The sequence below is a fragment of the Ursus arctos genome, unplaced genomic scaffold (assembly GCF_023065955.2).
Source record: "Ursus arctos isolate Adak ecotype North America unplaced genomic scaffold, UrsArc2.0 scaffold_18, whole genome shotgun sequence".
Lineage (NCBI taxonomy): Eukaryota > Metazoa > Chordata > Mammalia > Carnivora > Ursidae > Ursus > Ursus arctos.
The window spans coordinates 43,267,719-43,511,511 of NW_026622852.1; the positions used below are offsets into that span (position 1 = coordinate 43,267,719).

Here is a 243,793-nt window from a genome sequence, read left to right on the forward strand (position 1 = left end):
GCCTCCTGGATTTTCATTTGCCTTTAAGAACCTAAGTGCACTTGGCAACAGCGGTAGAGTAAATGGTATTCACATAGCATGTTTTCAGTTTACGAAGTACTATACCCCAGAGCATATTTTGTTCTCAAAACAAATTTGGGAGATACTCCCATTTTAAAGGTAAAGAGGTGGAAGGCTCGTGAAAGCAAAGTGGCTATGGAGGGCAGAGCACGCACATGTGTCGGAGTGACTGGGGACTTAGAACTGTAACTTTTGTATCATGACTCTTTGTGGGAAAGTTGACAAAGTCCCAAACGTCTAGGAATATTCAAAACTCTTGTATACAATGACTTAGAAGCCCCTGGAAGAAATACAGTTTTCCAATGCCTAATTGCCACAATTGAAGTGAATTAGCAGTCATGTTCCAACCTCCGTTAGGGAACGAGGGGGATTTTGCAGGATGTAATTTATGGAGTTCAACATAGATCTTTTTTTCTTTTTCTTTTTTTTATTGAATGCCAACCTCATGACTTTCATAGATGACTTGGAATTGCAGAAAGTGAACGATTTGCTTGGGCAAATTCCATTATCTGTGGCATTGTACCCCCAAAGATCTTTTCCTTTCAGCCTGGAAACACATTTAATATAATGCCATTTTCATTTCATAACTGGAGAAACTGAGTTCAAACATTCTTGGCCTTAGACCATATGGCAAGTACTTCCCAAACCAAGATCTGAATCTGGGATCTCCTGTTTTCAAAGTAGTGCCATAATCCCTGCATACCACATTCCCGCTTTTATAGAGGGGAGGTCTGAGTCATTTGCTCATTCTACAAATCTGCATACTTTCACCAACACATATTCTCCACTGGTGTTCACTCTCCCTGAAGTGTGCAGGAATGATCCCAGCTCTCCGGAAGGATCTGGAGCAGCCCTGAGAACAGGAGTGCATGGGAAGGAAAGTCCCTAGTTAATGAAGCAGATTTCACCTCAGTCTCCTAGCATGCTATCCACATGCAAACCTCACCCAGCATATTTTTATCACTACATTATTTGAGCATACCGGTAATTAATAATTTGTAATTCACCACTGCTAACTCATTTTGACTTATTAAACACTTGGAAGGGAAAAAAAAAGAACTGTTTTGCCATAAGGGGGAGCTTTTGAGTTCCATAAAGAGGGGGGAAAAAAAGAACAAAAATATATTACATATATGTCCCAGTTCAAAACAGATCCACAAAGCAGCCAATGGTCAGATCCATACCTGTGACTTGAACAGTGTCAGAGACCTGAATTTCTTAGGTTGGGAAAAGCAGGCAAATTAATATTTTTCTCTCATTTTTAATAGAAAACTACAGTAATTTCTAGCAGCCAATAGAATATTTTTAAGAGTATTCAGGAGTGTTTAGAGACCTAGTCGTGCTGAGTGTAAGCTTCGGAAAGGCAAATGCCTTGGAAAATGCCTTTCCTCTGGTGGTTCCTGATGATTCCGTGAGGATTTGGGAGACAACATTTGGACTAGCTGAAGCCAGCAGCATTGGGGGCTCAGGGACGAGGGGGGACGTTCACCATTGCATAACTTTAAGGGAGTTCTGAGCAGGGAAAAGGATAGGGAGGGTAAAAGAGAGAGGGGAAGGAGGAAGGAAAGAGGAAGAGGGAGAGAAAGGGAGTGGAGAGAGGGAGAAAAGGAGAGAGGGAGGGAGGGAGGGAGAGAGACAGAGGAGAGAGGGAGAGAGACAGCATTACAAAAAATTCAGAGAATCAAGTTTCAAGACCCTTTCTGTGCTATAGAGAAGGATGAGGTTTACCAGCAAAGTGCAGAGGGGATCCTGAGAGAAGAGAGAGATTTTTCTCCCGCCAGGAGGGAAAAAAATAATAATAAGGGGGGGTCGGTGGTGAAGGAGGGGGGGAAAAGCAAGCAAAACAAAACAAAAACAGGAATGTGTGTTTTGAGCAGGAATGAGGAGAGCTGGAAGGACCGTAAGGGGGTGTGTACAGAATTTCATTAAATTGTTACTTTAAGATTGTCTTCTAAAAAAAAAAAAAAAAAAAAAGGAGGGGGTGGAGAAGCGGGAGCGAAGGAGGCAAACGGCGAAGTGGAGGAAGGCTGGGTAGCTCGGCCTCTCCAAACTGATTGATTAGTCATGATCCCCGCAGTTTTAACAGGGACTCATTCAATTGGGAAGGTGGAGCGCTCGGGAGCAGATTAGCATACGCTTGTTTACTCATCTCTGAGGGCTTTTTCCCCCCTCTTTCCTTTCATTTTGTGAAGAAGGAGGGAGGGGAGGGGGGACTGGGGGGGGGGGAGAAGGGGGCTGTGGCTTGTGTTATAAAGGACGCAAAAAATAAATAAATTAGAGCATCTTTTGGGGGGAGGGAATTCAGCGGATCAGTGTCTTAGAGGAGCTTTTTTTTTTTTTTTGAAGAGCGAGAAATCATATAAAATAAAATGAAATAAAACAAGGAGGAAGGCAACCAGCTGTTAGAGGGGAAAATAAGGCAGATAAAGGAGCGGGGAGAGAAATTAATTGCCAACCAGGAGGAGTTGGGCTGTATTTTTCAAAGGTGGGGGGAGTGGAGCACACACCTTGAGGAGCGAAGCGAGAAAGAAAAGAAAAAAGCAAGTGGAAGGGGGGGCTCGCCCAAGAAGGGTGAAGAAGCGAAGAAAGTCGAGGCGCCGAGGCTCCCAAAGCTGGCAGCTCCGGGCGGCGGTGCAGGGGCGAAGGGGGGGCGGGGGGGACCGTCGGACATGCGGCTCTGGAGTTGGGTGCTGCGCCTGGGGCTGCTGAGCGCCGCGCTGGGCTGCGGGCTGGCCGAGCGCCCCCGCCGGGCCCGGAGAGACCCGCGGGCCGGCCGCCCCCCGCGCCCCGCCGCCGGCCCGGCCACCTGCGCCACCCGGGCGGCCCGTGGCCGCCGCGCCTCGCCGCCGCCGCCGCCGCCGCCGCCGGGCGGTGCCTGGGAAGCCGTGCGCGTCCCCCGGCGGCGGCAGCAGCGGGAGGCGAGGGGCGCCGCCGAGGAGCCGAGCCCGCCGAGCCGGGCGCTCTATTTCAGCGGGCGAGGCGAGCAGCTGCGCCTCCGGGCCGACCTCGAGCTGCCCCGGGACGCGTTCACGCTGCAAGTGTGGCTGCGAGCGGAGGGGGGCCAGAGGTCTCCGGCAGTGATCACAGGTAGGCGAGGGCGCCCAGGCGGGTGCCCGGGCTTGGGTGGCGGGCCGGTTGGGGGCTTGCGGGTGTGTCTGGGCGGGAGACGCCCGGCCGGAGGCACCGAGGCGCCCGGGCGAGCTGCAAGCCTCACTTTGCCCCATCTGCGGAATGGGCGCACTCGGAAGGCTTTTTGCCTAGCCCCTGGGGAGGAACTCAGGGAGCGCTCCTGGCGGCCCGAAACCCGCACTCAGTGAGGGCTGGTCCCTGGGGAGCCCTGTGCCCCTACATCGTGTTCAAAATGGTCAGAGGGACTGTCTCTCTATGAGATGGAGGGGAGGATGACCCAGTAGGGATGCATGTGAAAAGAGGCCAGGGGATTATTAATTTCTTTGACTTTTTAATGGAGGTGAGTCCCCCCCCCCCCTCCTTTGGGCCCCTTACCCTGAAAGCCTGCAAGAACAGGGTTGTTGTGATCAGAAGGACTTAGAAGTCCTCGAAGTGCCCCAAAGTTGCCTTCTGCTTGATGCCTGCCTGTGGGATGCACCCTCTTCTCCCCTGCCACACACACACATGCACACACCCCCCGCCATCCCATGCCCTGGCTTTTAAAGCCCGCTGCCTGTCACTCGGGGCTGGGGCAAGACCTTACTGACGCACACCCAGCCAGTCTTCCCCCGACTCGGCTGCAGAACGGGGCGCTTTCCTCATTTGGGACTTTTACTAGCCCATAATGAATTTGAGTTCTCCCTCCTCACCCTCCCCTTCCCTGTTCCACAGCAAAGCCCATAGTGAAACCGGACACTTTGTGAGGGTTGCAAACCTTAGAAATGCTCCAACATCCATTTTCCCCCCTCTAAATGAATCTGTGGCCGTGCCTTTAATACAACTGGGGGGCGGAGGGGGCGGCGCTGGAGGAGAGAAGGAAAGTTTTGCCTCTTCGGACTGAGACTGGGAGATTCCCTTCCTGCACAAACAGTCTTGCCATGTCCTAGGACGTCTTAAAGTGAGAGTAGGGGTTCCCCCTTCGCTGCAGCCAGGAAACGTGTGGAGGCGGTTCGCGATCCCACCCCCTTACACACACACTTTCTTCGAAGGGAAAGCTGTGAGTTCTTCCGGCAGTTCTGCCTCTTTCTGTCTTGCTGTGGACTTTCTCAGACGTCGTGCTGACGCTCTCCGCCTTCCGTGAAGCCCATTTCGGGGGACCCAAACTCTGCGGCTATACCAGGAATCTGCCCCTAAAACTCCCAGTCTCCTGTTCCCAAACCGAGAGCAACAGAGTGACTTTCCCCACATCTGACGTCATCACATGCTATTTTTTTCCCTCTCTGTTCCCCCCTCCTCCAGGAAGGAGAGGGAAACAGAGCTCATTCACTTTTAGCTCCCAGGTCCTAGGCACCTGAAGTGGGGGTAAACTGTAGAATAGAGATAAAGTGTTATTTATAATAGTAATGATGGTAGATCATTCAGGGCTCTGGTATGTTTACTTCTCTTTCGGAACGTCGGAAAAGCACAGAGCCTGCTGCTTGTAGATGATGAAAAAGAAATATGAGTAGATGAGATTTTTCCTAAGCTTTACCTGTCGTGCTAGTGATTTGGAATGCTTTTCCTCCAGAGGGGAGGGCCCACGGTTATATAGGTATCATCAATGAAAAGGTAGTAAATATGTTTAAATGTATGCCATATATATATATATATATATATATATATATATATATATATATATATATATATATATATATATTGCACCTGGGATTCCACAGGAGTCTGCTTTATAAATGTCTATAATTCAGACAAGGAGCCTCTCTTCACATGCGTTCTCTTGAGCACTCATTCACTCTCTCACACAAAGATCGTGCAGTAAAATACTTTAATTGGATGGGGGACGTTAGGTTATTATTGCTTGTATAAAATGCCTGGCCCATTTTATGTGGAAATAACATTCCTCTGAAAATGAAAAAAAAAAAGAAGAAAAAGAAAGAAAGAAAGAAAGAAAGAAAGAAAGAAAGAAAGAAAAGGCACTGCTGTCGTGTAGTACCAGAAAGCCAGGAGCTTTTCTCCCGAGGATTCTGGTGGATTTTTTTCCCTCCCCTCGTTGAGTCTGAGCCAGAATTGGCGGTGTGTAAACACCTGGCCCTGAGCCAGAAAAGACTCATTCTGCGTATCCTCCACACGGTACCGACTGTTGGACTAAAAAGAACCTGCTTCTCCTTGAATTAAAAAGCAAACAAACAGAGAGGTTCTTTGCAGAAGCACTTTTTCGGCTCCTTGGTCCGTTCGTGTAAGTTCAGGCGGGGAGAGGCAGGGCCTAGGTGGGCAGCCCGGACGCCGGTGTGCCCAGCCACGTCCTGCCCGCCGCGACCTCCGGCGCCCGGTGTGCTGCCTGACCTCCGCTGGCTCCCTCTGACTGGGCGTCGCCACTTTCGTAGGAATCCCTGGTCCCCTATCTTGAGAGAGCAGGCATCTCTCAGCAGGGAGCGCGCTGCTATTTCAGGCAGAGGGTTGCTGCCTTGCTGTCAGGCCAGGCTGGCTTACATCACTCTTTGCTGCAGGATTCAATTGGGTTTCGTAAAGGTCTAATTTTACGGTGCTGTTAACCGGGTCTGTCGTCTGGCAGAGGCAGGCCTTGCCGCTCCTGGTAGGCGGGCTGTGCTCCCAGATCCGCCCGGGATGCTATTTCTGCCCCGGTTCAAACTTCACTGACACCAGTTCAGACAGGAGCGGTGGGAGAGGCAGGGGGAAGGAGGGAAGGAGCAGCGTGCTTCTGAAGCTCGGAAAACATGCCTTTTCTTTTTCCAAAAGGGAAGAAGAAGAAGAAGAAAAAAAAAAAAAATATATATATATATATATATGTGTGTGTGTGTGTATATATATATATATATATATATATATATTAATAAATAAAAAGGGAAAGGCTTAGGCAGGCAAAAACAAAGCCAAAGTTAGAAAGTGCTTGTGTACAAGCTTCTCCCGAGGGCCCACCAGTGATGGAGGGTCTTGAGGATTGAAGAATCCTTTAAGGCTACAGTGAAAAGGGGTCCGCAGGGGTTACCCACCCCCCTCCCCAACCCGGCCAGTTCTCTCTGTAGCCAGGTAGGGAGACACAGACAGGAGGGAGGGGTGCTGCTGGATGACACAGCTTCTGGATGGCAGGAACTCGGTTTTAATCTTGGGTGTGGGGCCTTCCAGGCCTTACCTCCCTCCATACACACGGCTGAGCGAACGTGTCTAGTAAACAGCATCACCTCTTCCCCCTCCCGGACCCACCACCCAGGCACAACCTTGCCTTCGCACACAGCAGTTTCGGCTCCCTTTCAAGTCCAGGGTGGGGGTGTTTTCTTCCACACTCTTTCGCTTTTGTCCCTCCCTCGTAGCAGGCAGGAGCCAGACCCCTGCCCCTGATCCCCAAAGGCCCCCTCCCCAAAACCCTCCAGTCCAAAGAAAGAGAAAGGAGAAGAAAAAGAAAACAATAGACTCAATTTGCTCATGGAGCAGAGGCCCCGAGCAGCAGTTAATCTTGTTAAAGTTTCTCCTGACGTGTTAGATAAGTGAATGTGGACCCCACAAGTGCTGCCCTCCTCCCTCCCCATCCCTTAGTGATCCAGAACTCGTGCTCTGAAGGAGAAAGGGATTTACCTGAATCCCGTCCAACACCTTTGCTTGCCACGCTTCTTTTCTTTTGTTCCAAATGTTGGACTGCTGAGTTTGCTGGCTAGTCAGAAGAAGCTTTTTATTTCCTCCCTTCTGCAGCCCCCACTTCTGACTACCACCTAACCCCCCAAGAAGAGTGCCTGCACTTTCCCAACTTCAGAAGTACTGTTAACGGGGAAGGCTGGGTTTCAAGGAGTCCCTCTGTTAACACAGCTCACCTCCAACTGCTGTAGTCACGTCCAGGGTCTAGAATATTGCAAGGGTTAGAAGCCAGTTTTTGCCGTCAGGTTACCTGCGTGACAATCCACCTGTGCCCCTAACTGGCTGGGTGACCTTGGGCAAGCTAGTTGACTCCTCTGGGCTTCAGCTTTATCTACAAAGTGAGGATAGCAGAAGTACCTAGCCCTTAAGTGAGCTGACACATAGAAAGTGCTCGGCACTGGATTTGGTGTATCGTAAGTGCTCCGTAAACTTCACTCTTGTTATTGGACATGATTTTCCAGAGAGCTCAGTCTCACCCTTACGGACTGAGGACGCTTGAAGGCAGGAAGGAAAGCAGCTCTTCCTGCCTGCCTCCAGGGGGCCGGGCACTGGGCTAGGCACCTGCACAGGTCACCATCACAAACACCCTGGGAGGTGGGCATCACCTCCTTTATTTTCCAGACGAGACGATGAAGTCTCAGACAGTTGAGGTGACTTAGTCCACAGTCCCACAGGCCAACAGGGCAGCAGAGCCCAGATGTGAACTTGAGTTTTAATTGCCTGTTTCCTCTTCAGCAGTCTTTCTGGGGAGAGGAGACACAGTTCACATTCCCTTCTTTAGCCCTGCTGTAGAATATTCCCATTCCTTTCTGCATTTCTGGGTGCTGACCATGCACCTGCAGGCTTCAGAGGATAGCAAATGAGTGTAAATCTCATGTGGGACCTTGGATTTGACCTAGCAGGTCTGTTTTTCCTTTCATGCCAGATGAGGCAGACTGGCCTTGGAATATCTGTTGCCGGTTCCTGGCCGTGTGATTTGAAGCCAGTCATTTCTCATCTCTCCGTCGTTCTGTTTCCTCATCTGTAAAATGGGCATAGTGATCCCGGGAGAGTGCCGTGAAGTAAACATGCAGAAAGTACCTGGCACAGTGTCAGCTCCTATTAGGGACTCAGTCAGCGGTAACGGGATCCAGTAAGTAACCACATTCCCTTTTCCAGTTTGCTAACTTGACCTTCAGGAAGGCGGGCCTGTTTGCACTGTTACGGCGTCCCCTCTTGAGTTACTGGGGGAGTTTATCTAGAGTAGACCGTGTATCTCAGGGGACAGTTAGACAACCCCCCGCCCCCAGTCCCTCCTTTGCACTTTCGTTTCCTCTTCTTTGACCTACTTGGATGACCCCTTGGTGGTAAGAGCCAGAGGAAGTCTAGAACCACTGGACCAATGAATAAGAAAACCAGTTAGCACTGAAGAGAGCATGCACCCTCGGGAACAAAAGGCAGACAGTGGTTATAGTGGGGTCCAGGTCACAGATCTACTGTCACATGCCTCTTGCTCCTTCCCCAGATGCCCTCAACTTCCCCTTTTCCCCAAGCAGCCATTCACGGTGGCCAGCTGCATCACCCTCGCTCTTCTGCATAGAGGAAAGCAAACTTGAGGCTCAGAGGTGTGGAGCTCGAGAATGTGGCTCGTGCAGTGTCAGCCAGGCATGGACTGGGACAAGCAGCTCATTGTGCAACAGGGAAACTGAGGACCAGGGTTATACAGGGGCTAAGAATTAAACTATATTCACAAACTGTGCCCTCTTAAAGGGGCTTGGGAGACCATATCATCCAGCAGTTCACAACCCTGGCAACACTTGGAATTATTAGCCTTTCAAACATCCCAATGCTCAGGCCGTATCCCAGGGATGCTGATATCAGGGGTCTGGGGTCGGCCTGGGCGCTGGTGTATTTCAAAGCCTTCTCGGGTAACTTGGAAGGACCACCAGTGGGGAGAATCACGGATCCAGTTCAACGTCTCCTTTCTCTGCAGTAGGGGAAACTGAGGCCCAGAGCGGAAGTAGTGTTTCCCATTTAGTGAGCTGGTTAGTGGCTAAGACTTGAGAGAATTTTACCTGTCTCGGTTCTGAGTTGCCAAACACCAGAAGGGACCCTACCTTCATTCTCAATTCCCCTGCTGACCCCAAGCCCCTGGGTGCCATGGCCCTGACATTCCATTTTCCAGAGCCATTCCTGTGTGTGAAACTAGACTCTCTCCATCAGGGGTCCCCTCGAAAGTGCTAACACTCCTGTAGGGAGGTAATACTGAGGTGGCACTGAGTTCTGTGCATTTGATTTTAAATGAATCTGTCCAAGTGGTGGGGAGGGGAGCCTCGCTAAGAAGGCAGGGAAGCTCATTTCTGAGGCATTCTCCACTTTGCCCTGGGCTAGTTCAATAGGAAGGAGTATGTTCCTGTTATTTCCGAGCCCCACCATTGGAGACCACTCTGAAACCAGTCCTGCCTGTAGCTGTCTCAGATGAGGAGGGGGGTAGATCCCCAAGTGCCCTGGGCAGGAGGACCCCAGCTATGGCCGGCTTGTGCCTTGTCGACCTAAGGTCAAGGGCTCAGGAATCCAGCAAATGCCTGTTTCCCCCCTCAGCTGGTCCCCTTCCTTTCTTTCAGTGTCCCCATCTCTCTCTTCTTGCTGCGCAAAGGCTCTGCTTCATGCCTTGATGCACTTACTGGAAATGCTTAACTCTGACCTGTGGATCTTGGCCCCTTGGCTCCTTTGAAGACCTGAAACGGGGAGTCAGGAGCTCTGAGTTCAAGTACAGGCTTGGCCTCCTCTGAGCTGTGGGACCCGAGGCATCTACCTCAACCACGGGGGCCTCAGGGGACAGAATTTCAGGTGTGGTCACCTTCAGCATACCCCTGTCACGGGTTGTCACAGGAACCCAGTGAGACAGTGGGGGCAGAAGCTCTTGGCCAAGATCAGAACCCAGACCACGTGTCAGCAGGAGGAGGAAGAGGAGGGGCCAGAAAGTGAGAGATGTGAGGAATTTGTGCGATCAAGGTCATTCCTGGGAAAGCGCTTTCATTATCATTATTCACATTGCAAATGATAAATAGTGATCAAGGTAGCCAATCTTTCACACCTGTGACCTCACTGGAGCCCTTTGATGTTGGGACTTCACAGGCCCACGGAATCCTACTGCTTACTTGCTGCCTGACCTTGACAACTGCTCATTGGGCCTCCGTGTTCTCAGGGTGCAAAAGGTGGGGCCGGGATAGAATAGGGGCTTTCAAACTGTGCCACACAATCTTAGGGATCCCCTGGGGAGATGCTAAAGGGCAGGTTTCTGTCCCCCCCCCCCTTTCCCTTCACCTTATTCTGTGTCAACTGTGTACTTCTATAAGATTCCATTTGAAGGAATGGAACAGAGTCTGAATGGACAGGGAACGACATGGAGGAATTATTGTTAATCCTCATCAGGTGTGGTAATGGTAATGTTATTATGTATACTTAAGGCCCCTAATCTGTTAGAAATGCATACCGAAGTATTTATGGGTTAAACTACATGATGTCTGTTCTGTTTGTTTAAAATGCTCCAGGAGGACACAACAAAAAAAGGTATGGTGGGTGTGCTAGGGAAAGGAGATCAGCAGACTGATAACAATTGTTGAGAACAGGTGATAGAAACGATGGGCTTCACTACATTTTTCATCTGTCCCTCCATGCGAGGTTAAGGATTTCCATAATAAAAAGTTAAAGATACATTAAGAGTTTGAGCACGATAGGAGGAGTTGAAACTCTTATATCTCTGCATGTTCTGTGAGCTGATAGGTGTCCCAATACTGAGGTGCCAGCCTGGGGACGCTCAGGGACTCCCCCAAGGTCACACAGCAGTCAGGGGAAAGTCGGGGTGCAGTCCAGGCTTCGGACACTAGGAGCTCCCTCTGCCCTCCTCTCTGCACTCTGGCAAACCCAGGTGACTGCTCGTCCTGGGAGAGCTTGAGGGAGGTTTCCGAGGTGTGTGTAGGAGGGGCCCGTGGAACCCTGCTGGTCAGTAGGAAGCTTTTGAGTGAGGACTTTCCTGGCTGGATAGAATTATCACACACACTGTGAAGCATTTAGCATCTTTGATACCGTGCAGAAGAATCCCCCAGGATCTGTTAGTCATTGTGACAGTCCAAAACATGTGACAGTACCCACACACACACATTTCCACACACACCTATTTCTCACTTTTCTGGCTCCTCATTTCTCTCCATCTCCAGTTGCCCTGGGAACCTTCTAGAAACTCCTTGAGCTCTGGGGGAATGACCTGCCTCTGCCAAATCTCAAGAGAAGTTGACACTGTCAGGAAACGGGGGAAAGGAGCCCAAGTATTTTGTAGTGGTTGATCATAGGACACCAGAGTCAGATGGCCTGAGTTTGATTTCCTGACTCTCCCACCTGCTAGCTGCATGACCTTGGGCAAGTTACTTAATATCTCCAAGCTTCACTTTTCCCATCTGTAAAATGCGGATAACACTGGCTCCTACTTCATGGGGTTGTTTTGAAGATTAACTGAGCCTCCATGTGGAAAATGCTTAGTAATGGAATCGAGCCCGTGGGTAAGCACAGTAAACGTTAACTCATGTTGGTGTTATGTGTGACCGACCCTTGCCACCTTGCCATGCGGTCGTTCTAATTCTCTCAATAACTCTGTGAGTTGGACAGGCTTATCTCCTTTGGCAGAGCCAGGGATTGACTTTCCCTTCCTTACGATGCGGGGAAGATACATTACTCTCGTCTTAACATCAAACAAAAAGTAAAGTGAAAGGCCAAACTATAAGCGCTGTATTGTTCCGTATTATGAAAGCAGTGTGTCCTCATGGTAGAGAATCTAAGCAATACAGATCAAAACAAAGGGCACAGGAAGAACGTGTGCATCCCCTGCCTGGGCGTCAACGGTCATTACTGAGTTCTTGCTATGTGCCAGGTACCGTGTGGGGCCCTGAACCCCAGAGCACTGAGCATAGGAGGAAGATATCCCTGCTCTCAAGTTTATGTTCAGGGATGGGGAAGGAGGTGGACGCAGAGTATAAGTGAGTGAGTGACTAGTACATATTTATGTGCTCATGAAGAAAAATAGAGAAGGAAGTCTGGGGCACATTGTAGGGTAGGGTCTTAGGAGGAGTGAGATTTGGATGGGTGGTCAGGGGAGACAGTAATGAGAAGAAGCATTGGGGAAGAGTCTTAAGAGTAGACCCAAGGCTATCTAGAGAAGACCATGGTGTATTGGAGAAGGAAGAGCAGTGGACTAGGAGCTAGGAGATGTCAGTTCTAGAGACCCGTCCAGTCATTAGCTCACTGTGTGACTTTGGACAAGTCACTTTTCCTCTTGGGGGCCAATTTTCCTCACCTGTACAGTTGGAGTAGGGGTGACTTTATCTTTGCCCTAGAGACCCTCCTAGCAGAGATCTCCTAGGATTCTATAATCCTAATCAGGGCTGGCCTAAGACAAAATTGTAAACTTGGCAATAGTTCTGGTTTTCTTCCAGGTTTTGGTGCATTTTCCTCCACTAGGTGGTGCCTGTCCCCCTCGAGGGCCGGTGCCCACACACTTTCTGCTTCCTCGCCCTTGGCAACACTCAGTCTTGAAAAATGACCTGGTATTCCTTCTTGCTAAGGTTTCATTGACTGACAACAACTTAGAATGTTGCTCTTCCATGGACATATATATACTTTAATGTCTCCCCGGAAAGCTTTATATCAAAAAGCAAATTTACTAATGGGTAGCATTTTAGTCAAAGACTGACTGAAGACATTATTTAGGTAATATTGGTACTTCCCAATAGCTGGAAGCCATCTCAGTCATGTTGCTAGTAATTACTGCCACAAATACCCAAAAAACTCACTGAGTCACCTTTCCAGTGGTCATTTACTTGGCTTATGGTTAAATTACTCACTTTTCATAATTTCTCTCTCTCTACAAAAGCCATTTCAGGCAAATTCCAGGGCATCATGGTAGGCCACTCACCTGTTAGTCTTGCTCATCATGTTAACCAGATTATTCCATGAAGTAAAATACTAGAACTCCATGGTCCATGGCCATCTGTTAGCCTGTTTTCCTTCAGTCCCCAGCACTGTCATGGATGATGTACCTCTTGTTCCTTCTTGTCCCCCTCCTTCCTCTCTCTCTTTCTATTCCTCACACTTAACACATTTTTTTAGGCCACTTGGATTTATCTTAAAACAAGAAAAGGAACTTTTTTCTTCCAATATTATTTGCCACAGACCCAGAGTTCGTGGAATCTGGAAGAGTAGGAGAGGTGACCCTTTTTCAGTTTTAGAGAACCAGAAAAGTTCCCAGGTTCCAGTTCATTTGGAGGAGACAGAGACAGAGAGTCTTGAAGGTGGGAGGTCACAGCTTGGCATCCATGGATATAATTATGGGGAGCACGTCCACCCTATGCCTTCAAGAAGCTCATGGTCCAACCTGGACCTGTCCCCTTGGCAGTCAAGAAGTTCCTCCTGTATCTGTCCCATTCCGTCTTTTCTTAATTCCCGTTGCTCTATAAACATGAAATGTGGCTGGGCAGAATATGACCAAATGTGTTCATAAGAAGGCATTATTTCCTGCAACGACATTGTAGATCTTTCAGCTACAAAGGCTGATGAAAAAAATAGAAAAAGATGTGGTAATAGACCAATCAGGGACCTTGTTCTAAGAGGTGCAAAGTACCTGAGCAGAAAACCTAAGAAATGAATCCAGACTGTACTGTTTTGTGAACTAACAATTCGTGTAGTAAGTCCCAAGAACCCAGGTGTGTGAGTTAGAAGGATGTGTCGAAGCCATTCTTCTCATAGATGAGAAACTGAGGGTTGGTCGGGGAAGGACTGGTCCAAGTCAGGGAGCAAGCTGGGTAAGGTCCTCCGTCCTCTGAGGCTTAGGCCAGCCCTCTGCCGGCTTGTCCTCTGACTTTGCGTCCTTTCCCATCGAGTGGTCGCCATCTCTCTGCTGTGGAGCGTCATTCATCTGCAGGCTTTGCTGGGCTCCAGACTCATGGATCCACTGGACATGTTGACATGCACTTCAGACTCAGCATGCCCAAAGCGGAGTCATCGTTTCTCCAGAATCCCTTGTGTTCTCGTCTGGTGTCAGCCACTCTCCATAGATCCCCCACCATACTCGGTCATCCATTTCTGTCTATCCTGCCCTCCTTAGCATTTTTATAGCCAGTCTGCCCTCTTCGTGGCTTAGGCCCTCTGCACCTCTTGCCTTGACTGTTTCCTGAGTATTGTAAGCCTGCCTCTCTGAGCCTCAGTTCCTTCACTACACCCCTTCAGTCTCTCCCCCGATATCCAACAGTCAGTGTTTTCCAAAATGCTCATCTCTAGCTAGAGGCCCTTCAATAGCTCTGGCCTTATCTGCAATTCGCCCCAGATTACCTTGGGCGCTTTTTTTTTTTTCCACACTATTTTTTAGTGGGTGTGTTTCCTATATTCCCCTGTGCCATTTTGCAGAATATGTCAGCTTCTACGGGATTCTGCTCAAGACTCCCTTCTTCTGGGAAACCCTCCCTAACTGTTCCCCACCTCTCTAATCCAGCTGTCTCCACGATACCGTCTGCACACATGTACCAAAACACCTGGAATTCTTTATCACATTTAATTTTGTTCATATTTGGGGTCACCTCAACTTCTCCTCGCCTTGCACGGCCTCTGGCTTATAAAGGTACCGTGTACATTTCTGCTTAATGAATGCACGACTGGATAGGAAAACCAGCTACATGTCTAATGATTCCGAGAGAAAGAACTCAGGAACCTCAGCCACGCTGCATTACGTAACCAAAGCACACGACCGAACTCGTGCGTCACACTCAAAAACATTACGCAGTGGTTAACTCCATTTCCCCTTGAGCGAAGAGGTCAGAAGGGAAAAGAAATCTGGCCTTCCAAAACAGAGGGGAGGGGCAGTGCCTTACATGGCTCCGCAACTCACGTTTGGTCCTCTCTAATCCAAGCCACATTTTAGCCTTGGTCTTCCCCTCTCAGCCCCTCGCCTGTTTGCAAAGGCTTTGTTTTGTGGGTGCGCTGCAACACATAATCCCCAGCTTTGCTCTCCTCTCAGATTTCCCCCCTCCCCCTTATCAGGTTCTTACTGCGCCTCGAGTGTCCTGGAAGTCATATCTGTTGCCTGGGTTTTCATCCATTTCCCTCCTTCCTGATAGGGGGGCCTTTCCATCTGCTTCCCTTGATCTTGTGAGACCTTGTGGTGACCTCAGGATCTGGAATCCTCTCGCTGCTGTTTATGTACCCTTGGGAGAAAGTACGCATTCTCAGCAATAATAACAGTAATAAAAGCAGCAAGCTTATAATGAGCACTTACTATGTGCTGGCACTGTGCTGAGTGCTACACTTTGAACCCTCTGAGTTCGGTTTAGAAAGTTACATGACTTGCTGAAGGCCCCACAGCTAAAGGGTGGTGGGACTGGGGTTCAAACTCAGGCCAGTTTAATTTTATCTTTATCCACAGGCTTAGAGCACGGCTTGGAACACAGTCGTTGTCCAGTAAATGTTCCATGAGAGAATAAATACATGCACGGATACATGGATGGTTGAAGGAAGGAAGGGACAGAAGATGGTATTCCCGGTGACTAATGCAAACCTTTTGAGATTGGTTGTAGAATGCAAAGGGAAGAGATGGAGGGTAGGAGAGATGGAAAAAGAATCTGAGTGAACGTTACAAGATTTCAAAGACAGTGGCTAAGAAATACCTTTGGTATGCAAAATAAATTTTATTTGCAGGTGACTTTGGAACAAATAACATTGACGTCCATGAGAGCAGGTCTCACCTATAAGTAGTCTGCTGGGAAATAGACACTTATTTGAAGGCTGCTGTCTGCCAGAAACTTTTCTGAACTGCTTGTTTGGGAATCATAGCTTAGGTCCGTTCCCCCAGCACAGAGACCCACCGTCACCCTCTGAGGAGCGGCCTGATGCTCTCTGAGCTGAATCTGGGGTGTATGGAGGTGATCGTGCTGCATGAACCATGGGGTTCCGAGTGGGAGAATGACCCTGGAGTGGCAAGGCTGATATTGTGGTGTGTTCTCACTGGAGCCGATTAAGCCCCCACAGTGTCGGTAGTAAGCCCTCAGGATGACTCCTTCATACAACAGCCCCTCTGGGCTGATGAGATCTGATCTGCAAAAACAAACAAATACCACATCTGGTTCATCCCTTTCGCAGTGACGTTTACACCCTGCTTTATCAAATATGCTCAGTGTACGAATGGAGAAACTGAGGTCCAGGCAGGTTAACTTATTAAATTAAGCCGATTTGATGAATGTGAAGCAGCAAGTTGGCAGCAAAATCATAACAAGAACTCCGATCTCTTGACTTTCAAATCAGTGCTCATTCCATCGGATCACTTTATGTTCCTTTGGAGGAACAGTGGGGGGTGGGGATGGGGATGACAGTTACATCTGTGGGTTCACATTAGTGACTTATTAGAAAACATCATACAGCTGTTTGGTAACTTGAGCACTTCTTGTGTGCCAGGCTCTGTCCTTGGCATTCTGTGAGGTTCAGGAGGAGATGGCAATTTATTAGAAGTAAACCAACCAACCTACATATCTTCCTTCCTCTCTCCCACCCGTCCACCCACCCCACCTACTCACCTATCCATCCGTCTGTCCACCCACCCATCCACCCATCCACCCACCCATCCATCCACCCATTAATGGATGGTTATCAAGCACCCTTTAGTCGCTGTGTATTATACATTGAACCAGGAGGTGGAGACTAGAAAGAAGTACAGGGCACAGTTCCATCCCTTGAGGAGCTCCCAGTCCTAGCAGCGGAAGCAGACTGGTAAACAGATACAAAGCATCATGGTAACTGCTATAACGAAGCAATTAGTAGAGTCCTGGGGAAGCAGAGAGGCAGAAACACTGTGTTCTTGAACACCCGTGTTTATTACAGGGCTAGAAAGCACTCTGAGCTTTCAGAGGCATAGAGGCCCCTTCCACCTGGAAGGGGCAGGGACTTCCTCTTGGAGTAGATGGCATGTGTATGTATGTGGCGTGCATGCTTTGCCTTCCATGTGGTTCTATCACACATGCCGTTTTAGATGTGGAGCCATAAATCGAATTAGAACAATAAACACTTTTTGATTCTTGTCTCAGCTGAGGACATTGGCCCAGAGTAGCTTTGAGGAGCATGAGACTAGGAAATGATTAGACAATTCCATCCATCACCATCCGAATCAAGTCCAGCAGCCCCTTATATCCTCCCTTCATTGCATTTATCACGCTGTTGTGTTTGCCTTCGTATATGTCTGTCTCTCCCCACCTGTCTCCAAGCTCCTTAGGGGCAGAGACCATTTCTGTCTTCATCTCTGTTTATTCCTCGCTTTAGGACAGTACCAGCCCTGACCCTCTCTGCTCAGAAAACCGTGTTCAGTGAATTGGAGATGGCTCCCAATAAGAGAGAAGACGGGGTGACTGGAAATGGGTGCTGTGAAGGAAAGGCACTTTGAGAAATGGCAGCATGGGCCCCAGTAAGGGCCAAGCAGTGAAGGCAAACATATTCTGAACGGCACTAGCCGTTAGATATTTCCTCATCTCTCTGAGCTGACCAGTTCCCTGTGTGTGTTCTTAACCACTCTTCCCTACTGCTCTGCCTCCCTGTCTGCTGAGCCAGGGTACCATTCTGTTAGCTTTAAGGACTTTTCCCCATGGTTTTCTATCAGCTTCTCCAGCCCCATCCCTGGAGAGAGCTGCGAAGAACCAGGTGTAGTTGTGTAGGATGCACCTGTGCTCCTCCTGCCACCCTCACCTGTGCCTTGGAGACGGCCCAGAAGGTAGGGGAGCAGGATGGTGGCAGGAATCAGGTCTGCTGTGCTCAGGGCACCTTCCCAGGGCCTGGCACATGGCAGCAGTTCAGCAAATATTTCTGGGGAGATTTCTGGATGAAAAAATGATGTAAATTTAAAACACATCTGGGCCAATTTGCTCAGGTTGGAGATGAAGAATCAGATGTCCAGGCGAGGCAAGAAAATGATCCCAAGTTCCATCCCTAAGTAGAGCAGAGGAGCAGTAGGGCCCAATTCTCCTGACCATTCCTTCTGTTCTGTCATATTGGGCTGGTGTTTGGGCTCAGCCCTTTGAACTTGGTCACACAGGTTTCAGATCACTGAATCCTGCCATTGGACAAGACCCAAACTGTCCTTTTACACCTGAGAAGTCTGAAGCCCAAAGAGGGGGAGAGATTTGTCCAGGGTCCCACAGCTTTGGAAGTGATAGCACCAAAGCTTCCAGAAAACCTCCGTGTATTGCCACATGGCCAACAAATAGATGATATGTGCCTGACGCTGTTAGAGATGCGGGTAGCGAGCATGCAGGTCCATGCCCTCATAGAGTTGACATTCTTCTGTGAAGAGAAAGACAGTAAACGAGTCAACAATTGTCAGGTCTTGTGTGTTAACAATGATGAGTGATAAAAGTGGGTCATTAGAGAAGACTGGAGTAGAGGGACTTTGGTTTAGGTGGTCAGGCTGAGGTTTGAATGACAGATGAGGAGGAATAAGCCATATGAAAAGATAAATTAAGAGAGTTCCAGAGAGAGGGGGAGAGCACAGCTAGCATGCAGACCATGAGGCAGGGAGAGTTGAAGATGCTGAGGGAGCAGGTGTGCAAGCCACTGGGAGACAGGTGTCCGCGGCTCAAGGCAGTGCAGGTCGTGGAATCTGGATTTTAATCCAGATGAACTAGGAAGTTATGGGATTTGGTGATCACTCTGACCTTGAAGTGGAGAAAAATGACATGAGGCCAAGAGTAGCATCTCAGTTATACCATGATCAAGGTGTACATTGATTATTGATATTATTTTAGTAATGACTTAGTATTTTGGTTAATATCATTACCATGCATTTCCTTGCTCATACCATTACCACTTAAGATATCTGAATAGCACTGATTTTTTAGATGAGTAGAGAAGCAGGGTTTCCTTGCACCCTCTGGGAGGACTTGGACAGATTTGTGAACCCTGAGAAATCTTCTGTAAAAACTTGAAGGTGTGCACATTCTTCTGGGGAGAGGTTGTCATCAGTTTCATAAAGGGGCTGTGGCGCCCAAATGATGACTGAAATGCCTAATAGCAGGGGGCACATGAGGTCATTTCCTGAAATCTGTACCCAGCTCTAAAACCTGAACGCTCTAGGATATCTGTGAAAATGAGAATGTTGACGTTGAGTTGTCATATCAGACTGAGGAATTGCACTTTCCTTCATCTGTACCCTTGCTGGAGTAAATAGAATTTAGGGCTTTTTTCCCTCTGAGGAGAAGTTAGTTAATTCCTTAGAAATATAATCTACAGCTTTGTTTATTCAAACTCTGGTCTGAGTTTCTCCAAGTTTTAAAATAGGCAAGTACACTTCAAATGTAGCCTGGGGGGGTCCTGACCATAATTATTCACGGTGGACTTTCCCCGTGAATCTGTGAATCCAGGTATCCATCCACCCTTCCATCCGTGCATCCATCCACGAATCTATCAGTCCATCCAACCATCTGCCTCCCTCTCCCTCCCTCCTGCTCTCCTTCCCATCCATGCATCCATCCACCCTTTCATCTCTCTAACATTCCATCAGTCCATACCCTCATCCATCTACCCTGCCATCCATGTAATCTTCCGTTTACCAGGCTGTGTGCTAGGGCTGGGGCAAGCGTTAGAAGACTCCAATTCTTCTTCTTAGGCCCTCTGAGTCCTTGAAAAAAAAAAAAAATCCCCTGAGACACCTCCACTGAATCTTTGCTTCTACTAGACTACAATTTGAAAACCCCAGTTTAGGAGTTGAAAACTACTTTGAAAAAATTCAGCTGCTCTGCTTGCATAGTTATATAATTATAAGTATTCCCAGCAGTGCTCTGAATCGGCGTCTAGACTACTGGAGGCTCCTTTATCAACACTAATATTTTAGATCAATAACAGCTTCCACCCATAGGTCAGCAGGTGGTAGAAAACCAATAGAGAACGTGAACTAGTGGCAGGGATCTTTGAGAAAGGGCAGGCTTCATAAAGGGAACAGAGAAGGGAGCTGCCAGTCACTTAGCTCCTGGGACCGTCTTTGCCCACAACCCCCAAGGCCCTTGGATGGTGGTTCTGAGCCTTCGTGCTCCGTGTGTGCCCCTGGATGCATGATGGAGCAGGAAGCCCTCGTGGCATGGGGTTGTTTCAGTTTCCGAAGCATTTTCGACATGTACCTATCATATTCCCAGTCGCCTTGTAAAACAAGCATTTTCGTTTAATACAGTGAGGTCTTTGTATTCTCAACAACAAACACATGGTCTAAGGCTCTCGGACACAACCTGCCTTTTTCTGCAACGCCACCCCCCGCCCCACTCTGTCCGCCCTTCCAAAGCCCAGTGTCAGCAGAAATATCTGTTTACAAACAAGGGCTCCAAGAGCACAGTATCAGGAGCTCAAACAAACCTCTAAAATATGTCCCCAGCTCCGTCCTTGGCATCCCTGGGAACAGCGTGTATCACTGGCAGCCGCTTTCAGGGAAGGCTTTCTGCCTTTCCATCTTTCCAACTGTCTTCGTGTCTGGCTTCCTCTGTCTCCTTCCACTTATTCATTAAAACCATGAGGAGCCTGGACTGGAGAGGCAGTCGGATGCTGGCCCGGGCCTCGTGGATATCAGGAAAACAGAGCCCAGACAGGGGATGCTTGCAAGCAGTGAGACAGACTCAGACACATCTAGCCTGTAGTGTCATCCAAAGCAGAAGCTGATTGAAGAAGAATGATTAATGGGGTAGATGTAATAGTCACATGATCATGCCGCTCTCAGTCATTTTTCGGTGAAGATCAGGATTAGCAGTGGCTGAAGTCACTCTTTTGCCTCTCCCTTGAACTTGAGTCTTCTATAGCTCCCTATTACCTATACACAGTCAAGAGAGTAGCCAACACAGTGAGCATGTAATACGTGCCAGGTACTATTTTGAATACTTTGTGTGTATTGAGTCTTTAGTCTTCGCAGTGACCCTCTGACATAGATACTGTTCCAGTGCTAGGTTTCCAGATGAGGGAACTGAGGTACGAGAAGGCTAAGTGACATGCCCAAGGTCACATAGCAAGTAAAAATTGTAGAATCCGTCCTTAGAGTCCATGTTCTAGCCACGCCCCCACAAACATCTCCAGATCAGGTCTGAATTTCTTAGCCCCACATTTGGCTTCCCCCCCAAACCTTGTTGCTTACGTAACGTTTCCTAGTTCCTTATATCTCAGTTTCTCAACCTCAGCCCTGTTGACGTTTTGGAACGGGTAATTCTTTGTTGCAGGGTGTAAGTATTGTAGGGCGCTTAGCTTGACTCGATAGATGTAGTAGCGACCTCCACCCCCCAGTTGTGATGATCAGAAAATGTCTGCATAACTAGTACCAAATGTCCTCTGCAGTGTAAGATCTCTGCTGGTTGAGAACCACTGACTTACGTGGATTTTTTTTTTTTTATTATTAAAGAGAATGTGTTCCTAGAACACATATCCCCACCTCCACGCTTTTTCACATTTGGTTTTCCCCTTGACCTTTCAGTGTCCTTGGCCTCCTCCCCATCAGTCTTCTCTGTTCCAGAGTCTTTCAGTGCCTCGGCATCTTTTAAGCCAGAGAGGAAATGCTAGCCTGTCTGGGTTACTGATCTGCTTTGTTTTTATGCTTTTTTGTTTAAAAAATGATCACCACCTCCAAACTTTCCATTTAAAATCCCCTAAAGATTGCACAGCAGTCTTGAGTTAAAAGCTCAGTTCGTTTCATGATTCAGTGATGTCTATTGGGTCAACCATGTGTCAGGTCCCAGGCTAAGCACTCTGAGTAGGAAGTCAAGGAAATGGACTACCTTCATCCTGAGAACTTACATGATAGGCTCTATGAGCAGAAGAGAAGATTCTGGATAACTCTGTGCCCTCTCACAGCTGAGAAGGTGGGCAAACCAAGCCCCAGAAGGTAGACGATATTTGATCAACATCAACCAGAGACCAAGCTGAAGGCTGAACTAGATCATCTTCCACCTGGTGGAAATTAAAATTCTGAAGTCCCAGGGAGGTCTAACTACCGTTTATCCCTCTAGAGCCTTAAAGTTGAATCATGATGCACGATTTTCTGGTGGATATTAAAACAGTAGAAAATTAATATCTGAAAAGTCTGTCAGTCCTCTCTCTTCAAAAGTTTGCTTGCATTCCATGCTTTCCATTATAGGTCTTAAGCCTGAATGACTCCAGATTGCCCCATGAGCACTGGGCAGGGAGTCCTGAGACATGAGTCCTGGCTCTTTCAGCAATGCGACCCTGTTGATAAGAACACCGTGATCCCAAGCTAACGACCCCCCCGCAGCCCCGCCTATGGACTCTTTCTCAAAACCACCAAAGATTCCCTGTTGTCTGTGGAATGAACTTCAGATCTCTTGGCATGCCCTTCACAGCCCTTGGCACTGTAGCCTCAGGCGAATTCATTTCCCTCTGCTACTCTGTGCACCCTCAGTTCCATCGAGAACAGAGGTCTTTCCCCATCTCCAGAGCCCCCTTCCAGTGATAGCACAGCTCCCAGCCTTTGCTCATGTTCCACCTTCTTCTGGAAGGTCTTCGCCCAGCCTCTCCTACCGAGTCGCTCTTCCTCCTGCAATGCTGTTCTTGTGCCACTCATCCAGGAAACTTTCCCTGAGCCTTCTTGTCTCGTCCGAATCAAGTGTTCCTTCCATTGAGTTCTGTTTGCTCATACTTCTACTAAAACTTACTCTGTTATACTTTATTTATGGAAAATTAAGAACTGCCCCTTGTCCTCACACAGTCCATTTTCCCTTAGCTGGGAAGCCTAATTGAGAAGTTGTGAACATGAACTCTCACGCCTGATTACCTGGGTTGGAATCCCACCTGTGTTACTTGCCAGTGAGTCACTCAGGCTTGGGCAAGTTGTCTGTGCTTCTTGGAGCCTCTGTTTGTTCATCTGTTAAGTGGGAAGAACGATTCCACCTCCCTGCGTGGATTGTTGTGCGGGCTGCCTGAGCTACCCTGCGCGGTTTACCACGGTGCCTGGGACGCAGCAAGCGCTAATTCCGGATGGCCCCGGCCAAGCGGAGCAGACTGGGAATCTGCCTGTCTGGCCGCATCCTTCCTTATCTCATCTTGCCATCGCTCTCCCCGAAAGGCTCACCCCTGGCTGTGTGGGCCAGGATGAGGTGATGGCAGGCTCACCTGAGAGAGGAGCTTTTGTTTCCAGAGCTCAGCCCACACTGCCTGGGGTGCATTTTTACATACGTTGCTGTGGGTCTGCATTGGTTATGAAACGTACATCACTCGGCTCGCCCACGTGGGAACCTTCTCCATCCCTCTCAGCTCCTTAGGTTTGGCGGTAGGTACTCAGCGGCCCTCCTGGTGCTGTTTTGTAGATGAGAATCTAAGGTTCAGATGTGGACCCAAGGCTGCCTCATCTACTCGCGCTGCCAGCATGGTACCTGAAAAGCGAGGTATTTTTTGGGGCCAATGGCTCGGTTTCTTGAAAATCAGAAAAAAATAGTCAATATACTCATATGGATTAGGTAATGATGAATCCAGCCTCTTGGTTGTATACATCTTCATGCCAATGTGATTGTAAAATATAATTCTATATATTTATGGAGGAAGGAAAAAGTGCCCAGGGCCAGGAAAGTCATGTGACCCTGGATGAAAAGGCATTTCCCCAAGATCAATAGTATGGTAGTGGCAAAGCAGGGCAAAAGTTCATGGCTTAATCACTCCCAACTTAGAAATCTTTTTTTTTTAAAGATTTTATTTATTTATTCGACAGAGATAGAGACAGCCAGCGAGAGAGGGAACACAAACAGGGGGAGTGGGAGAGGAAGAAGCAGGCTCATAGCGGACGAGCCTGATGTGGGGCTCGATCCCATAACACCGGGATCACGCCCTGAGCCGAAGGCAGACGCTTAACCGCTGTGCCACCCAGGCGCCCCCCAACTTAGAAATCTTATCCCTGCATTTTTAACAGACTCCCTAGAAATGAGTTCACCACAGTCTTCTCTTTTCCCCAATGAGGAAGTGGACCAGAGAGGTGTGCAACTTGCCACAGGTCACGCAGCTAAGTTATGCTTCCGTGACTCCTCATTATTACTTTTAGTATTTTACACAACCAAGCCTAGTGACTACAGATGCAACACCCTATCATACAGATGGAGAAATTGAGGCCCAAATAGAAGAGGCTTTTTCCCAGTGTCACAAAGATGCCACTTCTGCCTCCAAGTCAGAGCTCTTGTTTCGGTACTCTAAAGATGGTTTGAAACTTCAGAATCTACTCAGATTGGGTTTCCTCACAAGCCTTGGGCATATTTCATTCATTCATTCATTCATTCACTCACTCACTCACATATACGTTCATACATTCAACAGATGTATACTGAGTGCTTATGTTCTGGATACTATACAGAAGGCTCTTGGTACAGAGTTGGTGAACAAACATGTACTCTTTACCCTCTCAGTGCCTCACTCTCTCCATTTGTGTGAACAGAATCATAGTTTCTGTTTTTCTTCCTTTAGAGAGTTCTGAGAAAAGCAAGTGAAATAATTAAGACTCTTTGTACTCTTTAAAATTTCAGGGAAACGTGATGCTTCCTGTATTGTTATACCCAACAGAGTGTATAATCAATATAAGGAAGCTTTAAAAAATGACTATATGAAGAAATAATGATCAACTGATTTTAAAAGAATTGTTGCTTGTATTTATTCATAGAAAACATAAGGCATTGGTTAAGCACTTAACGTTGGAATCAGAGCTAGGTTCTAATCTTATGTTGTTACAAGTCAAAAGACCTTGCCAAGTCAAGAAAACTGAGTCTCACTTTCCTTATCCATAAAATGGGACCAAGAGAACATAGAGAGTAGTTTTATAATTCAGTGAGATGAAGCACATAAAGTCCTTGTCCTTGAACATGGCACATCATAAATGGTCGCTCTCTGTTTCTCAGTAGGTTCATGTGGCTGTGAGTGGCATTAGAACAAATCAGAGATCCTAGGGGTAACGTAAGGAGGCAGGCATGATAAGAATAGATATTCCTGACTGCATATTATTAATTCCTACTATCTCCACATTGCAACAACAGGAGGACCGGTAGTAGCATTAGGGATTAGCGGTCTCTCACAAGAGAGTATAGCCTGTGTCTGGTCATGCTCCAGAGAATGTCTGGGTTGAGCTTGATACAGTAGATATCCTATGAAGGTGTGTTGAATGAATCCGTGAATGGGTAAGTGGATGCACCAGACAGGACCAAGGGATGTTAATATGGGGAACAGAAGAGCCAGGGATAATGCAGTCAAAAGCCTCAGGCGTCTTCACAGCTGTCCTGGGCCAGAGGGCACAGGATAACTCCGTGGGTCACTGGAGACCAGATCCTGGACCGCTGGGTGGCAGGGAAAGGGCGGTGATTCGGATTCACTGAAGGAGAGCACTGAGAAATGCTCAAAGGTGCAGAGGCCTTCTTCATGTGGCCGAGTTCTCGAATCCTGAAATATGAGTGCTCTCTTGTAAGATGTTGTACAGGAGATTCAAGCAGGAGGTTAGGTGTTAAATGGATGATATCATGACCTTTGAGGGAACCTGCAGCCCTGACTAGGCCCGATTCCATGAATGATGAAGCGTAAGGGCTTGGGACCGCTGTGAAGAATGTGGAGGGCAGGATGGAATGGTCCTTGAGAAGTCACTGTCCCTGAGGTTTGGTGAGTGAGCAGGGAACAGCTTTAGGTCCTCAGATCAGACCCAAAGTGGGCTCTCTTCTGCAGGGTGTCTCCAGCTTCACTGCCTAAGTCTACCAGGGTCTGATTTGTGCTAGGGGAACCTTTCAGGGCAAGCAAACAGAAAATGCAGGAACCCCTCTCTCTTCCTCCTCCTCCTCTTCCTCCTCCTTTTTTCTTTTTTGTCTTCTTCCTCTCATCTGCCACTTTTTTAAAAAGAGTTTATATGCTCCAGTCTCATTGACAATGTGTGAAAAAGAGAGCAAGGCACGTGCCTTTCTATTTCAGAGAAGAGTGTCAGAAAGGATAAAGTTTAACAGCACAGAAGAAGGGGGGAAACCTGGTCCCAGTTCTGAGCGAAAGGAACAGACATCCATATCAATAAAAAGTGTAGCTGGCGTGCGTCACGTGCTATGCAAATGAGTGTTTGCATTCTCTCACTAAATCCTCAAAATGGCACTGTGCGTTAAGTACTGTTATTATCAGTTTACAGTTGAGAAAACTATCAGGTAGGTGAAGGGATTTTGCCCAAGGCTACATAGCTGACGAGCTGCACAGCTGGGATCCCGACGGATAAGACTTCATAGTACACGTGCTTAAGGCGTGTTACGCTGTCGCGCTCCTGTGCCAAGTCCTGGTATGTTCGTTAGCTCATTAGTTCCCTCTACAACTGGCAGAGGTAGATTGCATCACCCCATTTAACAGATGAGAAGACTGACGCGAGAAGAGGTGCCCTGACTTTCCCAAGGCACACAGTTAGGGAATGGTAGAGCCCGCACTGGGTATGCATTTATTGCTCTGTGAAAACCCTCACGTTTCCATGTCCACACAGCCTGCTTCTGTAGGAGCAAAGGAGGCAGGCAGTCAAGAACCCGAGGGAGACATAGGTGCACCTTGAGCCCTCAAGAGCACTTTGCCGGCCCAAACTCACCATGAAGTCTGTGTATTAATAAAGCTATGGGTTTCAGGCACCCGTAAGCACACTCTTGTCAACCTTGCCTTACCTCTGGATAGCCTTAAATAGTTTACAAGGAAATATGCATTCATTTAACTCCTTTCTTTCTCCAGTGAGTTCTGTGAAGGACATAGGATAAGACTTTTTAATCCCTGAAGTACACGTGGGAAGGCTGAGGCTCAGAGAGTTGAACTCCTTCAAGGTCACCCAGCTGGTAAAGAAGGCGAGCAGATCCACGTAATGAGAGGGCTTTCAGGTAATGGTTCCCAGCAGGAGAAACGAGGACAGGGACAGAGCAGACACACTCGCCACTGCGGGCACTCTCCCCACTGTGCCGTGCCCCCCTGCAAAGGGAGATCTGGCCCCACAGGCTCACCTGCATGGCCAACACATGGGGGACACCCGAGTGAATCCTGACCTTGTGAATTCCTCCAGAGAGTTACTCTTGGTGCTCTTGCCTCTTACACCAGGAGGTGGGGATGTCTAGAGCTCAGTGTAGTTTGGGATAAGCCTCCAGCCAGGTATGATATATTTCAAACCTCCTCCTTCTACTGAGCTTAACATCAATCCTTTGAGCCGAGGTGGGCCCAGAGGGTGAGGATGCTGGGGAGCAGTCCCTCAGGTACCCACCCCGGCGGTGTCCCGGCTCTCTTCTGAATGCCTAGTGCCGCTGAGTCCTCCGGGGTCATTTTGGTGGGCCTCCCCCCGACTGCACCAAGTGCAGGGACCATGGGTATACTTAACCCAAATCTGTCTGTTTTAATCACTGTCCTCTGGACAGATAAAAGCTTTCCATAGGATTGCTCTCTCAAGCATTCCTCTGTGACTTTGATACCAGCCATTAAATCATGGAAGGGAAAACAAAACAAAAAGAGACCAGCTCCAACCTTTAGCTTTTAACTTTTTTAGCCTCCTGAAAGAAACTAGATTGCTGACCTAATTCCCCCCTTTGTACCCCCATCCTCTCACCTCTGCTTGTATTCCTCTGGCAGATGTCCCACAGCAAGTGGACATCCTTAAGTTGGGAGGTCCTGAAACTGCCTTCCTTCCCCTCTACCTCTTCGTCCATGACCGTATGTCTCCCACAGTGGGAACCAAGGCTGGGCTGTCTGAAGGACCCAGGACCTCAGAGTCACAGGGAGTCTGGGACAGAGGGAGAGGCCTCTATGGCCATCTGGTGTAACCCTCCTACTTCATAGGTCAGGGTGTGAGGAAGCCCAGAGAGGGGGGGCTGCTTTCCTGGCAACCCACAGCAGAGCAGTGGCAGACTGGGCCACAAAATCCTTGACCCAGGGCTAAGAGTTATTCCCACCGAAGGAAAGCATCCTGGAGGAGAGGTCTGGCTGTGATTCTTCCACTGCCGTCTCGCTGCGATCCTTGTGGGGAGAGCACGTAGCTACTATGCACTTGAGTGTCCTCTGTCGGGACTGTCAGGAAAGCCCCCTTCATGGGCTCATTGTGAGCACCAAATGGGATCTCTGTGCCTCGCAGAGGAACTGCTACATAGAGGCAATCAACGAATGTTCCTTATTATTATCATTATTTAGTTGAAAATGCTGCTTTGTTACCTGCCAAAAGGACCCAGGTAGAATATCCTTCTCCTCCCATGTCTACTCTACCAGTGAGAGAAAACCAAATAATAATATGAAGTTGATACAATTGTCACGTTTCGCTAATGGTTCTCCCTGACGGTGCTGAAAGTTAAGTGTTATCAGAGCTGATTTTGTGTTGACTTAAACCATGCCGAGAGAACATCCTAGGGAGGGGACAAAAAAAAAACACACACAGCATGGAGACATAGCTGAGGTCCCACTCATCTGTGGGGGAACTGAATTTGAAATCAGGAGTCTTTAATTCCAGTCTCTCCAACCACTTAGTGCTGTGTGGCCTTAGGCAAGTGACCTCACCTCTCTGAGTGTCTGCTTCCTCAGCTGTGAAGAGCACCTGTTACACAAGATTGCTGTGAGCATAAGACACCTTGGCACAGAAGCCACTGCCCACCTGCTCGACACACGGCAGGGCCTTGAGATATGCACATTCAAGCCGAGACACAGAAGTGCCCCTCCCCTGTGATGCGTGTTTCCTGCGCATGGCAACTGCATTTGTTTCCTCCTGATACACCTTGCTTTTCTCACCCTGAGAACTGAGTAAATCGAGGCAATGTGCGTAACCGGAGAATTCTGAACTGGGCACAAGGCAGTGGACAATGGGATAGATTTTAGAGAAATCTCGGTGGGAGAGCTTAGAAAACGTGTGGAATGATGGTGTTCTGGTCTGCCAGGGCTGCCCTACCATAGTACCATGGACCAGGTGACTTAAACAACAGAAATGGTTTTTCTCATGGCTTTGGAAGCTTGGCATCTGAGAACCAAATGGCCACAGTGTGGGTTTCTTTTGAGTCCTCTCTCCTTGGCTTGTAGATAGCCCTTGTTACCTTGTGTCTTCACATGGTCCTCCCTCTGTGTCTGTCCGTGTCCCAGTGCTCTCTTCCAGCAAGGACACCAGCCCTACTGGATTGAGGCCCACCCGAAGGACCTCATTTGAGCTTACTCGCCGCCGTGTAGACCCTACCTCCAAATAAGGTCACCTTCTAAGGTACTAAGAGTTAGGACTGCAACATACAAATTTTGAGGGGACACGATTCGGCCCCTAACAAACAGAAAGGAAGATGGGAGGCAGCCAAGAATGTGACTGCCACCTTGGGGGTCAGGGGAGAACATTTATGTATAGACCCTGGAGGTTGGAACAGACCTGGATCAGAAACCAGCAGGTAGGAAAGCTGGGGGTGGAAGTCCAGGGGCTAGAGGACAAGCTCTGGAAGGCATTCTGTGCTCTGGGAAGATAACAAGACCCAGGCCCATCTTGGTTCCCGGGGAAGTTGGGTGAGCCAAGTGGAACAGTTTAAACAGTAGTAATAAAGAACCATGGATTCTTAGACAAGTTTTTAGACCCAGGCAGAAGAATGACGGGGAAAGCAGCCTCCTGGCTTGCAGTTCAATCCGACGTGCTTGTGTTGGCGCTGTGGGACTTATAGAAGCATTTTCGGGGGGAGCTGTGCCTTCAAACAGCCCACGTGGCTCTTAATGCAGTGCTGTGATGAAGTGCCTGGTCTGGGGAATCCTATAGACCTGGATTCCAAACTTTGCTGCCTTGGGTAAACCTCGTCCCTCCCTGAGCCTCAGCTTCCTTTGAAGAATGGGCAAAGCTGAGAGTTCTGTGGTGAAGGTTAAGGACAAGAATTACCGTAGAACACGCGGGACTTAGCCGAGTTCTAAATAAAGGGTACTCTGCTCTTGTAAAGGACACAGCACTAGGGAAGTGTCCCTCCTTCTTTTCCTTCCTTGATATGTAATTCGCAATGACAAATTCTCCAGAGCACCTGCAAGGTTCTAGGGTCTATAATGGATGCTGGGCACTTGGAAATGAACCAAACAGACGCACAGATGGGAAACACAGACATTGGATGAGTAATTACAGAAGTGGTGGGTTCTCAGACAGGAAGGGATATGATGGATGTATGGAAGATTTGTCCGTTCCTGGAGTGGAACGGAGTGGTCGGACGGAGCTGGCCTGCCGTCAGAGTGATCCCAAGAGGGTGACCCTGGAGCCCAGAGGACTCCTGGTACAGCCCTGGCCAAGGTTTTGGGAGACTCGGTAGGAGCCTTCTGCCTTGGGCTAGCCTCTTTTACATACGCTCTTCATCTCCGGGATGAGGGTCAGTGGGTAGATGAGAAGAAAAAGAGACCGTAAAAATAAGTAGGTAGCAAGCTTCTGGGGGGATCCGAAGCCCTTTTCAAAGCAAGCCTAGCTGCAGGAGGATGAGGGCACGTTAGAAGGGCCAGCTGACCAGGGTTCGGGTGACCGGTGATCACTGTGAGGCCCAGGGCAAGCCCCTTCCAGGTCTGCGATTGGACCTGTCCATCCGTGCAGCATGCCCCACACACCTCACGGGCTCTGCACACTTCCGGTGGTGTCTGCTTCCATGTGCTCATCGCCTTGAGGCAGGCTTATGCTAATTAGATGTAGATTGTGTGCAGGATTGCCCCATAGCCTTCATCTTGTCACAGGGGGATGTGTCTCCTGGGATCAACTTCCAGCACGACACAGATGGTGCGGACTGCAGACTGCCTCTCTCTCTTCCCTTCACTATTTCTCTATCTTCCTGGACAACTGTGGGGAGGGGGGGATGGGGGGGTGGCTTCTCACGTGTCCTCCAGAGAACACTGTTCTGTGTCCCCTATGGAGATACACAGAGCAGAGGGGACCTAAGCAACGCAGGCATGAGGAATGACACAAGGCATCCAACATCCAGATCAACACCTGTGTTGAGCTCCTTCTGCTTACAGGGAGCTGTTCTAGCAGTGAACAAAAGAGCTCTTAAATTGGAAGGGGGGATCATTTAATCCAAACTTCTCCTTTTTCAGAGAAGGGAAAGGTGGCCTGGCAGCAAGAAGGGGTGGTGTGCTTGTCCTGGGCAAGGTCATCCGGATCTCGGGTCCAGATCCCTGGTTCTGGGCTGGTGGTGCCGCCCCCTGAGTGGGACTACTGTTGATGAGGTTATTTTCATACAGAAATAAGTCCCCGTCACCATCATCCACCCCTGCTGAAGTTCAGTGATTTCCTTTCGCCACTTACACTCCAGATAAATATTTCCTTCTGAACTTCTGCAGCCACTGCTTCAAGGTTCTCATTTCCCTTAACGCGTTTCCTCTCGGTTCCACTGAAAAGCCTCTCTTTGCCCTTCTTCTCTGCCTCCTGGGGCTAAGCCACCTCTTAGTCCTCGGCTCTGTGTGGCAGAGTCTGGCCTTTCTCACTGTGTATCTCTTCTCTCTCAACTGCAAACAGAGGGGGCTTGAGCCTGGGTCCCAAGCCCCAGGAAGGTTCGGAACTGAGGGCACCCTACGGATGTGTAAACATTTTACCTTGCTCACCCAGCTAGCCGCCTTCCAAAGGCAACAGGAAAACCAGGGACGGGAGAGCCCTGGCAAAATAAAAAACCTGCAGGGGGAGAGAGAGAGAGAGAGAGAGAGAGAGAGAGAGAGAGAGAGAGAAAGGAGCCTGTTTCGGATGTTAATTTTCTCCTTAGAAGCATTTTCTCTTTAAGGGGGTAGGTTTGCCAGGGGAGCAAGAGAAGGTGAGGTCAGAGGTAGGATGGGGAGCCCAAGCGTGGCGGCTCAGGAGCTTTGCTCTCGCTGATCTCTGCAGCAAGTGGCAGCCCGCAGAGCTGGGGTAGCTCGTTCCAAAGCGGGAGTCAGGGCTTCCTCTTCCAAAGGATCAATGGGGAGGTAGCTTTTCACAGGCAGTGTCCTGACAGCAGCTAAGCAGACGGGATTTGGGATTTCTAACTAGGCTTTGCCAGCGGCTTTGGGGAGGGCTCCTGCTTTGTTTGAGCCATCATCCTACCAGCTCTTGATACAACAGTCAAGATGCCTTCAGAGTGCCTTCTCTCTTTGGCCTTCTGTATTTTGTTTCTCGTCATTTCCTCCTTGTCATCAGTGACATCACTTCCAGACTCTCCAGCATCTTAAAAATGAGCTCCCGCTTGGGTGACTACTGTTTGCCAAGGATGGTGTAGCCACTGTGTCTTTGATGTATGACAGCGTACTGAAAGAGAGATCTAGGCAGGAGGGGGAGGATTTGCAGAAGTGATTTTCTCCAGACGTACGGCTAGTAACTCTTTTATCGGGATTACCTGAGTCCAAAGACCCTGCTGCTTCTGTGGTACCGAGAACACACCCTCTCTTCAGACTCTCCCTGTCCTTTAGCCATGAAGACCTAAGTCAGGGCCTTTGACTCTGTCCTTTTTCCTTTCCCCACTCTGCTTGGAGTCCTTCTTGTGCTCCTTCATGAGATGCTTGCTGAGAGTCTGCTGTAGACAAGTCATGATACAAGGTCCTAGGCGGGGTTCAGATGGTCCAGCCAGAGACCTCACTTTCAAGAAGCCTCCAGTCTCGGGGGACTCCAGAACCAGAGAATAAGTGTCTAGTTGCCTTAAAGTAAAATGAATTCAGAGGAGAGATGAGCATTCCTCACAGGGCTATCATGGAGAGCTTCATGGAAGAGGTGGTTTCTGTTTTAGCCATGGGGCAATCTGGAAACACAGACTTGGACCAGACATGTGAGGGTCACCTCATTCACTCCCCTCCTTCACCATATAGGGAATCAAGCCCCAGAGGAGGTACTCGGTGCTTCACCAAGGTTGCCCAGCCTAGGAGAGCAGGTTGACTTTGTGAGGGGACTCCAGCCTTTGCCTGCGGGACTGTTGGGCAGGGAGTGGGAGGAGAGGTATAGGCAGACTTAGGTGCCAGGCCAAAACTGCCCTCTGCATCAGCTGCTAACAGGGAGATTTACGTGTGTTCTAAGGCCCCAGTACCCACAAAGGAGTAGAGACCGTGTGGGCCTCCTCTGCTGATTTTGCTGGAAGCTCTCCATGCTCATTTGGTGAATGCTAATGGCAGAGCATGCTCCGAGTTATGGTGACCGCAACAGGTCTCCAGCTCGGAGTAGGGACTGTCCTCCCAAATGAGCATCTTGTATTCATTCTCATCTCCCTCTCTTTCTCCTCCCACCTGGCCTCATACACCATCCCACACTTAAAATACAGTCTTAATTAGAAAGTCCTCTTCCCCATCCAACAGCCTGTCTGTGCCAAGGACACTGGGTATATTCCAGAAAAGCTGGGGAATGGGGGTTGGTGATTATAAAGATAACTCGATCCAGAGAGAATCTGCTAAGTGACTTCCTGGGGTTCCCAGAGTAAGTCTAGAGACATCAGCCTTGGGACCTTCCCAGGCACCCAGCTTGTGGCACCCTTGGGCACTTTGTGTTCTAGATCCCTGGGGGCTTTGATGGGGGAGAAGGAAGCACCCGCAGAGTTAGTGCACAAGGTAGTGAATGCCAAGGTCTGATGCATCGAGGAGCCATTGACCAACCAGTTGACCTTTAACCTATCCATCTCTTTGCTTCCTTTAGAATCCATATCTGCCTCTGTTAACATCACCACCTTAAGGGTTGTTACGTGGATTAAATGAATTCACACACAGACCTTAGTACAATGCTTCATCTGCCATAGAGGCTTAGACAATTTTACGTAATGAAGGAGTCCCCGACATCTTTTATGTTAAGAGGATGCTTTTCCTTTCATTCTTTTGCAAATATTAGCATTAGTGGCAGAGAAAAGCAAGCTGAATTGGGTCTCAGGACATTTGTCAATGACTCTGTGTAACCTGATGAATGCCTTTCATTTTCTGGGTCTGAAATCCCTCACTTACCAAGTAAAAAAGTTGGAAGTTGTGATCTTTAAAAACCTTCAGCTGAGATATTAAGCATGTCTGCCTTTCTTTGGGGCTGAATTTAAGGGCTCGCCAGGACTGACTGCCATTAGAAGGGAGAAGCATTATTAGCTTTGCGGCCCTTGACCCTTGCTTCTCTGGGCCAACTTTGCTGACAATTCACCACCACTGGCCGTTTGATGACTGCCAGTGGTGATGTGCGCTCGAAGTTTTGGTGACCGTAGTAGGGGCCCTCCTTCTAAACGAGCATCTTCTATTCATTATTACCGCCCCCGCCCCAATTCTCCTCTTTCTTCCTATATCCCACACTTAAAATACCCTCTTGGTTGTTTTTTAAATTTTTTTGAGATTATTTATTTGAGAGAGAGAGAGAGCGAATGCATCATTTGGGGGAAGGGCAGAGACAGAACCCCAGGCAGACTCCCCACTGAGTACGAAGCCTGACTTGGGGCTCAATCTTACCACCCATGAGATCCTGACCTGAGTTGAAATCATGAATCAGTTGCTTCACTGACTGAGCCACCCAGGCACCCCTAAAATAACCTCTTAATTAGAAAGTCCCCTTCCCCATCCAGCAGTCTTGCAAAATCAAAGGTGTTCAGATTTCCGTTATTATTATTGTTGGTATTTTCTTTAGCTCAGGTATCCATTCTACAAACCAAAATCTTTCTTGTGGGTTCCATATTTAGAACCAATAAAAGTGAAACTCCTTGGGTTAATAACATAGTGGTGAGAACCGCCCCCCCCCCCCCGCCCCAAAGCCAGCTCGCCCATCCTCTCTGTTCCTCTAGCCCTCACTTTGCCCTAAGGCTGGTCCCAGAGGCTTCCTTAGGAACTGGCGGAGCTTGCAGAACACGGTTTGAGAACTGCTGGTCTAGGACATCCTGACGGAAGTTTTATCAGAGAGAAGTAAGTTAGCGCCCCTCTTCCATCTTTTATTGACACATCTTTCTCTCTTCGGGCCACATAGGGCTATATGACAAATGTTCTTATACCTCGCGTGACCGAGGATGGGTCGTGGGAATTCACACCGTCAGTGACCAAGGCAACAGAGACCCACGCTACTTTTTCTCCCTGAAGACAGACCGAGCCCGGCAGGTGACCACCATCAGTGCCCACCGCAGCTACCTCCCAGGCCAGTGGGTGCACCTCGCCGCCACCTACGACGGGCGGCTGATGAAGCTCTATGTGAACGGGGCCCAGGTGGCCACCTCTGGGGAGCAGGTGGGCGGCGTCTTCAGCCCGCTGACCCAGAAGTGCAAAGTGCTTATGGTGGGAGGCAGCGCCCTCCATCACAACTACCGGGGCTACATCGAGCGCTTCAGCCTGTGGAAGGTGGCCAGGACTCAGCGCGAGGTCCTGCTGGACATGGAAGCCCGTGGCCTCCACACTCCTCTACCTCAGCTCCTCCTGCAGGAGAACTGGGACAATGTGAAGCGCACCTGGTCCCCCATGAAGGATGGCAGCCTCCCCCAGGTGGAACTGAGCGGTGCCCACGGCTTCCTGCTGGACACGAGTCTGGAGCCTCCCTTGTGCGGGCAGACGTTGTGTGACAACACAGAGGTCATCGCCAGCTACAACCAGCTCCCGCGTTTCCGCCGGCCCAAGGTGGTGCGCTACCGCGTGGTCAACCTCCATGACGACAACCGCGAGAACCCCACGGTGAGCCGCCAGCAGATCGACTTCCAGCACCGGCAGCTGGCTGAGGCCTTCAAGCACTACAACATCTCCTGGGAGCTGGAGGTGCTGGAGGTGAGCAACTCCTCCCTGCGCCACCGCCTCGTCCTGGCCAACTGCGACATCAGCAAGATCGGGGACGAGAGCTGCGACCTCGAGTGCAACCACACTCTGACCGGCCACGACGGCGGGGACTGCCGTCACCTGCGCCACCCGGCCTTCGTGAAGAAGCAGCACAATGGGGTGTGCGACATGGATTGCAATTATGAACGGTTCAACTTCGATGGCGGAGAGTGCTGTGACCCCGAAATCACGGACGTCACCAAGACTTGCTTCGACCCCGACTCTCCGCACAGGTAAGACCTGCCGGGCAGGCGATACCCAGCTGTGGGCTGACTTGGTTCCCCTTGACATTGCATAGGCGAGGTGCCTGAGACCCCTAGGGGTTCCTGAACTTTCCAAATTTTCGAGTTTGCCCAGCAGCTTGGTGACCGAGGCCAGCCCCTTCCTCATTACTCATAGGGACGATATGCCAGGATAGCCCATCACGACAGTATTCGCTGAGCGCCCGCCATGAGCTGAGGGAAGACAACTCTGTCTTCTCAGAGGGCTCAGAGTTGAAACTGGGTGACATGAGCTGCGTACGAATAACTGTTAGAACGTACTTGGTAGAGAGAGGTACAGCGCGTTATCCAGGACGTAGTCCCTAACCCACCGTGACTGTTTAAATTAGTTGAGATTAAATAAATTTAAAATCTGTCCTCCGTCCCATGAGCCACATTTCAAGTGGGCCAGGGGCTACCCTGCCGGACAGAGCAATGTGGAACACGTGTCTTGCTGGCTGTTCGTTCTGTCGCACCATGCTGATAAAGCTGGGGTCACCTGGGCCAGACAGCCTGGGTTCAGGTCTCAGCCATACTGTTTCCTCACTTGATGACCTCTTAGAAGCTGTGTCTTCCTCTGTAAAGTGGCAGTAATAACAGCACCTGCTTTGTGAAGCTGCTCTGGGGTGGAGAGGGGGCGTATAAAGCATGGTCTCTCTTACAGTGGCTAACGGGCCTTTGGGTCTCAGTAAGCATATTTGTGATTACTTGTGTCAGGAAGGTGTCGTGGGCTGTGTTTAGGGAGTGCCAAGGGAGATCAAAGAGAAAAAACTGCCTTGCAGCTCGAATATCTCCAGAAAAGCTTAGATATAGTTTGGACATCCAAGATTGGGTTGGAGAGAGAGGAGGGCACTGCAGACAGAGGGACTTCATCCACTGCTGAGAAGAGGGCAGAAAGGGCAAGCTTCTGTCTAATGCTTCTCTTAGCCTCTGCTTGCGCTATCGACTCTAACCAGCAACCCCAAAGCAAAGCCCAGAGGTGAACCCGTGGGTGATCCGAATTCAATATGGGACTCGGAGGAACTAGTTCCAAGCCAGAGAGACAGTCAACATCCACTTTCCTGATCTCCCAGATTCGTGCTGAACTTTTCCATTCTGTCCAGCGCACAGGACCCTGGACTTGCTGATAGGACTCGAGCACATTTGCCGACCTCTGCAGGTTTTCTGCTGACTCTTCTCTTTATATCTCTCTCAAAAGAGCAAGGGCCTCCCATGCACAGACAGAATACCTATGTGCAAAGGAATGACTATGCTGGCAGGAGAATGTCGTGCCTGGCAGCAAGCCAGAAAGCACGTCAGCTCAGCCTGCTGGCACCACGCGGGCCCTGGACTCTCACCTTGGTTCAGAGACATGAGCGACCCAAGAGGGAAGAAGCCTTACTGTGTGGCCAGTTCCTTCCAGGTCACCATACACTTTCATCTCTGCTCTCATTTGGGCTTTGACGGAATTTGGTAAGGAAGGCAGAACAGGGGTTAGTATTTGCATTTGACTGACAGGGAGCTAGAGGAACTGAGCGGATGCAGTGGCTTGGCCGAGGTCATGGGTCAGGAGAGTCATTCAGCTAAGTCACAAATGCAAGTCCTCTGCTCTGCTGAGCTGGACTCCCAGGAGTTACCCGTGTGCCCAGGCAGAGTGGGCATGCAGGAGGGCAAAGGGCCACGGGCCACGGATAGCTGGAAGTCGTTCACCCATTTGCACATTCATTTGTTCCTTCATTCCTTCGTTTGTTCGTTCATTCATTCATTCATTCATTCATCCATTCATACAACAAATGCTTATTCAGCACCTACCAAGTGCCAGGAGGGTGGGTACCCTTAGCCCTAATGTGCCGAAGGAAATTCAGGACCCAGAATGACGTAGGGATTTAGCCAAGGTCACTCGGCTAATAAATGGAGAGCTTGGATTCGAATCCACGTCTATTGACTCTAAAGCTCCCACTGAAGGGAGGTATTTTTAAGTCTAAGAAGCAGTAAGAGGCAGAGTTGAAGGGCAGGGGTGGCAGGCAGGGCAGCTTCACTAAAACCTTAGGAGAAAACTGCTGAGTTGATTGGGTCAGGACCGAGGGCAGCCAGCCTTTGTGGCGGTGCACTGCCCTGGTGTGGAGGGGCCACGGAGCCCCAGGTCCCAGATACCTCACCATCAGCAGACAGAGTTGGCAGCCTCCGGTGGCCTCCTCTTTTCTAAGTCACGGGACTGCCTGCCCAGAATGTCTGTGAGCAGCCATGTGCCAGCTCTGTGACCACTCACACCAGGGCCTGTTTGTTTGCTGGCTGGGACGGTCAGGAGCCCTGGGTGAGCCCCATCAGGCAATGTGTCACCTCCTGACGGGGCTCGGGGTGACGCCGTTCGGCCTGTATCAGCTCCCCTGTGTGCAGAAAGAAACCTGGAGACATTTTGCTTTGTGACTTTAAGAGAAGGGAGGGAGGGAAGGAGGAAGGGAGAGAGAGAGAGAAGGGAGGGAGGGAGGGAGTCACCTGTAACAGAAGCGGTGAAAATTTGATTGACATTATCTAGGTGATTTTTAATAAAGAACTGAACTTAATTCTCATCAGGGTCCCTTCTCTCTCTCTCTCTCTTTTTCTCTCTTAATGGGTAGACAATGAAAGTATTGAATACTTCTCAGTCTATGGTAAGGCACCAATTTTGTTTTTTTTCCCTGTATATTGCAAAGCAATACCTTTGAAATACACAGCAAAAAAAAAAAAAATGAATCTATATAAAATGAAATAAGCACAGGAGCGTCAGTGTCAGCATGTCAGAGTTCTTGAGAAGTTTCTCCATTCCTGTACGCAGCGTACCATAGACTAGTAAGCGGTTTGGGCACTGCGTCCTTTGAGTAGCACTGATTAAAGTTCGTCATTCTGACAATTTATGTAACGATTCCCTTGAGTAAAATAAGATTCCCCAGTAATGCAGCTGGGCAGATCGCTGAACTCTGTCCGAGACGTTATTTCTTTTAACACGTTTAGACTCCAGAAGAGCACCTAATCCGAGGTCAAATGTCAGACCTGGAAAACATCCTCAGAGATCATTGGTCCAAACCCCTTATCCCCCATAGAGGGAAACTGAGGCTAAAACTCACACTGTACGTTAGTGGTCAAACTAGGGTATAAGGTCGCTCTGGATTTCTGACTCCTGGTTATCTGCTGTGGCACAGGTGTCCAGCACTGCCCCACATCCAGGACAGCCACAGAAACCTGTCCCCTCGCATTCTGTCCTCGCTCTTCCCGACTGTTCCCAGGAGCTTGGGATTATGACGTGCTTGAATGAGTGAGTTCGGAAGAGGATTGGATAATGGCCTTGGGGTTCCTGGAATCCCTGTAGAACTGTGAGAGCTACTTTGGCAGCTAGTTTTCCTTACGAAGGGGTCAGAATAAGAACAACTAGTAGAGGATATGCACAAAGAGAGGGACTGGACAGTGGGGGCAGGAGCTGTATATCATAACCACTTGGAGATGTTTGGCCCGGATGAGAAAATTCTCCTGGGGCCATGACTATAGGGCCATGATGCATGCACTTCAAGTCCCCAAAGGCCTGTCCTGGGAGAAAGGTGGCAGAATTCTTCTATATGGTTTCTAAGCCCTGGCTAGGACCAGGGTGTTGTCATTGCAGGAGGCAGCTTGGAGCTGAGTAACAGATGATGTCATCCCCCCTCGGAATGGTGCTCCCGGGGGAGTGGCTCTCTGCAGGTGAGTGAGCGCCCCGTCACCTGAGGCATGCACAGGGAGACTTAAGGCAGTGCTGTAGAGAGCAGCCTTGATGGTCTTGGGGTTGAGCCCAGCACAGCCCAGCTTTTTGCTGATATCTTCCTCCCATCATGTTAATGGAACCACACGGTAACATTTGGTGACACATTTCTTGGGTATGTATATCCCTGCTAGGCCCTCTGCTCTTCACTGGGGATCCTGCAATGAGTGGGAGGCATCCCTCACCATCAAGGGGCTTTCACTTTGGTGGGGGCATCGTATTTACCCATAAGAAACACCCTGATCCCTGACACGCAGTGGGACAGGAGCTCTATGAGGCAGAGATCTGCTCTGACAAGGGGAACAAGGTGGGTTGGCTGGCGAAGGCATGCTTTGAGGGGCAGCTGGGGAGGGGCCGCACTTTCGGAGCTAGGGATGTAGGCTGCATAGGGCCAGGTCCTGGCAGAAAAAACAGGTGGTACATTCAAACAGAACAGTTAAGGAGAGTTGAAGGAGGGGCTCATTTGAAGGAGAAGCTATTTACAACAGGGTAGGCAGGGTTTAGGACAATCGCCAAGGCCAGGGTCAGCAACAGGGGGGAGCCATTTCCATCCTTTTCCTGGAGGGGCAAGAAGAGAGAGTGGTTTGGGAACCTGCGGGAGTGACTGTGTGCAGAGGACTCCGGGGCAGCAGCGGTGACTCTCCATAAAGAGGGGTAACCGACCTACTATAGCCCGCAGGCCAGAAGGGAGCCAGGAGAGTAAATGCTACGTTGTCATTCTGTTCTGCTTTCCCATCTTCTGCTAGAAGTCACCAGGCAAAGGAACCCATAGATGCACCCCAAAGAGGCCAGCCTCCCAAGAGCACAGAGCAGGGTGGAGAGGGATGGGCGGTGGGTGTAGGTGAGCAAACAGCATGTCCAGAACACAGAGAAACAGAGCGCATGCAGAGGGTACCGGAGAAGCAAGGGAACAGAAGGGGAGGAAGGGCTTAGAGAATGAGTCTTCAGTATGGCTGGGACCCAGACCATAAGCAGAGAAGGGTCCGCTTTATCTCATGGCAAACTAATGTCAGGCTAAATCCTTCCTTCCTGCTTCTCTCCCTTTCTTCACTCCCTTCCCTCCCCTCTTTTCCCCTCCCCTCCTTCCCTTTCCCTTCCCTTATTTCCCTCCCCTTTTTCCTTCTTTTCCTCTCCCAGTAAATATTTGTTGAATGCTCCCTCTGTGCTAGCCCAGACCCTGCCTTTTGGAGCTCACCATCTAGTGGGAAAGACAGAGAAGAAAGCATGCCATTGTGATCACGGGTGTGAAAGAAGGCTCCCCAGTGTCAGCCAGGAGGAGCCGTCTGTGTGAGCAGTAAACGTTTTTCTATCAGACTGGCCATTTAGAAAAAGACATTCCAATGAACTTGGCCATTCTCTACAGTGGTGGAGACGAGCCAGGTAGGCAGAATTTCATCTGCAGCCATTAGAGATGTCTACTAACAAGTTAGAATGCATGTCACATGCCTGTTTATAGAGAAAAGGGAAAACCTGGATATTAAGGGAAAGCCCTGGTGTCAGGAACTCCATGGGCATTTGACGCTTCGGGCTGCAGGCACCCCATTGCAAGAGTATATTGCAACAAACCCACCAAGCTTCTGTTTGGATCCTCCAAACTGCAAGCTATGGCACAGTTAGGTGAACTTGACCTTTGTCCCTGAATATCTACTTATATGCAATTGGACAGATAGAAAAAGACTTCCCTTGCACACTGTTGGCTCATAGGGAAACATTTTCTTTGTCTTCCCTTTATTATTATTTTTAATGGAACAAGGGCATTCCCTGGGGGCCATGTTATTTTTTTTGGACCCGAGCTGACATTGCTGGAAGTCTTTGGAAAGGACTGCAGTAAGCCTTGAGGCAGGCTCCTCGACCCCTCTGCTGGCACTCCAGTTCTTCTCAGTGGCCTCCCCCGCCCCTTGTCAGAGACCATTAAATGGTTTGTCTTTACATCTTGGGGTATCTTCCTTTTTGGGATGACCTCATGAAACATACACTTCCTTCTCCCAAGTTCTCCCCAAATCTGGAAAAGTTGCGTGGAATCAGGGACTTTCTGAGCTGAAAGGAGCAGCAGCAGGGTCCGGCCCTCTCTTGCTATGGATGAGGCGGCCGAGCTCCCAAGAGAGGCAAGCACTGACCCAGGCCTCCCAGAGAGAGTGAGGCCAAGCTGAGAGCAAGACCCAGGATCTCGTCTCCTAATTCCAAGGCATTTCTACCCTCCTCCACTGCCGTTGGTGTCTTAGAAGCTGCAGATTTGCAACTTGGAAAAGTTCTATGTAGTACGGTCATGTTCTTTCCCATTGTCCAGGTTTTGTTAAGACACTTTCGTACCCAGGGCGCTGTGGTAAATGCCCGAGGGATCTGACATGTGATCTGTGTCCTCAAGGTGCTTATATTCTGTGGTTTAATGACATTCCGTTGCACTCATTCAAGCGATGGCGAGAAGGCAGATGATTAATTTCCCGGTGAACCACACAGGCGATCAGGCTTGTGTGAGCTCTGAGGAAAAGGCAGGATCCCTGTGGTTTGGGGCAGTCAGATAAGGTTTTCTGGGAGAGGAGGTATAGAAACAGACCACTGGAATTCACAGGCTTTGTAATGACAGAAAAGAACAAAGAGATTGAGGTGAGAAGGTGAGGGGAGGGTTCCAGAAAAGGTAGGTTTGCTTGGGCCTTCATGGTGTTGAATGCCATGATCTGTCTTTCCGGCTGGGGAGCTCTGAGAATCAGACTAATACAGAAGGAAGGAAGGCTTCGAGAGAAACCACGCTAACCCCTGCTCAACAGCATCTTAGCGATGCAGTCTTGGGCAAGTCTCATAATCTCCTTGAGCCTCCGCGTCCACATCTATGGAAAGGGAATGATAATAATATCTGGCTGCCTGGATCACGTGATCGCCTTGAGGGTCCCATAAAATGATATCCCAGCAAGAGTTCTGGGAAGAGTTAACCAGCATGCAGATGAAAGAGGGTTTTGTTATTTGTTCAGTAACTTTGTTCCTTCTTTTTCAATAATCGTGTAAGAGAAATTGCTTGGAATTTTATAATCAGAATATCAGAGTTTATTTAATGTGACTAATATTCATTAAAGCAATAACAGGAGTCAGGCCTGGTATCGTGGAAAAGTGATATGTGTTGGAGACTGACCAGGGTCTGTATCCTGGTTCCACTCTTCATTAGCTGTCTGACCTTGGCTCGTTTCTCAATGAGGGTTGCTGGTTTCTCATCTGTAAAAATTGGGTGAGGACAGCTCTCCAACAGCACGCCGTGAAACTTACACGAAGTCATCTGGGTCAAAGCCCTGGTCACAGTGTGTGGCACATGGTAGGTACAGGGTCCCCTCCCTCCTTGAGTGCACACTCGGACCCCTCTCCGTCAGCGTTGTTTTCTGGAGACTGCCTTTCTGCAGGCTCATTAAAAAAAAAAAAAAAAAAAAAAAAAGGCCTGGATGAAACTGCAGGACACACACTGAGAGCATTTACACAGATTACTTTCATTCTTAAAATACTGACTTTTTTGTTTTTTTAGGACTGGCCACAGAATTGGTATTTTTAAATAAAGACCGTATAACATATCAAACCCCTTGAGCTCGCACACTAGTTTATTTTTGAAACGACCCAAATGTCGAACTGTGTTAGAGGACATACTTCCGCGTGGAGCGATCCCAGGTGGTGTTGGGATTGGTCACCGTGGGTGATGTGCCAGTTAGATTGAAGTTCCTAGATTTTTCAACCATCTCCAGCCTGTGTGCCCGCTCGGGTGTAGAGGCACGAATACCTCTATCCAGGCCACGCGTGGCGGGGTCCCATTTTCTCTGCTTCAGTCTGAGTTACCTTCATGCTTTTCATCTCAACAAAGTCCACCTTTACTCACAGGTCCCATCTGTGACTCTGCACAGGTGACTTTAGTCTTTGAGAGCAGGCTAGAGGGGGGAATGGAGTGAAGAGAACTGTTTGTGGCCTCTACACACGACATTATTAAGAAGGAGCTCAAAACAGGGACCTGTGAGAAGCCGTCGAGGGTCGGTATAGTCTCGCAAATAAGTAAGAATATGAGTTTTGGAGACCAAGCATACTTGAAATCAAGCCACTTCACATTTCCGTGACCTTGAACAAGTCTCTAACTTTATCAAAGGCTCAGATGCTTCCTCCGTAAAATCGGGGATCAAAATACCACAGTCCTATTGCATCGAGGGGTTCAGAGGATTCGGCACAACGATACAAGGGTCAGCCCTTTAGAACAGCACCCGCCACTGAGCGAGCACTCAAAATAACAGTGGTGGCGGTTTGGGGATTTTCCGTCTCTGGGAAATCTTCTGACCTCTTACACACATATTCCCTAATTCCCAGCCCCCTCTGGATCCTGAGCCCCCTCCTTGGAACCTTCGGGCTGAAGGGGGAGGGGGGTTGGAGACAAGTTAATCCTTCTCTTTACGAAAGGCCCTTTTATTTTAGCTCCTGCAGGTTCCATTTTTTTTATTGTTATTTTTTTTTTCAGTAATTCCTTCTACATTTATTAACAGACATCCGTCTGAAATGAGGATCTTTCTTCTATATACAGCCTTTTTTGTGGTTGTTTTTTTAATATACTTTTTTTATTTAGTAATATTTTATTATGTTAGTCACCATACAGTACATCCCTAGTTTTTGATGTGATGTTCCATGATTCATTAGTTGCGTATAACACCCAGTGCACCATGCAATACGTGCCCTCCTTACTACCCATCACCAGCCCATCCCATTCCCCCACCCCCCTCCCCTCTGAAGCCCTCAGTTTGTTTTTCAGAGTCCGTAGTCTCTCATGGTTCATTCCCTCTTCTGTGTACCCCCCCCCTTTCTTCTTCCCTTTCTTCTCCTACCGATCTTCCTACTTCTTATGTTCCATAAATGAGTGAAATCATATGATATGATTTTACTCCAAAAGCCCTGCACATGTTAAACGGTAACGTATTCACTGCCAAGCAGCACACTGCAGCCAGTTTAAGCATCCCCAGCATAAAGCCAATGCGTGTCTGGGATCCCAGGATGGGGCTTGCTGTGTAGCTCTCACACAACCCAGGGAAGGAGCTAGAAGCCAGGTGGGCACCCCTAAGTCGCTCAGGACCCCACTGAGTAGCTGAAGTACATCAGCCTGCTGGCCTGTGACTCTGACCACAGCAGGATCCCTGTCTCAGAGTCTGCAGGTGAAATTTGCAGGTTCTCCCTGTCTCACCCCTTTTCCTGGATGTGCATTTCCATGTCCAGCTCTCCGGATGGACGGATGGATGGGAGCGCTTGGTGCCCTCTCGAGGGCCCCAGCGGGTGGCAGTTGGGGTTTTTCCACCCCGGTCTGGCCTCATCAGCAGTCTCCTGTTTTTTTCACCATCCACTGGTGACACTGACCACTCATGACAGCCTCGGCTCAGCCAGACGCCCGTCCAGGGTGGGAAACAAAGCGGTGGGGGTTTGAGGGAGGGTGGAACAGACAGACACCGGGACGCTTTGCTTTAGGGAAACACTTTCTCCTGAATTGTTCGTGGCTCAGCATGTACCTGCAGACTCACAGCTGGCCGATGTTCCCCCTCCTGCGAGGGACTTCCACACGTCTGCTCTTACTTTCTGGAAACACAAAACTAGTGTGTGAACAGGGGCGTGTTTTGCTCACAGATTTGTTTGCCTAGGTCCAACAGGCTCCCATCTCCCCAGTTTCTTTGTTTCGTTTTCAGAGCCATCATTTCTGGTCTCCCCCTCTCTGTGCCTTCATTTCTTTCTCTTTTCCATGCTCTCAGTTGTTTGGGTGATCTGGTGGTGAAGGGTGGAGGGCGAGGAGATCATGCTCTCCATTTCAGGTGTCTGACATTTGTGATTCCAGCCTTTTTTGAGTTCAACCAGCACAGCCCCCAGCCTTGAGCTTGAATCCTGAGTCCCAAACTATTTGTATGGCCACGGAGGGCAACAGTGGGTGACCAGAACGCCACACAAGCATGGACACTCTCAGGCTCTTACAGAGGACGGGAGAGAGACATGAGAGACAGCTCTTTCCCAGGAGGATTGATGGTAGAAAAACACAGTTTGCCCTTTGGCTTGGCAAAGCATGAGGAAGGAAGTGACTAGCTATTTCCAGTAGCTTCTTAGCCAGCATGGTGTAAGTCACTTCTTTTATTCTAAATTCTTCATCTGTAAAATGGGAGGATTTGCATAGGCTATTTCTAAGATCTGTTACTATTCATACATTTTCAAATCAGACATTATAATCCAGTTTTCAGGCCTATGGGGACTGCAGCTAGAATACAAGTGGGGAACTTGGTATCGGGTAGGTATGAACAAGGCTGTGTGTTGACACTGGGGACGTCCAGGGAAATAAGAGACCATCCCCCTGACCAATTGAGTCTGATATGTTCAGCGTAACAGTGAAGGAACAATTATACTCTCTGACACCTGGAAAGACTGAGTCCCAATACTCAGGTCTCTGCCACAGCCTGATGGTGGCACCCTACCTTGGGCAGTCTACGTGCCTGCCATTTTATTTTCCCTTAAACCCTGAAAGTGGCATCCTCTTTCCAAAAATCCATTTGAATTTAATTCTACTTTTGATAGCTTGACATACTATCTCATCACTCTTCAGCATTATTTCCCCATACTTAAACTTTTTGATTGTCACATGACCCTTTGAGAGCTCTCTGTTTTCAAACCCAGTAGAGACCCAAATTTGGGGATGTCACTAGACTTGTTCATGTCACCCAGAGAGATCTCCATCTACTATAGTGACTATGTAGTTGTGTTTCTGCGTGATTCTGCTATTTGCCTACAGTCAGGCAATTTGTATGGGGCCACAGTTCAGGCTAAAATCTAGAAGTTGCCATATTGACACACATCGGTGATGATGTTGTAATTCTTGCTCTATCCTTCCCAAACACAATATTATTCAGTCAGTCGTCACGTAAGTTATATGGCTTACGTGGCTCAGAATTAGAGCCAAACTACACAGTCTACTGAAATATGGCCTGTACCCAGGACGTGGTGGCTGCTACGACTTATGAAAAGGGGTGATTTGGCTTTGTTTAATTGTCCTTCAAGTGGACGACAAACCACAGGGCTGCTGGTGAGCTTTGTGTATCCTGCTTAATGTGGTCGGTTCTAGTATTTATCAGTTGTGGTTTTGATCCTCTAAGAAGAAAGGGAGGTGGTGGGAAGAGCTCACTTGTGGGCTCGGGAACTGCACACTTGTGTTGTGAAAACAGTAGTTGACGTGGGATGGTCACATCACTGTTATGGTACTTTTGAACACACCATCGTGCTTTAATTGTTATTTCTCCTTACTTATCAGGGTATTCTTCATGCTTCGTGGCTTCCTGAAAAGGAGGAAACTCTGAGAATATGGGGCTCTCAAAGCAAAGATTATAGAACCCCAAGAAAAGATCTTAGGGAAGTGACTGTTCCTTCCACCGTGTGCGTGTGTGTGCGCGTGTGTGTATGTGTGTGTACGCACACCTGTGATGTGCAAGGTGCTGAAGGTCCAGCAGTGAATATTTCACAAGAAAGGTGTGATGTTGCACTCATGGAATTTCCTGCAGGTGGATAAGTAGCTAGTTGGATAAATGCTTTATCGAGAAGTCCAAGGTCTGAGGGAACACAGAGGATGGGTACTTGACTCATCAGGGGTCAGAGTCACTTCTAGGCTGAGTCATGCTAACCAAGTGAGTAGAGCTGAGCTTGCCAGGAACCAGGTGTTCTGACTCTTTGCCTCCTGCCCCAGCCATCTCTGAAAGCCATTTTCAAAAAGGCAAATGAGAAAAATGGGAGCTGAGTAGATCCTAGTGAAAGAATATTCATCTATAACTGGTGTCCTCTCCTCTGAGATTATCTTGTTCTTTCCTTAGGAGGACTACTCTGATACCCTTTCTTTTATTATGTGAAGGGCATCTTAAATGGTTTACGTGTGTGGAGGTGGAGGTGGGCTCATCTTCACACGCTTTATTTGTCAGAATCTAAAATCGCTACTTCCTCCTCAGCGTGTGTGTTTGTTTGTTTGTTTGTTTGTTAGTTTGTTTGTTTTAATGATCCAAAGCTCTGAGAACCTCTCCATCGGCCCACCTACTCCTGAATCAGCACCTTTTCCTCCCTCCAAATCCTCAGGATTCTCGATCCCACTCCTCTCTGGGTCTCATCCTGATCCTATTCTGCAGAAAGCTGCAGACCAGTGACTTTCCTGAGAGTTGACTTTCCATGTGACACAGCAGAGGGCACAACCCCAGGGAGCCAACTCTCCTCCTGGGCCTACACTTTCAGGTGGCACTCTGAGGGGCTTTGATGTAGAGAATATGTCCCTGATAAATGAGAAATACTCCAGTGGCCCAAATTAGAATCCAGACCCATCATTTCACCTCCTCTGCCCCACCCCCACCCAGCATCACATTGTTCCCCATGCCTAAATACCTGTCCTTCTTCAATAGTCCCAGACCCGCTTGCTTTTCTGCAAGTCACTGCCAAGGTCTTTACTGCCATCCTTCCTTCGTCCATCTTCCACGTTCCTCCAGAAGGAAAAGAGAGGGTCTGCTCAGAGCCTTCAGGACACTGTCCATCCTCTATAACCTGGTATACAAGACCTGTCTGATGTGTCCATTGCTGATCCCTCCAGGCCTGCCCTGTGGAGTTGCTCCCATGTTCCCAGCTTTGCAGCTGCACCAGACACCTTGCAACATCCCACCCTTCCCCTGTTCTTTCAGGCTTCCTTGATTTCTGGAGCGTCTGCCCTTTACCCTTTCTCCTGCACTTGGTCCGCTATCCAACCAAGGTTTGTTCTTCATATGAAAAGCCCAGGCACGTCTTAGCCACCTTCAGCTGGGTACGTGTCATTGTTCTGTGCTTCCCTCCCATTCAGCACTCCCTCTGTGGTAACACATATCATAAGAGAGGGTAAGACGTTCATGATTAGGGATATGGTCTGCAGTATCCAACAGATGAGCGGCCATATCCCGCCTCCCACACCTGGAACCAGGTAGAGGGACCTTGGAAACATGGCGTCCCCTCACTGGGTCTTGGTTTCTTCCCCTATAAACTGGGGATACTCCTACTTAACACATAGGGTTTTTGTAAGGCTTCAAAGAGATCATTTTAAAAAGTACTTCAACAGTGCCAGTGTGTCGTAAACTCCCCCAAATGGTAGGTTTTATTAGTATTATCACATTATGTTGTGATCATCTGATATTTGTCTCACTTCCTTCATAAAACTGCTAACCCTTTGAGAGTGAAAATCGTTTGTCTTTCATATTTGCGTGCCCAGTTGCTAGCTTAGGGCATGGTTATAATAGAAACTCTGTAAGTATTGGTGAACAAAAGAGGAAACGAGCAAATGAATGATTTGCAGAGAGGAGAGAAGAAAGGAAAATGAAGGCAGGCAGGGAGGGACGGAGGAGGAGGGGAGGGAATGAACGAGTGACTTATTCGATAAAGGAATGAAAGAATGATCGATTTTTCAGTTGCTCGTTCATTGGTGCTGTTACATTTTTCTTAGACTGTGTGTCAGGCTTCTATACAAGAGCTGTTATTTTGGAAACCAATCATTCAGGATTCTGAGAATTTAATAAACTCTCCAAGCACTTTATTTTTTTCTGTGCCTCCTCTTTCAAGAGAGGCAGATTTAGACATTTCTGACAATGAAACCAAGCAAGAGAATAAAGTCCAGATCATTAGGACCCTTGGGATAAAAACACAGAATCCAGGGTTCAGAACTGGCAAGGGCTTGGGGAACGCTTGTTAATTGCAACAAGGATATGGATGCAATAAACATTCTGAGGTTTATCTTGCTTTAATGACTTGCCTTGAGTGGCTTTGATCTTTATATTTGATAATCACTTTCAAATGGTCTGGTGTGTTCTGAATTTGGAGTAGTGGTTCAGGAACTTGAGATCCCTCCTCGGGAATGACAGGCTGCAATCAGAATTTGGAGCTGGGCGGTGCTACGGGACTTTGTGAGTTATAGAAACAGGTCAACAACCTGTGGAGAAGATAAGCACCCTGGTCCAGTGATGGGAGCAGGGTTCCCTGAGGGGAGAAAGACCCCGGGCATTGGGAGCTAAGGGAGCGGAGGCCAGTTTCCTCCAGCTGCATGAGCAAGCTAAAAAGAGAATTGTGCCTTTGGACCCCTTTCCTGAGTTGAGCATGCTTCTTGGCACTCACGTTACCTCCTTAAATTTTATATCCCCCTGTCTAGGTTGAATTTTATAATCCCCATTTTACAGGTGAAGATACCGAGGTTCAGAGAGGTTGAGTCCCTTCCCTAAGGCCACAGGGATACTTCTTGGCAGAAGAGGAAGGACTTGAACCCTAGACTGTCTCTCTCTTAAGATGAGGCTTTTTTCAAAAAGTTATAAAGCCAGTGATTACAACAGTGAAGTACTGCATGGTGTGGTAATGCCAGAAGAAAATGGTGAATACAAAAACGTGTACCATAAACTTTGATGTACTTGTGCCTGCCACTTTCATATCACTGAATGAAGAATAGACCTCAGTCCAGAACAATTCTATCTAGAACTGGACCCAAGGATATTTAATCACGAAAGTAAGTAGCAGAGAGTCTTACTGTGTAAGACCATCTTCCATATGAATTAGAAGTAGATTATGGCTCTAAGACACTCTATTTAAATGTTATGCTGCTGTTTATATATTTTTTTAAATAATAGATGTTACAATTTATTTTTTAATTTTTTTTAAATTTGTACATCCACTTTATTTTTTTTTTATGTAAAGTTCGATGATTCATTAGTTGCGTATAACACCCAGTGCACCATGCAGTACGTGCCCTCCTTACTACCCATCACCGGTCTATCCCATTCCCCCTCCCGCCTCCCCTCTGAGGCCCTCAGTTTGTTTCTCAGAGTCCATAGTCTCTCATGCTTCATTCCCCCTTAATTTCCCCTTTAAAAATAGGTGTTCATGTTTCTATGGCACTCTGCTGCCTTCCCCTTTAATGTGAAAGACCTGTCACCAGGCTCTAGGTTGGAGGTGGCCCACTCACAGCCAGGTTCGTCTCAGACAAACCCTTCTCAGGTTGAGGGCATCAGTACTTGGCCAGGACCATCACCGTGTCCTGCCTGCACCTGTCAGGAGCCCATGGAACGGAACTTGGGCAGGACACTGCTCGAAAATCTCCTCGGTTCTCACTTCAACAGTGGGGAAGTCAGTTGGGTTTAAGTGGGAGTAGGAACAAACACTGGTCCGTCTGGATCTGGGCTCACTATGAGATGGACCTCTGACCAACCATCTGTAAAACGGGAGAGGCCGTGTATTCTGTTTCTAGAGCTGGAAAAGCTCAAGCCTTCCATAATTTCACTTAAGCGATCTGTTGTTGTTCTTCATTTTGAATGTAGTTCCCTTTTGCTTCCCTTTCAATAAAACAGGTCCTGACAGCCCTCTCATTGAGATTATTACAGAGTTGTACCATCTCAGGCCAGTGCATTTAGGAAATATGTTATTGGCACTCACCAGCGAGTGAGATGCATAAAGAAAATATTCTAATGACAGTTGAGTTGAGAGAGCTTTGATCTCCCTCCAGAGCTGCTCTCATGGCTCTGAAATGCTGTTCTGGCAGAGGGGGGAAAGTCTGGGCGCCTTGGCATTCTGGGACTGGACCCCCCCTGAAACATTCCAGGGGACCTCCAACTTTCACGGTAGAACACAGGGGCGTGGGCTCTACAGGAAGCAAAGAGACACCGAGACACCTCTCTAGAAAGGCAGCTTGGGGAGAGGGTCTAAGTCAGGAGGGGCGTTCCAGTTTAGCCCAACATTTCCCAAACTCTGTGGGTTGTGCTGTTATTTGATTTTTGGCAGAGGCAGAGGTTAGGATCGGGGCGGGGTTGGGGGGGGGAGATTTATGGTAACATGTGTTTGGGAACACTCATACACTATCTGCTCTACTCCCATTTTGCATGTTAAAGGCTCTGATAATGCTTGCAATTCAAAAACATCTGTATTGAACATCTTTAACAAAGCATGTCCTAAGCCCATTTGAATCAGAATACTCTTTTCCTTTAAACATGCATCTGCTTCTTGTGGATTTAGCCCTCTGTAGACTGTGATTTGGAAAACACGGATCTAATTCACAAACTCACTGAACAGATAGGGATTCTGAGCTGCAGACCGGGCCGCAGAGGGTAGCGGGAGAGGCCCGACACTCGGGCAGTGCAGCCTCTGCACAGGGGAGCTCGGCGGAGGGGCTTCAGTCCCTCCCGTGCGTGACTGTCGAAGCCCATGCACCCTTGCAGAGAACTGTGCCCACTTGAGTGAAGAGGTGACTTTACTCCTTTGCGCAAAAGTGATGCTCCGCGTGGGCTCCTGAATGGAGGTTTGCTGTCAGGCCCTCTTGTGTCCCTTCTGTAACGCCTTGGGCAAGTCACTTCACTTCCCTGAGCCTAGACTCCTTCCTGTTCTGAAGTGACACAATTTAAGAGACTGGTACCCAACACCTGCTAATCAGTGGTCTGGCTCACTCGCTCGCTCGGCTCTCACTCAAGTTTGAGGGAGCACAGAGGTATGAAGACTTGGTCCCCACCTACTTGAAGCTCATAGCCTGATGGAGAGGACAGGTACTCATGGGGAAGATAACACAAAGCCAGGTGATGAGTGCTAGAATCAGAAGGGGGAGGCTCTGAGGAGGGAGAAGTCGTTGTCAGCTAGAGGTGATGATGATTTTGGTGCTGCTAGTAACTAACAGTGTAATAACAGTCACGTGACAATAGCCTATGCTAATGAGTGAGTGCCTGCTACCCATCAGGCACTGCGTGAGGCACTTTCTCTGCGGCCTCTAGACCGTCTGTGACTGTCATCCTCCCATTTTACAGGTGAGGGTGGTCAGGAGTGGATGCAGGCTGGACTTTGCAGGGACGATAACATTTTAGAGGCAGAGATTCAGGAAGGAAGGTTGTGAGGCGGAAGAGGGAAACTAACGGGCGTGCGTAAGGAGTGGGCATAATCAGGGGAACCTAGGGGCTCCAGGGACGAGGACACCATGAGAACTTGAAGTTGAGGTTGCTGGAGGAAGAAGAAGAAGGTTGGGTGGTGGGGATGCGATGCAGGAAGCTGAGACCCCGACGACCACCCAGGGCCAGATAATAGGAGGAATAGGAGACCGGCACGTAGAGGGGAGCATGTTCACAGGCTGTGCTGAGCTGTCCCATTGAATCCTGCTGGTCTGCCAACTGACCCTCGGAGAGGTAAAGCACCTTGCCAGTGGACATGGGTCTGTCCTTCCAACTCTGGGCAGTACTGGCACGTAAATTAATAAACATACCGAGATTTTGGATTTATCGATTTTTATGGAGCCTGGGTAATGATTTTTTTTTAATAGATTTGACCCATTTGCTATATACACATAACCTTCCCGCAGGTGCAAAATGGAAAGCCAAGGGGTCCTGAGCAAGTCTTTTTCTTCCCTCTTCACCAATCTCCCTAGACTCCAATGACCCTTCTCTATTTGACCTTCTGTGCTTTCACCTCCATTTGTTGACAGGAGGAATTAAACATTCTCTTCAAGAGGTAGGGGAAGAGAAGAAAATACCCACATGGACTCCTGCCCCCCAAGATTTTCCCTTGATGTGTTGGGGAGACACCCAGCTTGGCTCTGAATTGGTGGGAAGACCTCTGCCCACAGAAGGAAAGTTCTTAGCCACAGAACTGTTTTCCTTTGGGTGGGTCCCCCCTCAAAGAAACAGAGAGAAGAGAGGCCCTGGGAGAGGGGGGGCAAGAACCTGGATGGCTGCCATGGACTCTTCCTCTTGGGGGAAATGGAGGCTTCACAAAGTGTGAAAAAAAACCCACATACAAGCAAGGGAGAGGCTCCAACATCCCACATGTCTGCCTTGGGCCAGGATGAGTACCACCCCTTGAAAAGATTGGCTTCTGCAATTACAACTGAATAAACAACCAATTAAAATGTCTCCCCCTCCCCACCTCACCCCATCTCTTCCTCTCACGAAGCTTTCTCAGCCTAGAGCGGCAGGGCAAAGAGGTGACTTTGTCTAATAACATCTGTGTGCTCTGCCTGAGAGAATGCTTAATGGAAACGGACAAATCAATTAGAAAAAAATAAATAATGTGGAGAGGGCTGATCCAAGAAAATCCCGGCTTCTCTTTGTTTTCATTCACCCACGCGTTGTTTCCCTTTGCACCGTGGCCCTGCATGAGCCTGGAAATGAGGGTGAGGCTGTGGGAAGAATTGGACACGTCGAGATTTGTGCTTGGCTTTGTCACTATTTATGTGATCTCTGAACCCCTGTTGCTTCATCTGTACGATAGGGATAAATAATAGGAATAGCTAAATACCGATTGAGCTTTTCTACATGCCAGGTATTGTTCTAAGTCCCTTACGCTTCCTTTATTATGTCCCAAGTTCTCTGGGCAGCCCGATGAGGTAAATCGTTTTGTGTGTACAGAAACTGGGGTATAGACAGTGAAGTGAATTGCCCAGGGTGACCCACACATCAGGTGGAGGAGCTGGATTCAAACCCAGGACTCTGGCTTGAGAAGGAGTCATTGTACCCACTATGCTGCATGACTTTAAATACTGCAGAAATGGGATGACAGGTGTTCGTGAGCACAGAGGCTGGCATACAGCCACTGCTTAATAAATGTTGGTTTTCTCTTTCCTTCTCTGGTCTCCGAGAAAACTGGCCAAAACTCCTTATGAAGCTTCCAGGCTAAGAAGGTCAGGGTTAGGATTTCCAGGGAGAGAAAGCATGGCGGCAAGATTTCGGGTCAATATCTAAGTGTGTGGCTATCCTTGAAATTGGTCAGTTCAACCCAGACATGACTATGACCTCTCTTGGCCCTGTCTGTATCTCTAACTCATGTTTACTTTTTTTTGAAAAGCTAGAAAAAAATTACAGTCACATGATCAATTATGGGCTCTCGATGATGTTAAGGGATGAGGAGGGCTCTCTAGGTCTCAAATGTGTCCATTCCCGTTGGAGTAGCGGTGTGGGTCTGTGACCCACAGGAATGCTCTGTGACCCACAGGAATGCTCTGTGACCCGTCAGGTAGCTGCTGCTAATCCCAGTGTCTTAGTGAGGAAACCAGGGTCTCACAGGAAGGAGTCTGGGACCTAAATATTTTAGCTTTTTTCTTTCCCAATGTAAATTCAGCCCCATCAACATCTACTGAGCGCTTGCCCAGTGGCAAGCCCTATGCTGAGAGCTGGGTAAACAGAAATGGATAAGGCACATTCCCTGCCCCAGGGAGCCACAGACAGTGGTGGATATAGACAGTGGAGTGAGGGTTTGGAATGGTGTGAGTGCCCGTACTTATAGGGGGTGGGTGTGTGTAGAGATGGTAAAGGAGGCAGAGGGGAGATGCGAATCAGGGAAGCCTTCCTTGAGGAGTGGTACCAGCATGGGCTTTGGATTTGTTCATCGGGGGACAAAATGCGGAGCAGAGTCCCTGACAGAGGGAACATCGCGAGTGAAGGCTCCGCAGATGATGCATCATCGTGGGTGTCCCCAACCCACAGTGGAATATTCGGGAAAGGGGGCTGAGAGAGATGGGGCTAGAGAGGGAGGCAGCATCTTGGAGGCCATGCTGGGGACCTTGGACTTACTCTTTCACATACAGGAGGCCCTTCTACGACCCCAGGAGGGAAAGAGAAGGGAACCGTCATAAGTATTCTACCAGCCAGGATTTGTGTCAACCCTTTATGGACAGTTAGCATTACGAAAAGGGGAACAACTTCCAACTCACTGTGTGACCTTAGCGAGGTCTGAAGCCTAAGTCTCTTTTCCCTCCTCTGGACTATAGGCATCATAATACTACCTACTTCAGTCTTTTTAAGATAGATGATTAAAGGAGATAAGCCGCATAAAGTTGGACCACATAGAAGGGCCCATCCCACGTTAAATATCATTATTCATAGACTACATCAAGCTGCCTACTTGCTTGTTTATGTATGTTTTTATTCATTTATTTATTGATCCATTTCCAACCGTACTCAAGAAATGATTATCAGCTGCTCACAAGGATACATGACAGCAGCCATAAATGGAGGCTCAGAGGCTCGAGAGAGGAGGGAGCTGGATACCTCCATGGATTTAGGAAATGATCTGTTGGGTACTCTGCCTGGGGCTGATAGAAAGCTTTAGCATCTCAGTGGTGATGGGAGAGTCATACTCTGTGAAGGAGGAGTTCTTGTTTACTGAGCACCTAGGATGTGCCCAGCCTCTTTCCAAAGACCCTTTCTTCCTCTCACCACCACGTGTTCGTTCTGTGTAGTAAGGAGCTGATGAAGATAATGGGGAGTTAGCTCACTTTCTGGATACGTCAGTCTGTAGTGGCAGCCACTCCAAATACAATATCCCTCTCTAATGCCATTTTACAGACAAATGAATAGAGGCTTACAAAATGCAGAATCATCCGTGGGGGGACAGCTTGATGCTCAGTGACAAGGGCACAGGTTTCCAAGGTGGACAGAATTGGCTTTGAAACCCAGTTCTGCAACGTGGGGCAACCTGTTTAATCACATGTGGACCACATATTCGTTATCTTGTAAGCAGAGCAATAATGCCTCTTTGCAAGGTTGGTATAGACATGCAAAGCAGGCCTCCTAGGGCAGCTCTGTGTTTGCCAAATAAATGGTCTGACGTCCATAGTGAATGAGTGGAATAGAGAAGAAGCCAAGACTAGAGCACATGTTGTCTTTTCCATGGTCTTTTGTTCCTGATTTGCATCCACATTATGTGGCCCTGCCACCGGGCAAGAGAGCAGAGTCCTTAAGGGCAAGGATGTGGATTTTAAATAAATCTAGGTTCTGAACTGAATTCTGCTATTTATAAGCTGAGGAAACTTAACCATGTCTTTTCAACTTACAAGGACTTAGTTTTCTTAGCTGTACGATGGGATCATCTCCACTTACCTTATAATATTATTGGGGGAAGTCATTGAGGTGATGTGTGTAAAGTGTTTAGCGAAGTGCCGGGTGCGTAGTAGCTCTTAATGACTTGGGGGAATAGCTGTTATTTGAATAGTACGTTTTTTGGATGGTGATGACAGCCAAGGTTCTTTTTCTGTTACAGAGCATACTTGGATGTTAATGAACTGAAGAACATTCTTAGACTGGATGGATCAACACACCTTAATATCTTCTTTGCAAACTCCTCGGAGGAGGAATTGGCAGGAGTAGCAACTTGGCCATGGGACAAGGAGGCCCTAATGCACTTAGGTGAGAATTAGAAACTTCTTCAGGAGGAAATTGGATTAGCACAGGAGTACCTGTAGTGGTGATGATAATGGTGACGGTGACCATGACGATGGTGATGGTAGTGGTGATGGTGAACGATCTCTTTATTGCTTTTTAGTGTACAGAACTCCTTAGTGTTTCTTATCTCATCTCAACCACCAAGTGTTCCTCTGAAGATAATAACATGATATCATTAGCCCTGTTTTGCTGACGAGGAAACTGAGACCCACAGAAAGAACAGGGCTTACCCAAGGTCACACACAAGTCCATGGCTGAGCCACATTTGGAGTTCAAGTCTCCCACTCTGTCCATCGATAGCTTTCTTCTTCTTCCCCTTGCCTCTTAGCACACGCAGGTATCTTCCCAGCCTGGCCACGACACGGTGCTGACATGGCCAGTCAGGGCTTGGCTTGAGAGATACCAAAGAGACAAGAGAAAGTGAGTTTAAGAACTCCTTGTTCCTCCGTGTTCTCCCAACACCACCAGGAACTCTACTTACATCCAAAGTATTCATATCCATAAACCAGACATATGTTTACACGAACCCATCACCAAGAGTCAGAAAAGACAATGGTTTCTGAACGAGGACCTGTAAGTAAACACTGTAGCTCTATAATTTTGATTTTCCCGTGCTCTCTTGCAGTACACGTCTATATGTGCATGTGTGTTTTTGTAACTTGTGCATATTTGAAATCACAGCATAGATAAAATTTTATGAGGTTTTGTTTTGTTTATTTGTTTTACTTCATATCATGCTACCTACATTATTCCACATGGTAGCAGTCTTCTGATCACTTCCCATCCAACTTTTTCATTTCACATCACAAGACAAAAACATCCTTCCGGGTTATTTCCATCTCTCTAAAGGTGATGTTTTTAGGGACGCCCAGGTGGCTCAGTTGTTAAGCATCTGCCTTCGGCTCAGGTCACGATCCCGGGGTCCTGGGATCGAGCCCTGCGTCGGGCTCCCTGCTCAGCGGGAAGCCTGCTTCTCCCTCTCCCACTGCTTGTGTTCCCTCTCTCTCTGTCTCTCTCTCTGTCACTGTCTCTCTCTCTGTCAAATAAATAAATCTTTAAAGAAATAAAAAATAAAAATAAAGGTGACGTTTTCAATGACCACACAATATTGCATTGAGTGAGGGCGTGACAACGTACTCAACCTTTTTTCCCTTAATAGAATGTTCCCATTGTTTACACCAGTGGATAGCAATGCCTCCCTCATCAAGCTTCTTCATCTGGGGAGGTTAGGGCTCAGGAGAGTGACAGTCCTTGGTGTTCCAGAGGCCTGCCCGCCCCCCTAGTGATACACCAGGGTCCAGTCACCACCTTCAGTCTGCAGAAACGAGGGACTGTGCAGGTTCACATGATGGAGACTTCAAACCCTAGAGTTAGTTCCCTCTGGACTGCTCTCACTTCCCCACTTGTTTTTAAGGGAAGGAAACCAATATTTGTGTGTGCTTATGTGTGTGCACATACGTGAGTGCCTGTGTGCAAGTGTGTTGTGATGTAAACAGAGCTGGAGACAGAGAAATCTGTAGTCTTTCTCAGCTGGGGGCATTTTATCCCCTGGGAGACATTTGTCCATGTCTAGAGAGAGTTCTGGCTGCTACAAATGGGGGAATGCTACTGGCATCTAGTGGGTAGAGGACAGCGATGCTGCGAAATCCAGAGATTGAGCAAGAAAGAATCATCCAGTCCAAAATGTCCATCATGCCGAGGTGGTGAAACCCTGAGATAGATGGTGGATGAACAGACAGGCAGACAGACAGAGGCTGAGCAGAAAAGAGCATGCCACGTAGGCATCCTTGAAGACAGATGATTTGTCACATGCCTGGTATGACGTATGGGAATCCTGCTGGCCCAGAGCAAGACACGTGGTGGTTCTCAGCTATGATTCTGCTCGGCAGTATGGCCTTAGGCAAGTCTCTTTCCTTCCCCGAGTCCCAATTTGCTCAGATTTGAAATGAACAGGTTAGACTAGATGGTTTCCAAAGACACTTCTCAGCACTGAAACGCTGTCCTGTTGGGACAGCAACTGAAAGGCTCGTGGTCAGAGTCTTAGTAGGCTTCTAAAGTTGGAGAAAAATACTCCTGATGATTCTGTGAATTTCCGAGGCTGGCTCAGGACCAGGAATACAGAAGGCTATAAATCCATAGCATGTTACAGTGTTTCAGGATGACGTCAGGCTCCAGCTATTTCACCTTTTAAGAGAAGCAATGAAACAGGACTCGGGCTGTGTGCTGAGCCCTGTGCAAAGGGGTGAGTCAGGAGGGGATGAGGTAAAACAAACAAAGCTGGCCGGGACATTAAGTCTACAATCCTGTCATTATCCCTGGAAATACCTGTGGGGTCCTGCACCTTCCCACCCCCCTGCCCAGCACCTCCATGTTGAGCCTCATGGAGAAACAGCATCACTGGCACCGTTGTAGCTGTTTGTTTTAGAGCTCACCGGAGATGCAGAGTCACTTTTCCAAGATCACACAGCCGGGGTCAAGCAGCATGAGGGTTGCTAACTGCTCCGGGCCCCCAGCCCCCAGCCTGCCATCTCCCCATCCCGAGACATGTTGGCCAGAAGCAATTCCTCCGCACTAACCCCAATCAAACCCAACTTATTAGAACCATACATATATTTTTACCCTCCTTTCCTGCTGTGATGCCATGATCCCTGGAAAAAGCCTTGGGTGGGAAGGGGATTATGTTTCATATTATGATTGACAGAAAATAATTGAGAGAGATTTCCTGTCTCAATTTCTCTTCCTCCCTGCCTGCCTCTTCTCACACACGCGCGTGTGCACACACCCCCACACACCCTCTCATACATCTTTATCTCTGTGCTAGAAGGCTTTGAGCAGTTCAGAATTAATAGACTCCATGAGCCCCATGACTGAGCAAGCTCGCCCTCCCGGCAGTTCAACCCAAGATAAAACCCCCCCACGCCTGCCAGTTCAAATCAACAAGGCCTTGCCTTATCACCATTCTTTATAAGACACTGTTCTGCACTTAAAAGCATGACTTACAGAGGGTTCGGACCTGAATTTTAACCTTCTTGTAAACACATTTGGATTTTAAAGTTTAAATGTCTCCCTACCAGCCTCTCTGTGTTTCTCTAGTGCCTAAAATGAACATGAAAAATGCCGTCCATTGAATCTGCTGAAATCTGTTCCATCTATCTCCCTAAGCTCAGCCATGCTCAGTCATTGAAGACACGTGGGGTAGACCATGGCTTCTCAAGCTAGAACATACAGACGAGCCATCTGGGGCCCTTGTTAGAATACGGAGTCTAATTCTGTAGGTCTGCAGTAGGGCTCGAGATGCTGCATTCTTAATCCCTTCCAGGTGATGGTCATGCTGCTTATTCTCAAGACACTCTTCGAGTCATGGGTAGTTAGACACCCACTGACCCACTTCGAGTCATGAGTAAGGCACCCGCTAACTGTGAAGTGCTATGCAAGCTGCTTACGTGTGCTTAGTTAGACCTCAGAAGACTTCTTTCGTTGGGTTAATGTTCAGCAAAGATTCAACACACATGTAATGAGATGGCATCTTCCAGGCCCTGTGCTTGGCATTCATGGTAGAATTCATTAAGAGGCCTGGCTCTGGAAACTAAGGATCTTGGGCTCAAATCCCAACTTGACACTTTGCTAACTCCCGATCACGAGCCAGCTGCTTCCCTAGTCTGGGAATCAGTGTCCCTCCTGTGGGTTGTGAGTAGAGTAAGTGTGATTATACACTTGAAGCACTGAGCAGAGGACCCAAGGACATATGCTAAATGCCCCAGAGCCATTGGCTGTAATGACACTGGCATAATGATGAACTCAACATGATGTTGGCCTTCATGAGTGCTCACTCTCAGAGAGCACCGGAGATGAAGAAGTGGGATTCAGGGATGGTAATCAACTTGCTCCACGTCCTAGCATTGGTGAGGGCTGAGTGAGGACTGGGACCAAGGTATCTGACCATGAGGGCTTCAGTTGGACCAGACTGTATAGAATATTTGTAAGCCAGGGTGTGCCTTACTGTTGAAGGACAAGGTAGCAGCAGAAATGTCCACCAGCCCAGAAATCAAAGTCCTTAAATACTGATGATGCCCATTTGTTAAGTAGTTTGAGGTCACCTTGGTTAGGTTGTCTTACTTCTTCAGGCATTGGTGTTTTCATTGGAGAAATGAAGGGATTGCACAGAATGACTCTTGAGACTCCTTCCTACCCAATCACTGATGCATTTCACAAGTCATAACAGTTCTCGGGGCAGTGGAGTCACAGGGTGGAGAAGCCTGTTGTTACCTTGGGCAGCACCTCATTTACCTGTGATTGATTGGCGGATTTCTGCACCAGGAAGCAGAGGGCCCCACTTTGCTTAATGCTCTGATTTTCCCCTTGCAGGTGGCATTGTCTTGAATCCGTCTTTCTATGGCATTCCTGGGCACACCCACACCATGATCCATGAGATCGGGCACAGCCTGGGCCTCTATCACATCTTTCGAGGCATCTCGGAGATCCAGTCTTGCAGTGATCCCTGCATGGAGACGGAGCCCTCCTTTGAGACTGGAGACCTCTGCAGTGACACCAACCCAGCCCCAAAACACAAGTTCTGCGGTGATCCGGGGCCAGGGAATGACACCTGTGGCTTCCATAGCTTCTTCAACACCCCTTACAACAACTTCATGAGCTATGCAGGTAGGGCCCCCCACTGGGCCGGGCGAACGCAGCTGGGTGTCACACACAGGCTCCAGTCCTGGCTCAGAGGAGCCTTGGGAAAGCTGCTTTCCTTTTCTAAGACTTCTTCATCCCAACAGTCCCTCATCCCAGATAATCAGGATGTGAAAGTCCTTGTGTGAGATCTCAGGGGTTCGTGGGAGCGGTTGCATCTGACATCTGCTGAGAAAGACACACTTTAAGGAGCCAACTGGGACCCAAGGTCAGGAGACCGAGGTGGAAGTTCCAGCTCTACTACTGGGTCACCTGGTGCCTTTGGGTCTGTCACATCCCCCTTTCTGGGTCTCTCTTCGCTCAACAAAATGGTATCTTTGGATCCAAGGAATCTTGGAGAGGGTTCCCCTAATTTTTGCAGCTGTATTTTTCAAAGCTGGTGGTTACTGCAACTTTATCTTTTCTCTTTTTTTTAACTGCAACTTTTTCTTAAATATAAAGCTCTTATACTCTCCTTTACTCTTTTATTACAAAAAAAAAATAGAATGCTTTTGGTTTTGCAAATCCAAAATTATGCGAGAGGGGTACTTTCTTTTCCTAACTGCATGTATCCTGTCAAAACCCTTTTTTATACCATCAGTAATAGCATGAAGGACTCATGCTTTGGGTTCAAGGATGTCCTGTGCTTCTTTTAGAATATATCAAGGCCACTTCTAGCCCTTGGAGCATTTTTGGAAAGTTAAAACAGGGCATCCCTTTCTCAAAGCAGTCTCAGCCTTCACCACTGGCCTCTTAGATCCAGAATCCTAGTGTAGGACCCAGTCCACAAATTGCACATGGTAGCCCAGCATTGAGTTCCATTATAATGTTCGATTTAGGTGTCTTTTGTCCCCAAGAAAGCAAGTGAGTTCTGTGAAAGCAGAGATTGTCTCTAACGTACCACTGTATTCCCAACACCTGGCACAGAGCCTGGTGCTTAATAAATGTGCGTTAAGAAGATAGGGAGGAAGGGAAGGAGAGAGGCAGGGAGGGAAGAGAATAAATAAATTCTCATAAAGATATAAGAAAGCGATTCTTATCAATAATAATATCTCTCCTTGTGTAAAAGTTTATGGTTCATAAAGAACATTCATACACACTAACTCGTGTAACTCACAACAAATCTGTGGGGGCAGAAACTATCCCCATTGTACAGATGGCAGTACTGTGGCTCACTAAAGTCATTTGCCCCAGGTCACACGTCTGACTCCGGGCATTTTTTTCATTTACGCTTGTGTGGGGTTTGAGGTCTCCCATCTCTGCTCGAACTAGGAAAGCCCTCTTCGCACAGTTTTCCATTTCTTCTTTGGGTTTTGCCTCAGATTGCATTTGAAGAGAGGATTGTGCTGCTGAAACCCCACGAATTCGATGATCGCCAGTAGGTCCTCCTGCTTTCCCACATGGGCTGGTGACCTCTGGAGTTTAAGGCCCCTACCGTTCAAACCTGAGGTCTCCAGAATGGTCAACAGCCCAACCCTCGAACCAGAAAGGGGTCTTTAGGTTTAGGTCTTTTAAAAAGACCACAGTGCTGGGTATTTCCTCAAAAGCAGATTTCCCACTGGACTCGCATTCCCAGCCAAGTCCACATCCCACATCCGGTGCCCTGTCCCCTCACACAGCCCTGCTTACGTTCCGTTTCTATAGCACCTTTCCTTGGCCAGCTCAACGCACATGGAAAATAAACAATAACATGAATTTGGAAGCTTGCCGGATGCTTAGGGGCCTCGGAGCTGCCACTAGCTACCAGACCCCCATAAACTAAATCTTTTTTTTTGTTCCCCTTTGTACAGATCTAAAGGGTGATTGATTTACTGTTGTTTTTTTAAAGGAACCCCTCAGCTCAGTGACCCATTAACAGCAGAACTAATTCACTGAGCTACGATAACAAACTTACACCCGCAAAAGCATATTCAAGGCGACCACGAGCTTTGAAATGTTTGTTTTCCTTAGGATCTCTGATAGATGAGGTGACAAAAGCAGCTGGATGAAATTCAAAATGCAGAACAGGATCGGGTTCTCAGGGCCGGGGAGAGGGGCTTTGCAGTCAAGGCCAGAGGGTGGAGACCCCGCTGGGTCAACTGCTTGGAGTTCCTTCCTTCCTTCCTGGGTGCTTCGTCCTCAGGCCTGGTCGCTCGAGGAGCAAAGAGTCTAGAGCGGTGCTGCCCAGTAGAACTTTGGGCAAAGATGGACATGTCCTCTGTCTGTGCTGTCCAGTATGATCCCGACCGGCCCGATGTGGCTCGTGAGTGCTTCAAGCATGGCTAGTGAGACTGAGGAATTGAATTGTTCATCTTCAATAACTTTAATTAATTTAAATTGAAATAACCCCACCGGGCTGGTGGCTGCCATATTGGTCAGCGCAGGTCTACGATCGGTATCGAGTGCCTGGGACACACTGCACACTGTGTGAAACGCCTCATAGGCTTCTCTTGTAGAATCCTCAGAATAACCCTCTGAGGTAAGGGCTCTTATTACTGAACCTGTTTTACAGATGCAGAAAGTGTGGCTTAATGTAGCTTAGGTAGCTTGCCCAGGGTCGCCCAAGAAGAAGGTAAGCCTTTTTCACTGCAGAGCCTGTGCTGTTGATCAGTAAACATCTGGCTCTCTTTCTGATGCTAAGGCACGTGGGGAGGGCCCCGAGTGCTCGGCTCCAGCAAACACCAGGCAGGTGATGGGTGCCTGCCCTAGTTCAGCACCAGGCGCCTATGGTCATCTTGAGCTGCTGGATAAGCCCTGGGCTGATGAAGAGCAGAAGCCCAGACTCTACTTCCTGAAGATGATAAGCCATAGGAGGCCCCCCAAGAGCACCCTCCAGTCAGGGCTTCCTCAAGAGTGCGGGAACCAGGCCGTGTCCAGCCTACAGGAGCAAGTGTCTCGTGACCATTGTTCTGCGTATCAGGACCTTTCAATGTGCACATATGCTTCGACCCTGCAATCCCAGCTCTTAGGAATATATCCAAAGGGAAGAAATCTGTTGATTTTGTTAAAGATTTGATCAGAAGAATGTTCTTAGCAGTGTTCATTGTCCAAATATCAATTAGGTATTTGCTCTCTGCCAGGCATGAAGAAAAAATGCTTATATGTGTGAAAACTTAGAAACTGCTCGCAAGTCCAATGAGCACGGATTGTTGAAATAAATCACAAGGCATCTGTATGATAGAACGTTATGTGGCTGCTCATGATAATGTAGGAGATGAAAGAGAAGTGTGAACAGAAGCAGAGGAACACAGTGGTGCAGAGCCCGACGTTCCGGAGCGCAGGCATTGGACGTGACTCCTCCATGCGTTAGCCTTTGACCTTGGGCAAGTTACTTCTCCAAGCCTCCCTTACTTCCCGGATGCCATGGAGGACAGTCACACCTACCTTGTGTGATAGTAGGCGTATTCTTGCAGATCAAGGATTTAGAACTGTCCTTGGTACCATAACTAGTGCTCAGTAAATGATAATTCGTAGGGCTGTTTGTTAATTCTTTAATGTGAACGTGGTCGCAGAGCCTCTTATAGACCTGGCATATGTGTGTGTGTGTGTGTGTGTGTGTGTGTGTGTGTGTGTGTGTATGTCAATGTGTTTGTGATAATGAGAACTATAAATATTCACATGCAATATACATACACACAGACCTATGTACTAAATACTGATAGTATTATCTCTAGGTAATGAGTTTAGAGTTTATTTCTTTGTAACATTTTGGGCATAGTCCCCATGTTTTACAGTGAATATAATCATTTATTGCTATTACTATTATTATCACTATCATTATTTAATGAAAACCAAAAAGGCAGGGGCTCTTACAAAAGGCAGCTCCGTTACCCCTGCATTAGACACGGGTTAGCTTGTTAAATGTGCTCATTAGCTTTAGGAAGCAGTTACATCACTATTCACGGTGTTATCGTGGGTGAAAACGAGGCCGGCCGGGGTGGCGGCCAGCATTTTGCTCCCAGTTCCACAGCACAGGACTCAGCAGCACACGGCAGCACTGGGCCCCTGGCCTGCCCACCACCCCCCCATCCTCTGTAGTCTCCATGCTACAGAGGGAAACGTGTTCTGGAGAACAAAGTTCAGTCAGCAAACTCAGGACAGAGCACCGATAGTATGGGGGCTGGTGCAGGCTTCCCCAGTGATGAGATCCCCAAAGTCCTCTCTGCTGAGGGATAAGATGGGAGCCAAAGAACAAGATGGACTGGCTGGTCCTGGAGCTCAGATGTCGGGAGGGGAAACGTGTGGAGGCAGGAAGCCAAGAGGGGCTGACTCGAGACATGAGCTAATTGAGACAGAGCATTTGTGATAAACGGAAACCCTTTGGTACCTCCCCCCAAGATCCTGATAGCAGCTAAGTCTCTAAGCCGTGAACCCTGGGACAGACGTTCTCAGACTTCTGTTTTCAAGTTCAGATACATTTCTGTTCCCCTACCAAGTTCTTTTTTTTTTCATAATAATATTTTTATTATATTATGTTAGTCACCATACAGTACATCCCTGGTTTCTGATGTAAAGTTCGATGATTCATTAGTTGCATATAACACCCAGTGCACCATGCAACACGTGCCCTCCTTACTACCCATCACCAGTCTATCCCATTCCCCCACTCCCCTCCCCTCTGAAGCCCTCAGTTTGTTTCTCAGAGTCCATAGTCTCTCATGCTTCATTCCCCCAGCAAGTTCTGTCACCTATGTTTTTCAAACTCTTTTTAATTGACAAACATGGAAATGGCTAATTTTTAAGTCACAAAAGGAAAATGCACTTCTTTGGGGAAAAGAAACAAACAAACAAACCAGAGTATTTGGAGAGGGGGAAATGCTGTTTTTCTCCTCCATTCATCTTGATAAATATTTTATGTGCTCCAGCTCTCTGAGTCCCCACAACAATTCTATGGAGTGGAGTTGATTGAAATGTCCCCAAATTATACCTGAGGGACCTGAGTTTTAGAGTTACTTCCTTCTTTTGGAAATGACTGATTAGTATTGTGTTCAGTCCCTGTTTCTTAACGTACATAGCCATTCCCCTATTAATAGACAGATGTGTTATTTCTGATATTTTTACCATTATAAATGATGCTTTAAAAAATATCCTCATACCTATATTTTCCCCATGTTTGTTCATGAATATGTCTATTGAATTCCTGAATGTGCTATTGCTAGATCAAAGAGAATGAATATTTTACATTCTGAGCTTTTTTCCCCCCTGCTTCTCGTTTTCTAATGTACACACACGCACACACACGCGCACACACACACACACATAGGCACTGTCCCCATCATGAGGCAGTGAGCTGTTACTGAGCATTATCGTGGTTCTTTGTGCTCTGCTCCCCTTAGCTTTCAGCTGAGTTCTGAGATGAACGTTCTTGGTATCCTCATCATCTCCACCTACAGATGGGAGAACGGAGGCCCCCAGCACGTGGATTCACTTGCCCATTTGTCTCCAAATCCTTCACACACTGGTCTAACTCTTTACCCGTACTTTCTTAGCCATTGTCCCTTCCCCTGCCTCTAACCCATTCAGTGGCTTTTCCAGAGGTACTTTTTTGCACTAAGAAGTGCAAAGTTCATAGGAACAAAGAAAAACATACCTGATGATCTGGCCCTTCTTAGGCTGAGACGTTTGGACTCTATTCTCCAGGCAGTGGGGAGCCATGGAATGTTTGTTATCCAAGGAGTTAGATGGCTGCATGTGGACTTGAGAGAGATGTCTGTGACTAAGGGTACTTGTTAAGGGGCAGTGGGCTCTTCTGCTTTCTCCGGACCTGTGACAGACATGCCCAATGTGCTAGACAGGGGACCGCTGTCAAAAATTACTAAGGGGATCAGAAGGAGCTTCTGTGTATTAACTCCTTTCACTCCTGCCCCTTCCCCAGGCTGGATTCTCAAGGTCCCACCCAACTACCCAGCACCTGCCCAAACTTTTTTTCTGTTTGTTTGATAAGGGGAAGTGAGTTTATGCTGTAGGATTCCCAGTGGCGGGTTTATTTTCAGATCCGGCGAGCCCCGTGCTCCTCCGTCTGGGGCCCAGCTGCGGAAATCCTGACCAGGCAGACGCCTCTGGGAAGTGGTGTTTTTGGAAACCAAGCCAAAACAGTGCCTTGTTCTGGACCCAGGACAGTTGAATGAAGCTGTTGGAGGAGTAGACAGGAGGCAGGCTTCTTCCTTGGGAGGCGAGGCTTGGACGGTCTTCAGTCCACATCGTAGAAAAGAGAATAGGGTTGAAGGTCATTCAATCTAAAGACATTTAAGAGATTGTACTGCAGTCCACTCAGCCTCGGGCTCACATCCTGTTTATCAAGCACCTGCAGGATACTTTTCCCGTACGGGGTCTCACCGATGCACGGAAAGAAGTTCTCATATTGATTACAAACATGGTTCTGGAGTCCAGAATGCCCCGGGTTCAAATCTCAGATGTATCCCTAATATTGTGATTGTAAAAAAGTTGCTTAACCTTTCTCAGTCTCAATTCCCTTATCTGTAAAATGGAGCGAATCATAGTATTTACTCCCCAAACAGTGGGAGCTTTAAATGTGTCCAAAGCACAGTGCACCATGCCTGGCTTATACTAAGCACACAGTGAATAGCCAAGTGAGAGGACTGTCCTCATTCCCAGCATGGACACTGAGCCTGGATTGTTCCTAGGGCTGCCTGCCTGTCTGGCTCTGCTCACTGCAAAGGACACCATGTCCCTGTGGTCCTGCAGCTCCCTCTCTTACAGTCCCTGACCTTTCTTACTCCATCTTAGCCATGCAGTCTGGATGACCTCAAGTACCTCCTTCTTCAGAAGCCTCCCTGGGTCACTGTCTTTCCCCACGGTGCTGTCTCTTGTTCACCGGTGGTCAGCATCAACAGACTTTCACAGTCTTCCGATAACCTTGACTCGTACTACAAACTCACCTTCACTCTGTAACTAGACTGGTCGCTCCTTGAGAGCAGAAACGTTTTTAAGTTTCATCTTTCTGTGGCCTTTGACCCAGAGCAGAAAATATGGGATAGATGCTCAGAAGGTTAGTTTGAAGGACATTATCACTTTGTCCACGGACAGTGGAATGAACAAAAGAGCAGGTGAATGAATGTGAAGGAATGAGTGAGTGAATAAACAAAGGAATGAATGACTGGGAGATTTGGGGTGAGTAGTGAGGGAGGGATGGAATAAGGGAATGCATGGCTTACTGACCAGGGATTTGGGGGCCCATGGAAAGCCGTTTGTCTGGCCCTTGTCCTTAACTATGACCTCTGGGCCACTCTGTCCCATCCACCCTCCCCTTCGCCTGTTCCCTCCTACCTGTCTCCAGAAGTGATGACTGCGCTCATTTCTTCACAGACCATTAGCTCTTGAGCACTGGAAGAGGCCAGCTCTGCATTGGCAAGGGCTGGGGTGCTGTCTGGCCCCCTGGGAGACATCATGCAGCCGGTTCTTATCTCTCCCTGTGCCCACTTGCAGATGACGACTGCACAGACTCCTTCACACCCAATCAAGTTGCCAGAATGCACTGTTACCTGGACTTGGTCTACCAGAGCTGGCAGCCCTCCAGGAAGCCGGCACCCGTTGCCCTGGCCCCCCAGATCGTGGGCCACACGACCGACTCTGTGACGCTGGAGTGGTTTCCCCCCATCGATGGGCACTTCTTTGAAAGGTGAGTATGGCCTGTGCAGTGTTGATCCCTCTCTCCTCCCAAGGAGAGGGAAATCCCGAAGGGAAGCGGTCTTGGAGAGGAGCGTGGCTGTTTTCTTTGTCCTTGCTCTTGTTCATCTGAAGCCCCCTAGCACCTAGCCGTGACTGGTTCATAGAGACACGTGTAAACTTGGGAGTCAGGATAAATGAAGGAGTGCTAATCAGAATTAATAACTAAAGATGCATGCTTTCAATTAATGGATGTTTAGCTTTATTTTATTATGAAACACCTGGAAAGTTTTATTGCTAGAACATCTTCTGGATAGAGGTACCGGCCTCATCTCTGTAAGCTCAGGAGTCGAAATTGCCTCTGGTCAATGCACAATTGTGAGAGATGTATAATAAATATTATATATGAAGGTGTATATGTGTGTATATGTGTATATTCATGCATCATATGTAAATACACATTATATAGTACATATAATTAGAATCGTTGTGCCTAGTATTTTGTTGTAGAATGGAGGGTAGAATTTTTAGAAGATCAGGGATCATAAAATGAGGCACGAGAGTTCTGCTCCCCTGTCTTTCACTTACTTACTGTGCTGCCGTGGGCAAGTCACTTTCCCCCTTAACTGGTCCTCTCCAGCAGGAAAGTGGATCTAATGATTTCTCAGCAACCTGAAGATGGGGACCTGAATCCAATGGTCTCTTGTGGTGCCTTTCAGCACTGGACCCCCTGAGGAGCTCAAGCTTTAAGGGAAACAGATTCTGAAGAGTCAGGAAAACAGATTAAGATGATGATATCTACACTTGGCTATAATTTAGGGCTTATTAGTATATTAATCCCCATCCCAGCCCTTCTTGGGCTCATTTTATCCAACACCGATGATACACCATTGATGATGGTAAAAGTAATAACCAGCAAATGATTAACTAATAAGTCTCTGTGACTATGGTTGTTGCCATTTATCGAGTCCTTACTCTGGGCCGTACTCTGTACTAAAGGCTTTATATGCAGTCTCCAGTAACTATGAAAGGGGAATCATCAAAGAGCATCTGGGTGGCTCAGTCGGCTGAGCCTCTGACCCTTGGTTTCATTCAGCTCAGGTCATGATCTCGGGGTTGCAAGATTGAGCCCCACCTGGGGCTCTGTGATCAGCGTGGAGTCTGCTTGGAATTCTCTTCCTCTCCCTCCTTTTCTTCCCCTCCCCCTCCTTTGCATGTGTACTTGCTCTCTCTCTCTCTCTCTCTCTCAGATAAATAAATAAATAAATACAATCTTTAAAAAATATAGAAAGGGGAATCATCTTTCTCATTTGCCATGTAAGGCAGGAATTAGAATGAAAGACGCTAAGAGATTTGACCAAGAGCCCATAGAAGGTGCTGGGAGCTGGGCTCTGACTTGTCTCGGGCCCCCACGTGCTTTCATTAAGTCCTTCCAAAACTTAAACTACAAAGGAGGTATTACCCCTCCCCTCAAAAGAGCCACAAAAGGTGGTAAGGAACTCTCATTTGCATGTGTGTGTATGTATAAATGCATATTAGGTCATCGTACCACATTAAATTTGGGCTCTACTTTTCTCCATTACCGTCAGTCCCTGAATCTAGAACCTTTGTTTGGCAGCTGGGTGGATGTGTTCATGGGGGAAGGAAATGCACTCCCTGGCCCCTATAAACCAACACCCCCCCCAACCTTCCCCTGCTCCAGCCGCCCTCGCTGGGAGCTCAGAGCTGGGTTTGGGAAACGTCATGTGACACTTCAGAGCAGACTTTCCAGCAGCCTGTAGATTTATTTATTTTTTCTGTGGCGATGAGAAGTATCAGACTTTTGGTCAAGCCTTGGCCTCAGTTCCACTTAAAAATGGAAGTTTTGTAAATGAAGCTTCCCGTGTATGTATTTAATTTGTATTTCATAAAGCAGTTATTGTCCATTAAATAAATACCATCTGATTGTTGGAAACCTATTGGAGGGTTAATTGTTGTGTAATGAGATATGTCTCTATTACATAGTACCCTCAGCTTCAATCAATATGTTTTTAATAACCTATAGTTAGTTGGTACTTGAGGCTCATACAATAGCTATTCTGTTCAGTCTGAGATTTCATAATGGAGTTATCATATGTTAAATTAAAACTGACATTTTAGAAACATGTCTAATTAGGGTTAACAGCTACGTAGACGATAGTCTATGGCTAAAGGAAGTCGATCCGCAAGTTCAATAAATTGCTGTAAAGAAATGGAGCTATCACTCTCCCATGCCGTCAGAGTTTATGCTCATGCAGATTGGCCTGGTGCGGGGTGCACAAGCTTTGCTGGCAAGTTGTCTGCACTCTGTTCTCAGCTCCACCACTCCTGGTCTGCGGGAACTTGCGTAAGCCCTCTCACATCTCTGGTTCTCTCTGACCCTCCGAGTCGTCTTCCATAATTGTGCTTACTGCGCCTGGCTTTTGTGGGGAGCTCAAGAAACGTGGCATCTGGGATATGCTTGCACACACACTCAGTGTTGAAGAAATATTAGCTCCCATCATGTACAAAGTTTCCCAGAGCTGTTTAGCTACTTGAAAATTCTCTTTCCCTGCAAAATCTCTGGTGTTTTCCACTACATCCATCAATGCCAACCTCTCGCCCCTGGCCATCCCTACATCCTCCTGCTGTTCCTCACATCTGTGGTCTAAGAGAATACAAGGGTTTTCCTTAAAAAAACATATTCAGATCCTCCCACAGCCTGTGTCCTCACACATGGGCAACTGAATAAATAATTCAAGGCCACCCCTGGCTTTTCTAACTCCTTTATTTTTATCTGTCTTGCAAACATGTGTTGACTGAATGGTTTCAGTTATCTGAACAATTGGCGGTGGCATATTAGAACTCTGGACTAAGACCCAAAAGACCTGGGTCTGAAGTCTTTGCACACTCATTCATTTCCTCCTCCTCTTCGGCCTCAGTTTTCTGATCTGTAAGCCAAAGGTCATCTGGCCTTTCTCAACCAAGGTCCGTATTCCAAATCTCAGAACACAGAAAATGACTTGAGTGACTGTTTTTTCAATTCTCCCAAGAATGGCACATAACAAGTACCATTCTAGATGCACAGGAGAGAAGTTAAGTCATCACACACAGTGGATATCTTAAAGAAGCACTGCTCAGTAGGACTTCTGCAGTAATGGAAATGTTCTGTTAACTCTGCTGTCCAATATGGTAGCCACTAGCCAACTGGCTATGGAGCGTTTGAAATGTGACAAGTGTGAAACTGAATTTCTAAATTTATTTAATTTTAATTAGTTAAAATTCAAAGACCCACATGTGGCTGCTGGGTGCTGTATTATTAACAAAGACTAGAGCTTTAGGCTTTGATTCTCATGGAACGTGGGTGAGAAAGATGATCTCTTCCAGTGTCAGCATCCTGTACTGTGATTTCAGTGTGTGTGTGTGTGTGTGTGTGTGTGTGTGTGTGTGTGTATGAGACTGTGTGTCTGTGTAGATACAGGTGCAGATAAAAATCAAATAAATGCCAAAAACATTTACTCCCTGGATGTGTAGGATACTGCCTGATTTTGGTAAGGCCTGTGTCTACTCTGCGACTTTACAAACTATGAACTTGGCATGATTACTTTGTACTCATGATCTTCTATTCCTAATCTGTGAAATGGGAGCATCACCCACTGCCCAGAATCACACCATTGCATTTCGTTGCTGACTTTGCCTTTACTTTTGTCCTTCTTTTCTCCATCCATGTTTCATTCAACATGAAGACCGATCTTTTTAAAATGTAAGTTAGGTCATGTCACTCCCTGACTTAGAGTGGCTCCAGTGGCTTCCCATCTCTTCTATGTACAATCTCCAGGTGGTCTGCTGGACCTCCCGTGATCTGGTCCTTGCCTACTGTCCAGCCGCCTCTCTTAACACTCCTTCCTTCATTCATGACTTCTGTTACTCAGACTTCCTTTGGGATCCCTATAGGCCAAGCCTTTTCCTGCATAGGTCCTTTACATACCTGAGACTGCCCCTGCAATGCTTTATATCCACTCTTTATGTCATCCTTCAGCTCTCACCATAGATGGCATCCCCTCACTAAGGTCTTTCATGACTATTTCAATTTTAATTGGCCCAGTGCACCTCCCCCACCAGCATTCTTGCCTACATCGTCCATTTACTTTCCTTCTAGAACTTAACGAACCCATAATTTTATATCTGTTTACTTATCTGTTTATGTACTGTCCACCTGGCTGCAAGCTCTATGAGGTGTACGTAGCACACCTGATTTCCTTCTCCTTGGATAGTCAAAGTCTGGTACTTGTACAGCGCTGGCAACTAGAGGCGGTTCAATGACTACTCACTGAATGAACAGACAAAACAGTGAATGAATATGTGAATCAGTGGTTGAATATGAAGGGAGGTACTTTGTGGAGCTCTGTGCAAACAAGGCATGTTTACTGTCAGGTGAATGATGGTTTAGTCACTCATCAAAGTATTTATTAGAAACCTAGGATGTGTCAAGAACTTAGTGAAGTACAGGGGACTATATAACCATCTTCCAAAACAAAGCATCTAAAGAAACAGAAAGAAAGTCTCAGTGGTCATTAAGGTTCGTGTGGTTCTTGACTCCAGCCCAGAACTTTTATAATCTCATAGAGCCAGCCATGTGACCCTGAGCTGGTAGGCATGGATTGTGGTCATTGTAATGGAATTCTGCCCTTCAGAGTGAGGACGTTTGATCTCTGCTCCTCATTCCCCACCTGCAAGTGTATTTCTACAATTATTATTGCTAGTCCAGGAGTAACTCATAGATATTCAAAATATATAGAAAATTCAGAAAAGCAGAAGGAATAGAAAGGGGGTGTAGTCATCCTATAGTCATTCTACCACCCAGAAATTGCTGTTGATATTTTGTCTTATTGAAGTTATTTGAACAGCATTGAGGAGCTGCTGTAAATTCAGTTTTGAATATGATTTTTTTCACTGAACATTGTAGCTAACACATTTGCCATGAGATTTCATGGAATATTTTTGTAATGACTGCTTTCCATTTCATTGAACATATTAATCTTAGGCGATTTCACCATTCTCCTTTCACTGGATATTAATGTGCTTGCAAAATTTCTACCTATGTATGATTTCATATTAATGATGGTAAAACCGAGGATGCAAAATCTACAATTTGAGAGTCTAGACTAGGTTAGTTATGAGTCTTAGCAACACATCTGAGTGACTGGTATTCATCCATCTATCTATCCACCCATCCAGTCACCCCCTCCACCCATCCATCCATCCATCCATCCATCCATCCATCCATCCATCCATCCACACACGTACCCATCCACCTACCCACCCATCCACTCATCCACCCATCTACCCGTCCACCCATCCAGTCATCATCTCATCTACTCATCTATCCATCCATCCATCCATCCATCCATCCATCCATCCATCCTTTACATATGTTGGCCACCATATAAGCAGATAATCAGGAGAATGATCTGTTCAGTTGTAGGTTTGGGGATGAGCTCCCTGGCAACTGTGTGGAAGAGGAATGGGGAACACCAGCAGACTGTTGCTCACCAGCATACTCTTTCTTACCATGTGAACCCAGGGCCTACAGAGCTTCCCTATGAAGGGATGAAGGGGAAGCTATAAGGCTCCTCCATTGCATCTTTCAGGTAGCTAAATGATAAAGATCCTTCGAGGAATGATGAAAGAGGTATTGGCAGGATCATTGCATTTTGAGAAATAATGGGCTGATCCCTCTCCCCTCCTGGCAGCTGTCTCCTAAACAGATGCCAAATCTGGAGAACAAGCAAGATCCCAGAGGCTGTTGTGGCTAAAGGGAGATTGAATCCAGATACGTAAGACACTTGACAGTAGAGGAAGCCACCATAATATTCCACTTCTGGGGCTCTTCCCTTCAAGGGATTGGCTTGCCCCTTGGAAAGCTGCTAAAATGAATTAGATGACATGGTAAGGAAACTGCTTTTGACGGTTAAATCAGAGGTGATTCATCCATCCCCAGACTGTCAGGCCCGGAAGGTTCTGTAGGCATCATCTGGTTCAGCCAACTCATTTTCAGATGAAGGAACTGAATCGTGCCTTCTTTTTATTTAATACCTAGGACACAGGATGGTGCCTGACACATGGGAGGGACCTGATAAGCACTGTTAAAAGAATAAAATTTGAGGTCAAATGGAACTAAAGATTTCTTTACAACCACATATCACATCCTCAGTAGAGCTTTGGACGTCTGATGAAACTAAGATTAGTATGGGTAGTAAGTCTCTGGCCTGTTGATTCTGTGCTGCTTGAAATTAAAGCAGTGTATCTACCATTAGGACAGAAGCCACATAAGCCTGAACAAGATCTTTGCTGGGCGATGGGGAGGAATTTCACTCATGGTCGTATTCTGGAAACTTCGGCAAGGATAAGGAGGATGGGGTAGCGTGGAATTGTTGTGTCTTCTGCCCTGGTGCCTTTGGCCCAGCCAGATCAGGAGCTCATTCAACTGTTCCTAAGTCGGTGCATTTCCCTTCTTTCCTTGGCCTCCTAGAGAATTGGGATCAGCATGTGACCTTTGCCTGGAAGGGAGAATCCTGGTGCAGTATGCCATCAATGCCTCCTCCCCGATGCCCTGTGGCCCATCAGGACACTGGAGTCCTCGAGAAGCAGAAGGTAAGCCAGCCTGGAAGCTCATTTACAGGTTGGGGTGCAAAGAGCAACTCTTTTGATGTAGATGGAGCTTTATGATTTTAACAATCTTTTCTGCATACTATCTCATTTGATCTTACGATTGCCTTGCAAGGCCAATGTATTTTATTTTTGTCTTTTTCCCTAAGCTTTACGGAGACATAATTGACATATAACATTGTATAGGTTTAAGGTGTACAAAGTGATGACTTGATACACGTATTATGGCACTGTGATTATACTGCAGTAAGGTTAGTTAACACATCCATCATCTCATACTTTATGTTTGTTTGTGAGCCCATGTAAGATCTACTCTCTAGGCAGTTTTCAAGTATATGATAGAGTATTGTTCACTGTAGTCGCCATGGTGTAGATAAGAACTCCGGAGTTTATTCATCATACAACCGGAAGTTTGAGCCCTCAGCCCAGGATCAAGGCCAATATTCATGCATCAATTCAGCACGTGTCTTTTGAACTCCTGCATTTTCCTAACTTTACATACGAGGAAACAAAGATGCTGAGATACTAGACGAGTGCCTGAGGCCGCACACCTGATAAAGACATGGCGTGTATGTGTGTTTCTATATGGCTCAGACCCTGACGGCCTGTCGGTGCACAGAAGATCACCTTAGAATCAGCATACATACCTGGGGGAGGGGGTCAAGGTTTCAGTAGTCTTTGTCTTCTTCAGTTGTTGCTGGGGATATCCAGGGCATCCACACACATGCCACGACTATCCTTCTCGAAGTTTCCTGCCAGTACCCTCCTTTTTGAGATCCATCTATCAGCAGGACACTTGAGGGAAGCACCTCATCATTGCCACTGTTGCTGGGCTCTACCCATGACCAGACCCTCCCCTGCCCAAGGGGTCTCCCAGGCCCTCCTAGGGGCCAGCAGTCTCTGTGTGCTCTTATGGCCCCACTCGCTGCCAGACCCACTGGGTTTTCTGCAGAATTTAAGAGAGTGCCTTTCACCTGATGCTTTGTTCCACTGGCACTTGGCCCTGACAGCAGCCACTTAGAACTTAGAGAATCTTACGGAAAGTTGCCTACTCGGTTTCCTTCCGTAATATCCCCTTCTTTAGGGCTCACTTCTAATGTCTGAAGCCTGGCTGGCAGAGATCCTGTGTTCTCCCATGCCCTCCCTTGCTCCCAGAGACTTATCTTAGAACCAGCCCCCGTCTCTCTTGCTCCTGTTCAGGGCAGCTCTCGTCCACGGTTCCTGGGTGTGGACACCAGCCCATCAGAGGGAGCAGAATCTGATCCCTCCCTGAGGTTCAGCAAGAACTCCCCCCATTTTCTTTTATATTTTTAGAAAGAAGGTTGAGAAGAAAAAGCCAGAGAATAAAGCAAGGGAGAGGGATCAGAGAGGAGAGTGAAGGAGAAAAATGACAGCGCTGTACTTTGTTATCTTCTAAAGTAGCTTAAAATAAAAATGAGAGCTGAACTCGGGAACTCTAAACAAATCCATCTGGAATGTAAAGCGAGAGGGATGTCTGGGAGAAGCCCTCAGTTCAGCCCCCCAGGATCACAGGCTGTCAGACTTGGAAGGGGGGCCTGGCTCATCCAGCCCCGGTCCCCACCCAGTGCAGGAATCCCCCTGCTGCCCTCCCTCACCCTGGCTCTCCTAGCACCTGGGCCTTCCGTTCTAACTCCATTTGTTAGAAAGTATTTCCCGAAATCTCCAATCATGACTTTTCCATCCCAGCGGAACCCACGTTGGGTTCTCATGGAAGAAAGCGCATGTCTCTGCCCGCTGACAAACTGTGACCGTGCAGAGTGAACCAGTCTCATCTATGGCCACCAGGGTAGCTGTGTGCCAGGCGCCCTGCTGGGTACGTGGCCAAGACAGAGCTGACTGTCTCCCGGGGAGTCCGATGAGTAAAGGGGTGGTTACCATCGGGTGCAACGAGGCCCGTGGTAACTGAAGCACAGGGTGCGGGGGAGATCAGAAAGAAGCTGACCTTGTCCAGAACTGAGACATAGACCACCGGGGAAATGTCACCATCCCAGTGAACAAGGCACATTTGAGAACATGAAAGAAGTTTGGTATGTTTAGAGCAGTGTTCTTTTTTTTTCTTCCCCCAGTGTGATCTGGAGGCTTATGGGGTTCCTGGAGACTTTGTAGGGTGTCCTCAAAGCCCCAAATTATTTCCATAATAGTGCTGTGATATTGCTTACCGTTTTCACTCCCATTCTCTCCTGAGAGAGCAGTGGAGCTTTCCAGTGGCTGTGTGGAATGTGATGTTATTACTGCTCTGATAATTAATGGAGCACAAGCCTATGTGTTCTTGTGTTTTAAAGTTATTCAGAGTTCGTTTATAACATGGTAACTACCAGTAGATATAACCCACATAAATGAAAGCTCTTCAGTAATGCTATGAGAGCTTAAGTGAGTTTGGAGCAAGAAGCGTGAGGCGTGGAGTAGAGGGAGGTTGGACTGGGTGTTCTATGACGACTGGATGAGGATGGGTTTATACTGAGGGCAGCAAAGAGCCACCTCATGCCTTCTTGGGGGTCTGGGGCATGGTGTGATGTATGTGTTATAAAGATTGTATGGGCTGCTCTGTGGTGAAGAGCCTGGGGACGGGTGTGCTGGAGGAAAGGGAGCAGCGGATTGGCTGTCGCAGGAATCCAGGAGAGGGATGCTGGCGGCCTGGGTGTGGCCTGCGGCAGTGAGAAATGGAGAGAAGTCAATGGACCTGAGAGATACATGGGAGGTAGAATCAGCAAGATTCTCCCCAAGACTTCTCTGCCTAAAACCAGCTTGGTTTGTTCTGCCCGTTGTGTGAATGAAATAATTTCCAGACATCGCCCTACACCTCCATCCTACCCAGCTGTCAACTGGTTAAGTCAGTTCTTGGTGTGCTCCTGACCCTCTTAAAGCATGATAGGCAGAGTAGAGTTCAGCTGGAAGTACTGAGCCCCCTGGTTCCCTGAGCTGGGTCAGGCATGCAAGGAAACCCAGCAGCCTTGGGTCTTCCTTCAGGATATGTAAATTTGGTGCACGCAGGCCAGGAAAAGACACAGTTCTTTTTTTAGAGCATCCTATTACAGGCTCTGTGATCCTTTTGGCTCAGACCCTTTTAATATCCTTGAAGAAATAAACTTTTCCATGAGCCAAACTCTGCGATTTATTTCTCAACTCATTTTCATCCTATTTATCTTTGCGTGTTTAAGTTTTTGGACTTCCCGAACTAACATAAAACTCCCAAATCCATGAGCGATGCCAGACATATCTTTGGGACTGGGGAAAGAGTATGGGGTATGGGAGGTGAAGGGGGCTGGACCTTGGTCCGAGCCCTGCCATCAGTGTGCTCTGTGCCCTTGAATGAGTCACTTAGCTTCTCTGAAGGTAACATCTCAAGCACAGAATAAATGTCCTCTCTAGCTCTGATATTCCATGGAGCTGTAACCTTTTTAACCCCATATTAATAAGATGGAGGGTTTTTTTCATTTAACAAATATTTATTGCCCATCCACTATCTTCCATTAACTCCATTCCATGAACTTCAGGTAAATACAGTCACAGAAAATTCTTGCCTTTGGCCACAGAAAATGGTTGGATGCAAAAGAAACCCTGTTTTCCTATCTCTTGAGCAAAAACTGTATTTCGTGGATGACTATTTCCTGAGGGGTTCAATACCGTGGACACTTGTCACCCAGGACTTTGATAGCTAGATGCGATCAACTCAGATCTCAATTCAGATCACATATACAAACATATAATGCATTGCAAGTGTTGGGTTTTCCATGAGAGAGGAACATGTGGCACTAGCTGTTTTCATTTTTATAATTTGTGTGAGTCCTTCCTCCATGTTTCTTCCCAGAATATTTCAGGTGTGTTGAAGTATTCATCTGGAAGAAACTTGGCACCAAGTTTTGAGGACTATATTTGTGTCGACAGCTGCAGTGTATATACACAAAGATATAGAATAGATGTCTGTACGGATCTTCATAAACGTAAATTTAAATCAGCATAAGTATGTATACATATATTTCATACACATATATGGCCTCGTTTCTAATGGACAGCTTATATAAACATGTAACTTTTCACTTAGTCACCATATATACAAAAGGGTATGTATTAACAGTGAAGTAACGGTACCTTTGCGCTTTTCTTCCTGCCTCCTTCCTTCTTACTTTTTCCCTCCCTACCTCCGTCCTTCCTCCCCACGCCCCCGCCCCCCACTTCCCCTTTTCCTCTGCCCTTCTCCTTGCCTCACAACCATGCTTGGTCAACTTTCCAGCCTTGTTCTTTTTTCGTCTTAGACACTTTGGTTAGTCCTCATCTCCGTTGATGTTCCCTTGTCCAGGCCACAGGTGTGATTATCTACATGAGTACAGCCATTTCCCTGGTGTCAGTAGACTAGAAGCTCCATGGGGCCAAAGACCATGTGTGCAGAAACCTTGTTCCCCAGGGACTAGCCTAACACAGACCAGGCAGTCAATAATTATTCTTCGGATGGATGGGTGGATGGATGGATGGATGGATGGATGGATACATAGATGGATAGATAGTGTCTATGACTCTAAACAGTGGTTTTTCTAAAAGACAATTCTCACTTCTGTGCTTGCAGTTTTTCACTAGCCCCCCATCCCTCTTGGTATAAAATGTCAATTCCTTAAAATGACCTACAAGACCCTTCATGATCCAGGTTCTGTTTAGCTTGCTGGACTCATCTCTTGCTGCTCTCCTGTTGTGGCCAAAAGCATAATCGTCTTCCTTCCAGTTCTCTCTCAGTTGTTCTCTTTGCTTGGACTACCTCTTCCTTCCAAGCTTTTCCCTATTAATTCCTCCTTATGTTTCATAACAGAGCTAAATATTTGTGAGCATTTACTAATATCCCAGCCCATTTGAGTTTTACAGCCCCCTGTAAGTATCATCAGAGTAGGTGATGCGATGAGAAGCTATATGGCTGATACTGTAACCCAGCTTCCATTGCTTCAAAGCTTGGCATACTGCCTGGACCAACAGTATCACATAATATTCTGCTCCCCATCAGGGAATGACTTAACTTTCTGAGTCTCAGTTCCCTCCTCTGTGAAATGATTTTTCTAAGACCTGTGCCACAGACTTACTGTCAGGATGAAGAGAGCTGAGGCATGTAACATGCTTGGCGCAGTGCCGCGTACCTAGGGGATGGTCAGTTCGGGGAGCCTGGTAGGGTTAAAGGGGTTGCTGCATTGGTGATGGTTGGACTCAGCACCCCCAAGGCTCTTCTTTACATGTAAAAGTTTATCTCTGATAACCAGACACACACAATCTTTGCTAAGAACTCCTTTCCTGTTCATTTACTTGAGTGTAATGTCCAGGCTCACCTTCCTGTCTTTCGGAAGGCATTCGGTCCCTCTGTTGATTAACAAGAAACCAAGGAGAAGACAGGAGCCAAACACATTTGTCATCTTTGCTGTCTTGCAGCTCCCACCACTGATGGTTATTTTCTCCAAGGAAGGGAGAAGGATTGCTCCATCCCTTGACAGTTCCAGGAGAAAGTGTGTAGAGGGGGTGGAATGCTCACTGGGCACTCCCCATCAGCAGGTGTCAACGTTCCGTGAAGCTCTCATTTTTTTTTTAACACCATATTAACAAGATAGAAGAGTCTTCATTTCACAAATATTTATTGAATGTCCACTTTGGTCACTATCTATGGACCAAGCGCTATATTAGATAAATGCTACCTGGCATTAGGCAGTGAGTGAAACAGGTATAAGAGATCTTACAGGATCTTGGTGACAATCAGATGAATAAATTAATGGCTAGGGAATGTGCTTCACACACATTAAAATGCTACCCTCAGTAAAGTTCAGTGAATAAGTGAGATAGATGATAGAGATAGAGAGAGAGAGAGAGATATGCCAACAACCCACAAAGCAAAGAGAATCAGAAACTCCACTGAGTTGGAGAGTCTACAGGAAGAAAAGCTTTAGCCTCACTAAGGCGTCTTATTTGTGCCTTTGGCTTAACCCACTGGTCACCACTAACCAGCCTTTGCTGCAAATAATGGATGAATCTTGCCAAGGAACTCTAGAGAGAATCCTGTAGTTCTGTCCATTTCTTCCTGCTCTGATGTGTTATGTCTAAAAAGTCTTTTGAATTTTCCTCATCCTCTTCCCCTCCTTTTCTTTCCTTTTTCTCTTCTCTTCTCCATCTCCGCTTGGTGTCTTCTCTCTTCTCCCTTGGCTGGGAAGAGACACAGAGATTAGAGGCATTTTTATAACCTTCAGTGTAATAGCTTTCCCACCCAGAATGGTTTTCTGGTTTTCATATTGTGATTCCTGTGATACTGTAACACTACCACAAAGCCATTGCAGACAGAGATTGCCTTTTCCCTTTTGCTTTAGAAATGTCTAGCATCCCACCTCCCACCAACCAGTGATGCAAAAGAAGAAAAAAAAATGTGGCTAATAGGACAACTTGAGATCTTCCATCCTCCCATCACCAGCTGATCCGTATCTCCTGCTAGACTCCCTTAAACAAATTAGGGCCAGTCACTACACTGAGTCCTGATTACTTTTCTCAGCAGTGCAAAGGAGAGCTCTCTGAGGGTCTAGGACTAATGATCTCAGCAGAGAAAAATTCAGAAGTCACTGCAGGCTGAGATCAGTGGGGATGAGGCATTGTCTCCCCAGGGAAAAAGTAGAAGAATCCCTCCTTCCTTCTCCACCCCCCGCCTCACCCAACCCTCCCCTTCCTGAGTCAGACTGGACAGAGCTCTGAGAAGCTCGGTGGTATGGAATGACCTCATGTGGCGAGATAAGGTGGCTCCAGGGCCGCCTTTCAGCTCTGTCATTCATGGTTCTAGACAGTTTCCTCCCAGAATCCTCAGTCCAAGGGGAGAAATTATCTGTGCTCGCCTCTTCTTTGCTGAAGGTTTCTAGTTCTTCTGTCATTTCAAGCAGGTTGTACTGAAAGCAGTACTACAGGGATCCTAGTTTATTTTAGTGGCCTCTGCATGCAGTAGGGAGAATAAAGAGTATGAACTTCAAGATGAGACAACACTGGGTTCTAATGCTGACCTTCACATCAAGCTGTGAGACTTTGATCAGTTCACTCCACATTTCTGAGCCTTAGTTGCCTCACCTCTGAGATGAATCTTTGCAAGAAGTAAGCAAGTTCAGGGGACTTATGGGTGTTTGGCAAGTGTGTGTCCCTCCCTTCTTTCCATCTGAGGCAGGAAAGCCTACAAGTGGGATATGAAGAAGGAAAGTTGGGGCGCTGACTCAAGAGTAAGATACTTACTTGAATGTAGCTTGGACCAAATGTTGGGTGATTCATCCAAGATCTATATTGCATGGGTGGAGACGAGCTGGGTGCTGTGCATACAGCTGATTCACAAGAACACTGAGAATCTTCCTTCTCCGTTCCCCTCTCTTTGAGCTCAAGTCAGGCCGGTCTCTCTTAGTGTCTACAGGGCTTTCAGGAACTCATACCCTCATCTCTTCTCCATAGGTCATCCAGATGTTGAACAGCCCTGTAAGTCCAGTGTCCGCACCTGGAGCCCAAATTCAGCTGTCAACCCACACACAGTCCCTCCAGCCTGCCCTGAGCCACAAGGCTGCTACCTTGAACTGGAATTCCGCTACCCCTTGGTCCCTGAGTCTTTAACCATCTGGGTGACCTTTGTCTCCACTGATTGGGACTCGAGTGGGGCTGTCAATGACATCAGACTGTTAACTGTCAGTGGGAAGAACATCTCTCTGGGCCCTCAGAACGTCTTCTGCGATGTCCCACTGACCATCAAACTCCGGGATGTGGGTGAGGACGTATGCGGCATCCAGATCTACACATTGGATGAGCACCTAGAGATTGATGCGGCCATGTTGACCTCCATTGCAGACAGCCCGCTCTGTCTAGAGTGTAAGCCCCTGCAGTACAAGGTGGTCCGGGACCCTCCTCTCCACATGGACGTGGCCTCCCTCCTACACCTCAATAGAAGATTCACGGACACGTAAGTGCACTCTCCGGATAGGGAGATGGTCAGGCGGGTGGGCTACAGACGAATATAAGGAGGCTCAGAGAGGCCTGTCCTAGGAGAAGGTTCATTACTTCTAGGGTTTCATAACCTGGCATTGATTGTAGAATTGTCCTAACAAGGCAGGGTTGGTACAGTGGAAATGGCAATGCACAAGGAACCAGAAGGCCTGGAGTTTTGGTGAGAGCTCTAATGTAATATGATGTAATCTAATGCTAAGACTCCCAGACTTCTCTTAGTTTTCCCAATGATAAAATGAAAGAGGCTGGGTGAGATTAGCAATGAAAAAGTCATGAATTACTCATGAAATGGAAAGAACTGAAGTTTGCTCAAGATTTCCTTTTTATATTTAATTGAAAAATATTTGTGCGTTGGGATTGCTTTCTCAGCGAGTGAGAAGGGAGTGGAGTTATAGCAGGTTGCCTAGAAATTGAGCATGTTTCCGCATATATATATGAGAATGTTCCTGGAAGGTGAACATAACCAGTCATAGTCTTTTTTTGGTTTCCTTTTCTGAAGTGGAAGAGAGGTTCAAACCCATTTGATCCTTAAGAGCCCTTGCAGCCCTAGGTCTCCATGAGCCTTCTGGGATACTCACGGCTTTTATGTGAGATAGTGCTTGTCCTTAATATTTATTTCTCAGGCTACCTCTTCCTCAAACATCCTCAGGATTTGTGCTTTAGGAAAGAGGCCACCTTACAGTGACCTCATTAGTGCTTTGCCTATATGCCAGACAATGGGCTGAAATCTTTGCATCTTTTACTCATTTCATCCTCTCCATAACCATAGACCAATTATCCTCTGGTTTTACAAAGAAGGGAACGACAGCTTAGAGATGTGAAGTCACTTGTCCAAGATCACATAGTTAGAAAGTGGTTAAGATCAAGTTCTATCCTGACTCCTAAGCCAGAGCCTTCAACCCGTGTTCAGTTAAAGATGTGATTCCAGCTTCTGCTTTAATCTAACAAATAAGGGTTCCTTTACCACCTACCTTGGGTACCCAGAGTCTAGGAAGTTAATCACCAAACTTTGTTGCACTTCTATGTGCAAGGGATATGGGTAGGGAAAACATTTTGAGTGCTGGAGAGAACAATAGCTCAGAAGTCAGATACCTTTTGTTCAGCCCCAGCCAGTCCACTTACTAATTTTAAATAAATCTGTCAATCTCTTTGAGCCCTACTTCCCTCTTCTGTGGGATGAAAATGCTCGCGTCGGTGGTGTCTATTCACATTTGTGGCACTTTCTTTGGTTCTAAGATGATATAAGACCCAATCTCTGTCTACTTGAAAATATTTACTGAGCCAATCTTTAATAGAAACCAAATTTTGGAGGAAACTTTTAATCTTTTTAAGAGACAGAACCACTTTCAAACACTTTACCAGCACTCCCTTTTACATGCCAGCAATTAACGTGCACATCACAAGCAGACCCTTGCCCATTCATTGACTCGGAGATGAAGAACATCTGTTCGAGAACTCAGAGGGAGCACTTGGTTTGTGTTTGAGAATGTACTTAAAATTTAAAGGATCATCTTGCCTTGAAAATATTCCATAACTCTGTCTCTTTCATCTTCTTGCTTGTCTAGAGTGGTAAAGTTTATAAATATGCATCCACTTAAAATTTCTTTATAAAACAATGGAGAGAAGAAGTCATGGATGCCTTAAACTCTCAGTTTAAACACAGCTTTCATTTTTTGTCTGGAGTGGTGCGCCTGTAAGAGCTGACATGGGTTGATAAATGTGGAGGTGTAGAAATTCAACTGAAGAAGTCAGAGCCCCCTGAGTTCCATTCCCAGATAGTCATGAATTTGTCTAGGATCTTCGGCTTGTTGCTTACCTTTTCTGGCCTTCAGAGGACTTAATCTACAAGGAGGAGGTCATACTAGACTAGGGGTTCTCAAAGGCAGGTGCAAGTTATGGGAATTTGGGGGATTGTAAAATCCCTGTGTTTCCCCAGCATCCCCTCTCTGACCCCATCCCCCCTCCCACCACCACCTCAGGTATTGACTTAATTGGTAAGAAGGATAAAGCCTGGCCAGCAGAACTTTTAAAATCTCACCAGATGATTATAATGTGCAACCATGTTTAAAAGCCACTGCGTTAAACCAGGTTCTCAAAGTGGGGGCCCAGACCAGGAGCAGCAAGACCTGAGAACTTATGGCAAGTCCGTAGATCCCAGCCCAGACAACTGAATCAGAAACTCGACTATGGGATCTTCCCAGATGACCCTCATTCTGGCTACAGTTTAATAGCCACTGCTGTACGTGATCAGTAAGGCTCAGGGATTTCCAACATCTCTTTCCCAATACTCGTTCAATTTACAAATATGTATTGAGAATATTCTGTGTGCTAGAGCGTTCACTAGCAGCTAGGTATTTCAGGGATGACTTGGCCCCTTCCCTGTAGACACTCACACTTCAGTGCTGAAGACCTTAACCACAGGGTTAAACACACCCAGTCCTGTGCCACTTTGCTTCCAGAACAACCACTATTCAAACCCACACTCTTATGCTCCATTTGTTCTTTCATTCACTCAACAGATCTTTCGTAGGCCCTGCTACGACATTTCAGACACACGGGCTAGACTGAGGCCTTCATTGACTTCCTCTATGTCTTTCTCGAGTCCCGAGGAATTTACAGGAGACCTAGGCTGGGCTACATTTCCTGACCTGAATGTTCTCTGAGACCATTTCAACTCCTTTATCTCTTGGTAATTCGAGTTCTGAACTCCAACACAAATACCTCTGTGTGTGTGTGTGTGTGTGTGTGTGTGTGTGTGTGGTGTATTTTGCTGCTTTCACATTTTTTCCATATCAAATAAATTGGCTCTTATACAAGTTCTATATAAAGACTGTTTTGGAGAAAAAGAGGAGAGAGAAAAAAAAAGCTTTCTTTTTCTTCCCTGACTCAACCCATTACATGATTCCCTTTGACCTTTGTCTTCATTTTTTTCTCTCAACAAAAATATTTATTCTTTCCTTTATCTGTACTGGAGATAGTTTCCCAAGGTATGACATTGATGAAGGGAGAGGCTTCTGTGCTTACCCAGTGGATGTTTCTAGAAGACTGATTACTTTTGGCCAGGCAGGGGAAGAAATGTGGAACCTCTCCATTCCGTGGAAACCCCTCCATTGAATGAGAAGTGACACTGGTGGGGGAAAAGGGCACAGGCATCGACTCTGCTAGTAACTCACCGTCTGCTGTCCAGACACATTGCATCGTGGCTTTGGGCTTCAGTTTCCCTCTTTGTAAAATGTGGGGGCGACACATTAAACTCTTCTCGGTGGGTGCACATTGTGCTTAGGTGACAGATGATTCATTCACATTTTCATAGTAACAGGGACTTAGCCGAGACTGTCTATAAGAATCAGTACCCAGAGGGGGCCTCACTGGTTGACTGGGGTGCCCTAGTACAATGTGTAGTGCGTGGACGGTAATAATAAAAGTAACAATAATGCCGACTATTTGCTGAGTATTCTGTCTGCCTTAAGTGCCTTCCAACTGTTTGAGGAGGTAAAGCTCAGAGGAAAAGCTGAAGCTCCGAAAAGTGATTTAGCCGACCTAATAACAGCTGGTAGTGGCAGAGCCAGGTTTAAAACCCACATCTAATTCCAAATAACACCTTCTCAACCATAACACCGTACTGTCTTCTGCTGTAATAATGCAAAGGCAGAATTCTAGAGCTTAGACATTCATCCAAGCTGGCTAAAGTTTGAGATACAGCAAGTGGAAGACAGGATATGACTCATGAGCCACCAGCCCTCAATCAGTTAGTCTGAGAGTCCAGCAACACAAGTTACACGGCCAGTTCCTCGTGCATCAGGCTGGGAAGAAGGAGCAGGGAAGCCTCTGTTTCTCAACTTGACTGCCAAGTGCTTCTGTACCTGCCACCGTGCTCCTTGGGTCTGCATGGAATCTTTAGATTTCTCAAAGAGGTAAAGACTCATTTATACATTGCTCTTAGCATCCATCCATTCATTCATTTATTCAACATATATTTATTGAGAACATACTATAATAGAAACTATCCAAGGCACTGGGGAGTAAATGTGTAGTGAAGAGTCTGGTAGTACTAAAATAGAAAACACTGCACACAGGAATGTTCTATTATTAATAGCCTAGGTCTAGCAGAAGTTTTCTCAACTCTTGAAATTCAAGTATGATTTTCAGTTCTCTGACTACAGGGAATGTTGACTTTGCTTTCAAAAGGAAAATGTGTCAGATCAACACTATTAAAAATCCAGGGATCCGTTGTCGTGGGAAGACTTACATTGTCCATATCAGCTGCTTTTTGCCACATGCAGCTGCTGGTAATTGAGACCTACAGCAAATGTTAAACACGCACCGAAGTTTGAAGACTTAGCGTGAACAAAGAGGTGAAATTTTTTATTAATATGTTGATATCTACTACATGTTGACATCGTCATGATTAGAATCAATTAAATACGTGACTAAAATTTAAAGAAAAAGAAGTAAGGACTCTGGACAAAACTAAGCCTTTTTTTTTTTTTTTTTTTTGCTTAGAGAAATTGAGGTCTAAAGCAAACCAGAAACAATGACTAGCAGGTCACTCTTCATCTGTGCGTCTCTCCATCTATCCATCATCAATTCATTCAGCAAATATTTAGCGAGGTCTATCAGGTAGCATGCCCTGTGTTAGGAAGTGACGATACTGTGGGTGCCGGGACAGGCGTGGAGTCTGAGCTCGTGGTGCTCACACTGTGGGAAAAGAGAGAGGAAGCAGTGTCACTGCAGTAGAGTAATGCCCTGAAGGCAGAGACAGAGACAGAAAAAAAGTGGCTTCTAACCCAGACTTGGAAGAACCGAGGTACAATTAAGGAATTCAGACTTCCTGAGGATTGGATTTTTTTTGCCTGTTTGTCTGCTAGTGCTTTCCAAGTGCCTAGAACAATTCCAGGCACAAAGGAGACAGTGAATATTTTTGAATGGCTGTTAGATGGAGAATGGGAAGGAGTTTAGTGGTTGAAGAGAAATGGAGACGCTCTGATTGACTGAGTACCTGCTATATGTCCAGAACTGACTAAGCGTGTTCTTTAAGTAATCTCATGATTTGATCTGCACAGCGGCTCCGTCATGTAGGTGGTCTTCCTCCCGGGTAGAGATGAGCACCTGGCACTCAGGCTTCGAACAGCGATCAAGCTGCCTAGCTGGGGTTGTCTGTAAATCCGTCAGCTCCAAAGCTAGTGCTCTTAGTCATTTATTCTCTGGTTGAACAGATATGTTTGTGCCTCTCTCTTAGGATTTTTTATTTAGAACAAGAAATGTTCTTAGAAGTCACTTCTCCCAATTGGCTTATATGTGTATCTCAATTAATTATTCTATTTTTTTCTCTCACGTTCAGAACTGTTAACCTGCCAACACAATCTCTGTCTATTTTGCCTCAGCTTCTTGGCATTCTTAATATAATTCTTAGGGGAAATGAATAAGTATAAGGAAAGGACACATTTATATGATCTGGGTGGAATTTCTCGTGACTATGAGTCCAAATTTTACAAATCAGATCCTAATCAGACTCTGGACTCTACATGCTGAGAAACCCCAGCAACCAGCTCAAAAACTTGAGTTCATTTTTAAGATTTTTTTTTTTTTAAATTTATATATTTGACAGAGACAGCTAGCGAGAGAGGGAATACAAGCAGGGGGAGTGGGAGAGGAAGAAGCAGGCTCCCAGCAGAGGAGCCCGATGTGGGACTCAATCGCGGAACGCTGGGATCACACCCTGAGCCGAAGGCAGACGCCTAACAACTGCGCTACCCAGGCGCCCCAAAAAACTTGAGTTCATTTATCAGTCCATTCACTCAGCAACTATTCGTTGATTCCCATCATGAGCCCAACTACTTTCTAGGCATTAGGGATGCAGTAGTGAACAGACCAGGAAAGGTCCTTGCTCTCATTGATTCTTTCAATGGAGCTGGGAGACACAAACCAGAAACGATTGCATAATATCCCAGTTGGGTAGGATTTAGTGACTTTAGAGAAGTGGTGAGGGAGGGCCTCTGATGAGGTGATATTCAAACGGAGACCAGAAGTGTTTCTTAGTGATTCATAGTAAAGGCTAGCTGAACTGCCACCACTGGGATTCTAGCCTGTTTGGAACATGGGTGTCTTATAACAGGATCCTTGGTCCTTGATCACTGTTTGGCTTGTCTTGTATTTAACTGTGCACATGTTTTTTTTTTTTTTTCCTTTTTTTTTTTCTTTTCTCTCACATGGTTCAGATTCTTAAGTACAAAATTTAGCATGCTCATATGTGACAGAATCAGGGTTCCATGAATGCTTGTTGAATGAATGAGTGAAGAATGAGTCAACAGTAACACAAAGTGGAACCCCTCGGAATATGGGTCTCATGCTTCCAGATCTTAGCCATAACATTGACATGCGATGCCACATTAAGCCTCAGAGGATTGGGAAAGTTTAGACCAAATCAGGGTCAACTGAAGGCATATGTGGCTATCTCATGCTGTTTCTATGGCTCTCAAGCTGAGTCACCACTTCAGTGTTTTTCTTAGTCCCACTTCTTTTCCTGGCTTTCTGTATGTCACCCAGGCATCCATTCTTTGTTCTTGTATGTGTCCAGTTGTTAATTCATTCATCAAACAAAGAGTGCAAGTCAAATATAATTGTGTTCAGTAATACTTGTTGTTTGGTTTAACAAGTATTTACTAAGTGTTTGTTCTGCGCAATAGACTATGTTGGAGCTAGGAGTAGAGCCCTGATTCCTGGCCTCATGAGCACACAGTTTAAAGGGATTGAACAGGCAAGGAATCAGGTGACTGTTCTGCAGCATGGAAAGCACTCTAGTGCAAGGAGCACAGGGGGCTGTGGGAAAACATAGGAAAGGTATCTACCCCAGCTTGAGGTGGTTAATGAAGGTTTCTCAGAAGAAGCAGTGTCTAAGCTGGGCCCTGAAGATGACTAAGAGTTGATCATTGAAGAGGTTTGCCCTAGTACAGGTGGTTGAAACCAGGTGGTTCTCAGCAAACATTGATAAAGGAATGAATGAATGAACGAATGAACCAACCAACCAACCAACATACTCTACTCTATAACAGAAGAGCATATTCGGTCACAGACCGCACATGGAGTTTTGAGGGAGGAACGTAGTAATCTGGGCTATCTAGCCACTTCGGTTCCTAAATCTGTTTCCCTCCTTTGAAATGCGATACAGTACTCCATAGTGGGAATGTGCTACGAGTTATTTAGCTGTACCCCTAATGCTGGGCATTTACATTATTTCATACCTTTTTCTGTTACAAACCAATGCTGTAGTCAGTACTCTTAACAGGAACTTCCTTGTAGGGACGTGGGAGCATTTCTCTAGAGTTGATACTGAGAAATGGTATTACTGGGTCGTCATCTGTGGGCCTTTTTCGTTTTAGTGGTACAGCCTCTGGTATTCTGAGGGGGTGAACTAGCTCACATCCCACCAGCAGTGTGTGGCAGGACCTACTGTTCCTCGCTGTTACTGTTAGCTGGCAAAACAAAAATGCTTTTGTCTTTGTCCATTTCATGACTGAAGACGTGGGCTCTCATTTATGGTCTTGTGATTGAATATCCTGAGTGAGCTTCTTTTCAAATTCACTGGATAGCTACACTTTCTCTTCGGTGACTTGTCTATGAATGTCTTTAATTTATGTCTGGCTGTCATGTCTCAGTTTTCCCATCTGTTACCCTGGGGGTTTAGTGTCAGCACTCCTGCTTATCCATCAGTGTTACTGGAATCTAGGGTAAAAAGGTAGTCAAGAGAGAACTAGCATTTATGAAGAAGTTACTCTTTGTGTAATCATTTACACATTGATACATTTTTCAAATGCTGATTTAATGTGCTCCCTGGCTGGGAACCATGTCACATTCAGAAAATACAATGGATAAGGAAAACCAGACCAGTTTCTGCCCTCCGTGGAAACTAAATCTGCGTTAACACCATCACATATGCAGGTACCACCCACTACTAGTAGCACTAACATCACTACTACTAACTACCATGTAGTGGATACTTCAAATATGCTCAGTATTTTTATAAGCCTACCAATGAGGTATAGGTATCCATATGCCTTATTTTTAGATGGGGAAGCTGAGACCCAAAGAGGTAAAGGCATTTCTTTAAGTAAGATCTCACCATTAATAGATGTGAGAGTCAAGTTTTACATCTCCTTGCCTGACCCTCAAAGGCTGTTCCTGGCCAATTATGGAGCATAATCATTGCTGTGAGAGGCAGAGCATAAAGTGGCATTTTGATGGATGGAGAAAGTAGATATTTCAATTAGCTTTTCTTGTTTCTAAGGAGCAATAGAATAAGTACACAAAAGAGAACCAATATTTTCCTTTGTTTTTTTTGAACATTTAAGTAGATGAGGAGGAGGAGACTGGATGAAGTGGGGAGATTGTCAGACCAGTGTGGTTTCCAGTCATGTCTTGCTGACATGCATGCGTCAGGTCAGACCTCTTCCTGAGTCGGTCCTTCTTCCATGCCAACCCAACGTGGTCTCACCTGCATTCTGATCTCCTGCCCACCGGGACTGAGGAGCAGCGTCAGGAGTAGAGCCAGCTCTCCAAGCCCAGAACAAATGCCTCTGTTCCTAGCCCAGGCTAGCAGGTTATATAGTCAGCGCAATTTTACTCTATTTCTAGAAGCTGGGCATCATCTACCTATGACTCCCTTTTGTCAGTCTTAGGCCAAGTACCTCTCAGAATGAAATATGGGTTCTGGGAATAGTAGAGTAAGCAAAAGGGTTTAGCAAAATCAACAGCTCTCCAGGGTCAGCAGCCGTATCCATAGAAATGCTTACTGTCTCCAGGTACCTTCATGATTTTGAAAGTGTGAAGGGTTCCTGTTTGGTGCTAACACCACTGAAATGACTCAGCTGAATTTCTGTGGATCAGTCTGATGTACACTGGACTTTAAAGAGGGTTGTTACAGTGTCTCTTCACCAGATGTTAAAGAAAACCCACAGAGGTTAAATGATAGACACAGGCTCCATTGATAAATGTGTTCATTCACTCATTCAGTAACAAGTGCCCTACTGCATGTCAGTCTCCATGCTGACCCTGGGATTCTGAATCTTATAGCTGGATAGGAGGGCTAGGCTGAATAATAGCTCAAATAAAAATAGAGTTACAAGCTGAAGATTATTATTATGAGGTTATAATAGAGATTAATCCCTCCTTGAATTAAGGGGGGATATATAGAAGTCAAGACTGGAGAGGTAAACAGAGGCCAGATTACGAAGGGGGTGTGGCCAACATTATGGAGTTTGGGTTTAGTTGTTGGGAAATAGAGGAAAAAACCAATCGGACCTGTGTTTTTTATAAAATTGTTCTGGGTACTGTGTGAAGAAAGGACTGAGGGAGAATGAGAAAGTCCATTCAGAAGTTATTGCTAAAGTCTCAGCCAGAGATTATGACTATTTGCATAGTGATTATTTGCACAGTGAAGTGGATGGGTTAGAGGTATGTTTTAAAAGTAGCATCAACAGTATTCGAGATGTATTGGGTGCAAGGGTTTTAAGAAGGAGCTGTCCAATGACTTTCACATTGCAGGTTTGAGGATTGGGAATGAGGGAAATGTTCTTTCTGGAAATCGAAGAATAGATTTTACTTTAATATGTTATTAGAGGGTGGGGTAAGTCAAGAGTGCCTTTGGAAAACAGCGTGTTAGTGAAATCGGGTTGCAATGAGTGTCTTGATAGCACCTACTTCTTTGTTCTTTTGCGGTTCTCCCTGACGGTAGGTAGGACAGACTGGGCTTCGTTGTGCTGCTCTAATTCCTGATCTTGAAGAAAACAAATATATGAGTAGGAAAGAAGGAAAATAAGAGCCATCAGAGTAATTACAGATGTGGAAAGAATGGAGGAATTTATCTCACACTGGACATTGGCAAGAAGAGAAGGGATAAAATCCATTTAGTCTGTGCTCAGAGATGATGAGAATCCTTAGGGCAGGTCTTGGTGGGTTTATGTTGTGTCTGTTCTAACAGGAACCTCAGACATTACTTTAGAGAGGCTGAATTCGAAATTAAGAGACCTGATTCCCAGGCCAGCATGCAGCTGCCTTGCTGTGTGACTCTGAGTGGGTCCTTCCAATGGTTTGAGCCTCAGCTTCTTCCCCTGGAAAGAATGGGTGATGCTTCCTGTCCGTGCGGTCTCGCAAGGGGTGTCCTGAGAAAAACCAATGAGATAATGGGCTTGCAAGAACACGATGCAGCCCAGGGAACCATAAAGCTTCAAATGTTCGTGATTCTTCCTTTTGTTTGGTTTTCATTAGACTTGTTCTTGGCCAGGGCCAGTCTGGAGAGTATGTGTGAAAGACAAAAACACAGACATGCACAGACACACACATGAAGCCATTTCCCGTGAAACTCGAACCAGAGTTGCTATGGTTCAGTGTTGGATTAGAAGAAAGGAAAGACAAATTGCACTGTAATCACTAACTGACCTAAAGAAAAGAAAAAAGAGAGAGAGAGAAAAGAAGAGAAAAAAAATCCCACTGAAGCACTGGCCTTGGAATCAAGAGACCTGGATTCCAGTACTGATCTCAAATTTTGCTGGGACCATGTCCCGCGACTCCCTCCCTGTGGACCCAAGCCCCGTTCTGTAAAATGCAGGCTTAGGTAGAGGACTGCAGAGCACGTTTTCAGCTCTGACGTTCTGTTCAGACCCTCCTGGGGCTCTCACCTGCTCTGAATGCATCTAATCCTGTGAGGGTGGAGGGAGCAGGTCACCTGTCATATTAGCAAACAGGTCTGCACTGTGGGCTCAGAGACTGGCCATTTCTATTGAAAACCTTCTAGACCCACTGGGGCTCTCAGAACTCCTCACGGACATCCCGTCTCTGTCTTAGAGCCTACCAGGCTCTCCTTTAGGAACAATTTCAGAATGTATCCGTGTGTTTTTCCTGTTCAGTGCCATTTTGACTTGACAGCGAGACCCCAGAGGTGGGTCTAGGTCGTACTTGTCACATGATCCTCAGCTTTTGGTGTGAGGCCAGACATCAAGTACATGGTCGGTAAGTGTAGGTAAATTAAATGCACGCGCGTGTGCACGAATAAACCCTGCGGCAGGTCAATAAAGTCAGAAGTTTCTGATAATACAGATGATACATAGTATAATGGAGGCCTCTCTTGTAACTTCTAAGGTGGATTCGTCACCAGAGGATCAGAAGAGCAAAAGAGAGTCTTGCAGCATGGTCCTTTCTTCTCTTGGGGCTTCAGATCTCTTATCCTTAAAGTGATGGTATTGGGCTGGATGGTGTAAGTCAACCTTCCATTCATCCAGCAGGTGTTTATTTGACACTGTCTTTATAACAGACCATGGGCTAGACAATGGAGATAAATCAACCAGTCAGTAAGGGAGTCCTAGCCCTCTAGAAACTTCATCGACTTAGTATAAGAAGTGAACAAATAAACAAGTGGTCACAAAATAGTGAGAAAGGTGTTGTGGTAAAAGAAGCAGATAGGTAGGAGCTCCCCACTCAGCTTGTAGGCTCAGTGAGCACCTCTGGGAGAGGGGAGCCACCTAAGCCAAGGCTGGGGTATTTAGCGAGGGGGATGAGGTTTAAGAAAGAGAGGTGTAGAGAAGCCAGTAATGATAGTTCTAGAGTGCCATGCCAAAGGGTCTGGGCTTCATCCTGAGGGTGGTGGGGAGCCACAGAGTGTTAGACAAGAAGATCCTGATCAGATTTGGTTATAGGTCAGGTCTTTGGTGATGTGCGGCTCTCACAGTAAATGTAGGGGTGGAGGCACAGATTGGAAATGGCCAGGGAAGTAAGACACTGTTGCCAGAACTGGAATAGGAGACAGGCAAGGTGAGCATGGAGAGAACTGGACACGCTGAGTACTGCTGAGGGGATGGGCATACCTGGTGACTGGCAGAGGGAGGAGGCAGGTGGGTGGGTCACATCAGATACCTATGGTACTGGCATCTCGGAAACAGGGAATATGGAGGTTGAGGCATATTTGGGTTGGGATGAGAGGAGGACACATTTCAAAGTACTTTCCAGTTGCCAGATATGAATCAGTGGCAGGAACAGAACTAGAGTTCACTCTGAGCCGTAAAATTTCTTCCCTGTGTCGTGATGCGGGAGCAACTGAGGTGAACTTGTGTGTGTGCACATGTGCGGATGTGTGAGTATTCGTGCATGCATGTGCTCGTGTGTGCGCGTACACACATGTGGATGCATGAGTGTGCATGCATGCATGTGTGAGTGTGTGAGTGTGCGTGCATGTGTGCACACACATGTGAACGCATGAGAGTGTGCGTGTGCTGCAGTGGGCAGACAGGACCTGTGAGTCCACCTGTTTTCATCATCCACTGATTCTCAAAGTATAGTCCAGTGTTCTGAAAAGGTCCCCAGGGGGTCGTGGGGTTAATCTTCCGTAGCACTAATACCTATAACGTTACAAGGCATGGGCTTTGTTTTCTACCCAGGATTAATCATTCACTCATGGGCTTTAATACAAGCCAGACACCACCTCACTGTGCCTCACGCGAAGCATGCCAGTCCCCCCCACCCCCGCCATGCTAATGCTGGCTTTCGCATTCTTGTTGTCACAGTGGGAAGTAGGTTTTTTTGCCCCAACTTCGGTATACTATGAACTGAAAAGTTTGGAAACTTCCATCCAAGGATGTTAGTCAAAAATACCAGGAAAGCTGAACTCTGCCATTAATTATCTGTATGACTCGGGGCAATTCATTCCCCTTCTCTGGGCTCTCATGTCCATCCCACAATTAGAAACTTGGAATAAGTGATACCCAAAGCCATCCGGCTCTGTTTCTGCATTTTTGTGTTTCCTTCTTGAGCTAAGCTCCTTGTATACAAACTCAGTCTCCAAAATTTTTAAGCAGAGAGCATTCTGAAGTGCTTAACCCCACTACCGTCTAGGAATTAGCCTCTAAAACTCTCAGACCTGGAAAGAGCATCAAAACACCGGTGCTCTACCAGTGAGAGAATTGAGCCCAGAGAGGGGAGGACACTTCTCCGAGTCACACTGCCATTTGATGGCAGTACAGGGGATTGAACCTCGGGCTCCTGATTCCCAATCCAGGTGCTCCTTCCCCCATGTGATGGAGTGCTGGAGTTTGGCCAAACCTTGGGACTCCAATTTGAGTTCGGCTCTCTGTGATCACGGAGAAGTCTCCAATGATGCTCGGGGTGAAATCATAGAAAGCTGACATCAGTAACGTCATGGCAGCTGGCGCTGGTGAGGGGGGTGGTATAGGAAATGAGAGAACACATTTGGCCAAGCTCAGGGTCCACGTGACCCTCTAAGAGCCCTCATTTCAAAACAAACTCAACCTTTTAGGTTCAAGTTCTCCCTCTCGTCAGAAACGTGACTTCCTGCTTCTAAGGAGCAAGGCTTACAAAAGGGCTTAGGAGGGTTCGTGGACATGAAATAGCTCTTACAAAATAGCGTTTTGATGAGTTAAGTGTAAATGAATCAGAAACATAAGGATTACATTTTCCCCAAGTGCACATGGGTTTCAAAATTTGAGGGGAAATGTAGTTTGCTAACTGCACGCCGGCTTTCACCGAACCCAAAGCATTCATGGGGCAGCGGGGGGTTGGGGGGGGGAGAGAAGAAAGAGAAGCCCAGCCCCCAAATGGTTTTAGATGTGGTGCCAAATTCAAAAATGCTGTTGGGCTTGCCCTCTGCCAGTAATAAAATTGCTGGCCACCCAGAGAGGCTACAGGGAGGAGAAAGGAGATTGCTTTCCCCACTGGCCCCTGGTCCTCAACAACTGTGTTCAGTTAGTGCCCCTCAGTCACCAGCTGTCACTGGGTCCCCGCTCTCGACTCTCTGGCCCCTGCTTGGCCTCGATTTTCACACTGTGCCGCATGCCTTGTTTACCTCCAACTGTAGCTGGTGTTTTGACTCCCAGAGGCCTTGGCGACCAGTCAGCTTGTCACAAACCCCAGCTCTGTAATCAAGAGACCTGTCCATCATCAGCAGGGGTGTTTGGGAAAGCCGTCACACATCGCCTTTGGTTGCATTCAGGAAAAACAAGAGTCCCTTGCAGATCTTTCCTCTCCCCTCTCTTTAATGCTATCCAGGTGTGGCGTCTTCCCCCAACTGGCAAATGTCTTCCCTTCCGATCTGCACCCGACACAAGCAACCAGTTAAATCTCAGCACGGCTGTTACCTTATCCCAGGATTTAGAGCTCTGGATCTTTTATAATTTCCACATTGTCCCTCCATTCTTTCCCTGGTATTTTATTTCATTGCACCAAGAAAGTAGAAAATCATTTCAATTGGTGGTAAAAGATGATTAAAACAAAATAACAAAGGCCTTGGCTGAAAACTGTTAGTTTTATTAAATTTGCTACTGTGTTTTAAATTGGTACCAGGGCAGATCTTTAGACAATTATATCAAAGGCTGCTGGAATTAATCGGTTGCATGTATGCATTTGCTCTTTCCTGAGCTGTGGACAGAGTGGGGGCAGCATTGCAAGCAGGAAAAGAATGAATTTTGTGTTACCTGGGTGAGAGGGCAGACCCTGGCCCCACCGGGAGGGATCCGAATGCCCAGTGGACTTCAGAGCCCTGCCAACACACTCCCATTCATTTCATCCAGACTGTGGGTTGGAGCTCACAGTGGTCGCCAGGAGGAATAAGTGATGGATATTGCCTTGCAATAACAAGACGGAAGTCCGAAGTCTCCCTAAGCCTTTGGCATCCTCCCAGCCACTACTTGCTCCCTGCTCTGTGTTGGTGTTCTGCAAACTCTACCTTAGATTACAGCCTTCCTGTACTGGATTTATCCTTCCTTCTGCCCTTTGAATTCTTTGAGACCGATGATGGTATCTTCCTCTTTGGGAATGACTCCTGCCAGAAACTCCATACATGCTTTTTTTCTTTTTTCTTTCTCCTCTCCTCTCCTCTCCTCTCCTCTCCTCTCCTCTCCTCTCCTCTCCTCTCCTCTCCTCTCCTCTCTCCTCTCCCCTCTCTCCTCTCTCCTCTCTCCTCTCCTCTCCTCCTCCCTCTCTCTCTCTCCCTCCCCCCTTCCTTCTTTCTTTCCTTCCTTCCTTCCTTCCTTCCTTCCTTCCTTCCTTCCTTCCTTTCTTTTTCTTTTTCAACAGAAGAAAAAAAGGTCCAAAGAGGAGAATTGATTCATCCAAAATCACAACCAGAGTTAATGGAAGAACTATAGTCATTTTTCCTGACATGTAGTCAGGTGGCATCCAGTGATGTCAAACTGTCTTTCAAGCTGTTTTGTTCCCAAGGGCATGTGATGCTTTCCATCCCATATCCTTAACAACCACCCTTGCCCAGTAAAAAATAAAACCAAAGTGCCTCTCAGCCTAGAACAGAAATTAAGTGCTCTCTTAAGAATTCAAGATGAGGGGCGCCTGGGTGGCTCAGTCGGTTGAGCGTCTGCCTTTGGCTCAGGTCATGATCCCAGGGTCCTGGGATTAAGCCCCAGGTCATCAGGCTCCCTGCTCAGCAGGGAGTCTGCTTTTCCCTCTCCCTCTGCCCCTCCCCCGCTTGCGTGTGTGCATGCGCTCTCTCTCTCTCTCTCTCTCATAAATAAATCTTTTTTTAAAAAAAGAATTCAACGTGATTAAAAAAAAATTCGGGGTGATACCCAGACAACATTGGAATTAAGGAGTATATTGTTATGTGGGACGAAACTGAGTGCATGTAGCCTTAATGTATGACTGTCTCTCTTTTAGGGAAGACTACACAGTGCTTCAGAAGCACTTAGTGAGGAAGGGTATTTTGTCGTAAGTTTTAGTTCTCTTTAAACAAAACAGAATATGGCATCTCACATGGGGCCAACGCTTGGCAGGGACTCAACTTCTTCCTGCTTCATTCATCCTGGGGGCAGTATTTGGTCTCCCTACCACCACCTACTCCGTTCACACCTTCCCCTTAAACCAGTTATCTATACTACTACCAAAATGGTCTTCCACGAAAGAAGTACGATTATGCCATTTGTCTAGAAAGCCATTATTCTCCTCCTTTTCCTGACTTGGTTTCCCCTTCCCTTTTCCAGTCAAGCCAATAAGCCTCCTTTGGGAAGTCTTCTCAGACTCTTTCCTTCTCAGCCTGGGTCAAATATCACTCCTCTGTGCTCCCATAGCCCCTACACTTTTTAGTCTGTGTTAAAGACATCTGTTTTAGTGTCTTTCTTTTCGCCCGATAGCTTATGAGCACCCTAAAGGCAGGACCGTAGCTTGTTGATCTTCGCATCCCAGACCTACGAGAAGCTGGGAAGACTCAGTGAATGCTATCTGCACAAATAAATGGATGAACAAATGAAATGATATAAACACATTTACCCAGAATTTGAAAAAGTGGTCAAAGCCATAAATGTAATTAGCTAGCATAAAGCTAACTAGCTGCATGTACTTCTCCTGTACCCCTTTTTCACGAACACTAAAGATGAAGTGATACAGATTTGTGTCCTTATATTCATGGAACGTAGTATGTGTTCCCATTTATGCATACAGAGATACAGGAAAGGATGCTGACCAGAAGGTTCTTGGTAGCCGCCTCAAGGTAATAGAGTTTGATATGATTTGACTTGATTTTCAGTTCTTTCTTATAGAGCTCTAACTTGTTAAAATAAACATGAGTGATCTTTATGGTTAGGAAAAAATAAAGCAATTATGATAATATGCTGTCACTTCTCAATTAAGAAGAAAAGGTCAGCTCTCACCCTAAAAATATGTTAGAGCTGAAGTGACTTTCCTCTACAACTCTACAGAAGAAATAAAATATAATTCAGTCTGAGTTACAGCTTCGTAAAAGACTTTAGGGCTATGAGAAGGAGCTTGCCTTATCTTCACATAGTTTTAGCCTTCTGTATTTGGATTGGATATTAATTGGATATTGACGTCTTGAGTGTGCTTATCCAAGGAGTCAGCTCAATGTCATGGAAAGGTCAGAGGTTCCAGAGTCAAACACTGTGGTTTAAATTCTGCTTTATAATCATTACCTCCCTGACCTTGGACAGATCACTGCATTATGCTGGACCTCAACTGAACAATGCAAATGAGCTCTACTTTTCAAGTTTATATTAGAAATCGTATGCAGAGACTTGGTGAAGTAGCTGATCTAAAAATATTTCCAGCACAAAACATCTATCCAGATATTCTAGATTCCCATATAACTGATATAACTATCATCCTTTAAAATGGGTGACTGAGATCAGAAAAGCAGAAAAATATGTGGCCAGGGGCAAGACATAAGATGAAACAGAACTAGACAGGTATCCCCGAAGCTGATGTTTTACTGTTGTAGTTGGGATAAGGGAGAACCATCAGTTCTGACAACTGAGTGGATAGAGTATTCTTGCTCACCCCATCAGAAGAGATTTAGCCCTTCAAGTTTTCAAGGTGAGGAATGGTAGCTAAGGCCTTCAGAATAAGGTAGGGACCTCTGAAAGTCTCCATGTTGAGTGAAAAGATGTACTTGAGGAAAAATATACATGTGATGTTCTAAACCTCATGAAGATTGAGATTTGAGTTTATACTGTGCAGTATGGTCTGGAAATGCCTGAGTTGGGCAACTACTGAGAAAAAAGAGAGAGCGAGCAAGGGAAAGAGAGAAAAGAAAACATTCTAAGTTAGTGATGTTCCAGGGGTACCAAGAAGTAAACATGGAATCACTCTGGAGGAGGATATAGATTTGACCCAGGGGGCACGTGATTCTCACAGATTAAAACCTAATGAACGTGATGAGTTCACATGTCAAAATGGAAAACACAAAAAAAGTAAACGAGACATCCAGAGAAGGGTCAGCAATCAACACCAAGGTTTTTATTGAAGTTTGATCTTGGTAACACTTATGAATATTAATTAGTATTTCAGGATCAATGAGAAAAATAAATAAAATTAGAAAATACAGTCTCTAAAGATTAGAAGGACTGAGTATGGGAAGGAAAGAGCAGAAATCAGGAAATCCGACAAACCCAAATGAAGGCCGGAAAGGAGGAAAATAAACATGCAAAAAAAAAAAAAAAAAAAAAGGAATGATACTTGGAAAGCACAAAGGAGATGTGAGAAAGAAGTCTAATATAATAGTGATTCCTCTGATCAGATTAAAGTGCCTATGAAGGTTCTCATGTGGAATTAACTAAAGATAAGTTCACTGAAAGGTAAAAGGTAATGGAGTGGAAAACACTTACCAGGCAAATACTAAGCAAAACAAATTAATATTCATCAGACAAAGGAAATATCGAGGCAAAAAATATTACTAAGATAAAGAGGTCACCGTATAAATGATGAAAGGAAATTATATAATGATTTTGAGCTTAAATATTCCAAATAACATGATCTGAAAATGTATAAATCAAAAATGCCTCTTACCTAAAGAAGTGATAAATCCATAATGATATTTGGATATTTTAACACACCTTTCTCAATGATTAATAGATCAAGCAAACTAAAATAATGATCTAGAAGATTTGGAACAAAACAAAAACATGTTTCATCTGATGAAAGTGTATAGAAACTTGCCAGTGAATTAAATTATATACATATCTCTTTCTGGGATAACTTTTTAAAATTTTAATTATTTCCCAGAGTCCATAGTCTGTCATGGTTCATTTCCCCCAAACAAACTGAGGGCTTCAGAGGGGAGGGGGATGGGGGATTGGGATAGGCCAGTGATGGGTATTAAGGAGGGCACATATTGCATGGAGCACTGGGTGTTATACGCAAACAATGAATCATGGAACATAACATCAAAAACTAAGGATGTACTGTATGGTGACTAACATAACATAATGCAAAATTGTTATTAAAAAATAAAAAAAATAGGGGCCCCTGGGTGGCACAGCGGTTAAGCATCTGCCTTCGGCTCAGTGAGTGATCCTGGCATTATGGGATCGAGCCCCACATCAGGCTCGTTTGCTATGAGCCTGCTTCTTCCTCTCCCACTCCCCCTGCTTGTGTTCCCTCTCTCGCTGGCTGTCTCTATCTCTGTCAAATAAATAAATAAAATCTTTTTAAAAAATAAATAAATAAATAAAAATAAAATAAAAATTTAATTAATTACCATGTCGTAGGCCAGAAAACAACAATATCAAAAGAATCAGTATCACATAGAACATTATTTATTTTCTTAGAACATTATTTCTATGAGGCAACACATACATAAGTGAATACATAAGTAAATAGATAATTAAATGAAAAAGGGAAAAGTTTTTGGTAAATTAAATATATAACCAAGAAGCAGAGTCTTGTGTAAGCTATTAGCAGACAGAATTCAGCAGTGTATTAAACCCCCCACACTCATGCGAACACGCACACTGTACCTAGGCTGGATTATCCCAGAATGAGAAGAGACTCTAATGTTAGATGGTTTCTGGATTCCAGTAATTCACAATACTAGCATATTAAATGACTTTTTTGAAAACAAGATTGTCTTACTAGATGCCAAATTTAAGTCTCTTGTTAAAATCAGGCCCCTTCATGAGCAAAACAAAACGAAGTTATCTGGGAATAGAAAGGAACATCTTTATCTACTCAAGCGTATGTACTGAAATACAGTAGGTATTGTGCTTAGTGATAAAATATGAGAGATGCTCCTTCTGATCCCAGGGTCAAACCAAGAATTCCTAGTAACCTTTGGTCCTACCTGGCACAGGCGGACAAGAAATATAAGTAAAAATTCTGAGCATTGTAAATGAAGAAACAAACTATTATTATCCTCACCTATAAGAGAATACATAGAAAATAAGAATCAACAAATTATTAGAACTAACAAAACAATCTGTGAGGACATCTAAATATAATATCAATTTATAAAACTCAGTTATTTTTATCAGCCCCCAAATATGAACATACAATTATAGATATGCATGTAGAGGTGTGTATATATGTGTGTGAGTAGATAGGTTAAAGCTACCATTTATGACAGCTCTGACATCTATAAATGCTTAAAGTTAATATATTCCTAATAAAGTGTCATCCCAATTTTTATGAAGACAGCTTTAAAACTTTACTGAAACCATAAAAGGAGACCTAAATAAATAAAAAAATAAACCGTCTGTATAAATGGGAGGATGCAATATCATAAAGATGTCTTTCCTCCTCAAATACATCTATAAATTCAATGAAATTGGAATTAAATCCCAAAAGGCATTTTAAAAAATGAAACTTTAAATTCACGTGGAAGAGCATAGGGGTCTTTGGAAGGAGAAAACCGAAGTATAGAATGGACTTATAGTATAAATCAAGACTTTTATAAAGCTAGGGAAATTAAGACAAAGTGTTATTGATAAGATGATTAGAAAAAAATAGACCAATGAAACAAGATAACCCAGAAGCAAACTCATGTAAGTACGGAATGATATACGGCAAAGGTGGTATTACAGTTCTGTGGTGAAAAGATTATTATATTAAAAATTCTGGACAAATAGTTCACCATATTTGAAGGGAAAGCAATCATTACCACACATCACTTTAAAAACTATATTGTTTATGATTAAAGCCATACATGTGAAAATAAAAACCATAGAACTATTCAGAGGAAATAGAGGTGACTATTTTATGACCTTGAAGGAAAGAAACATTTATTCAGCAAGGCATAAAAAGCACAAATCATGAAGGACATGATTTAAAAATTCTATTCAACAAAGCAGCATAAACAGAATGAATGAAAGAGGAATCACAGACTTGGAAATAGTATTTTCAGTAACTTTAATTACAAAGGATTAGTATCCAGTATATGTAAATGTACTTATATAGCAAAAAAAAAAAAAAAAAAGAGAGAGAACTCAATTTTAAAAAGCAAAAGTGATGGGGCGCCTGGGTAGGGCAGTCATTAAAGCGTCTGCCTTCGGCTCAGGGCGTGATCCTGGCGTTCTGGGATCGAGCCCCACATCAGGCTCCTCCGCTGGGAGCCTGCTTCTTCCTCTCCCACTCCCTCTGCTTGTGTTCCCTCTCTCGCTGGCTGTCTCTCTGTCACATAAATAAATAAAATCTTTAAAAAAAAAAAAAGATGGTTTAAAAAAAAAAAAGCAAAAGTGATGAACAAGCAAGTAACACAGCTAGAAATCTACGTGGTCAACAAACACATGAACTGATACTCAGGCCTGTTAGTAATCAGGGAAAGGCAAAATGAAGAAGTAATTAAATGTCATTTAATATCCATCAAATTGGCAAAAAAAATTAAATGTTAGGCAGAATCAAGTGCTGACCAAGACCTGGAGTATCGGGAAGTCTGTTGACAGTATGTTAATTGGTACAACCATTTGGGAGAATAATTTGGCAATAACTATACACTTGCAGATGCGATTACCTTCAACCGAGCAGTACCACTTTAGATACTTCTTTTCAGAAAATCCTTGCTGTCTGTACAAAGGAAAATGAACACAATGTTTAAAAGTAACATCATTGGAAATAAACAGGATTAATAATAGTAATAGTTTTATGTCGTCTTTGGAGAAATGTCTGTTCATGTCTTCTGCTCATTTCTTGACTGCAGTTCTTGGTTTTTGGCCTGTTAAGTTTGATAAGTTCTTGATAGATCTTGGATACCAGCCTTTATCTGAAGTGTCATTTGCAAATATCTTCTCCCATTCCGTAGGGTTGCCTTTTAGTTTTGTTGACTGTTTCCTTTGCTGGGCAGAAGCTTTTTATCTTGATGAAGTCCCAGTAGTTCATTTTTGCCTTTTTTCCCCCTACCTTTGGAATTGTGTCTAACAAGAAGTTGCTGCAGCCACGGTCAAAGAGGTCACTGCTTGTATTTGCCTCTAGGATTTCGATGGATTCCTGTCTCACATTTAGGTCTGTTATCCATTTTGAGTTTATTTTCGTGTATGCTATAAGGGAATGGTCCAGTTTCATTCTTCTGCATGTGGCTGTCCAATTTCCTCAACATCATTTGTTGAAGAGACTGTCTTTTTTCCATTGGATATTCTTTCCTGCTTTGTTGAAGATTAGTTGACCATAGATTTGAGGGTCCATTTCTGGGTTCTCTGTTCTGTTCCATTGGTCTATGCGTCTGTTTTTGTGCCAGTACCATACTTTCTTGATGATTACAGCTTTGTAATACAGCTTCAAGTCCAGAATTGTAATGCCTCCAGCTTTGGTTTTCTTTTTCAACATTCCTTTGGCTATTTGGGGTCTTTTCTAGTTCCATACAAATTTTAGGATTGTTTGTTCCAGCTCTGTGAAAAATGCTGATGATATTTTGATAGGGATTGCAATGAATGTGTAGATTGCTTTGGGCAACATAGACATTTTAACAATATTTATTCTTCCAACCCATGAGCATGGAATGTTTCTCCATTTCTTTGTGTCTTCCTTAATTTCGTTCATAAATGTTCTATAGTTTTCAGAGTATAGATCCTTTACCTCTTTGGTTAGGTTTATTCCTAGGTATCTTATGGTTTCAGGAATATTACTCAGCCATCAAAAAAAAATGAAATCTTGCCATTTGCAACGACGTGGATGAAACTAGAGGGTATTATGCTAAGCAAAATAAGTCAGTCAGAGAAAGACAAACCATAATGATTTTACTCACATGTGGAATTTAAGAAACAAAACACATGAACATAGGGGAAGGGAAGGAGAAAGAAAATAAGATGAAAATTGAGAGGGAGACAAACCATAAGAGACTCTGAGCTCTAGAAAACAAACAGAGGGTTGCTGAAGGGGAGGTGAGTGGGGGAATGGGGTAACTGGGTTACGGGCATTAAGGAGGGCACTTGATGCAATGAGCACTGCATGTTATAGGCAACCAATGAACCACTAAATTCTACTTCTGAAGCTAATAAAAAAAATAAATTAAAAAATTAATAGTAATAATAATAGAAACAAACTAGGTGTCCATCAAGAAAAGAATGGTCAAATACAAAACAGTATATTCATACAATAAAATGATTATGTCAGTGAAAATAATGAGCTAGGTTTGCATGTATCAATATGTGTGATCTCAAAAATAACGCTGGGCAAAAAAAAAAAATGCCAGCTGCGTACTGATAAATATGGCATTAGAACATTTATGAAATTTAGGGGCGCCTGGGTGGCACAGCGGTTAAGCGTCTGCCTTCGGCTCAGGGCGTGATCCCAGCGTTCTGGGATCGAGCCCCACATCAGGCTCCTCTGCTATGAGCCTGCTTCTTCCTCTCCCACTCCCCCTGCTTGTGTTCCCTCTCTCGCTGGCTGTCTCTATCTCTGTCGAATAAATAAATAAAATCTTAAAAAAAAAAAAAAAAAAAAAAAAGAACATTTATGAAATTTAAAATATGCAAAAGAGTACCTGTGTATAAAAAGTATAAAAACATTCATGATAGAGAGGGAAGAACACACAGGTGGATTGAAAGCAAAAATACAAAACAGTATATCTTATTTCTTTTTACAACAAAAATAAGAGATGAAGAAAATACGACAGTGTTACAATTTGACAAATCTGGGTAGTGAGCCTTCCAAGGACATTTTTTATGGTGTTCTGTATACTTGACTGTATAACTGATATATTTTCTAATTGAAACAATAATAATGGTATGTGTAAAGTCCTTTGGCAAATCATCTCAGGCTCAAAAAGCGACTGTTTTCCTTCTCGTCCCATTCTTGACTGGAAGTTGGCATACAAAGTGCCCGGGTATTACCCTCTGATTCTCAGCCGAAGGCAGAACTGGAAGATTTGGACTCTTCCTGAGCCAGAGGCATCCTAGGTGGTCCCCCCACCACGTCTTCCAGCTCAGACGATCTGGGTGGTGAATCCTGAACTACACCCATTCTCAGTGCACAAGTCTAACTGGTGAGGCAGCTTCTAGCTGGTAGAAAAGATGCAACATTACATTTCTCATGAAATTAGAACTATGCACTGCAGAGCTGATCATCTGCCCAGATTTCCATTTCACAGATGAAGAAGTGGATGGTCAGAGAAGAGAAATGGCTTGTGATAGTGGTAGTGGTAAAGGCAATGTTTGTCTTTCTCCTAACGTTTAGAACCTTCCAAGGGGTCTTTGTATGTGGACTCTACTTGGTTCAAAACTAGGTCTTTTTATCTTCTGTTCTGCAGTATTTTCTCGTTCACAACCTCCAGAAAGTGCTGTCTTGCGATGGAGTTAGACGTGGCTCAAGTCTCCGTCCCCAAAAGCAGTGTCACTGTGGGCCGTAGAGTAACCTTCCCATATATGATTTTCTTCATCTGAAAGGAGCGATTATCATAATTATTCAAGGAAATATTGTTTTGGTTAAATGAGATGATTCATAGAAAGTGCCTGGCAATAATATGAAAATGACAACAAATGAAAATGACAATTGCTATTATTGTGGGAGAAGGAGTTTCAAAAAAGCATGACACAGTTAGTTACAGACTGTGGAAGGACAGAGTGTGATCAGTGAATGGTATGATATAGAAACAATAGGGCGTCAGTAAGGGGGAGTCAAGGGGCTTTAGAGAGTGTTTCCTGGAAGCAGCAAAGTGGGATGCTTCCATATTGCAATGAGGCTCTCTGTCCCTCTTTTTGTGCATGGGACAAGAATCATATATCCTACTTAAACGGTAGAAAAACAGACCCAAAGAGGTGAAGTGACTTACCTGTAGATTTCAGATGGGTTTTAATGGACCAATCACAATATGAACTACACACCAACACTTTAAGAAATACGCATTTTCGCCAAAAGCCAGGTCAGATGGTGCTTAGCCTCCTTATGGATATTTGTGTACATAATAATATTTTTAAGATAATGATTTCATAATCTGTAACTAAATTTTACTGAAATGCTGAGCTGCAGGCAGCATTGGCTGGCTCAGTTGGTAGAGCGTGTGACTCTTGATCTTGGGGGTGTAGGTTCGAGCCCCACATTGGATGTAGAGATCACTTAAAATCTTCAAAAAATAAAAAAGACTGGGCTCCAGATCTCGTATACATTACCATCAATGTGACATTTCTGAGGATAAACACTGAAAAATCATAGCAGGTAAAAATGCCACTAGTTTTGTTTATAATTGCCAGAAATGGAAACCCAAGGCTGCTGTATCACTTGAGACATTTGTGAAAGAACAATGCTAACTGTTAACAGTGTTTGTTTGTTTGTTTGTTTTTTTAAATCATACAAAAGATGCATAAAGTAACTGCTCAAAAGTAGCCAGGCAATCTCATCCCATTTCAGTACTGCAGTTTTAATTTATTAGCTGGACACGTGAAATTAATCTGAGATGCAGTTTGAGGAATTGACCATTAAATTCCAGTGGCGGTTAGCTTTAAAAAAAATAAATGACACTCAGAATTCTATGAAAGAAATCAGAAATGATGCAATTTATCATGTTTCAGATGAAGTGGTAACATTTTAGTTCCCAGCAAAGAGTAAATAGGGAGTTTGGGCTTGGCAGTATGCCCCCCTCACTGCTCTAAAGAAGACTTTGAGCTGGCTTTGGACCTCGGAATATTCTGATGGTATTAGCAAGCCTGGAAAAGGGAAAAGGGAAAAGCTGTTCATATGTCAAGGTTGAGATATTGGCAGCAGCAGGGATGTAGAGGGAATGACGTGGAAGCTTTTGGGGTGCGGGAAAGGTGACGGGGTTTAGGGTCTGCATGGAGGTGGGAGATGCAGGGGAGGTAGGAATTCAAGTGACAGCATAAGGCATTCCAGATTTTAGGAGCAGCTAACAGGAACAACTTGACATCAATGTCCCACTTTTAGACTATCCATGAAATAGGTCCTCACCTCCAGCAAAGCCTTCAGAGGCCACTAGCCCGTCCTTCCGAAGGAGTTCTATTCTACCAAGATTCTTTAGAAAGGGGCCCTCATTTGGCATTAATTTGATTTCAACTCGGAGAAAATGTAGTTTTATCACAAGGATTCTTCAGTGGAAAAACAATACTTTTAATAGCAGTGGTACTGTTCTCCCCCCTTCTCTACCATTTTACCAAGGGAGTGACTTGGGCTTCTATTGTCCTATCTGAAAACTTGGGAAACAACCCCCGCTTCAAAGAGCTGCTGTCGGGCTTCCATGAGATAAGGATACATAAGCCATGCACACACAGTTGGAAGAAGGAGGCTTATCAAGGTCTTCCTCCCAATCAGATGTGTTGTGCGTGATGCTAGTGGGTGAGAAGGAGGTGTGGGTGGAAGTTATGGGGAGACAGATTTTGCCCCAGGGTAAGACAAACCTTCTGGGATCCAGAATTTTCAGAAGTTGGAATAGCCACGTGGAGTGAGAGCAAGCTGCAGGCATTGAGGGTCGTGTAGCCAAATGACGTGGTAGAAAAGAGAATTTCCACTAAGCTGTGGTGCACACGATAGCTGGTGGCCCCACTTTCATGGGTTTGCCTAACCAAGGTTACGTGTGGCTGTCGCTCCATCCCTTCTACCAAAGAGAGCATAGCAGAACTCCAGTGAACACGAATATTGACATTTAAGCATTCATGGTAATGGGTTAATATTTATTAACTATCAGAGGCTGGGCACATATGTGCTTTCTATGTGTTCTCACATTCAGTCTGTAGGAAATTGCTGTGAGGTCGGGTTGATGACTAATTCGAAATAGGCTAGAGCAGTGAAACACCTGCCTTTGACTTCTCAGCGTGTTGAAGTGATGAAGCCAGGGTAGAAACACATGTTTGCTTGCCTCTGACTTGTGTTTATGGAGAAGCAGGAGGAGGAAGAGGGGAGGAGGGAGGGCAGTGTAGGGGGAAGGAGGGAAACGTTCACCAATATGAGCAGAGCACCTTAAATATTATCAGCCATAAATCATTTGTGACACACACTACAAATGAAAAACACAATGGAGAGAAGTACTTTGCACACCCTCCTGCGTGCCGCAGAAGTGCTCCATCTGCTTCAGACGGTGGCCATATGCCCCCAGTGGCCTGCGATGTGGCCTGAAGAAAATTTCTTACTTTATTTCGTAACACAGCCATATTTGTTTAGTGTAAAACATGCCTCCATATTTTAGAGGAGAACGAACATACCACAGAATGCACGTCTTCTTTATCTCGTGCCTCTGTGTGTAACCCGGGAAATCCACCCTCGTCGCCGCCACAGTATTTCAGTTTTAGAAGCACCACCAGAGAATGTATACGTTTGTTAGTCTAGAGGTGGGTAAAATATCTAATAAACATTTTTAAAAAGAAGAAAGAAAGCCCATGTCTACAAATCAGCATCCCAGAAGTTTCCAAGGCAACAGTTACTCTTACATTCATACGAATAATAGTCCAAGATTTGTATGCGTTTTACCTACCGAACTTTGGTTGACAGAACACTGATGGAATCCCCAGGGACTTCTGGTTTACCCCCCCCCCCCATATTGCTTTCTGCTCCAGCACTGCCAAAACAAACTCTCTTTGGGGTAACATCCAGCATTCTCAGGAAGGTTGTATTCCTCACTAGAGTCCTTCAGTGCTCATAAACTCATACTCATCGCTGTGTTGCGAGTCAGGAGACGTTGTCTGCCCATTGCCTCTGCACCTGTTACCTTCTTGGCCTTATCCAGACAGCCGCAGCCCTAACAGCAGCTGAAACAACAGATGGGCAGGAGAACTCGAGGTTTTTTGTCATCATCCTTTTGTTTATGAAACCCCCCCCCAACTCTGGAATCTAATAGGAATTCTCATCATTATCATTTTTGTGGGTTTTTTTTTTCCCATGGTACTTTTTTATTATTAAAAAGTAAATAATTAATGCAGAGGGAGATAAAAAGGGAAATAACATCGCCCTTTGAAAATGGTCAAAGAAGAAATGGGCATTGTGATTTGGTGACGTGGAACTGACACAAATGTGGCTCTGCCTTGGAGGATAATTGGCAGTAGCCAGGTTTGATGGCTGGATGAATTCGAGCAGGGAGCTGAAAGGCGCTGAGGAAGGGGAGGGGGGGATCTGGAGTAAGGTTGAGCGTGAGGAAGTGGGAGCAGACATTGCACTGGGAGGTCTTGAGAGCAGAGGGGAGACGCAGGCTAGGCAAATTGAGAATCTGGCAGTCACCAGTGCCTGCAATTGTAATTTCAGGACAGAATCCCCCCTTGCAAGGGATGAGATTATTAAAACAGGCCTCAACTAGGGATTAGGGGGCTAGAATGCAGGCTGTTACATAGTAGCCTATGATCATAAGCAAGTTGATGAACCTCTCTATGCATCAGATTTATCATCTGTGAAATAAACATGAAAACACTAGTGCCCGTGTAGGGTTGCTTTGATCCTCAAATGAGAAAATACATGCAGTGTGTTTCACCCCAAGCCTGATATTCAGCTATTGGCTGCTGCAGTTGTTACTGTTTTAGTCAAGAGTGAGGGACAGAGAAGAGCACGAGGTGGAGAGGAGGACACTCGCTGGATGTGCGGCATAAGGAAGGGGCTTGCTCATGGGATGGGGTTTCTGTTCAGTGCCTAACATGAGGGGGAAAGATCAGACCAATGCCTAGAGAATCTGGCATGATATTTTCAACTCTGTCTGCTTATCCCATTTCGTTTTCCTGGATGACATTCTCCGAAACACCTTCATTATGAACCACGTACCATCCGGTTCTTATCCACCATGGTTATCATAAAGGTTAAATTAAAGATAAAAGTACCTGGTAATATTCACAGTTGTCTGTCATTTGATGCCAGTCATTATTGCTGTACATTTTGGCGTGGTCCATCCTGCATAGGACAGCTCCTCAACCACAGTAGACAATACAAATTATTGGATAACGTAATGTGCATGCGACTTCAAACGTAAGCAAGGCTGGTAGAACATACTCAAGGGGATCAATTTCGTCTGCCCCCAGCCTTGTGTCTGTGTAGCTGATGGTCTTTGTTAATAGCCTCCTTTGTTTCCCAGGGATCTCAGTCTCGGCAGTCTGTACCAGTACTGGGTCATCAGCATTTCGGGAGGTGAAGAGAGTGAGCCATCGCCTGCTGCCGTATACATCCACGGAAGTGGGTACTGTGGTGATGGCATTATCCAGAAGTAAGTAGATCTAACTAATGAAAGGGGAGGGGGTGATGCTCATGAGGCCTGGTCGGGGTGCTATCCAGAAGAGCTTGTGGGAGACTCTTCAATGTGGGAGCTGTGAGTTCCCAGCAGTCACTAGCAGTCTGTTGATTTGTCTGCAAGTAGTTTGCTGGCCTCAAAGGAAAAGCAGTAATTCTTTTTCAAACATGTATATTTCTCAAGTATGTAATACAATATGTGATTCTGACAGAGCTACCATCGTGCACTTCCTACCGGTAAGCTCTTACTCTTCATCCTTTTATGGCTACTGCAAGGATTCGACTTGTCTTTTCCACTCCAGCCGGCATTCAGTTAACAGGACACAGGGCATTCGGGTCAAAACACTTTTACATTCTTTGCTGGTTAAGCATTTAAATTTGTTAAAACTGCATATTTATTTGTTATTTCTGTTGTATCATCTTGTATGAACAATTTGCAAAATGGGTTAAAGGCTCATAAAAATAACAAAATTTCTAACGCCCTATAATGTCGAAACCATAAATAGTAAACAGTACTCCAGAGTGAATACTGAATGTGACCGTAAATAAGTAGAGGGAGGCAAAGGCACGAGAAAGTGTAAAGACTCCACATGAGCAGCCAAAAAGGAAAAGCATGAGTAGAGAGTACGAAGCCACATGTCTACACTAGTGGATTTTATTGGGTCATCAGTCCATTTAGCACCTTGTCCACAGGGCGAGATATTGCACAACTTTGAAATAGGGGCAAGAAGCCATCAAGACTTTTGCATTGTTTTTAAAAATATATTTTGTTTTGAAGTAAACCTTGAGGGGTGCCTGGGTAGCTCAGTCGGTTAAGCATGTGCCTTCTGCTCAGTTTGTGATCCTGGGGTCCTGGGATTGAGCCCCACATGGGGGTCCTTGCTTGGCAGGGACCCTGCTTCTCCCTCTCCCTCTGCCGCTCCCCCTGCTTGTGCTCTCTCTTTGTCAAATAAGTAAACAAAATCTTAAAAAAATTGGTAAAAGTAAACCTTTGAGTTTTTTTCCCTCCCACACTAGCACAAAAATGTTTTCTGGCTACAAAACAGAATAGTTTTGTCCCGGGAGGTGAAAAAGAGACCAGAAACCGTTCGCAGTTAAGTTGCTTATTGCTGAAATTGTGTTCCTTACTGTTGATGTGGTTGCAAGTTACACTATTGCTAAGAGACTTTTAAAACTATGGGCCGATTTAATGACAAACGTCACACGTAGAGAGGGCAAACCCGCTATTGGCGAAATCCCTTCATTAAATGGCGCTGTTGGGTGTCACATAATATCTGAGCAACGTGGAACTGCCGTGGCTGTTTCTTAGGGGGAGGGGCTCTGTAAAGAGCATTTGTTTCACAGTTGGATGAAACCGCTGATGTGTAGACCATGAATCATAGGTGTAGCACATATGAAAGAGAAGTGCTAGATGAGTCTTCCTTTCAGTTCATCATCGACTCGAGTGCTAGAGGGGAAAAGTGATTTCATTTGGGACCGTTGATTTTGTGGTATGTGATATAAACTGGAAACGTGCTTCGAGATCAAAGGACCAGCCAGGAGCACAGCAGGGATAACCCAGTTGTGCAAGTAAAGCATTTGCTCGTGAATACGCATCCACACAGACGTCAGAAAGCAGTTTGCTTTCTGGTGGTGACTTAGTATGGAAGGAAAGATTGAATGTTGCTGTAGGCTCAGATGACGGCCAGCGTGTTAGTCTTTTCAATTGGCTGTGCAGAAACATAGTATGTACAAGTTTCTGCTACCCCATAGCCTGAAGCATATAAGCTGTTATAAGAAAGGTACTAACTCAAGTTTTGGGGATAAGAAAGGGCTTTTTCTTTTAATGTTAGCACTGGCAAGGCCGGTAATGATTATTTGCACAATTTCAAGAGGCTTGCTCAGGTGACGTATCTCGGGGGTATATATTCATGTCTTCACTGTCCTGCAACTATAATTTGAAAGCTGACTTGTCAAGATTTTAATATTGAGGAGATCACGTAAGGACTTTTAAGTGTGGAGTTATGGTGCAAACCACCTGATTGCCAAGAATTTGACTTGTCAAGCATGGAAGATAAAGGTCCTCATTTGTCAGAGAATGAAACTCATGATGTGCTGTTGGGTGTGTTTAAAATCCTATCCAAACGCAGCAACCCAACATGAAGTTTCCAGTGCTTAATGTAACACAACTGGGGAAAGGGAAGCCATTCACCATTCTCTCCCACATTAAGACATCAACTTCAGGCTCTTGACACAGCTGTTGTCTGATGGAATACTGAGCAACTGAGCAAGGCAGTCTCCAGGGAGAGTGCCCCATCATTTGTGGGTCCAAGATGGAGCTGCGTATCTAGAAGATCCAGGAAACACTTGCGGTCATTGCTGACAACCCATAATTGTGATTTGGGATTTTCTAATTTAGCACAAAGAATTAAAAAAAAAAAAAAAACTCGCCAGATGTGGAACCTGACCGACAACTCTGTCCATTTCGGAGCCAGATAGAGCTGCATTGGTAAAACGCTGCGAACAATAGCATTTCTCTTGCTGATCTAAAACTATTATTTTTTATTTTATTATTATTAATATAAGTAGTGTTTTCAGTAATGTTTTTTAGTATTTTTACCTAGGATGGGTATCCTACACAGACATCACTCAAGTTACCAAATAGTTGTTGACATGCTTTGTAGAAAACCAAATGCAGCTTACGGATGGTTCCCTAGGAAAAAACAAACAAAAACTTTGAGGAAAAGGAGGAATGTCATCCTAGCTAATTGGATTTTTCATGGGATGATACGTGCTGATTCGCTATATACATTTAAGGGAATTTACAAAGATATTCAGATAGGCTCAACACTTAATGAGGCCCCAATGGATGAAAGCATATAATGATATTATTCATAAGTATTTATTGAGCTTCCCCTATGCACGAGCATTGGGCTACACCATTATCTCCTTGGGTCCTTCTGACAACCGTATGAAATAGGTTCTTTACAGCAACTTCACAGAAGCAGCAGCTGATGTACAAAGACGGACGTGACCTTCTCGAGCCTACACACCCAGTAAAGGGCGGAACCAAGATGCGAACCCAGGGCCCGTGTTCTCATTTGGATTCGCCGTCGCCTTGCTGTGTCACCACCAGCCCTGCAAGACGAATGAGTGAGGGAGTAGCTACGTGCTCTCTGCTGTATCCCAGGCACTGTGCCAGGCATTGTGGGGTTAGGATGACAAAGACTGTCTTTCCTTCGACATCTGAAAGCCCAGTATAGGGGGCTGTCAGGTAAACGGGCAGAGGTGGTCAGCGTGACAAGTGCTGTGATAGATGCAGCCTGGTGTCTTTGGACACAGAGAAGACGGCCACTCTCTCCAGCTTGGGAGGTCAAAGGAGGTTTCTCGGAAGCTCTCTGTGTAATGACGGATCTGCCATGCCTAGAAGATATTTGTGGTGACATTAATGTTTTGCTTAAACCAGTAGAACATAGTGTTTGGGTGGTGAGGGAAGGCGGGTTACATGTGTTCTTTGTGGCTTTGGGAAACCAGCCCAGGTTAAAAAAAAAAAAAAAAAAAAAAAAAACCTCTCCCTAGATAACCCATGAGATAGCTATGAACACAAGGCTATCACCAATTTCCAGCACTCGAGATTCACTGGCAGAGATTGGAAATATGGGCCCAGCTAGGAACGTGGACTTCTCTCCTCCTCAGCTCGTGCATTCGTAGACAGGAGAGAACTTGAGAGGCTCTTCAGAAATCCATGCAGTGGCCCAGCCGTCTCAAGGATGGATTGCAAGGCACCGTCCTGCCACTTTGACACTTCCTAAAAGCAACAGGCATCGCCCAGTGTTAACGGCCCGGGCGAAAGGAAAAGTCTGAGGCCTCTCCCATGCTTTGACAGGTCCCAGCTGGTCTCTGGGGAGGGAGGGACAGCTGCCGCACACTCTGCAGAGACCTCCCAGGACTGGTGGGAACAGGAACCCTGCTCCCCTGAGCATCTACTATCTGTCATGCGCCGTGCCAGCCATGTTAACGTTCCATCCCGTTCTAGCGCCAGCTCTGAGGAGCGGGTATGGTTATCTCCATTTGAACCTGTGGGAACACGGACACTCGGCATCTGGAATCATGTGGTGCAGTGGATTCTTCTGCAGTGATGGAAGGATGTTCTGTGCTGTCCAGTCCAGTGGCCACTAGCTACATACCACCTGCAGCTATCGAGGGCTTAACATGTGGCCACTGTGACTAAGGAATAGCATTTTAAATTATTTTTAGTCTTTATTGATTTAAATGGTCCCATCAAGATTAGGAGACTCGTCTGAGATCACACAGCTGGTTTGGAGTAAGAGGCTCTAAACCCAAGTGTTCTGTTTCTCAAAGGATGGGAGTTTTCCAGGTGGTGATAATCCATTCAGTGTTTCAGCTCCTCCTCCTCGTCTCCTCAGTCCAGCATTGCTCAGTTTCTGTCCATCCCACCCTGAGGTGATAGAAATAATTCCTAAAAAATAAAACGAAACGAACAAACAAGAGGAGACACTTTTATTTTCTAGCAGCATAGTTCCCATGGGTCTTGGAGTTCCTCACACCGTGAAATGACACGCCGGATGGAGAGAGCAATATTTTCTAGTGAAAGGAAGACCAGACCCAAGCATGTGACTGGGAAAAAAAAAAAAAAAAGTCTTTATTTTTAAGTTCACGGTTGGGGGGAGCGTGGGGAACAGGGAGGAGGGTAAGGTAGGGCATAGTGAAGAACAGAATTGATATTTCAGAAGCTCAGAAATTTCCTTCCAATCCACCATTTTAAAATGGTGGCGAGATCTTCCAGACATGGGAGCAAGGTCGGTTCCTTCATCCCTTCATCCATTCCTTTCTCCCATCTGGCTTAAGTGACAAGATCTCGGAGAACAGGTTTGAAGCAGGAACTCTGCTTTGCTGTGGGAAGCACAAAATAAGGCAAAGGTAATAGGGTCTTACACACGTGTATCTGTATACATCTCTGAGGAAGAAGAAATGGACACTCAGGGTCAGGGACTAGCCTGAGGCCTCTTGGAAAGTTCACGGCCTGGGGAGGGACTCTCCTGGGGGCGCTGTGGTTCTGAAGGTGCTCTGATAAATCTCTCTTCTGTTTCCGTCTGCAGGAGCCAAGGTGAAGAGTGCGATGACATGAATAAGCTCAGTGGTGACGGCTGCTCCCTCTTCTGCCGACGGGAAGACTCCTTCAATTGCATCGGTAAGTCCGTGTCACTTCTTGGGGCTTAGCTGGAGAAGGGGACTCTGCAGGCCAGTCAGGTCAGTAACACAGTAGTGAGGACTAATGCTGATTTACTCCTTCGTATTACAAACATTCGCTGATTGCCTCCTGTGGGCCAGACCGTGTTTGAGGCACCCGGGAACACAGCAATGGGAAACACACAAAAACGGCCCAATGCTCCTGCCCGCAAGGAGCTTCTGTTCCCTCCCGTGCGTGACAGCACCACTGCTGGTGACTCCTTTCCAAGCTAGCTGCTTCCTGCGGTACCTCATTGCTCTTCTTCACGCCAGCTCTCCAGAAGGGTGATGAGTATAGACTTTTCAGGCTTGTATTCTCGCTTTAGAGATGAGAAAAATCAAGAGCCAGAGAGATGATGAAAGTGGTGTGGAATCTCATGGGTTAGAAGTGATTGGAGACAGAACCAGGGCTTGAACCTGGTTCTTCAGCACGAGCCGAGCTCCTCGTGCTGCGCAACCTCCAGCCAAGATCTGGGAACCCCGGCAGTCCCCTTTGCACACTCAGAAGCTCGGGCCGTCTCTCTGACGCGAGGGTGGAGGAAGAGCAGACCAGCTTGTGTTTAGAAAGCAAACGTCCTTTCCCACCTTTACCGAGTCCGATGGGAAATTTGTTTTCCTCTGGCTTCTCCAGGAGTCTGGCTGATCTTGTTGTTACAGCCCCACTTGGGAGGCCCTGGCCAGCCCGGGGCTGGTAAACAGACAGGGCTTGGGGGGCAGGGATGGAATTTTGAGCTGGCTCAGATGAGATCATACTTCCTTTAAGATGCAAATCGATACCTGAAGATCAAAGGTCCCCCGGCTAATCCCCTGGGCTGGAGGTGAGAACTAATCACAATTCATTTGCAAGTACAAAGACAGAGGTGCTCTGTCTGGAGAGGGAAGGGGCAGCTTGCTAAGGGGATGAGAACATTGGTGGGAAGATTGCACACTGAAAGGCAATTTTCTAGGAAGACGAAAGGGAAGGAAATGTCATCACATTCTCGCCGTGCATTACAGGGACACATTTATTTTTTTAATGTTTTTTAAATTATATTATGTTAGACACCATACAGTACATCCCTGGTTTCTGATGTAAAGTTCGATGATTCATTAGTCGTGTATAACACCCAGTGCACCATGCAATACGTACAGGGACACATTTAGACCTTCCTTCTCCTGGGAGATTGTGAGCGCTGTGAGCTCTTCACCATGTATCCTTCACCCTTAGTCCATCCTCAGCACGCAGGGATTGAGCACCTACTGTCTCCTTGGCACTAAGTGGGGGCTCAGCAACACAATAAGAGGTGTCCCACAGCTAACCGTGGATGGAAGAAAGGAACACGTGGAGGAAGGAAAGACAGAAGGAGAATTTCCAGGCAGAGTGACAGAAGGGTTTTTAAATGACAGAAGGGTGTTTTCTTTGCTCTGTTGATTTGAGCATGGTCCCTGGTAAAAACTTGATGTTAGCCTAGTGGTGCGGCAGTAGGAGCCCGGGCTGAAAATTAGGAAAACCAGGCTCTAGTCCTCACTGTGCTGAGAACTTGCCGCATAGCACTGGCCAAGTCGCTTCCCTAGTCTGGGCCTCAGTTTACCTGGTGTAAATTTCAAAGGATTAGGTTAGGTGGTCTCTAAAGGCCTTACCTGCACTTGACTTGTGCTATTTCCAAGCTGTGTGACTCTTTCCCATGCCCATGAGCTACTTGCCTTTGTCGTTGTCCTCGTGACACCCAGCATCATTCCCAGATCATGCTGGAGAATATCCACCTGTTTTGCTCCCACTAAGGTGGCGTGTAACTTAAGTGCTTCTGGAAGGAAGGGAGGATGTGGTGGTGAAAGTAGGATATGGGACCCTAAAAGAGGTGCTCGGGTGGCCCTGACGCCCACATTCTGGGGTGCTTTGGCACTATGCAGCAATACACAAAAACGAGGTAGCCTCCTACAGATAGAATCTCATCATCCACGGACGAGATCTGCAAACTACAGGCCACTGGCCAGAACTGGCCTGCTGCCTCTACTGGAACGTAAAGTCCTGCCGGAACACGGCATACTCGTTACTTTACGTATTGTCTACGGCTGCTTTCCTGCTACAAATTACTGAGTGGGTACAGCAGAGACCCTGTGACCCAAAGAGCCTAAACTATTTACTAATCTGGCCTTTGCTGACCCCTGGCCCATGGATTTGAAGTCTATGATATTCTTGGTTACGGGAGTCTGGTGCAGAGAGGAGGTGACAGCTGTGACATGGTTCGCCATTTCTAAGAAAAAGAACTGAATTTGAAGCACACAGTGGGAGGGCCTGGGAGACTCTTAGAAATAGCCCTGGACAGGGAGTCCAGTCCTGGCGGGCCTTCCCCACCCGCCTTGGGCCTAACTTCCCGCCTCTGCTTTAGCCAGAATGACTGTTTTGGACTAGATCAGTGATTTTCATACTGTGTTAACTGAGATGCTTAAGGGGAAAGAGGTGAAGACAGGGAGGTGCCAAGAAGGCGAGCTCCGGACCCTCATAGGTCCACTTTATACACTGTTTCTCTACTAGATTCTCAGTATTCTGCTGGTGACGGTAATGTTTATTAAACCTCCATGATGTATCGAGCACATTTATAAACTCTCATTTTCCTAACAATCTTTTACGGTCCTGCTTTTACACAAGAGAAAGCTGAAGCATGAGAGGTGAACCAAGGATATGCAGTTTAAATGGTAAAACCAGGACGCAAACCCAGAGTCTGACTTCAGACGGTGGTCTTGTAGGGCTTTGAGGGTGAGTGAGGACCACACTGCTGTAGACCAGTTCGTCTAGTGAATTAATGGGCAGGAATACAACACATCAGTGGTGTGGATGACATCCAGGGACGACTCTGTGTTACCTGGTATGTTGAGTATGGTTTGTGTTAGAGGAACAACCTCAGCTACACCTCCACCCTCAGCAGTTAGCATTCCATGGTAGAGACTCAGTGAGACACAGGACATTCCAAGAATTAAGGAGTCTATCCGGAGATCCCAACTCCCAGGACCTACATTCCAAGGACAAGCTCCATGTCTTTGAATCTAGAAAACCGTCTTCCCTTAAGAACAGCTGAAGAACAGAAAGTGAGTCTTTGGCTCTCCCTAGATGCAGGCTCGGTGAGTCAGAGAAATGGCACTGGGCTGTGGGAGGCTTTGCTGAGGTGGACTGGATTCATCATTGTATTTGTCAAGACAGTGGCCAAGAGAACAGGCTTGAGTGAGACTGACCTGGGCTCACACCATGGCTTAGACATGCGACCTTAGCTAAACGTCAGCGTTCTCTTCCAGAAAATGGTGAGAGTCCTGGGACTCAACTGTGGAAGATATTTATCAATAATTTTGGAAACTTATTCTCTGAATCTCCTTCCTAGATTTAGGAAATAACTCTCCTTGAAATAATAATGGTGAGGCAGAGCCCAAGCCCTCTACAGAGGTTGAAAATCTAGGTCTCCTTCCCTGACTCCCCTTGACAGCTTGAGTATGGGCACAAGAGCCACACTTTCACCCAGTCATTTTGATAAGAATGGCTACAATCCCTGTGTTTCCTAAGTACCAGTGACAGCATGTGGAATTGGTGCAAAAGTGACCATGTGCTAATGTCTTCACAAGACCCGTCCTGGGATCTAATCTTGAGCTTAGAGTTGGGCCTCGGAGTGTGCAAGCCTGGCTCCCCAGCCCTCCCAGAAAGTGTTCTATAGTGATCCAGTATTCTCGGAATAGATTTTGTTTGCTTGCTTGTTTTGCTTAAGTTGGCCGAAGTTGGTTTCTGTTGATGGTCACTTAGAATCCTGACTGAAAATTGTTGTCATAAGATACTATGAGGCTTAGCCCCGTTCTTAGTGCGTTGGGTGTGCCTGATGTATATTAACGGTTACTTAGCTCAGTTTGGGGGCGTGGGGGTAGGGGATGAGTATCATCAACAACCACCATTTATGGTCACCCGTTAGGTGGTATGTCTGTGTCATGCCCCTTTCCTTGGTGTGAGCCTATGAGAGGACTCTTCTATCCAGGTGAGGAATCTAAGACCTATTATGATGTCTTAACCTGGCCAAGGTAACACAGCTCGTAGAGGTGTGATCCCATCTCAGACTGAGTAGACACCCCCTGCTTTTTCTACTCTACTACTCTTCCCCCCATCTGAATGAATGACTTCTTCTCTCCTTCCTTCCTCCCTCCCTTCCTTCCTTCCTTCCTTCCTTCCTTCCTTCCTTCCTTCCTTCCCTCCCTCCCTCCCTCCTTCCCTCCTTCCTTTCCTTTCTTCTTTCCTTCTTCCTTCCTTTCTCTTCTTCTTCATTATTTTTTTGTCACCAACCATTTAGCTGGGCCAGTGTTTTCCCTGGGTTTGGTAACTCCAGTGTGAGGGTGGGTGACAGGTTTATGGTGGCATTCCCATTCACTTTTCAGAAGCCCACACATCCCAAGGTGCCAATGTGTTATTGTGCAACACCCCGGGACTTCCCTTTCCCACTTTCCCACCCCAGCGCCCTCATCCCCCAGCACATAATAAGTTGCTTGTTAAAAGGAACACCACCCACAAGACCTCTTAGGCAATGCAGACTGCATCCCCAGCAATGTGGAAATTATCTTGTCCTTTTTCCCCCTTTAAAAAAAAAAAAAAAAAACATACACCAGGCCTTCGGTTTCAGTTAAAAAATGCGGTATCAGTAAAATGATAACTCCCCACCGCGCACCCCCACCCCAGCAGACACTGGCTGGAGGCATTGTTCGGCAGCACTGGGAATTCTGTTCCTACAGACTGAGTCATAAACTACAGCCAGGCTGCTGATAAAAGCTGAAGGAGGGAAGGTAATGCTCAAATTAGACAAAATGTGAAGCATCCCCGAGAGGGGCTCTAGCTAGTGACACGTCGCAAGCCAGTGCTGGAAATGAGCTACCTTCTGAGATGACACACTGTCCCCTACAGGAGATGCAATTGTGGAGGAGTCCTCCTGCTCCGTGTGGACTAACCACCCTGTGTCCTTCAGGATGGCTGGTCCCAGGGAGGGGTTTAGGTATGGGGGCCTGGGCTGCAGCTCAGCATCCAGGAGCCTCAGTTTCCCCCTCTGTGACATAGGAGTGATTGGACTGAAGACTGTAAGGCTTCTTTCCCTGTCTGACACTGGGGCAGCCTCCCTGTGTCATTTACTTAAAGGTTTTGAGGTTTCAAATCCTATTCGATGCTGATACACAGTTAGGAAAAAAGGAAATGGACCCCCACGTTGTCATTCCTGTGTGTCTCTTTTTCTCGCTCCTTCCTGACTCCTCTCCTTCCCACCATTCCGGGACTGCCGTGAGCATGACGTTGTCTCTGGTCCCTGACATAGCATCTCCAGCCCTGTCCCAGAGCCAGGGCCAGTAACTCAATTATCCGGGAGGCAGCTGAGGGGAAGGAGGGGAGATCAATCCTCCTCCCCCGCTCCAAGTCCCTGGGAGGGGTGGGGGTCACAGAGCCTTGTGGCCCCTGTGTCAGGTTGCCCTGGCCTGCTCTGAGCCAAGGCGAAAAAGGAAAACAAGAAGATGAATCGCCACGTCTTCTTGGTGGATGTTCTAATGATACTTAAGAACAACAGTGACTGAAAAGAAAAACAGCATCTGGTTGGGGGGAGGGGAAGGGGAAGGGGGAGTCAGAATGGGCTCTGCTGGGAGTTGCATTTGTTATTATTTTTCTTTCTAACAAAGTGAAATCATAATCAGACAATCCACCTCTCCCCTTACGAAAAAAAATTAGAATTAAAAAAACAAAACCTTCTCCTGGATGTGGGCATTCCTTCAGACGTCCCTCTGTGGGAAGCATAACTTTCACCAAATGACCTTCCTGAAATAAAGCTTCTTTTGACTTGAAGACTTGCCTTGAAAAGAAGAGAAATATTAGCAGTGGTCGCGGTGGCGGTGGTGATCAAGGCGTGAAGGCGGTCACCTGTCAGCTAGGCTGGGTGGCGTGACGACGTGTGGCACCGTGATTAAGAACGTGGATTCTGGGGGTGCCTGGGTGGTACAGTCGGTTAAACCTCCGACTCTTGGTTTCAGCCCAGGTCGTGGTTTCGGGGTCGTGGGATGGAGCCCCATGTCGGGCTCTGCGTTCAGCACGGAGTCTGCTTGAGATTTTTCTCTCCCTCTCCCTCTGCCACTTGTGCACTCTCTCTCTCTCTCTCAAATAAATACATAAATCTTAAGAACATGATGATTCTGGATGGCAAGCCTGGCTCAGCCACTTTGTAGTCTGAACTTCAGTTTTCTCATCAGTAAAATGGGTTAGTAATAGATCCTACCTCTTAGGGTTGTTGTGAGGGTGATATGCGGGTATATATGTAAAACATTTTGACACAGTGGCACCTGGGAAGTGTTGCATGTGTGTTTGCTATTACTGTATTCTTATCATTGTTATTAATGTCACTGATTCAAAAGTCGTATCCATCCATCCAGGAATCCTATGGGATGAATGATGTTACTATCCCAGTTGCCTACCAGAGGTCATCGGAGGTTCAGAGAGGTTAAGTAACTTGCCCAAAGTCCCACAGTCAGAAATAGCAGAGGAGGGGTTCACAGTCCCCCGGGCAGGGTCTGCACACTGAACCATGAAGTCCTGTCATTTTGTAGGTACCCAACTGTACCGGCTTCTGTGCTGAGAACCCTCTTCTCAAATGATTTCGTTCATTTTCCCATCAACTCTGCATATTCACACTCATAATGCCCATTTTGCCGGTGAGGAAACAGAGGTGCCGAGAGAATTTCAGTGGCTTGACCTAAGTACCCCAGTCAGGTGGACCGGAAAAGGAGACTTCAGACCCCTTCTGCCTGCCTCTAAAGACCACGTCCAGTATCCGGACGAGCTCCCAAGAAACAGTAGACAGCTTTCTCTTTCTCACTTTTTCTGCTTTGGTGCCATTGGCGCACAGCAGGAAGTGAAAGTGAATGCGTAGGTCCTTCTGTGCCTTTTTCATGAGTCATGAAAACTACAACTTTCAGTTATTATCACCCTATAAACATTCCACTGCATAAACCCCCTGCCCCCGACAAAGGGCCCTCCTGTGTTTCAGGCTATATTTTCATTTTTAAGAGCTCACCCTCCATGGGACAGTAGCCACATTGTTTTTTAGCTTCGGAGGACTTTGACATTTAATCCTGTTGTCATGGCAATGTGGTAGCAGCAGAGGGGCCCGAGTTCAAATGTCTAGTGGTTGTAATGACTCCCTGGGTCATCCTGGGCATCTCCCATCCTCTGTCTGGGTCTCAGTGTCCTCTCTGGAAAATGGGCATGATTGCAACCCCCCAGTTGTGTTTAGAGGAAGACGGGACATCACCATATGGTATGTAGCATGATGCCTGGCCGTTAGTGGACAGTTCACAATGTCAGTTCCTGCCACGTTGCCTTCCCCTTCCTTACTCCCATGTCAGTAGTGACTGATACAAAGGCCTCCAGTCCATCCCCGGGGCGGGGTGGGGGGGGTGGTCCTGAGCCTGAGCCTGCGGTAAAAATGCGGTGGTCCCTGGTGCAAAGTGACTGCCCCCTTGATCTCAGCTTCCCCAGCTATCAGGTGATGGGGTGGGCCAGATGAGCTCCCAGGGCCCTTTCAACTCTGACTTCCAGAATTTAAATCCCAGATCATTATTGTTTTTAAACTGTGCATTTTAAAAGAAATGAGGGCTTGGGGAGGAGAAAGGAATTCCTTTAACCCACAGGGTCAAAGGGGGTCACTGAGGGGACAAAGGAGCAGGAAAGGGAGGCGATGGGGCGGAAGGCTGCCGCGAGGGGCAGGACCGAAGATCTGAAGTCCTCAACCGGGAGGTCTGATGGATGCATTCAAACACCCCAAGTCGAGTCAGCACCGGTTAGGATCAAGCTGGCCGGCCAGCCTCAGACCTCAGCTCACCACCTCCTTCAGAAACCCGGGAGGCCTACCCCACAGAGAGGCCAGGCTGGAATGAAAAGAAACAGGAGGGCTCTGACGCCAGAAGGGAGGAATTCAAGCCCTCAGCCCAGGTCGGCTTCCTGACTCGCAGGGAGGGGTCAGGCTCAGAAGGGCTTGGAGCTTGCCTGAATTTGAGGAATCAACACCACACTTTGATGTGTGCCTTTGAAAGGCAGCCTGACTCCAAGGCAGGTGAATCTGGGCAGCCAAGAACAAGGGCTTCTTTATGGCCTTTCAAGTGACCAGAGACCTGCCTCACCTCCGTGTGCCTCACTGTGCGTCTGTGCCGCCATCGTGGCCGAGGTAGCCGGGGAGAGAGAGAGGCCTGGGGGCCGGGTGTCGGGGCATTTTCCTAGCTGCTGGCTCTCTGCTCTTTCTTGGGGACCATGTTGTGTTGGAAGAGACACTTAATATTCATGAGCTGTGATCTCCACTTGAAGGGAGTGCCCTGGGGGAAATTGAAATATTAAGCAAGTGAGGGATATAGACCTAATTGTATCCTCCTTTTCTTTTTGGACAGAGAAGTAATGTGCTTAAAATAAAATGATGGATGGGCAGTCAGGATTGTGTGAAAACCCCAGCGCTGTAGCCTGCAGAATAAATCAGCTCTAACATATGCAGTCAGAACCAGGCAGAAGACGGAGCAAACTGGCAGCCGGGTCCCGTCGTGTCATTCATTCACACATTTCTTGATGCCTGCTGTGTGCCTAGCCCAGTGTTAGTTGCAAGGGGACAAGGAAGCAGTGAGCAAGGAAGGCCGGGGAAATGACACTAATAATTATTTGAATGTAACTGTTGAAAGTGCCAGTAAGTGGACATGCTTGAAAGTATGTAAGTGAAGGGTCTCCTTTACACCTGATGGGAGTCGGGAAGGGCCTCCTTGAGAACGCCTACCTTTAAGCTCAGACTTGAAGGTCGAATGGGAAGTAGACCAATTAGGGAGATAAGGAGCACGGTAATGGAGTAAGGATTTGCAAGAAGTTCAGACTATTAAATCCTCAAGGCAGGCCAGGGCTTGGGGGGGTGGGGGGTCAGAGAAAGGCAGCATGGCCAGACTGGAGTGAAGGAGGGAGGTGAGGCTGAAGCCTTGCAGGTTCGCATCCTTTAGGCCCCTGAAGACCTCGGGGAGGCTGTTGTTCCTGGTATGACATCCCGTGCCAAGCCCTGCACCAGGCACAATAGGCAAGTGCATGCTTGCTTAGATCAGGGGTCAGCGAGCTGCTGCCCTTGGCCCAACCCAGCCCGCTGCCCATCTGGGTACACATCGTTTCATTGAAACCCACATGTGCTCCTTGGTTTTGATATTTGCCAATACAAAGACAGAGTTGAGTAGTTCCAGCGGAGACCTTGGAGGGCCCACGAGGCCAAAATATTTACTGTCTGGCCCTGTCCAGAAAAAGTTACAACTTAGCACTGGCATAGAGGAATGAGTATATAGGCGGGTAAAAGAATAGCCAGTTAGGGAAATCAAGGCACAGGAGAGATGAAGAGGTGAAGGTATTACCTTATGCATCTTGCTCCTGGGCCTGTAGAAGCTTAGCTGTAACTGTATTGATCCCCCACATTTTCCCATTACACACTGGTTTCCCTTACCCTTCATGGGAGAAGTTGGCGTGTCCATGCCTATGTGCCCAGCTTTCACTCTGTGGCAGAAAAGAGGCCCCAGAGGAGCCCAAACTGCTCACCACCTAAAGGCAGTCCTGGACCCCCCCCCCCCGCCCCCACCCCGGGGCTGCAGAATGGAGCGTGTGGATATTTACAGAGAACCTACTACGTGGTCTCATTTCAAAGCCACAGCACCCCCGGCAACCAGGCATTATTATCACCACTTTCCAAATGACACAACAGAGCCCCCAAATGTTTAAGTGACTTTTGAGAAAGTGGCCTTCATTCAGTAAATATTTATTGAGCTGGAAAACCACCACGCAGGGAAACAAACCTTCCGGAGCGCTGCGTCCCATGGCTGCTGGTGGCCTCACAGCGTACTTAACCTCCTCTTTGGATCTCCAGGAGGCTGGGGGGGGGGGGCGGGGGTTGGTGGCGGGAATTGTCCCCATTCTACACAAGGAGAAACTGAAGCTCGGGGACATGAAGTGACTTATCCGAAGCTGGTGATTTAAAGAGCAGAGCTGTGATTCGAGCCAAGATCTGACCAGCTCTACACGTAGAGGGGCTGGGGCTCTCCTCCAAAACACCAGACTTGCCGAACAAGCAGGAGTGATGAGATATAAATGTATATTTCTGCTCTTTTTCCGTCTCACCGTCCCCGACAGTAGAGATTGTAGTAGAAATAGCTCATGATTAATTTTATTCGTTTCATTAATTTAATGCTTTTTCTCTATTAACTCCTTTGATTAATTGCATTGACCCTCTGTGGTGGTTTTAATATTATGCCAGCGAAAGATGGCTGGATAAGAAAAAGGCACAGAGATGTTAAGTAATTTACTCGAGGCTTCCAGGAAGGGGAAGTCGGGCTCTTAAGCCCTCGGGCTGAACTATTAATTTACGCTACCATTTGATCATTAAGGTTATCTAATAAAATGTGTCCTCTCAAGAGCTGAACAGCCTGCCCGCAAACAGATAATGAGGAGAAACAATGCGCGGTGCAAAGGAATCTTCACATAACAAAAGGATCCCAGGGTCTCTTCAAGAAACACTGTCTGAAGTGTTTGTTTACAGATCATTAAATACTTAGCAGAGGGAGAAACTGAAGGCGACTTTCTTTTGGCTGCTACTGATTCAGTACCGAGAAGAAATTAAGATAAAGCAAACCTGAAATTATCATAATTTTTAAGGGATTGGGTTTTCAATTTTCATTTGCCAGACAGAAGGATAAAACACTCCATACACGGGGTCTGCAGCCCTGCTCACCAGGGCTAACCTTAGCCTACTACCCCCAACCAGGCAGCAGCCATGGGGGTCCTGCAAAGACAGCTGGAAGCCAGTGGGATCAATCTCACATTCGCAGTGTTTTTGTTTTTGGTTTTTTGGGTTTTTTTGGTCTGTATTAAGCGCCCGCTGCATGCAAAGCTTTGTGCTAGGAAGGACGCAGATGGGAATGACTTCAGAAGACAGTGTCCCTAAGGACGTGCAGGGACTGGTGGGAGGGGACCGCAGGAGGAATTTGAAAGCCCCCTGGTGGGGGGGGGTGAGTCTGTGAAGGCTTCCTGAACACCTGGGCTCAGTAAGACCAGGTGCAGAGCTCTGCCGCTATAAAGGTCCAGAATGAGGGTTCTTTTGCGGGGTGCAGTGAGTACAGCGGTTCCAAAAGCTACTGGGGGAAGTCACAAGATAGGTGGGTGTCTGGGTGATTGTGCAGCAAGGCGTGGTTTCTGGGCAGAAGCCTGACGTGCCGGGAGCTGGGTTGTTAAGATCAACCCCCCTCAGTGGGATGTGCTTCAAGGGCCCACGAAGTACTCTTGGCTAACTGATCTGGAGAGAAATCAGAGTGAGTTTGGCTTTCAACATGGCAGAAACCCAGCCCAAATTATCCGTGAGATTGAACTACACTTTCAACCACCCGTTGGCAGGGCTGTGAAAGGTCGGGCTGGGGCTGGTTCCTCAGCTCAGGAGTCCAAAACCACGCATATAACTCGAGTTCTGCCTCATCACCAATGAGAGGGCTGCAGAAGCATCTTAACCCCCTCTACTTTCCCATTTGTCTGTGTGCCTTTGGCCAAGAGAACTCCTAAATGGTGAGACTGAGAGAGAGAGAGAGAGAGAGAGAGAGAAAGCCGATTGACCTGACCCAAGAGCGCAGGGGACCACTTCTCTGCTCCAGGCTCCGTCCACCAAGCATCTTTTTCCATCTGTGAGATGGGAGTGGTTTTTCATTTCATCGGGAAGCTAGGATATATATCCTTTCCTTCCTTTATGAATTTATTCATCCCAGATTTGTTGAGCGCCTTTTACGGGTCAGGTCTGTGCTAGGCACTGAGGACACCTGATCTGCTGCTGTGCTTGGGATGGTTGGTTCCTGTCCTTCAGAAAGTGTTCAATAAATATCAATTATGATGACTATGAATAATCGGGTTCTTACAGGTAGTGAACACCCTGTCCCTGGAGGAATCAAGCAGAAAGTTAAGAATCATTACTCAGGGAAGGCAACGAGGGGGATTCTATTAAATAGCATGATTAAACAGACCTATTTCAGGGTGTTTCTCGCCTAACTTATCTGACTCTTTCTTGAAATTTTGAAACTTCCCCTGAAGTGTACCCCTTTCCAGTTTTCTTTAACTCCTCTGGCCATGCCTACACAGACCTTTTGCCCACCCTTTAAAATATTAGAGCTCTCCAAAGTCCCAAAAGGAGTTCCTTCTCATGCTGCATTCTCTCCCTAAGCTCGTCATTCAAAAGCAAAAACCCCAGAATCTCGGTCTTCAGTCTGGGCTTTTCTCTGGATCTCTGTATGGACTTGCATACCTAGTTGCTCTAACTGGATGCCCCACAGGTGCTCAAACTCAACACATCTGATAGCAAGCATACTGATTTTCTCCCCAGACCTGCTGCAACTCCTGTTTCTCTCAGTCTCAACTGGTGGCGCCACTGGCCAACCAAGACATTTCCCCTAGAAGCTTGGGAAACATCCTTAACTCTTCCTCTCTGTTATTCCCCACCTGCAGACAATCACCATGATGCTCATTTTACTTTGAAAACTCACCCCCTCCCCAGATCAGTCCCTCCTCCCTCTCCCTGCCTTCCCTGCTCTACCTGAGGCTCTCCAGCTCCTGCCTGGATTTTTGCAAGAGAAAAAGGTTCCAGGTTCCCCATCTCTGCTTTCCCTCACCTGTACTCCCCTGTAGTGAGAGCACAGCTTCCTAAAATGCAAACATCATTTTGTCGCTCTCCCTTTGGAGAGTCAGGGGTCCTTGAGATAAATCTAAGTCCCTCCCTGCGGTGTTCAAGGTCTGAACCCGGGCATCTGCCCTTCATGCCTTCCGCATCTTTTGTGCTTTATCTTCTAGGCTGTCTCCAGCTTCTGTCCATTGGCTCACAGAGACTGGCATGTATCCCCACTCCCCGTTCTAGGACCTCTCCAAGATTCAGCCCCAGAGTTACCTCCTGAGGGAAGCCTTCTGGAATCTGGGTAGCACTCTGGGCTCTGTGTGTGGTGGTGGTGGGAGGCCCTCCTCTGTGCTCCCGCAGCATCCCATACCGCAGGACAAAATATCGTGCACTCAGTCGTTGACTTACTGGCCCCCGTCAGCAGACTCTGGGCTCCGGGAGTGTTGAGATCCAGTGTAATTCATCCGACTCCCCAGAATTCAGTCCCAGACCTGGCAAATAATTTGCGGCTCAGTAAATATAGAGTAAATGAGTGAAGGAAGGGCTTGTTTCTTAGCAGACAGTTTTACTGTTCAGGCAGCAAAGTGGAGCAGAGTTTGATGGTCTTTAGAGGCAGACAAACCCCCGTTTAAATCACAGCCTCTTCTGCCTTCTTTCACGGGGTCCTCTCTGGCAGGATGTCTCACTTTCGGCGATGGTTTTGCGCCCAGGCTCCAGAGCTGAGTTGCTAAGTGTTCCAATCCCATTTCTGCCTCAAAAGTGGGGTGGGGGCTATTTTAGTTTCTTCACTTACAACGGGACTACATCACGGAATTGACATGCCACAGAGGTGCAAAGCACTATACAAGTGTTAGCCAGTAATGTTCTTTTGAGCCTCTTTTCCCCTTGGTATAAAGGAGACAGGGGCTCTGCGGCAGCCCTCTTTCCCCATCTCAGTGCGGACCATGGCCCTCACTCTTTGACAAGGTCCACACGTTTTAGAACCTTAGAAGGGATGTGCAGATCTGGGGGCTTCGGAGGTTCCTGATCCCCACCCCCCCAGAACAGGACTGTCTGATAACCCCAAACTGAGCTGCTTTTCAAAACCCAGGCCCAGTGCCTGCTAGCTTCCTTTTCGGGAGAGAACCTAATTCCCTAGTAGCTGGAAAGGACTGCAGGTAGGCCACCCCCCAGGCAGAGAATTCAAAGGGAAGTGGATAGCTGTGTAAATAGCACTGCTTTACGGGGGCATTTAAGCCGGTGCTCTTTGTTAAGGAAATTGATGGCTTTGTAAGCACTGCCTCTGAAGGGAGTACTTGAGTTGAAGGCTCCCCATCTGTCCTCGTAAATTCCCTAATGGACTGTGGGCCCGGAGGCTGGGCCCCGATGTGTTCAATCACCTACCTGCCAACAAAAACTCGGATTCCACTTTAAAAAAAATTAAAAAGGTTTAACCAAAACATAAGTGATTGAGCCCGTGCAGTTTAACTGGCACGGAGTAGCAGAGACAGATTGCTTCCTTTAGGGAAAGGGAAACTCCTGATCCTTCACGGAATCTGTTTTCCTGCTGGACTCCACGCCAGGTGTTTTTTATACAGCCTCTCATTTCATCCCCCGAATGAAAGACAGTTGTTATCTCACCGGTTTGCCAAGGAGGAAACCAGGGCTGGGACGTGAAGTGTGCTGTGTGCTGCTTAGGGACACCCAGCTCCTTAGTGCAGGGCAGGGATGTGACCTCAGCTCCAGCAGCACACATCCCCCCGCCCAAACCCAGCACGAACCACAGCATCGCAGCGTCTGGGACAGACTCAGCTGAGCTTGTCTCTTTAGATCCCCTTCAGTGTCCACAGCCGCACAAAAAACATAAATTGGGCAGCATGGGTGGATGCATGGGCACGGATTATGGAATCCAACGAGTCAGGATGGGATTCTTGCTTCAACTTGCGAAACCTTATGTGAGTGTAATGACTTAACCTCTTTATACACCAATTTCCTTATCTGTTAAGTGGGGATAGTCACAGCGCCAAACACATAAGGCTCTTCTTGGATTAAATGACCTCGTATATTGAAAAACATTTAACATTTGACAACGTGCCCAGCACGTACCAAGTCATCGATTATTCTTTTAGCCAATACACTTATTACCCGGTAGCTAATACTGTTACTGGAGAAGTAGAGGATGCCATGGGAAGACGTAAGAGAGGTGTAAGCAGGCCCCCCGGGGGAGTGGATTACCAGAGACATTTTGCAGAGGAGTGGTTGGTTAAACTATGAATAAGGATGAGTGGAGACTAGTTAGAGAAAAAGCAGTGCTGGGAATTTGGGGGGAATATGGTCCCTTTGGGAAGCAGCCACACGTTGAGGCTGTCAGCTGAGACTAGAGGACACTAGAGAAGAAAAGAGAAGGTTACAGAAGGAGGCAGGGACCAGATTATGCCTTGTCCATTGTCATCAAGCCTCTGCTGGCAAATGTTGAATGAATACCAGTATCTTCTGAGGCGGCCAGTTTCCCTTTCAGCCCGGATGCAATTAGTGAGAGGGGTTTTCTGCTGTGCCCCCTCTGAGCCTTCTCTTCTTTAGCCTCCATACATAGGAGGATTGCTCAGTGATCCTGCCTACCCTTGCTGCCATTCTCTGACCATATCCTGTCCTCAGGGACCCCAAACTGGTCTGCCCAGCCCTCTGAGAACCACAGGGGGCTTCTCTGATCTCCGTTCTGAAATCTAGAGCCAGTTACACAGTCTGCAATCCCATGTCTTGTTTGGGCAATCACCTTCTCCAGTCAGTAGAAACTGATCTCAAATTGACTACTACTCCTGGGAACTTTTTCTATACATGAATAGTAATGCTGACCCTTAGCATCTCTGGTACAAAAAACAAAATAAAACAGAAACAGGGTTTGATTCATATTTTTTTAATGTTCCAGGTTAACTCTTAAGACTTAGGACCAATTTTCCCCTCCTTCCCCTCCCTCCTCTCCCTCCCTCCCTTCCTTCCCTCCATCCCCTCTTCCTTCCTTCCTTCTTCTTTTCCTTCTGTCCTTCCCTTCCTCCCCTGTTTTTTTTCCTTATTGGGAGAAGAGATAGACACACAGACATATACACATTTCTGTAAGAATAAAATGCGGTTCAGCAATACAAATCAAAGAGCATATATTCAAATTAACATAAAATCCTCGTCCAAGGGCCCAAGAGGAGCCCACCTATCAAGTAAGGTAGAGAAAACTTACCCAGGTACAGCTCAGCCCGTTGACTTGGCTTCTGCCCGTTGACTTGGCTTCTGCCCGTGAGCGCAGTGTGGCGTAGCTCGCCAGCTTGGAGATGGAGGACACTGTGGCTGGAATGCCTCATCTTTCTGAACTTATCGGAACCATATGGCAGGAGGATGGTCTTCGAAGCGGGCCAAGCCAATCAGGGCTCGGGTGGGAGGGATCCATTTTGACACTCTAGTCTCTTGCATGGGAACCCCACCAAGAACCAAGCATACTGCGGTCACCTTAGTCACGACCAGCGGTGCCAGACTGGGGTGACTGGCTTGGTTTTCATGTGGTGCCCTGATTCATCCTCAGCTCCTTGGCTCCTGTTACTTACATAGCATCCGCTTGCCCAGAAGTCTCTCTTCTCTGGAAACTTGAGGACACCCTCACGGATCGCTAGGTGGCTTGTTTTACTGCATTGAAGAACAGACATGCGTATGTGCCCAAACAAAGGCCCCCTGGGTTTTCCTTATAGTTACATATACACGTTTCTCACAGACCGATTTCTGTTTGAAATTGCATAGCCCCGATATTTCTATAATGAGCCTTAATGAGCCAACGCAAACCCTTGGCCTGTCGCAATGAACTGTACAGCTTTCTGTGAGTTACTTAACCTTTCTGAATCTCAGTTCCCCCATCTGCAAAAGGAAACACACACACTAGATACTTTCTAGAGATCCTTGCAGGGCTAAGCCTTCATTGTTCATTCATTCAGCACTGTGTACTGACTGTCCTTGGGGTCCTGGAGTTGGAAGGGCAGGAGTGGGGAAAACAGCCTATGTTTCTGCTCTCAAGGAGCTGCCATTCTGTGTTAGAGAGAATGCAGGAGTCAAGTACACCGGTGAAGAAGCAATGTAATGCTCTGCAGACAGTGACATCAGTGAGTGGGAGAGTCCGCAGAGACGGGAGTGGAGGCAGCGCGGTTGGAAGAGGTCTCCCTGAGCACCTGATGTGAGGCTAAGGCTAAGACAGTGAGCTGAGCAAACCCTGTGATGGTTCGGGAGAGGAGTTCTAGATCCCATCTGCAATGAGGCAACGTGCAAACAATAACATGTCTGAGTATTTGCTGTAATATTTTATCTGATCATTGCAGCCACTTTCTAAAATGGGGGGAAAAGCAGTTTTGTCATTTCGCTTTGGAAGACACAAAGAACGAGACCCAGAATGACGATGTGTGTTACCCGGTGTTGGAGAATTGAGCTTGACATTTTGATTTCCTGCCCTTCATTCCACCTGCTGTTCGCTCGAGTTCTCTCCTGTGTTTCTCAGTACAGGTTCAACTGCACCCTTCTCAGTTTTCATTTTGCTAATGTTTCCCCGTCTTCAGGTTGCAAACCTGGTTTAATGATTAAGGGGGGATTAAGAACCAAATACCCTGTAGAATGACTCCGTTGAAGGGGATCGTGGAGCTACTTGATGGAACTCTTTCTGGAGAAGGGAGATCTCAGCTCAGAGAGGGGAATAAGAGAGCATCTCTTCTCGACTCCCCTTCTCTTGACCAAGGTGCTGATTTTGAGAAAAGGTCCCATACTCTTCCCTTTCTTTCCTTTTTTACCTACTTATTTGCTTATTTATATTTGGTGTGGGGCGACGAGATCACATGACAACCGCTGACACCCGATTTGCACTTGTCTACCTTCATCACCCTTTTAGACCACGTTTGTACATTCTCTGCCTATGAATGTTTCGGGTTGCTTTTCTCCACTTATTATTAGCTTATATTATCCAAGACGAATCTCATTTTGTTATTTCCTGCTCATACTTTTAAAGGCCTTCGTGTGCTAGGTATCACTCTCCCTCCTGTCTGTGCTTAGAATGCCCGCCTGTTTCGTGGCCACTACATAATTCATTGTGGGACTCAATTTTACCTCCTCTCCCATATCATGAGATAGTGCTGGAACCCAAAAGAGACCCAGCTGAAAATCATTCAGGGCTTTGAGCATTCTGCTCTGTTGAATGCCTTGTCCCTTATTAGGATCACTATCTTTGCTTATCATCTTTTCAGGCCATTCAAATAACTATACTAAATTCAAGGTGATGCAAATGTATCTTCAAGTTCCAATTCATAAGACATCAAATCTCTTTATTAAATTTCAGTCCGGTATGCACCACCTTTTCTATCCAGATGTTCCATTGCTTTGCAAATTCAGTTAAGAAAGAAAATAAAACAATATTTAGGACAGATGGTGAGGCATGATGTCTCATGGGGGAAAATATTATGGGTTGGTTTAGATAGAATCGATTTCTCCCTCTAATGTGTGCTTGGATTTATAATAGGATCTCATTCTAATTAATATTTTCATAAAAATCTTTCTATCGTACAATGTGCTGAAACAGATTCAAGTCAGGTTTGTGGTCTCTTCAGTACAACCAATAACAGACATTCTGAAACTCCAAAAGAACTTTGTTAATTCATCATTTACTAAGGACCTGCTATGAGAATGGCTTTGTCCCAAGAATCAGAGATGTGACTAGAAGCAACACTGGAGACAGCCCAGAAATGTCTCCTAATCCAAGAGCTGTGCGTAGTCACTCATTCATTCATTCTCAGATGTCAGTTACATCATACGGTGAAATGGTTTTGTTGATCCAGAAGAAAGGCGTGCACTTGGAAATGGGCTTCCGTGAAACCTGTGTCACATGGGGCAGGGTGTGTGTGTGTGTGTGGGGAGAAACAGTAATAAATAAGACTTATTTTTAGATAGTGAATAATGGTGTGGAGGAAATAAAACAAGATGGCATGTATGCTCTCATGGGGATGGAGGAATTGGATAGAGCTTACTGTAAGGAGACAAGGTTGTTATTTGAGGAGGTAGTATTTTATGATGGAAAGGAAGAGGTTGTGAGAAAAGCCAGAGAAAAAGTATTCCAGGTAAAGTGAAGAGCAAGTTCAAGTTTCTTGAACCATCACAAATTTGGCTCATTTAAGAAATAGATGTGTGTTGAATAGGGGATGAATGGATGGATGGATGGATGGATGGATGGATGGATGGATGGATGATAGTGAGGGGGGTTGTAGTAGGAGACGGTCAGCTAAGGTGAGGACTTGTTGGCCGAGATAGAGACTGCATCTCACCTCACGTGTTTCAGGAAACCATCGAGGAGCTTTAGGTAGGAGAATGGCCTGCAAGTTTATGTTTTTAAAAGAGCACTCTAGCTGTGCTCTGGAGGAGGTGGGATTAGGAAACAGACCAAAGAAGCAAAAAGACTAATTCGATGAGCATTGGAGAAGTCACAGTGACCTGGATTCGGGTGGCAGCTATGGAACAGACGTGGATGTTTTTTTGGAATATCCTGAGATGAAAGTGTGTACAGGATGTGTTCATGGGCTTTATGTGGGGTTGGAGGGTGGGCTGAAAAAATGGGAGAGATGACTCAGACGATTTTGGTTTGGCCATTGTTGGGCAATGTTCTCATTTACTAAGAAGGGCAAGAAAGGAATGTGGGGAGAAGCCATTACTTCTGCTTTAGACATGATGATTTCGTGATGCTTTTAAATAGATATTTAAGTAGAGATGTCACTGTAGGCAGTTAAGACTCAGAAAAGAGGTCATTCTAAAGAAATGATTGAGCCATTGGCACATAGATATTTGGACATTTTTATTATAAATGAGGACTGAATGACAGAATGTAGATAGATAGGAAAGGGTACCCAAGGCCTGGCCCTGAAGCCTGGCAGCATTTAGCAGAGATCTAGGGAAGCAGAAAGCAGCAAATACGTCTATGTGGGATAAGCTGAGAGCCAGAAAGAAATGGGATGCATGTGCCATGGAATCCATGAGAGAATGCTTCAGGAAGAAAGGGGAAGCCTACGTCTTTATATGCTCCAAGGCAGTCTAGCAAGACGAGGATTTTGATGTTACGGTTTTAGCCACCTTGAAGTCAATGGTGATCTTGACAAGATTGATTTTGGTGGGGTAGCAAGTATAGAAGTTAGATTGGAGAGAACTGAAGAGTCAGTTGTAGGTGAGAAGATGGGTAGTGTAAGTAAAGATAACTCTCAATGAACTCCATGAATCATGGAAAGAGAAGTGCGAAGTAGAAAACCTAGTGGTAAGGAGATGTGGAACGAATGGTGGTTATTATTATTATTACTTTTTTTATTTCTTCAGTTATCATTTTTGTATGGGCCATATCCTGTTTCGCTGGTTTGGGAGGAGAGAATAGTGATGTAGGAAGGAAAGGGGGTCAGTTCGTGCTGAAAAAGTAGCAATACGAAAGAGTGACAGGTGAGGCTTCATGGAGCTGAAGAATCTTCATGGGAGACTCCGGCAGAGACGAGCCTTTCAGGCTAAAGAAATAAGGACAGAAGCTCTGAGCTGTGAATTCTGGGAAGAAACTGCATTTGAGGGTGGAGGTGTGGTTGGGAATGAGAATAGACAAGACAGCCGGAGCAAGCCTATGGAAGGATTCGCGTGCTAGGTGGGGACGTTCACATTTTGCAGAAGGCAACTAAGTATTTCAAGCACCAGCATAGATAAATCCCTCATAGCTTAATCACTTTAGATGCATCAGTCTCAGGAAATGGGGAAGACCCAAACCAGTTAAGAGAGTACTGTAAGGGCCAAGTGGACAGAGGATCAGGCTGCCCCCCGGAGGGTGCTCTCCATGATAGGCTTGGGTGTGGGATGAGAGTGTTAATGTGAGACTATATCCAGATCCATTCTTCTTTTTCTAGTGCTTTCTGTTTGCTAGATGATGCCTGGTTGTCACAGTGAAACACAGGAAGGAATTTCTGGCCCACTTTGGTATATGGCCAACCCTTGGGAGGAACCAGAAACCAACTTAAGCTCCTCAGATTCAGTAGACCTAACCAGCATCTGAAACTTGTTAGCGGATTCATGGTTCTTTAGAAGCCCTTCACCACCCTGTCTTCTGTACTCTGGACAGGCTGATCCGGTTGAGGAGGTGGTTAAGAACAAACCCTGGTTTGAATAGAATTAAATGAGGTCAGCAGTGTGGGTTTGACATGAAGCCTTTGAAACATAGGCGATATAAAGTCCAGATATTCCTCTTCCAGAGGAAACATATGCCAATATTGCCACCACCATCTCCCCGCCAAGCTTCCCCTTTGTAAACCTTCGGGGCTTAAGCACTCCAGTTTCCCATGTTCCAAGAAGCTATTATTTGGACACAAAGATTGTGCATTTTTTGGTCGTTTGTTGTTGTTTGGATGAATTGCTATGTGGCACGAAGCTTGTTGTGGTTGGACCCATCCCTAAACAAACAGCTGAATTTAAAAATACTATTTTTTCTGGTGTTTAAAAAAATACAGAAAATAGTAATCATTGGACTGAGTATCCTACTGCCAATCACTGTTCCCTCAGTTGGAAACAGAAACAGACACTAATTTCTCAAAAGCTGACCCATCTTCACAGACAAGAAGTTTAGAAAGACAGGTAAATCCTATCATCCTTTGGATGGTAGCCCATATCAGGAGAGCATGCATTCAAATTATTGGCTTACTCCCTGAGTCTTATTACTTATTACATTTCCTATTACTTAAAGCTGTCATCTGTAGAGAGTTGTTGTTGTTGTTTTTTTCCCCCTCAATGGTCTGGAGACTTGGTAACCCCAATAGCTTCTCAGACAGCTAATATTTAGCCCACACCAGGGATGTTGTGAAAAGTGAAAATGGAGATTCCCAAAAGGTGTACTGAAACTTGGTTAAGAGTAACAAACTATTTTGTTGCCAGAATTATATACTGAAAACCCAGTCTGGTAACTTGGCATGGTGTGGTAAAAGGGCATTGTGTTATGAGTTCTCTACTAGAGACGTTCTCTAAAGGCTTTGGCAAATCGCTTCAATTCCATGAACCTCAGCTTTCCCATTCAGGAAATGAAATCATTGCTTTCAGTTCCAAGATCATCATCGTTGTCATAGACCATTTATTGAACACCTGTTATATCCTTAGTGCTTCACCTGCATTTACCACTAGACTATAAGTTCCATGAGGTGAAGGTCATGGATGATTTATTTACAACTCTGGACCTATATTTATCACAGTATCTAGCACACAGAAGAAACTAAGCAAACATTTTGGGTTGTTATATAATCACATGTATTATTAAGTGCTCTGAGCATGATAGTAAACATTCAATCCTTCAACCATTATTCAGATGAAAAAAGCAAGGTCTAAAAATCCTAAGTAATTTCCCTGAAGTCACATAAATAGTAAATGGCACACCTACTAAGCAAAATCAGGTCTCGTACCTCGCTGCCTCTAACGGTGTGAAAATCACAGGTATTCCTGCTCAGAAAAATCTTCAAAGTCTCTCCATTTCTTTTTTTTTTTTTTTAAAGATTTTATTTATTTATTCGACAGAGACAGAGACAGCCAGCGAGAGAGGGAACACAAGCAGGGGGAGTGGGAGAGGAAGAAGCAGGCTCCCAGCAGAGGAGCCTGATGTGGGGCTCGATCCCACAACGCCGGGATCACGCCCTGAGCCAAAGGCAGACGCTTAACCGCTGTGCCACCGAGGCGCCCCTCAAAGTCTCTCCATTTCTAAACAGGAAAATTCAAATACCTCAACGTGGCATTGCAATCCTTCCTCCTCTGGCCTCAGGTCAGCTTTTCAGTTGATCAGTTCCAGGACCCATCGCTCTCCCGTAGCTCTACCCTTGACAGCTTCCTTGTATGCACACACATTGATTGAGGCTCATCCATTGCTCATACTCTTCCCTTCACATCCCCAAATTCTTTTCTTCCTCCAAGATGCTGCCCAGCATCTTCTTGGGAAGCCTTTCCCTGTTTTCCCAAGCAGTATTGATTCCACCCAGAAGGGAAGAGCCCAATCCGATTCATCAGTGTGTCCCCAGGACCAGCACAGACACAGAGTAGATACTGAATAAATAAATATTGGTCATGAGGATTGATTCTCTTCTCCAGTTCACATCAAGGAGTGAAAAGCTATCTTAGCTGGGGATAATAACGACCCCCACTCCTGAATCTTCAGAAGGCTTTAGTGCTCTTACTTGCTGCCCATTCATTGCTGAAATGATTGCAAGAGGATTACTGTGTTCTTAGTCCCAGCTGGACATTATGGATATGTATGTGAGACAGCCACTGTGGGTTCATTTTAGAATAACTGCAGTCAGTCCCAAAGTTTGAAGAAATTTTATAGTGAAGCTAGTCAGTCTTTTAGACAAGGTGTATCATTCCACTGGAAGAAGATGCCTCTGTTTTGATAAAATCTTGCTTGCAGTACTCTCATGGTATGGCCAGTAATGACATCACAGAAAAGTATACCAACACCTGGTTAGTTGAGAACATGCCTAAACTGGTAATAATCAATAGTAAATATAAGGCATTTGTTGCTTTCATCTTCATTCATCTGCTCATCTATTCCTCGACCATTTGTCAGGTACCTCCTTCATTCTAGGCCCTGTGCTACGAGTTGGGAATACAGGGAGGGATGAGAATCAGCAATTTTGTACCCAGAGATACCTCTTGCCTGCTGGGACAGAGCTGAAAGAGGGTCTCATTCATAGGCAGGTTGACCAAAGCTGGATGGGAGGAATCTGGGAATTGTGAGAGAGAGCACAAAGGAAGGTCGTCTAATCGAGTTAGGATAGGAGTCAGAGAGGAAGGAGGATGGAGACAGCCTGCTGGAGGAGACGCTCTTAGCTCTATCTGAAGACCCAGTAGGAGTTAGCAACATGAAAAATGAGAAATAGACCCCAGGCAGAGGAACAACCCTCGCGAGGGCATGACAGAATGATGGGGAATGGCTGGTTTGGAAAACCGCGGGAGAGGCTCGTTGCGGAGGTCTTGTACGCCAAGCTGAGGAGGATGGGGACTGTCACAGCATTATATGTGAAGCACAGCGTGGGCAGATACGGATTTGGGGTAGAAGAGTTACCCCTCAAATCTGCTTAATTATCCCCCATCCTGAGGAATACACATTATCCAAGGCCTTGTTTGAAGAACACATTGGTTTGAGTTCGTTTTTTGTAGTAGTCAATAGCTTATGACTGTCTGGTCTTCAAGATTCTTGAGTTGAGGGCTGTGGAAATCATCCGAAGATCTTGTACTGAGCTGACAAGAGCAAGTTAAGTACCTGCTTCCTTTTCCAGCAATGAACTCTCCAGCTCTTTCTTTCATTCATTCACCGCAAGGATTCTAGCCGTGTTGCAAATTCACAATTTTCTAATCAAGCCAAGTTCATTAGCACCCCCAGCTGGGTGGAGGTAGTTCCACTATAAGTAAATAGATCAAGGTTACCCGGTAATCGTGGGCAGATTAGACACTTGAATCCAGGGTTCCTGACTTTAAGGACAAGAACTCTTGACAAAAGCCTAAACCCCAGCCTTTGCTTACATGCCAAGGTAAACTCATCTCATTTTCCTAAGACTTGGCTTCCAAGCTCTCAAATAGGGGCCGTAATCTCTGACCATCTCAAATAGTGTCCTTCAGACAAGCCTCAGGAACGCAGAGGCATGGCATTTCATCCCGATGCTCCAGGCAGATTTGGAAATTGAGAATTAAGTCAATGAGAAGGGGCATCATCTGTGTCTGTCCACTTACAGAGAGTCCCATCTGCCTCAGGCTCCTGGAACTGAGCACATGTCTTCCAGAAGGAAAAGAACGTAGCACAGGAAAGTTCAGCTGGGGTTGACAGACTTGGCGGTGCCTGTGCCCCACATCAGGTCCTCTCGCTGGAGAGAGCAGTTTCTAGATGTGTTACCGCACAAGAGGGACTGAGTCAGAGACAAGGAGTTCTCTTATGTCAGGGGAGGAAGGGGTGAGGTGGGGAAATCATACCGTCCAGTGCATGCCCCCTGTAAGCCAGTCACCACCGGCATCTCAGCTCCTTTCCCTCCACCCTAAGACCCTGTCTAAAGAAACTTCTCTTTAGGGTGCAGAGTACGCGCTTTGTTTGGACAGGAGTATGTGCATCGAGAGTGCTGGATTTAGTCACTCATTCATTCGACAGTTATTTGAGCGCTCCAAGGGGCTGTATTATGATCAACGCCAGCTAGCTACTACAGGGAAGGCAGGTGGCAGCGTGATCATTTGACCTTGGTATTGACTTTAAACTCTTCACTATAACTTGCTCAGCTACCAGCATAAAGTGTTCAAAAAGCACCAAGTAAATGGTTGTAATGAAAACGGCAAGGCCAGTTTTGTTTTATTGTGTTGTTGTTGCTGTCTTTGTTTTTCCTGGCCACACATTTTTATTCCATTCCTCTCTCTGTTCTCTACAGTGCTTGGGGCATGGGAGTAGAGAGGGAGAGCCAATTCCCCAGATGAAGACTGGCAGATGTAGCTGAAGGGCCCCCGGGACTCCAGTAGCAAGAGAAAATGAATAGCAGAGTCCAAGGATGTTATTTCAGAAAGTGGCTCATGGTAGCTATGTCAGCAGAATCTTGGGGGAAAAACCAGGCATATTTATTCCATCTCTCCCTCTCTCTCTCTCTCTCTCCACTACCTCTTATCTCTCTTTTAACTCTATATCTATCTATCTATCTATCTATCTATCTTTCTATCTATCATCTACTTAACTGCCTCCCCACTTATTTACCTACTGTGCCTACCCCTACCTCTCCTTCTTTCCCTGGTCCTGCTGAGTCCCAGCAGGCAGGAACACGGAGGTCTTAAACGTACTCAGGGAGAGGTTAGCCTTCATGGGAACTCAGCTTTAGCCCAGTTCTTGCCACTCCGAGGTCTCTTTGCTGGGAATATGAATTAAGTCATCTTAGAGAATAGAACTTAGATGATCTTATTATAATCTTACCCTCCCTGTCTTCATGTTGGAGGGGGGAAATGTGAGACCAACAGTCAAGCAACCCCACGATCATCTTCTGCTCAAAAGGATGTGGTTAGAGATAGATAGAGCTTGGGGGGAGGGTAGCATTTCCCTCCGACATATAAAAAGCCCAGGCTCCTGCTTCTAGTTCTGCCACCATCTCCCTCTGTGGTCTGGAAGCAGACTCCTCACCTCCTCTGGCTCTCAGTCTCCCCTTAGCTAAAAGGGGTGAAGTTGCTGGCATTGTACACATCAGCTCATGAAATCAGGGCAACAACCCTGGGTAAATATATTATTACCTCCTTTTCTCTTCTTGGATGAGAAAAGAAAGCTCAGAGAGGTTGGATTAGTTTATTTAAGTCCTATCCAGCTTACATATGACAGAGCTAGGACCTGAACCTGGCTTTGCCTGATGCCAAAACCTGTGCTTTTTTGCAATTCCTTTGATTGAGTTTCGAAAGGGTAAAGTCTGTATTAATGGCTGGTCACTCTCCGATTCGGTCTGCATTTTATTATATATTAAGTTGGTCCTGGTCACCAGGAGGCTGGAGCTGCTAAGAAGTGCTGAATCTGTCTTCTCTCCACCCTTGCGCTGCCAGGCATGCTACTGGTCACTGGAGTCCCCAGCGGGCTCAGACTCATCCTTAAATAATTGAATTATAATGAATTGATTTATTCTGGCTCTTTTGATAGTATTTCACTATGTAAACGGTTTGCTGAAATAAACAAGGGATTTTGGAGCTTGGAAGGGGCTCAACATTCTGCTGCCCCCGAATTCACAGACTCCTTTTTCAGATAGTCAGCATCCTAGAAATCCAAGTTTTAATTCTACTTGAGCCTGGATCTTTCTGTTTGTGGGGGGTGGGGGGGGGGAATGCTGCACAGAGTGTTTTAAGTGAGTACTGATTTCACAAGGTGATTCCATCCAGCCAGCTAGAAATAAATTGGCCCCTTTTAAAAGAAGAATATATTTTTTTTCTCTTGACTATTCTAGAATGTACAAAGCATGTTTATATCCATGTCCTATGAGAGTTTTGTGGGTATCCAGAGAGGTTGTCCTGGCTGGGACAATCATTCCGTCCCTTTCTTCTTGTTGAAGTTAACATACAATGCTATTTTAGTTTATTTATTTATTTATTTATTTATTTATTTATTTATTTATTTATTTATGTATTAAAGATTTTATTTATTTATTTATTTATTTGACAGAGAGACAGCTAGCGAGAGAGGGAACACAAGTAGGGGGAGTGGGAGAGGAAGAAGCAGGCTCATAGCAGAGGAGCCTGATGTGGGGCTTGATCCCTTAACGCCGGGATCACGCCCTGAGCCAAAGGCAGACGCTTAACCGCTGTGCCACCCAGGCGCCCCTATTTTAGTTTTAAGTGTACAACATATTGAGTCAACATTTCTGTACAGTGCTTTCTATGATGAGTGTAGGCACCATCTGTGACCATACGACATTACTACGGTGTTTAGGACCATCGTTTCTGTATTACAGATGGAAAGCCAGAGGCTGAAAGGTGAAGCTAATTGTGCAAAGTCATATATCGAATATGAGGGACAGAAGTCAATTCCTGATTGGAAGCAGGGCTCCACTCTATTGTTTTGGAGTAAATAGGGGAAGGATGTCCTAGACCAGCCAGTATCCTTAGGATGACCCTAAGTTCTGTTCAGATTTTCCCAGGAAATGTGCCTATTGCCTGGGTGATGTTTGTTTGTTTTTGCAAATTTTCATGGGTTTATTATTATTATTATTACATTCAGTTAGCCACTGTATAGTACATCATTAATTTTTGATGTAGTGTTCAGTGATTCATTAGCTGCGTATAACACCCAGTGCACATCACAACACGTGCCCTCCTTAATACCCATCACCCTGTTACCCTTTCCCCCCACCCCCTCCCTTCTGAGACCCTCAGTTCGTTTCCCGGGGTCCATAGTCTTTCATGGGTCATCTCCCTCTCTGATTTCTCCCCCTTCAGATTTCCCATCCTTCCCCTATGGTCCTCCGTGCTCTTGCTTATGTTCCACATATGAGTGAAACCATATGATAATTGTCTTTCTCTGCTTGACTTACTTCACTTAGCATAATCCCCTCCAGTTCCTGGAAAACAGTATGGAGGTTCCTCAAGATGTTAAAAATAGAGCAATTACACTACTAGGTATTTACCCCAAAGTTACAGATATAGTGAAAGGAAGGGGCACATGCACCCCAATGTTCATAGCAGCAATGTCCACAATAGCCAAACCGTGGAAGGAGCCCAGATGCCCTTCAACAGACGAATGGATAAAGAAGATGTGGTCCATATATATAATGGAGTATCATTCAGCCATCAGAACGAACGATTACCCACCATTTGCATTGACATGGATGGGACTGGACATAGTCTTTAATAGCATCTCGATCCCCAGTTTGGATGATGATTTTACGCTCACCTGAAGACACTGCATAGGGACCAGATTTCAAGAAGCTCTGTCTTTCAGAGGAGCCACAGCATGTAGATCGGATGGCACAATTAAGTGTTAGGTAGGGATCTTCATAAAATAGGAACCCACGCAGAAAGGGCTATTTAGTTTTGCCTGGAAGTATTGGGAAAATAGCACAGAGGAGCTGACACTTCAGTTATGAAAGGATGGACGGGGGATCTCTTTCAGATGGCTACATCCTGATTTCTCCTTGTATATTTTGGTGCGGGAACAGCAAGCCATGTGCATGGTCCTGCCTCCTTGGAAGGCATCTGCCAGCCCCGCCCTTCCATGATCTGTGTCCTGGAAGCCGAGAATCACGGCAGCCAGCTGCAGCTTTACGTTATCCCAAGCAGAAATCGCTGCTGTGATTTGAATTACTTGGGAGCTTGAGAACTCACTTGGCCTTTAACCTTCACGGGAGCTCCTGAGGTATCCACCAAGCCCTGAGGAGCCTAGCACAGTAGACAGGAAGGGCTCCCGGAGGCCTGGCACTCTGACCCTCGTATCTGATTGAGCCCAGAGGGGGAAAGAGATCTGTCTTAAGCAACAGAGCAGTTGAGTTTACAGAGCTGGGACTGAAGCCAGTTTACTCCTTATGTGAAACCGGAATTCTCTTTGGAGTTCAGTAAACCTCCATTTGCCACCGTGAAGTTCTGTGGTGTCAGATAATGCACCCAGAACTCGGAAAGTGAAAGCCTTCATTTGAAACCAGGATCTGGCATGAACTCACCGTGGGACTTTGGGTGTTATTTTTTTCTAAATTTTATTTATTAATTTGAGAGAGAGAGAGAGAGAGAGAGAGAGAGTGAGCACAAGTGGGGGGGGTGGGGGGAGGAGCAGAGGGAGAGGGAGAGGCAGACTCCACACTGAACAGGGAGCCCGATGCAGGACTGCACCCCAGGACCCTGAGATCATGACCTGAGCTGAAGGCAGATGCTTAACCGACTGAACACACCAAGACGCCCCAACTTTGGGCAAGTTATTAAAGACACTTGGGATCTCAGTGTCCTAATCTGGAGGACTGAAATAATTAAAATAATAATGCCTTTCTCACGAGGAAGCTGTGGGGCTCACTTGGGGTATAATGAAGGTCGAAGTGTTTGTGAGTGTGTGTGCGGTCAGACATATCTAGCACAAGATCTACCCTCCAGATTTGCAAATATGCACACACCTAGCATAGCCATAAGCACAATGTTAGCTATAAGCACGATGTTTTACGTCGTTTGTATAACGGCAGCTTTATACCCATTGAACAGTGACTCGCAGCATTTCCCCCTCCCTGCCGTCCCTGGCAACCACCATTCTGGTCTCTCCTCCTATGAGTCTTACTACTTTATATTCCTCATTGAAGTGGAATCATCCACTAGTGGACTTTCCGTGTCTAGCTTGTTTCACTTGGTATCGTGTCCTCCATGTTGTCTCAAGTGGTGGGATCTCCTTCTTTAAGGGTGAATAATAATCCCTCGTGACTACTGATGATGGGCTTAACGGTGCCGATGATTCTGCTGGTCTGATTCTACTATTGCAGATGCCAGCTGAGACCAAAGAACAAACATCTATCTGTTCTCTCCCTTCTCTGTCCATCTCCTGCAGACGAACCCAGCCGGTGCTATTTCCATGATGGCGATGGCGTATGTGAGGAGTTTGAACAAAAAACTAGCATCAAGGACTGTGGGGTCTACACACCCCAGGGGTTCCTGGATCAGTGGGCATCCAATGCTTCAGTATCGCATCAGGACCAGCAGTGCCCGGGCTGGGTCATCATCGGCCAGCCGGCAGCCTCCCAGGTAAGCTCCCAGCCACGTGTGACATTTCCTCCAGACATTCTGCATCTCTATTCTGCCCCTCCAGGCTGCCCTCCTCAAATGTAATGTCACTGGATGTGGCCCCCTGACCATATCTCTAACTGAATGTAGTCCCAGGGCCTCACGAGTACCATTTGTCAGGGATGAGACATGGAATGGTTAAGTGCAGGGAACATCAGCATAGGAGGGTAAAGCCTATTCTCCTGTTTCTCTACCTGTTATAATTCATATTAGGTGAAAGAATTCCATTTGGAATATGCCACTGGAATTCAATGGGGTAAGGCCAAATTCTTTTGGGGGAGTCCTGTTTTGGGGGGGCTTTTTTTGGAGGGGGGTGCCAAGTTGTATGCTCCTTGAGCACTCGCCTGTGAATTAACTCTATCGTGAATTTGCTGTGTGGCCTTGGACTAGTCTCCCCACTTCTCTGGGCTCCATTTTCCCTCATCTTTAAATTAGAGGGTAGTTGAGCTTGATGATCTCCAAGGACCTCCCCACTCTAAAAAGCTCTGACTCACTCCTCAGTCCCCTAATGCGCTATTTATGTTCTAGGATTCTTGCCCCAGGGGACTGACAGTTGAGTTGAGGGAACAAGAGATTGGGGCCACCAGTGCTTGTGTGATTCTAGGGATGGCCGTGCTGTCCCCAGAGCCCCCTTTCCAATTATCCTGCTGAGCAAGCACCTGCCTTCTTCCGAGACTCCCAGTTCCCAGGGACACGACTCAGTGCTTCCAACCGCCTGGCCCGGTGGCCATCTCAGAGGCCACCCTGCTCCTGGCCGTGGAGATGAGTCATTATCCCCAGCCATTCCTCTGTCATAGTGCTTCCCTGGCTCGGGGTGGGAGGTTAGGCCTGCTCTCTAGATGAGAGAGAGATGTGGCCTTCCTCTGGGGCCCAGTGAAAAATCCCTGGATGAGGTACAAGATAGGTCCCCTTCATTTATAAGTCGCAGTGTGTATTTGGCCATTTTTTTTCATTTGTCTGTTTGCTTGCATTTACACGCATTCAATTATTTATGCGTTTGCATTTGCTGCTGACTGCCCTGAGTCGGTCGGGTGGAAGGGAGTCTTGGGTAGTGCCAGGCTGGTAAATGAATGAATCAAGGAATGAATGAATGAGTGAGTAGGTGGATGTCTGGGGCTCATCTTCCCCGTGCCACCTCTGTACTTGCTGAATTCTTTGGTTGCACCTGTCACCTTGAACCCGAATTACCTGTGTGCATGTCTCGCTCCACCTAGGCTGCTCGTTCTTGGAGAACAGCTTTAAGTTACATTCATTTTTGTCCTCTCATCTTCAGGCACAGGCCTGGACAAGACTAGGTGCTCTGGAAACGTCTTTAATTGACTGTAGATACATGCATGTGCACACACGTGCTTGTGCGTCCGTACACACGCGTGCACACACGCACACACACACACACACACACACACACTGCTGCATGCAGATGAGCACCACCAAGAGAAGATACTCGGGCATCACCTCTCTGTGGCATAGAAGGTTCTGCTCAGGAACAGCAGGGCTGACCGGCCACAGAGCCAGGAATTCCCAGTTCAACACCAGCACTCGGTTCTAGAAATGTTTAAAAAAACATTGTTCAAACAAGGGAATTGACACACTGGGAACCTCACATGAGCCAGAGCTAAGGTAGCCACTGTGCTTCAAAACAACCCAAAGTGTTATGGCTGCTAAAGTGAGAGAAAGGAGAGAAGGAATTGTCCAGCCATAGCATTTGAGAGGAGACTTCATGGGGCAATTATTCCAGCCCTGTAAAGAGGGGCTGTCAGGAATTATGGGTGATTATCTCTTCCTAAACAAAAATCCAATTTCAAAAAATCATTATAAATACTAGCTCTTCGATCTACAAAGAGGAGATGAGGAAACAAAATCATCCTATTGAATTATTCATTGTAACCAATTTTATTTTAATGAAATCGACTAGGTTCCATTACTCTGGGCTTGGACATAATCTTTGTTACAAGGAGACTTCAGCTGTAACTAAATTTGCCATAATGAGATCAGCTCACTGGAGAATACAGGGTCAGGGGAGGGGATGTGTTGCTGGCTGGGTGCAGGGCCAGGCAGGCAGCCTGGAGGGTGACAGAACAAAAGTCTCCTGAATTCCCCGACTGAAAGCAAATGCCTAGAAGTCACTCACGCGCTGCCCCTGCCATGCACACGCACACACGTGCACGCGTGCACAGACACGGAGCCTGCGTGATTCTGGGTAGGGTTCTCCCTGGAGCATAAAGGTGGCTCCCTTCTGACAACAGAGAAGAGGAGGAGGACGTATAACCGTGGCCTTCATTACCCTGTGCACTGATTAGAGGAGGCTGCTGGTTAATTTTCACCCAGTCAGGGCGTCCAGTGAAGAGGTTGACGGCTTGAGGGAAGGAGCTGGGGGATTGTTAGATGCACCACGTGCCCTTCGCCTTCCCCCAATGCAATTAACTTTCTCCTCTTTCCTCTACCTCTCTTCCTTTTTCTGTCTCTCTTACACACATGCATGCACGTGCATGCACACACACACGAAATTCCCATGTCAGAGCATGGGTCCGGGGGAGAGTGGCGGGGGGGCAGGGTCATAGGAGTGCACCAGCCACTGTCGTAGACCCTCCTGCACTCCCCAGCCAGTCCCCTCTCTTGGAGACACTGAGAGGTGGAGTGTCTTCCCCTGAGCCACACAGCTCAGAAGTGAAGAATCTAAGATTAGGATCTCATAGAAGCCACCAGTGAGATGGGGAACATGTGGTCACTTCCAAGTCAGAAGTCAGTGGACATCTGGAAAACTGCACTGGGAAAGAAGCAGGAAGAAACGTAGCTGGGCAGATCCTATTGTTGGTGTCGCCATGCAAATGCCCTGAGGCACTTGGATTCTCCTCTGGCAGACTCCGGGGCACTGCCCACACCTCTGAGTTCAGCCTGCTCCCATTCCCTTTGAGGTGCACTGTTCTGAGGTCCCCCAGTGGTCATTCACGGGGACACTCCATTAACTTGGGGGGAGTGATGAAGTGACCACAATTGTTCTTCGTTCCTCTTTACGAGCCAGCTTTGTCCCACCACTCTCTGTCTTCCTCCGATGCTCTAAACATGGTCAATGCAGCTGTCTATAGGATAGGTGCCTACCTCTGTGCTGGAGCCTATGGAAGAAACCAGGGAATGGAAGAACCAGCCCCTGGCCTTGTGAGGTGCTCCTCCATCAAAAGAAACTGGCAGGATCCCGCCGGGACTGCCATAGGGCCGCACTCACCGTGCTTCATGAATCTAGAGAATTGCTGAAAACTTGAGTTTCAATTTTGTAAAAGCCCTTTGCTTCTAATAACTTCCAGTCTCTCGCGTGTCCATTCTCCTCCAGCAAGATCCCCAAATTTGGTTAGGGCTACGCTATTCCACCCCAAACCTTGAGTCTCATATCCAGACCTTATCAGAGCCATCAGAACTTCCTGGTGTGCAAATTGGGCTGAACAGTCTCTCATAAGAGACATTCTTTGGATATTTTGGCCATGCACCTTCCCGGCCCTGCTGGAATTCAAGAAGTCCCTGAGACAGAACAAAAATGGAAATGAACCGAAAGAATCAAGTTCTCTCTCTTCAGGGAACCTCAGAAATGGTTTGGGTTAAGTGCTTGCAAAAATTTCGTCTTGTCCTAATTTTGTCTCCATGTTTTGCATTTCTCTAGTGCTTTACACCATAGGCTGCCAAAATGAGATGTAGATATTCCTTCATCCTGCCCCCGCCCCCAGCGTTTCTACCACAGTCCATTTCCTCCTATCTAGACAGGCACCTCCCTCCTTCGGCAGTGGCCTAAGGAGGAAATGGAAATACTGACTCTCTGGAATGTGCAGGGCTCTCCAGGGATTACAGACCTTCAGTCAACCAACCAATTTATTTGGTTAATCCTTTGAGGGTAAAGCTTAGACTAAGCATTTCCAGGGCAGTAGTTTCAGGGCCAAAATAAAGAAAACCTTTCTAAGAACGAGAACTATCCATAGGGGGACGGAGTGCCGTGTGATCTATCTACTAAGCTGGCCATGGTAAGGCATTCAGGCTGAGCCGGTGGTTGAACGGGAGGTCCCTGCCTTAGAAGGCAGGTGAGAGTCTAGACCTCTCTCCTTCCTTTGTAATTGATTCTCTGACTTTCTGTTCCATTAACCCATTATTGGGCATATTCGTCCTTCGCCACTTTACCTTGAGTTGCTACAAGCAGCTTCTAGGCGTGCCCGTTATACTTCGGGCCTCCATGAAGATAACAAATCCTAATTGCTCTTGAATTATGAATTCATTCATTTATTCATTGGCTCGAGCAGAAATCTATTCACTGTGGAACATGAGTCGGTAAAGAGTGTGGGAGTTCATGGAAATCACGTGACTGTGGCTTTGCCCTCTTTGCCCCTCCTCTGACTTGGGAACCTTGAGCAGATGACCCCTCTGGGAACTTCAGTTTCCTCTTTTGGAAAGAGGGAATGACAGCATCTACCTGGTGAATGTTTAGACGGTCAATGTAGAGAAGACACCTAGCACTGGGTTTTTTTGTTTTGTGTTTTTTGTTTTTCCCACTTATTGGGTAGCTCAGATGTTAATTCTCTGCGTCGCTCATGTTAGGCTTCTCCTCCGCACCCTCCCCCAGAGGCCACAGGGACCCATACTTCCGTGGAAGCTCACTCAACATTCCATTGAGTTAGACATAGTTGTGTTAGCCAGTGTCTTCTGGATCCTCAGGACCGTACCAGCCATTTTTAAGAAACTCCAAAGAAATGCTGGTCCTGTTGCTGCCCTCAGAGGGCTCACCCGGTCGTCTGTGGGGTGTGTCCTACGAGAGACAGCCGCCAGAGACCCAAGAGTGAGATTCGGAGGGAGTTCCCTGAGGAAGAAACCACGCTGCTATCAGCTTACTCAGCCGGCAGGGCTGAGAGCCAGCACATAGGGAAGGATAAGTCCTTCGCCCACTTTCCAAAGGCCCTGCACAAATTATAACAATAACATTTATCGAGTTCATCCAGCTTCTGCATCAAATTCCTTGAATCCTACTGAAACTGCTGTAAAAATAGGAATCGCAGCTCTCACTTTCCAGGTCAGGACCGCAAAGCTCAGAGGGTTGAGTGTGCAGCTCCGGGGCTCGACCCGTGAGGGACAGAACCAGGTGCTGGCCACCGTGTCCATGCTAGGAGCTCAGGTGTGGGACGCGGCAGCTGCCGCCTGCCGCCGCGAGCGACGTGGGAGAAGCCGCTAGGAGAACCGGCGTCTTTTGCTTCTTTTCATACATGGTGTGCATTCAAGGAACACCAAGAAAATGGAACTTGTCACACCAATACCTCAAATATCGCCTCACCGTCTCTGCCGTGCGGTGTGGACTCCACCTGTAAGCAGTCACCCTCTTAGATGAAGCATTGCCGTCTCCGGAGAGCATTTAAAATGTGTTTAAGAAACTGTGGGAGGACTATAGGATATGTCTTAGGATGCCGACCCCAAAGTGTGAAAAAGATTTCTCGGATCTGTGCCTAATTATTTCTGGGTTATAGGAGAAGGCAAGAAGAAAGGCACAAGGAGGACAGTTGTGGATGGAAGTGGTATTTTTGCGTAGTTTCTAGGTGTGTTTCCAGGTGCTTCCAGGCACGTCGCAAGCCCTGTGTGCTACGCAGGAACCCCTGCAGTGTCCGTAAGAGAATCACAGAGGATGTGCACTCCTCGAGGGCCAAGTCTGAGCCAGGAAGCAAGGGCCATTTCTCTGTGTCTTCTTCATCCTCACGTCCAGAGGAAGGGAGCAGATACCCACTGGGTTCTCTGGACACAAGAGTAAGAAATCTCCACGAGCACTTGCGAGGCTGTATAGGAAGTGCGGAGGGTCTGGGGAGAGACACAGGGGAGGGAGGTAGAGACGGACAGACAGACATCCAAAAAAAAAAAAAAGCCAATAAGAAATAAAAGGGTAATTGAGAAAGGCGCTTATAAAGGTGTGCAGGGACCTCCTTCCGATGCTTGGAATTTAGACTTAATCAATAGTGCGGGGGGTGGGGGGAAGCTTTTCAGAGGTGGTAAGCAAGGGTGCTGACAGAATGGGATGTCCATATGAGGAAGCAGAGAGACAGCTATTAAACACATCCGGTATGCCAGACCCTGTACTAGGGCTTTAAAGCACATGATCAAACTGAGACGTTTCCCTTCCATGTCACAGTGAAGAAACAGGCTCAGGGAGCCAAGCACCTCGCCCGTGGCTCTCCTCCCCTTTCCTCTGCCTTTCCTCACCCCGCCCTACAGGCACTTCACAGGAACAGCCCCCTGGGAAAGTTTGCGTGGACCGGCCATTCTCCAGGGCTATTTAGATGATTGGATTTGCAAAGGACAGAGAGAAATCTTGGCCTCAACCCCCCAGAGGTGAGGTCATTTCTAAGCGTTTTCCTTCCCTTGCATGTACCTTCACCAAAGCGTGCCTCTCTTCTCCCTGGTGAAATGGGACAGCATCTGCCCGTGGTGGAAGGAGGAGGACAGGCGAAAGGAACACACTGACATTTCAGAGAAGATTCCAAGCAGTTTTCCCAAATACCCACGGGATACGCTTTCTCCTGGTGGTTTATGAATAATTTTTCAAGAGCACATGTGCGAGTCATCTAAGGAGACAGAACAGAAAGTCCCATGGCCCGTTACAGCCTGTCCCATTGATGTGGGGCACCAGAAACCCCTCCAGGAGAATAAGAAACAGCGCCTGCCTCAGAACTGAGCCCCTGGGCTGGTCTCTGTGACCGCCCTGAATTTGTCATGGCAGCCTCGGCCTGGCAGGGACTTGAAGTTGGCAGCATTATTCACGATCCCGACAGAGGAGTCCACCACCAGACACTCCTCCCAGCCCTCTCTCCTCCACTCCCTCCTTCACTCATTCACTCTGTTGGTATTTATTCCAACTTAAGAAATGCCAGGCATCACGACTGACCCTGATAAGCTTTGGATGAGAACTTTAAAGGGAAAAAAAAGGTGAAATTTAGGATCAGGTTCAGTGTGGTTTCCGGCTCCGGGGCCCACCACTCACTGGCCCTGTCACTTTGGGCAAGCCAGTTCTCTTGGTTCCTCCCCAACTTCCTATCCGTAAAGGAGCAATAATAATCCCTATATGGCAGGTGCTTGTCAAGGCTGGGACACTGGATCGAGACTGTGGTTTTTCCTTCTGAGAGCAACTGAAACATTTCCTAATGAAATGCTTCTTTCTGCCTATGAAGTTTTAGCAGTCGAGCCATCCAATTAGGAACAACCGAGCTTGGTTATTTATTTATTTATTTATTTTTAAGACATGCTCTTTGGGGCACAAGTTGAGGGAGGCTTTGAGTCTCTTGGTCTTACTCCACTTACTGAAGATTTGACTTTGCTCAAACAACCCCCCTACACCTCTCAAGCTCCTATCTGCTATGAGATGATTCTGCTCTTTGGACTGAAAATCAGTAGAATCTTGTCGTCCACCTACTATGTCCAAAGCATCATTTTCAGCCGTGGGCGGAGGTTGAGACAAACCCGTGAACCCCGGCCCTCAAGCAGCCTGCTGGAAGAAAGGACAGGGACTTTGAAATCGGGCAGAACAGAGGTTGGCACTGTGCCGTGACCCATGGACAAAGGCAGCTGGCCTCGGAGGGCTGTACACGGAGGGGGGTCTGTGCCCAGCCCTCGAAGGTGCGCACCAGCCATGTCCTGACTGACCGGGACGGTGCCACGTGGAGCAGAGCAGACCCGGTTTGAGGATCGAGTCTTCATTTCTTGCTTGCCAGTGGCCTCCTTCCTCGGAGCCCAAGAGCAAGCACAACTTTGTGGTTTGGGGCTGCTTCCACCGCTTCTCTGCGGAGAGCAGGCCTGGCCCTGCCAAGCCACCCCATGCCCCTCTAGGAAGATTCCTTTGTCTTCACTCCAAGCCTGCCCTACTTCCATCTCGTCGGCCCTCCACGTCTTCCTTCCCCACTCTCAGACTCAGGACCAGACTCCTTCCTTCCATCTCTGGCATTCACTCAAGGCCCTTTAGGACCCCTCTGCATTCCTGCTGTTCATTTTCCGTTTCTTCTTTTCCTTTTTTTTTTTTTTTTTAATTGTTTCTGTTTTAAGTGGGGGCCCCGGCATGTAGCCAGCATGGCCTTTGCTGTATAATTTAGTTTCATGTTCTGTACCCAAGAAACATGTAAAAAATGTAAACAGCGTTCACTCTCTCGGGCTGCAGTGCACTTAGCAAGCATCAGCCAGTCAGGCTTGCTGAGCCCGCTGCTTTGGCGGTATTGAATTCTGTCCCCAAAACCACATGCTCATTTCCCTATGTCTGAAAGTAAACTTTCTCAAGCCAGGCCCAAAGGCTGGGGTTCCGAGGGGAGCTGAGGTTTGGCCGCGCGCAAGATCTTGTTTTTGTTTGTGTTTGTTTGGCAAGCCCCCTGCTCCCACCCCATCCCACCAGCCTTACTTTGTAAGGTCGCCTGGATGTGTTATCTGTAGACCCAGACCCAAAAAAGGCCCTTCCACCCGCTCTTCGACCCCAGCCCTGGGTTTCTTCAAACTCCCCTAATGTTTCAGCCGGCTCCAAGTCCCAGGAGGTCCTGGGTACATTTGTGCATGGTCCTTTTCCAGGGAAGGATGGGCTCCATCAGGCTTCTGAGAGGTGCCCCTGCCGAGAGGCATGCTTCCATGCCAGGCCGGTCCCCCAGAGATTTCCTGGGCTCCTGCCCTCCCCGGGGCCCTTACCCACACCGGACCCATATGTGCAGCTGGTGGACGGGCACAGTTGGCTGGTATCTGAATTTCTCTCCATCCTGGGACACAACAGAGTTGGGGGAGAGGTCTGGTCTGCTGGCATAATATGGCTTTCAGGAATGTGGCTGCTGTCTGAGTGAAGTCCGGGTTTGCAGTGCTGCCTGGGAGCAAGGGGTGTGGGGAAAGAATATCTATTCCATGCAGTGTGAGGAAGCAGAGAACCTGGCAGGTGTCAGGGAGCAAGGGGCAGGAGCTTGACATTGCAGAGAACGCAGGGCTGTTAGGAGCCCAGGCTCCAGGGCAGCTGTCCAACAGAACTTGCAGTGACAGTAGACGTGGTCTGTCTGTGCGCTGTCCTATATAGAGTAGCCCCTAGCCACATCATTTGGAGGCTGAACTGTCCTTCAAAGTCTAGCTCAGATGGCACCTTCTCCTTATGGCCCCCTCTGACCACGTGCAGCCTTCAGTCTTCTGATACCACGTAGCCCTTCTGGAACCATCCGATGACCCAGAGCACAAGCTGCGCCCACAGCTTTTCATACCAAATGCTCCATGAGCAGCTAAGGATTCGGGCTCTATCTTTTAATGTTTAGGGATTTCCTGTCCCTACCAAAGGTTTGCTGCCTGGAGAGTACGCAGGGGGTGCTTCTGGATTCGTTGAACGAGGCCGTTGGCAACGATGTCCACTGAGCGATGTCTCCTTTGTGGTTGGCTTAAATGTACAAATCAGTGTCTGTAAGTGATTCCCTCGTGTGGCAGGGTACAGTCCCCTGACACATGTAGTGGGTGACCAGACAAAGCGGGGCCTTCTTAAGTCCCCCGCTTTATCCCCTCCATTGCGGATAGTGTGCGTGCCACCGTGTGAGGCAGGGGCAGGGGTCCTGACAGCCCATCCTGGGCCCCAGACTGAACTTCTCTCCGCTGCTCTGTGCCTCCAGGACCCCCCACTGCTCCAGAATGTTAGCCACACAAGCACAGGGGTCTTCATTGTTGTTTCCAAGATGAGAACGAGGGCCCGGCACAAAGTAGGCAGGTGGTGAATATTTATGACTAAACCTGCACTTTGCTCTGTTAACAGCTGTATGCAGAAAGTATGAAACAGCTTCTGGAAGCTGGGCCACATGGCAAAGGCTCTACCCTTTTGCCGCTTCTTATTCTGGGAGAGATTCGGGTCTCCGTGAGGTCCCTGTGAGTAGATGACTGCAGAGGTTGATGGAAACCCAAGGGACTGTCTTTCTGGCTGGTGAGAGCGGCTCACCGTCTAGAGGTCTCCCCGTGAGAGGCCCAGCAGAGGAGAGTATGAACGAGAAGGAGATGGAAGGGAGGAAGGAAGGATAGGTGGAAGGAGGCGGAAGGGATACAGAAGTAAGGGAGAGGCGGAAGGCAGTGACTCAGTGGTAATAAGGGACAATAAAGGGAGGGACCTGCTGGTCATGACAACAGGTGACCACAGTGACAGGAGCCATGTGAATGGCAGGCGAGCAGGGTGCTTACGCCGCAGGGGCTCTACCCAAAGCCCCTCGCTGTTCCAGAGCATAAACACCTGGCGGCCACTCGGGGAGGCATCCCCTCCCTCACTCATTTGCAGAGGAGTAAATCGAGACTCACAGCGGTTAAGTAACTTATCCGAGTTTCTGCAGCTGGCCCAGCGGTGGGGCAGGGAAATCTCGAATTGGAACCCGGGCCTGTCTTCCTCTACTACCTGGAAGAAAGAAGTAGGGAGGGATGAAGTGGGGGCATGTCAATTCTGGGTCTAGCAGGTGGGGCATGCCTGAATTCTTGCACGTGTAGGGGTCCTTCTCCTCCTGCCTCAGCCCTCCAGAGGAGGTACCAGCAAATCATTTTGCAGTGGAGGAGTGTAAGCGTCCCAATGGGTTCAAGGTCATGCTGTCAGCACATGGCAGCAGCTGAGAGCCCAGCCCACATCCCTTTGACTTTAAGATGTGTGTGACTTCCGCTGCTCAGCGGAAGGTTCAGGGACGTGGCAGGTGTAGGGCTGGTCAGAGAGTTCACACTGTGGGTCCCAGATCGTACTGCTGCTTCCACACCCTGCTTTTGTGCAGATGTATGCTGCCTCGGCCAAGGCGCCCCTGGGGGAACGCACTGCTCTGTAATGTCTCTGTCCCTTGGAAGAATCTGCTCATGGGTGCTGGGCACCTAAGTCAGCAGCGTCCATTGGGCATTTGGTGGGCAAAGCCCCGATTGCATGTCGCAGTCACTAGCCTTACCTGTGACATCTGGAGGGGGCAGGCCAGAGAGCAATGCTGCCCTTGTGCTTAAGAATGAGCGCCCCAATTTGAGCTTCAGCTCAGCAGGACACTGTTAAAAGCCTGCGCAATCCTCGTCCTCTTGTTCCTTGCATAAGTCAGTGCCCAGCATCCTTCGGGGCCTCTTTCTAGGAGAAATCAAGCTCGAGGCTGCCCTGGGTAAGAGCACTGCCTACTCTTCAAAAGCAAAGACAAGGGAGCCAGTCACTCTGTGGTTTCCAGCCCTGGCTCCCCAGGGTTAGAGGCGGGGATGAGGGCATCCTGAGTGCTGCAGTGAGACCCCAGGGACAGTGCACTTGGCATAGCCATCTTGGCATCAGGTGGGGTTTCCTGCAGGGCACCGGACTCGGACTTCATCGCGGATGCAACTTGGAACACACAGGTCTTAATTAGAAAAGCTGGAGAAGAGGAGGAGGGAATGGGGAGCGTGAGGAAAAACAGAAAAGAACAACCTGGAAACTGCTAGTTTTATGAACTCGAGAAAGTCTTGTTCTTTCAACACACAGATGTTTTTAAGTGAAAAATCACTCCTCTGACCTTTCTTGAATAGGCCTGTGTGGTCAAAACTGCCATTAACCACTGTTCAGCTAGCTTGGATGTGGTCAGTGCTTTTCTGGTTAACCCGTGAACATCTCAGGACTCCCAGAGAAAGGCCAGAAAGAGGTCTACAGGATGCCTGCGACACAGCGCTTGGGTCTGTGTGGCTCTGAGCTGAGTGATGGAGACTTCCGTGTTGCAGGACTTAGCTCCAGAGCCGGCTGTGTTCTCCACTCGAGAGCCAGGAAAGAGGGCATTTGGGATGGGAGCTAACTGGAGTTGTGTTCCCCGGCTTTGGTGTCTGATTCTCCACAGTGGTTTCCAGGTGCCGGGTTTAGAGCAGACAGCTTTGCCTGCTCCCGTTCTAGACTCACGGTATCTCAGTATCCTGGGCCAGCGCTGGAAGTGTTTCAGTGCTTAGTGTATTCCTCCAGACCTGGCAATACCTCTGGGCTCTGAAATAAAAGTCGTGATGCTTCCGGATTCCCGTCTGGAGTCGGCAGTGTCTCCGGATTTTCATCTTTCGCTGGCAGCATCTCTGTGTTCCCATCTTGAGTTGAATGGATGCTTCAGTGATAGCTAACAGTGCCCTTTGATCTGATCCAGAGTCTACACTGCTTTTGTAGTTCCTGATCTAGAATTCAGGAAATTGCATGAATGGCTTTCAGTACAAGTGCTGGGAAAAAAGAGAGAGATTTGGCAACACAGAAAGATAATGGTGTGCTTTTAAACAGCCGTGGGCTCAGAACTGTGTGTGCAGCAAGATCTGATCTCGAACTTTGTCCTTCATGCCTCTGCTGTTGACATCATCTGGGAAGCTTGGTTTGTCATGGCTCAGCTGTGGCCCATTTTCCCCCTTCTCTCGCCTCTTCTCCGGGCTCTGCTCTCCAGAGCCCACGTGACGTTAAGAGTCCGCGTTTCACACCTGGCCCTCAGGCAGATTGCACTGGCCACTTTTTCCCCCATGCCCCTCCCTCAGCCTGAACATACCTCGAACACAGATCCGAATGCACTGTTCTCTGCGTATTTGCTTCTATAGTCCTTTACCTCGTCCCTCCCCCTACGGGAGCAATTTGTGAGAAGGGATTTTACCTTTATTCCTTTTTAAATCTGGGATCCGTTTTCACCCTGTAGACCAAGGTGAATAAGGAACCTACACGAAGTAAATGCTATGTGCATGTGTACTGAGTAAGTGAATGAATGAATGAATGAATGAATGAAGAGAGAAATAGAAAAATTCGGGGTTTGGCTGGAAAAAAGTCTGAGTGTCCCAAAAGAAAACAGATTTCTGGGAGCCCCAAAAGCCCTGCCTCTCACCCCTTAAGAATTTCAAGAAGGTCCCACCACACACTCTCCTAACCCCGTCAGCATCTTACAGTTGCAGGAGGCACATGTGCCGTGAAGTCACCCACGGACCATCTGGCTGGGGATCCCGTGTTCTTCCTCTGCAACAGGAGATTACGTAAACTGGACAGCAGCCTCCAGATGTTAGCAGTTTCTGCTCATTTTTTTCCCCTCCCTTCTCAACAACAATAATAATAATTAAAACAAACAGAGGCCTCATCCCCCACACCCCTGAAATTACAAACAGGTGGGCCCAGATGCCCTTCCCCTCCAAAAGCCTCCCAGTCCCTAAAGCCCAGCTGCCGACCCTCAGCGAGGCCTGCCCTGTGCCGAGCCGGACAGCCAGGCCAGCTGCCCTGGAGCTTGGGCCACAGGCCTCAGAAAGGAGGACATGGGCCATGTCATGAGAAGTCCCTGTGCTGGGCTTTCCCTCTCCCGGGCTTCCACCCCCAAAGCCTTGGCCTCCAAGTTAAATGGATGTATTTTGGAAGACTAGGTGGCTTAAGAGATTAGTAATGAGATCCCAAGTCTTTCACTGCTGGGTCAGGAGTTCAGAGGCGGGCCTGGGTGACTGGTGAATGGCATAATTACGGAGCCGGGAGCAGGCCTACGGAGGGCCCGTGTGAAATGAGCCCAGCCAGGCCTTTCAAGGGAGGAGCTGTCAGCAGCACAAAAGCCGACCGCCACATCCGACACTAATCACTCTCTCTTGTTAGAGGATTTACTAGCTGGAGAAGCTCGAGCCCCTGCCCAGTGCCTCCTCAGAACGGCTGTCTGGGCTCCAGCGATGGGTACAGCCCGATGCCTGGCTCGCCTGTACGTAAGGTGGGGAGATGCCACTCGCCCCTTGGGGTGGGACTGTGCCCTCTAACACTTCATACTCTATGAACTGGTGACCAGTGTCGTTATTCTTAATTATTGCCACCACTGCTGTGCCGATTATGTCTCCCTTTGCCTCGGTTTCCCCATCTGAAAATGGGTAAATATGAAGCTCCCCTCTACCGTGACACAGGCTGGAGTTAATGGAGGCAAAAGCAGCTGGGGCATCACTGTCACCGCCCCATGATCACCATTCACACACCGTGGCCCTGAGTGTCCTCGCCTGTATCGAGGGAGATAGATGTGGAGTGACCGGGGCCGGTGGGCGTCAGACCCGGACCTCACCAGCCTCGACAGCTGTGGCTTGGGCACGCTCCGTATCTGTAGAATAAAAGGGCAGTGGTGCCCGCCTCCCAAAACTCGAGGGTCTGCACTGGAGCACGGTCGCTGGTTTCAGCTTGGCCTTGCCACCTCTCACGGGTGCTTTCTCAGGTCTCTTGAGTAAACTGTACCTTTACAAGAAGGTTAGGGCATCCAGTTTCCGTCCCCTAGAACCATAGAATGGATCGCGAACCATCTCTCCTCCAAGAAATGTAGTTTCACTGTAAAAGTGTGAATGCGCTTCAGAACAGGGATGTCTTCAGTGAGTTCTTTGCTCTGTTCTGCTCCAAAGCCTGGCTTCTTCTCCTTGGTCATTTAGATCAGGCCAGGAGTTTGGAGCCCAAACCTCAGGATTCCGGACATGTGTGGAGGGAGGTGCAGTCCCCAAGATCTTAGACCCCCCTGGAGCGTGGAATACCTAATGTATTAGGGACAGACGTCAGGGGCATTGAGGGGCTCATCACTCCAGGGTTGAGTCCCAAGGCTGGAGGGCATCAGATGCCAAGTGATCTTATCTGGAAGTGTCTCTACTTTACGATTGCAGGAGGCACGTGTGCCGTGAAGTCACCCACGGACCATGGGTGGAGGGTGGAGGCCCTGAGGTCCGCTGCTATTTCCAGAACTCTGGGTGTGAAGAAGGAGGCATCCCTCCGTTCTGCACACCCACCTTGTACACAGGAAATGCTTCTTTGCTTGTCTGTCCATGCCAAATAATAAATCTTGAAATTGAAAGAAAGGCAGTCCACTCCTCCCCCTCCTGTCTATCTCTGTGAGGCAGGCATCAAAGGGGAAGACAGCTCTGGAGGCCTGGGGAAAGTGATAATTGTTTCTAATGGTCGCTACAGGAAAGCCTGGCTTCCCCCCCCCCCCCCATCTCTCTCTCTCTCTCTCTCTGTTTCTGTCTCTATCTTTTTTCAGTGCTATTAAGTATGTAAAAAGGAAGTTGGGGGAGGGGATTGGAGGGGTGTGTGTGTGTGTGTGTGTGTGTATCTGTCAAACCTCAGTTACCCTTAAAGTTCTCTCTGTTCAGGGGGTCAATTTGGAATGAGGGGCACAGGGAGGAGATCAGGATGGACATGGGAGCGAGGAGAAGAATCCAGAGGGGGGAGAACTCCAGTGCTCTCCAGCCAGGGGGATCCCGACGTTTGGGTTTCCAGTGTTCGTATATGCATCAGTTAAGAGCAGGCACATGAAACACTTGTTAGAATGCCTGATACAGGTTTGCTCCGCTCTCCGAAAGCAGGGTGCTCTCGCGACCCCTTTTGTGAGCCAAATGGCATAAAGCAAAGAAGCGTTTGCCATTGATTTATAGGACAAAATTTTTGAGTGTTCCCAGACCCAAAAAGTAATCTCTCTCAGGCTTTTTGATACCTTATGACGCATCTCGCTAACAAAGGCACAAAATAAACTGAGATCAAGCACAGATGCTCACAGTCACAGGTCAAAGCTCTGGAGGCTCGATGCGGACGGAGATGCTGAGTGTAGTTCTGGAAGAGCTGCTGGGTGGGGCAGCTCTGGCTGCTTGGGGTACTCACCCCAAAACAAACACTAACGCTGTTTTTGCTTCTCACCTTCTTTCATCAAAGCGAAAATCCTCTTTGGCTTTCTTTTGGTTAGCGAAAACAGGTACGAATTTAGGCCTTTCATATCAGCAAAGGGGTGCAGCTTGAACTTTGGAAAGACAGGGGATGCCTGTATATAGTAAAGGGTCAATAACATTGTTATTGTTGGTAATTTATTCTTTTATTCAACGAGTCTTGGCTTTAGTGCTTCCTTTAGGCTTTTCACTGCTCTTGACACTGAAGATGTAAGAGGCAAGCCCCCATTCTTGCCCTCAGTGAGCTGATAGCCAAGTTCAAGGATTGCAGATAGGTTCATCTTCTGGGCCAGTCCTGACCAATGGTGAGTGGCTCGCCATAATGTTTTAGTAAGAGGGATTCCAAGGCCTCCACTCAGGGGAGCAGTATACACTGTTTAATGGCGTCTGTCCTGAGCAAGGGCGTGGGGGTGGCAGCACTGATGTGTGCCGTAACTGGTCCAGAGGTCTCGAGGGCCCTCATCCTTCCCGTTAGCAATCAGCCTGTTTCTCATCAAGGAAGTAGAGGTCATATTAACACCTTCCCCAAAGGGTAGTTCTAAGAATTAAATGAAATAGTGGAATCGGACAGGCTCTGGTGTGCATGAGAGTAATGGGAGAAATCGCTGCAAATACCAGTTATTACGGCCATCATCATATTTGCTGTCCAACAACTGCATGGGAGCCTGGGTGGTGGACGGGTCCAGGCTTTTAGTGCTCACAAATGAATGCAAGGTCTTCTAGGGTCTTCCCTGCACCACGTGGCTATTCCCATGTCCACACACTGGGCTTCTGGATCAGCTATGTCAGCCCTGAAGCACCTAGTTAGCCTTGAAGAGCCCCCTTAGTTCAATATGGCAGCATTCGCTGAGCCATGCCTAGTAACCTGTATTAGACACCAGTGAAGAGGAGAGAGAAATTGGGCACAAGCACTGCCCTTGATGCTCAGGTGTGGAGACAGGTGGACAGACAAGAAACCACCCCCAGAGAGGTGATCAAAAGCTATGGGGGAGTAAGACGGACAGGGACCTTGAGTCAGACCACTTGGCTTTGACTCTTAAGCTGTGAGGAAGTGCCCAGTGCCTTCCAAACCTTGGACTCCTTATCTCTAAAATGGGGACTATGGGCTCTGGGAAGCAAACTGAGGTCTTCAGAGGGGAGGGGGGTGGGGGAATGGGATAGGCTGGTGATGGGTAGTAAGGAGGGCACGTATTTCATGGTGCACTGGGTGTTATACGCAAGTAATGAATCATGGAACTTTACATCAAAAACTAGGGATGTACTGTATGGTGACTAACATAATAAAAAATATTACTATAAAATTTTAAATAAAATAAATAAAAAAATGAAATGGGGAGAAAAGTGCTTTTTCCTCCTAGTTAGGGCAGGATGCAACCTGGGCAGCGTCAGTACCACGAGAGTTGATGCCCTTTCTCTCCCCTAGCAGAGCACTGCGGAGGGACCACCGTGTTCTGGAAGGGAGAGCCACGCTGGCTCTACAGAGGCGACTTTATTTTACCTGGCTCACTCAGTGTTGCGGGCTCCGTGGCCTGATCCGTGGTCTCCCAGCCGGCTTGCCCTCCCACCGTCTTCACATCAAGGAGTCCTGCCTGTTCCTCTTAAACCTTGCAGTTCTTGGGGAAATAACTTGGCATTGGATCTGCAAACCTGACATTAAAATGTGGCCCAAGTGGAAATATTTGGAAACACTGCCTGGGGTGTGTGTGTGTGTGTGCGCGCGTGTGTGTGCGGGTGCGTGCATGCACTTGTTCATTTATGTGTAGTGTTAGTATCAGCATGCACCCCCACACTCCCCCTCCCTATTCCTTTTCCTCTCTTTTTCTCTGAGACCCATTCCCAGGTCCCTTTGGGTTGAAAGAGGAAATTGGAGAGGACGGGCCAGAGATTTGAAGAGCACTTCCTCCCTCCTGTGATTGACAAAAGGGCATGTAAATCTGTAAAAGCGAAATTCAATAGAAACCTCATGGCATCTCCCCTGTGTGGGAAAATACCAGAACTCCAGCTCCCCCTGTTCTCCCTCTGTCTCCCCGCCTTTGTGTACGACGTGTGTGGGTGGAAGATAAACTGGATTTAAAAACCCTTTGAAAGCAAGACATCGTTAACTCCTCTAATTGAAAGCAGTCTTCGGCAAAGGAGGGGTTTGGAGGCGGGAGCTGGATGGAGTGGCTGGTGGTGCGTGGCGTGGACAAGAGCCCCCAAGTCCTGGGGCCACAGACGTCTCTGTGTCTGTCAGTCCAGGCAACCCCAGTCACCACCAGACATCTGGCCCGTCCCAGAGGAGCTTAGGCCAGTCTCACCCGTCCCCAGTGGACCCTGTTCCGCATCTCTCCATCAGATCCTCTCTGAGGTTACCCCCAGCGCCAATATCCAATGATCTCAAAGCTTTGGGGGGAAGAACCAACTCTGTCACATGCATGAAAAGAAAAGAAAACAGAAAACACATTGCTGGAATGGCTGCAGTAAATGTTTATGTTACCCCTCTGGTGTTCACAGAAAGGTGGCTATGAAATTAGCCTTCCAGAGACCAGAGACTTGGGATCCAGGAGTTGGCTCAGGGGCTGACAGAACAATCCCGCTTCGTGACGGAGTCAACACTCTCTCCCGCAGCATTCACCGGGAAGAGGCTGGGAGAGAAAAGCTGGCAGAATGTCAGAACTGAAAAGCCTTTTAGGGATAGTACTCTGTCCTTCTGCCCATGGGAAGGCTCAGTGTCAGAGGAGGTTAGTGGGTGGATCAGCTCTAGCAGGCGAGCCTCTTGCCTGGCAACCCACATCACCCACCCTGGGGCAGCCCTGTAGGGGCCTGCTCTGGCTGCTGAAGCGACTTCTATTCAAGTCCATCCTCCACGGCAGCCCTGAGAGATAGGCAGGTGGCCCTTTTCAAGGCGGCCTTAATCTGCTATTAAGGGTGTGGGCCGAGTTTGTGCCTTAGCATTGAATCCTGGTTCCCCTAACCAGCTGGGGGCCTCAAGTCCTTATCTATGAAATGGGTACAATCGCAGTACCTCCCTCACAGAGTGGTTATGAGGCCTGCATGATTTCGTACATACGGAGACCTTCACAAAGCACCCGGCCGAGGACAGGCACCCGCTCACTGCCACCGCTCCTGCTGTGACTTTTTTCTTGTGGCACCTACCGCATCCTGGTGCTAGGCGGTCAGCTAGGACTGACATGAGCATAAGTAAAGGGTGCTTCTCACCTTGGAAGTTTTCAGAATTTCGGGGGATAAGACTGGGCTCTAAACAACCGTAATCCAACCTGACGAGCGCTGTAACCGAGGTATATAAAGAGCTGTATGAACACAAGAGAGAGCAATTGATTCTGCCTGGGGGGTGAGCAAAGGCTTTCAGAGGAGGGGTGATACTTGAGACTGGCTTTGAAGTGTGTGTAGTATTTCACAGAATGGGCAGCCAGTGCAGTGGAGGGGAATGGGGGTGGGGAGAAGTCTGGGCACAGACATCGTGATGGTGGAGTCCAGGGCATGTGCGAGAAAGCGTCTCTTAGGGAGAAGGGAGCACCACTGTGCACGTGTGCAGATGCCCACCTGCTGCGTGGGGAGGGGAGAGGGAGGGACAGCAGCTGGCAATGAAGGTGGTGACAGGGCTGAAACTGGCTCCCGAGGGCCTTTGCGGGCTTTGTCTGCGAAACTTCCCATCCCGTGGTCCCTGAGCAGCCATGGAGGGAGTGATGAGTAGCAGGGCAATGGAGTTAGTTCTTTACTTTGGCAGGTTAATTATGAGGACCTGGGAGCCGGGAGAGCAGGTGCAGGCAGAGAGCATGGTAGCTGCTGCCTTCTTCCCTATCAGACAAAAGGGAGGTTTCAACCAAGACAAGCACCAGTCGTCACTTTGTGATAGAGCACATGGAACATGGCACGCAGGGATCAGAGTCTGGCTTCTGGCTGCCCTATGCAACTGGCTAGATGATCTTAAAAGGAGTTCTGTAAAGCCCCCGTGCCTCATTCCCTCTTCAGAAAAATGGGACAGTGATTCCATCCTCACAGAGGCTGACTGTGAGGATAGATGACATTGTGACCTTGAGACCCTTAGTGGATGTCATGACTGTGGGTGTCCTTAAGCTCCAGGGGGACTTAGGGGTCATCCCATACAGCCACTGCATTTCATAGATGGGGAAACCGAGGGTGGGGGAGATGTCCGTCTAATAAGTGACATAGCCAGAAATGACCCAGGTCTCCTATTTCCCATGGGGGGTGTTTGGTGTAGGCACATCTCTGAAGGTGATGGGGTGTCTAAGGCATTGTCCTAAAGACCAAGCGGGAAGGCAGTCTCTTGCCCCTCAGGTCCCGCAGGTGTTAAGATGGGACTGGAGGACAGTGGCTGCTTAGCTTCCATCAAAGACCTAGAGCTGGGCTTCTCCTGGAGAAACGAGTGGCATGGACACCAAAATTCCTGTCCCATGAAACCTTGGGGAAGAGGGAGACATCTCGTTGGAGGTGGTTCTACCCAACAAAAGTAGGATTGAGGGGCTCCTAGCTGGCTCAGTCAGAAACGCATGTAACTCTTGATCTTGGGGCCATGAGTTTGAGCCCCACGTTGGGTATAGAGCTTACCAAAATAAATAAACTTTTTATGAAAAAAGTAGGATCGAGGAAGTGCTGGACATAGGTGAGGAAAAAGCATCAGTTCTCGAAGCCAGAAAATTCTGCATTTAAATAACAGTTTTGCCAACTACTTGCTATGTTATGTCGTGTAAAACAGCCCACCCTCCTTGAGTACTACGAAAGGAATGGTCTCAGTAGATAACTGTTCAGTTCCATCTAAGTTGGGACTCTAAATAAGAAAGCTTATAGACAGTGCTACTTGGAGGAAAACGGAGGAGGAAGTACATGCAGACATCTTCCCCTGGCTGCTGGGAAGAGCTGTCCAAAGGTCGGTTGAGCTGCCTATAAATGGAAGTGAGTTCTTTGGCTCTGAAGTAATCAAGAAAATACTGGGTAATCCCTCGTCCAACCCTGAGAATACCTAAGGGAAAGAGCTTGCCAGCCCAACCACATCTGCTCTTTGCCGAGCATCATTAGATGAATTTCTCTCCCCCCACCTGAACTGGCTCACTTATTTTATTAATGTATTCATTCTTTCAATGAATATCAGTGTTTTAGTCATTCAAAATATTACTGTATCTCACTTTATTGTGACAAAAAAGTTAACAAAAGATTTTTTTTTTTTTTTTTTAGATTTTATTTTATTTTACGGAGAGATAGAGAACAGGGGCAGGGGGAGAGGGAGAGGAAGAGAGAGAATCCCAAGCAGACTTCCTGCTGAGCCCAACGCAGGGCTTGATCTCAGGACTCTGAGATCACAGCCTGAGCCAAAACTGAAAGTCAGACACTTATCTCACTGAGCCACCCGGGCGCCCTGAAATCTATCTTCACAAATTTTTGTGTGTACAATTAGGTATCGTTGGCTATAGGTACAGCAGACTTCTAGAACTTAATCATCCGGCTTACCTGAAACTTGATGTCTGTTGATTAGCAATTACTTTCTCCCCTCCCCCAGCCCTTGGCAACCAGGATTCCACTCACTGATTCTGTGAATTTGACGACTTTAGATACCTCCTGTAAGTGGAATACTGCAGTATTTGTCCTTTCGTGGCTACCTTATTTCACTTAGCATGGTGTTTTACTGTCACATATGGTAGGGTTTCCTTCATTTGTAAGGCTGAATAACACTGCACTGTATCGACAGATCACATCTTGTTCATCCATTGACCTCCTGATGGACCGTGAGTTTGTTTCCACATCTTGGCTATTGTGAATAATGCTGCACCAGGCATGGGAGTGGGCAAGGCAGAAAGATAGGTTCCAGCTGGGAGACTCCCTCTTCATCTGTCTAGGGGAACCTGAAGCCTAGAGGCTGCCCATGTTTTTATTTATTTATTTTTCTATTTTTTGCTCTCTTTTTATTTTTTATTATTTTCTTCTTCTTTTTTTTATTAATAATATGTTTTTATTGTGTTAGTCACCATACCGTACATCCCTAGTTTTTGACGTAAAGTTCCATGCTTCATTATTTGCGTATAACACCCAGTGCACCATGCAATACGTGCCCTCCTTACTACCCATCACCAGCCTATCCCATTCCCCCACCCCCCTCCCCTCTGAAGCCCGCAGTTTGTTTCCCAGAGTCCATAGTCTCTCATTAGAGCCCACTAGGTGTGTTGCCCAAGGTGGAGTGGTGTGAAGGGACAATCGCAACAGGACAGAGAGGGTAAGAGGTTGCTATGTTCAGCCCCCCGATAGCTCTGGGGACAGTTGTTGGCATCATCAGAAGGACTTATGTTACAAGAGTGGATAATCTGAGGGAGAGAAGAATGGCTTATGAGAGGTCTGAGAGGTGCAGATTGGGAAGCGGGGGGGACTGGAAGAGATAGGGAGGTCACTGGAGCCAGCAACACTGGAGAGACTGAGATGGCGAGTGAGATGGAACTCGCTTCCTGGGGCTGCCGCGGAGTGTGGGATGTAACTCTCCTGCTTGTTTCCCTACCAAATCTACATTGTTCAGCAGTGCTTTTTGCAGTTGGACTTGCTTTTTTTGGAAGGCGCAAAGAAATAAGTGGATGAAAACAGCATCCTCATTGAATCAGTCACCTTGGGATCACACTTACATCCCTGGTGACCAACCTTGTGGCCAAGGGCAAAGCTCGTTCTCTCTCAGGCACTCGGAGCCCAGTGTACCATACCACACGCCCTTATTAGTAAGTGGCTGCTGGATGAGCAGAGCCCACAAGGTCTATAAAAGCAGGGGGCTTGTGAGTGTTTCCTTCACCTTTCCCCTGCAACCTCCCCCTCCCCCAGCCTCCCCAGGAACATAGATGGTTTTAAGATCAACTGGGGCTTTGGGCAAACATTCAGCTGAATTTGTTTATTCCTCTCTGATCTGCTTTGACTGTCCCTGGTCAGGATCGCAGCCAGCTTGAAACAAACACAACCTAAATAGGAAAACAGGAGAATAAAATAACAGCAGTGTGTACCTCTAAAGCCCTGTCTAGTGCTGATAGAGCTGATGAGATAAGAGAAAATTGTATTTAAGCAATAAGAGGGCTTTGTTCATGTTTTAGACTTCTCTGACCGTGAATGTTTTAGATGCAGAGATAAGCCCCCGCTCCCTCCCCAGCACTCCAGAGACGTGTTCCACCACACTCTGCTGGGGACAGGCAGCTCAGAACGCAGGGGAAAGAATTTCAAAATGATACATGTCCAATTGCTGGCCTGGATTTCAAATACCATAGATAGTTTATGCAAAGTCTCGCACTGTTGTAAAATGTAACACAATCCACTAGCAGATCTGCCTAAGCTCCGTCCCAGTTGTTTTTGAGAAAAATAAATAAACTCGAAGATATCTTCCAGCCTATTAAAGTGGCTGCTTTGCCCATAGTCTCCTTGGTATTAGGCTTCTAGAGATTTGAATAACAGAAGCCATCACCTGCTTCTGGCCAATGGGATGGTTGATTCTTGGCGCCTCTACTCTCCCTAAGATGTTACCTGGGATGTTCGGGAAACTCATACTGTATGCCCAGGACCCACTGGCTTCTCAGAGAGGGGGAGGGGAACTTTGGCAATAAACAGGTTTCAATACTTTGCAGTGTTCTTCAAGCAGTGAAGCTCTTTTCTTAAAGGAAACATTACCTGGCAGCTCGATACCTAAGACGGATGAGTAGAGATCCTCCAGGTAAAGCAGTAGAGAAGGAAGGAAGCAGATCTCACACCCTGACCCGCAGGCAGACGCCTCCAAGGAATCCCTGAAAACCCATGACCTAGTCCAACATTCAAATGTCAAAGATAAACCGGGGTCTCCTCCAATGAGGTCATCATGGCACTGAAGAACTTTCTGGGTGACTGATCTGTGATTTTCTAGAGTTGGTTAAGCGACTTAAATTCCTGTGTTTGGGCCTTCAAGAATGGATTGATGAAAACGTTAACAGTAAGGGGCACTGGCTGAAGCATACCTAGAGAACTCTGTATTACCTTTGCGACTTTTCTGTAAATATAAAATCACCCCAATACTAAAAAAGTTCATTAAAAAAACACTGATGATACAGTTGTAGATTACAGTGCAGGCATCACATATCATATCTTGAGCTTGACTCTTGAATTTGATACATGACTTTTCTCCTCTGTTTTTGATTCTTCTGTACTCATCTCTAGGAATCTCTGGGCAATATATGGTCTTGCTTTGTGTGATTTTTATAAATGACATCATATTGTACTTGTCCAGTTACACCTTGTTCCTTTTTTTTTGGTTTGTTTTTACCCAGTGTTAGGCTTTTGCAATCTCTCCATTGATGTCTCCACTGATGTTAGGAGTAGGGCTTCCGTTTTGAGTGCCCGGGACCCATACTGGACCTGACATTAAATATTTCTAGTATCATCCCTGTATATGAATCTAATTGAGGCCTCTTAAGACTCTTGTGCTGTATACAGAAATCTGTCATGTGAATATTTCTTACTTGATGCATCCCTTCCCCAACAGATGAACATACAAACTATTCCCAATTTTTTGCTACTACAAATATTGCTGGAGTAGGTATCCTTGATCCTTGTATATAATATTTTTTTCTTTTTCCCCTCTTTTTTGTTTTACATGTATGTTTACTATGATCGATATTAGATTATCTTTTTTTTTTTTTTTAATAGGTTTCAAGAGCCTTAGAGTTCGCTAGGTCAGCCTTTGTCAGATGAGTACAGGGAGACCTGCCCATGTGGCATGACAGACCCAAATCCACAGGGGAGTGTTTAGAGGGGAGCCACATTCAAGGTCAGAGGAAAAACACAAATGTGGGATGGCCGTCCGCAAAAGGTCTGGCCCATCTCAAGAGCAAGTCAGTTGCTCCTTGCCTTTGCCATCATAGAACTTTTCTGTTTTCTGCTGTACAGTTACAGTTACAGTTGTGTGTGTCTGTGTGGTACCTCCATGGGTATCTGCACTCACTGTCCCCTGCAAGCTCCTGGTGTCTGTCTCATCCCACAGTGCTTGGCAAATAGCCGTCTCCCAACAACTGTGACTCGAATAAGTGAATGAACTGAGGAGTGAAATGACATTTGGACACACATCACACACTCACACATTCTGTCTTTGGGGGAAATGCCCATCCTGTCAGAGTCTTTTCTCTGTCCTTAATACGGCTCTGGGCACAATGTACAGGCTTGTTCGACAATGGTCTGCTTGCGATTCGCCACTCGGTGAGATCCCAGCCTTACCCTGCCTTTTCTGCCACCTTCCCCAAGCTCTAAGAGTACCAGATGGCTTAGCACACCCTGAGCATTCTAGATTTCTCCATTCCTCTGAGCCTTTGCTCCTGCTCCCTTCCCCTGCAGTGCCCTTCCCCTGTGTCTGCTCTGTTCTTTAAGATCCAGCTCAGATGTCAACTCCTCCCGCATTTGTCCCCGTGAACATTTCTCGTCACCTCTACCACCAAAGTGTGTTATCTGTGCCGCCCTTCACAGTGTCGAGGACTCCCTGTTCTACAGTAGAATGTGGGCTCCTGGAGCAGACTCCCGTCTGTGCATCGCATTTTCTCCTGCGGTGCCCCGAACAAAATAGGTGGAGAGGAAAGGTGCATTTAATTGAATTTAGTTCAACCGCTGAGACCCTCTAAAACATTTTTTTCTTTATCTCTTCCCAGGTGTGTCGAACGAAGGTGATAGATCTCAGTGAAGGCATTTCCCAGCATGCCTGGTACCCTTGTACCATTAGCTACCCGTACTCCCAGCTGGCTCAGACCACTTTCTGGCTCCGGGTAAGCCAAAGCTTTACGAGTCCTAGACTCTCCAGCAGTGGCCCCCAGGAAGCACCAACTCCCGTGACCCTTTCGCAAGATGGTTTGTCTGCCCACTGAGGGTGTTAATTGTAAGGACAGAGAACAAAACACTTCCCAGTAGGATGCTCCCTGAAATAGAGTCCCTTCATTGCTCATGGAATGCCCCTCCTCCTTCTTGTTTTGGCCAAGACTTTGGATACCTTTTGTCTGCCCGGAACCTTCTGTGCATCGTTCAAGGCCTTTTAAGATTGTCTTCTCCTCCTTGAAGTCTTAACTGATCCCCACAGAGGAGTGACTGTTCTCTCCCTTCTAGTTCTGCCCATGTCCGGCCATCTGTCGGATGGCGCTTGTCCCGTGGTTTTATATTGCTGTCTTTGGGCCCATCTTCCTGACTTAGGCTTACGGATTGTATTGACTTTTGATTTGCACATCGCTGACCCACTTAGAGCTCCACAGTCTGCAGAAATGCAAGGGCTGTGTTTTACTTAGCTTTGTCTCCTTGATGCCTCGCACAGAGGCTAGCATGGAGAAGTGACAGATAATAATAATACCTTTCTTGTGGTTGTAGGTTGTGCCAGACATTTTGTTCCCATTATCTTACTGGAGGCTCGCAGCCACCATGTGATTGAGTTATTTCCTTAATATGTCACTTAGAATGAGGGAACTTAGGTCCAGAGAGGCCGAGCGACCACTCACTGTCACACAGCTCAGCAGGTGCAGAGCCAGGTTGGAACAGAGTTTCTGACTTCCGAGCCTGTGTTCTTCACTGCCTCCCTGTTCCCATCATGGACCTGTGACGAGTGGCCCAGTCCCTGAAACGGAAGATGCTCCTTGAAACCTCTGCCCCGTGGCTGGAGCGCGTGAGTGACCCTGCCATGCTGTCTGCATTTCAGGCGTACTTTTCTCAGCCAATGGTGGCTGCAGCTGTTATTGTCCACCTGGTGACCGATGGCACCTATTATGGGGACCAGAAGCAGGAGACCATCAGCGTCCAGCTGTTTGATACCAAAGATCAGAGCCACGATCTCGGTGAGCACGTCCTCATGCGGGTGGCTCTTGGGACCGTATATGCCCAGGGTGGTTGGAGGAGCCGCTGAGAGCTAGTTCTGCCTTTGCCCTTCCTCTTCTTGCTTCTCCGTTTGGCATTCTGGTTGCCTTCAGATCGGGAGGCTTTTGTGTATCCAGAGAAGCGTGGATGTGGCAGATATGGGGATCAGTGGCCACTGTCCAAGTCCTCCCTTCACGAGCTCCCTTCTACCAGGCACCTTTAACCTCAGGCACCCCATCTGATCCTCAGATGACCCCGGGAAGGAGACGGAGCAAAGGCCCTTTCTCCAGGTATCAGCACCTGGGTCCCCAAGAGACTTGACAGACCCCAGGTCACATGGCAGTGACCGGGAAGAGAGTAGAGGAGCCAGGTTTTCGGAATCATAGCCGTGGCTCTTTCCCCTGTACCCCGAGGTGTCCTTTAGTGCTCCACAGCGGTGGCCGTGTCTCCGACACCGTCTGCAGAGCCCCCCGTGGGAGGAGGGTAAGGAAAGGCCAGGAGTGGGAAGGCAGGTAAAGAGCCAGGTCCTGCATGCTGAGAAGCTGCCTCTGCATAGGGCTGGCGGGGAAGACAAGGCCAGAGTTGTCAAGCTGTCACTTGCACACCCCTCTCCCTAGCCACGTGTGCACAGGGCAGAGGAAAGAGCCCCAGTTCCAGAGCCGACAGCCCGGGCTTCAGTCCTGTGGCGGCCACTCACTCGGCTCGACTTCAAAGCCCCTCATGCGGCATCTTGCTCTCCTCTTAGGCACGGTGGGGACAACGGTGCCACTTCATCATCAGGGCGAGATGGAGAGGTAGTAAGTGAGGTATTGCTCAGGGCTGTGGTGACGGTGCCCAGCACGAGACCCAGCACCGGGAAAGTCCTGTTATCCCTCCCACATGTCCAGTGTCCCGCTGGGTAGCCATTCCAGGTGTTTGGGAAAGGCTGGAAAGGCTAGCCCCGAAGGCCGGGCTTCAAAGCTGGGCCTGCACCATTCCACAGAGTGCTGGGTTCAAAGACCCCTATGAAGCCAGCAGGCGAGGGGTCATCGCAGGGTCAAGCAGAAGCCAAGGGAGCAGAGAGAGGATTTTGTTTTGTTTTTATGTTTACTTATTTAGTTAGTGTTAGAGGCAAGGGGGAGACACAGGAATAAGGAAGAGAAAGAAAACCCCTCTGGGCCTATCTGGATTCCGGAGAAATTTCCCTAAGTGAGAAGCAAATATTTTCCTAGCTGTCCTGGCATTGCAGAGGGCTCTGAGGCGTGGGGGGAGGTCCGGTTCCACAGAAGCTGCTGGGATCCCGTGACTCAGTGTCTGAGGCTTCCACGTGTCCCCGTCCCTCCCCCGCAGTGGCCCCTGCCTCTGTCCTCCGCATCCTGGCACCCCCCTCTGGAGCCTTTGCAGCTCTGAGTGACCACAGAAGGGCGACTTCTGGGTGGGGAGCTCAACGGCCCCGACGGCGCAGGCCAGCCGGGATGTGTTTAGGGTCAGTCCTGACGTCAGATGCAGAAACTGAGTTATAAGGAGCTTGCCGGAGTCATATCGTTAGGATGTGACTAGTCCCTTCACAGGTAGGCTAAGCTGTGATGTGAACTGAGGTCCGCCAGACCCCAAAGCCAGTGTCCGTTTTCCCACCCCGTCAACGCCTTCCCTCTTCTGGGTGTGCCCTTTCTCTCTGCACCCTCTCTTCCTCCTCGAAGCCTGGGGACCTGTTCCCCCTTCTAGAAAGAACCGAGGGCTTTGGGAGGGGGCAAGCCTGGGTTCAACGTGGTCTCTACATTGCTGGCTGTTCTGGGCGCCTCTGGAAAGCCACTTCCTGCCCTTGATTCTCAGCGTTACCTCTGCCCCATGGCTACAGAGGTGCAGACCTCACTGGACTGCTCCTGGGTTCCTGGATTAAAAATGAGGGCAGGCTCCCCCCCCCCCCCGCCCCCCGGGGAAGAGCCTGTTCCTGCAGATGATTTGTACTGTCTCTCTGGCTGACTGGGAAGGCAGCCTGAAAACTAGCAACTCAGGGGTGCCTGGGTGGCTCAGTTGTTAAGCATCTGCCTTCGGCCCAGAGCGTGATCCCAGGGTCCTGGGATCAAGCCCCGCATCGGGCTTCCTGCTCTGCTGGGAGCCTGCTTCTTCCTCTCCCACTCCCCCTGCTTGTGTTCCCTCTCTCGTTGCCTGTCTCTCTCTCTGTCAAATAAATAAATAAAATCTTTAAAAAAAAAAAAAAAGAAAAGAAAACTAGCAACTCAGACCATCCAGCCCAAACGCAATGTGGGAGGGTGGGGAGGGCCAGCGATGCTTGTGTGAGGGGTGGCCACTGGGGGAGGGAGAGAGGCTGTGGGCGCTAGGTGAAGGGAAAGCTTGGGGGCAGGGAGGCAAAGGGATTGGAAAGATTTGGAACCAAGAGAAAAAGGCAGACAAAGAAACTTTCAATCAAACTCAAAATCCCCACTGGCCACCCAATGGTGCTTTTGTGCAGTGACATGAAAGGGTCTGGGGGCTTCGGGAAGGGCCCGTTGGGGAGGGCGTGACTGGCCTTGAGTAATGAGCCTGGCCCCTCGGCCCTCTGTCTCTCCTGACAGGCCTCCATGTCCTGAGCTGCAGGAACAATCCCCTGATTATCCCTGTGGTGCATGACCTCAGCCAGCCCTTCTACCACAGCAAGGCGGTCCGTGTGAGCTTCAGTTCACCCCTGGTCGCCATCTCGGGGGTGGCCCTCCGCTCCTTCGACAACTTTGACCCCGTCACCCTGAGCAGCTGCCAGAGAGGGGAGACCTACAGCTCTGCCGAGCAGAGGTAAGGGACCCTGGGTCTGATTGCCCTGGGCTGGTTGCTAGCCTCAGAAGCAGATGGAGGAATTCTGGAACTGCGTAGACATGCGTGTGGCTGAAAAGTCTGTGTGTTTCTCCCTTCTCCATCCTCTGGCCTCTGGCCGGCTCTGCCTTTGGGCCTGGGAGGCCCACACCTCGTTGTCTCCGATTCCAGGGGCGAGGGAGGGAAGCAGGGAGGGAAGCAGGAATGCGTGCTGGTAGAAAGACTCCCTCACCTGGCTCATAGTCCCAGCGCTGACGATGGCTTGCTCGCGTGGTAAACATCCCTTTCCCTCTCTGGGTCTCAGCATCCGCATTTGGACAAAGAGAAGATAGGTGGATGAGCTCTCCCGCAGCTCTGAAAAACTGGAGTATTTATTTAGGGGGATGGAGGGAGCCTGGTATTTGCTTCATCCTAGTTCACTGTATTCCAGTGATGGGGAAATCTCCGTGTCTTTCCCAAACCTAGCTCCTGAGAGCCCCTCGGCGGTCTCGGAGTCTCTGGTAATGGCGTAGCCTCGCTCGTCCATGCCTCTGTCCTGCTGTCTGCTAATGCCCATCATCTGAAGCTAAGGGAGCGTGGTGTTTCCTGGGAATAGGAGTTTGGGTGATACTCTTACCTGGTCTGAACGTGCCCCTTCTCGCTTGTGTGTCCGTGACAAGTCACTTCACTTTTCTGAATCTCACTCTCCTATTTTTGAATGAACAGATGATAATACCTACCCTACCAGGGGGTCATGAGAGTGAAGTGGTTCTCCGTAGATGAAGGGCCTCTTGCGGACCGTTAGGCACTGAGCCAAGGTGACGGGTTAAAACAGAATATGGCCACATTCTGACCTGACGGGGTGGCTCTCTGCCTAGAACTCTGCGTGAAGCTCTTAGCGCTAGAAGAAGCTCTGGAGATCCCCCATTACCCTTGAGAATCCCGGGGCGTCCAAAAGGGAGGGGCTGGTCCAGGCTCGCACAGCACCTCTCACGTTTGTTGAATGAGATCCAGAAGGAGAAAGAGAGACTGAGGCGGGGGGGGGGGGGGTGTCTCAGTGGGCTCCCCCAGAGTGAGGCCCTCTGAAAGGCGATCCAGGCCTGCCCTGCGTACCTGGGAGCAAGGAGAGGAAAGGGTTGGGGGCGGGGGGGGGGGGACACAACACTGGCTTTCCCACGCCCCCGGCCACCACAGGGGACACAAAAGGTGGTTGCAAAACCCACATTGTTTTGCACCCACTGTCTCTAGCTTCTGTTGTGCAAAGTCTGTTGCAATCGTTTGGAGGCAAAAGAGCTCCTTAAATATCACTCACTGTTATATTTCACACTAAAAGGGCTTTTTCATCCCTGACTCTCCAGACTATAAAAATAAGTTAATTCTCAGAACCCAGAGAAACAATGTGAATGGGAAATGTAAATCCATTAGACCTTTTCTGCAATGCTTTCTTTCCCATCCTTAACTAGCCACCGGGACCACAGGCGAGTTGACGGAGGCAAGCACTGGCTTCTTTGAATTCTTAATTAACAGTTCCTGTGCCCGAAGTAAATAGTTAGAAGTGTTTAACCTCAGAAACAAATCAATTGTTTAGCATTTGTTGAGTACTTTGGCAGCAGAAGCGCACCGGGCGGGGACAGAGTGTTGCCCCGTCTCTCACTGTTTATATGACTGTGAGCCAGTCCCTCCGCCCCTCTGGGCCTCAGTTTCCCCATCCATGGGATGATGGTGATGGATTGGATGTTCTCTCTAGTTCCTTCCAGTTCTGACATTCTGTGCTTCCCAAGAGCTGGGAGGGGTGAGAGGGAGGGGGCGGGAACCAACATGCGTTTCATTGCCTTATATCATTATTCTAGTTCATTATCACACCTGTCCTGTGAGGTGTGGACAAGAGACAGTGAGTCAAGGCCGTCCAGGCATGAGGAGGCAAAATCCTGCTTTGTCTGCCCCTGAAAGTCACGAGGTACCCACCGGAGCCAAGCACATTCAGGAGAGAAGGGGACTTGTCCCGACTGCTCACGTGTGAGCATTTAGTGAGGGGAACGGAGGTGAGGGGCCACAGCTCTGGGGGCCTCTGTGGCTCGGCCCTGAGCGTGGACCTGGCTGAGACAGGCCGAGCCCCCAGTGCCACAGCTGCAGGGGTTGGGGGGGATTGGGGACCCCTCCTGAGTGATCCAGGGGCCAGGGGTGAGGAAGGAGGCAGCTGCTCCCGGAGAGCTGAAGAGGCACTTACCCAAACAGTCAGGACTGCACAAATGTGCAAATGCTTTAAAACAAACAAACCGGGAGGAGAGAAAAGAAAAATAAGCAACAACTGTAAAAAGCCACGGGATGTTTTTCTTCATTCTCAAAACACCAAGGTAAATAGCATCACTTTTATAGCACACATTTCAGCTGGCTCTGGTGGGAACAGCCCACTTGACGCTCCGCTGTTTCCCAGGTAGTGAGAGGGGCCGTCCTCGCCTCCCCAGCCCCAGCCCTCCGCCCCTCTCGTCCCCACTGATCCTGGTTCTTGCTGCCTCTGTCCTCTCCCCACCATCTCCACCCACTCCGCCTCCTCTCCCACCCTTTCCCTGTCTCCTTTTCATTCTCTGCTCCTGAGAGCGGCGTGAGACCTGGTGGGCTGCCGCGGGAGGAGCCTCACCACAGCAGAATCAATGCAGGCGGTGTGTTCTGACCTAGATTCAGGGGGTCTCCAGGCCCCGTGCGGCACTTGCACTAAATGCAGAGGCCCACGAAAACAGGATCCGGTTGCAGGTGAGAGGTCCAGTTGTGGAATTCTAGCCAAATCCCAGCGCCACACCTAGGGGAAGGGGGAACGGTGAGGGGCTTAGGGATGGTGGTAGGAAGTCCAGAGGCTTCCTCAGTGAGAAAAGCAACAGTCGTGGATTGAGGCTCCAATGTGTCTCACACATACATGTACACACACACACATACACACAAACACACACACTATCTTATGGTTCTAAATAGAGATTGACCAGCTTATTATAAAATTCAGTGGGTCATGTGCTTCCACAATTAGTAAACTCCCTTCTTCTCTCCCTTCCCTCCCTCCCTCCCTTCCTTCCTCCAGTGGCCTTTATTGTTTGCATTCTTTCTCCCTCTACCTCACACTCTTCCCACTTCCCCACACCAGCCCACCCAAAGAAGGGCAGTTCAGACAGGGAGCCGACCTTGAGAAAGCCAGCTCTAGGAGGAAGTAAGTTCTTCACGTGACCAGATTGGCTCCTTCCAGCCAGCATGGACTTAGACTGGGTCGGGTGGGGGTGAGGGATGGTGCCTACAGGAGCCCACGCGTGAATATGCATCCCATCAGACGACTATATAGGAAATTCATGTATGACACTTGGAGCCCAGAAAGAAGCTTCTCACGGCCAGAGACCACAGGCTCCCCCAAGTTATCCAGCCCACAAGGGGATCAGCTCCTCTCAGAACACCTGTTGGGAGTTGCTGGTCTGGGGGATACACCGCAGACGGAACTGCGGTGCCTGAGCCTGTGTTTCTCCTCCACTGGGCCGGATGCTCCAGATTCTTCTCCAAGATGTTGTTCAGCTCCTACTCCCATCAGAGGCCTCCTGGAGTCCCTCTGCTTCCGCATCCTTGTCAGTCATTGGGATTATCAAAATCTATTTCTCCCCCTCCCCGAGGGCTCTGAGATTATATACTTCTGTTGTTTTATCTTCATAAAACCGTGGTCCCTGAAAGGTGGGGGGCTTCTAACAGACGCTCTGGTTCTGCATTCTCATTCGAAGTCCCAGCAAGGGAAGTGAGCTCCCCAGAACCACCCAGCCGCTCAGCAGAACTGGCCTTGGAAGTCACTTCTCAGGCCTCCAGGGGCCAAGCACATGCCTCTTCATCAGAAGTTTCAAGACTGCTGTCACATAGGCCAGAAAAGACCACAAATAACTTGTATCTGGCCCTTCTGAATCCTCTGCTTCCATTAGTTGCCCACATTTAACTACCAGGAGTGTTCCTAGTAAAAATCGGCAGATGTGGAGACATGATGGGGTCGGTGCTGTGGCCACCTGGGCCAGGAGGGACCTGCTGCCGCTCTGCTGGCCGCCCCTCCCTCCTCGGGCGCCCCGAGAGCAGCTCGCTGCCATCCAGACCCTGCAGGCCTTGACTTGGCCTCATCACCATTGAGCAGCTGCCTCACTGGCTCCTAGCATCCCAGGGTCCAAGAGCCTTCCAGGAGCCCTTCCAGCAGTCGCTGCGTTCCTGGGCAGAAAACAAGGAGTCCTGTCTTGGTCGTCCTTTCTCAGTCTCACTTCCCAAGGACCCTGCCATGTTCCCGCTAAGAGCGTCCTCCCTCCCTTCCTAGCGCGGACATGCTGTCTTCTCCACTGTCCCCATCCGAGAGACCCAGAGTGATTTATAAACCACCTTCCTGTTATTACCCGCCCCCACCCCATGGTGCACTTGCAGACCGGCGGGAGTCAGGCCAAGAGTCAAGGAGCTCAGCCAGGAGTGGGATCCTCACCGGCCCTTTACCGCCAGTCTTCTGTGTTCTGGGTGAACAGCATTCGTCCATTCTGCTGTGTGTGACTGGGGGCCAGTGCCAGGGCTGCGGGGACGGCAGTGGGGGGGTTGGGTATTGAATCCCTTAAGGATGTGCCTCTGTGTGGAACTTGAGTCTCTATGTAAATAAATATACATATTTATAGATATGTGCATATATAAGTATATATGTATGTGTATATGTATGTGTGTGTATATATACAGATATATACCTGTTGGGAGTTAGGGGAAAGACACCGTGTGCAGATGGGTCAGGGAAGGAAGCCTCCATGAGGAAGGGACAGCTGAACTAAGGCCTGTATGAAATGAAGGATAAGCCATGCAAAGGTTTGGGGCGGAGGGAATCCCAGGCAGAGTAAAGAGCATGTGCAAAGGTCCAGGACAGAATGGATATATATACACACACATATACATATATATGAAGAAAAGACAATTTATAAATATCTGATTATCTTTGGATGGGGGAGGGTGTCTCCATCTTGGCCCAGGTGTGAGAATTTCACTGATAGAAGTACCTGTGTCCCTTCCCCCATCCCTCAGATCAGCCAACTTCCTCCCTCTGAAAAGTGTCTTCTTTTTTTTTTTTTCCTTCTTTTGTTATTTTTATTGCTCATCACTGGTATTAAATCTTTCCCCCATTTTTTTTTTTTTTTAATGAAGCCAGAAGCTTTTCTTTTGTTTCCCTTGTTTTGGTGTTTCAGCCATGACAGGGCTGTGTCAGGGAGGTATTTGGGAGGGGCACTTGGGGTAATGTTTATCATTTTTGGACAGTGCGTTCACACCACCCTTCCAACTTAATGGGAAAGCAAAGAGAAGAGCAGGGGCTTAGGGGACAGACAGGCAGACCTTACTGGCGTTCTGTCCACGTGGAGTGTCTTTGGACAGACAGATAAGCTCAATGAATCTCACTTTCCTCTTCTCGAAAATGGGAGTGATTGTATTACCTCAAGGAGTTATGGTGAGGATGCAAGTCAGGCGATGTGGATAAAATATAGGGGCTGATAGCTGGTATACATGACCTTCCTTTCCCTTCTTTTCCCTGTTTTCAAGCCTGTAAGCCAGGCACACACAGATGTGCTGAAAAAGCAGGAATACCCCAGTCCCCACAGTGTGTTCTGGAGGCCACTAGTCCAGAAATGTCCCATTGGAAAATGTTATCAGAGTTTGGAAAATGATGTGTGTCATAGCCCCTTCTGGAAATCCACAATGTACATTAGAACATTCAAGGTTCTGAGAAGTCCTGCGATTTAAAGAAAGCTAGCTTATTAATCTAGTGCTACCTAATTCTTTTGACCATGAAACCTTTTGGTGAGATAATTTGTGTGACCAGGGGATATTTTCCTTCCACAGCAGAGAGAGCCAGAATAGAGAAACCACCTTTTCTTGCACCATCATAGTTTCCCAAGTATTTCTCACACATGGGCCCTTCGATTGTACAAACGTGCTGAGCTCCATTCTGTCCTGGACCTTTGCACATGCTCTTTACTCTGCCTGGGATTCCCTCCGCCCAAAACCTTTGCATGGCTTATCCTTCATTTCATACAGGCCTTAGTTCATCTGTCCCTTCCTCATGGAGGCTTCCTTCCCTGACCCATCTGCACACGGTGTCTTTCCCGTAACTCCCAGCAGTCATCCTCTACAATTTCACCTTTAGTGTCCTTTCTGCACACATGACTATCTGAAACAGGCTTCTTTATGGCTTTTCTGGAGTACATGTTCTTTCTCCTCAAATACACAGGTGGCAGGCACCTTCTATATCTCCCCAGTGTTTAGAACAGTGCAGCAAGGTCCCTCTTCAAGGTCTGTTGAATAAATGAACGAGTGGCTGACATGTCACCCTGTTGACACTCTTGAGAGAGAAATTAGCTTATTACTTCCACTTTGCGGATGGGAAGACTGAGGCTCAGCATATTATGTAACTTTCCCAGGTTAAACAATTGGTAAATGGCATCACTGGGGCTAGAGCCTGAATTTGCCTGGTTGCTAAGCCCTGTGCCCTTTCCACTGTAGCCAGTCAGTTTTTTCAGTTTATTCTTTTTCTTACAAAGCACATTCATGTGCAGAGAAATGGGGCAGGGGGACAGGTACATGCTGCTTTTCCCTTCATGGCCCCAGAGCCAGGGCAGCCCCGAGCCCACTGGTTGTCATCCCGGGAGTGCAGAGCAAGCATGGCCACACTGGAAGGCATGGGCCAGAAGACCAGCTTGGGAGCTGGTAGCTTGTGGAGTAAATCTGTTTAAATTGGAACCATGTGGCTCTCGCCCCCAGCGCTTACACACCGTGAACAGATGCATTGTGCGGTGTCAGAGCCCTTGCGTTGACTCCACAGTTACGCTCCTGGAGGCCTCCCGGTGGCACAGGGCGCGGTGCAGGCAAGGCTGTCAGGGGCAGGAAGGAGGGCAGAGAATCCAGTATCTCCCCAAGTGTCACTTTATCCCTCTCCCGGTGCCTTTCGGAAGGGGGGGGGCGTGTGTGGAGAGGCAAAGCCCACATCAGTGTGGGTCCGAGACCTACATCGAATGCTCCGCTTTTCTGAGTTTTTTAAAAAAAGGGAGTGTGTGATGTTTGGAGGCTTTTAGCCCCACCCCCACGGCCACCGTGACTCTCAGCAGGCTTCTGAGCAGGGGAGAGAGCGTGCAGATGCCTAACCATCGTCCTGTAAAGCCCTCAGCGGGGTATCCCGGAAATGGGCACCACGGAAGCCAGTGGGGCATTTTTTCTGAAGCTGCTTTGGCCACCAGTGGCTCGCTGTCTCCTAGCTCTGTGTGCACGTCTTGGGGCAGGCGCTGGTGTAGACAGAGTCAGAGAGGCGAAGGTTAGAGAAGACGGCCCCCATCACGCCTCACTGTTCCCAGGCAACGTCTCAACCTCCTCAAAGTGCCTTAAGAGCTATTGCTGGACCCGCCACCCTTTAGGAAACACCGGCTGAATGCAAACCTGCTTCATTGAACTCAGAGGCTACCAAGAGGGACAGGCATTATCTGTACCCTCAGGGAAGTTCTAGTCCAGGTCGGGGGGCAAGGTTAACGACAAGGACTTCGGAGTCACACATCTGGGTGGGAGCTTAAACAAGTAACTTGATCTCGCTGGTCCCCGATTTTTCCAGCTATAAAATGAATAACACTTAGCTCATAGGGGTGTTGTAAGGATGGAGTGAGCTCATGTCCATAAGCAGTTGGTGAATAGTCACTAGTGGTACTGAGTGTCTGGGTAACAGGAACATGAGGGGCACGATCATCTAGCATGGGGATTTTAGATCTCCATTTCCTGAAGGGTTAGCACACATTCTGGCACACGGTGGGCACCCAGGCCCTGAGCTTTCAGTGCATGAAGCGTGAGGCCCGTTAGAGGAAGGAGGGCAGGAGGCCAGCCAGGGAGCCCCCCCTGGGGACACAGGGAAACTTCCTGGAGACATTTACATGGAGCTCAGACTTGAAGAGTGCGTAGAATTCCAATTGGCAGGAAGGTTAGAACGGCGGCCACAGCAAGAAGCAAGGCGTGATCGCTCTACAACCTGACTAACAATTCGTAAATCACTTTACAGTTTATAAAAGACTTCTACATTCAGCACCTCCGTTGAGTCTCATGATCCTATGGGTTGGCCCAGTTTGAGCATACTCTCAAATGCTCAGAGAGGTGGCGTACTTTGCCCGACGTCACACAGCTTCTAGGTCCTAGAGCCTAGACTTCGTGTATACTGTTAGCTACGGCTTATTGAGTGTTTGATGTGCTGAGAATTCTGCTCTGTGCTTCTCCTGCCCTCTCTGTTCTAATGCTCACCGCACCCCTCGGAAGTGAGTGCTGTCACACGATGCAGAGGCCCCTGGCGTGTGAGAAACGCAGTGAACACTTGCTGTCGTCATGACCCCTGTTTCACAGTTGGAAAACTGAGGCTCTGCGAGGTTTGCAGATCCTAACACATACAGCTTGCTGCAAGACCTGAACCCCGGCTTAGCTGCCTCCCCAATTTGGCCCTGTGGTAGACGTTGCTGCCTCCAGAGCCTTCTTCCCCTCCTCTGGCTCAGCCTCCTGAAATCCTGGAGAGGGCTGCCATCAGCTTTGATCTTCCGGGCCGGCCAGAACCACCCCCCCTTATCCTCTGGTTGCTTTCCTCCCCAGCTGCGTGCACTTCGCGTGTGAGGCCGCTGACTGCCCCGAGCTGGCCGTGGAGAACGCGTCCCTCAACTGCTCCAGCACGGACCGCTACCATGGCGCCCGGTGCACCGTGAGCTGCCGGACGGGCTACGTGCTGCAGATACAGCGGGACGACGAGCTGCTCAAGAGCCAGGTGTGCACAGGGGCTGGGCTCAGAGCCCCTCTCCGGCCCCCGGGGTGGGGGTAGGGGGGAGGCTGACCGGGTGTTGAGCATTTCACAGAGCACCGCCACCCGGCAAATACTCGGTAAATACGTGTGGATTGAATGCGCCAATCCATGAATCTGGAATTTCTAAGACCTCGGTTCCCGGGCAGAGTCGTGGTCCACACGGCCCGTAGCAGAGTGTTTGTTGAGGGTTGCAAATGTGGGGACGCACGTGTTGAGCACTTGGGAAGGAAACCGTCGTGGGCAGAGCTCTGCTGCTTTAGAAAGAGGTGAGCCCTCTGTCAATGAGGTGTTCACTCATTCACTGTCATTGTAAAACAGATGGTAAAACATCTGTTCGCCAGGAACCAGATGCTGTAGTCGGTGCTAGAGAAAAAACAAATGTCACTAAGATAAACCTAGGTCCTCCTCCCAAGGAGGACGGTTGCCGGGAGCAGGCCAGGCATGAGTCATGACCTCGCAGGGTGATAAACGCCTGTCTGGGCAGGTGCAGAGTGTGGTGAAAGCCTAGGGGACTCACCGTGGAAGAAGTGACTCGAAAACAGAGACCCAGATAGATGGATGGGCACAGGCGTGTGTGTTGAGGAGGGGGAAGAAATGGTACTCTGGGCACAGGCAGAAATGGGATGTGAAGGCCTGCTGCTGAGAGAGAGCATGCCACAGACAGATTTCTCCCCTGAACTCACCGAAGCAATGAGGCTGGAAGGGCAAGCAAGGTCCACCAGTGCAAGGCCCTGTTCGCTTGGTCAGGAAGTTCAAGGGTGATCTTTAGGGCCATAGGGAGCTTTTGAAGACAGTTACGTGGTCAGATCATGGTCGATCCAGGTCCTTCTGGCTGCCCACTTGGGTGTGGCTTGGCATCTGACAGTGAGACCGGTCACAGGGAGAGCCCTTGAAAATCGTGAGGGTTGCTCACGGGAGAGGGCAGTGTCCTGCGTGGGGGGCATGGCAGAGTGTTGCTTCATCCAGATGCTGCTGGGGGTCTCGGGGGGGGGGTGTGGGGAGTGGGGCAGTGAGGCCGGGAGATCTGAGGGTTCCAGAGCTCTGTCACGAGATGCAGCCTTTCCCGGAGCCCTGCCGGTGGGCTTCACCCTCCTGCTGCAGATACCCAGGGATATTCCTTGCGGCTGGGGAGACTGCGGGACAGGGCTTCTGGGCTGGAACAGAGTCATGCTCCGGGGCTCCGGGGCCCTCAATTGCTCGTCTTAGACACCTACTTCCTCGTGTCAGACATGGCAGGTCTGAACTCCTGTGGAAACAATTAGGCTGTTTTGGCAGGGAGGGACCTCTGCTCCCTTTGATGTGTGCTTAAGAGGGGAAAAATGTCCTTTGCTTTTAAAATCCCAGATCAACATTTGGCATCCCCAATCCCCTGGGATCTGGCGGCTTCCTCCTTGAATGGCAGCCCACGGGCTGCCCATGGCGGTCCCTCCCTTGGCTCTGAAGCTCAGCCTCGCCCTTCCACCCGCGCACCCCTGCCATCTTCTGGTTTGGTTCAAGTCCCTGTCGACCCTTTTCTCTTTTCCCAGGCTTGTTCTGTCCTCACGTCTACCTCTCTCAACTATCTCAGAGCAGGGAGTGGCTCTTAGAGCGATCCTGGGGTTCAGTGTCAATGCGAGATCTCAAATAAGGAAAGGGACTTGCCCGTGGTCTCATAGCACAGAGGACAAACATCCGGGTCTCCCATATCCCAGGGCAATGCCCACTCCTGCAGAGCCAAGAAAAGATACGACAATCAAGAACCAGTGAACCACTCTTGTGCCATTGTTCACAGGCCAGCTCATGAAAGGAGGTATCGGGCCCCAGGAGGTCCAGGTTTCGAGATTCTCATCAGCACAATGGGAATACTGATCTGGGAGGTTCTGCCCAGAGCAGTTCGGAGTGCGGCTGTTAGGTTCAGTTCCCAGGTACCCTCTTTAAAGCCGTGTAACTTGGAGCTAATCAGTGTCTCTGAGCCTCAGTGTCTGCATCTGTGAAATGGGAATTGAGATACCTAATTCATTAAAAGCCAGTTACAGTTCAACACGGATCTCCTGGGGCCAGGATAAGACTCCGAGTTGTCGCGTGGGAGGGGAAGAGGTGTTCCCCACATTTGGCGTTCAGTCTGCTTATGGTCCCCACCTCTGCCTTCCAGGTGGGGCCCAGTGTCACGGTGACCTGCAGCGAGGGCAAGTGGAACAAGCAGGTGGCTTGCGAGCCAGTGGACTGCGGTGTCCCAGACCAGCATCACGTCTACGCCGCGTCCTTCTCCTGCCTTAAAGGCACCACCTTTGGCAGCAAATGCTCCTTCCAGTGCCGTCACCCCGCGCAGCTGAAAGGTATGGACGAGGGCCCTTTGGCTCCGTTTGCCCTGCTTCCTCTGTGGGAAACCCAGAGGCTGCTTCCAGGCCCTCCCCTGGGTCTCAAACACCCAGGGTTCGGCGGGCTTTTATCTGCTCTTCTGATTTCTCTCCACTAATGGAGGGGATTTACGCACACTGCCTTGCTGTGCAGCCAAGGAGAAGGTAGAGTGTGGATAACGTGACAGTGAAATCTCCTCCAGGGTCCTTGCGAGTCTTACAGAAGAGAGAAGGGAAGGAATGAAGGGAGGGAGGGAGGAAGAAAAAGATTAGAAGAAAGTAACATTCGGAGCCGATGTGACTAGTTCACTGGATAGGATTAGGACCCAGTAAGGCTTAGAGATACGTCTCATTATTATTGCCCTGTTCCCAGGGGAGGACCTCGAGCCTCAGAGAGGTTAAAGAACTTGCCCAAGGCCACACTCTCTGCGGTGGGATCCACGTGGGGGCCATGTGTGTCTTTCACCAGAGCCACTGTTCCTGTGTAGGAGGAATCCGCTGGGAGAGGAGCAGTTGTGGGCAGGAGGGCCTTGCTGGGGGTCTCCTGGGCAAGACCCGGGGTGGTGGGGTGAGTGAGGCAGAGTCAGGCATACTGGAAAAGAGGCCGGGCCTGGCTGACCTAGGATGTCAGGACCAGAAGGGTTCTCAGAACTTGTGTAGAATAACTGATTACTTGGAAACATGGTAAAACCGAGGTCCAGTGAGAGGGAGGAAGGAACTTGTACAAAATCATAGAGCACATTGGTGGTATTTCTAGAAAGAATGCCCTTGGCTTCCAGTCAGAATACTGGGGTTTGACATGACGAGACATGATCTCCAAGTTATGATGGTTCGACTTACAGTTTTTTGATGGTGTAAAAAGCGGCGTGCTTTCAGTAGAAACCGTACCCAGAATTCTGAATTTGACCTTCTCCTGAGCTGCGGATATGTGGTCCAACACACCCTCGGGGTGCTGGGCAGTGACACCTCGCGGCTGATACCCACACAATCATTCTGTCTGCCACTTTCGGGAAAGTATTCAATAAATTACATGACGTACTCAGCTCTTGATTATAACATAGGCTTTGCGTGAGACCACTTTGCCCCACTCTGTAGGCTAATGTAAGTGTTCGAGCACATTTAAGGGAGGCTGGGCTAAGCGTAGATGGTCAGTAGGTTAGGAGTACAAATGCGTTTTTGACTTGCAACATTTTCAACTTATTGGGTTTATTGGGATGTCACCTCTATCGTATGTCGAGAAAGATCTGTGTACCCTTTTCTCAGACGTTCCAGGACCCTCTGCTTTCCTTGTTTTATCAAAGGGAACATGGTCCCTTTACCAGATACCCAAAATGATACCGCACTCAAGCACGGGTCCTAACGCAGATGGGTCCAACCATCAAGCAAAGTTCCAGCCATTATTCTACTGAATGGGATTAATTGACTCCCATGGGGCACGGGTGGGATAGAGGGGCGGTCTATGAGTTCCCTTGAACTTAGATGCAATATTATGTATTCATGAGTTTCAGGCATTTTGATGATTGGAGAGAGTCAGTAGTTCCCCCAGATTTTCAGGGGGGTGCAGAGCTCCCAGTGATTCCTGGACCTGAGTTCCTGGAGGGCAGTGGCTGTGTCTAATCCACTTTCCCATGGCTCACAGCAAGCCCAGAACCTGCCCTGAATAAGACTTCCCAAGGTGTTTTGACGGGATGGCTGGATAAATTGATAAAAGGAAGACTACAGGAAATGCTTCATTCAAGAAATGAGTGAAAGACCAAGCAATCTCCCTAAACTACCCCGAAAGAAAATTAGGTCCCCTAATTTTTAACCCAGTGTGATTTGAATACAGACGCTATGGACACTCACGTGAGGTACTCTAAAGACCTAGGAGAGGTGATGAGACAGTGGAAATCGTAAGCCGTCCACATTTCAGGCTTTTGGAGTCCTTCCTTCGCCCAGATGTGGGGCGTGTTCATGACTCCAGACCAAGAAATCACACCTTTCCTCTCAAACAGACACCTTTGGGAAGGAGCAGTGTGTACATTAGTATTGATTCTTATAGGCCCCGTTGTGGCTAAAAATGATTCTTAAAAAAAAAAATGTATTTATTTATTTTGGCTAGAGAGAATGACAGAGAAAGAGAGTGTGCACGCATGGACTTACAAGCAAGGGGAAGGGGCAGAGGGAGAGGGAGAGAAAGAGTCTCAGCAGACGCTGCACTGAGCATGGAACCCAACACAGGGCTTGAACTCACAATCCTGACACCATGACCTGAGCTGAAATCAAGAGTTGGACGCTTAACCGACTGAGCCACCCAGGCGCCCTGCTAAGAATGATTCTCAATCAAAGAGATTCGGACCCTTCTGCTGTTGCTTCTCTGCTGACTGTGTGGAAGGGGGGGAGTGACCCTGCTGTGGAGACGAGGCCTGGGGGAACCCTCATTTTGATCGTTGTTGTTCCCAACTTTGCTCTTCCCTTGAGAATGCAGACAAGCGTCTCTCCGGTGGCCGCACTGACCCCCTAGGACCCGCTGGCATTTCATGCGCCTTGGTTGTCAGCATCGTCTGGTGCTCAATCCCAGATCTGATGCTTCTCCTTGGGTCTGCGGGCAGCAAGGACTGGGTGAAGGCCCCGCTACCTCTCTCTTGAACTTGTTAATGGCCCCCTTCTCAAGTGAGGGGGTAAAGAGGTGAACAACCCAACTTCTGTCCTCCATTTTTTGTTTGCTTCCCTTTCCTCTCTTCATTTTGCTTTTCCTGACAGGATAATTGAAGCGAAAAGAGCACTGTCTTTAGAATCAGACAGACTGGGATTCCGTTCCTGGCTCTGCCCCAGCAGTTGATTTTAGAAGAGCTATTTCATGGCTCTGGGCTTCAATACTCTCATCTGTAAAATGGGTGGAGGAGGGCCCACATTGAAGGGGCAGGTTGAGGCCTGAAAGAGATGGTATGTGTAAGATTCCAGAGCCAGAGAAAGTGCTTAGTGAATACTGACCTTCCCCAAGGGGCGCCCTTGTGAGAACCTGCCCCATGGCCTCTCTCCAAGCCCTGACCGCTGTCTCGTGGAGGCCTTAGTCCTCGGGGCTGCGGACCCACGCTCCCTCCTCCGTGCTCTGCCCAGGACCCAGAGGTTAAATGTCGGTCGCCGAGCACCCAGCACCCAGGACAGGCAGTTACGTGTAGCCCCTGGGAGCTGGTATAATGTGTGTAACACCCCAAACCCACTCTCGCTTCTATTCCCAATGATTTTTTTTTCTTGAATATCCTCTCTTTCACTTAAATTTTGAGCCCTCTTCAAGATGTATGCAAAAATCCTGCAAACTCACAGCCTCAGAGTCCCTTCTGCCAAGGCACTTTACCAAGCAAGCACTACCAGCACAGACAAAAGCTGCAAAACCCAAAGGAAAATACACCCTCAAGTTCAACAACAACAATGACAAAACTGCAAAATCGTAAATATATAATTAAAGGGCTGAATATGTCACATTACTCATATCACCTCATCAGCCTCAACTCGGCTGTGTTGGGTGCACTTGATATGGGGTGCACTTGGGTGTGGAGTGGGGCTTCTAAAAGCCAGTGTGCCTTGGAGTGCCGGGCTAGCTCAGCATGGGGCTCTCGATCTCGGGGCTATGAGTTCGAGCCCCATGGTGGGTACAGAGATTACTTAAATAAATAATCTTTAAAAAAAAATAAAGTAAGCACACCTTCCTCCTACAAAGATCTTTTTAAAAGGCCCACTTTGTGCTTCTGGCTTTTGTTGGCTTTTCTGTTTTGCTTCTTTAACCTCAGATTGAAAATTCAGACTATCCACTTGTTTCCAGCAGATACTGAACACCATTGAGCTCTTCCTGACTTCTCAGACTTTATTAAAGACAGGGATGTGAGCTGGGGGGAAACAGAGAGTGACCACATCCCACAGTGCCCCACGTGAATCCTCGTGCCTGCCCTCAGCTCCTTCCCTCACCCAGCACCTCTCCCTACAGAACCCTGTTATGACTTCCCTCGCTATAGAAATTACACATTCTCTCTTCTGTCTCAGGAGGAGACCCTTCCTTCTTTCTCAGAAGCAGAAAGCCAGGCCCTTGAGGGACCCAAGGGTCTCATCAGGGCATCTCCCCGACAAAAACAGGGTCATCCCCCCCACCCCAAGAGAAATTCTCATACAACTGCTAAGAGAATGCTGCTTTCTCCATCTGTCACCTTAGCATCTGGGATGGTGAGGGTCCAGGATGGTCTAGGACGTCACTGGGTCCAAACCACTGCTGAGTGCTAATGGTAGACCACTACTGAGATTATGTGTGGGGACCTGAAGGTCACAGTAGAGAAGGGACTTGTCCCTTATGAGACCACTTTTTTTTTTTAATTTTTAAAGATTTTATTTATTTATTCGACAGAGAGAGACAGCCAGCGAGAGAGGGAACACAAGCAGGGGGAGTGGGAGAGGAAGAAGCAGGCTCATAGCGGAAGAGCCTGATGTGGGACTCGATCCCGGAACGCCAGTATCACGCCCTGAGCCGAAGGCAGACGATTAACCGCTGTGCCACCCAGGCGCCCCTATGAGACCACTTTTTGATGTGAGCAATGCTAAGATGTCATCTCAATAATTCTTCCTCTCACTCCTGCTCCACTCTGAGCAGTTGCTCATGTTTCAAGAGTCAAATCTCTTCTTACTTGCTGTCTCAGAAGCCCTTTGGCGTGTTTAAAGCCTGTGTCTCAACCCAGAACCCCATCAAAGTCTGGAACATCAGAACTAGGAGGAGCCCAGGGGTCATCAAGGTGAATCATTTGATTTCACATTGGGGAAACTGAGGCCCAAGAGAAGAAAACATTTACACAAGGAGATATAGGAGTTACCATTAGTACTGGGGTCCTGACCCAAGAAATGGTACCCCCTTGCTAGGCATGCCATTCTCACCAATCTGGTGAAATCATCTAACTTGGGTCTGCCATATGCATTCCCAAGCTTCTTCATGGCAGGTATCCAGCGTTGCAGGCACCTTTCTCTCTCTTCTTGGGAAGGTTTCCATCACTTATCCCTGATTGTGACTGCATCTGACAACAGCCTCTTTCCTTTGAGCCTAACATGTGGAATGATAAATGGGGCCCCTTGCTAAAGAAATTTGGAAGTGACGGGCACCATTCTGGACACTGGGGAGAGGGTGGAGGTTCTGAAATCTTACTGTATGTCCAGTTGATTTCGAGATACTCCACTCACCCAAATTCTCCTGATTCCGTGAGATGTTCTTTGGCTGTGCTCATGGGTAAAGGCTCTGTCGTGGGATCAAGAGAGCACTTAGGAGCCAGGCAGACCTGGAGGGAGCCCTGACTCTAGATCGAGCAACTCATGTTCCCTCCTTTGGACTTCGTTTTCTCACCTACAGAATGGGGTTAATGACAAATTGGATCATTAGGAGGGTCAAGAAGATGGCCCTTGTAAGTCGTCCTCATGGGCTGAATTATAAGCAGTTACTGGTGGCCTTCCTTTCAGACATGTAGTGGGGAGAACTGGACAAGTAAACAATCTAAATATAACCTGACTCGCCTGGGCTAGAATTGGGAGAATCCAGTTTGAGCAAGTGACGGACTTGCTGGGACTGCCAAGCCCAGCTCGGATTTTCTCTTTGATTCCTTGGGGTTGCAGGAGCCTAGCGAAGTGCTTTCAGGACTAAAATTGGCAGAGGCTTTGCATGCTTCCCTTGATGGCGCTATTTCTTCTGCCTCGGCTTCTCCCTCTGACTTGCTACCGCCTGAGTGCTGGGTGAAGGTCCAGTTGGCTGTGGTGGGGAAAACAACCATCCTGAAATCCTCAATGTCCTCAGTTCCCACCTCACCTGGCCCGGGACCTTGTACGCAGAGACCTCTTTGCGCTTCCTGTCCTTCCTCCTCTTCCTCTTCTCTAACTCTGTTAAGATCTATTTCCCATCAAGAGCAATGAAACTGAACCTCCTCCCGGTTCCAGCAGCACTCGCCTTTGGCTGATGCAGCCTCCCGAGGGCTTACATGTCCACTTCCAGTCCCTCTAGCTGCATCTGTGTTTTCTCAAAACAATACAGTGGCCAATATTCTTTCACATCCTAAAATGCTAGAGTTGCAAGAACTTAAAGACCACTTTGGCTTAGGGCCAGAGAGGTTAGGTGACTTGTTCAAGGTCGCATGTAGATTTGTAATAGTTCACGCATTTAATAAATGGGTATTAAGGACCTACTGTGTACTTGGCACTAGGCTAGGGTCTGGTACTAAAAGAATGAATGAGGTCCATTCCCTGGCCTTAGGATGCAGGCCGGTATTTAAAAAACCAGACATTAGGGCTCCTGACGTTTCTCTTCTTATAGTCTGCTCTGGGTTAATTTCGATCTTAAAGGCACTCTGGAAGAGATTTGGTCTTCTGGGTAATCCTTTGAATAAAATAATAAAAATAGGCATAGCTCTTTGACAGCACAATTACAATTATTTTAATACTCGTTAGAGACTGGAATTTCTTGAGGCACATTCGTAGACAGGCTGAGCACGATTTATTTTCCTGAGTTGAAAAGATGAACCGATGAAGGCACAGGGTCCCATAACCTTTTGGAACCCCGTGTGTGACATCAGCACTGTTATCCCCAGTCAGAAGCCCCAGGCTCAGAAATGCCTGCCCCTGTTGTCCTGAGTCATGTTCCCCCCAGGAAACACAGGTAGGGAATGAGATAGGGAAGCTTGGCCGTGACAGAAGCATCCAGAGTCTCCTTGAGAGCCAGGTACTGCAGTGGGCAGCCAGAGTTCAGTCCCTTTGGAGAGCTGTGGGAGACAGGGTAGGATCTTCGTCAGACCTACTGCAACTCTGGAAACTGGCATGTTACCCCACCAGCTCCATCACTGGTGACATGCCACTTCCAGCAGCATCCATGCCTCAGCCCCGGGAGCTGGCCCTGTGCACAGGCAGATCGTGCATGCGGGACCGCAGCAAAAGACCTCTGGCATAGGGTTGCAGGTACGGCGCCCATCCCTCGGGGTATAGATGTCAGTGACCAGGGGATGAGGGCGGGACCCAGATAGCACGTGTCATACCCTGCTTTCTTCAAAGCCACATGGTTGGGTATAGAGTAGTGGCTATAGCTGGGTCATGGAAATACTGATTCTGTGCAGTTCGGCGTCTGCATCTTCCAGATTTTGTTGTAGTTGGGGTGGGGGCATGTCCATGGTCCTGAACCGCCAGTTGCTGCTGTAGTGTGGTTCTTTTGACTGTGGTACACAGCAAGCTCCTACTTATCCCCTCCCAGAATGGACATTTCCGGTTTGCCTTTCCTCTCTTGATGAACATTTTGCAATTTTTATGTTCTCTTGCCACCAAAGGACCATGACTTGTACTCCACGATGTATAATTTGTATAGCTGATAGGGTGTTGCTTTTAGGAGTCCTAACACTTTTTCCACCGATATTTTATCCTATGTCCTTTATAACTTCTCTTCCCCTCTCCCCCCTCTTAGTTCTCCCATAGCTTTGGCTATGCCTGTACACCCCAAAACACTGCCCCAATCACAAAAGCAGAGGGAAAAGTAGTTTGTAGTTTCTGGTGTTCTAGAAGCCTCTCTGCTTCTGTGGAACCCAAATGAATCATCTTCACGTGATGTAGAAATCCACGTAGTTTGCAGCATCACTGTTGATCAGCACACGGTCCTCTGTGGGGTTCACGACACTAGGTCGGCTCGTGCTCGCCGGATGGGTCACACTGACGCAGGAGGAGAAAGAAGACAGTGAATGGGGTCGGGGCGCAAGGAGCCTACAGAAAAGGGCACAGCACTCCCTGCTTCGTCTTCGACTGGCTCTATTTGTCTCCAGAGTACCTACTGCCTCTAGCACGCCAAACGGCGTATTTCTTTGCGCAGTTTCTTGGGTCCCGCCCTATCATACTAGAATCGAAGCTCCAAGAGGCCAGGGTTTGAGGGGTTTTTGTTTGTTTGTTTTGTTCACGGCTATGTCCCAACATACAAAAGAGCACCTGACCCATCGTCAGCATGCATAGATGCTTGTTGGGTGAGCGAAGGGCCACTCAGATTGGCCAGCGAAGGCAAGGTCAGGAGGGAGGGAGGGAGGGAGGCAAGAAGGGAGGGACGGGGGAAGACCCAAACAGGGAATCTGACAGCGCTTTCTTGGACACTTTTCATAAATGTTTCGTTTTCTCTTCTCATCACCATGAGAGGCAGGTGTGATTGTTTTCTTCCTGTAGATTGGAGAGTTGGGGCTTGCCTCTCTCGTTTGGCTCCCTCAGAATAGAAAAAAAGGCTCTAGTGAGCATAGGTAGCCAGTTGCCCGTGGAAAACAACAATCGCCTCTGTCAGTAGACAACACTGACTAAGCTTCTGTTTGCCTTTTACTAACTATGAGGACTTGGTCAGGTCACTTCAGTCTCCCAGTCTCTGCTCCCAAACATGCATTGTCCTGCTACGAACCCGCTGTGAAACTCAGATGACATCCCCACAGCACTCAGGACACAGCGCATGTCAGCTTCGCCCCTACCCCTCCACCCTCCAGGCTTCCTGTCCCGCAGCCTCCCACATGCGTCCAGCCCTGCTTGTCAACACCGTTCAGTAATAACCGCGGAGATGAGCACCAGGTTGAGAAACACAGGTTTCCGGTCCATCTCTAGTTGTCTTGGGGAGGTTTGGGGCAGGCTGCACATCCATGATGTACGACCTGGCAGTGGAAAGCCCGACGCCGCGTGGTTGACTTTTCTTTGCACCGATCCCCATCAGGCCAGCATCCCGGGGGCAATCAGCATGTCTGTCGGAGCTGGCACGGACTACAGGGGAGCGCTGTTCTCTCGGCTGCTCTGGCAAAGCTTCCCTGAGCACTGGGGCCTGCAAAAAATATCAAAGCTCCAGATACCACAGTGCCGTCACTTCCAGGCACCAGGGGGGCTAGGAGACGTACAGGGGTGCGGGGCCCAGGGAGGAGCGGCCGGCGGCTCGGGGGCGCACGGCACACTGCTGTCAGGGCTCAGAGTCAATTCTGATGGGAGCCTGTGTTGTCAGTTATTAGAAGGCAGATATACTTTCCCCTCCGGGCTCATATGCCCACCTGGCAGAGCAAGGAGGATGGATGGAAGGAGCGGGAAGGTCTCTTTCCTGCGCAGTAGAAGGGGTTCCAGATCGGGGGTCAGGATCCTTGAGTTTTGGTTTGCTGTAGGTGTGGGGTGAGTTACTCCCCAACTTGGATCTTCTCTTTGTCACAGCACTCTTGATCTCCCAGGGGCCCTCAGTTGTAAACAGAAGGGGCTGGAATTCTAAGAGGAAGACCCTCTGGCTTTTCTAGTTTAATGAAGCCCAGACAGCCCATAAGTGAGCTCGGCTCTCAGAGACCCCCTCCCGCCCCGTCTGCTAACCCTGCCCGCCTGTGTCCTCCAGGCAACAACAGCCTCCTCACCTGTATGGAGGACGGACTGTGGTCCTTCCCGGAGGCCCTGTGTGAGCTCATGTGCCTGGCTCCGCCCCCGGTGCCCAACGCAGACCTGCAGACGGCCCGGTGCCGAGAGAACAAGCACAAGGTGGGCTCTTTCTGCAAGTACAAGTGCAAACCCGGATATCACGTGCCTGGCTCCTCTCGGAAGTCAAAGAAGTAAGTAGGGCTGGAAACACACACTCACAGGTTCTGGGGGTGAGGAGAGCCAGGTCTAGCTGTCTGATTATAAGGAGGCACTCATTTTGTTATTGTTGTTGTTGTTGGAGGCAGTACCCACGGTTCCTCACATGCTGCCCTATGGGAATCTACAGGGACATTGTTAGTAACTGCCTGCTGGCTGTGTGACCTTAGGCAAGTGACTTCACTTCTCTGGGCCTCTACTTGTCAACGATAAGGCGGGGTCGATAATACCAGTTACTGCGTAGTATTATTGTAAAGAATAAACGAGGATGTGTATATAAAGTGTTTGCAAGGTGCCTGGCATGTAGTAATTGCTCAATAAATGGTAGGTATGAATATCGTCATTGTACTAGCACCCATGAGAACACTCTAGAAGGAAGGGAGAAGACAAGAGTTTGCAGGATTTGAGTTTATTTCAATCACATGGTACTGAGAGAATGTCTGAAACTCTTGCTTGCCCCAAGTCAGTGAATTTTCTTTAATCCCTATACATGCCCCCTACCAACCAGCAGGGCAGGTGGGGGATCGGGAGTGGGAAAGGGAAACGAGAGGCCAGCTGGCTCCAGAGAAACATGGGTGTTTGGATAGGGCATGAGTCCAGCCATCTGATCCTTGAGACATCTCTTCCTTTATCTCTTCTTTGAAGACGGGCTTTCAAGACTCAGTGTACCCAAGATGGCAGCTGGCAGGAGGGAGCTTGTGTTCCCGTGACCTGTGACCCCCCTCCACCGAAATTCCACGGGCTCTACCAGTGCACAAATGGCTTCCAGTTCAACAGCGAGTGTAGAATCAAGTGTGAAGACAGCGAGGCTGCCCAGGTGAGACGCCTTGAACTTGAGGTTGGTGCTTTGGGCCCTCTCCAGTCTGCTTGCGGAAGACCCACCTGTATCTGGAGAACAGCGTCCTTCGGGAGATTGTTGGCAGACACGGCAGTGTCACCAGTGCAGAAGTGAAGAAACTGGGTTCTCATTCTCTCCTTTGGGAATCTCCCCGAGCCTTGTTTTCCTCCCTAAACACCCTATTTTGGCTCTGAGATTCTTAGCTTTGCAAAATGGTTAGTGTTAGAGCCCTTATGAAGGAAAGTATATATGGAATCCCATGGTGTGAAAACGATCACAGTTGAGTTACTCTGATAGGAGTGACCAGGGTGGTTTTGCCAACTTTCCACCACCATCACCTGTGGCTGTCCCTGGAGTATTTAAAAACGCAAGGCCGCCGTGTCCTCAAGACATGCTCTGCCAGCATGGGGAGAGGAGGAAGCACGTTCCGATTAGCAGTATCCAGTCCGGAGAACACAAGGGAAGGGAGCGAGACCAGAAGCAGAGAGCAGGGTTTGGATCTTATCTCCATCCCCTTGTAACTGAGAGGAGGTCTGGCACACCCACCCGTTCCTGCTGAAGGCATCTGTGACTAAAGTTGTCTTACTCCTTCTAAGACAGGTAGGGAATCTAGAACGGAAAAGGGAAATGGTACATCCCCCGGCGGTTCCTCTGTGATAAACCAGCCGTTTTGGGTTGATAGGCTGAGCCCTGTATTTCAAGGGTGTGCAAGGACGTTCCGCCGGGTGGGGCTGGGGTTCAGTCGTCTGGGCCCCCAGGCTGGCTTCACTGGCAGCCGGTCCTCATGCATCTTTATTAGTGCCCCGCCAGTGCCAGGCCCTGCCAAACCGCCACCCTCAGCCCCTCTCCCCTGCTCTTCACATGCAAACAATCGCCGAGTCCTACCCGTTCTGCCTCCAGGATGTCTCCTGAAGCTGTTCTCACCTGTCCCTAGTACCGCCACCCTAACTCAGGCCACCATCATCTCTTTCCTGAGCCACATGCAGCCTTCTGATCATCTCTCTGCTTTCATGCCCTTGCCCCCCTCCAGTGCAAGCTCTGCATTTTCAGCCCAAGCACTTTGTTCAGAGCACACATCTTATCCCAATTCCCCAGCTTAAAGCCCCTCATGAACCAGTGACCCCCATCCCCCGGAGGATAAGCTCCCACTCCTTGGGGTGGACCCAAGGCCTCCAGTGAGATTGCATGCCCTCTCACCTCTGCATCGTCAGTGAAAGAGCTCCTCTCCACTTTTCCAGCTGCCTCGCTCCTAATCTTCCTACCCAGGCCAGCCCAGGCACCCATTCCTCCAGGAACCCCCTTTTTTATTGGAGGATGGTTGACACACCATTCGTTGCAGGTGCACAACCCCGTGATTGGACAAGATTATACGTCGTGCTGTGCTCATCACACACGTCGCTACCACCTGTCACCATGCAGTGCTATCACACTACTGTAGACTATCTTCCCCGTGCCGTACCTCTCGTCCCTGTGATTTATTCACTCCATGACTGGAAGCCCGTACCTCCCACTCCCCTGCACCTGTGTTGCCCATCCCCCCACCCCTTCCCCTCTGGCAACCATCAGTTTCAGGAACTCTTTCTTGAGGTCCTCTGTATGGTCGGTCTCAGTGCCCCTCCTTGAGGTGCCCCTCCCCCTCCCCCCAGCCAGCACTGGCCACACTGCACTGTAACTCATTTCAGGTGCCCCCTTCCTCAGGCTGTGAAGTGCTTGACCACCTCTTTCATCTGCCCTGAGTTTTCAGCACTTGGGACACCTAGTAGGTGCTCAGGGAATGTCGAGCCATGAAAGCCAAAGAAAAACTCACACTCAGAGAAGTCACTCAACCACCCAGAGTCACACAGCTGGTGTTGCCTGAGTCAGAATCTAGATCCCCCCAACTGTGGACAGACTGAATCCAATAGGCACCCCCTGAAAATCCTTCGTCCTGTACACTCTTAGATGTCTGGGTACCCAGCTTATTCCCATCCTTGCCTGCCAGGGAAGCAGAAGCCGGTGCCGGAAGACGCAGAGGCCAGAGATCACCATGGCCTCACGCAGGCTGATCGACTTCCCTCTCCCTCCCTTACATAAAACTGTTGCTAACAGTTACCCAAACTGCTGAGCCAAAAACTATTCTGGCCACGGTCATGTTATCAAACTGAAACCCAGTCTGCCTGGGGCCTGCCAAGTACCTTTCATGGCCAGTTTGTATTTAAAGGAGAGGAAAATGTAAATTTATCAGACGACTCAAGCAGTTCTGTTTGGCAACTGGCGGAGAGGCTAGACGCAAAGGAGCGGAGTATTGCTTGTCGGCTCAAAGAATGAGGGGACGCGTGCCAAATGGGCTCCTAATACAATTGACGTTTCTAGTTTGTACCGAAAATGAATTTCCTCTACCCTCAGACCAGAGGTCTGAGAGCCAAATCTAGTATTCACCTCAGATCCCCTCTTGCTGCCTGTAAACACAGCAGAGACCTACGGCCCAGAGCATCTCGAATGAAACAGCTGGTATGGAGCCGGAATTCTTTGCTTTCCAAACAAGTTCCAGATCCTGGCAGAAGAGGACAGGGACTAGTATAGGGGAAGTTCACGTACTCCCTCCCACTGCCTCTAAAAGGAAATTGACAAATAAAACGCCCAGGTCATTTGTTCCTTGGGAGCCAGTATGATGCTGGATCTGAGTTCAAATTCTGACTTCACCACTTACCAGTGCGAGGACTTGGGCAAGTTGTTTAACCCTTTAAGTTTCAGTTTTCTCATGGGGGAGGGTATATAATACTACCTATCCTGTGAGGATTAAATAAGGTAGTGAAAGTACAGCATGTCTCTGAGTAACCCCTGAAGTTGTGCAGTGTACAACCTGTGCCACCATACATGGTACCCTGGGGAAGGCACAGATGAACTAGCTTCCCTTTTAGGTCACTTCCAGTGGAGAGAATCCCTGATGCTCCACGTGGGCTCCTACAGAATCTGGAAACAAAGACAGTGGCTTGAAAGTTATCCCTCTGTGGGTGGCTGGCCTCAGAAAGTCAGAAAAGGGTGGATCTGTCATGCATGAAGCCGCAGGATGGGATGGGGAGACCAGTATGAACCATAGGGACACCTGATTTATTTCTCAAATAATCCTGTACAATATATGGACTGTCTAGACTAGCAATGCCCAGTAGGACTTTATGCTATGATGAAAATTGTCCCAATCTATGCTTTGCGGTATGGTGGCCGCTGGCTGCATCTGGCTATGGAGTACTTGAAACATGGCTCGAGCGACCGACCAACTAAATTTTACCCTTTATTTAATTTTAAATAGTTTAAATTTAAATGCAAACAGCCACGCGAATATAGCAGCTACCATATTGGAGAGTTCAGCTCTCAAATTTATAGTGTTATTATTTCTGTAAACAAAGACAGAGAACCTTGGTAGTAACAGCTTCTCTACTTTTCAGTATTTCTGGGATGCCAGACTGGTGCCCCGGACTTTGATTTTGAGACCTCCCACCAGACATTTGAAAAAGAAACCAACATCCCCTTTTTCGAATGAGGAAAGCAGTCTCAGAGGCTAAGTTCTTGCCCACCGTTACGAGTGAGTGGGTGGTGCCCTGCTCTTGCGACTGCCCCTGAACACTTCCAGGACAGGCTAGTGGCGGAGGGCAGGAACTCCGTCCCCAGACAGCCGGGGAGAAGTGCTGATTGCCCCAACACTTAATCCAGCTCAGATGCTCCGGAGCTGTCCGAGGTGATAACTCAGGCCCGGTTCCCCAAGAGAAGCATGGGGGGGCGGCATTTGTAGGTGATGGTGGGAGCGGCTGTCTTGTGATTGGGGCAGAGTCTGTGGGAGATGCATGCACGGGGACTGCACAGCGGAGGAAGAGGCTAGAGGTGCTTGCGGACGAAGGAGTACTCTTAACCAGGGTTACCAGCAGCTCAGAGGGAGCGGGACAGGCAGGGTGGGAGTGGAATCAGTAATGTACCCAGTTCAGTGCATGGATCGCAGAGGTGGCCGTAAAAGCCTTTCTGCCACTGGTGGCATGCATGTGGCTCATGCGTTTATGGGCTCTGCTGTGGATACAGCCCAGTTCTCACACATACGGTGCCTCTCCAAGCAGGGGTGGCTTCTGGTTGCCTGGGCACTCTGGGCTTCCTAGAGGAAGTTAGAAATGTTACAGGAGGTGGGCAGGACCTAGGAGATCCCCTGCTGCAACCCACTTATTTTCTAGATGGGACCACTGGAGCCCAGAGAGGGGAAGAGACTTGCCCCAAGTCACACAGCAAGTCACCAGCAGAGTTGGATCTCCACGTCTTTCACCTCCTAACCAAGTCATTGCCCGCACCAGATTTTCTGCCGGTGCTTCCTCATACACATAGGGCTACACGGCACCCTTGTACCTGACTTGGAAGACGCGAAGTGCATATAAGGGCATTGCCTGGGAGCGAGGCCAGTAATTAATAGCAGGAGCGATTTATTGAGCATTTGCTACTTGCCAGTCACTGGGTTAAGTGCTCCACCCAGACCACTTTATTTCAGCCCCACAGCACCTGTCTGGCGTTACTGCCCCATTCTGTAGATGTGGAAGCTGAGGTTCCGTGAGTTAAGGTGGCTCACCCCACGTTATATAGCCAGGAGTGGTGGACCTGAGATTCCTGTTCTAGGTCAGCCCACCTCCAAAGCTTAGCCCTTTATGTCCCACTGTGCTGCCCAGTCCTGTCCTGCTCTGAGGCTGCCACGCGTCTCTCTGCCATTGGCTTGTCTATTTCCATTTCTGCTAAGAAGAACAAATCTGATTCTCCCTCTCTGCTCCTCTCCCCGCCTCTCGCCTCCATTGTAGTGAAGGCACAGAGGCTTACAGTCAGGGGACCCGCCTCTGGGATTGGCGATCTCCATGCCTCGGGCGTGCTGCCTTCCCACGGCGGCTGCTGTCACTTCTATAACGTGGGTGGTGCTTGAGTGGATTCTGAGGTCCCCCTAGAGACGCCACAGCAGAGCGGCCTAGAGCCTTCGCTGACCCTGAGAGGGCCCGGTGTGTGCGTTGAGCTCTAAATGCTTCATGTAATCTGACTTACTCGGTCCTCGTGATGACTCTGTCAGGTGGACCCCATGCCCGTTTGATAGCTGAGGAAATTAAGGAACGCAGGGAGGTTAAGGAGCTTCCCCGGGTACTCACAGCGAGGAAGTTGCAGGGCTGAGATTCGAATCTATGTAGTTTGGCTCCAGTCCATGCTCCTAACTGTTACACTAGCATCATTTAAAAATTCACCTTTTCGCTTCCTAGCTGAGCCTCAATTTCCGAATCTGTAACAAGGAAATGATTACTGTGTCATTAAAGGATTTTTAAATGCCCGTAGGGCACTTGGACATCATGGGTATTTGAGGATAGAATTGTTATATGCCTCTAGCACTTTGTGGGCCTGTGTGACTAAAGAGAGCTTGAGAGAGTACACGTGCTTTTTCACAGACGGATTCACAGGCACAGAGAGGCAGACTGCTTTGCGGAGGGACGCTCAGCCCTCTTGGAAGAGATTTCACCTTAGCACGCAGAACTGTGCATTCGGAGCCGAGAGTACCCGCGGGCCCCGTGCCCAGTGCTCTTGGGTTCTCTCGGATGGCATCCTCAATGTCAGGTGTTCCATGGTCACACTAGACTTAACATCAGAGGTTAATTCCGAGGCTCTGTACTCGCTGGTAGGTAAGCCCTGAATGCACCAAGATCCGGTCCTAAAAGGGAATTCGGAAATCCAGAAAGGCTCTGGAAAGTCCGCTGTGCAGCGGGCACAGTGAGGGCAAAGGTGCAGAGGTGGGAAGCAAGAGAAATGTGCGGGAGAGACCAGCTAACCGTGAGACTAGAAGGAAAGACAGGTGCAGAGCAAGAGATGGGGCTAGACGTGTCATCCGGGTTCCACCGTGGAGGCCCTGGAGTGCCAGGCCACAAGGATGACTTGTTTGGAAGGTGACGGTGTCTTAGTAGAAGGACGGCATACTTTTTTAAGGCAGATTTAATCAGCAGCCGAAAGTGCCCGACGAACTGGGCAGGAGGGAGAGAGGCTGGAGGCAGCAAGACCCCTGCCTTTACGCTCCTCTTTTCTATGGTGGAGCCTTCTATGGTGGATTTCTCTATGGCGAAATTCCCTGAGCAGATTCCAGCTAGTTCTAACACGTTCTCTGCTGCACACCGAGGTCCCCAGCCAACTCTGGCCCACGTAGTGCTGAGGTCTGCAGCCCTTCAGGGGCTGGAGGCCAAATGCATCATAGGCCCAGGCCAAGGCTCCAGGAAATTGGGGTCAATTTCCTAGTCTCCCGAGGGCCCAGCAGAATCATGGGGCCTGGGACCTGGGGCTCCAGGAGGAAGAGTCGCTTCTCTGAAGCCACATGAAGCTGCCTAAACTCTCCCTGAGCTCACGCAGAACCCCTGGGGGTGGGCCCTGCAAGACGTCCCGCAGCTGTGTGCTTGGGATGGGCCACCCTTGTCCCCTGGTCACAGAGGCTTCCACTGCAGTCAGGCCTGTGAGAGGCCCGGAGATGGCCCCCCTTTCTCTTCTGAATCCTGTCTCCTTGCAGCTGTTTTCTCAGACAGGGGAGGTCCAGCCTGCCGCAGCCCTTTCAACAGCCCATGCCTTTCCTCCTGCGCGCTCATTCATTTATTCCCTCGTTCGCCCATGTCTTCGTTGGTCACTCGTGCATGTATCCCCTCACCCACACATTCCTTTACGTTCTTGCTTATTGAGCAGGTTCATTCCCTAACTCTCTACGTGGTCACCCCATCTCCTGTCACACAGTTCCTGGTGAACCCAGATGTCTCCTGAGTGATGAATGAATGGACCCACGTGGTCAGGACCTGTGAGGTGCTGTGGAAAAGCCCTGGGGATGCGGGGGGAAGGCGGCACCGTCTTGGGCCTTGAGGAGTTCATCCTCTAGGTGGGAGCGGATGATAAACAGAGGCAGGGCGTGTCAGAGACCGTAAGGTAGCGCGCCCTGCCGAGTTAGAGCGGCCTCAGGACGGGACCGTCTGTGCCAGACGGGGTGTCTGGGCGGGGAGGGAACACGGCAGCTAGGAGCGTGAGCGCAGAAGCTGGTGGCGGGAGATGGCGTATGGTGCCTCTGAGAATGCGCGCGATTTAAACCGAGTTCAAGGTTGGTGGCAGTGCTGTAGGGAGCGAAGCCGTGGCGAATTAGTGGGAGTTAAGACCACGGGGCTCTGGAGGCCAGGCACAGGAGCTGAAGGGAAGCTGAGGGGCACGGGAGCCCAGGCATAGATTTTCAGCTCCCCTGGCCTCATACAGAGTTTCTCTTCTTATCAGAACTTGAAAGAGGGAGAGAATACACCGTTTGTCCTATGATGGAGGGACCCCAGTCCAGAAACCACCCACGGTTCTCCATTCTCAAGGGGTAGAGTCCAAACTCCATAAGCTGACATCGAAGGCCCCACCCCGCATCTGCCCTACCAGCTCATCCTCCCTTGACTCACAAGATGAGAACCCCCGGGGAGCTCTCTGCTGCTCCCTATACTTCCTTGCATTTGCACATGCCCTTTGGCCTTCCAGAAAGGTCTCTCTATCCCTGTTCTGCCTGTGATTCTGTGGATCCTTGAAAACGCTCTTCCATTTATCACCTTCTCTGCTGGGCCTCCCTGCTTGCCCCTGACAAGCGATTACTCTCCCTGTGTCCTCACAGCACCGAGCACCGTCGCACTGACGTGGCTGGTGCCTGCCCACATGACTGTCTTTCTCACGGGGCCCGGTGCCGGCTCCCTTTACTTTCGGACCCCACAGGGCTGGGCATAGACTGGGCACTAAGAAGTGATCCTCGGATTCAGGGGCGGTTCTAAATATCTGCAGAGCGGGACCTCCCACTAGAATCCCAGACTTTGAAAGGGGGCTCAGAGAGAGGACCGTGCCTGCAAGCCGCACGTGCCCACCGCCTTGCGGAAGATGGAGAAGCCGAGTAGTGCCTGTTTTAAAGAAATGGGGCGGAGGGCACAGACAGAAGGATCCCCACACTACCCTCCGGGGGCCGTTACAGCTGGAACAGAATGAAATGGAGCAAAAGGAAGGAAGGAAGGAAGGAAGGAAGGAAGGAAGGAAGGGAGGAAGGGAGGAAGGGAGGAAGGGAGGAAGGGAAAGGAGAGGAAGGAAGTGCCCTGGAAGGAAAAGCTTCTGACCTGCCCAGTTCGCGTGTGGCAGGGCTGTCCTGTGGGCTGCTTTCTCACCGGCTGAGGGAAACCAGCTTTGCCGAATGCCTGCCCTCTCACAAACAGCTCCAGGACCCACGCTCGTACTTACTGTATGGGCTGGGGTGTGTTCGGTCACCTACCCTCTCAGTTAAAAAATTAACACACAAAACAAATCCCTCTGACTGAAATCTGAAAGAGCTCGAAGCTAGGGTTCAGGAAACCTGGGAGGTAGGCTCGCTGGAGAGCTCAGAGCATGTGTCCTCCCCAGTTGAGTCTTCAGATTCCCCATCCGTCAAGCGGAGATGTTAACAGTGCCTCTATTTAGGGTAATTGGGTTTGTCTGTTTCCTTCCTTCCTTCCTTCCCTCCTTCTTTCTTTCCTTCTTTCTTCCTTTCCTTTCCTTCCTTCTTTCCGTCCTTCCTTCCTTTTTTCTTTTGTCTTCCCTCCCCTCCCCTCCCCTCCCCGCCTCTCCTTTCTTCTCCTCGCCTCTTCTGTTCTTTTCTTTTTTCTTTTCTTTTCTTTTCTTTTCTTTCAACAATTCCTTTCAGTGTTTCTACCATTGTTAAGAAATTGTTTTTGGAACATTTCCAAGGCTCTGGGGAGATGAGGAGCAGTTTCCTCTTTTACTTTGAGGGTCTTATTATGGTGAGGGTGACAGTCCCTCTCGGTCGCCCTGACTGTTCTTCTGTGGTGCTCAGGGACGTGGGAGCAACGTCATCCACTGCCGGAAAGATGGCACCTGGAGCGGCTCCTTCCACGTCTGCCAGGAGATGCAAGGCCAGTGCTCGGCCCCGGACCCGCTCAACAGCAACCTCAAACTGCAGTGTCCGGAAGGCTATGCCATAGGTACAGGGGGCGCGTGGGGGCGGCCGTGGGAGGGGCAGGTCCCTCTGGGGGCCTGGGGCTAGTGCCTCACGGGGTGACTGGGCACCTCTCACTCATGATGCCCCATGGGAGGGAGGCAGAGATGAAAGAGACCAGGTCCTGTGCTCCCAGAAAGAGTTGAGGGCACGGATGTTGAAGCAGCAACGGTCGGTGAGTGTAGAGGGTCGTACTGGAGTATAGAGAAGCTCACCGCTGTGTCGGGGGACACAGAAGTCTCCCTGGGGAAGGGATGCCTCTGTAGGGATTGGAAAGAGCTCGTTGGGCAGGGGACGGCCTTCCAGACAGAAGGAACCATGCGGCGCAAAGGGGAAGGAGATGCGGAAGCACACATCATATTTCGGAAGGCGGTGGTGATCCAGTATTAATCTTAAATTGTGCATGACACTAACCCTTCGTGAGTACCTACTACGACCGGGCCCCGCAGCAAGCACTCCAGAGGCATTGTATCTGCTCCATGACCTTAACTGGTGAGGAGATGGAGACTTGAAGGGATAACAGAACACTCCCTGGATCCAGACATCTCTTTTACTCTGAAGCCCGAGTTCTTTCCCTGGCATCTCCGTTGCCTACAGCGGAGAGGGCAGATAGCATGTTCCGAATACTATTTGTATGGCGATTGGTTAGCTCACAGAGTGCTCGCAGTGAGGGGAGACAGCCTGGGGTCGGGTGCCAGGGGTCTGCCTGTTTGAAACCAGGCGTCTGGACAGATGCGTTAATCACAGGCTCCGAGGCTTTCTGGGGAACTGGGCGTGCATCGAGTCTGACCTCAGTTGAGGGCGGTGGAGCTGACCTCTTGGGCTGATTCCCTAATTGACCATGATGAAAAGCCCAGGGAATTGGATGTTCTTTCTCATGGCCAGTGTGATTTATGGGATAATCAGCAGGGATGTCTGGAGCAGAAGGTTATCATGCACACATTCACTCCCAGTCACACGCAGCCAACAAGTTCTGCACCCAGCAAAACGGGAGCTGTCACTTCTTGTCCAGAAGCGAGGCCTGTGCTTGGAGAGGGGAGGTGCATGGGGCCTCTGACCACCTCCTTTCAAAGATGGAAACATAGAGCCTGAGAGCACACGTACAGTCTTCACCTCAAAGCAGATTAGAAATCGGCGCTCCTGCCTTGAGTCCAGAGCACGTGCTCCTGTGTGGGTGAGAAAACCCTCCAAGTGCAAGGTTGCTCTCCAATGATTCAGAAGGTACTTTAAGTTCCTACAGAGCCACCAAGCCAAGGGCCTGGACCAGGACGGTTGCAGAGAGGTGGTGTCTTGTGCGATCTGCCAGTATAGGCATTCTAGAAGGTTGGGGCAACAGGTGTAGCCATGATCAACCACATTGGCTGCTCTACCCCAAAGCCAATGCTTTCTTCTCTCCATCATTCCTGGTGGGTGGTTCTAGACACTTATGTCTGTGATAGGGTCCCTACCCCTAACTCAGAATATACAAGTGAACATTCAGTTACATTCATGACTGGTATTAAGTGGCCCTGGGAGGGAAATATTTAATTAAGTGACTTTTATTTAAAAAAAAAAAAAAACCTTACAGAAACAGACTTCCTGCCTGTCTCCATCCACGGATACGATACACTCAAATATATTCACACTCGCAAAAATAAACACAAGCACAAGTTTACTAACCAAACAGACCCAAACACACGCATCGTAAACTCATGCCTGGCAGGTACACATCAGCCAAATACCGCAAACACATCACCTAACACACACACACAGCTACGCGTAGCATTCACACACGTGGGACATATAATCACACACGTGTCACGAGACAGACACATCTCATGCCCTGAAACATGTTACGTACCCAGAAAGCTGCACAAATGCACCCCGTGGCCACTGTGTGCACACACTGCCTACACATGTCACAACCGCACACGGCCTGGCTCTCTGCTCGCCAAGCTAGGGGGAGCCGGACGTGTGGCCGTAGCGTCCCTTTGCCCACCAAGCTTTTTCACGGTCAAGCAGAAAGGGAAAGAAGTCAGTCCAGCACTGGAACCTGGACGTCCTCCCCTTCCCTGTACCCACGTCCCTGTTGCCATGCAGATGCCCCTGGTGTGAATACAGTGATCCACGGTGGTGGGGGGCATATGTGGGAGCTAAGAGAGCAAAGGCAGCACTGGGGACGCTGGGAAACAACCTTGGGGAAGGAGGCAAAGCAGGTTTCCCCCCTGACCTCCAGGTCCCTCCCCTTCCTCACCTCTGAAGACCTCCAGATCAGAAGCCCAGGCTGAGCCCCTCCCTGGGGAGAGCCCACCTCACCAAGGAGGGGATTTGATCCAAGGCCTTACAGTCAGGGGTGAGGTGCGTGTCCCTTCATGTGGGCTTGGGGGCTGGAGGACACATTCTGGAGCCACCCAGAGCAGCTCCCTGTGGGCCCCTCCCTGGGCAGCACAGGCCAGCTTCTGTGCCAGTTAGGAGCCCTCAGAAAGTTGCTACTGGTCCCCGGGGCTGTCACCCTCCCTCCTCCTCCCAGGGAAGGAGAGGCAGGGGCCTGGTGAGATCACCCTCTGTAATGATGCCAGTTTGGGCTCATCTATCACAACACAGCAGCCTGGTCCTAAAGCCCCAGCCCCGTGGGTGGGGGAGGAGAGCGCAGGGGAGGAGCCGCAGGGAAGGGGAAGGGGAAGGGGAGCCGGGGCTGCTCTGCAGGCAGGGATGGCCTCCTGCCTTGACCATATTTTCCCCTTTGTTCCCCTCCTGGGAGAAGAGAGCCTTTGGCTTTTCCCCTACAGGCGGCCTCTTGCTTTTGCAAAAGAGGATTTTATCATCATAGCCTCGCTTCTACCTCGCTCCCTAAATACTCCCTTAGAACTGATCTCATGACAGACACGCAGCACTGACTTTCTCCAGCTGCTTCGTGACTCCCCCCGCCTTATTCCCGTCATTCACCTTTTTGGTATTTTTGCAACCCCCCCGCCATTTCTTTTCTGTCCTCTACCTTCCTTTCTCTTTCCTCTGTTGGGCTCCCCTGTATCCATTGCTGGGCTCCAAAGGCAGAGGGACGTGGGTTTTAATTCATGGGCCCCAGCCTGCTTTGTAACCTGAGCTCTGTGCAAGTCTCTAACCTGAGAAATGGGTGTGATGACAACCTGTCACACAGCACGGGATATTCAGGAGAACGAGTGACATACGAAAACCACCTGCATGGCCAGGGATCTGCCCCCCCCTTCTGGGTTCGGGGGCCCTGTGTTTAAAGTGAAGAGGTTTTAAACACTGTCCTAGGCCTGCCACTCCACCCTCGTCCCCTCTTCAGTCCTGGTGAGTCTCTCAGACTGAAGAGGATGACAAGATTGCAACAAGAAGGGCCCTCATTGATAAACTATATATACGTATATAAGTATATGTGTGTGGGGGGGCAGGGGGATACACACATAGACATCTCACACACACAACCTTTAGAATGGCTACTGGGATCGAGTTGGCTGTCTCTTAGGATCCACTTAGTGCTCAAGGGTGGTCCTAGCACTAAGGCAGGGGAATGACCTCCTTCGGGCCTTGGTCAGACTCTCACACGTCCGTTCTTTGCCCACATGAACGAGCACGGCTTGAGAGTCCTGGGCACACCTCATGGGATAGGCTTGATTTTCAGGAGACGTCACAACGTGTGAGGTCAGGGTAGAGAATGAATGCACCAAATTATAGTCTTGCTAACCCTCGGCTTAAAGTCAGCTGCCCCTCACCGGTGGCTGCTGTGTACCCACCTGTTTATCATCAGTGCATTCAGTGTTTCCTTTATCCACATATCCAGTCTTGCATTCATTCGCTCCCCCATCTGGGTACCCATGTCGTCCTGTGTGTTCATCCGCTCCTAGTCCCTTGTCCGTGTACGCATCCGCTCACCCCGTGTCCCTCACTCATTTCAGGAATACTTGCTGCCATCCAGGGTGCAGGGCGCCAGGCATGGAACAGGGAGCACAGGGAGGGCCGGCCGCGGGGGTGTACGGTCTGGCAGGGAGGAGAGCCATCGAGAGAACAGTCACCACGCCTGTGGGAAGGGGCTGGTGCCTGTGAGAGGGCCTGGCCTGTCAGGAGAGCGGGGAGGGCTCCTCGGAGCAGGCAGCACTTGGACTGAGGTCTGCAGGATCATTAATAGCGCACGAGTTGAAGAAGAGCAGGAGGGGTCTAAAGGCACAGGGAGGCGTGTGCGGAAGCCCTGTGCAAGCGGAAAGCGAGGGACTAAGAGGTGGTGCTGCGTTCATGGGCTTGCCGCGCCCCGGGCTGATGCGCCCTGAGCAGTGGCTGGGTGTCAGGCACCGGGCTAGGCTCACAGATGCGCCCCCTCATCCCTGTAGGTCTAGCGCCTCACTGTAACTGTGGAAAGGTAGTCGCAGGGAGGGCGTAAGGCCAGCACTGAGAGACTCATCGTGGCTGAACACTGCTCCCACTCAGGCGCAAAAATTAGGGCAGGCTTCTGGAGGATTTGAACTGGGCCATGAAGGACTGATAGGATTTGACCTTGAGAAGGCAGATGGGGGTGATTCGGGGGATGGCGTGAATGGGGGCAGAAATACAGAGACAAGGGGTTGTGGGACTTGAGTGGAAAACCTGGCTGGACCACCCAAAGTGTGAAGATAGTTAATGGGAGATGAGATTGACTCAACCATGGGAGCCCATGGATGCCAGGCAAAGGGGACTACGCTTTGTCCTGCTTGTAGGGAAGCTTGGAAATGTTCTCAAGCAGAGGAGGGGCATGACCAAACGGGGCTCAGGCCCAGTGAACATGGCGGTGGGTGCAGGCTAGATTGGAGATGAGAACAGAGTCAGGGAGACCAGAGGCCGCCCCACTGGGAGTTCACTTCTTCCTGTCCTCAAGGCCGGGATGGCCCGGTCCACTGGGGACCAGGAACGACAGGGCCTGCACTGTGGGAGAGCAGCCCATGGGCGTCAGGGGACTGGGCGTGAGCTGTAGCCTCACACTGTGCTTGCCCTCAGGGTCGGAGTGTGTCACCTCGTGCCTGGACCACAACAGCGAGTCCATCATCCTGCCAGTGAACGTGACTGTACGGGACATCCCCCATTGGCTGAACCCCACACGGGTGGAGGTGAGTGACAGGGCCGTCCCTGGTGGCTAGGGGAGGGACGTGACCACTGGACACTTACTGTGCCCTGGTCCTGAATTCGTCCTTTTGCATATGTTCAGTCATTGACTTGTCACACCTGTTCTGTGGGGTGGGCACTGTTCACAATCACTTCTGCAGGCTTCCAGCATTTCACACTTGCCCTTGGCCAGGCCTGTGCAGAGGGACCTTTTATTTACTGTTCCACTGAATCCTGATGACAGCCTAGGAATAAGAGGACTGTTGTCCCCAGTTCAGAGGTGAGAACACAGAGGCACTGAGAACATACACAAAGCAGAGTGAGGTCACATACACATGTCTGTCTGACCGGAAAGTCTGTACTTGGAAGGATAGCGTGATCCGGCTTCTCTAGACTTAGAAGGCCTTTCTCCTTCCATGGCCTAGATTTCTGGTATCCTTCTCCCTGCTTTACTTGTTTGGTGGAAAGCAATTAATACGTGATCTGGGGAACCGATAACACCCGTTGCTTATTAAGCACCCACTATGTTCACATGCCTAGCACTCAACACACAAGATCGTATTTAAGCCTCGGAATTGTATGGAGCAGGGGACATTGTCTGCAGTCCCTGCTTGGGGACACTGAGATCTCAGGAGTGAGCAGTGGGCCCAGTGTGAGGGCTCAAACCTGAGCCTGAATCCGAGTGCAGTGCTCGTCCCACAGTGTCAAGCTGGCGTGGACCTGGCCAGAGGCCCTGTAGGCTCCGCCTCCTGGCAGCCGCTGTCCTTGCCCAGGTCCACTTGGGGGCTGGCCACTCCCACTTGTCTATGTGTCACCTGATCCACTGGTGGCCCTAGAGCTGGTGGGGGACCCTACTCTTGCTCCCAAGGGCAGCGCGGACCCCAGGCCTCACATATCTGTTCTGGGCACTGGCTCAACCTGGAGAAAGTGAAAGAGGGAAGCAGGGCATGCAGGGCGGTGTTCAGCAATGTCCCTCTCGGCCAGCCTTTCTGCTTGGGGTGCGGGGGGCCTCGCAGTCTGCCCTCCTGCTGCAGATCTCGCTCCGGATAGCCAGGCAGAACCCGATATGAGGTGTACTATTTCTCAAATGAGCTGAGGGCATGCCTGCGAGGGCTTACTCAGCACTCGGCCTGTGGCGCTGGTGCTGGACTTGGACACCCACTCTGCTCCCCGGTGTACCCCAGCGTTCTTCTTCTCTCCTCTCCCCTTCCTCCTTCTCCCCAGATGCCCTCTGCCCCATCTCCAACTCGAGTCCCTTTTGCCTGCTTCTGTCTCCACTCTGTCTCTCTCCCCTCTCCCAAGACCTCTTACCACCTTGTTCCACCTCCCGCCCACCCATACTCTCTCTCCCCTCCACCCATACTCTCTCTCCCCTCCATCTGCCCCTGACTCCCCCATGCATACCCTAGACAGCCCTGTTTCCCTAACCTCATGCTCTTCATCTGTTCTCTGCCCTCAGCATGCCTTTCTCCACTGCTAACCCAGCGTCCCCACACGGATCCTCACTGAACGCCCCGGTGAATGCCAGTGTGCTGTCCACACCCAGGGGCACGCACAGAAGCCCCACATCGGAATCTCAAGGAAGTTTGAGATCAAGTACAAGCCCCTCATTGTACAGATGGAGAAACTGAGGAGCAGAGAGGGAGAGGATTAGGCCAAGGTCACACAGGAAGCAGAGCCAGGACCATGCCATGCCATGCCATTCCTCCCCTCCCTTCCTTTCCCCTCCCCTCCCTTCCCCTTCCCTCCCCTCTCCTCCCCTCCCTCTACCCTGCCCTGCTTCCAAATACCCTAAGACAGGGGAATTACACTCCTACACAGAGAAGACACAGGAGACCTCCCTCATACCCCAGTACCGGAGGTCTTCTCTGCCTGGGCTTCAGACCAGTTTCCCCTGGCCCAGCTCCCACTCAGGCCTTTTCTCTGCCCCCTGGGTGAATTCCCACCCTTCCCTCTGTGAGCCCTGGGCACTAAAGAGTTCAGTTCTAATTCACTGTGAAATAAATCCAGGGATTTGAAAGCCTGCGAGCCCCCCTTCCCCAGTTGCCCACCCGCTGCCTGGCTGCCCCAGCCCCCACCCAGTTCCCTGGTCTGCTGGCCTTTATTGATGCCGGCCTACGGAGAGAGCCATAACGAGGTTCAGACCTCCACCGGTCTCCGGAGGCCTCATTATCCAGGAGGAAAAAAATGTGGTAGAAAAAGGGAGGAGGGTGAAGGGCAGAGATTGATGATTTCCAGGAATAAGGCAGAAAAGCTGGCCTCCGCTACACCCTTGCCCCTTGTGTGGTGAGAGCGACATAGAAACAGAGCTGCCGGAGCAGACGCTGCCAGGCCAGGGCGGAGGCCCGGGGAGCCCTGCGTTCTGCCGCCGCCTCCGGGCCGGCCAAGGCAGATGGGCGGGGGCCGGGCTCTGCTCCAACTCCGGTTACCTTTGTCCTGGGGGAAGGAAGCGCGGGCCCAGAACTGACATTTCACGGACGCCTCCTGTGACTCGGGCACGGGGTCATGCTTCCTTTACCCCCTTTCCCCCTCCCACACCCCCTGGAAGGTCCGTGTCAGTCTCTCCCCGTTTCCAGAGGAGGAAATGGAATCTCAGCGGTGGCCGGGGAAGCCCCTTGCCTGAGAGGCAGGGGAGGGAGCCCCTGGCCAGTTGAATGTGTAGTGTTCTCCGGCTCCCCGTGCTGTCTCTGTTGAACGTAGGACAATAATAATAAAGGCAAACTGGGCAAACCCTTTACTGACCGCTTACCAGGGAATATGCCGCTGAACAGTTAACCACGGGCTCTCTGTGCTCCCCCCAGCAACCCCCCCCAAAAACAACCACCGTCTAGAACTCTGACTTGTAGCATTTGCCAATTACCGTGGTGTCAATATCCCCCCCCATGGCCGATGTCCTGGTTCCCAGGTTGCCCTCACTGCACACAAAACTGGGACGGGACGGGCACCATTGCCCCTCGTGGGCCCACGCGAGCCGGCCGAAGCCCACACTGGCACGTGTCGCACGACAGCCTCTATTTTAAGTACTCTGCGCATATCGGCCTATATGACGAGAACAGGGCCTACTTAGATAAGTGGGAGATCAACAACGAGATCCCCGTGCCGTGGTGAGCGCACCAGAACGGTGACCTTTGCGAAGGCAGGCGCACGGTCCTCTTACTTACCACGGCACTTCCCCTCGTGCCTAACACGCAGTGGGAGCTCGCTAAATACTTGGGGTTGTAGGGTCAGGTGACCAAGGTTCTCGTTCAGGCCCAGGCATCGTCTCGCAGCCTGTCCTTGGACAGATCCTGTCACTTCTCTAAGCTGCAGTTTGCCCATCTGTGGAATGAGAGATAGGCCTGGATCAAGAGGCCCGAAGTCAGACTCCCACGGGAACCAGGCAGGAGGGTAAATGGGTGAAGCGGGCCAGGCGAGTCATTCTGTATATTCAGTACCTAGGCAGATTATTAATAGTAGTAGCAGGGTGTACTAGACATATTTCAGACAGATAGGCTTAAAAGAATACAACGCCCGTGTGCATACAGCCCAGCTGAAGAAATGACTTTCTCAACTTTCTTCTTAAGATATAATGCATGTGCTGACCTTACATGGAAGACTTGATCAGTGTTCCTATTTGTGGCCACTCCTGAAACCACATCAGGATCTCTGGCTCCCCAGAGGTTGTCCCCTTCCCGTGCTAGGCCATGGCTGTGCCACCAAGATAACGTCTACTGGGTTGGCTTTTTTTTTTTTATTAAGGTATAATTGACATATAAAATTATATTAGTTTCAGGTGTACTAAAGTTTTTAGTTTTACTTTCATAAAGAAAAACACTCTGTCCCTTTATTTTTTTAAAGTTCTCTCCTTTGAAAGCCCCCACCTCCCCGGCTCCCACCGCCCCGCATGCACTGTTGGAAGTCATAGGGACACGGAGAAATCTTCCTCACATCTAAATAGAGGAAACAGTACAAATTCAGTGACAGATGGCAATGTCTCTTGGGCTCCGTGCTGGAGAGACTACAGGGAAAGGTGGAGACAGTGGTGAACTCTGGAAAACACATCCTGCTTCCCGGGGGGGGCAGCTCGAGCCAAGTGTGGCAGTGTGGAAATGTGTGCCTAGAATGGCTAGATTTTCCACTTTGTCTTGAATATAAGAAATCCAAAGTCTTTAAAATATAAAATCTCTGATTTTTTTTTTTTAGTACTGGCAAATAATTTTGACTTCTGTCAAGCACATTGAGTGCCAAACCGAACATTTCTGTGGGTTGTATAGCCTGGAAGCTGTTGGCTCGCAACCCTTGGATGGGGTGGACTCCTAGCCCTGGGCATCAGGAATTCAGGGTAGCAGCCTCTCTGTCCCCAGCTCCGAAGGAGCACCCCTGGTCTGCCCGGCACCTCGACTTGTTCATGGCAAATGCAGCTCACAGCCTCAGAGGCTCGTAAATCCTCTGGGCAGCTGGGACCTTGGATTTCGTAATGGCTTCTGGGAGAAGGTTGGAAGGAGGGAGGAAAGAGAGGAGAAGAAGAAAGGGAGTGAGGTACTTAAGGGGGAAAGAAAAGGAAGTCACCATTTATTATCTATGACACGCGGACACTGTTTTTTAGGCAGGTCCAAATATGCCACCTCATTTTGTCTCCACCATACTCCGATGGGATCAGCAGTATCACCATTTTACACATGATGCTGAGTTCTCACTGGGTTTTCACTGCCCAATTCACGTAACTAATGCAGCTGGATCAGAATGTAAACCCAGGGCTAATTCTCCTGCATTGTGTCTTGCAAGGCAACCACCGTATATATTATAAATCATAATTTGACACTTGCGGGCAAAGGATGCAGAATTCCTCCCTTGAAGGGAAGGCAGCGCCGTGGAAGGCCCTGTCAAGAGTCTAAAGTCAGAGGTAGAATGGTTCCGAGTGCACGTGAGGTCTGGTCTGTCCGATGGAGAGGGGAGATACCGTGCGTCCGGCATCCAGTGATTTCTCATTCACTCATTCAAAGACACTGATGTACTTCAACGTGGCAGGCATCCTTCAGACACCAGGCATTCAGGGTGGAAAGTGCCTAGGCTTTTAAAGGAAGCTAGAAGCTGCATAACTGATAATGAATGGTGAACCTGTTAATTGATACCATTCATTCACAGGAAGTCCTATACACCAAGGGAAGAATTAAGGAGAAAAGAGGGCTCATCTTAGAAGGTATCAGAAGGGGTGTCCATTCGGAGCCTCAGGATGGAGAGGCTCTCTTAAGATGTTTTCTCAGATGTCTTCAGCTCTGCCTGGGGCCTCATCTTCCCTGGGATTCAACTTGGAGACACTCTGCCTCCCCACCCACCCCCCCACCTACTTTTCTCTTAAAGCCTCTACCTTTCTGAACCTTGGTCTTTCCATCAGGCCAAAGAGTAAACTATTTTATGTTTACAGTGTCGGGGGCTAGGGGATGTGAAGGAGAGTGCAGGGTTCAAATGTAGACCTGGACATCAGAGAGCTATGGGCTCCTTCCATATGGCTTGTGGCAGGTCGGGTAACTTCTCTGTGGTCTGTTTCCTCCTGTGTGACCCAGACTCGAAAATAGTACCTGCAGTTGCAGTTTTGATAAGAGTTAAATAGATCAAGCTCTGAGGACAGGGCTTGTGGATGAGGATAACTATGACAGGGTTGGTAGCAGTGCGATGATGATGGTGATGACGTTGGTCCCATTCCTGATGTTGATGAAGAAGAAGATGGTGGTGGTGGTGGTGGTGGTGGTGGTGATGGTCACTGCAGCCAGGAAAAAAGGACAGTGTATCCTTCTTATGCACCAAGGCAGGAAATGAAAGCCGTCTTACAAAACTTGGTCTGAAAGTGCTCTCACTGGGCTAGAGGCCTCACTGGGCTGCAGAGGAACAAGGCTGACATTTGAGGGGCCCCATCTGGGATCTCCCAGTTTGTGGTGTAAATAGCCTAGCTTTTCCTTGCTCCTGCTGCTTGCCCCCTTCCGGTTCTCCTCACATACAGAGGGGCCCTGTAGTGAGACAGGTAGGGCGTGCAGCCCTACGGAATAGTAGAAAATCCAAAAGCCTTGGAAAGGTAAATAGGCTCATGCGGGTAGTATAAAAGTCCTTTTTCTGAACTCACGTCAGGTAAACCTCAGCTGACAGAAACCTGTACAACCACACCACGACACTCCTGCAGACGGATTAAATTAGCTCGCAGATAAACAGGGGGCGGGATGGGCCTCAAATCCCTTGTGGATCCCAGCCCTGCTGTGTTCTGTTACTTGAGCCATTACCAAGGGTCCCTCCAGCATCCCTGGATTTTGGCTGGGGACAGACTCTCCCACCCAGAGATGAAAGCCTGGGTTAAGGTCTCCCAGAGAATGAAAGCAGGTGATTCTCTCTACTTCTGGCCCTGCGGCCGGGAAGCAGAGGGCACCAAAGTAGCTAAGCTGGAAGAAAGGGGCACTGGAACTACTCACATTCCTTCATCCGGTCAACATGTATTTGTTTGCTGTGCTCCAGGCACAGAGAAAGACGGAGATGTCTAAAACCCGGGTCCCTGGTTAATCATTCCCGTACCATTCATCTCCACGTTTCATCACAAGCCCATGATGAGATTTTCAGGGCCCATTTCACAGACAGGAGAACCAAGCCTCAGAGTGGAAATTTACAAAGCAATTTCCAATTGAATTGCATCTACATCTGACATACCCCATGCCCCAGGTCTTTCCCACATGTCACCTTGTCTAGTTGTACTGGGAAAAGGCAGAAAGGGGCAGGAGGGGCTACATAGTAGGTTTCACATGGCAAGACGGGTTGTCCGACTGGTTGTTTGTGCAAGACTTTAATTCAATTCTGCTTACACTAAACTGGTCCTCTAGACTACACCGTGCTAGGCATGGTAAGGACTCTTCTGATGTTCTAGAAGAGAGGAAGACAAGTAAACACTGCCCATTGATAAAAATTATCTCTATTTCAAGATGTCGCCATTCATTTATAACAAAAACATTGATGGGGCCTCCTCCATGTGCCAGACGCCTTTCTAGGCGTGGGTGATCCAAGGGTGAACCATGGGTGCTGTGCAGCAGAAAAGAAAGGCACCAACCCAGTCTTAGCCCCATCTTGGAGTCACGTGGTTCCCTTTGTTCCAAGCTCACCAGGAAACCTAATGACAGTTGGGTTCCCATATAGGTCTGCCTTCAGGGAGAAATTGAGTTGGTCACATGATTTTCCACATTCTGGCCCATATGACTGTTCATTTCTTAATTAACATTAATCAGCTGGCAATCATCCAGGAGAGCAAGCCTGATCCTCATATTGGATTTTATGTTATGAGCTGCCTTAAATAATTTCCAAAACGAGTGCTCGGTTTCAAATCCTGGTTTCTTCACGAAACAACTATGAAGCCTGAGGAATTTATTCTCCTTATGACCCAGGATTAATGTCCACCCCCCTGCATGGTAACAACTAATAAATAAGATAAATGCATAAAGTAATTAGCACCACGGATGAACTCAATATATTTTCGTTGTCATTATCATAGTAATAATAATAATTATTAAAGGGGGCTATAAATAAATACATACATGCAAACCTAGAAGCTCTGAGCGGGGCTGGGGAAGGCACCACAGGGAAAGTAACTCTTAAGCAGCAATTTAAAAGATAACTAAAGGTTCTCCAGGAGACAAGATGGGGAAGGGCATTTCAGGGAAGGAGAAGAGCAAGAACAAAGTGGCAGGGGTATGGCAGTGTGGACAGTGTCAGGGAGTTGGGAGCAGGCCCATATGGCATGGTGGCAGGTGGAGGCAGGAAGGGTCCAGGTCTCCAAGGGTTCTGAACCAGTCCGCTGCCCTCAGACTGCGGTGCGTATCAGAATCATCTGGGAGGCTTGTTTTTAAGATGTGGAGTCCCAGGCCCTGGCCTTAGAGCTAGAGATTTGGATTCGTTAGATCCAAGGTGGCTCTGAAGTACCTGCCTCCTTGAGCTCCCACAGTGACCCTGATGAACGCGGTCCTCAGCACATGCTTTGGGAAACCCTGTTCCACACTATTCTGCCATCTTCCTGTTCTAGCCGTACATCCGCTCTGCCTTTCCTCCTTCCTCCCACCTTGTTCCCAACTCCACCTATGGATCAAACATCAGCAGAGAATTTCCTGAGGGGCCTTTCTGATGGCGTCCTCATCCTCCAATGCTGCTGTTCTTCGGTCCTTATTCCTGCCAGGGAGATACAGAAGCGTGATACCTACAGCAAACACGAATACTATTGTAATCTTACGGCTCCTGTTATTGCAAGTAGCTGGGCAAATTACCCATGTAAATGCCAGGGTGAAGTCAGGACGTGGAAGATCCGGGAAGAGGTGGGGTGGTCGAATGTGGTGCCGACAAAGGATGAGTTCCTCCCAGCCCCAAACCCATCTGACTGCTCTGTCCCTCTCTCTGCAGAGAGTTGTCTGCACGGCTGGTCTCAAGTGGTATCCTCACCCTGCTCTGATTCACTGCGTCAAAGGCTGTGAGGTGAGTCCCTGGAAGGGATCCTACCGTTATTAACACCATTATTGCTGTTCTTATAAATCACGGCTACCGTTTGCTTTACCTACAAAGTGCTATAAATATCCCTTAATAGACTTCTTGGACAGGAATGAGCAACCCCATTTTATAGATGGGGGAACTGAGGCACAGAGATATCAACAAACATAAAAAAAAAATCACAGATAACAGAATTAGGACTTCAAGACAGGTGTTCCTGCTTCCTAAGCCTATGTTCAACATGACGTTGCATCTGTGAGGGAGGGAGGGAGGCCATGGTGATTTTGCATCTATAACATGCCAGACGTTTGACCAACATTATCACATTTAATGTTTACAGAACCACAGGAGGCATTCTTTTCTTTCCAATTCCTATTTTACTGCTGACCATTACTTGCAGTTCACTTCCTTTTGCCACACATTTGTCATTCACTCTTTCTGCAACCCAGAAGTAATATGGACACCTTAGACCCGACCGTAGAGCTGAAAGTGAAGGTCCTCTCTGACTTCACAGTTGAACCCTTCCCTGGAACTTGGCTTTATGGAGATGTTTCTGTGTCTCAGTGACAAGGCTAGGGAGGCAAAGGGGCAGGGTACTTAGAATGTCATCTGTATTCTCAAGGGTTTACACTGTCTATGGAACTGGGAGATATTTCTGTGCACCCCAAGTCCCTTGTGGGTCTTCTCAGCTGGCAACGAAAAGGACACCCCAAACCCCATCCAGGTGGATGCATAAATATTTCTGGTCCCCCCCAGAGCCTGAAAATGCAGGTGAGAGGGACTAGCTTGTGCTCTAGAAAACTTTATCTTTGATGCAATTCTTAGAATGTCAGAGTCAGAAATGCTCTTCTAGCTGATCTAAGCCTGACTTTTTAAAGCTGTAGCCAGATCTAAAATTTGATGGAATGCTCAAACGGGAAGGGTTCTTAGTGTGATCTAACCCTACTCAATGGTTATATGGAGTGGAAAGTGAGGATCAGAGAGGCGATGGACTGACCCGGGGTTGCACAACATAAAAGCCACAGAGCCAAAGCATGAACCTGGGTCTCCTGACTCCAGGCCAGTGCTTTTTCTCCTCCATTAGGCCACCTCCCACCCATGAGCCACCCCTGAGCTGCAAGTGTCACAAGACAGTCCCTGGGTCGCACTTCTCTATGTATTGGCTAGGGGCTCCCTGTGGCATCTTCTCAGGGCACTCAACACTGTAGTCTTTAAGAGCCCCTCATTCTCCCAAGGTTCAGCCAGGAATGGCAAAACCAAGGCCAAGGCCCTGTGGCTTTTGCTTCCTTCCACCTTTCCGGATCAGTCCAGCGCTTGGAGAAAAAGGAGCTTGGATTACCTGGATCCTTGTTCTGCTGAGTCGGCGGTCTAGGCAGCCAGTGTGACAGCAGAATTCGATCCCTCCTTTGACTCAGCACCTGGGCCTAGGAGACCCTCCCCTGTCAGGCTCTGAGCGCTGCCAACGACGCTTACCGCCTCTGCCCTTGCAGGTGATCTCCTTTCCTCCTTAGTGTGGAGCTAATAGTTTGCCTCCTGTCTGGGGCTGAAAGGGATGCCTGGGAGAGGTACAAATGCTGAGTTCAGGGGGGAGCTGTCACCCTGGAATGTCTAGAGGTAGCCAAGATTGAGCACAGGTTTTGGGACTCCTGAGCCCTCTACCCCAAGCTGTGTCCAAAGTGGTCACTTCACTCTCTCGTGTGTCAAACTTCACTGATGCTTCTTATGTGCCCGACACAACTCTAGGTTCTGGGACCACAGTGACCTCAGGCAAGTGCAAACAGTAACTTTGCTCTTCCTGAGTCATCTGTGGCATCTTCTTGTCCCTCGTCCATCCATGCATCCACGTATCCACCCATGAAGAACCTCATCATTTTACTGAATAAACCTGAAAGGAACAGATGTTTGGTGAAGTTTTGCTCAAATCGCACATGTTTTGCTAGGAAATCTAGGATACAAAAATGGGTGACACGCAGTCCTGTCCATCAGGACCTCACAGTATAGTGAAGGAGATAGGCAATTGAAGAAAGAATTCTAAAATATGCACCAAGAGCTGTAACCAAACCAAGCACAGGAAGCTATAGAAGCCCAGAACATCCCGGGGTATCAGAGAAGGCATTTCGGAGGGCCGAGGTTGGAGCTAGATCTCGAAGGGTGAACCGCTTGCCTGGACACCTTAGTAGTAGCCATGAGAAATACCAGCGATGGGAAAAATCTCTTAAGTGGCAGAGCTTTTCACATGGTATTTGCTCTCTCTCGAAATTCTCTCTTCTCCACCCTCATCTAATTAACCCCCGCTCACGCTTCTGATCTCTGCTGAAAGGTCATTTCCTAAGGGACACCTTCACAGAGCTCCCTGATGAGGTCCAGTCCTCGTACTTCTTAACAGCCTTGTGGTGCCTGTCCTCCATCGCTCTTATCAGAGGTGAAATTGGCCAATTAGATGTGTGATTATTTGATTAAAGTCTGCCTCCTCACTGAAGCGTAAGGTCTGGAGGAGTAGGAGCTCCATCTGTATTGACTCCCTGTTACAGCTTTGTCTTAGCACGATGTGTGACATGTAGCAGGCATTCAGTATATATGGTTAAGTACAGGGTGGATGGTTAGAGGGGTGGATGGAGGCATGGATGTGGCTGCAGGAAAGGTCACGTAGGGGAGGACAGCTGGTGATGAGACTGGAGATTTTTTCAGGGGAAAAAAAAAAAAAAGTTTCATTTATTTTTTTCTCCTCTTCCTCTTCTTTTCCAAGCCAGTTCCTTTTATTCTAAGGGACATTTGGTTTCCTTCCTTACTCTGTTTTATATGACATAAGAAAGATGATAAAGAACAGATCCCAAAGGCACAGAGCAAAACCAAGGGCTTCTCCCTTGTTGTTTGTACCTCTGTGCTCGGATATGAATGTAATACTGTGTTCATTATTGCAGGTACCCGTCAAAGTCATGCTTGTGTTCACAGCCATGCACATTTGCACCTAGATACCTGAGCACGGCTCTTTGCCTGTTCTTGGTTCTGTCTTGCTAAGATATTTTTTTAGACCCTTATAGGATAGTGATGAAATGGAATCTGGCATCGTGAGTTGGGAGCACAAAGGCTCTGTGAATTTGGAGCAGAGATGCAAAAGCCAGGGATGCCACATGGGGGGGACTCCTTGTGAGCTTGGTTCTCCCCATAATAGTCAGGATGGGAAGGAAGGACCACTGGATCACAGGGGTTGTGCTGAGATGCTGTGGTCTTAGCCAACTGATGACATCTTTCCCATCAGTGAGTCACTGAGCATTACAGAGCCCAATGTAACTTTTATCAGAGAGGTCTTACTTTCATCTGCCCTCTATATTAAAGGGTCACACGGTGTTGCTTTTGATGTGCGGAGGGGTATGCTTATTGCTTTGAGAAACCAGTGGGCTAATCCTGCCTCTTCATTTCACAACTCGGAGCCTTGAGGTCCAGAGAAGATAAGCCACTTAATCAAAATCACCAAGTAACCCCTCCAATTGGCTGAGGTTTGTTAGACTAGAACCCAGATTTTCTAAACCCCTGCCAGTTGTCTTTCTACTATGCCGATACAATATATGCAATCTCAAAAACATTACTAAGAGCCGAAGTTGTACCCAGCATTAAACTAGGTAATAGGGAGACAAAGAGGAACTGGATGTTGCCTGTGTGTTCAGCGAGCTCACAGTCTTACACACCAGCTGCAGGTTCATAAGCAGACATTAGAAAAAAAAAAATAGTGTGCTTCGTGCTTGGATGGGGACAAAAAAGTATTAGGGGGTTTGCAGGCACTCCTGACTTTCCCATAAGGTTACTCTGGGTTCAGATCAGTAATGACTTAACTTAGGGTTAGGGGTTGGGGTTAGGGTGGGGCTTGCCACATGGGAGGTTCCTCATCTTTGGGGCACCACAGAGTTGGAGGAACGCGGGGAAGAAAAGCAACACATCATTACGTGCTAGATGCAGACTAGACTGGCAAAGAAAAAGTAGGAAGCCAACTTAGATTGAAATCGCTGCTCTGGCCCTGCCAGGTGATCTTGGCTGAGCCCCTTTCTTGCTCTGAGCCTCAGAATCTTCATCTGCAAAGTGGGAAGAGCAGTGCTTACTTGACATGTTGTTTGGAGAACAAAGAGGACAACAAACACGTGAAGCATGTGACAGCAAGGACATCTGTACCTTAGTGCTAGAGGACAGGGAGCCCACAGGCCATTGCGCCAAAGTCCTATGAATTCTTGTGTTTAATCTTGACAATTCTTGGGCAGATTACATTCAGCTTATGTGTAATATAACTTAGGTTTTAATTACCTACTACTGGGAAAAGTAGGGGAAGGGTGCTCAAATTTTCTAATCATTTCTTCAAGTACGATGAGCCCTACTTTAGGAAGATATAACTGATCTGTCCTGTGGCTTTGCATACCCCAGCCTACAAGCGTGTCTACCAGCAGAACCATAGTTAAGTTGCAGAAAACTCGACTAGATAAGTCTTTACAAATGATAGAAGCGATAACTTGTCCAAGGGGGTGTTGGCATTTGAAGCCAGGTAGGCTGTCTGCAGAGGTTTTTAAAAGGATGCGAGCTAGCTAAACAGCGGCAGGGCCATCCCCCACCCACGCCTGGATGCTAACGGGCCACCTTCCTTCTGCCTTTCTCCCCACTTGCAGCCCTTCATGGGAGACAATTACTGTGATGCCATCAACAACCGAGCCTTCTGCAACTACGATGGTGGGGACTGCTGTGCCTCTACGGTCAAGACCAAGAAGGTAGGCCCCCCGGGCAGGCGCCGCCTGCAGGCCTTTCCAGCTTCCTAGCCAGGAGCACCCTGCATACTGGACAACCCGTTGTCCTGGTTGTGTCAGCCCTTGCCCACAAGCTGTGTTCTGTTGTATTGTATTTTTCATTCTTCGAGGCAGTAGTTCAGCTAATATCATGGGCTGGTCCCTGAGCTGGGTGGGCAGGCTCGTGGATGATCTTTGCAGATGTTGTCCTTACTCTTAAAGCTTGGAGCCGGGTATGGAAGCTGACAAATACCAGTGTAATCAGTACTTTCAGACGGGGAGGCTAGAGCGCCGCGAGGGCCCAGGCCAGGCGCTGGAGAAGGGCTCTACTGAGGGATCAGCCTCAACACTGAAACTTAAGGGGGAGGGAGAAGGAGAGGGGAGGTGGCTAGGAAAAGAGTTTCTGGGGCAAGAGACTAGCTCGTAAAATCCTAGGGGGAACCTGCATTTTTAGGGAGTATGGCCAAAATCTAGGGGTAGAGAGAAGATGGGACATTCTTACCAAGGTAAGTCATAGCCTTTGATTATTTTATAATCTCTTTGTAAAATTAGGGGGAGTGGGTCTTGGATGTGATTTTCTCCCTTTGCAAATTAGGGTGCAACAGGAGTGATTCAAGTGTCTCGAGTAAAACTGGAACATTTGACTATGCTGCATACCCACCACTCACGGAAAGAGTGGCCACCCCACTTTCTTCCCGATGAGAGCTGGGATCCCCGCCGAGAGCTGTGGGAGAGGTGGTCAGACTGGGCAACCTGGGTTGAGGAGTGCTCTGGTGATGAATGAGTTAATGGGGAGCTATTTCCAGTTTTGTACTCCTCTACAATCTGAGCTGAAAAATCAAAAAATCGTTTGAGCTAATCTCTCTCTCTCTAAAGAAGGGGGAACTGTGTTCCTGAGACCGGTAGTAGTCAGTCTTGGCAGAAGTCTGTCGGTGATTATCTGCTCCGAACTTCTTATTTCCTAACGGGGGCACCTTGGCCAATGCAGGAGAAATGATTCGTCCACGGTGGAAGAGTGAGTGAGAGAAACAGGGCAAGCTTCCCGGCTTGCTATCCAAGTACCTTTGTATCACACCATCCTTAAAAGAATTAGTTCCTTTAAGAAAGATGCTCTGACACCTAGAATGTGGGGATGAACAAGGCCAGACCCAAGGAACACACTCAGACTGCATCTTTGGGGAGATGAGCAGGGCTACTGGGGCTCTCTGGGGTTGGCCAGTTTTGTATGGGCAAACTTCAGCATGCCCACCCCCTCCTTTTTTTTTTTTTTTTTTTTTTTTATAAACACAGGTCAATACTTTCTGCTCAAATACAGTAGAATAAAATTCATTTCCTATTACTGCATTTTATTTTTCTCCCAATTATGAAACAATGCATATTCTACTTTTTGGAAAATCCAGAAAGCAGAAGCGAACAAAGGAATCATTGCTTATCGTACAACCTGGAAAGCCATTGCTTTTCCTTCTGCCGTATTTTACTGTGTTTAAGTGTGTGGGTGTTTGTGCCTGTGTATGTATCTCGCTGTATTTCCAGTGTGGGATCCTGTTTTGTTCTGTTTTGACTTAGCACAGGAAATCTTATACATAAGAATGATCTGATATTCTTATAAACTTCCCAGCTGCAGTTTTTGCTCTATTATTATTTATTAGAGCATTGTGATGTATCGTGATTTATAGAAACGTTCACCTCAGGGTGTTCTTCTTAACTCTTGGGTTACTTTAGTTTCTCACAATGATAAATAATGAGGCTTGTGACTATCTTTGCAGGGAAATATTTCTGCAGCTCTATTCCTTTACAATTGTGATTTCACAGTGTCAGAACTGAAATGACTAGGACAAGAGGTGTGAGCATTTATAAGGGTCTTGACGCCTGGCACCAAATGAATATAGTGAACAGTAGTGTCATGTCACCGTTTCCGAAAGTGAATGGACAATGACGTTTGTGTTTTAAATAGAAGTTTGAGTAGAGTTAGGACGCAGTATTCATGTGACACCATCAGTTGGAGCAAGAGCAGCTCCGATTAAAAGAATTTTCCTACCAACTATAACTTATATACAAAAACATAAAAAAAAAAAACCACCCTAATTTATTTTTATTGGGAGACTTCCTTAAATGGAGTGCTGTTTCTACAGAGCGCGTGGTAGGAACATGACGTCATGAGATTGAAGTTCAGGTGCAGATTCCAAATTATTACAGTCACTTGAAAAAATATATCTGTACCCCGAATGGCCATTTTAACTGTGCATACTGGGTTCGGTTGCAACAATTTCAGACGTCAGGGCCTTTCCGTGCTGCCTCTTTAGTAAGGGACCCAGAGTCAGTTCTTTGCTAGTTCTGAATATGCTTCCTAGTCCTTTTTTTTTTTCTTTCCTTTTCTATCAACAATATATATATATATATATATATATATATATATATATATATATATAATTTTGGCTTTTTGGGTTAAAAGATCCCCTTCTTCCACTTTAAATTGGTGATTTCTTTCCTTTTCTATCAACAATATATATATATATATATATATATATATATAATTTTGGCTTTTTGGGTTAAAAGATCCCCTTCTTCCACTTTAAATTGGTGATTTCTTTCCTTTTCTATCAACAATATATATATATATATATATATAATTTTGGCTTTTTGGGTTAAAAGATCCCCTTCTTCCACTTTAAATTGGTGATCCTTATCGTCGGCCGAGGCTGCAGAATGCAGAGAGCCAAGCTTCCTTCCTGCAGTGAGATGCATATTTCTCGAGCATCTGTGTGGGCCCCATGCTGTACCGAGCCGTGCGCCCTGGGCAGAGTGCAGGCTGGCACCTGCCCTTGTGAAACTCGCAGTCCGTTAGGGCAGCCGGGCGTCAGGCAGTGAGGTGTCCAACCATGCGTTGTAGTGCCTTTATCAAAGGGCAGTAAAGGAAAGGGGCGGGATCTTACGGAGACCAGTGTGAAGGTCAGGGAAGCCTTCCCTGAGGAAGCGATGTTTACCCTGAGACCTGAAGAGTGAGTAGCTTTCCTGGGGAAGGTGAGTGGTGGCTGAAGACAGGATGGAGAGGCCTGTGAACACCATGTGGGAAGTGTGGATGACAGAGCCTACTGGCTTCTCTTCTGGTGCATTTGGCTTTCCCAGAGTTGTTTCTTATTCAGTGTTTGGGGCTTTATTTCGGATTTGAGATTTCTGGGAGTCTGACTTCTGGAGGAGAAAGGGAATCTCAGATTAAACTCGTACTTCCTACCATCTAAATTCTCCAGTTTAACTGCTAAATAAACTCCAGCTTCTCGAATGCTTTAACACTCCTTCCTACAGTAGACTGGTTTATAGAGACAGCAAGTGGAGAAATAGAGAAGAAAAAAGACACCCCTAAGTGAAATGCCGAAACTGTCGGACATCCTGCCAGACACGTGTCCTCCGTCACCTTCTTGAATCCCTGTGGCAAGTCTGACAGGTCACTGTGAGCCTAGTTGCCCAGGTGAACCAGTGTGGGCTCAGAGCACTTGCAGGTCGTGCTTGAGTTCACTTGGCCACAAGTACCAAGGCGCAGATTCGAACCCAGGCCTGCCTTATGCACGAGCCCAGCTCTTTCTTGTGCACGGGGCCGAGTCCTCAGTGTGCCTGGGCCTAACCCTCCCAGTTCTGGTTGGAGACAATTCACCATGACCCCCATCTGGCAGGGAACCTTGGCTGTGGGACCCCCTCCCCTTGGCAAAGGTGAAAGCGGCTTTTCCCAGCGGCAAAGACAGGGTGGGGAGTGGTTGAGGCTCTCAGCCTTGCCAGCCATCCCTGACGTCCCAGACAGCAGTTTCCTCTGAGTGGAAAAAAGTCCTGCTTTCTGTCTCCAGCTTCCCCAGCAGGAAGCCTCTTACGGCAGGAGAGGGGCCAGAGGCTGGCTTCCTTCCCCTCATTCCCTGCTCCGTACTGCTGGTCCTGGTCAGTTCCTACCTGGACTCTTGGCCCCAGGCACCCATCGTGGGGAGTTCCCTGTCCACAAGCACACGGCCTGGCACTAGAAGCTCACTGATAGAGCAGATTTGCTTCATGTACCTTCCTCAGTGACAGTAATGTCATTAATGGAGCACATACTGTGTGCCTGGCCATGGTTTGGAGGCTCTGTGCCTATTGTCTCACTTTGAGACCCCAGAAAAACCCGACAAGGTAGACGCAGGGGAGGCTCAGAGAGGTGAACTCATGAACTCACTGGCACGAGGTGACGGAGCTGGTTGTAGAATTTAGGATTTCCTGGCTCCGAACAATAGTCACTATTTATGGAGGGCTTACGATGTGCCAAGCGTAGTGGTAACTGCTTTTGCATGTCTCATCTCTTTTCATCACACCGTCGCCCTATTGTAAATGCTGTCTTGTTACCCTCATTTTACAGACAATGCATCTGAGGCTGAGAAGGGCTGAGGTCCCAGGGCCAGTGGTAGAGCTGGGAGGGAAACCTCGTGAGTCTAAGCCACGAGGCAGTTGCCTCTAACCCCTATTCTGAACATCGAGTTGTAATGAGCTTGCATCTTGCCCAGGCATTTTGCCCTTCCCCTAGTGGGTGGGCTTCTTCCTTCCTAGTGCTCCTGGACAGGAGTCCCGGGTATGAACTCAAGGCCAAGGGGTAAGCACACAGCATCTTCTCCCAGACATCTTTCTAGCCAACTCTCTAACTTAACCTCTTCCCAGTCTCCAGGGCTGGGGCCTCTTGGTCACTTGGCCCACAATGATGTCTGTCTGCTCCCTTCATCCTTCCTCCCCTTGTTTGTCTTTCCAGACACCAGCTGTTCCCCACATCTGCCCTGTGGGGTGACCTGGGCCCGGCTGGCAGACAAGAGCAAGACAGTGCAGGAAACTCCGTCTGACAGGGGTGACCGGTTTCCCATCCAGACACCTGTCTGCAGTGCGAGGCAGACAGGAAGGGGCAGGACTCAGCTCCTCAGCATGTCAGTTTATTATTTTCCTGTTGGAGCCTTGAGGAGTCTTGAATACAGAGCAGACTTCCAGAATGGTGGCTTCAATAAATTTACCCTCATAACAACAACAAAAAAAATTCATTTATAATTGGAATCATCCTAAGGAAGCATGTGTTGGAGGTTTAAGGGAAGAAGGGGAAACAGCCTTAACGTATTCAGCACAGCAAGGCTTTGTAAGGCGTGGTGGCCTGGAACACCGCTTATGGTCATGTTTTAGACAGCTGCTAAGAGACTAATTCTGGAAGATGTCTGGGAAGTTGGGGTGTAGTCCCAGTTCTATGACTTAGTTCTGTGACCCTGGGCAGGCCAGTCTCACCTTTGGTTTTTATCTCTTGACATTTGGATTATATTCATGTCTAAGGCTTCGCCATGTGGCTTCCTGAGGGAGTTGGCCATTGGTGAGAACCTGAAGGCTATTTGGGGCAGAGACCAGTAAAGATTAGGAACCAATCCCAGAAACATCTCAGCATAGGATGACATGCCTAACCGATGACATTAAGTGTAGGGTTGTAATATTTATTTGCTAAATCTAAGTGAAAACGTGGTTTCTTAGGAAAGGACATTATACCCAAACATAGCCCATCGGTCTAAGGAGTCTAGTGAGTCTAAAAATCATGAGATGGACAGCAACCTTTTATGCCACTGGGTGGTCCATGCTAAAGGGTTGGGTATTGGGCTGCAGAGCTAGTGAGGTCCATCAATGGCTCTTAAATCTCAACTTAGCAACCAGAATGGTCCTCCAAAAACAAGTCTTGTGGTATCACACCTCTGTGCAAAGCCCTTCAAGTGTCTCCCCATTTTACTAAGAGTAAAAACCAGGCTTCCCAATGGTCTCTAAGGCCCTATGTGCTCTGCCTACCCCCATTACTTCTCTGCCTTCACCCCCTACTATCAGTACCTTCCTTCACTTAACTCCAGCCATCCAGCCAGGTGTCCTCCTACCTTGCAGAATTTGTCACTGGCTCCTCCTTTAGCTGAGAACATTCTTTTCCATTCATCCACATGGCTCACTCCCTCACTTCCTCCAGGTCTTTGCCCAAGTGTCAAGTTCTCAAGGAGCCCCATCCTGACCACCCACCTTACATCACCCCTGGCACTCATGCACCCATTTGCTTTGGATTCCACTTTTCTTTCTTTTATAACCCAGATCACCTTGGCACATACGATAAAATGTATTATCTCATAATCCCTACCCCCTTGCTGATCAAATGAAGATTTCATGAGGTCAAGAATATGCATCTGTCTGTTCAGTGAGGTATCCCTAGTTCTGATGTACCCCACTGTTGAGCACCTTCTATGTGACAGACCCTGTTCTAGGCCACAAGCAAGGTGGACCTGGTCCCAACCATGCTGAGTTCATGTTTTGTGGCCTAGTAGCCACATATTTAGACTATATTAAGTGCTAACAGTGATAGAGCCAGTGAGGAGAGTCAACAAAGCTTCCTAGAGAAGGAAACACCAAAGGTGAGGTATGAAAGGCATGGTAGGTCTTAGCTAGGTAAAAGGAGTAGGGGGATAGAAGACCAGAAATTAGGATGTGAGAGAAAAGAGGAGTGTTTCTGGCAGAGGGCACAGTCTGCAAAGACCCAGACATAAGGAAGCGTGTTAAGGAAACCACAGTTCCCTGAGTGTGGCTAGAGCACAGGATAAGAGGGGATGTAAGTAGTAAGAGGTATGAAAATGAGCCTTGAAAAGGCTTTTTAAATCAAGCCAGGGAATCTGAGCCTTATCCACAGAGCGTAGGAGTGTTCAATGATTCTAAGCACTGAACTAGTCTACAGGATCCTAGAAGGCTTCCTGGAAGAGGGGCTAGACATGTTTACCTTGGAAGATTAGTAAAAGACAACAGGAAGATGACTAAACAGACTACACTAATCCCTCCTTGTCCCAAAAATCACTGGCTTCTGGAGTGTTACGATTTTCCCTATTTGAAGTGTAGCTTTGACTTTTTCATGCGGCTGAATTAGACACTCATTTTAGTTTGATCCTACGAAGGATCAGACCGTTCTGCCCCCAGAGTTACCATCCGTATGACTGTCCTCAACATCATCATGACCAACATCAGCATGACCGATATCACTGTCACCATCGTCGTCATCACCACCAGGATTTACTGAGCACATACTATATGGCATCTACCATGCTAAGTGCTTTACTTGAATTTTATACTTTATCTAAAATACTTCCAACGGGCAGGACTGTTAATACCTCCATTGAACAAACAGAGAAACTGAAACCCCCCAAAGGAAAGGAACTTGCCTGATGGCATACACTAAGTGACTAACAGGGCAAGGAATCAAACCCAAATCTCATTGCTTTTGCTCACCTTACCCACGTGAGCACTGTGTCCACATTCGAACAAGCGTCTGTATTCACGGTCTCCTCCGTGCCCTGTGCCGGGCATGCCTCTACCCTACCTCCAAGCAGCTCACACAAGTCCTCGTACCTGACATCACACCTTGCTCTACTGATCTCAGTCTGTCCATCAACACGATGAAGTCCCTGGGCCTCAGAGTGGTGAAGTGACTTGCCCAAGCTCCCCCAGTGGGCGGGTGGACAGTCCAGGCTTTCTGACATTCAGCACAGGATGCCTCTTGCTCCCTACACTGTACGCTCTCTGCTTGTGACCTCCCTGTTGAGTCTGAGTCAGAATCCCGCCCCTGCCTGTCTCCCAGCATCAGAGGACCTGCAGCCAGGGCCTTGTGGTGCATTTGCCTGGGCTGCATTCCACACACACACACACACACACACACACGGAGGTGTTATCCTGGGCAACTCACCCAGCGGAGAAACCCCTGTGCCTGAACACCATCTCCAACCCAGAGGACAAAAAGGAGAAAATCCTGGCCTTTAGTCATTGACCTGGGCTTGTTGACAGACTCTTAGAGTGGGTGGCCAAGCCCTTTACGGGGTAGCCTCGCCACATGGTGCTGGGAATCCCACATGTAAACCGGCCACCACGGCGTTTGTGCTGTGGGTGGTAGGTTTTCTTGGGAGGCCATCTGGGGGAGAAGGTGGGAAGCTGCTTGGGGAATCAGGGAATCTGAGAATCGGGCTCAGAGCTGACTTCACCAGGATGTGGCCCTTTTTGCCATGCCTCAGTTTCTTCCTGTCCAAAGGGGACCCTGACTCTTGCTCTGCCTGCCTCCCAGGGGGGTGGGAGGGTCAGTACCAAGGAGTCTTGACAAACAGGGATGCAGATCCCAGGCCACCTGCCGGGCAAGTGACTCACCTCTGTGCATCTTAGTTTCCTCTAAGATGTAAAATGGGCCTAGTGAGAATAGCTACCTTATTAGGGATACTGGGAAGAGGGAGTGAGATAATGCTCACTGGGTGAAGTCAGCCAGGCACATAATAAAGGGATAAGAGGCTATTGGCTGTAAAAAGACAAAGCAGCAGTCAGCCTGGCAAGGTTGTAAAGGAGGAGCCTTCTTACTCTCACTGGCTGAAAAGCTCTCAGTGTTTGGAGTGGACTTTGGAATCCTGCGTCATCTAGTTACTGATGGGTAATGAGGCCAGGGGCAAGTTCGCTTTGTTCTAAACATTCTGAAACCTCTATTTTCTCATCTGCAAGATGGGTTGCTAACAACAGTAGCCTCCCAGGGTTGTGCAGAGTGGACTAGCCAGCAGGTAGGAATCACCCGGCGCGTGGAAGGCCCTCAGGAAGTGGTGTGTGTGCGCACATGCGCGTGTGTGTGTGTGCGTTCAAGTGATGTTCACTGCTGTGCACCTGCCTCTTCCAAGTCAGACCAAGGAACACCTGGGAAGTAGCTAGAGTTCTAGTCTCTACCCTTCTGCTCCTACTGGTAGGCCCTTGATCAGGGAGGAAGCTTGTGACAAGAGGAGACCCCGGGGCAGGCTCGGGGCAGGCTCTGAGCAGGCAGTTCACAGACGCGCCAGAGGCAGGCAGGCAGAGGAAACAAGACGCTGTGCGTCTCCTCTGCACGCGGACCTCTGGGAGCTGGTCTGGAGACATTATTTCATTGACTCCTCACCGGAATTCGGTGAGGTCTGAGGACCCTTGCTTTACAGATGGGGAGACGAAGTCCGCAGGGTGCCAAGGACTTGCCAGAAGTCAAGCAGTGCCTGTGCGGAGCCCACACCGGACCCCAGGCTTGTCTGCCTCCTAAACTCCTAGCAAGGGCTCAGTAGATGGAGCTGCGTGTACGAGCACACAGTGAAGATAGGCTCCCCCTCTGCCTCCTGAGACCAAACCTTCTAGACTTCGTTGTATTCTGATGGGGGTTCCTCCCTTCAGTTTCCAGACAGGTTTCTTTGGGAAAATGTCAAAACTGCCTGGGTTGACCTCACACCCACTTAGCCAGGGTGGCCAGACCCGCCAGAGAAGCTAACGGGTGGTGGGGCCCTGCCAGCTGATGATTTTGGAGAAGCTGAAGGAACTTGGGATGGCAGAAAGGGGAATGTGCAAGATGGGGCTTGTGAGAGAAAGTCTAAATTCCTTCATCCTTTCTGGCCAGGGCTTTTGCCTTCTGCTTTTTTTTCTCAGGCTGAGAAGGATTTTCAGACAGGTGGGAAGGTAGAGACCATTAAAATTGAATCTTAATGTACAGGTAGGGACTGAAGCCCAGAGAAGGGAAGTGACCTGTCCATAGTCACACAGTAACTGAGGGTAAGAGCAGAGGCTCCCTGCCTTGGATTCTGGGTATATATTCATGCATTCATTTGTTCTTCCATTCATGGGGCCACTGGATGCCTGTTACGTGATATATGGAGACCTCGGTCAACAACAGACAGGCTCCTTGCCCAGACTGAGCTGCATACAAGTACAGAGCATCTCATCACAAGAAGGGCTTACGTAGGGTGCTGTGATATGGAACTTGGTGATGGCACCATCTTAGACCAGTGAGGGAGGAGGTGACACCTGAGATGAGACCTAAAAAATGGAAGAAAAGCTGGCCAGGAAAAAGCAGTGAGGGCAGAGGAGCGTTAATGGCTGGAGACTTGGTTCTTTGTGTAGGCTGTTCAACAGTGTTGTGCCAGGCAACAGAGGAAAGGCCAGACTCACAGAAGAGTGTCACATAGAAGAAAGCAACATTAACGAACCACACGGCCTCCTGAATGTGTGTTCTATCCCAGAAGGCCTTATCGGTTCAGTAATTCCAGTTAATCTACCAAGATAATGTAATTACATTTACTTTTGTAAGGTATACAACAGTGATCTATTTTGGTGTCCGTTTTTTCAGTAAAGTTTTGATTATGGGCAAAAAAAAAAAAAAAAGTAGGAAAACACTTGGAGTATTTGAGGAACCAAGAAATAAATACGCCACAGAGAGTGAGGAGGAGAAGGGAATTAGGAGAGGTCTGAGAACGGTGTGTGATCAAATCATGCAAGGCCTTGATCTCATGGTAAGGACTTTGGGTCTTATTCTAAGAGGTCTGTTCATTTCTTGCCTATGTGAGTGCAACGCAAAGCCTGAGCGCTAAATCTGATGTGAAACTACCTCTAATGGGTCCCAGAGATGGAGAGAATTGTGCACAGGACGTTAGAGGTGACTGGATCATTCTAATGTTAGAATATGGGCAAGGGCAGGAGAAGAGAACAGATAAAGGGATGGGTTGAGTTGAAGCAAAGAAGCTGAAGTCAGGGAGGTGGGCGAGAGGGACAACAGGCAGCAGAGGTGTCACAGATGGCGAAATGCGAGCCGGTGGGGAATTTGACTCAGCACATGCGTATTCAGCACCCAGCATCTCCTGAGTGTTAGACCTTGTGCGGGGGCTTCCGGTTGTTTATTCTTGTTTGATCTTCACAACCATACAAAACACAGTGTTTTTAAAAATCACCCTTTTATAGATGTAGACATGAAGGGTCAGGACAGTGAAGGGATTTTCCCAAAATTGTTCAGTGATTACGAGTCAAGCAAGGATGCCAATCCAGGCCTCCTGGCTCCCATGATGGTACTCTCCCCACTTGTCCTTGGTTATTAGATTTGGACTTGGCTCTGCCATCAGTGTCCCCACTTGGACTGGAGGATTTCCTTCTATGTCTCTTCCAATTCAAACATTCTCTGCTTCTCTTAGAGATACCAAGGTCGTGGAAGAATACTCTAGATTAGAAGGCACAGCCTCCACAAAGGCATGATGCCTGGGAAGTAAATATCCTGAACAGGGGACAGCAAGTAGTTGTAAGCAGGAGGACGGGCATGGCTTAGAAGAAGCATCTGTGAGAATGCTTACCCTGCTTGTGAATGCTTTATGAATTTAAATTGGAAAGAGAAACAGAGTTGTGCTAGTCATGAGTATAAGGAAAGGGTCAGTAAGAGATGGAGAAATGAACAGACATTCATTCATTCGAAGGCTCAGGCCCTGAGAAAACAAGAATGAACAAGACTGACGTGGTTCGTGCCTCACTGAGGGAGAGATGAGGAGAGATCTATCATTTGATTGATCTCTGTGTGGAGCAGATGCCAAGAACTGTGTGCTCCATGGTTTTTGTTCCCTGATCCTTCATCACAACCTCAGGAGGTGGATGCTTTCATTTTTCCCATTTAGCGAATGAATTAACTGAGGCTCAGAGAAGTCCTCACACATTCAAGGTCACAGGAGTAGGAGAGAGAGCTGGGGCTCATACTTCCACCTTCCCTTTAAATCACTGCAAAATTGCAGGAGGGAGAGCGGTGGAGAGGGAGGGAGTGAAGGAAGGACAGAAGGGAGGGAGGGCAGGCCAAGAGGCAGAGAGAAGAGTTCCATACAGAGAATGAGTCCACGAACTGGGAGGACAAAGATGTTCTCTGAGACGGTGTGAGCACTTGGAGACCCTGCCTAGGCCGGAGGCGAATGAGGTCATTAAATCCATCTGCGCAGATGGGGGACCCTCTGGGAAAAGTTATATGCAAATATCATGATGCAATGAGGTGAAATCTGAAAGCCACTTGCGTTAGCTCAGGCTGGGGCTCAAGCAAGCGGGGACTGCACTGTGCTCTTTGGAAAGATCATCTCTGCGTGGAGAAGACGTTCGCTCTTTCTCTCAGTTTCTAGAAAGGAAAGCCAGCTCAAGGTCACAGAACATGTGAAGGGATGGACGGGGACCAAAATTCAGGCTTCTCCCTGACTGCTTTTTTTTTTTCTTCTTTGAGAGAGAGCAGGGGAGAGAGTGGGCACTTGAGGGGGGGGAGGGGCAGAGGGAGAGGGAGAAGCTCAGACAGACTCCACGCCCAGCACAGAGCCTATGCAGGGCTGGCTTCCAAGACCCCCTGAGCGGGAATCAAGAGTCGGATACTCAACTGACTGAGCCACCCAGGTGCCCCTCCCCCACTTAAAAATGTTTTTTCCCTGGCTTTCCTATTATATGTGGATAACAAATCACATTGTACACCCTCACCCTTTCTTACTCAAAATCTCCTTCAGAAGGCTCTGAGAGCCTTCAGCCAAACCTTATGCAAAATCTGTGAAATGTCCGCTACCGAGAGCTCAGGCCCACGGAAGGTGGTCTGAGCTTGCTGGGACTTGCTCTTGTTTCCATCCTGGCCTCCCCAAACCTAAATTCCCAGCATATGTCTTTCTTTCACTTGGCCACCACAACGGCAACCCTATAAGTTAGGTGATTCCATTGTGCCCGTCTTCTCAACCAGCTCTGGTAGAGTACGTTAAAATTTCTCACCCATGATGCCCTTCAGTCCTTAGAGCTCCCAGTGCAAGGTGGGGCCGAGAGACGACAGTTCTACAGCTGGGAAGCTAGGCTTAGGAGTAGCTTGCCTGTTTTAAATAGCATGTCTCTCACTTACTACTTCGGGCAAATACCTGCCCCTTTAAGAGAGCCTCAGTTTCCCCGTCTGTAAAAGGGTAATTGTTTTAGTACCTATCTTACAGAGTTGCCTGACCCATCACAAATGCCCTCGAAAATGAAAGCTGCTATTCTAATGATTTTGATAAAAGTTATGACGGGCCTAGCAAGAAGCAGAGTTAGGACTTGAACTTGAATATGTTGCCCACCCCGACCTCCCAATCCAGTCATTATCGTTCTGCTCTGCACTGCTTCTCTGAAAATTACTATATCAGACCCAACCACCTGGCTCACCTCTTCTCTCTCTCTCTGCAGGTCACTCCCTTCCCTATGTCCTGTGACCTACAAGGTGACTGTGCTTGTCGGGACCCTCAGGCCCAAGAACACAGCCGGAAAGACCTCCGGGGATACAGCCATGGCTAAGGAAGGACAAGGAGTTGACAAAGAATTCCCAGCACCAGGACCCGCATCTCTTTGGTATTGATTTCACAGTCAGCTGCTCAACGGAATGGCCTCCCCACACCAGGGATCCTTAGCACCCAACCGGTCTGCCTTTAATTTCACCCAGGAAGGACTCATAGTAGGGGCGCATGAACCAAGTCTCGCCATGTTGGATGATTGATGGAATGGAATCCCATCCCAAAGTCTTAGATGGATTGCATATACAAGTGTGCAGTCCAGAGCCTAAAATTCTCATCATTTGTCACACAACCACAGCAAGAAACATGTTCTGTATTTAGGAGTGTGCCCATATGTGGTTAGTACACATGTATGCATATGCACCCAAACATCTGCGTGAGGGCAGTTTGGGAGACTGAGCAGAGAGAGACTGGAACACAGTCTTTCCTTTCCCAAGCTCCTAGCCAATACTGTCCTTGGGAGAAAGAGAGTTGCAGAAACTGCCGAGGCCAAGTGTTGAGATGTCAAGCTAGCTTGCACTCTGAGGCTTGGAACATGTAGGATGTGCACAGTCACGCAGTCCTTTGGGATTAGAAGTGAAATGGTCTCTGATCACCTACCTTCTAGGGAAGTAGAACCCAGGACGAGGTAAAGAATCCAAGGTATGCAAAGCCCCCAAATTCTTCTGCTGCCATGGGGGATTTTACCCCAACTCCAGGGTTTGAGGCCAAGCTGGAAATGGCATAGGGTTGCAGTGTCAAGGTATTATAACAGCCCCCTGCTTGAGGCCATAATATCCCTCCAGAACCCACCCATTCCCCAAATCTTGCCTTGGGACCACATTCGCTGCTACTTTTCCTGCTGCTCTATCCTATACATTGAGTACCCCCAAGATGGTAGGACTAGGTTAGGAAAAACCCCACACAACCAAACAGTCTGCCTTAAAAGTGACCCACATTTTCCCACAGCTCCTCACTTCTTAGCCCTTCTACAAGAGAAAAATCCTCATTGGCCCACATGGTGAGAAGTTAAATCCCCCATGGGTGGGTTTCTCATCCTGGAAGGGAGTAGAGGAACTGGAGATGCTGAAACCCTGAGAGTCCAGAATGTCTGAGCCAGTGTTAGATTTTATAATCAAGTGGACCAGTGTTAAATGTCTGTGATGTTGGGGCCATCCAGAGACTGCTGGGATAGTGGAGACTCTTGAGTTATTATCCTTATCCAAGCTTTCCTGGTCCTCCGGGCTAGATCAGGCTTTGGTGCTGAGGACCTCACTGTGGCCCTGAGCAGCTATAATTCTAGAACAGAGAATCATCTTGGGTATGATCCATCTAAACTGTGTTCTCAAGGGCTATCAGAGGGAAGCCCAAGAGTTCACAGACTCAGTCCCCAACAACCCAACATGGTCATCATGTTTTCTACATCGTCTTCCAGCTACCAGGACTTCCGTCCAGACCTGTGGTTGGGGAATCCTTCCCTCTTAACAATGTTTAGCCTCCAAAAGTCGAGGGGAAGGTAGTCCAATGCACGTGGAAGCCCCTACCTCATTGGGGTCCTCTTTGCCTGTTTTCTACCCGTTACTTGTCCACTCCTTTTGAATGGGAAGAAATTAATACAGAATGAGGTAGAGAGAATGGTCAAGCTGGACATAATTTCTGAGACCTGGGACTGAGACAGTGAGGCCATGGGAGGGTATCACATAAAGACTGCTGTAAATCAAGTCATCTCAAGTCTAGTGAAAACCACCAACAAAAACGAAGTCTAGCATAGGAACGGGAAACCCCAGGCGTACGTGCTGACCCTCCTCATTCCTGTACCTGAGGCAGGCGCTGTTCATCAGTCTTAGTCCTTTTTCCTATGGGGACCAAAAATAACTTCAGGAGCCTTCTTACTATATTACTCCCAACAGTAATTACCTGCTGACCAAGAACACTTGAGAAGCCAATGTACCAAGGTGCTTTTTGCACAGGTGCCCACAAATTAGGATGTAGTGCTTAGATTTGCGTGGCTCGTACCATCTTCCAAACCCTGAGATTGGGTTCCAGAATGGAGAAGCTGCCACTGTGGTTAAGGACAGGCCTAAATCCTTTATGTTTCCTTCTTCTACACACTCATATCTCGTTTATATTCAGAGCATTTTCTGTAGTTACCAGGGCTAATCCTTAGCAAAATAATCATAAAAATGGAAGAACTGATCCCATCTTGTACTCCCTCCAGTAACTTAGAACTCTTGCCAACTAGTAAAGCCCCTCTCTTGCCCTGAGTTACCAACGTGTGTGGTTAGCTGACAAGATACAAACTAGAAAGGTAACTATGTGGGCCCTCCCAGTTGCTTTATCACACCAATAAGTAGTGCAAAAAGCCTTGGAGACCCAAAGACACCATCACTGATAATGGGGTTGCAGGAACCACAGAGAAACCTCACCAGCTTCCCTTCAGTTGACCCTCACCCAGTCTGTGCCCACACTGTCCAGCTGACCAAAGCTTCCTAGAGGCTGACTTATATCTTCAGACTCACAGATTGAGTCAAGCAAGGAGCCACCCAGTCTCTTTCTGACCGTCCTTCAAACCTGTTACTCGTATTTGCCAAGGATATTCGGCAAGACAGGCTACTTGACGGGTGGCCAGCCGCATGCCCACATGGAAGGCCCTTCTCAAAAACCCAGTGAAAGAGGCTCCATTCTATTCCTGCAATGCACTGATTTCTGGCTTCCTTTTCTTTCTGGGAGTAAACTCATTGTCTTATCCCTTCGATTATCTCCTGTTTAGGATCATGGAGTACTCACAAGGAGGCAGATCGGAAGCACTGTTGTCTATCAATCAGCAGCTCAGAGGCCCTAAAGCAGTTGGGGGTTCTGGGTCTGAAGAAGTATTAGCCTGTTGGCAGCAAGAAAGAAAAGATGAGGAAGAGGGTTCTCCAAACCCTGTTTTGGGGAGCCTTTCCAAGCCACAACCCTAACTGCATGCCCAGAGGACTTGTTTTACCCCCATATTCTGTGCCAACCACCTCTTAAGGGAAGACAGTCCCTGGGAAGTCCATTTTGGTGGCTGAATTAGGGTGTTAGGAAAGGGAGTGATAGATGGTCATAAATAGCAGGGTTTTGAAGATGGAGGGTATCAGCTGCTGCTCCTGGCTTCAACATGTTGACTTACTGCCTAGACAGTTCTCTCGGTCTTTTTCCCACCTTGGCCCATGCTTCAGTGCTATTTGTTGAAAATAATTCTTTGAGACAGATTTCAGCTACCTCCCTTCCAGGTTCAATTTAACTTGGTTGTAACTGTCAATTTGTTATAGGTCTTACCTGTGTTTTAAAAAGAAAAAGTAAGCAAGAAAGAAAGACAAAGACAGGAAGGAGGAAAGAAGAAAGGAAACCATAAATCCAAGTTAACAGTTTTGAGGTTTTTGTGTTTTGTGTTTTTTTTTTTTTTTTTTTCTGGAACTACTTCAAGTGGGAAAATAAATTGATGGTAACAAAGCTGTACAGATAGAGATTGATAGAAGACAAAGACATGAAAAGGAAATAGAAATGCATGATTAAAAATAAGAATTAAAAAAACAACCACCTATATTTGTGCTTCCTAAAGGGAACTGTTTATTCTACAGGCTGCGTAGGTAGACACAAGCATGAAAATTTCCCTAGCAGGAGACATAAAGCAGGATTTTATAATGCTGTTATTTTCTGTACATTGTGGTAGGGTCCAGGAAATAAGGCATCTTCCCCCTTGATATGTAGTTGTTGTTGGGGGAGCATTTTGTCTATGTTTGGTGGCAATCGGTGGTAGTAGGGAGTGGGGAGGGCTTAAAATTGGTTTTACCCGATATTAAGGGGACATAGTGTGTTGTGCTTTTCACGTTATAAAATGTTTGTATTTACCAGTAGAGCACTGGGCTTTCTAAAGACTGCACTTAGAATCTCACTGCACGGTCCACTTTCCTAAAAAGCTGCTACATGACCAGACAGGTAATTCCCCTGGTTTTTGAGAAACGACACAAAAACAAACCAAGCAAACGTAAAAACTAAATAGCAAAGGAATAAAAGCTTATTCTTTTAACTTATTCAGCTTTTGCCAAATTCCTACCAATTGTTTGATCTTTAAAAGCATCGTAATGATAGCCAAGAGAGAGGAGTTATGTCTCTAGAGAAGGAACCTGGAATTCTTGACGCCAGGCTGCAGTTGGCTCGTGATCTTGAACAAGTCAACAAAGAGCTTCTCCATTTGCCTCAGTTTCTCCAGCTGCAAAATGGGGATGATATTACTTACCTACCTCACAGCGGGATGGCAGGGGATGGTGAGGCCCTGAGGTTCTAAAGGGGCTGTGGCAATCTGTGACAGACACAAAGTCCATGGGTTCCTTTTCAAGAATGCACAGGCCCAGTGGCCATTTACGAAAGACAGGGAGTGCTCATTTGATATTTCAAGGAATTAAGCTGGAGCTCCTGGATTTTATAATCCACCTTAAGAGAGGCTTGTATTTGGGAATATTTCACTCATAAGCAAATTAGATTTTCTCCCCCATTACCAGTTCTAGAATTTGATTAAAAGCCAATTACATCTTCCAGTGTAAAAGTCAGTTTACTGTGTGGTCTAAGACTTAGGGGCCATTTCCAACCTCACAGAGGAAGGGAGTCACTAAAATCCCTTCTCCTTCTCAGACTTAGAATTCCACATTAAGTGTTCCGTTAAAAGAAGATACGGCATTCTGAGTGCAGACAACTCGGGGCTTCTTAAAACCAATACACCAGCAGTCAGTGAGGAGAACTTTGAACAATTCTTGAGTTGCTTTCTTGGGTCTCTATAAT

At 48.1% G+C, this 243,793-nt stretch overlaps 1 protein-coding gene across 1 annotated transcript; it reads left to right on the forward strand.

Moving 5' to 3' along the window:
* The first annotated feature begins 2,729 nt into the window (after positions 1-2,729).
* Positions 2,730-242,508, forward strand: PAPPA (pappalysin 1). Its single transcript, XM_026513725.4, has 22 exons — positions 2,730-3,147; positions 34,709-35,771; positions 56,560-56,705; positions 61,107-61,400; positions 68,838-69,030; positions 75,547-75,668; positions 83,139-83,637; positions 112,405-112,533; positions 117,656-117,747; positions 147,510-147,703; positions 173,011-173,124; positions 174,039-174,174; positions 176,749-176,962; positions 185,594-185,762; positions 187,930-188,113; positions 197,499-197,709; positions 198,380-198,551; positions 207,415-207,562; positions 212,545-212,654; positions 221,050-221,121; positions 225,783-225,881; positions 238,908-242,508. Exons 1-22 carry the CDS (start codon positions 2,730-2,732, stop codon positions 239,013-239,015), a joined length of 4,887 nt encoding a protein of 1,628 aa, XP_026369510.2. The 3' UTR covers positions 239,016-242,508.
* The last annotated feature ends 1,285 nt before the right edge of the window (positions 242,509-243,793 follow it).

Excerpts from the sequence above, each read along its gene's own strand:
- PAPPA (XM_026513725.4), top strand. The coding sequence starts at position 2,730 with ATGCGGCTCTGGAGTTGGGTGCTGCGCCTGGGGCTGCTGAGCGCCGCG. Across the intron at positions 61,401-68,837 it reads CAACTTCATGAGCTATGCAG|ATGACGACTGCACAGACTCC; the intron begins GTAGGGCCCCCC and ends GCCCACTTGCAG. Across the intron at positions 198,552-207,414 it reads AAGACAGCGAGGCTGCCCAG|GGACGTGGGAGCAACGTCAT; the intron begins GTGAGACGCCTT and ends TGTGGTGCTCAG.